Below are 288,358 nucleotides of genomic sequence, written 5' to 3' on the forward strand. Positions count from 1 at the left end.
TGCACTCACTACTCTGCACTCACTACTCTGCACTCACTACTCTGCACTCAGCACTCTGCACTCACTACTCTGCACTCACTACTCTGCACTCAGCACTCACTACTCTGCACTCACTACTCTGCACTCACTACTCTGCACTCACTACTCTGCACTCAGCACTCACTACTCTGCACTCACTACTCTGCACTCACTACTCTGCATTACCACTCTGCACACACTACTCACTACTCTGCACTCACTACTCTGCACTCACTACTCCGCACTCAGCACTCACTACTCTGCACTCAGCACTCACTACTCTGCACTCACTACTCTGCACTCACTACTCTGCACTCAGCACTCTGCACTCTGCACTCACTACTCTGCACTCACTACTCTGCACTCACTACTCTGCACTCACCACTCTGCACTCAGCACTCACTACTCTGCACTCACTACTCTGCACTCACTACTCTGCACTCACTACTCTGCACTCACTACTCTGCACTCAGCACTCACTACTCTGCACTCACTACTCTGCACTCACTACTCTGCATTACCACTCTGCACACACTACTCACTACTCTGCACTCACTACTCTGCACTCAGCACTCACTACTCTGCACTCACTACTCTGCACTCACTACTCTGCATTACCACTCTGCACACACTACTCACTACTCTGCACTCACTACTCTGCACTCACTACTCTGCACTCAGCACTCACTACTCTGCACTCACTACTCTGCACTCACTACTCTGCACTCACTACTCTGCACTCACTACTCTGCACTCACTACTCTGCACTCAGCACTCACTACTCTGCACTCAGCACTCACTACTCTGCACTCACTACTCTGCACTCACTACTCTGCACTCACTACTCTGCACTCAGCACTCTGCACTCACTACTCTGCACTCACTACTCTGCACTCAGCACTCACTACCCTGCACTCACTACTCTGCACTCACTACTCTGCACTCACTACTCTGCACTCAGCACTCACTACTCTGCACTCACTACTCTGCACTCAGCACTCACTACTCTGCACTCACTACTCTGCACTCACTACTCTGCATTACCACTCTGCACACACTACTCACTACTCTGCACTCACTACTCTGCACTCACTACTCTGCACTCACTACTCTGCACTCACTACTCTGCACTCAGCACTCACTACTCTGCACTCAGCACTCACTACTCTGCACTCACTACTCTGCACTCACTACTCTGCACTCAGCACTCTGCACTCTGCACTCACTACTCTGCACTCACTACTCTGCACTCACTACTCTGCACTCACCACTCTGCACTCAGCACTCACTACTCTGCACTCACTACTCTGCACTCACTACTCTGCATTACCACTCTGCACACACTACTCACTACTCTGCACTCACTACTCTGCACTCACTACTCTGCACTCACTACTCTGCACTCAGCACTCACTACTCTGCACTCACTACTCTGCACTCACTACTCTGCACTCACTACTCTGCACTCACTATTCTGCATTACCACTCTGCACTCACTACTCACTACTCTGCATTACCACTCTGCACTCACTCTGCACTCACGACTCTGCACTCACTACTCTGCATTACCACTCTGCACACACTACTCACTACTCTGCACTCACTACTCTGCACTCACTACTCTGCACTCAGCACTCACTATTCTGCACTCACTACTCTGCACTCACTACTCTGCACTCACTACTCTGCACTCACTACTCTGCACTCAGCACTCACTACTCTGCACTCAGCACTCACTACTCTGCACTCACTACTCTGCACTCACTACTCTGCACTCAGCACTCTGCACTCACTACTCTGCACTCAGCACTCACTACTCTGCACTCACTACTCTGCACTCACTACTCTGCACTCACTACTCTGCACTCAGCACTCACTACTCTGCACTCACTACTCTGTACTCACTACTCTGCATTACCACTCTGCACACACTACTCACTACTCTGCACTCACTACTCTGCACTCACTACTCTGCACTCACTACTCTGCACTCACTACTCTGCACTCAGCACTCACTACTCTGCACTCAGCACTCACTACTCTGCACTCACTACTCTGCACTCACTACTCTGCACTCAGCACTCTGCACTCTGCACTCACTACTCTGCACTCACTACTCTGCACTCACTACTCTGCACTCACCACTCTGCACTCAGCACTCACTACTCTGCACTCACTACTCTGCACTCACTACTCTGCACTCACTACTCTGCACTCACTACTCTGCACTCAGCACTCACTACTCTGCACTCACTACTCTGCACTCACTACTCTGCATTACCACTCTGCACACACTACTCACTACTCTGCACTCACTACTCTGCACTCAGCACTCACTACTCTGCACTCACTACTCTGCACTCACTACTCTGCATTACCACTCTGCACACACTACTCACTACTCTGCACTCACTACTCTGCACTCACTACTCTGCACTCACTACTCTGCACTCAGCACTCACTACTCTGCACTCACTACTCTGCACTCACTACTCTGCACTCACTACTCTGCACTCACTACTCTGCACTCACTACTCTGCACTCACTACTCTGCACTCAGCACTCACTACTCTGCACTCAGCACTCACTACTCTGCACTCACTACTCTGCACTCACTACTCTGCACTCACTACTCTGCACTCAGCACTCTGCACTCACTACTCTGCACTCACTACTCTGCACTCAGCACTCACTACTCTGCACTCACTACTCTGCACTCACTACTCTGCACTCACTACTCTGCACTCAGCACTCACTACTCTGCACTCACTACTCTGCACTCAGCACTCACTACTCTGCACTCACTACTCTGCACTCACTACTCTGCATTACCACTCTGCACACACTACTCACTACTCTGCACTCACTACTCTGCACTCACTACTCTGCACTCACTACTCTGCACTCACTACTCTGCACTCAGCACTCACTACTCTGCACTCAGCACTCACTACTCTGCACTCACTACTCTGCACTCACTACTCTGCACTCAGCACTCTGCACTCTGCACTCACTACTCTGCACTCAGCACTCTGCACTCACTACTCTGCACTCACTACTCTGCACTCACTACTCTGCACTCACCACTCTGCACTCAGCACTCACTACTCTGCACTCACTACTCTGCAATCACTACTCTGCACTCACTACTCTGCACTCACTACTCTGCACTCAGCACTCACTACTCTGCACTCACTACTCTGCACTCACTACTCTGCATTACCACTCTGCACACACTACTCACTACTCTGCACTCACTACTCTGCACTCAGCACTCACTACTCTGCACTCACTACTCTGCACTCACTACTCTGCATTACCACTCTGCACACACTACTCACTACTCTGCACTCACTACTCTGCACTCACTACTCTGCACTCACTACTCTGCACTCAGCACTCACTACTCTGCACTCACTACTCTGCACTCACTACTCTGCACTCACTACTCTGCACTCACTACTCTGCACTCACTACTCTGCACTCACTACTCTGCACTCAGCACTCACTACTCTGCACTCAGCACTCACTACTCTGCACTCACTACTCTGCACTCACTACTCTGCACTCACTACTCTGCACTCAGCACTCTGCACTCACTACTCTGCACTCACTACTCTGCACTCAGCACTCACTACTCTGCACTCACTACTCTGCACTCACTACTCTGCACTCACTACTCTGCACTCAGCACTCACTACTCTGCACTCACTACTCTGCACTCAGCACTCACTACTCTGCACTCACTACTCTGCACTCACTACTCTGCATTACCACTCTGCACACACTACTCACTACTCTGCACTCACTACTCTGCACTCACTACTCTGCACTCACTACTCTGCACTCACTACTCTGCACTCAGCACTCACTACTCTGCACTCAGCACTCACTACTCTGCACTCACTACTCTGCACTCACTACTCTGCACTCAGCACTCTGCACTCTGCACTCACTACTCTGCACTCAGCACTCTGCACTCACTACTCTGCACTCACTACTCTGCACTCACTACTCTGCACTCACCACTCTGCACTCAGCACTCACTACTCTGCACTCACTACTCTGCACTCACTACTCTGCACTCACTACTCTGCACTCACTACTCTGCACTCAGCACTCACTACTCTGCACTCACTACTCTGCACTCACTACTCTGCATTACCACTCTGCACACACTACTCACTACTCTGCGCTCACTACTCTGCACTCACTACTCTGCACTCACTACTCTGCACTCAGCACTCACTACTCTGCACTCACTACTCTGCACTCACTACTCTGCACTCACTACTCTGCACTCACTACTCTGCATTACCACTCTGCACTCACTACTCACTACTCTGCATTACCACTCTGCACTCACTCTGCACTCACTACTCTGCACTCACTACTCTGCACTCACTACTCTGCACTCACTACTCTGCACTCAGCACTCTGCACTCACTACTCTGCACTCACTACTCTGCACTCACTACTCTGCACTCAGCACTCTGCACTCTGCACTCAGCACTCAGCACTCTGCACTCAGCACTCTGCACTCACTACTCTGCACTCACTACTCTGCACTCACTACACCTGTCCCTTTAGTCTAACTAAATATAATCTCTGATACCAATATGCCCGTGGTTATTATATATGTTTAAAGCCGCATTGCGTGTTGCTTGTCGGTCCATTAAACCAGCACGGCACTCCACTCTCTGCAATGGCCATGGCTGCGCTCGACAAACTTTTAAAATCAACTGTTTTACCATTAAAAAAAAAAAGTAATATTACTGCCAGTTTGGTCGTGATTGGGAAAACAAAAGCCGGTGCGCCCCCGACCCGCAGCAAGCGGCGTGACGTGAGTCTGATAAATGCACTGCAAAACACATTCTCCTTTTCAGCAAGTAAAAATGTGATAAAATATGTGTTTAGCTCCATAATGCTGACGGGTGCACTATTAACAAACAAGCTTTCCCTTTTGCAGCAAGTAAAACATTTATGATAAAAAATGTGTTTAGTACGAGGATACAAACCGAGCCGACACCGGCCCAGCAGACAGACGAGCTGCATGCTTAACCTATCGTGGGGCGGGACTGAGAAAACGAAACCTATCGTGGGGCGGGACTTCCGTTTTGTGAAGCCCGCGCCCACGGAGTGCCTGGAGGAGCACCGAGGGAGAGCCCCGCGGTCGGAGGCTGCACAAGTCCGGAGGGCCTTTGACCGGTGAGCGGAGCGGAGCGGGGGGGGGTGCGAGAGCGGGGGGGGGATGCTCGGCGCACGTGTGTGTGTGTGTATGCATGCGACGGCGGGGGTGGGTTCGCTGTATGTGTGGGTGCGTGCGTGCATGAGCGCTCGTGTGTGTGTCTGTGGGTGGGGGGGGGAGGGGGCCTCGGTGCACTTGTGTGTGAGCGCGCGTGTGTGTATGTGTCAGGGGTGGTGTCTCTGTATGTATGTATGTGCCTGCGTGCATGGGCGCTTGTGTGTGTGTGTATGCGCATGCGTGTGTGGTGCTTGCGCTTCCCAGGAGACAGCGCCTGGCCACAGCGCGCGTTCCAGTTACAAATCGCCTGGAAGGATGCGCGTGGCCGGGACTGTCTCCTGGGAAGCATAGTCGCTGACAAAAGATCTCCGGCGGAGACGCGCTTCCGCGCGTTGACGCCGAGACCTAAAAAACTACAAAACCCCCATTAACAAACCCTGGATCCTTCCCACCCGGCCTCCTTGCAACATGGACTTTTAACTGCCCAACCCCCAATTTTTTAGAGCACCTGTAAACCCCAATCAACTATTCTATGGAAAGAGTGTCACTCAGCCAAACAACCCAAGCGGTAATCTGCTGGCCCCCGCTAAGCCAATGAAAAAGTCCCTGAAAAACAATGTTATCGAAGATTAGCACTTAACATTGCAAACTAAATACAAATATCCCGACCCCCAGCCCATCTTGAATCCACAGGACAACATGGGACACCAAAATCAGCATTACATTTTAAACTTGTGGAGTCATTCAAAATAAATGGAGCAGCACCCTCCAAAACTATAAAACTGAACCGCCTCCCCCCAGAAGCTAATCAATACTCATCGTGGCTAAATTTCACCAACACAGTTCCTTCAATCACTCAGTTCCACTTTGTTCAGTTTGTTCTTGTTGACTGCCCGGTCCCTGTTCATGACTTGGAGATGATTGCTGGCGAGCACTGGAGGCACGCCAGCCTTCGAGTCAGTCCCAAAACTCATCAGGAGTCTGAAAAAACAACGATTTACCATTTGTGAGGACCCTCAATTTAGCCAGAAAAAGCATGGCTAATTGAGGCCCTGATCTCGGGGAGCTCGCTTGACTGCAAGCATTCTCAAACTCCTAGCTGTCTGGAAAATTACATCCCTCAACAGAGGCCGTGAAGGAACGCCAGGTTGTGGAGGGCCCCCTGGTACACAGTGAGTCCATTTCACAGAGAAGTACTTTGAAAGGGACCGGGACTGTAGATGTTTCAGTATCAATTCCTCAACTAACAAGTCAGCGGACTGTCCCTCTGATTTTTCTGGAACCCCCAAAATGAGCACATTGTGCATGTTGTTTCTCCTTGCCCGCCCCTCGTAATCCTCCAATGTTGCCTCAAAGTCCAATGCTTGAGTTTGCAGACATTTGACTGAAATTTTGAGGGACATTGTGGAAGTCTGGAGGGTTTTCACTGATTCTTCCATTTCTTTTACTCTGTCCCCTATTTTACGAAGGTCGACACGGGTAAGAGTAGTATCCGTCATGGCAGTGTCAACCTTCTGTTCCAAAGGCGTGTTTCACCTCCATCTCAACTAGTTTGTTGTCCACTGCATCAGCCGTGGAGTGGGTGAATTTTGATAATTTAAGTATACTGGATTGTTTGGATCCCTTATTAGTAGCCATGGTGCCAAATACACAATTATTTTGGCTAATCTAGTGTAATGGCTATGAAGCATAGAAACTGGAGGGGGTTCCGCACCCACCGCAATCCAGACCCAAACAGCACCATTGTGGCTGATAACGGGCGACTTTAATGCCAACTTAATGGAAATCGACCCCACCCAATCCTCCCAAATAACAACACTCAATGTAATGTGGGAAATCCCGGAGATAAAATCCCAGTATCACCAAAAGGATGCAAACTGAATAAAACTGGCAACAAAACTGAATCAGCTTGGTCTGCGCATCCTCAATGGAAGGACTGCTACAGATCATCCGGCCGCATACTCTCAGGTGTATTTCTCCCGAATGGCCACTCTGTACTACATATGGATGTCGCTTATGGGCTTTCATCTGGTATGTCAATTTTTGGTAACACCATCTACAGATAGCGATCATGCCATTTTAACCTGCAGTATTACCCTTGGGCCATTACATTGCCAGAACGCAAATCTGATAGGGACGGCATCAAGCCTACAGAGTGAAAGGAAACTAGGATGGTCAGAAAGTAATCAGGATGCAATTGAAATGGAGGTGGACAAGCTCATGACCAGATGGTCTCAAGCTGATAATAGACACATGACAGCCACCATCTGGGAAACTTTACTGACCAACTTCAGAAATCACTTCACCTCAAAACCAACAAACAACCTTTCGAAGGCCATTCTGACTCGGACAACCCTACCAGTGCAAAAACAACATATAATTACTACAAAAAGTAAATTAAACAAGCTACAACGAACAAATGTTAATAATGAAAATGAACACAAACTTTTGAAGGAGGACGTCTTGGCTGCACGAAAAGCCTACAGGAAGGCCCGTTTTACCCTAAAGAAACTGGAAGAAGAGCACCACTGGGCAACAGCTTTTGAGATGATAAAATCCAAAGATCAAAGCAAATTTTGGAACTGGGTCAATAAGGCCAGTAAAGTGACTAAACCTCCTACGGCAACAAACATTACTCCCTCGGAGTGGGAGACTTATGTTAAAATGCTCTATGCAGCACCGCATGGCCCGATTACCAGTTGTCTGCCAATCCTTGACCAACTAGTTAACCAGGACAGAACCTTCCCCGCCGTCAATATATCAACAGACGACATAACAGGAATAATAAAGAAAATGCGCTCGGGTGGCGCCCCTGGTCCCAACGGAATCCCGACTCAAGTATTTAAAGCCTCTGCTGGAAAATGGGCCCTGATACTGAAACCCCTTTTTGAGGCCGCAATACTGGGTCGGCCTCATCCCGGCGTCCAGGCAAGGATCACTTCTAGTCCCCTTCCATAAGAAAGGCTCGCGTTCTAACCCCGATAACTATCGGATGACAACCCTCCTTGATGTGGACGGGAAGGCACACGCTACCATTCTTTTAACCGCACTCACTAAGTGGGTGGAAACCAATAACTTAGTCCCTTTCACCCAAACCGGCTTGCAAAGAGGGTGCCACATCGAAGACAACCTGATTTGTATTGCTCACCTGATGGAAACTACTTTAAATCATTACACCTGGGATTCATCGATTTTCATAAAGCTTTTGATAGCGTAAGCCGGCCAAAACTATGGGAAAAAATAGCAAGATGGGGCATTCCGCAGTCGCTATTGAAAGCACTAATAGCCTTACACACTGACACTTGGTTCAAAGTGAGAGTTACATCGAAGTGGTCTACCTCTAACAAAATCTACACTACCAGAGGCTTAAAACAAGGATGCACCCTTGCACCAATACTTTTCACTTTATATCTCGCAGACCTACCCGAATGGTTGTCACGTACCCGTGCTTTCCCTCCGGGAATTGAACTAAGGAAAATTCAGACCCTGCAATTTGCGGACGACACCATTCTGCTAGATCAAACCCAGGTGGGTCTCCAAAGACTGTTTGACTCCCTTGCTCAGTATTGCAAAATGAATATGCTCGAAATTAATGTCACCAAAACTAAAGCAATGGTAATATCATCTGGAAAAGCCAAAAAGAGCACATGGTTTATTGAAGGGAAGAAACTAGAAACTGTTACTGCTTATAAATACCTGGGCGTGTGGATCGATCATAAAGGGAGATCCTCTGTGCACGGAAGTTTGTTTCCGGTCCAGGGAAGACATGGCTTGGCAGTTCGGGCTGGACTGTTCCCATGAGGCACAGGGTCAGACTGATTTACACATAGCCATGTCTGAATTGGGGTGGCAGAGTGGGCTAAAGAACGGTGATGGATTAAACCCAGATCCTTTGACTGGGTGTGAGTGTTTGATTGATTCAGATGCTCCGTCCATCACCACCCCCTTTTGTATCAACATATTGAACAGCACAGGGGATCCCAGGTCCCACCCAAATGAGGACCCCGCTGGCATACGTAGAGAAGGAGGAGTGGAACATCTGGCCCCTCCATTTCTTGGACAGCCGCTGAGCACCCTCCTCATCTAGATGGGTCTCTTGGAGGCACGCAACGGTGACCCCATGACGCTTGAGGAAAGAAAGGACCCTGTGTCTCTTGGTGCAAGTACCCAAGTCGCGCACGTTCCAAGTTAAGAATTTAAAATCCATGGTCGGTGATTGTGCCCAACTGGGCCGTTTAATACATACATTGTGACCTGCCACCTCCGGGCCCAGACACTAGCGAGACCGGAAGAACCAGTCCACCTGACCAGCCACATAGAAATCTGAATCACAGTACATTTAATGCCAGTAACATTTCCCGCACTCATCCCATCCCACCCTCCGGAAACCCTCAAACTCAGAACCCCCTCAGAAACACTCCCCCCACCCCCACCCACGAGCAAGATGACAGCAACAACAAAAAATGCTACCCTGCCCTTCCCCTACTGGTGCTAGGACGTACACAGCCACCCCATTCAACCCACGCAACACACACCCACACACAACCAAACCAACACCACCCACCCCCCCTCCCAGCTCCCCATGGGACCCAGATTTCCAGGACAGTCCCTAGGCATGTCTGCTGGTATCAGCGCCAGGTCGGGCCATTCTCCATTCAAGGATATGTGGTCCCCATCCTGCATACCTCTTTTCAATAGGATGCAAGTCCTCCGTGCCACCCAGCCATCCAAGGGCAACTAGTACAAGTTAGGAGCAACATCCAGAGACCAGAGGTCTAACAAAAGCCCCTTCAAAGTGGAGGACATCAATCTATAAACAAGACAGTACCTCAAGCTGGAGCCTTCTCCAGCTGTGGCTCGGAAAGGCCAGTTTCCGGGATCACCGGGGCCGTAGAGTCCGATCCGGCATAGTGTCTTGCAGGGTATCCGGGACCAAGATTTCCCCAGGGGCGGACGCTCCGGGGGACTCCGAATCGACCTCCGCCAATGAGGATCTCATAAGCAGAGCACCATCAGCTCCCACTGTAACTCGAGGCTCCTCAGAACCCCCTGATCCAGATCGGCGTCTCCTTCTCCCTCGACGTCGTCGCTAAGGACGGGTCCCCCATGACTCACGGGGCCCACCTCGCTCACCGGGGGGTAGGTCATCACCCCTTATCTCCAGCCACTCCCACACCTCTGCCGGGGATTCGAAGAAGTGCGCACGGCCTTGAGCTTGGCCCGATATAACAGCATATATTGGAGCTTCATCTCCCGGAGCTTTTGCTTAACTCCCAGGTAGGACTTCCGCTGCTCCTGTACCTGTTGAGTATAGTCAGGATAGATGGATACTCGACTGTTCTCTATAGTGAGAGACTCCGCTTCCCTTGCTGATTTCAAGATACAGTCTCGGTCTTTATAGTTCAGGATCTTTGCAATCAACGCCCAAGGGGGTTCACCTGGGCGCGGAGGGGGGATCAGGGCCCTATGCGCCCGTTCGATGACGAAGACATTGGACAAGCCGTGTGGGCACAACTGGGTGTGGATCCAGGTCTCTAGGAAGCACTTGGCATTTCCCGCCTCCAATCGTTCCGGCATACCCAGGACCCTGATGTTGCTGCGATGGGCCCTACCCTCAGCATCTTCAGCTCTCCTTTCCAACGCACGTGTCGTGGCCGTGAGGTGCGTGACCGTCTTCTGCAAGGAGGCCACCTCCCCCTGTAGTTGGGTAACATTACCCTCAGCATCCGAGACGTTATCTGCCACTTTCCGGAGATCCGTTTGCAGCAGATTGACATCTATTGATACAGTCTCTATCTGTCTCTCCAGCGCCGAGTGGGAGCCCTGTATAGCCTTCAATATCGCTGCTCGAGAAGGCTCCGCTGGCCCATCCACACCCTCTTCCTGACCGGTCTGGCGCGTGGTCCCCGAATCAGGGAAAAAACAGCCCAAGTAGGATATATATTCTGGATATCTGGGTCCTCAGGACGGAAGCTGGCGGAGCTCACGTCCTGTCGGCCATGCTGCTTGGCCACGCCCCCTCATAAATCAATATTTCTACTTTTACTTCTATAGTGAGTACGTCAACAACAAATACAAATATAATTTGTTTTTCAGATGAAACTATGTTAAATTTTATCATTTCTTCTGAAAAACCATCAATACTAATCTCTTTCTTCTGTTCTCCAATATATACACTTATCAGACTCTCAGTTTCTCTACACTCCTCTTCAGAACCAAAAAAACTAAACTTTATATCATAACAAACTTTCAGTACATCTGATACAGAACCATGCAAAAGAGCTGTAATCATTTCACTTAAACATAATGCAAGAGCTTTTACATAGTAAAGTCTCCTTACTAACTTCTGCATTTCAGAGTGATGTACAGCTAGCAATCTTAAATGATGAACAGTATTTTGGCACACTTTTCTTGAAAGACAAGCCAGAGAATGACCCTGCAACTTAGTATATATTCTTATTTTACATGGATCTACTCCTTTGTAACATGTGAATCTTCTGTTTAACACTATTTAGGCATATTCTCATAAAGAAAATCATAATATGTCATTAGATTTCTGTTGAATACGACAAATATTGCTACAATCCCACTTATATACAGGAGCTTGTATATACCTTCCTTGAACTTTTTCAGCTATTACTCCATCCACATTCCTAGGAACCTTTTTTCCTTTTGGAATGGTAGAAATATCTTTCACCTCATACATCGACCACCAGTATCAACTGCATGCACTAATGTGTTCTCTTGAAAATAGCTTTCTTCATTAAAGAAAGGTTCAGTACTTGAAGTGTGCTTCCATTTACCAGTAAATGTTTTACAAAAGTTACTTTTATTAACCAGTCATTTTATTTTGCTTTTCTCCTTCATAAACTACATTGTTTTATCCAATGTTCTCATTCTCTTCAATATTAATATAAATAATGTTCTTATCAATTCAAAAGCTTTATCTACTACACTTTTAATCTGTTGATTTTCTTTTATATTTTTTACAATTTTGTAATACATTTTGAATTACTCAAATTCCAAACATTCTTCTTCTTATATCCTTAGACTCTTTTTGCCTTCTTGTAATGTGTGTTTTTTCCCATAAAAAGAATGTTTTTTACCAAGACAATTCTTCTTTTTCTTCTGATTTGTTGTAATACTATTCTTTTCACTTTCAATATTTTTGACTTTTCTCAATCTCTGTAAAACTGTTTGAAGAAACTGTTTAGTTCTCTTACCAGAAGAGTTGTTTCCTGTATAACCTTTTGAGCTTCTTCTTTTTGGTCTCTTCTCTTTTTATGTTTTCTTGCCATCTCCAATTGTATTTTCCAAATAAAGTAAATATCTAAAAAACAAAGAATAATTTCAATGGTTTGTTAATTCAAATAATAATTTTAAAGTAATTATGTAATAATATTCATAATAATCAATAGGCAGTTGCTTACATTTATATTGCTATTCTCTTCATAACAAATACATATGTAGGATGCATAATTATGCATATTGGCAAAGCTGTAAATGTTTGAGGGTCGAGGAGAAAACATTTATCAATTACTGTACACTTTCATTTTCTAAATTCCTGTACAAGAAGATATATGCATTACTTTTTGCTCATTATACACAACAGTCAGATTTTTACCTCTATATTCTAGTGGTTATATGATCACTACCTACGTAAATGATCCAGAGACTAGTGACTAGATGCTCTAGTAGGACTTCTGAGACATCTACATAGGTAACATATCCCTGCTTCTGCGACTAAATGGGGTAGTAGGACTGACAAGATTTGTGCACCTGTATGATAAGCTACAATGTTTTTAAGTTAGGGTCATCAGCTGTAAAACACGTGTTACAATACATGTACAAATTAACAGATAAGTCACTCACAACAGCACCCATACCTTTAAACTTGACAGACTGCACTTCCCATTTCAATCAGAAACCTACATTTTTATGGCCTACTTCAAGTATACCTTTCCACAGACTCATGCGAAGTAGCCTAATCACTAATCCCTCTGCCAACATGTCTTTAACCTCACTTTTCTTTTGCAGTTCACTATTCATTGACTACTCTGAATTGTTGGGTCTAGCCGAATATAAAACAGCAACCCTTCCCATGTAATTGCTCTACGTCTCCCTATGTTTCTGAAGCCGTCAAGGCATGTGTCTGTGGCTTTTCCTAGTGACTTGATACATAAAAAGAAACCTAGAAATGGTAGAATATCTGTGTTTTAGACCGCATGCTTTCTAACATTGTGCAGGAGAAAGTGAAGGTATTCCTTTATGGTCATAATACAAAACATGTGGGCATTGAACAGTCTATTTGAGAGGTTCTGTGACACCTACATAGGTAAGACATGTCTTCCTCTGCGACTGAATGACGGAGCAGAACTGAGAAGATTTGTGCATTTGTATGATAAGATACCAGGTTCCTAAGCTAGCATCTTCATATGCACAGCACAAGTCAAAATACACGTACAAGTAGACACATACCTCACTCACAAGAGCACGCAGACCAATAAACTTGATAGTGTCAGGCTGTGATAGGAAACATAGGGCCAGATGTAGGTGGCCATTTACCGGCCGGTAATGGCCGATTTCCACCGTTACCGACTGGTAAATGGGTTTTTGGGATGTAGGGGGCCAATTTTACCGAATCGGTAAATTTACCGAATCGGTAAAATACCGAATCAGTATTTTTACCGATTCGGTAACTTCTAGATCTAGGTGGGACTCTTCTGAGTCCCAAAGACCTTTCAGATTCTGTATTTTACCACCCAATCCAATTGGGCGGTAAAATACCGAATCCAGGTGTGCATGCACATGTGTGCATGCACACCTATACCATGTGACAGACAGACATGCCCTTAGGACATGTCTGTGTGCCACATGGCACACATGCCTGTATTTGGGGTGCTAGAGGGTGTCAAAGTGACACCCCTGCACCCTTGCTGGAATCGGTATTTACCGAATCGGTAAATACCGATTCGGTAATGCCCATTGATTCCTATGGGCTTCAATGCCCATAGGAATAATGGACATTACCGAATCGGTATTTACAGAATCGGTAAATACCGAATCTTAACGATTTAGTATTTACCGATTCTGTGATACCTACATCCCCCCCTCTATTTTACCACTTCTTAAATACCAAATCGGAAAAATCCGGTATTTAAGAAGTGGTAAAATAAAATTACCTACATCTAGGCCAAGAAACCGTTGGTGTAAGTGCGCGGTACAAATATTTTTACCGTAACGTAACGTAACGTAACGTTTAACGTAACATAGGCCTAAGTTTGGTAGACACCAATCTTCCGGTACAGATCCAGCGAGGGCAATGATAGCTTTCTCAGTTCCACCCTGTGCCACTGGCAGGGAGTGTATACAACTCACAGCCCTGAACCGGAGCACCCAGAGAGAAGGGAAATTGATAAAATAAGAAAGAAGAAACAGTAGCAGACCACCACCACTGAACCACTTCTGTCCTCTCCTTAGACTGTGAAATACTTCTTTCAATGTAGACAGTTAACTGAATGCGGTGATCTGCAGGTAAAAGGAGACAACAAGAATATTACCATTCACCGTGCACATGCTCATGCTAATAAACTTAAACATACATAAACCTTCATTCAGTCTAGTCACAGGCAGGCCACACCGTTAAGACTGGAAGAGAACATTGCCCCAAGGCAGACTACACAACTCCTGTAGCAGGTCCCTTCCAGGGAATTCCCAAGAATGCTGGTGAATTTTATAATGATGAAAAATATCATAAAACGAAATACAAAAAGCTGACAGACCTCACCAGTTCAATGAAAGTGATAAAAGATTACCACACTCCAAGTAACTTCATGTCGTCCATCAATTAAGGCAAAAAAACAAACAGGTACCTTCAATGGTGTGCAAACCTCTCAGGAAAAGAGAGCGTTTGCGGTACATCGACAGAAGCTACCGTCACAACTGGCAGTCTGCAATGCAGTAGCTTTTTGGTTGAGTAGCAGGAATCCTGGGAAGTGACGAAGCGTTCGGTTCAAAATGCGTAATCAAATGTAAAGAATACAAATCTCCCTAACCAGGAAGATGGAAAGTTACAGCATCTGCTTGAAATGCAGAGAAACAAATGTCTTGCACTAAAGCATCACAGAGCAATGGAGGAGTTCAAACCTGGACTCTGCTCACTTGACTCCTCCCATGCTGCTGTGAAGAGGTGAGTACAGCTCTGGATCTTGATTGACAAGTATTGGAGTCAGCATTCAGTTTCCAGTCTCCTAGCGCTGCCCTTCTAAAGGTTTTCTGGGAATCCCTCCCCGTGCCACACTCAATATGCTCATGCGACTCGCACATCCAATCATGCCCAATCAGTATCATGGTGTCTGCCTCTGGGCCTAGGTGGACTCATCACCGACCATCCTCCCTGCGACCACTCTGGACAACACAACCATGACTGACAGGTGGCATTTTCCATTTCAAGCTGACAACAAAATTTATACGGCCTACTTTGAATGTACCTTTCCTGAGACTCATACAAAGTAGCCTAATTTCTAATCCCTCTGTTAACATGTCTCAAAACCACTTTTCTCTTGCAGCTTCACTATTCTCTGACACCTCAAAAACTAAGGCTGAGGCAAATATGTAAGACCAACTCTTCTTATGTCACTATTGTGAGTCTTCCAACCCCCTGACCTCATGGTTGTGCACTGTGGTGACAATGACCTAGGCACATTGACTGGGGTAGGATTGGAAATCCTAATGAAGAATACCTTTGCACAACTGATTTTGCTTTTCCCTCACACTGTCTTTGCATACTCTAATATATGACAAAGACAGAAATGAAAGTGGCCATGTCAATTCTGTCCACAGATTGACAAAAGTAAGAAGCATGTAAATAAAGCTATGTCTGCTTACCTTAGAGACCATAACATGGGCTCCATCTATAACAACAGTCTGCATTTTGACATGCATAACATTATAGAAGTGATGGAGTTCTCTTCACAGATGAAGGGAAATGAGTGTTTCTCAACAACCTTAAGCTGTGCATCCAGACTTATATGTAACTCCAACAAAGTCATAATGAACACAACAACTCTTCTTACAGCCACCCTGTAACCCAAGAGTGAAAGGTTAATATCTTTTAACATAAATAGTCTTTATAAATATTTTCTGGATTTGAGAACCCGTCATGAATTCGAAAAACAAAAGCACAAATTCAATGTACTACAACACATTTCACTTTTCAACTTCAACTTTTAATTTATATTTTTAATATTATTTCAAACACTGTCAATTTTAATGTGATTATGAATTTCAGTCTCACTAACTCTATAACATAGTTCACAACTGCAATACTACCTTCTAAATTGTATAGTATTTACTATTTAATTATTTATTTAAGGTGGAACTGCGAATCCACCATGACATTACACTGGGGTCATGCTCAGAGTCATGATAGGGTCTCGACTCCTACCAGGAGAGAAGGAAAACAATTTCTTAATGCCCCTCACTTCCATAAGCCCATTTTCTTTTTCTTTTCTTTATGGAAAGGGGGCCGTCTGACTCCCCTACCTTGTACCACTTTTGGCACCGGAAACTCCATCCCCTGGGGAATGCCCTGTATTTTTGTTTCATTTTTTTGGAGGGGGGCTGCGTGACCCCCCTCTGGAGGCCAATTTAAGCCCCAGGGACCACATTCCCTGGGGCCAGTCCTTATCGTTTTTTTTTTAAATGGGTAGTGGGCCTGCGTGACCCCCTACCCAGGCCAAAACTCCCCCGGGGACACCATTCCATGGGGCATGGCCAGGTTTTTCGGGACTATGGGGGAAGCCTTACTGCCACTGCGGTTTCCTACCAGCTCCCCCCCTCCTGTGGGAGCCGGCATTGCTTTTGGTAAGAGGGAGCTGCAAACATGCAGCTTCCTCTGCCGAAAAACAATTCATTTTTTTCCATACTCTTGCTTTCATGAAGTGAAGCAGTTTGCTATGGTTTGTCGGGAGAAGTGCTTCCCCCAAGCCATAGCAAACTGCAATGTCCCGGGGGTGGGCATCCCCAGGACATTGCTGGAGCAGCCCTGCAGGAAGTGGCGGGACCCAGGGTCATAGAGGCCTCCCAGGGGGTGGCCGTGCAGTCACCCTCACTTCTTACGTAAGGCCCTGGGGAGGTGGTGGTCCCCTGGGCCTGGAATCCATGCCTTTATTTGATTTGTGCCCCTGAGAGTTGGTGGTCACCAGGGCAGCGGGGGTGCATGAACCCCTGCATTTTTTGTAAATAGCCGAGGGGAGGTGATGGCCCTCAGGGCTTCGTTGGGGGGGTAGGGCCCCCCAGGTAATCATTTTTAAAAGAAAGGTCCATGGTGGTGTCAGTTACCCTGGCTGCAGGGGATGCATGTAGCCCTTCTGCAATTTTCAACCCGAGTCACAAGATGGCTGCCAACACTTCCTGGTTGGAACTGTTGGCAGCCAATCAGTTTGCAGGCTCGAGATCGGGAGGGTTCACGGATCCTTCACGTCAGTATATGGATATCGAAGAAATGCTTACATTTCTCAGGAACTACTGAACAGAGTTACACTATTTAACAAAAAGAGTGCTTTCTGGACCAAGAGTTACCAGCTTTTTGCCAAATTTGGTGTAATTCCATTCAGTAGTTCGGGCTGTAGCTGTGTCTAAATTTTCCTACTTAAATCAACATGTAGAAAGCACGCTTTTGGACCCCCTCCTTTTTTCACAGCCACCGCTTGACATCACCCTTAAACTTTCAAGACAGCAGCTGACCTGACCAAACCATTAGTTTTGAAATTTTGTGAAGATTCGTCAAACGGCTCTAAACATATTAGCAAAAGAAAAGACGCTTTATGAATAGAATCAAGGTCCTAATTATAACTACCTACTGGCAACAGCCAGTAGGTAATATATATATATATATATATATATATATATATTACCTACTGGCGGTCGCCAGTAGGTATATATAGTTAGGATTTTTTCTCTATGGGATTTTTGAAAATTCTATGTCTAATAACTTTGGCGTTTGTGGACGGAATTGGCTGAAATTTTCAGGAAAATGGCACCTTTTGTTTCTGAGCAGCCCCCGAAAATTTGGGGGTGTTTCGTCAAGGGGGGGCCGAGAAAAAAGGGGGGTCCCAAAACGCGTTTTTCCCATGTTAATTTCCATAGGGCGGTTGGACTCACTTTTAGCCCGAACGGCTGAATGGATTTGCACGAAACTTGGCAAAATTGTAGGGACAGTTAGCCCGATGTGCCTTTGCTAGGTCTCAATATATGTGCTCCAGTGGATTTTGAGAAATTAACGTTTTAAAAAAGATATATATCTGTGACAGCGCTCCGGGTAGCGCTCCGGTTCGCGTACTTGACGCGTAACGGAACTTCGCGTAACGAAGCTGATTGGCTCTCCGGTGTCTGTCAACATTCTAAACAGTCCGGAGCGGCCGCCATCTTGTCTCTCGGTAGGATTGAGAGACAAGAGGAGGCCAAAACAAAGGGGGAAATAACCATAAGTGGGCATACTAGATCCTCCCTGACCCCCTAGGTTTAATGTGGAGGTTTTAAAAGGGCCCCGCGGGGCAAAAAAACAAAAAAAAATTTTAGTTTTTTTTGCGTGGGTAGCGCCCGGTACGCGTACCGGGAAGCGGTCGGAGGAGCGTACTATGAGAAGAAAAGAAAGACAGGGTATAAACATTTTGGCAATTTTGTTATAAATGGAAGGTAGTTCTGAAAAGAACTGTTTTTTTATTCTTTTTCTTTTTTTTCTTTTTTTTAATGAATTTTATGAACAATTTTTTGATTTTTTTTTGGATTTTAGAAAACTATTTTGTGTTTTTTTTGTGTTTTGTAAGGGGGAAATAACAAAAAAGCAGGGTTAGAACATGTCTCAACAGGAGCAAAAAAAATAAAAAGGATTCATTGTTTTCTCATCTTGTAGCATTTATGATTTTCTCCAGCTCGGTTAATCAAAGTAATACTCTTCTCTCCATAAGCAATAGTTCCGCCACAATATATACAAACTATTTTGTAGTGTGCAAAAGGAGCTTGAATATTGGGGATTATTTCTCGGCCTTCTGGTCCGGCGAATGAGCTTTGTCCCCTCTTGGTGCTGGGGATGACATCTGGGGGGTTGGCAGCAAGATCCCTTACTTGTGCTTGGGAAAGATTATTAGGATAACATCGCTCCATGTGGCGAATCATTGTATGATTGCCAAAGCTGTATTTCTTGTTGGGGTTGCCACGAGAAAGTATATTTTTGCAAATCAAACAAGACACCTGGGGTGCATTGACCTTCTTTTGTCCAGGTGGAATTTTAAAGAATTGCCATATGTTGTGCTCTTTAATATGGCTCTGCCTTGGTGTTTCTGGCAGGAACTGCCTTACTTGCTCTTCCTCCTCCTCCTCCTCTTCGTCCTCATTATCTTCCTCTCTACCAAAGTCCAGTGTTGGTGGTGGTCCTTTTGGTGGTGGTGGTGGTGGTGGTGGTGGTTGCTGAGAAGCACCAGCTGCAGCTATTACAGAAGCCATTGTGAAAAATAGGTCTTGCTCTCTGGAAGTAGAAAGTAAGAATGAGGTAAAAAGAAGGAGGGGTTTTCATCATTTGAGAAAAAAAAATAGTTCTAAACCAATGAAAAGTGTTATTTTTAGGTCACATGACCAAGCCTAACAACATTATGAAACCAAAAGTGAAATGAACCAATGAAAAGTGTTATTAACAAGTCACATGACCTCTCACGCTTATGTTACGCGCTGCGGAACGCGCCCCGGATAGCTTCCGGGTGCGCTAACGCGGTACGTCATAAGACGCATTACGCGGTAACGCGATACGTCGCGCTTTCGCGACGCGCCGCGGATCGCTTCCGGGGAGCTGCGTTTCGCGCCTCGGTCCGCGCCCAGGAGCACTTCCGGGTGCGCTAACGCGGCGCGTCATAAGACGCATTACACGACAACGTGATACGTCACGCTTCCGCGACGCGTCACGATAATGATTTCTAACATGGCAGTTTCGCTAACGGAACGTTTACCGGTTCGCGGACCGGGTCGCGGCATCAAATTGAGCTAACGGGAAGCTTCCCGGTTCGCGGACCGGGAGCGAAACAAAAAAAATATTTAAAAAAAATTATTAATAAACATATAAAATATATTTTTGGATTTAAAGAAGAATACATTTTACAGGTATAGATATTAGCTTTTAAAAAACCAATGAAATTCACTGAAAAAACCATAGGTTATAGACCATATATAGTTAGGAATTAGCATTTACAAAACCTTGAAAATTCACTGAAAAAACCATAGGTTATACACCATATATAGTTAGGAATTAGCATTTAAAAAACCTTATTTTACTCACACAAAACCATTGAAATTCCATATATAGTTAGTTGCACTAACTATATATCGCGCACCCGCAATCCACTGCTGATGATGTCACATATTACATCATTCATGACATGGTCAGTGACATCACTGATGACATCACTGATGACATCATCCAGTGACTGTGTGTTTCTGTAAAGTTTAAATATGTTTTACATATTGAAGAATGAGTAGATGTAGAAGTGTCTGGATGAAGGATTCAGTAGGTGCGTGACTGACTGTATGAGTGAGTGATTAAATGTGTCTCACTGAGTGCATGGGTTAGTGACTAAACTGTCTTAATTTGTGCATCATTATGTCTGTTGTTCTGTAAACTGCTGCATGTGTTGATCAGTAGCTATATGAGTAACTATATGGGTTATTGATTGATTGTCGAAGTATTTGTATGGGAGACTGAGTGTGTGTGTGAATGGCTGGGAGATGTGTGACTCTGTGCAGATCAATGTGTTCTTGTATCAATGATTGTATAAGAGAGTAAGTATGTGTTAGTATATGTTTGAAAATGTAAGGTACTCTATGTTTACTGTATTGATTAGAAAATGGAAGTGTGATTGATTCTTTACAGGACTGACTAGGTGTGTGAGTAACTCCATGGATGAGTGGCAGAGTGTGAGTGTCTGTATAGGTGTATGAGTGCATATGATAGTGTTGTAAAGATGAGTGATTGTATGTATGAATGATTGTATGGGTGAATGAGTGAATCTGTGTGTAGACATAGGAATCAGTGAGTGCGTATGTAGTAACTAGTATTGGTGTGTCAATGGTTTAAAAAATTATATTCTGTATTTTACTCTGGATGTAACAGAGGTTATATTAAAGTGTGAGGAGATGCATTGTATTGTCACATGAATGATATCATCAGTGATGTCACCAGTGATGTCATTTGAGATGTCATCAGTGATGTCATCAGTGATGTCATTTGAGATGTTATCAGTGATGTCATTTGAGATGTCATCAGTGATGTCATTTGAGATGTCATCAGTGATGTCATCAGTGATGTCACTGACCATGTCATGAATGATGTAATATGTGACATCATCAGCAGTGGATTGCGGGTGCGCGATATATAGTTAGTGCAACTAACTATATATGGAATTTCAATGGTTTTGTGTGAGTAAAATAAGGTTTTTTAAATGCTAATTCCTAACTATATATGGTGTATAACCTATGGTTTTTTCAGTGAATATATATATATATATATCTATTACCTACCTGCGTTTGCCAGTAGGTAGTTATGGTTAGGACCAAGTTTCCATAGGAAAAAATGTTTTTGTTTGGCTTCTAACTTTGCGTTGTTCTATGAATCTTGATGAAATTTTCCAAACAAATTCTTTGTTCATATCAGCTCCTATGTTGAAAGTTTGGGGGTGATTCGACAAGTGGGGGCTATGAAAAAAGGGGGGTCCCAAAACATGTTTTCTCCATGCAATTTCCATGGGAAACTTTAGACAAGGCTACAGGTCGAACGGGTTAAACAAAATTACCTCAAATTTGGCAGGGAGAAGGGTCTTGGTCTAGAAAGCGCGTTTATTTGGTGTAAACTGGTTCAGGAGTTTGGGAGAAATATCGAAATTTACAGATATTGATATTTGGGAATTCTGCCATCTGATTGGCTAATACAAAAGGGGATGATGGAGGGAGCGTTTGAGCAAATCAAACACTCACCCCCAGTCACCTGATCTGGGTTTAATCCATCACCATTCTTTAGCTCACTCCGCCACCCCAGTTCAGACATGGCCATATGCAAATCAGTCTGACCCTGTGCCTCATGGGAACAGTCCAGCCCGAATTGCCAAGCCATGTCTTCCCTGGACCGGAAACAAGCATCCTGGGAACGGTTTTGGATTCATAATCCTCATCAGCCAGGCTATCTTGAATCCAGTGGCAAAGTGAGCAAGGGACTCACGTCTGAGCATACCCTACCAACTTAGGGCGAACAAAGCGATACAAAAGGGAATGATGGACGGAGCGTTTGAGCAAATCAAACACTCACCCCCAGTCACATGATCTGGGTTTAATCAAACAGCATTCTTTAGCTCACTCCGCCACCCCAGTTCAGACATGGCCATATGCAAATCAGTCTGACCCTGTGCCTCATGGGAACAGTCCAGCCCGAACTGCCAAGCCATGTCTTCCCTGGACCGGAAACAAGCATCCTGGGACCGGTTTTGGATTCAAAATCCTCATCAGCCAGGCTATCTTGAATCCAGTGGCAAAGTGAGCAAGTGACGCACGTCTGAGCATACCCTGCCAACTTAGGGCAAACAAAGCAATACAAAAGGGGATGATGGACGGAGCATTTGAGCAAATCAAACACCCACCCCCAGTCACATGATCTGGGTTTAATCCCTCACCATTCTTTAGCTCACTCCACAACCCCAGTTCAGACATGGCCATATGCAAATCAGTCTGACCCTGTGCCTCATGGGAACTTTCCAACCCGAACTGCCAAAGCCATGTCTTCCCTGGACCGGAAACAAGCATCCTGGGACCGGTTTCTGGCATTTCAGCCGTCATTAGCCAGGCTAGCTTGAATCCAGTAGCAAAGTGAGCAAGGGACTCACGTCTGAGCATACCCTGCCAATTTAGGGCGAGCAAAGCTATACAAAAGGGGATGATGGACAGAGCGTTTGAGCAAATCAAACACTCACCCCCCTTTTGTGGGTGGGAATCCTCCGGAAGCAGCGTACAAAACCTGCAAGACAAACAATACATGATGCTTGTTTCCGGTCCAGGGAAGACATGGCTTGGCAGTTCGGGCTGGACTGTTCCCATGAGGCACAGGGTCAGACATCAGTATGTGTGTCATGTCAAAGAGAAAAAGAAAGGTAGTTAGAATGAAAGGAAGAAAGTGAAGTGGGACAGAGAGCGAGTGGGTGGATTTGAGAAGGGGAGGAAGAGTCAAAAGAACAGAAGGAGGAGGAGACAGAGCGTCGGCCTACTGCACCCAGCCCTCACTGTCACCTCCCGTCACCCGTGTGTCTGGGACGCTGGGGTCCGCGAGAAAGAGTGCGGTCCAGCAAGTCCTCAAAATGAAAGAGATATGAATGAGGCTAGAGATTACATTATTATCTATGGCAACATCGCTTGCCTGCACCTGTGCACCCAGGCTGTTGCACCCAAGCCCCTTCCCCCCCACTGTGCTCAATTGCAGCTCCTGCGCACCGAGGCTTCACTGCTCACCTACCACCACCGGTGTGTCCAAGGACGTGCCGGTGTGAGCTCCGACTCCGGGGTGCCTCTCTCAGGGTGGCACAGCAGGTCTCCGGTCGTGGACGGTGTCTTGATACCACGATGGAAAGCGCCAGCATGCCCAGGGCATAATCACAGGCTGAGCACCCACCCCGCCCACTTTGGTGCAACCAACTCAGTGTCTGAAAAGGGAGAAATAATATAATTCTGGAAACGTCGCTGAGGTAAATGAAGGTTTATTTCAAGCTTAATAGAGAACACCAGTTGACTGCATCCTTCCTTCTTGAAGTACGATCTACCAACTGTTAGTGGTAATCTTGGTTCAAAGAGGAGTTGGAGTGCATGAGAATACACAAGGTTAAATAATACCTTGTTATGCCAACTTTCACATACAAAGGAATAGAGCGCATGCTAGAAGCATTATGTGTGTGTGTAATGCAGTGGTGCAAGCATGTGTGCATGTACACTTAGTAATCAGCTCACTACAGTGCCCCAAAAGCCAACGTCATGTGTCTGTAGGGCAGCGCTGCCCGCTGGCTCAGGCCTACAGTACGGTCCAGCAGGTCCTTAAAATGAGACAGAGATGTGACTGAATGAGGTCAGAGATCACATCCTTACGCATGGTAACATTGCTTGTTAGCTCCTGGGCACCCAGGCGGATGCACCCCACCCCTCCCGCCGAACCGTGCTCAATTGCAGCCCCTGTGCACCCAGGCCCCACTGCTCACCTGCTGTCATTGTTGTGTGTCCAAACACAACGGCCAGCAGAGTTCGCAATTCAAATAAAGTTTTGATTGCCAGGATGGTGTACACCTCATAGATCCCTTTTTTTTATTGCGCATTGTGATATGCGAGGTGGATGCGGCCATATCACCTGAGGCAGTGTGGAAGAATTGGGAGATGTGGCGTCGTCGTTATCCTATTTATACGTACGCAAAGTACGCTGGGCTTGCGTACACCAGGCCAGCGTAGGGGTGTGAATAATTATTCTGGGGACCTGGGTGTTGTTCAGTTCCTCCCTGACCAGGAAGTGTACTTATGTGTGTGTCCCGCTTTCAGTTTTGACGTCGCACAATCCCCAATTTACATTAATGTAGCATGTACCGGGAGGGCGGCAACTATCGCTAATGAGATGCTGTCTGAAAACACCAAGAAAACTGCATTCAAGGACCGGCTGGACAACAACGCACACAATTGCAAGGAACTCTTCAACATCGTGAAAGAGCTCTCCAACCCCAACGCTGGAAACAACGACATCACCCCTTCGCAAGACCTCTGCAACTCCCTCGCCTCCTACTTCCACAACAAGATCGCGGACATACACAACAGCTTCAGCGCTCATCTGACGCTCGCCACGACCGAACCACCACCCCCCACCACCACCATCCACGCCTGGACTCCGATCAGCACCGCAGACACCGTCCGCATGATGAACTCCATCCACTCCGGATCCCCAACCGACCCCTGCCCTCACCACATCTTCAACAAGGCCGACGCTGTCATCGCACCCCACCTACGGGACATCATCAACACCTCCTTCGACACCGCCACCTTCCCTGAGAGCTGGAAGCACGCAGAACTCAGCGCCCTGCTTAAGAAACCTACAGCGGACCCCACCGAACTCAAGAATTACCACCCCATCTCGCTCCTCCCGTTCCCAGCCAAAGTCATCGAGAAGACCGTCAACAAACAGCTGGCCGCCTTCCTCGAGACGAATGGATCCCTCGACCCCTCACAGTCTGGATTCCGAGCCAACCACAGCACCGAGACCGCCCTCATCGCTGCCACCGACAACATCCGAGCCCTGATGGACAACGGAGAAACAGCGGCCCTCATCCTCCTAGACCTCTCCGCGGCATTCGACACTGTCTGCCACCGCACCCTAGTGCAGCGCCTCAGCAACGTCGGAATCCAGGAGAAGGCTCTGGAATGGATTGTCTCCTTCCTTGACGGAAGAACACAGAGAGTCCGCCTACCACCGTACAAGTCAGAGGCCACCAAAGTCATCTGCGGCGTCCCTCAAGGATCATCACTGAGCCCCACCCTCTTCAACGTCTACATGAGCCCCCTCGCGGCCATCGCACGCCAACACAACCTCAACATCATCTCCTACGCTGACGACACCCAGCTGATCCTCTCCCTGACCAATGACCCCGCCGCCGCCAGAGCCAACCTCCACGAAGGGATGAAAGACGTAGCCGAGTGGATGACGACCAGCCGCCTGAAACTGAACTCAGACAAGACGGAAGTCCTCATCCTGGGATCCTCACCCTCCGCCTGGGACGACTCCTGGTGGCCCCCCGCGCTGGGCAACGCACCCAAACCGACAGACCATGCACGCAACCTGGGCTTCGTCTTGGACTCCTCCCTCACCATGACCAGACAAGTCAACGCCGTCTCCTCGTCATGCTTCAACATCCTGCGCATGCTACGGAAGATCTTCCGGTGGATCCCCACCGAGACCAGGAAGACGGTCACCCAGGCCCTCGTCACCAGCCGACTGGACTACGGCAACGCCCTCTACGCCGGAACCACCGCCAAGCTCCAGAAGAGACTCCAGCGGATCCAGAACGCCTCAGCCAGACTCATCCTCGACATCCCACGACACAGCCACATCTCCGGACATCTGAGAGACCTGCATTGGCTCCCCGTCAAAAAAAGAATCACCTTCCGTCTCCTCACCCACGCACACAAAGCCCTACACGATCAAGGCCCGAGCTACCTCAACAACCGCGTCAACTTCTACGCTCCCAAACGCCATCTCCGATCAGCCAGTCATGCCCTCGCCGCCGTCCCCCGCATCCGAAGAACGACAACAGGAGGAAGGTCCTTCTCCTACCTGGCCGCCAAGACCTGGAACTCCCTCCCTCCCGACCTGCGCCTGACCCAGGACCACCTCTCCTTCAGGAAGAAGCTGAAGACCTGGCTCTTCGAGCAGTAGCAGCACTCCCCCCCCCCCCCCCAGCGCCTTGAGACCCTCCGGGTAAGTAGTGCGCTCTATAAATTCCTTGATTGATTGATTGATTGAAACATTGAATGGCCAACATCACATGTCGTTGTCAAGCTTGTGGATATGCGCAGACACGCATGTCAATAGTGTGACGTATTATTGAAAGTGTTTCTGTCGCGAAGCGCACATATGTGAATGTGCTCGGATGGAGAGAGGATCAGCAGTGAAGCTACGACATACACAGTAATAACGCTCATTATGGTCAACTAATGCATGTTAAATGTGAATATGAAAGTCTCACATTTGGCACACTACTAAGCTGGTAAAGCCTGACAACAGAGCATACTGCAACCCAAATCTACACATTACTCTTTACTGTTGTCACATGTGATCTAGGATGTGCACTCTGCCCGTGGCTATGATACCCCTTCGAGCCACCAATACCCAGGCCGAAAGGCAGCACAATAATGAACACACACATGCTAGTGGCATCGTGTAACGCACATTTGTTTTTTGATGTAACGTTTCAGAATCATGGTCATCACACGTGGAAGGCTACTGTACAGACCATGAATATGGAAGTGGAGTGGTGTGGCTCACCGGTTAGAGGCGGCAGACCCGAGAGCAGAAGTCGGCCGGGACCAGGGTTCGATTCCCGACGCGGCAGGGTCTTGGACTTGGGTCAGCGGACTCAATAATTCTCGCTTCGGTGCCTACTCTAATCAGGGGTCCCACTCGGCAACTCTGGGCATTAGCTTGCATAATCTCCACAACGCCCCCCGCCCCAACGCCGGGGATGCCTGGCTCCACCTTGGGGACTCCCAGCAGGGACCATCCCACAGGGAAAGCCAGGACGGGTTCCCCGGCATTGCACAGCGCCAGGAAACTTCCGGGTAGCAGCGCGCTTTACAAGTGCAAACATAATAATAATAATAATAATATTGATCAAGATGATAGTTGCATACTGTGTGTAGTATAAGATATGTGTACACAGCAAAAAAACCTTTCAAAAAAGCTCTATAAGCAGAAGAGGTGTCTCTCATCAAACGCTGTAGAGAGAATGACTAAAACGGGTGTGGTCCTCCAACTGTTACAATGGGAAATGTTATGAACCAATCAAATACTTTTTTTTAAGGTCACATGGCAATTGCGCACCGTGCGCACAAGGAGGCCGCACCCTACGCTATTTTGAGAAAATATATTTACCATAATATAAGTTTATTACAGTTAGAAATATTTAAATGTTTATTATCGCTTGCTCTCATATACACATTAAATTTATTTAGATATAGTTTTGAGACATAAAGAAAATGAGGGAATGGTGTACCTGGCGTTTATGACATAACGCAGGGCCTGGCAGCATGCACTCGTCGCATACGCAACGCGCATGACCCCATATGTGCATGACATAATGTGCAGCTTGGACCGCGTACCCGTCGCATACCAAAGTGGCAGCTGGCGCAACCTTATTCATATATGATATTCCGCGGTACACAGTGCCACGAACCCGTTGGATACGAAATGTGCATCATTTACGAGTTTAGCAATATGGTGGGTAGGATTCACGTGCTGATGGAGCTTGGTACACTACCGGTACGGGACTCCAGTTTTCTTCCCAAAAAAAAAGATATCCATATTTTTTTTGAAGATATAAAACATTACATAATTTTTAAGGTTAAACAAAAAGGATAATAGAGTTCCAAAATATTACAAAAACAATAGAAAAAATACATGTTTTATAAATATTAAAATATGAAATTAACATTTAAAAAAGGTTTTACAGACGTTATAGGTAGGAATTTACATTTAAAAAACCTTTGAAATTCACTAAAAAAACATAGGTTTCAGGGACGTTATAGTTAGTTGGACATTTGACTCTTATAAAACCAGAGAAATTCGCCTGTTATAGTTGGTTGAGCTAACTATAACCTGCACGCCCGGAATGCACTGCTGATGACATCACATATTACATCACTCATGACATGGTCAGTGACATCACTGATGACATCATCCATGTGATAATTTGATGCACATACTGATGCCCTAATATAAACTTTGATACACCCACTCTAAACTACAGACTACTATTTTTGAAACCATTCACACAACAATGCCAGATACTACATACCACTCACTATTTCCTAGGTGTTCACACACATCCAGTCACTTATACATGCAGTTACTCATCAATACAGTACTATAATATGCACGCATACACCTATACATAGAGTCACACTCCACCACTCATCCATAGAGTTACTCACACACCTAGTCAGTCATGCAAAGAATCAATCACATACCCATTTACTCATGTATACAGTTATACACACCAACTCAGTTATTTATACACACACCAGATCACTTATTTATGCAGATTCTAACACATATTTACTGTCCTATACAATCACTGATACAAGCAGACACTCATTTATACACCCACTCTTCAAATAACTTACTCTCACGTATAGTCATTTATATACTCCAACACTCACATTTACTGCCTTAAAGCATATGTAGTTACTCACACATATACCACTGAGACATTCATTCACTCACCAACACAACCATAAACACACTAACTCACCCATACAGCCCTTCCCAGATGCACTTTTGAATCCATACAACCAGTGAATCACCCACTTAGATATCTATGCACACCCCTTCCACCCACCCACCCACCCAGACACTCAGACACCAATACAGATACTCAGACAACAAATCAATAGCCTATATAGCTCAACTAACTATAACGGGCAAATTTCTCTGGTTTTATATGAGTCAAATGTCCAACTAACTATAACGTCCCTTAAACCCATGTTTTTTTTTTAGTGAATATAAATGTAAATGTTGTAGTGCTTAAAGAAGCGCGCAATCACCCCAAGGGGTATCACGGTGCTGTACACATACCGCTCTGGAACCCCTCCTGGCCTTTTCATGTGAAGGGGCTCAGGAAGGCCTTTCCATGTGAAGTTCCCACTCCTGGGCCCCCCAAGGGGAGGCCAGGCATCCTGGTGCTGTTGGGGCCATTGTAGAGATTAAGCAAGCTATTGCCCAGAGTTGCAGCGTGGGACCCAAGATTAGAATAGGTACCGAGGTGAGAATTGTCAGGTCCAGGGAAATTTAGCCCAAGACCCGCCTAAGGTGGGAATTGAACCCTGGTCCAGGCCAGACCTCTGCATCAGGGTCTGCCGCTCTAACTATTGAGCCACACTTCTCCACTATTATAATATAGATATTACCTACTGGCGGTCGCCAGTAGGTATATATAGTTAGGATTTTTTTCCTATGGGATTTCTGAAAATTCTATGTTGAATAACTTTGGCGTTTGTGGACGGAATTGGCTGAAATTTTCAGGAAAATGGCACATTTTGTTTCTTGGCAGCCCCTCAAAATTCGGGGGGGTTTCGTCAAGGGGGGGCCGAGAAAAAAGGGGGGTCCCAAAACGTGTTTTTCCCATTCATTTTTCCATAGGGCGGTTGGAATCACTTGTAGTCCGAACGGCTGAATGGATTTACACGATACTTGGCAAAATTGTAGATATGGTTTGCCCGACGTGCCTTTGCTATGTCTCAATATATGTGCTCCAGTGGATTTTGAGAAATTAACGTTTTAAAAAACAGATATATCTGTGACAGCGTCCCGGTTAGCGCCCCGGTTCGCGTACCTGACGCGTAACGGAACTTCGCTAGGAGAAGCGGATTGGCTACCCGGTGACTGTGAACATTCTAAACAGTCCGGAGCAGCCGCCATCTTGTGTCTCGGTAGGATCGAGACACAAGATGTGGCAAAAACAAAGGGGGAAATGAGCATAAGGGGGCAGAGTACATCCTCCCTGACCCCCTAGGTTTGATGAGGGGGCTTTAAAAGGGGCACGCTGGGAAAAAAAAAAAACTATATCGTTTTTTTTGCGGGGGGAGCGCTCGGTACGCACACCGGGAAGCGGACCGGGAAGCGTAATATAGGGAAAATAGGATGAAAGAATATTCAAATAATGTATGTATATTGATTGTTCTTTTTGTTGTATTTTTTTTATTTTTTTTTATTTAAGTACCAACATGTAGGTACCAATGCAGAGTCTAAAAATAAAAATACACTGTTTCCTTTGTAGATATCTTGCATGTTGTTTCAGAAGTTATTGTGGTATATGGAATTCATAGCGTAGTCTGTCAGGAAAGCAGAAACACCATGGAGGCAGGAGATGATAAAGAGATGTTAAATACACATTGGAGATAATATGCTAAAGAATGCTAAAGATGACTCGGGTGGTAATATCCCAACTTTTAAAGGAAGGGGCGCTAACACCGTCATTGATTTTATATGTATGTCAGCAACTATTGCCCGGTTATGTCCAATGCCTAATGTGATTGATAATATGCTGAGTGACCATAACTGTTTGACCACTGAACTAACCTTTTGGGTAAAAAATCATGTCTGTGAAAATGGTATTATTAACAACATTGAACCCCATAGACAGAATGGTTTCAGATTGAGGTGGAAAGGAGATAAAGCCGCCATAACTTCAGATCTAATTATATCTAGCTGTGTGATAGATATAGTGACAATCTTAGAATGTGTAGACACCTCGTCCGACAGTATTGACCACTTCAACAATATTAATTCTATTATCAATAACAAATTCACTAAAAAGGCGGGGTCCAAAGCAAGGTGTCCGAGAGGCTGGTTTGATCATGCTTGTACCAATGCTCGTAAAGAACTCAAAGAGGCCCTTGCAGTCAAACCGAGGGACAAAGCTTTGGTGGCCCAACTTAGACAGGGATTTAATTTGACCCTGAAACGTAGGAAAGCTGAATTACAGCAAGAGGCTTGGGATAACCTCACCATAGCGGCAGACACGAACAATTGTACCCTGTTTTGGTCCACGGTAAACAGCCCATTTTTAAAAGATGATAGGGTTCCTGAGCTCACTTCTAACGTGAGTATGGACTCATGGATCCAACATTTTTCTAAAATCTTTGACTCTTGTAATTTAAAAGATAACAATGGGGATAGGTGGCCCATCATTGCCTTAGATATAACCATCAGTGAAACCTTGGCTAGTATTAAAGCTAGCAAAGGAGGCAAGGCCCAGGGGCCAGATGGCGTTCCCATAGACGTGTACAAGACCGCCCCAGATATATGGGGGCCTTTGCTCACCAAAATCTTTAACACAGCTGTTAGCGGTAATATACCGTCTACATGGGAAGAGTCAATAATCATCCCTATTTTTAAAAAAGGAGATCGTGGGGATGCAAAAAACTATAGACCCATATCCTTGTTGGATTCATCTGTCAAAATCATGAGTAGGGTCCTCCTTGTAAGATTAGAAGAGTGGGCTGAATCTAATGAAATTTTAAGTAACTGTCAGTTTGGTTTTAGAAAAGGACGAGGTACTATAGAACAGTGTTTGAATCTAGAGCTATTGGTGGGTAAATATACCAAGGCAAAAAATGGGTCGCTCTATCTCTGTTTCGCCGACCTTAGTAGTGCCTTTGATCTGGTAGATCATGCAATACTTTGGCCAAATTACTGGAGATGGGTGCTCCAGAGGGGATTATTTACTTCTTAGCCCGTTTGTACGAAAAACTTCGCACCAGTGTTCGCTATGGACCCAATGGAGAATGTACCACTAAGTTTGGGATAGGAAGGGGCATCAGACAGTGGTGCGTTCTTGCGCCCCTGCTTTTTACCCTTTTTATTAATGAAGTTGAATCTGCCCTGCTGGCAGTCGCTGCAGATGCCCCTAGAGTTAATAATTTTAACATACCAGTATTACTCTATGCGGACGACGCAGTGTTACTGTCAAGGACACCATTGGGTCTCCAACGCTTAATGGATTGCTTTGTATCCTTTATTAAGAATAGGAAACTGGTGATTAATAAGGCTAAGACTTATGTAATGGAATGTAGCTCTGGGAAAGTTAAAAGAAACGGGAAAACCCATTATGTTATTGATGGTGAACCAGTGAAAAAAGTAGAAACTTTTTGCTATCTGGGAATTACCTTCTCGCATAATGGGAGCTGGGCCACTGAACATAAGGTGGTCAGAACTAAGATGACCAGAAGCGCCAATGGGGTCTTTCTGTTTGCCAAGAAACTGGGGAATAGACGCATTAAAGATATGTTAAACATCTATAAATCTAAATGCCGTTCGGCTGCCCTGTACGGGGCAGGAGTCTGGGGGGTGATAATTGCTAAGAGCCTGCAGGTAGAGGAGAACCTCTTCCTGAAAAAGCTCCTATGCTTACCCAGGTCTACTTCCAATTCCTTGGTTTACAATGAAACAGGGACACAAGCCCTAAATGATTTGATCATGTTAAGGCCCATTTTATTGTGGCGCTCGATCTGGCTCAGCGAAGGTACCACTTTGAACAGAGCAATTATTAAGGACTGCCTCCTATTGGACCAGCATTTGAAGATCCCCTGGATCGGTTATATTATTGACCGTGTACAAAATTTATTTGGTATCAATGTTTTAATGGACCCCTACAGGCTTTCGGAAATCTCCAAATCCGATGTGAAAACTATATTTTTAAATAATTGTAACGAAAGGCATCATTTAGAGGACTCTAAATTAACAACTTGTGTACTATACAATAATCTGAATGAATTTACAGGTTTCAGGCCATATTTATCACAGGTGACTAGATCCTCACACCAGTTTGTATTGACCAGAATGAGGATGGGCATAGTACATCATCTGGTCGCGTGGCCTAACATCAAATCGCGCCCTGTTGGTCCCTGTAAATGTGACAATAAGTCAAAACAATGCACTAAGCACTTTTTGTTAACTTGTGATTTGTACACTGAGCTAAGGAAATTCTACCTGAAGCCATTATTCATTAGATTTGGAGTGAGAAGCACAACAGAGGCTATGAAATTGATTTTTAATCTGAACCATGCGGACATTTGTTTTTTTACTGCATCCTTTTTATATAAAGCGATTAGCGCCAGGAAAAGTATGTGTTTTTAAATTAAAAATTTCTGTACTTTTTTAAATATTTATTCCACCCCCCTCTGGATATTTTGTAATATGTGTATTTTGTTAGTGGATGTATATGTATACTTATGCTTGCCTCTAAGAAATGTATGAATTGTCTGTATTATTTGTGCTTTTATGGACATGTTTTTTAAATGTTCCGAATAAAGCTTTATGAAATTAAATGAAAATATAGTGGGAGAAAGGAAGTAACTATGAGCAAAGTTACTATGTAACACAAAAAAGTTGCACAGTATTTTTAAAGTCTGATTTAACATTATAATCAATTTGGTACTAGTTTAAAAAATACATATAAAAATGAATAATGTCTCAAACAATTTTTGAATTATTAAATATAAATGTATTTCTCTGATTCGTTTTCAAAATGTAAAAGAACTTCTAATAATTGATTGTCAGAAATGTTCTCATTTTCAATCAGGTAACCTGCTGATTGTACACATTGCAGAAGTTCAAAGTCCCGTGATTCATCAAAGAATTCAGAGTCATTGGGTTCAATTTCTGTATCTCTGTTGCTTTCCAGAACAATTTCGATGGTATTTTTGTGCTCTCCTTCCATTTTTGTGCTGTAAATTGAATTTTAAAAAAATTTATCAGTACAGATAGGGCACTGTTGGGTTTAAGTACAGACAGGTAGTTTGGTTTTTTAAACAGTGATTTTATCTTTGGGCAGTGTATGGTATCAGACTGGAAGTAGAAATATAAAAAAATGTTTGTGATAAAGCCTAAGTAAATTCTTAATTATACAAGACAAGTCTAACTCCATCCATAACTAAAACAGAGAAGTCTATCTTATTCTATAACTTTTACAGAGGGATAGTATATAACTATCAGAAAATGTTTTCCTAATTAACTTAGAGTGCAGAACATACTTCAGTTTTTTAATTAACATCTTACCTTTCAAAAAGAAGTTTAAGTTCTCAGTTGAAATGCACTTGATATGTACTTCAGGAAGTAGTAGTCAAAATGGCTGTGTTTCTCTCTCTTTCTTTATATATATTCAGGTACATAACCAATCAAATGTCATGAAATAATAGAAGATATTGAAAGTAGCATTTTAATTGGTTGTCAATTCTAACACTTCATAAGTGTTTTTGTTAGGTAATTTACCTCAGGATATTTAGTCAGGCTTACAGCATAATTTTCTCAATGGAATTCCATCAAATTTGGGTAAATGGTAGGGCCTGCTATGTAGTAGGGCCTATTCTATGTTTGATGAAAGTGTCTGTAGTGGTTTTTCTGTAAATTACTTTCCCACCTTTTTTTATCGTGCCCTTACCGGTGCGCTCCCCGGTACGCGAACCGGCAGCGTTACGGGAGTCCTCCATTTTGTGTATCGTAGAATTGAGACACAAGATGGAGGACAAACAATGTTCGGAATGGGTAGAAGGGGGCACGGTACACACTTTGTGACCCTCTAGGTTTTCTGAGGGGGGCTTAGGACGCTGATATATGCAAAAATAAAAAATAAAGTTGAAAATTTCGCGGGGGAACGCCCGGTACGCGCACCGGTAAGCGAACCGGGGAGCGTACTTTGGGGAAAAAAAAAAAAGTTAGAAAAAGATAAACGTTTTGAATGACCAGAGGTAGGGTAACTCTGAAAACAGCTATTGGGTTCTGTGGCTAATTTAGGTACCTACAAGTAGGTTCCAATGCACAGTTTTAAATAAAGCACGAATATTCTATTCCCTTCATCGGAGAAGTGCACACCATCTCTTCTGTAGATGTCTTGAATGTTGTAACGCAAGTTATTGTTGTATATTAAACCCATTCCATAGTCTCTCATGTAAGCAGAAACAGATTTATTCACATGTTTCCGTGCTTTCTCAAATTGTGGAAAAAATTGGTTGGACCACTTCCATTTCTGTCTTTGGCATATATTGGAATATACCAAGGAAGTTTGGGGAAAAAGTGTCATCAATTGATGAAAGGTGTTCTTTAAAAGCATTTTCAGACCAACCCCAGTCATAGTGCCCAAATCATTTCCACCACAGTGCACTATTAAGAGGTCAGGGTTTGGCAGATGCATAATTTTTTTTAATAAAAACATATAAAATATATTTTTCATTTAAAAGAATAATACATTTTACAGCTTTTGATATTTGCTATTAAAAAACCATTGAAATTCACTGAAAAAACCATAGGTTATAGACCATATATAGTTAGGAATTAGCATTTACAAAACCTTGAACACAAAACCATTGAAATTAGCATATATAGTTAGTTGCACTAACTATATATCGCGCACCCGCAATCCACTGCTGATGATGTCACATATTACATCATTCATGACATGGTCAGTGACATCACTGATGACATCACTGATGACATCTCATTTGACATTACTGATCACATCACTGATGACATCATTCATGTGAAAATACGATGAACCTCTTCAGACTCTAATATAACCTTAGATACACTCAGTGTAAACAGACACTCACAGATTGTCACTCATCCATGGAGTTACTCATACATCTAGTCAGTCATGCAAAGAATCAATCACTCCTCCATTTCCTCAACTATACAGTTATACACACCTTACTAATTCAAACATATTCTAACACATATTTACTCTCTTATACAATCCCTGATACAAGTTCACAATGATCCATACAACCACTCACACATTCACTGGCTCTTATGCACAGTTATTTATATATGTCAACTCTCACATGTACTGTGTTTTACATATGTACTTACTTTGACATGTAGTACTGAGATATCCATTCACTCACCAATACACTCATGCACACAGTCTACTGCCCATGCAGCTGTTTCCACATGCACTTTTGAACCCATACATCTAGTGAATCAACTGCTCACACATCTATGCACAGAGTCATACACCTCCCAGCCACTCACACACATACTCAGTCTCCCATACAAATACTTGGGCAACCAATCAATAACCCATATAGTTACTCATATAGCTACTGATCAACACATGCAGCAGTTTACAGAACAACAGATATAATGATGCACAGATTAAGACAGTTTAGTCACTAACCCATGCACTCAGTGAGACACATTTATTCACTCTCTCATACAGTCAGTCATGCACCTACTAAATCCTTCATCCAGACACTTAAACATCCACTCATTCTTCAATATGTAAGACATATTTTAACTTTACAGAAACATAGAGTCACTGGATGATGTCATCAGTGATGTCATCAGTGATGTCACTGACCATGTCATGAATGATGTAATATGTGACATCATCATCAGTGGATTGCGGGTGCGCGATATATAGTTAGTGCAACTAACTATATATGTGAATTTCAATTGTTTTGTGTGAGTAAAATAAGGTTTTGTAAATGCTAATCCCTAACTATATATGGTCTATAACCTATGGTTTTTTAATTGAATTTTCAAGGTTTTGTAAATGCTAATTCCTAACTATATATGGTCTATAACCTATGGTTTTTTCAGTGAATATATATAGAGATATATAGTTAGAAAGTTATATGCATGTATAGGTTATCAGACTTAGACATAGATAAATGATTGACATTTAGAAAGCCATCTGATCCCAGAATCTTTTCTGATATTCTCTATTGGAGCTAGCCATGAATAAAATATGACGGAAAAATATACTTGGGTTGTCATTTAGTCCCTTGCAGGGTAACCAGTGACCCTCAAGGTCTGCTGAGGATATGGCCTCCACTCTCCTCTCGGAGAACAGCCATCCATATTTGGAGATATACACCAGGCAGGCGGGGATTTCTGTGCCTTCAGTGGCTTTGCATTATTGTCTCCTTGTCTCATACATTGCCCCTCCTCTCTCTGTTGTGATTTTACACCTCAGTTTTTGACTTGCCACTTTCAGGAATGGAGGAAGGAGGGAGATGCTTCAGGTTTTCCTTAGAAATGGAGAAGGGACTAGCGTGTGTATAACATGTCTGGGGGTCGGGGCCACCTCAGTTGGTTATGACTGGAATGAGGAGCACCTAGAGGGAGGTTATGAAAAAAAATCCCATCGTCCGTTTTCGTACTCCATAATGCAGTTACGTCTTACATATGAAGAGAATCTTTTTTAGCTCCAGACCCTGGTTTCCACGCTTAGAAGGGATGAAAACACAAAGAGCAAGCTGCTCTTAGCTGATTAACTATTAGGAACAATCTACGGTGGTAAATGTACAGTATTGGACATGTAAAAAAGAAAGCTGTCAGTACAATGATTAAGATGAACTGAGAACGATCTCTTTTTTTGTCGATACAGGCAGTTGAAGGCAGATAATAGGTAGACAAGAACATCTGAATCACATTTAAAACCTTTGAGTACTGGGCAATAGTTACTCTCCAGCAGGTCACGGTAAGAGACTCGAAACTGATTTGGGATTTGACTTTTTTTAAATTCACAAAATCGATGTTGTTACAGATTTTTCATCAGGACTATATCCTAACGTTTCTGATAATCCATGAAAGCAAGACCGGAAATGATTTATGACGCTTATTGAAAGGAGCCACAGAAGAGCACAGAGATCTACATAGGTAATATTGCTCCTCGGCGTATGTCAAGATCAGACACGCAGAGAGTGTTGTATTTAATATATTCGTTGAGACACTGATTTCAGAAGAAGCTATGAGGTCAAAACCTTAATTCACTGTGAAATTTGTTGAAAAGAAATGTTGCAGCAAGGGCAGCCTGTTTTATAATTGAGAACATGAGTGGACTTTATGCGAGGTTACTATATAATAGCTAAATGCACATACCTAATGTATGTGTATTCAAAGACATTTGTAGTAAAATGCAATTTAGAAACATAATATCATTCTTTACTAGTGCCGGTGAGCTGGGCTGAGCCACTGTGGTATTTGCTTATTGTTAAATTATTGCCTTTAAAGTGTTCTTGTGCTGTTTTTATAACTACTAGAATTGTATTTTTACTGCAGTTTCAGATTTTGGAGACATAAGACATAGCATAAAACGAACTGAGCTAATGAACAGTACACATGCGCATTGATACTTTTAGAAGAATATACAATAAATTAATTTGGAACGTTATACATTTGTAAACATTTTGTGAATATCACTCATCATCTTGTAAAAGCACCGTGTTATTACTCAAAGTGCTTATATATTTTATAAGAAACAGTTCGAGTGCTAGATTCCTCAGTGAGTCACAAAATGATCTGGGTACAAGTGGCCTACCGTTAGATTTTCTATCACGATGTACACAGACGTTAGACCAACTCTGGATCCTGCAAGGCCAGACAGCTTCCGACCTATTTTGCTGCTTCCTTATCTTGCGAAAGTGGCGGAAGCACATGTCAATTCCACTCTGACTGCCTACTTGGAGTCCAATGGGATTCTTGATGAGTCCCAGAATGGCTTCCGTGCTAATCACAGTACGGAGTCTGCCCTGTTAACAGTCACAGAACATCTAAGGGCCTCCCTGGACATGGGCGCAACCTCTATCCTGGTGCTGCTGGATCTGAGTGCGGCTTTTCACACGGTCTCCCACAAGATACTACTTGAGAAACTGTGGGAGATCGGAGTCAGGGAAACGGCCCTGGACTGGTTTGCGTCATTTCTATCTGACCGCTCCTTCCAGGTGCACTCCCCGCCGTACTCATCCAGCAAGCTCCCTCTTGAATGTGGGGTGCCTCAGGGGTCTGCGCTCAGTCCCGCATTGTTTAATGTGTACTTCCGGCCCCTGGCCGTGATGGCCCGGGAACGTAAGATCCAGTTAACATCATATACGGACGACACACAACTTATTTTCGACTTTGCCAACAACAATGTAGGGGACCAAACTAAATTCCAAGAAGACATTCTGGCGATTTCAAGGTGGCTATCTAACAACTGTCTTCAGTTAAATGCCTCCAAAACAGAGGTACTCCTGATTGGCAATGGCACGCAGACTTGGGACGAGCATTGGTGGCCTCCTGTGCTGGGACCAGCTCCTATACCCAAGGAGTCAGTAAAAAATCTGGGGGTGTTGCTTGACAACTCACTTAACCTGGAGTCCCATGCCAAAAAAGTGGCAGGCACCTGCTACGGGCGTCTCCCCTCTCTTAAACCCATATTGGTTTTTTTTTTAGCCTTCTATCCGCCAGAATATAATCCAGGCATTAGTTCTATCTCACACAACACACAAAAAAGGTTTGATTAGTGACTGACACGAATAAGAATAGTTAGTCTGTTCACGCACCAATTTTATATTTTCGCACCCCACATTTTTCACAGCATTTAAACATATGTACAAAAAAATGATTTTGGGTCCCACATACTCTATCTTGCTCCTCTTGGTAAATACACCTCTTGACATTCGCAAGCTCTGATGTTCATAGAGCTAGTCTGTCATTTCGTACATCAAGGGATACCCAAATGATGAAGCTAATCACCAGGTTTGGTGAATGATGGGAATCCATACACATAAACTTCTATGTCTATTGCCATTTCACATATTTGATTCTTGGTAGGAACTTCCTTCTTTAGTTCTCTTATTTTCTAGACGCTGGAGTATATTCTGTATATTAGTTCTATCTCACCTGGACTATTGTAATGCCCTCATGCTAGGCTCCAACATGACTACAATAAACAGGCTGCAAAGAGCACAGAACGCCGCTGCCCGCGTTCTATTCTCCCTACCCAAAACCTGCCACACATCCCCCATTCTCAAACGATTACATTGGCTCCCAATACAACAGCGCATTCAATTCAAGACCATTTGCCTCACCCACAAAATCCTGTATAAAGCTGGACCCCAAACTCTGCAGGGACTGTGCTCTTTTTATACTCCCGCTCAGCGGACCTCTCTCTAGATCGTACTGTCAGGATTCGGAGGAGCAGAGCCGGTGGCCGCTCCTTCAGGTATTTGGCCCCTAAGCTTTGGAATTCTATCCCTTCTAAAGCTCGGGCCACTTCAAATCACCTGCAATTCCGAAAACTTATAAAAACTTGGTTGTTTACATCCATCTAGCACTCCCTCTGCCGTACTAGCCTCTGGCATGTCCGTAAGCGCTGGGGCGCCCCGTCGCTGGGGTAGCCATGCGCTATACAAGATTACATAACATAACATAACAGTGCCCATCTTTCTTTAGTGTTAGGATGCAGAGATCTGGAACCAGAAGTGGGCTTTAGCCAAGTTCTTAAATCGGAATTAGAGAATATAGAGGGACACATATGGCCCAAGGTGTGGTACCTTCGATTGGGAGAAGATGCTCCATAAAAGTGGCAAATGTATTGCTCTTATTATGTCAAAGATGGTGTGTTTCATGAACTTTCTGATGAAGTTATGCTGGTGGCCTAAGGATCTGAATAATGGAGGCCAGAGACCAGGTGGAACACATCGCAGATGAGAATGCTTCTGATCCTGACCAGACAGAAGGAGCCAGAAATGTTAAAAACATCACTGGGATGTGTGCTTCCAAACATAGTATTGAGTGACCCATGTTCCATCTGCCCTCCCAGTGGTTCAGGTGTGCTCCATGAGACTGTTCTTGTTGTCCCTGTAACAATTGCCCCACTTATTCATTGCAGATTATATTACTGTATTCTGCCCAGCTAAAAGAGTTACTGCAATTCTGGCACAAGCTTTCGCTGTGGTCAGGTCATCCTTACTTCTCCAGACTGACTACCTCTGCCTCTGAAGGCCGGGATTTTACATTCATATATTGAAATATTGTCCAAGTGCCCACATTCAAGCCAAGAAAAATGTCTAAAAAAAGTGGGAAGTACAAGATGAGGTGGTAGCCCGCCTTTTTGATATTATGGGTTGTCAAGCAACACCTTCTCTGTCTATCTTGTATGCTTCAGTGATTCATGGTAACACCCTCCAGTGGCCGTTAGTCTCTGAAATTTTGTTGCTAGAAAGGAAGGTCCCTGGTAGAGTGATCATCTTGAAATAGTGGAGTCAAATGTAATCCTTCGAGGGGTTCCTGGACTAGCTCTAGATGGATTCTCTCATCCGATGTCTGCCAAGTTGCACTACCATTACATCAGATGAAGTTTCTCCCTCGGACACCACTGGCAGATAAATGGAGGTTGCACTGAAGAGGGAATATGCTGAAATGTCCTTTGATCTCTAGACCCAGACATAATGTTTATGCAACCGTAACACTCATAAAGCACTTTGTTGCTAGAAAAGGCTTTAATAACACTGCCTTAAGCACGGGTGCCATTTCCCTCCAAGGTGAACAACGCTTGCCATGTGTGTGGTTAAGGTAGACGGCGTTCTAGCTGTCTCAGCAGATGGGAGAGGAACCGGAAGGAATGAAGCAAGAAGGATGGATTAGGACATGGCTAGGTAAATTGGGCTGGGGCCGGGGTGAGGTGGGGGTAGGTTTTAGGGGGTGGGGCCTAGTTTCAGGACTCAGGAGGGGGGCTGGGATCAGAGTGGTTTTTAGGGGGTTGAGATGTAGGATCATAGCAGAGGGTGGGAAAGGGGCAGTTTTCAAGGCTAGGGTCAGTTTTTAGGGTTCAGGGCAGGTGGGAAAGGGGCAGTTATTAGGGCTAGGGGGAGGTTTTGAGGGCTTAGGCTGGAAGTTCTGGGACCTGAGCAGCCTTTAAGGGGCTGGGAATTAGGGATCAGGGCAGGGGGTGGGAAAGAGGCAGTTTTCAGGGCTATGGTCTTTTTTTAGGGATCAGGGCGGGCCAGAAAGGGTCAGTTTTCAGTGCTAAGGGGAGGATTTATGGGACCTGGGCAGGGGTAGTGGGATAGGAATAGTTTTCAGGAGCTATGGGGTTTGGTGTTACGGCTCAGGATAGGGGGTTGGGGTAGTTATAATGTTGGGGTGGGTAGAATACACCACTAGACTGCCACATTTTAGGGCTCAGGGCAGAGAAGCAGGGGTGTGATCTTTACCACACATGTCCCTTCACCAATCATTTCTTTGCCTCAAATTGCATGGAATGGTGCAGTCATGGTTGAGACCCCATGGTTCAGGCATGCGTTTTTGAGGCATGCATTATTTAATCACACAACCCTTTGATGCTCTTTATTTGTCCCTAGAGGAAGGCACAAACTCTTCTTTCCTTATTGAGATCATTCAGAAATAGTTGGAATCTGCTCAAATGCTTAATGATGCAACATTTGCGTGTGTCTCTGTGGTTGCTACTCAATGCCTATTCTGTCTGGTATTGACCTCCATTTCTAAGCTCCTTTCACGGAGACCACTGTTGGCAGCTTGTTGGGCCGGGGTGTCACCATCCATAAATTTTCTTCATAGGGACTGTAATCCAGACAGTGGCCAGATTTTCCATGACCTATCAGCCTTTTCAGAACATCTAGTGAGCTAGGAAGTCCTAGTAAGGATAAACAACATTGAGCGATGAGCTATGTGAATGAACAAGAGACTCCTACTCCCAGGTCCTGGCAAAAGGGTCTCCACTGCTCCTACGCTGAGGAGCATCTAAACTCTACGTATGTTTGGTGCAGAAAATGAGACCAGATATACTCATCTAAGTATTGCAGTTCTCCCTCAGGTAGGAAGTCTTTTTTTCACATTTGTCACCTCTTCCTAGAAGTAGACTTGTTTAGTAAAAGGATCAATGATCTACTCTCAGCTGCCTGTTGCTGGGGCTGGTGCAATGCCATTTGTTTGGCCACCTAGCTTCCTCATTCAAAGTCACCCTTTCCTTCTAATGTACAGGTTTCTCCTGTTTAGTTGGGACATATATTTAGTCATGTTACTGCCATCCATTTTCTGAAGGTAGAGCACTAACATTATGATATCACATTTGTACTCTGACACTTTTGCACTCCGTACTGCTCATTATATTTCTATAAATCTGTTAAGTGCTTGCATACTGTTATTCAATGTATGTATTGTCTAGGAATTAAATTAATTAAAACGTTAATACATTACAAATAAATATATGCACATTAAAAATGACCTTATATAGTACAGTTTAGTTTATCATCTGCACCAGAATTAAAAAACTTATTTTTGCAAACATATATGTCATCTAAATGGCAAGCATATTACTAATTTTATATTTTAATGAACTGGCAAGTTTTTTGTGAATAGTGAATAGTACACTTTGCTTTTATTACTGAAAATGGAGCAGAAACTATATAAAGGTAGTATTTTTAGTTCTAACACTAGCAAAAGCCTTATGTTTATTTTGAAAAAATATATGTATAATATACTAATTTAAAGGGACTTTCAGTCAGCTGTCTTCATCCGTTGGTCTGTTTCTGTGTTATTCACATTTTGCTTCCGCCAAATACTGTATACAGCATAGGGGAGCGGGTCACCCCACTTCAGCCACTGGGTAACTTCACTTTGAGGAGCTCATATGCACACAAGGTAGTAATCAGTCTTCAGTGCCAGTGTTTTTGTTTTTACCTTATTGCTCTGGTGTTGCATACTGTTTAGAGTACCAGGACACTTTCTACCAGCTATTCAATGTGGGCACAGGGCACATTCCAGCGTTATCAGTTCCTATCTCCTGCTAATGAGCTTGTAAATTCCTTTTTGAGTGGCCTTCGTGTTTTGTTTTCTGGTTGTTTCTGTTTCTCAGCATACCAAATGCTATATGAAACTGTTTTTGTAAAGTTGTCATTTTGTAGTATGCACACAATAAAGTGCATTTCTAACTGCAGTGCTATATGTTATTCTGGTATGTATTTTAATTGAGGGCTGCAGTCAGATTTGTAAATCAATTAACTCCACATGTTCTGTTTGTATAGCTTTCTAGCTTGATTTCAGTCAATCAATCAATCAATACATTTGTAGAGCGCGCAACTCACCCGTGAGGGTCTCAAGGCGCTGAAGGGAGAGGGGGGGGGTGCCGCTATTGCTCGAATAGCCAGGTCTTGAGGTGTTTCCTGTAGGTGAGATGGTCCTGGGTCAGTCGTAGGTGTGCTGGGAGGGAGTTCCATGTTTTGGCTGCCAGGTAGGAGAATCATCTTCCTCCGGTGATGGTTCTGTGAATCTGTGGGACGGTGGCGAGGGCGAGGCTGGTGGAGCGGAGCTGGCGGGTGGAGGTGTAGAACGAGAGGCGGTTGTTGAGGTATTTGGGGCCCATGTTGTGGAGCGCTTTGTGTGCGTGGGTGAGCAGCCTGAACGTGATCCTCTTGTTGATGGGGAGCCAGTGCAGGTTTCTCAGGTGGGCGCATATGTGGTTGTGGCGAGGGATGTCGAGGATGAGTCGTTGGCTCGGAATCCGGATTGGGATGGGTCGAGCGAGTTGTTTTCTTCGAGGAATGCAGTCAGCTGTTTATTGACGGTCTTTTCGATGACTTTGGCCGGGAAGGGGAGCAGAGAGATGGGGCGGAAGTTCTTGAGGTCTTTGGGGTCCGCTGTTGGTTTCTTCAGAAGGGCGTTGATTTCTGCGTGTTTCCAGCTTCCAGGGAAGGTAGCTGACGTGAAGGAGCTGTTAATGACGTTTCGGAGGTGGGGTGCGATGATGGAGTCGGCTATGTTGAAGATATGATGAGGGCATAGGTCGGAGGGGGAGCCAGAGTGGATGGTGTTCATGACGCGGGTGGTGTCTTCAGTGCTGATGGGGTCCATGCGCTGAGGCTGGTGGTGGGGGTCGTTGGTTTGGTTTGGTCGTTGGTCAGTGCTCTTATATATCCTGCTTACATAGGTATTTAATTATTATAGTACTAATTTAACTTTGCTGCTTATCCCACTTTCTTTTTCTATCGGTCTCTCTGTCTGCCTGTCTATATATCTATCCATCTACCTTTGCAACCCTATCTGTCTATCTATCTTTGTAACTCTGTCTCTGTCTGTGCAAGCCTCTGTCTGTCTGTTCAAACCTGTGTTGGTCTGCCTGCCTGAGCAAGCTTCTGTTTCTGCAAGCCTCTCTGCCTGTCCGTGCAAGCCTCTCTCTCTATCTGTCTCTCTATCTGTGCAAGCCGTTCTGTCTGTCTGTGTGTGCAAGCCTGTCTGTCCGTGCAAGCCCTTATGTCTCTATGTGCGTTCAAGCCTGTCTGTATCTGCAAGCCTCTCTGTCTGTTTGTGCAAGCTTCTCTCTCTATCTGTCTGTTCAAGAATGTCTGTCTGTGCAAGCCTTTGTCTGTCTGTGCAAGCCTTTCGGACTGTCTGTTTAAGCCTCTCTGTCTGTCTGTATCTCTGTCTGCAAAAGTCTGTCTATCTGTGCAAGCCTTTCTGTCTATCTGTATGTGCAAACCTGTCTGTCTTTGCAAGCCGTTCTGCCCTCTTTGTGTGTGGAAGCCTGTCTGTCTGTCTCTCTCTCTCTCTCTCTGTCTATGCAAGATTTTCTCTCTATTTGTCCGTGCAAGCCTCTCTATCTGTCTGTCTGTCTGCATCACCCTCCCTGTCTGTCTATCAGTGCAAGCCTCTCTATCTGCCTCTGCAAGCCTCTCTGTCTGTCTGTCCAAGCCTTTGTCTGTCTGTCTGTGGAGGCATTTCTGTTTGCCTGTCTGCATGTATGACGTTTTTACAAAATCATTACAAAACACAATTAGCATAAGCAAGAGACTAACCAAAGCAATTGGCTTTTTTTAGGTCTGGTGTTAGCCAATACCTTTTTTCAGTTTTTTACAATTATGTGTGAAACGTAGTTATGCATTAGGGTTTTCAGTCAGATTTCATCCATTAGTCTGTTGTTGTGTCATTCAAATTTTTTTCAGTCACAGCAGCATGCATCTGGGGGCAGTGGGCTAGCACACTTCAGCCACTGGCTGATTTCACTTAAGTTACAGCATGCTGCCCTTTTACAAGGAAGCATATACAAAGTGATGGGTGGAATGCTTGAATTCATCTCAGTCACTCGTAATTACTATGGACAAAGCTCAGTCCATTGTTTTTCTTCACAACATACCACCTCAATTTGGACACAGTCATATGCCAATCAGCCTTAACCCTGCTCCAGTGGGAACAGTCTAGCCCAGACTGCAAGGCCAGATCTGAGCTGAAACAGAACTCAAGAAACCCAGGACCGTTTTCATCCTGATTAGGGCCCATCAGCCTTGTATAGCGTTCATGAGGACCACATCCACACACAAAGTAGTCACCTTCCATGTTAGGGACTACTATAGTAATGTGTGCTTTTTTAAAAAACAAAACTATTTTCGGATTTAGGCAACTGTTTTTTACATTGAAGGTCTGGCTTCTTCCCACAACAATACAGTTTTGCACAAAACAAGAATTGCTAAAGCCCAAAGGCTGGCGGCCAACACCAGACATACTGGCTTTGCATGCATAATTTGCATTAATAGTCAATGGCACAAAAAGAGAGACATGTAAATAATGTAATTGCTATTGCTGTTTAAAAAATACATCTTTGTAGTTCTATAAAGTGTCAGATGGCTGCCAAAGTTGTAAAATGATAACTGAGGTGTGGCTTGGCAAAAGACAAGGATGGCCATTTTCTAGAAACCTATGGTTTTTTTATTGGTAGCATTGGTTAAACGGGTTCATAAATTTAGAGCTGAAATAAAGAAAGGACTTCCACAGTGATGGAGCCTTTAGTACCTCTGACAGTATTTTTTCTAACAGTTCTCTGGTGTTACTGTAAGAAAACAAGCAGTACGCACGCTAGCTGATCTGCAACATCAAGCGGGGGTTCATGTCGTGTCATTCTTGTGTCCGCCCACAGGCTAGATTTGGCAGTCGAACACTGAGCGCATCGAGCAAAAGCATGGCAGAGTCTTGAATTCATTGCATTGAATGAGGCTGTAGAAAACAATTCCCTGAGGCCTCTGAGTCCTGACCACAATAATCTTGATGTCATGTGGTTTGGGGTAGATTCCACTGCTTTCTGTCTCAGTCCGAAGCCATGAACTCCAGGACACAAAGCTTGATACCCCCGGCTGCCCCACATCCCGTCATCACCACTGTGCCTACCCTCATTTGGGAAGCCGAGGAAAGTAGGGCATGCAACACAGCTGTTTCATGTCTGTGGGTGCAGGTTTTGGGCTCCTGAGGTCAGCGGGACAGCTAATGGTTTGTGGGGTCATACAAATATATGGAAGGTGGTGTTCTTGATGATTCACCAGCACTTTTGTTTCCATGTCTGTGGATGGAGGTGGCGACCAGGGAACAAAAGAAGAGGTAAGTCGAGTCAATGATAATCATAATTTAAAATTTCCTCATATATCGCTGTTCCTGCTATCCAGTTGTGCATCTACTTTTGGTCCAGTGCTTAGTTCATTGTATAACATTCTTTTGACTTTTGCTGGTGACTTTGGTGAAACATCTTTTATTCTTGTGTTCAGTAAGGATGGCCGACAATAATACTCCGCCCATAGAACTCAGTGGAAAATTCACTGAGTTTTTGGGAAACTCTGTGGAATTCTGCAGACAAACTCTGTGAGCTCCACCCAGGCCTACTCTGAACCCACTGAGATCACCTGCAGTGTCTCTCAGGGCTCATGCCTCATCCCCACGCTCTTCAACACATATATGACCCTGCTGGCCAACATCGTCAGACCCCATGGTCTCAACATATTTTCCTATGCAGATGACACCCAACTCATCCTCTCACTCACTGACAACCTCACCACCACCAGAGCCAACTTCCACAATTGCACGACAAATGTTGCTGACTTGATGAAGAACAACTACCTGCAGCTAAAAACAGACAAGATAGAAGTACTGATCTTTGGCAACAGCAGCAAGACATAGAATGACTCCTGCTGGCCATCAGACATAGGACTCGCACCCACTCCCTTCGACCACGCCAGAAAGTTCGGAATCATCATTGATAACAAGCTCACCATGAAATCACAGAGAAATGCCATCTCCTCCGCCTGCTTGAAATACTCTGTGCATGCTACATAAGATCTTCAAGTGGCTTCTCCTGCACATGAGACCCACCGTGACACAGGCCCTCATCACCAACTGACTGGAATACGGCAACGCTATCTATGTAGGAATCGCAGCACACCACCTACAGAGGCTTAAGACCATACAGAATGCCGGAACCAGACTCATCCCTGGCCTTCCCTGACAAACTCACATCACTCCACACCTCAGGCAACTCCACTGGCTCCACCATACAGAAGAGATTCTAATTCAAGTTGGTGATCCACGCACACAATGGTTGTACACAACCTAGGACACACAATCAATAATCACTGCCTGAACTTCCACCAACCGTTGAGAAGACTATGCTCTGCCTCCCTTTCAATTGCCCATGCTCCCCACATCTACCAAAGCAGAAGTGGAGGATGCTCCTTTCCCCACATTGCAGCAAAGACCTGGAACAGCCTCCCCACATACCACCAGACCATCATCTCACTTCCGGAGTTAAGAATGGCCCACAAGACCTGGCTGTTAGAATATGCCTGTGGAAGCTGCAAGCACCTGGAACCGTATCAGGTGATTAGCCGCACTTTATAAAACCTGATTGATTGATTGAGATATGTCTTTTGATAAGGAGAAATTTAGTTGTGTTTTATTAGAGTAAGAGAGGATGTTAAATCTGAAGGACATGACAATTGCTGCAAGAGGAGCTATGTAAACATTAGGCAAGACGGGGCTCAAGGAGAATCCCTACAGTGAATCACACAAAAAAATGAAAGCGTTGGATTGAAACAGGCCAAGGCAGACTGATTAGTTCTGATAGGAGAAAAATAATCTGAAACACCAATGGTAAAGAGACATGCTTGCACCGATGTATTGAATGCTGCAGAAAGATCTAAGGAGATAAGAGCAGTGGTAGCTCCCTTGATGGGATTAGGGGTGGGCGGAATACTCTGCAGGCATAGTTAGTGCAGTTTTGCCCACTCAGCCCTTCTTTTGAAGCATGGAGTTCTGTAAAAACTCCACCAACGGCTGTGTTTTGGAATTTTTCTCATGTGCAACTCACTAACGTTAAGTTGGCAAGCAGGGGCAAGAAAAACCGAGAACTAGACAGTTAATTTCTCAAAGTCGGTGTTTGCGGCAGGTGGCTACCACTTGCATTAAGAAGGTTGGCAGTCATGTTGCGAAAGCTGCTGCTCTAGTAAAAAACCTACTTGAGCAGCAGAAAGAATCAGTCCCCTCTGGTGTGCCACGTGATGCAGTTCACGTTGAAGCCCCCAATAGAAATCAGTGAAACCAGCATGACGGATCATAAGTCCACCGCTAACAGAACTCCACGGAATCTCACTGATTTAAGGTAACTCCATGGAACTCCGCAGAGTAAAACTTCTTGAGTTCCATCCCCCTCTTGTCGTGATAGGTCGCATTTCATCTCTAGCAGTGATACGGGGTGTTTAGGTTCTGTGATTAAGTTCTGGCAATTGATTGTAAGCTATTGAAAGGAAGATAAAACTGCAGATAATTGATTATTTGAGAGTTGATAAAACAAATTGAGATTTTGGTGGGGTCGGGAAGAAGAGATATGGGCCTGTAGTTTGACAAGATCTTGTGATCAGCTGATGCCTATTTGAGCAAGGACAGGAGCACATCATGTTTCCAGTTATTGGGAGATGTAGCAGTGGTTAAAGACTGGCTGGGTATGGGGATAGGGCAACACTTCTAGGGTCTAGACCATGAATGAAGAGACAGTGAGGGCACAGGCCCATGGAGGAACCTGACTTGACAGATAGCAAGGTGCTCATACAGGGTCCAGAAGGTGTCATAGAGGTCAAGCTCACAAAATCCCCCAAAAATGTGCTGGTTGGGAGAACTAAGAGCAAAAGTTGTGGGATGGGGTGAAAAAGATCAAAGATACCACAGGTGAGGTGAATTAATTTACAATATAGAATATCTCCTTGGGGGACAACGTGAGGAGCCTTGTCATTCTAAGGTGCTGGTGGAAAAACATGCAAGGAGCTCTGAGTTTCATCTTTCTATGCCGATGTTATTACAATGCCTTGTGGTGTGGTTGTATGTATTGGGTTTGTCAGGTTGAGAGAAAGGGATATAGAAGCAGGTGATGAAATATTCTGTCAAGGTAAGAGGTGAAGGTTTTAGGATGTGTGAATGATTTGAGACGATATGGTCAAGGAGGTGACTGTTGATATACATGGTGCTATCGACCTATTGGGAGTATTTTTAAATAATCTAGGAGATTGGCAGACTCAATGTCATAGGCACCTTCCAGATGGAAATTCAGATCTCCAAAAAATAAAAGAGAATTAAGAGCTATGACAAGGGGTAAGATGAGTTCCAAGACAGTGGTGCTGACATTTTTTCTGGGTCCATGGAGACAGTATACCACAGTACTGCCTAAAGCTTGCCCGTCATTAGTCTCAGACGAGTTGATGGAGCAGCTTCTAGTGGAACAATGAATGATCGCTATACCGCCTCCAGCTTTGTGGGATGTATCATGTCTTATGATTATATTTTCTTTCCTATCCTTCCTGAGTGTACTGTACACTTGTACAGCAACCATGAAAGCCCTTGTAGTTGTCAAAGATGTCTCACAAATGGCTACACTCTATTGTTATGTTTTTTTAAATAACTGAGGTAATAAATGTAATAATATTAATAACACTAACAAGTGTGACCACACACTAAATTATATATTATATGTATTTGTTTGTTCTAGTAGTAATTGAACCACAACAATGAATGCTACGTTTTACTGATGTGTTTATTGCTTCTTTGCTTTTAGGTTAAAAAAAGAGGAGGAGACAACATCACCCATTGTACTGCCAGACAGAAGTCTGCGGCACACGATGTCACATGATGTATGACCACAAACATCTGTTCAACTTTTGCCACTGTGTGCTGTTGACAACTTCAAGATGGCCACAAAGAAAGGCAGCAGGTCCATTACCAAGAAAGTTGCCAGTGAGAAGAAGGCGTTGCCACTTACCAAGACCAGTGTGCCCCCCAAGATCTTTTTTGGGACACCTGCAGCAACAGTGTCCAGGGAGCAAGCTGGGAGCAGCACCCCACATCAGTGGACCCACCCCACCAACCTAGACCCAAGCCCATGTCTGTCGCAGAGGCAGCCAGTCTAATCACGAGTCCAAACAAACGAGCAGTGATGTTGAAATTGACTTATCGTTATCGCAAAGTAGTACCCAATCAATGCAGGAAACTCAGATAAGTGGGCATTAACAGCCGTAACCACCGCCCCAATAGTAGTTGTTCCTCTCGAAGTAGGTGCAGTTAAGGAGATCGAGCTTCGTGCAGAGGAAGAAGAAGAGCAAGTCACTCTTTCAGAAGATCCATTGTCTTCCCAATTTCCAGCAAAAAAAGGAGAGTAAGTCCATCAACTTCTTCTCCAAGCCCCCCTTCTGATGATCTAGGCACCACTTGGGTCCTGCCTCAGTCTGACATTGAGACATGCCATTAGAAAAGGCTAGGGAAAAGGAAGGCTCCTGAAAATCTTAGAGGTATGGAGGTAGATGTAGAAGAGGAGGATAAGTAGATACTGTAAACATCATGCCCACCTACTAACAGTTCATCCGACATTGCAAGTGGCATCAGCAGCTGCAGAAAATCGACCTCCCAGTTTGGGACTTTTTTGGTTAGCAAGAAGGAGTTGAACATTGATATATGGTCCTTTTGTGGACAATTTGTTAGTCGGGGTAAGCTTGGTACAACCTATGGTACCAGAGGCCAAATAACCATTCTGAAAAAACACTACTTGATCCAGTGGAAGGTGCACCTTAGCACCTAAAAAACAGCACCCATTCTTGTTGGAGGGGATAAAGAAGTAGAAGACTGATCACGGTGGAAGATGAACAAGAGGGAGACATTTTCTCTGGTACACAAAGCGGCCCTGTCCGCAGCAGTGCAGCGGTACCACCTACATCCTCATTAGCAGCATCACAGTGGCACAAGAGTCAGGCTGAGACACCAAGGGGTCCAAGACAAGAGAGAACCGCAACGAAACAATGTGCATTGTGCCTAACATCTGGGGTCAAGAAGTCACCTGCATCAGTGGCACCAGAAAAGAAAGAAATTCAGGCTATCATTATCAGCATGTTTAGGTCAGAAGGGCAGTACAAACGCAACCACCCAACAGCATGTTTATACAATACGAAGTTGGCTAAAATGTTAGCAATGGGCCTCCTCCCTTTTTTTCTTTTGTGAAGGGGGAGTTTTTTCTTCCATTTGTGACAGCAATCTGCCCGAAATAGAAGGTTTCCAATTGGTCCTATTTCGCCAAAGTTGCTGTTCCAGCACTTGATCAGGACATGCTTGAATTTCTTGGACAAGCTTTGCAGCAGAGTGCTGTTCACACTATCCACCTGATAACAGCCATGTGGACCAGTTGCCAAGCCACTGATTTTATGTGCATCAATTTGTACAGCAAGGGCTTAAGTTCAGTGCTGAGGCAAAGGCAAAAGAGACCGAGCAAAGCGGAGCACTCAGAGGTCTGAGAAACAGCGGCCCTCATCCTCCTAGACCTCTCCGCGGCATTCGACACGGTCTGCCACCGCACCCTAGTACAGCGCCTCAGCAACGTCGGAATCCAGGACAAGGCGCTGGAATGGATCATCTCCTTCCTCGACGGAAGAACACAGAGAGTCCGCCTACCACCGTACAAGTCAGAGGCCACCGAAGTCATCTGCGGCGTCCCTCAAGGATCCTCTCTGAGCCCCACCCTCTTCAACGTCTACATGAGCCCCCTCGCGGCCATCGCACGCAAACACAACCTCAACATAATCTCCTACGCCGACGACACCCAGCTGATCCTCTCCCTGACCAACGACCCCGCCTCCGCCAGAGCCAACCTGCACGAAGGGATGAAAGAGGTAGCCGAGTGGATGACGACCAGCCGCCTGAAACTGAACTCGGACAAGACGGAGGTCCTCATCCTGGGCTCCTCACCCTCCGCCTGGGACGACTCCTGGTGGCCTCCCGCCCTGGGCACCACACCCAAACCGACAGACCATGCACGCAACCTGGGCTTCATCCTGGACTCCTCCCTCTCCATGACCAGGCAAGTCAACAACGTCTCCTCGGCATGCTTCAACATCCTACGCATGCTGCGGAAGATCTTCTGGTGGATCCCCACCGAGACCAGGAAGACCGTCACCCAGGCCCTCGTCACTAGCCGACTGGACTACGGCAACGCCCTCTACGCCGGTACCACCGCCAAGCTCCAGAAGAGACTCCAGCGGATCCAGAACACCTCAGCCAGACTCATCCTCGACATCCCACGATCCAGCCACATCTCCGGACATCTGAGAGACCTTCACTGGCTCCCCGTCAACAAAAGAATCACCTTCCGCCTCCTCACCCACGCACACAAAGCCCTACACGACCAAGGCCCGAGCTACCTCAACAGCCGAATCAACTTCTACGCTCCCAAACGCCACCTCCGATCAGCCAACCACGCCCTCGCCGCCGTCCCCCGCATCCGAAGAGCGACTACAGGAGGAAGGTCCTTCTCCTACCTGGCCGCCAAGACCTGGAACTCCCTCCCGACCGACCTGCGCCTGACCCAAGACCACCTCTCCTTCAGGAAGAAGCTGAAGACCTGGCTGTTCGAGCAGTAGCGGCACCCCCCCACCCCCAGCGCCTTGAGACCCTACGGGTATGTAGCGCGCTCTATAAATGTCAGTGATTGATTGATTGATTGATTAAAACCCATTGCTGTATTGGTATGGGAAAAGGCACCAATGGCCAGTGCTCAGCAGGCTGGCGGTAAACTGTCTGGCTTGCCATGTCGCAAGTGTCTCCTTTGAACATGTTTTCAGTGCTACTGGTGCCGTTCTGACAGTGAGAAAGAACAATCTCTCAAACCAAAATATGGAGAGGTTAACCATGATCAAACTGAAACAGCACTTTATACCACCATTTAGATTTGGGGGTCTCTAGTTGGCACAGGTAAGTACTTGTGACAAATAGGGACTCTTGCCTCTAGTCAGGATAATGGGATTACACTCCTAAATAACCCCTGCTCAACCCCTTGGTAGCTTGGCACAAGCAGACAGGCTTATCTCAGAGGCAGTGTATAAAGCATTTGTGACCACATACAGTAACCCAGTGACAACACTACAAATGAACACCACACAAGATTTTTATATCAAAAATAAGTATACTTTATATAGAGTTACCACAAGACCATAAACAACAAAAATACACAATACTGTTACTTTAAGATGGTAGATTTAGCTTAGTTAAGTTCAGTTCTTAAGATGTGACACTTTGCGTCAATGTACCTTACGATGCGTTGCGCTTCCTCGACAAGCAATGTTGCAGCGAGGGAAATGCGGCAAAGTTCAGGTGCAAAGAAATAAAGACGTGAAGGTCTTCCAGATGTGGCGCGCTTCTGTGAGAGGTTTTCAGTTTGATGCGTGGACTAGAGCGGCTACACCCTTGTTCCGGGATGCAACAGCAGCATCTCCACTTGTGACACTCTTCTTCCACGATGCATGAAGCTTCCGCACGATGCGACAACTACAGCGGCGACATCCACGATACGATGGCAGCAGCTCCGACGGCGGCGCGCTTCTCGGGGATGAGAGGCGAATTTCTTCGATGCGGTGCAGTGCAACAGTTCCAGCGGCGACACCCTCCATTGGAGTTGTGACGGCAGGCACAGCGACTGTGACACGCTCTGACCTCATTGCGACACCCTTCCCTCGTTGTGGTGCAGTGCGACAGCTACAGTGGCGACACCCTCCTTCGGAGTTGCGCGGCAGCAGCAGCGATGGTGACATGCTTCCTCTTCGTTGCGGCACGCTTCTCTCCGATGCGGTGCAGTGCGACAGTTTCAGCGGTGACACCTTCCTTCGGAGTTGCAACGACAGGCACAGCGACGGTGACACGCTAATTCTCGATGAGCCACGCTTCCAGCTCCTTGCGACATGCAGTTTCTCAGAAGGCCCAAAACAGCAGCAGGCACTTCCAAAGGAACTCTGGGGAGCTGGGGTGAAGTCTGTTGTCCCTGAGACTTCAGCGGAGGCAAGCTCTTTTCCAAGCCCTTGGAGATCCTTCACAAGTTGAAAGCAAAGTACACAAAGTTCCTTTTTCCTTCCTTTAGCAGTAAGGCAACCACTGCAGGCCAATACCCCAAGCAGCACTTCAGCTTGGGAATAGTCTCTCCTTTCCTTTCACAGTGCAGGGCAGGCACATCAGACGCCCCACAGGAGGTAGAGCCAGCATTGTGGAAGGCAAGTATAGTCCTGGAGCATTTTGTTTACAGGACTCCTCTTCTTTCAGTGTGCAGGGCAGAGACATCAGCCGCTCCCCAGGAGGTTGAGCCAGCATTGTGGAATGCAGGCACAGACCTATTCAAAGTTCAGATGCAACTCCTCCCTCCCATCTAGATGCAGATCTCTCTATTCACCACTGGGCTGACTCATCCTGTCTCTTGGAATCCCCCAGCCCTGTCACTCACAAAACCAGACAAAGGAAAACACAACCTAGCAGAGGCAGACTTGAAAGATTAGGCAAGCAAATACCTACTTTCTAAAAGTGGTATTTACAAACACAGAATTTTAAAACCAACTTCACTAAAATATGTATTTTATCATTCTGAGTTCAGGCATACTAAACTGGAATTTCTCCCATGTTCTCTGAAACAGTTAGGATTATAAACATGTAATAATCTAACAGCCTAGTCTGGCCTATGGAGAACAGTTAGCCTTGCAATAGTGAAAAATGGAAATGGCTGTAATTCACTATTAGGACATGCCACACACATCAGGGCTTCTCCTATCTTATACATACAATGCACCATGCCCTTGGGCCTACCATAGGGGTCACTGATATGAAGAAAAGGGAAGGTTTAGGGACTGGCAAGTGGGTGCACTTGCCCAGTCAGTGTGACAGTACCAGACTGAACACAGGTTCTGCAATGGCAGACCTTAGACACATTTTACAAGGCTGCTTCTGTGGGTGGCACAACCAGTGCTGCAAGCCCATCAGAAGCATTTGGATGTACACGCCCTGGGCACGCTCAGGGCACTAGACTCGGGTCTGACAAGTAAACCAAATAGCCAAACATGGAACCACTGATTAATACATCAATTTACAATAGGGAGCACTTGCGCTGTGGCACTGATTAGCAGTACAAAAGGGGGTGGTGATGGACGGAGCATCTGAATCAATCAAACACTCACACCAGTCAAAGGATCTGGGTTTAATCCATCACCTTTCTTTAGCCCACTCTGCCACCCCAGTTCAGACATGGCAATATGCAAATCAGTCTGACCCTGTGCCTCATGGGAACAGTCCAGCCCAAACTGCCAAGCCATGTCTTCCCTGGACCAGAAACAAGCTTCCGAGGACCGGTTTCTGGCATTCCAGCCGTCTTCAGCCCGGATTGCTTGAATCCAGTGGCAAAGTGAGCAAGGGACTCACGTCTGAGCATACCCTGCCACATTTATGGCGGCCAAAAGCGGTACAAAAGGGTGTGGTGATGGACGGAGCATCTGAATCAATCAAACACTCACACCCAGTCAAAGGATCTGGGTTTAATCCATCACCGTTCTTTTGACCACTCTGCAACCCCAGTTCAGACATGGCTATATGCAAATCAGTCTGACCCTGTGCCTCATGGGAAAAGTCCAGCCCGAACTGCCGAGCCATGTCTTCCCTGGACCGGAAACAAGCTTTGGAGGACCGGTTTCTGGCATTCCAGCTGTCTTCAGCCCGGCTTGCTTGAATCCAGTGGCAAAGTGAGCAAGGGACTCACGTCTGAGCATACCCTGCCACACTTATGGCGGCCAAAAGCGGTACAAAAGGGGGTGGTGATGGACGGAGCATCTGAATCAATCAAAAACTCACACCCAGTCAAAGGATCTGGGTGTAATCCATCACCGTTCTTTAGCCCACTCTGCCACCCCAGTTCAGACATGGCTATATGCAAATCTGTCTGACCCTGTGCCTCATGGGAACAGTCCAGCCCGAACTGCCAATCCATGTCTTCCCTGGACCGGAAACAAGCTTCTGAGGACCGGTTTCTGGCATTCCAGCCGTCTTCAGCCCGGCTTGCTTGAATCCAGTGGCAAAGTGAGCAAGGGACTCACGTCTGAGCATACCCTGCCACACTTATGGCGGCCAAAAGCGGTACAAAAGGGGGTGGGGATGGACGGAGCATCTGAATCAATCAAACACTCACACCCAGTCAAAGGATCTGGGTTTAATCCATCACCGTTCTTTAGCCCACTCTGCCACCCCAGTTCAGACATGGCTATATGCAAATCAGTCTGACCCTGTGCCTCATGGGAACAGTCCAGCCCGAACTGCGAAGCCATGTCTTCCCTGGACCGGAAACAAGCTTCCGAGGACCGGTTTCTGGCATTCCAGCTGTCTTCAGCCCGGCTTGCTTGAATCCAGTGGCAAAGTGAGCAAGGGACTCACGTCTGAGCATACCCTGCCACACTTATGGCGGCCAAAAGCGGTACAAAAGGGGGTGGTGATGGACAGACCATCTGAATCAATCAAACACTCACACCCAGTCAAAGGATCTGGGTTTAATCCATCACCGTTCTTTAGCCCACTCTGCCACCCCAGTTCAGACATGGCTATATGCAAATCAGTCTGACCCTGTGCCTCATGGGAACAGTCCAGCCCGAACTGCCAAGCCATGTCTTCCCTGGACCGGAAACAAGCTTCCGATGACCGGTTTCTGGCAATTCAATGGGTTTTGAGTATGAAGATCGGTGCTCCTTGATCATTACACCTGACAATTGGGCATGCTTAACTGTGAGCAGCTCTCCTTGTGGTTTCCAGCTCACTTTTCTATCGATGTGAACCCCAGATAAGAAAAAATGTCAGTTTGTTCCAATGTACCACCCTTCATTTCAACTCTACCGACAATCGACTTATGTTTGTGCAGAACCATGTACTTAGTTCTGTCCACATTAACAATTAATTTGTGGTCCTCACAAAACTCCTCAAATCTGGAAAGGGCACTTTGGAGGCCCTTTCTTGTTTTCGAAAGGATGAGGGTGTTGTTGGCAAACATGAGTAAAGGGATCCTGCTCCCTGCTAGGGAAGGTGGATCGGTATGAAAGTTCTTAAAGTAGTTCACCACCCCATTTATATATAAGGAGAAGAAGGTGGGTGCTAGAACGCTCCCCTGCCTAACCCCCTTCTCTACTGAAAACTTGTGGGTGATACTTCCTTGTGCATCCCATCTCACCTGCACGTAGCTTGCAGTATGTAACTTGACCAAGAGTGCCAGAATCTCAGATGGCAGGCCTAACTGTGAGAAAAAAGGCTGCATCTTGGCTCGGGGGACAAGATCGAAGGCCGACTTCAAGTTGACAAAGGCAGCATATAGAGGGCCTCCCCCTATAACCATGATGCGCCAGTAGACAAGTATTAATCTGAACAACTGGGCTATGGTACTTGTACATAACCAGAAACCCGCCTGCAGGTGGGACAGGATGTTGCATTCCTCCAACCATGACTGGATTCTGCTTAGTACCGTTCTTGCCAAAACCTTTCGTATACAATTGGTTAGGCTTATGGGCCGGTAATTCCCTGGTATAGTACGATCCCCTTTTTTTAAAATCGGTAAAATTTCTGCTCCCGCCCACATGCTTGGCATAGGGGCTCCACTAGCTACTGCATTTGCTAGGAGCTGGATATATAACGCCCAGTTTGGTAATTCGTGAAGGAACAGGTCAGCGGGGATGCAATCAGGCCCAGGTGCCCTGCCTCTTGATACTAGCTGAAGTGCATTTTCCACCTCTTTCATGGTAAAGTGTAGGCTGGAGGCCGTAAGTGGAGTAACTTGAAAATCTAAATTAGCCTCTGCACTTCGAAAACTGTGCTTTAAAATGGGAGACCCACTTATCGGGCTCCACATGGTTTTGAGGGACATTGTTAGTGACCTCACTACCCCATCTCACCAAATGCCAAAACGCACTCATGTTCCTCCCTAAGGATGCTTACGCCAAATCCACTCAGTGCTGTTCGTCCCAAACCCTTTTGGCACAATACTGCACAATCTTATAGTCAGCCCTTATTAATAGATTTAAAACCATTGATCTCCGTATTTTGACTTATTTGAGAAAAAAATGGTTCCAGTGCTACATTAAAAAGAAAAGGAGATGAGGGGCATCCTTGTCTGACACCTCTGTTTAAAGTAAAGTATGAGGAGGTCAGGCCATTAGCAAAAATTGCTGCTTTAGGACATGAATAAAGAAGAGAGATCAAAGATGTAATTTTTTGAGACAAATTTGAACCATTTAAGTCACTTAAAAAATGCTTTGATCTTAAAAAATCTGTAAAAAAAGCAGTGGTTAAGGTTGGGGACTGGGTTGCCATTAACCGTACAGATTTGTTTGGTGGTGGCAGTACCAAATATCTTAAGCCAATGTTGGTCATTAAAGTTTTTAACAATGCTGTAAAAACTCAGGATCACGTAATATGGAACCTCAACAGAGTTGTCATTGTAAGAACAAAATTCAACAATGTTTTGGGAGAAAAGGATGCTTCGGATGCTTCTGCTAGCAGAAATGGCGGTGAACATCTTCGTCGCTCTTTGAGGTCCACAAAACGTCCATCATATCTTGAGGATTATTCTTAAAGTTGAAACTTGTCAAAATTGAATTATATTAGTATATGTAAATAGTTGCTATAGGAGGGAGATGTGTGATATTCTTGACTGCTAGAATTGTGAGCCTGCTTTGTTCTATGTCTTCATAAATCTAGAGTGTTGTGAGTTCATTGGGATTTTGAAGAATGCTGCTCACTTAAGACTGACTTATGTAGCTGTTGGATGGGATCCTTTGTTATGAATAAACTTCATGAAGAAATCATCTAAGTTTCATCATTTATATGGAAATACTACAAATAGCTTAACAGAGAGAGATTTATGACAGAAAGTAGCAACTACGTTTCTTTTACCATCTCCTGGAGAAAAAAACTGTACCTACCAGTCTCTTTTTAATTTTAAAGACTCTCTTTCACAGTGGCGGCTGGTGGAATTTGAAACTGATGGGTTGTATGCAGAACAAATGAAGTTATGCGAGCGAGTGCAGCGAGCGAGCCCTACAGCAATAGGGGGGATTCGGGGGGTGGTCTCCCCGTGAAGACATTTAAAAAAAAATTGCATATTTTTGGTGCGATTTTCAGCACTATTTCTGTGATAAATGAACTCAAATTTCAGCTCTTCTAGGTATTCATAAAAGAAAACTCTTGCATTATTTCAGAGAATTTCTGGGTTGCCAAGCAAGTCTGACTTCTGAAGGGGCCTAGGGTACTAAGCAATACTGCTTTGGCTCTACACTTCCCAATAGAAAACACTAGTTAGCGATGTGAACAAGTTCAATGGACAAATCTGGGGTCTAGGGAGAGTCCCTCTCCTGAGAAATAAATTTTAAAAAGATTGGCAAATGGTGAATTTTAAAGCAAATGAATGCAGCAATAAAGATGCTGGAATCGGTGCGGAAATACCATTTTCACATGAGAAAACTCGTAGTTCAGAATAGGTCTTCCACCAGGGAACAATTGCTCGATTCTGCATAAATAATTCCTAAAGTCGCTCATGAGATGAGGAATTTTGGAAATATAATATATCCATCAGAAATAGTGTATGGAATGGAAGGTATTCTTCCTGCACACTTGACGACTTTGTGTTATCTTGCTGTTGCCTGTGGTGTGTGCATTTGAGAGAGAGGACAAACCTTCTGTCCATGTTGTACGAGTTTTGTGTATAAAAAAAGTGTACATTGTTCCTGCCTGTCCTGCTTTGCAGCATGAGTGATGCTAGCACAGCTAAGGGCCATGTTTTCCATGTACTGTTCAGCAGAATGTATGTGTGGCTTCACATATTAATGTAATGACGGATGCTTGTACGACTGATGCTCATGCGGTCTATGCAGTGCCAGGTCAATGTTCAGGCACAGCAAGCACATTCCTAGGGCTCCTGAGAATTATTGCATACCTACAATGTTGTGTCACAGTGTGCGTCTTACTCCACCTCTAGCTGTATTTGCTCTATCTCTGAGAATTGTAAATAAGGTGGCATATTTGGAGAACTAAGCAGCCTGCTTTCACCTCTTGATTTGCTGCTTTTAAAAGTTGATAACCACTTTCCCCTCAATACTTCAATGATTTTGGGCATTATCTAGATAGCTAATTATCATGCGCCATGCCTCACTTTACCCCCTGGTGGTCCATCTCTTCTCTCTGCTGCCTGCTTGTCTTTCTTCCGGACCCTGCCTTTTCCAATGTGTTTGCTCCTTTCCCTTGGAGGAACGCAAGCCTGGGAGTGGTGAGGCACTGTTTCCCTCCAGCCTCTTGTGGGCCCCTTCCTTCCCTTCCACTGACAGAACAAAAACCCAGTGGTGATATGCCCATGCCTCTCACCAACCTCCTGTGGGCCTTTGCCTTTTCTTTGACCAAGAGCCTGATAGTGGGGAGCCCCGTCTCTCTTCAACTGTCGGGGTTACAGCCGCAGAGAGCCGCTGTCCGCATTTTGCGTATCAAATGGTGACAGTGCATAAAGACTACACCTCCCAGAATGCCGGGAGGCAACGTCACGTAAACGACACCTGCTACGCAAACCCAGGAAATAAGATCTTGCCGAAGACACCGGCTGTGCCGATAATTCTTGTCAAGTTGTCAAAGCGGTTGGTACGTTGGACTTGCGGTAAGATCTTGTTTGGAGACTTTCCTTCGTTTTGGCCCGTGTGCATCCCGTTCTGGGTCGGGTGCAGGACTTTTTGGGTCATTACCAGTTTACACGCGGCTGCATGTAAAATCCAAGTTTCAAGTCGGTTCGCTCTGGTTGGAGCGAACGTTTGTTTTCCCTGTTGGATGAGAAAGGCTTTCCGCTTTCTTTTTTTTTTTTTTATAACATTTTAATTTTCAGAACCAGATAAAACAGGTACATACAAAAGAAAAAGTAGTCGAGATACAATAATATTATACAATAAACAATAGCTTTCATGTTTGATTTGTTTTCATTCTGATATTAAGAGGGAAAGTGAAATAAAAATAAAGAAAACAAAAAATAAAAAAAATAAAAAAAAGGGCAGTGAATAGGCATATAAAACGAGATATTAGGGTAAGTCATTATCATACTATCATACTGTGCTAAGCCTCCTTTTCCAATTAGTGATGGGTTGCCAGATCGCCATACCACGCATAGCGGGTCTTGGCCCTCTAGTGGCATAGATGGCACTTTCCTGATTGAAGACCCCGAGAAGGCGTGCTAACCACATTTGAAAACTCGGTGGATCTGAGTCTTTCCACCGTGCTGCTAGTATTACCCTGAGGACTGTCGAGCTTATAAAAAGCATGTCCTCTTCTTCCTTACTCAGGTTTAGTGTAATATCAGTACCTAGCAGATATAGAGTAGGGGAGTCGGGTATTTTATGGCCAAACACTTCCTCCCAGAATTCACAGATCATATTTTTAATAAGTGTTAGTTGGTCGCATTCGCAGAACATGTGAATAAGCGTTGCAGGGCCTTTAAGACATCTGGGGCAGTGATCGTTCATCTTTTACCCCAGGCATATAATTTGGCCGGAGTATAGTATAGATTATAGATAGTCTTATAGGTCTGGGCTATTAAACTAGCTGCCATAAGTAGTCGTGATGATAGGCAGAGACTCATATCAATATCTACATTAGGATTGTCAAGTCTGTCTGCCCACGCAATTTCTGTATGTTCTAGGTCATCTTGTATCTTATCCAGTAGCTGACCATAGATTGTACCTATTCTTGCTGTTCTTTTAGCGATAGTATCGATAATTTCAATTTTCTCCGAGTTAATATTAGGGTTCTTATGTTTGAGCATAGTATGAATCTGCAAATATTTAAAATAGTGCCCATTTGGAAGATTACATTTTTGTTGTAAATCAGTAAAAGTATAAGCCTCATTTGCACCAAAAAGGTCGCCAACTGAGGTAATTCCTACAGAGTGCCATTTCTTTGCGATAGCATCGCTCCCTAGTTCGGGAAGAAGGTTAGAATGCCATAGGGGAGAATACCTGTTAAGCTTTGGGATGTGCATATATTTCGTAATCCTTAACCAGATTGTCCAGGCACTCGTGATAACTTTGAATTTATTTTTCTTGTAGTAGCTTCTCTCTACTTGTCTTAGAAAAAGACCTTTAGCTTTTTCCCCTAGGGATAGCTCGTATATAGATGGAATAGGTGCATCCTCCATAGTATCTGAGCTAGGATTCTCATAAAGTAGAGGAGCCATCTGTTGGGGAAATGAAGCCCAGAGATATAGCAGAATGTTTGGAACAGCTAGTCCACCTTTGTTCTGTGGTAGTGACAAAAGCTTCAAGGATCTTCTGGTTTTGCCCTGTTGCCACATAAATTTGGACATATTAGAGTCTAGAATTTTGAGGACCTTTTCTTTGGGTATCAATGGAATAGCCCGGAAAAGATAAAGCACTCTTGGCAAGATATTCATTTATAAAAAGTTTCCTCTACCAATTATTGACAACTGTAGACTATTAACCCGATCTAGATCTTTCTTTACAGTGTTTAGTAATGGCTCATAATTGAGTTGAGAGATTCGTGTAATATCGGGGCTTATGCTGACACCTAGGTATGTAGCATTATCAGTTTTCCTGTGATCATTACAAATAATGTTATCGGTACATAGGATGATTGTTTTTTCTTTATTCAGAGAATATCCAGAGTAGCGTCCGTAGACTTGCGTTACTGCCTCCAATTCTGATATTGCCACAGAAGGATTGAGCGTTAGCACCGCAATATCGTCATCATAGGCCAATACTTTGGTTTCAAATTTGTTAACAACTATAGGTGTGATTAGTGGGTTCTCTAAAAGTTTCAAAATTAAAGGGTTTATATACAGGGCAAATAATATCGGAGAACATGGACAGCCTTGGCGTGTGCCTCTGGATACTCTAATTATACTTGATTCAGAGCCCATTATTTGTAATTTTGCTATTGGATTAGAATACATAGCCATTATAGACTTGATAAATTTGGGGCCGAAATTATATTGCGTCAGGGCTGCCCATAAAAAGTTCCAGGACACCCGGTCAAAGGCTTTCTCGGCATCCAGAAGGATCATCGACATCTGGCCTCCTGTTGCAGACATTACATCAAACAGGGAGATTGCTCTTCGAGTATGGTCAGTCGTACCTTTGCCAGGAATAAACCCGTGCTGCCACAAGGAGACCAGATGTTCGACGACCCGTACGAGCCGGATGGCCATTATTTTAGCGTATAATTTGGAATCCGAATTGATTAGGGAAATTGGACGACATGATGATAATTGATCCTGGGGTTTGCCCTTTTTTGGAAAGATAATTATATTTGTTTCTCTCCATGAGGTGGGTGGGATACCACTCCATTGGATCCCTAAAAATAGATCATATATTAGTGGGCCCAGGGTATGACTGAGAATTTTATATAGTTCCAGAGGTATTTTATCGGGGCCTGCAGCCTTCCCAGAAGCCAGTGAAGACAAAGCAAGCTGGACTTCTATAAGGGTAATTTCTTTCTCAAGCTCTTCTCTGGTATTATCATCTAAAGTCTTGTTTACCCCTGGTTGATCAAGAAGATCTTTCAAGAATAAGTCTGCGTCTGCCCTGCTGGTTTTGTTATCATCCTGGTAAGGGGTCTGATAGTATTGTTGAAATGCCCCGATTATTTCTGGTGTTTGTGTCAACGTCTGCCCTTGTGATTGTATCTTTGTGATGGCATTATGGGACATTTGCTGGCGTATATGTAATGCTCACTTTGCCACTGGATTCAAGCAAGCCGGGCTGAAGACGTCTGGAATGCCAGAAACCGGTCCTCGGAAGCTTGTTTCCGGTCCAGGAAAGAAATGGCTTGGCAGTTCGGGCTGGACTGTTCCCATGAGGCACAGGGTCAGACTGATTTGCATATAGCCATGTCTGAACTGGGGTGGCAGAGTGGGCTAAAGAACGGTGATGGATTAAACCCAGATCCTTTGACTGGGTGTGAGTGTTTGATTGATTTGGATGCTCCGTCCATCACCACCCCCTTTTGTACAGCTTTTGGCCACCATAAGTGTGGCAGGGTATGCTCAGACGTGAGTCCCTTGCTCACTTTGCCACTGGATTCAAGCAAGCCGGGCTGAAGACAGCTGGAATGCCAGAAACCGGTCCTCTGAAGCTTGTTTCCGGTCCAGGAAAGACATGGCTTGGCAGTTCGGGCTGGACTGTTCCCATGAGGCACAGGGTTAGACTGATTTGCATATAGCCATGTCTGAACTGGGGTGGCAGAGTGGGCTAAAGAACGGTGATGGATTAAACCCAGATCTTTCGACTGGGTGTGAGTGTTTGATTGATTCAGATGCTCCGTCCATCACCACCCCCTTTTGTACTGATTAGCAGTGGCACAGTGCCCAAAGCATCTAACACCAGCAAAAATACATGAAGCAACAGCAAAAATAGAAGGGAGACCCATGCCAATGGTGCCAGGTCTAACACCACCGGATTACACCATACCTGAAGTAGCACAGCAGGAAGATGATGACGGCAATTCAGGTCGTGGATGTAGTGTGTTAGGTGACCCACTTCTGGGTGAACCACAAGAGGTTAAGGACAAGCTCTACTTCCCTGACAACTAGACTTTCAATTTGACTCAAGTTACTTTCTTCCTTTTTGAAGCACAAAAAAAAAACATAGCTGAAGAACATCATTTACTTTACGTTATTTGTTTGTGTCACTGTCTTTCTGGTTCACAAATCCATCCCAACCGTCTTACTGAATTATTGCCTATTTGGAGTTGCAACTGCAGTCAGTGAAGAAGTAACTACTAGTCCACTCCTGACTCTCCCTAAAGTCATTTCCCTCACACCAGACATTGGATAGATAATACAACAAATGTGAAATGTGTGCCTGCCTTCAAACTCCTCCGCGTGGGCAACTAGCCGGCAATATTCAGCCCAGATGGCCTCCAGCTTCCGTTTCTGTTTCCTTGTTGCTAACTCCTTCCTGTTGGGTTGGGAAGGAGCAGCTATATGAAGAAAGGAAAAAGAAAATTGTAACCAATACTGGCTGTCCGTATTTGAATATTTGAGATTCTAAGGGTTTCAGTGCTAGATTAAAAAGAAAAGGAGATGAGGGGCATCCTTGTCTGACACCTCTGTTTAAATTAAAGTATGAGGAGGTCAGGCCATTAGCAAAAATTGCTCCTTTATGACATGAATAAAGAAGAGAGATCAAAGATGTGATTTTTGGGCCAAATCCGAACCATTTAAGTGACTGAAAAAGAAAAGGCCAATGGACATCATCAAATGCTTTCCGTGCGTCTAGTGCAATTGCACCTATAGAGTCAGATTTGTGGGAAGTTTTGGATATTATGTCAAAAAATAAACAAGAAGATCAGGAAGAAAAGATTCCATCCTCAAGGCCAGAGCATTGGAAAATAGTTTATAATCGATATTTTTTAAAGAGCTGGGTCTATAGTTACTTCAATATTGGAGAGCTTTACCTTCTTTAGAAATTAGTCAAATTAAAGCATCCAGAAAGGGTCCAGAAGATTTACCAGCATGTGCAAAGGAAATTATGAGTGCAGTAAATTTTGGAAGAGCAAATGGGAAAAGTGTACGAAAAAGTCTGCAGTGAACCCATCAGGGCCTGGATCTTTGTCTTTTCTGAGCGTATGTAATGCAGTGCGTAATTCGACATGTGAAACATCTAACTCTAATGTGTCAAGCTTTAGCAGTGCGTTGAATAATTTCTTGATAGTAGAAAGTTAATCAGTTCATAAACTTTATTACGATGTTAAAAAATCACAAAAGTTGGTACATGACAAATATAGCGGTGAGGTTAAAAACAACTCTTAAATTTCAAAACATACGTACAATACAGTTATTCAGTCAATTCATAAGTATGTGAGCAACTGATCTAAAAGGATAATAAATGTACAGCAACTACGTTAAAAGCTTTTTAAAAAAAGAAGACCCCAGCAGGATAAACAATTATAATTTCAAGTTTCATCAGACAGCAGTAGGGAGTTACAGCTTAAGTCGAGCTCAATACCAAAGATATAAAGTGAAAAGTGCAAAGTGCAGGTGCAAAAAAAACCTAGGGGCATAATATCAAGGGGGTTTATCTCCGCTTTTTTGGCTTTAAAAGCCAAGAAAGCGGAGATAAAATTATCTCCCTATTACCTAGCTCTCGCTAACACCAGTTAGCGACAGCTAGTAGGAGCTAGCGACCATCTTGGGCCCCACTTTGCATGTCAGTGATATTTATCACTAATGACATGCAAAGTGGGCGTGCCAAGATGTTAGCGACTGAAAACAGTCGCTAACATCGCTATCTCCTATTACCAACTTTTGGAGATATTCGCGCTAAGCGCGAATATCTCCAAAAGCTAACACCTGCCCTGAGCAGTTCTTAGCCATGTTATCCAATGGGAGGTGGATATCATGGCTAAGAGCATGAATATCACTGACTTTTCAGCGATATTCATGCATTGCAGCCAATTTTTATCGCATTTGTGATAAACCAAGGTTTATCTGCGATAAAAATCGCCGCAGCTCAGCGTTAATTTTTTCACGCTAACCAAGCAATAGCAATAATTATCGCTATTGCTTGGTAATATGCCCCCTAGTCGTCAACTTTTAGCTACTAGTTTTTGAGCGAATTACCCACACCCATCCCAAAAACTTGGCGACAGCGACCACAATAGGCTCTTCCATTGATGTATTTAAAATCCTAAGAGCCTCACTGCTAGACCTGGTTCCCATGTTCGAACATACGGGTTTCAAACATCTTAGCCTAGGTTTTCGATAGGCTGGACATGCAATGAAAATGTGTATCACTGTCTCTAGTGCGTCTGGACAATGGGGGCATACACTAGTACTCGTGCTACTCCATTTCTTTGTAAATACCTTAGTAGGGAGAGAACCCACCCTAAACTGGTGGTATAGTTTTCTGTCTTTAGGGGAAGTGATTAAGTCCCAATAACCTTCATAGTTTGCTTCATGTTTTAAATCAAGAAATCTCTGGACAGAGAAGGAGCAGTAAGGGCAGCAAAACACCTAGTTACAACCATGTTCCAGTATGCTACCGTAAACTCTGCTTTAGATGGAAAAACAATATCACCCGGGGGAGTCCATAAGTGGCTCATCTCCATCTCACTAAGTGTACTCTTCACACATTTTAGCCATGAAATTGTATTTGAGACATCCGCCTCCTTAACATTTTTTAATGCCAGTGCGTAGTGCTTGAGCTCGGCGGGTCAGCCAAATCCTCTTCCAATAGGCAACTGGCCTGTAGTGTGCCACATCCCTAATGCAGTGACAGCACAGATCCAGATATAGTGGTAGTAACGGGGTGGACTGAGGGAGGCCAATTAGAGACTGCAAGAACTTATTTTGCGCTAACACCAAGGAATCCAAATTAGCGTAACCCCACAGCTCAGCCCCGTAAATGATTGAAGCACTAATTTTGGTATGGTAAATTTGGAGGACAGTAGCAATGGGTTTTATGTATGAAGATCTGTGCTCCTTGATCAATACACCTGACAATTGGGCATGCTTAACTGTGAGCAGCTCTCCTTGTGGTTTCCAGCTCACTTTTCTATCGATGTGAACCCCAGATAAGAAAAAATGTCAGTTTGTTCCAATGTACCACCCTTCATTTCAACTGTACCGACAATCGACTTATGTTTGTGCAGGACCATGTACTTAGTTGTTTCCACGTTAACAATTAATTTGTGGTCCTCACAAAACTCCTCAAATCTGGAAAGGGCACTTTGGAGGCCCTTTCTTGTTTTCGAAAGGATGAGGGTGTTGTTGGCAAACATGAGTAAAGGGATACTGCTCCCTGCTAGGGAAGGTGGATCGGTAAGAAAGTTCCTAAAGTAGTTCACCACCCCATTTATATATAAGGAGAAGAGGGTGGGTGCTAGAACGCTCCCCTGCCTAACCCCCTTCTCTATCGAAAACTTGTGGGTGATACTTCCTTGTGCATCCCATCTCAGCTGCGCGTAGCTTGCAGTATGTAACTTGACCAAGAGTGCCAAAATCTCAGATGGCATGCCTAACTGTGAGAAAAAAGGGCACATCTTGGCTCGGGGGACAAGATCGAAGGCCAACTTCAAGTTGACGAAGGCAGAATATAGAGTGCCTCCCCCTATAACCACGATGTGCCAATAGACAAGTATAAATCTGAACACCTGGGCTATGGTACTTGTACATAACCAGAAACCCGCCTGCAGGTGGGATAGGATGTTGCATTCCTCCAACCATGACTGGATTCTGCTTAGTACCGTACTTGCCAAAACCTTTTGTATACAATCGATTAGGCTTATGGGCCTGTAATTCCCTGGTATAGTGCGATCCCCTTTTCTAAAAATCTGTAAAATTTCTGCTCACGCCCACATGCTTGGCATAGGGGCTCCACTAGCTACTGCATTTGCTAGGAGCTGGATATATAACGCCCAGTTTGGTTATTCTTGGAGGAACAGTTCAGCGGGGATGCAATCAGGCCCGGGTGCCCTGCCTCTTGATACTAGCTGAAGTGCATTTTCCACCTCTTTCATGGTAAAGTGTAGGCTGGAGGCCGTAAGTGGAGTAACTTGAAAATCTAAATTAGCCTCTGCACTTCAAAACTGTGCTTTAAAATGGGAGACCCACTTATCGGGCTCCACATGGTTTTGAGGGACATTGTTAGTGACCTCACTACCCCATGTCACCAAATGCCAAAACGCACTCATGTTCCTCCCTAAGGATGCTTACGCCAAATCCACTCAGTGCTGTTCGTCCCAAACCCTTTTGGCACAATACTGCACAATCTTATAGTCAGCCCTTATTAATAGATTTAAAACCATTGATCTCTGTATTTTGACTTATTTGAGAAAAAAATGGTTTCAGTGCTATATTAAAAAGAAAAGGAGATGAGGGGCATCCTTGTCTGACACCTCTGTTTAAAGTAAAGTATGAGGAGGTCAGGCCATTAGCAAAAATTGCTGCTTTAGGACATGAATAAAGAAGAGAGATCAAAGATGTAATTTTTTGAGACAAATTCAAACCATTTAAGTCACTTAAAAAATGCTTTGATCTTAAAAAATCTGTAAAAAAAGCAGTGGTTAAGGTTGGGGACTGGGTTGCCATTAACCGTACAGGTTTGTTTGGTGGTGGCAGTACCAAATATCTTAAGCCAATGTTGGTCATTAAAGTTTTTAACAATGCTGTAAAAACTCAGGATCACGTAATATGGAACCTCAACAGAGTTGTCATTGTAAGAACAAACTTCAACAATGTTTTGGGAGAAAAGGATGCTTCGGATGCTTCTGCTAGCAGAAATGGCGGTGAACATCTTTGTCGTTCTTCTAGCAGAAATCGAGGTGAACATCTTCGTCGCTCTTTGAGGTCCACAAAACGTCCATCATATCTTGAGGATTATTCTTAAAGTTGAAACTTGTCAAAATTGAATTATATTAGTATATGTAAATAGTTGCTATAGGAGGGAGATGTGTGATATTCTTGACTGCTAGAATTGTGAGCCTGCTTTGTTCTATGTCTTCATAAATCTAGAGTGTTGTGAGTTCATTGGGATTTTGAAGAATGCTGCTCACTTAAGACTGACTTATGTAGCTGTTGGATGGGATCCTTTATTATGAATAAAGTTCATGAAGAAATCATCTAAGTTTCATCATTCATATGGAAATACTACAAATAGCTTAACAGAGAGAGATTTATGACAGAAAGTAGCAACTCCGTTTCTTTTACCATCTCCTGGAGAAAAAAACTGTACCTACCAGTCTCTTTTTAATTTTTAAGACTCTCTTTCACAGTGGGGGCTGGAGGAATTTGAAACTGGTGGTTGTATGCAGAACAAATCAAGTTATGCGAGCGAGTGCGAGCGAGCCCTACAACAATATGGGGGATTCGGGGGGGGGTCTCCCCGTGAAGACATTTAAAAAAAAATTGCATATTTATGGTGCGATTTTCAGCACTATTTCTGTGATAAATGAACTCAAATTTAAGCTCTTCTAGGCATTCATAAAAGAAAACTCTTGCATTATTTCAGAGAATTTCTGGGTTGCCAAGCAAGTCTGACATCTGAAGGGGCCTAGGGTACTAAGCAATACTGCTTTGGCTCTACACTTCCCAATAGAAAATACTAGTTAGCGATGTGAACAAGTTCAATGGACAAATCTGGGGTCTAGGGAGAGTCCCTCTCCTGAAAAATAAATTTAAAAAAGATTGGCAAATGGTGAATTTTAAAGCAAATGAATGCAGCAATAAAGATGCTGGAATCGGTGCGGAAATTTCACATGAGAAAACTCGTAGTTCAGAATAGGTCTTCCACCAGGGAACAATTGCTCGATTCTGCATAAATTATTCCTAAAGTCGCTCATGAGATGAGGAATTTTGGAAATATATTATATCCATCAGAAATAGTGTATGGAATGGAAGTTATTCTTCCTGCACACTTGACGACTTTGTGTTATCTTGCTGTTGCCTGTGGTGTGTGCATTTGAGAGAGAGGACAAACCTTCTGTCCATGTTGTACGAGTTTTGTGTATAAAAAAAGTGTACATTGTTCCTGCCTGTCCTGCTTTGCAGCATGAGTGATGCTAGCACAGCTAGTGGCCATGTTTTCCATGTAATGTTCAGCAGAATGTTTGTGTTGCTTCACATATTAATGTAATGACGGATGCTTGTACGACTGATGCTCATGCGGTCTATGCAGTGCCAGGTCAATGTTCAGGCACAGCATGCACATTCCTTGGGCTCCTGAGAATTATTGCATACCTAAAATGTTGTGTCACAGTGTGCGTCTTACTCCACCTCTAGCTGTATTTGCTCTATCTCTGAGAATTGTAAAGAAAGGTGGCATATTTGGAGAACTAAGCAGCCTGCTTTCACCTCTTGATTTGCTGCTTTTAAAAGTTGATAACCACTTTCCACTCAATACTTCAATGATTTTGAGCATTATCTTGATAGCTATTTATCATGCGCCATGCCTCACTTTACCCCCTGGTGGTCCATCTCTTCTCTCTGCTGCCTGCTTGTCTTTCTTCCGGACCCTGCCTTTTCCAATGTGTTTACTCCTTTCCCTTGGAGGAACGCAAGCCTGGAAGTGGTGAGGCACTGTTTCCCTCCAGCCTCTTGTGGGCCCCTTCCTTCCCTTCCACTGACAGAACAAAAACCCAGTGGTGATATGCCCATGCCTCCCACTAACCTCCTGTGGGCCTTTGCCTTTTCTTTGACCAAGAGCCTGATAGTGGGGAGCCCCTGTCTCTCTTCAACTTTCAGGGTTACAGCTGTAGAGAGACGCTGTCTGCATTTTGCGTATCAAATGGTGACATTGCATAAAGACTACACCTCCCAGAATGCCGGGAGGCAACGTCACGTAAACGACACCTGCTACGCAAACCCAGGAAATAAGATCTTGCCGAAGACATCAGCTGTGCCGATAATTCTTGCCAAGTTGTCAAAGCGGTTGGTACGTTGGAGTTGCGGTAAGATCTTGTTTGGAGACTTTCCTTCGTTTTGGCCCGTGTGCATCCCGTCCTGGGTCGGGTGCAGGTCTTTTTGGTTCATTACCAGTTTACACGCGGCTTCGTGTAAAAAGTTTCAAGTCGGTTCGCTCTGGTTGGAGCGAACATTTGTTTTCCCTGTTGGACGAGAAAGGCTTTCCGCTTTCTCATTTCAGGGAGAAACCTGATATCTGTCCGACACGATCGGGACAGAACTTTGTGGCAGTAATTTTCCTTTGTTTTGTCCTTTTCTTGAATACGGATATCGGAGCAGTTTGGGCTCAAACTGTTCTCCGAGTTTGATACCTGGCTCCATACTCATAAGAGGAGTCTAAAGGTCATTGGACACATCAGGAGTATACGAACTATTCATTATGGCAGGAACCGTATGAGGGTGAAGTAACCTTGCCTGCTGTTTTCTTCTATGATTTCTTTCCATAACGTTTTTTCTACATTATTTATCCTAGTACAGGAGAGACGATTCAGGGGGTATCTCATCAGAGGGAATTGCCCAACCTTAGACTGAACACAGAGCTATTCTGGTATGTTATGCGATTTGTTGGTAACTGACATGACCCTCACACAAGAATAGAATTACATTGTATTTCTCATGTTTGTCTTCCAGTTGGTTGCGATCCCTGGTATCACCCTGTACCTAATCTCCCACATTAGGAGTCTGCTGTATTTCCCTTTTCAGGTAGGGGTTTGGATACAAGTAGTCTAAGTGTAAGGAAGGTCTGTAGGGGTTACCAATGTGGGGTTACGGGGGTATTTTCTAAACAACTGTCCTTGTCATTTCAGATCTCCCTCCCCGCTGTCCCCTTCCTTTCCCGCCCTCACGGGACTATCCTGGTAGTCTGTGTTTATCACTTCAGACTTTAGGGTCGTTGTGTGGGGGAGGTTACAGGCTATTCAGCACAGCCCCGAAGAGTACAGAAAACGGAGCCTGACAGAATTATCTGCCCAAGATTGCTTTTCTCTTCTTGGCTGTGTTGAAGAAGAATGGCTACCTTAGATGATGTTATGGCAGCTTTAGCCTTGGTTCAAACAGAACTAGCGGCCTCCAACAGAGAGGTGGTGGCTTCTAGATCTGATAACGCACAACTAAGGGCTAGAATCGACCGAATGCAAGGGAACCCCTTTGATGTTGGGTCAAGCCCTACACTAGGGGTGGGCGGCCAGCTACGCTCCGTGCACGGAGTGTGCGTAGTGCCGCCCACTCCGCATTTTGCGGAGCTGGCGGAGCCAGGCGGCACTAAGCACGCTCCGCAGACGGAGCGTAGCTGGCCGCCACCCGCCTCCCTCCCGCCCTCCCTAAATACTTTAAAATAAAGGAATGCAATAATTTAAAAAGCACTTACCTTGCCGCCGCTGCCCGCCGCGTCCCCGGGGCTCGTTATCTTCCGTCTTCCGTCTTCTTCAGTAATGCGCATGCGCGGGCGGCCGCGCATGCGCATTTTCACGAGAAAATGCCTATGCGCGGCCGCCCGCGCATGCGCATTACTAAAGAAGACGGAAGATAGCGAGCCCCGGGGACGCGGCGGGCAGCGGCGGCAAGGTAAGTGCTTTTTAAATTATTTCATTCCTTTATTTTAAAGTATTTAGGGAGGGTGGGAGGGAGGCGGGTGGCGGGGCTGGCGGCCAGTGGTTTTGCGGAGTGGGGCTACGCGGAGTGCGGAGGTGGGCGTAGTTTCTCGCCCACTTCGCGTAGCTCCGCGAAGCCCCACTCCGCCAACTCCGCCCAGGGCTACCCTACACCTTCCACCTCTTTGGTGTTGGAGATGCCGACACAAATACCCCTAGCACCCCCTGAGCGTTTCTATGGGGATAACAAGAAAGTCCAGGTGTTTATGACACAAGTGTTACTGTATTTTATGTGCAAGCCAAAGATGTTCTCTACCAACCAGGCTAGGGTTGCTTTTCTAATTTCCTACCTTGGGGGAGAAGCAGCACAGTGGGCGGTTCCTGTAGTTAGACGAGACGACCCTCTACTCTATGATTGGGATGAGTTCAGATCAGAATTTGAGAAAACGTTTGATCGAAGGGCCGAAACCTTTACCGCTGACAGAGAACTGCTAGTCCTCAAACAGGGCAACACAGAACTGGTAACATATTTAAACAGTTTTCGTCGACTAGTGGCGGAAACCTATTGGCCTGAAGCCAAACAATCTGCTCTGTTTTATCAAGGCTTGAATGATGAGATGAAGGATGTGTTGGCACACATCGATCCGCAACCTCACACCTGCTCTGCTCTTATTGAGCTAACCCTGCGACTGGATCACAGGATGAAAGAGCGCAAAGGAGACAACAAGAAAAAAGAATAACTTGTCATGTCTTATGATCAAGGAGGGTTAGGAGAGAAACCAAACACGACACAGGAATCTATGGAGATCGGGGCAGTGAAGGCTTCCTTAACGCTAAGTGAAAAGGACCATCGCAGAAAACAAGGCCTCTGTCTATATTGTGGCAAAAAAGGGCATTTCTTACGGGACTGTCCAGTGAAGCCTAAAACTGGAAGGTTTAGGACTGGACAAACCGCAGCAGGAACCTCAGAGAAGAAGTCGGTAAGCTCCAAGGCTTGAAGGTGGAAGAAGGGGAACCATCAAGCAGGAACATCATCCCTTCTATAACGCCTGGCTGTGACCAGGACAAGAATCATTTGTTTTTGGCTATGTCTTTGTTTGTTGGTTCGGGAGAGAAAGACACCAGCATTATGGTGGATTCCGGTGCAACTGGATGCTTTATGGACTTCGCAGAAGCCGAAAGACTGGGAGTACAACTAATCACAAAGGACCACCCAGAAATGGTATAAGCGGTGGATGGTAGCGAATTAGTAGCCGGGCCCATTAAATATCACACACCCGAATACAAACTCACCCACAACGGAAACTATCAAGAGAATCTGTCTTTCAATATAATCCAAGCACCATAATACGGCATCATTTTGGGGCTTCCCTGGCTACAAAAACATGAGCCCTATATACATTGGACATCCAAAACTGTACGATTTGTATCTAAGTATTGTAAAGAACAGTGCATGGTTTTTTTTAGATATCAACCAAGCCTATTGTGTATAGTATGGATTGTATTTAGTCTATTTTTATGCTTTTATGATTTTAAATCAAAAATCAAATAAAGCTTGTTTTGATTTGATTTGATTTGAACAATGCATGCCTGAATCGGAGTGCCCATCCCGGGTTTTGGCCTCGATTCACAGTATAGCCACTGTTGCTGAGAAAGATGTTGTGCTGCCTTCCTGCTATAAGGCATTTGAGGATGTGTTCAGCGACACACAGGCTGAAGCACTTCCCCCACATAGAGCCTATGATTGTCAAATAGACCTTATCCCAGGATCAGTGGTTCCAAACGGAAGACTCTATGCTCTTACGGTGCCAGAGAATGAGTATTTACATGTTTATCTGGATAAATATCTGGCTATAGGGTATATAAGACCATCAGGTTCACCTGCGTCCTCGCCTTTGTTTTTTATTCCAAAGGCAAATGGAGACAAGAGATGCTGTATTGACTACAGATTCAGAAAAGGGGGTGGTGATGAACAGAGTGTCTGAATTAAGCAGACCACTCTTACCCAGTCCAAAGATCAGGGCTTGATCCATCACCGTTATTTATCTCACTGCACCATCCCAGCTCAGAACCTGGCTAAATGCAAATCAGTCTGTCCCTGGCCCAGTGCATCATGGGAACAGGGCAGACTAAACTACCAAGCCAATTCTTCACCAGAAAGGAGACAAGCTACCGGGGACCGGTTTCTGGCATTTCAGCCGTCTTCGGCCCGGCTTGCTTGAATCCTGATGGTGCAGTGAGAAAGGGACTCATGTCTGAGTATACCCTGCCACACCTATAGTGGCCAAAAACGATTCGGAAAAGTGGGTGGTGATGAACAGAGTGTCTGAATTAAGCAGACCACTCTTACCCAGTCCAAAGATCAGGGCTTGATCCATCACCGTTATTTATCTCACTGCACCATCCCAGCTCAGAACCTGGCTATATGCAAATCAGTCTGTCCCTGGCCCAGTGCATCATGGGAACAGGGCAGACTAAACTACCAAGCCAATTCTTCACCAGAAAGGAGACAAGCTACCGGGGATCGGTTTCTGGCCTTTCAGCCGTCTTCGGCCCGGCTTGCTTGAATCCTGATGGTGCAGTGAGAAAGGGACTCATGTCTGAGTATACCCTGCCACACCTATAGTGGCCAAAAACGATTCAGAAAAGGGGGTGGTGATGAACAGAGTGTCTAAATTAAGCAGACCACTCTTACCCAGTCCAAAGATCAGGGCTTGATCCATCACCGTTATTTATATCACTGCACCATCCCAGCTCAGAACCTGGCTATATGCAAATCAGTCTGTCCCTGGCCCAGTGCATCATGGGAACAGGGCAGACTAAACTACCAAGCCAATTCTTCACCAGAAAGGAGACAAGCTACCGGGGACCGGTTTCTGGCATTTCAGCCGTCTTCGGCCCGGCTTGCTTGAATCCTGATGGTGCAGTGAGAAAGGGACTCATGTCTGAGTATACCCTGCCACACCTATAGTGGCCAAAAACGATTCAGAAAAGGGGGTGGTGATGAACAGAGTGTCTGAATTAAGCAGACCACTCTTACCCAGTCCAAAGATCAGGGCTTGATCCATCACCGTTATTTATCTCACTGCACCATCCCAGCTCAGAACCTGGCTATATGCAAATCAGTCTGTCCCTGGCCCAGTGCATCATGGGAACAGGGCAGACTAAACTACCAAGCCAATTCTTCACCAGAAAGGAGACAAGCTACCGGGGACCAGTTTCTGTCATTTCAGCCGTCTTCGGCCCGGCTTGCTTGAATCCTGATGGTGCAGTGAGAAAGGGATTCATGTCTGAGTATACCTTACCACACCTATAGTGGCCAAAAACGATTCAGAAAAGGGGGTGGTGATGAACAGATTGTCTGAATTAAGCAGACCACTCTTACCCAGTCCAAAGATCAGGGCTTGATCCATCACCGTTATTTATCTCACTGCACCATCCCAGCTCAGAACCTGGCTATATGCAAATCAGTCTGTCCCTGGCCCAGTGCATCATGGGAACAGGGCAGACTAAACTACCAAGCCAATTCTTCACCAGAAAGGAGACAAGCTACCGGGGACCGGTTTCTGGCATTTCAGCCGTCTTCAGCCCGGCTTGCTTGAATCCTGATGGTGCAGTGAGAAAGGGACTCATGTCTGAGTATACCCTGCCACACCTATAGTGGCCAAAAACGATTCAGAAAAGGGGGTGGTGATGAACAGAGTGTCTGAATTAAGCAGACCACTCTTACCCAGTCCAAAGATCAGGGCTTGATCCATCACCGTTATTTATCTCACTGCACCATCCCAGCTCAGAACCTGGCTATATGCAAATCAGTCTGTCCCTGGCCCAGTGCATCATGGGAGCAGGGCAGACTAAACTACCAAGCCAATTCTTCACCAGAAAGGAGACAAGCTACCGGGGACCGGTTTCTGGCATTTCAGCCGTCTTCGGCCCGGCTTGCTTGAATCCTGATGGTGCAGTGAGAAAGGGACTCATGTCTGAGTATACCCTGCCACACCTATAGTGGCCGAACACGATTCAGAAAAGGGGGTGGTGATGAACAGAGTGTCTGAATTAAGCAGACAACTCTTACCCAGTCCAAAGATCAGGGCTTGATCCATCACCGTTATTTATCTCACTGCACCATCCCAGCTCAGAACCTGGCTATATGCAAATCAGTCTGTCCCTGGCCCAGTGCATCATGGGAACAGGGCTGACTAAACTACCAAGCCAATTCTTCACCAGAAAGGAGACAAGCTACCGGGGACCGGTTTCTGGCATTTCAGCCGTCTTCGGCCCGGCTTGCTTGAATCCTGATGGTGCAGTGAGAAAGGGACTCATGTCTGAGTATACCCTGCCACACCTATAGTGGCCAAAAACGATTCAGAAAAGGGGGTGGTGATGAACAGAGTGTCTGAATTAAGCAGACTACTCTTACCCAGTCCAAAGATCAGGGCTTGATCCATCACCGTTATTTATCTCACTGCACCATCCCAGCTCAGAACCTGGCTATATGCAAATCAGTCTGTCCCTGGCCCAGTGCATCATGGGAACAGGGCAGACTAAACTACCAAGCCAATTCTTCACCAGAAAGGAGACAAGCTACCGGGGACCGGTTTCTGGCATTTCAGCCGTCTTCGGCCCGGCTTTCCTGAATCCTGATGGTGCAGTGAGAAAGGGACTCATGTCTGAGTATACCCTGCCACACCTATAGTGGCCAAAAACGATTCAGAAAAGGGGGTGGTGATGAACAGAGTGTCTGAATTAAGCAGACCACTCTTACCCAGTCCAAAGATCAGGGCTTGATCCATCACCGATATTTATCTCACTGCACCATCCCAGCTCAGAACCTGGCTATATGCAAATCAGTCTGTCCCTGGCCCAGTGCATCATGGGAACAGGGCAGACTAAACTACCAAGCCAATTCTTCACCAGAAAGGAGACAAGCTACCGGGGACCGGTTTATGGCATTTCAGCCGTCTTCGGCCCGGCTTGCTTGAATCCTGATGGTGCAGTCAGAAAGGGACTCATGTCTGAGTATACCCTGCCACACCTATAGTGGCCAAAAACGATTCAGAAAAGGGGGTGGTGATGAACAGAGTGTCTGAATTAAGCAGACCACTCTTACCCAGTCCAAAGATCAGGGCTTGATCCATCACCGTTATTTATCTCACTGCACCATCCCAGCTCAGAACCTGGCTATATGCAAATCAGTCTGTCCCTGGCCCAGTGCATCATGGGAACAGGGCAGACTAAACTACCAAGCCAATTCTTTACCAGAAAGGAGACAAGCTACCGGGGACCGGTTTCTGGCATTTCAGCCGTCTTCGGCCCGGCTTGCTTGAATCCTGATGGCGCAGTGAGAAAGGGACTCATGTCTGAGTATACCCTGCCACACCTATAGTGGCCAAAAACGATTCAGAAAAGGGGGTGGTGATGAACAGAGTGTCTGAATTAAGCAGACCACTCTTACCCAGTCCAAAGATCAGGGCTTGATCCATCACCGTTATTTATCTCACTGCACCATCCCAGCTCAGAACCTGGCTATATGCAAATCAGTCTGTCCCTGGCCCAGTGCATCATGGGAACAGGGCAGACTAAACTACCAAGCCAATTCTTCACCAGAAAGGAGACAAGCTACCGGGGACCGGTTTCTGGCATTTCAGCCGTCTTCGGCCCGGCTTGCTTGAATCCTGATGGTGCAGTGGGAAAGGGACTCATGTCTGAGTATACCCTGCCACACCTATAGTGGCCAAAAATGATTCAGAAAAGGGGGTGGTGATGAACAGAGTGTCTGAATTAAGCAGACCACTCTTACCCAGTCCAAAGATCAGGGCTTGATCCATCACCGTTATTTATCTCACTGCACCATCCCAGCTCAGAACCTGGCTATATGCAAATCAGTCTGTCCCTGGCCCAGTGCATCATGGGAACAGGGCAGACTAAACTACCAAGCCAATTCTTCACCAGAAAGGAGACAAGCTACCGGGGACCGGTTTCTGGCATTTCAGCCGTCTTCGGCCCGGCTTGCTTGAATCCTGATGGTGCAGTGAGAAAGGGACTCATGTCTGAGTATACCCTGCCACACTTATAGTGGCCAAAAACGATTCAGAAAAGGGGGTGGTGATGAACAAAGTGTCTGAATTAAGCAGACCACTCTTACCCAGTCCAAAGATCAGGGCTTGATACATCACCGTTATTTATCTCACTGCACCATCCCAGCTCAGAACCTGGCTATATGCAAATCAGTCTGTCCCTGGCCCAGTGCATCATGGGAACAGGGCAGACTAAACTACCAAGCCAATTCTTCACCAGAAGGGAGACAAGCTACCGGGGACCGGTTTCTGGCATTTCAGCCGTCTTCGGCCCGGCTTGCTTGAATCCTGATGGTGCAGTGAGAAAGGGACTCATGTCTGAGTATACCCTGCCACACCTATAGTGGCCAAAAACGATTCAGAGAAGGGGGTGGTGATGAACAGAGTGTCTGAATTAAGCAGACCACTCTTACCCAGTCCAAAGATCAGGGCTTGATCCATCACCGTTATTTATCTCACTGCACCATCCCAGCTCAGAACCTGGCTATATGCAAATCAGTCTGTCCCTGGCCCAGTGCATCATGGGAACAGGGCAGACTAAACTACCAAGCCAATTCTTCACCAGAAAGGAGACAAGCTACCGGGGACCGGTTTCTGGCATTTCAGCCGTCTTCGGCCCGGCTTGCTTGAATCCTGATGGTGCAGTGAGAAAGGGACTCATGTCTGAGTATACCCTGCCACACCCATAGTGGCCAAAAACCATTCAGAGAAGGGGGTGGTGATGAACAGATTGTCTGAATTAAGCAGACCACTCTTACCCAGTCCAAAGATCAGGGCTTGATCCATCACCGTTATTTATCTCACTGCACCATCCCAGCTCAGAACCTGGCTATATGCAAATCAGTCTGTCCCTGGCCCAGTGCATCATGGGAACAGGGCAGACTAAACTACCAAGCCAATTCTTCACCAGAAAGGAGACAAGCTACCGGGGACCGGTTTCTGGCATTTCAGCCGTCTTTGGCCCGGCTTGCTTGAATCCTGATGGTGCAGTGAGAAAGGGACTCATGTCTGAGTATACCCTGCCACACCTATAGTGGCCAAAAACGATCCAGAAAAGGGGGTGGTGATGAACAGAGTGTCTGATCTAAGCAGACCACTCTTACCCAGTCCAAAGATCAGGGCTTGATCCATCACCGTTATTTATCTCACTGCACCATCCCAGCTCAGAACCTGGCTATATGCAAATCAGTCTGTCCCTGGCCCAGTGCATCATGGGAACCGGGCAGACTAAACTGCCAAGCCAATTCTTCACCAGAAAGGAGACAAGCTACCGGGGACCGGTTTCTGGCATTTCAGCCGTCTTCGGCCCAGCTTGCTTGAATCCTGATGGTGCAGTGAGAAAGGGACTCATGTCTGAGTATACCCTGCCACACCTATAGTGGCCAAAAACGATTCAGAAAAGGGGGTGGTGATGAACAGAGTGTCTGAATTAAGCAGACCACTCTTACCCAGTCCAAAGATCAGGGCTTGATCCATCACCGTTATTTATCTCACTGCACCATCCCAGCTCAGAACCTGGCTATATGCAAATCAGTCTGTCCCTGGCCCAGTGCATCATGGGAACAGGGCAGACTAAACTACCAAGCCAATTCTTAACCAGAAAGGAGACAAGCTACCGGGGACCGGTTTCTGGCATTTCAGCCGTCTTCGGCCCGGCTTGCTTGAATGCTGATGGTGCAGTGAGAAAGGGACTCATGTCTGAGTATACCCTGCCACACCTATAGTGGCCAAAAACGATTCAGAAAAGGGGGTGGTGATGAACAGAGTGTCTGAATTAAGCAGACCACTCTTACCCAGTCCAAAGATCAGGGCTTGATCCATCACCGTTATTTATCTCACTGCACCATCCCAGCTCAGAACCTGGCTATATGCAAATCAGTCTGTCCCTGGCCCAGTGCATCATGGGAACAGGGCAGACTAAACTACCAAGCCAATTCTTCACCAGAAAGGAGACAAGCTACCGGGGACCGGTTTCTGGCATTTCAGCAGTCTTCGGCCCGGCTTGCTTGAATCCTGATGGTGCAGTGAGAAAGGGACTCATGTCTGAGTATACCCTGCCACACCTATAGTGGCCAAAAACGATTCAGAAAAGGGGGTGGTGATGAACAGAGTGTCTGAATTAAGCAGACCACTCTTACCCAGTCCAAAGATCAGGGCTTGATCCATCACTGTTATTTATCTCACTGCACCATCCCAGCTCAGAACCTGGCTATATGCAAATCAGTCTGTCCCTGGGCCAGTGCATCATGGGAACAGGGCAGACTAAACTACCAAGCCAATTCTTCACCAGAAAGGAGACAAGCTACCGGGGACCGGTTTCTGGCATTTCAGCCGTCTTCGGCCCGGCTTGCTTGAATCCTGATGGTGCAGTGAGAAAGGGACTCATGTCTGAGTATACCCTGCCACACCTATAGAGGCCAAAAACGATTCAGAAAAGGGGGTGGTGATGAACAGAGTGTCTGAATTAAGCAGACCACTCTTACCCAGTCCAAATATCAGGGCTTGATCCATCACCGTTATTTATCTCACTGCACCATCCCAGCTCAGAACCTGGCTATATGCAAATCAGTCTGTCCCTGGCCCAGTGCATCATGGGAAAAGGGCAGACTAAACTACCAAGCCAATTCTTCACCAGAAAGGAGACAAGCTACCGGGGACCGGTTTCTGGCATTTCAGCCGTCTTCGGCCCGGCTTGCTTGAATCCTGATGGTGCAGTGAGAAAGGGACTCATGTCTGAGTATACCCTGCCACACCTATAGTGGCCAAAAACGATTCAGAAAAGGGGGTGGTGATGAACAGAGTGTCTGAATTAAGCAGACCACTCCTACCCAGTCCAAAGATCAGGGCTTGATCCATCACCGTTATTTATCTCACTGCACCATACCAGCTCAGAACCTGGCTATATGCAAATCAGTCTGTCCCTGGCTCAGTGCATCATGCGAACAGGGCAGACTAAACTACCAAGCCAATTCTTCACCAGAAAGGAGACAAGCTACCGGGGACCGGTTTCTGGCATTGCAGCCGTCTTCGGCCCGGCTTGCTTGAATCCTGATGGTGCAGTGAGAAAGGGACTCATGTCTGAGTGTACCCTGCCACACCTATAGTGGCCAAAAACGATTCAGAAAAGGGGGTGGTGATGAACAGAGTGTCTGAATTAAGCAGACCACTCTTACCCAGTCTAAAGACCAGGGCTTGATCCATCACCGTTATTTATCTCACTGCACCATCCCACCTCAGAACCTGGCTATATGCAAATCAGTCTGTCCCTGGCCCAGTGCATCATGGGAACAGGGCAGACTAAACTACCAAGCCAATTCTTCACCAGAAAGGAGACAAGCTACCGGGGACCGGTTTCTGGCATTTCAGCCGTCTTCGGCCCGGCTTGCTTGAATCCTGATGGTGCAGTGAGAAAGGGACTCATGTCTGAGTATACCCTGCCACACCTATAGTGGCCAAAAATGATTCAGAAAAGGGGGTGGTGATGAACAGAGTGTCTGAATTAGGCAGACCACTCTTACCCAGTTCAAAGATCAGGGCTTGATCCATCACCGTTATTTATCTCACTGCACCATCCCAGCTCAGAACCTGGCAATATGCAAATCAGTCTGTCCCTGGCCCAGTGCATCATGGGAACAGGGCAGACTAAACTACCAAGCCAATTCTTCACCAGAAAGGAGACAAGCTACCGGGGACCGGTTTCTGGCATTTCAGCCGTCTTCTGTATTCTGCTTAACTCAGAAACTCTGTCCATCACCACCCCTTGTGGTTAAATATTTTGTCCACCATAAGCGTGGAAGGGTATACTCAGATGTGAGTCCCTTGCTCATTGCACCATCAGGATTCAAGCAAGCCGGGCCGAAGACGGCTGTAATGCCAGAAACCGGTCCCCGGAAGCTTGTTTCCTTCCCAGTGTAAGAATTGGCTTGGTAGTTTGGTTTGCCCTGTTCCCATCATTCACTGGGACAGGAACAGACTAATTTGCATATAGCCAGGTTCTGAACTGGGATGGTGCAGTGAGCTAAAAAACGGTGTTGGATCTAGCCCTGATCTCTTGACTGGGTGAGAGTATTCTGCTTAACTCAGAAACTCTGTCCATCACCACCCCTTGTTGTTAAATATTTTGTCCACCATAAGCGTGGAAGGGTATACTCAGATGTGAGTCCCTTGCTCATTGCACCATCAGGATTCCAGCAAGCCGGGCCGAAGACGGCTGTAATGCCAGAAACCGGTCCCCGGAAGCTTGTTTCCTTCCCAGTGTAAGAATTGGCTTGGTAGTTTGGTTTGCCCTGTTCCCATAATGCACTGGGACAGGAACATACTAATTTGCATATAGCCAGGTTCTGAACTGGGATGGTGCAGTGAGCTAAAAAACGGTGTTGGATCTAGCCCTGATCTCTTGACTGGGTGAGAGTATTCTGCTTAACTCAGAAACTCTGTCCATCACCACCCCTTGTTGTTAAGTATTGACTACAGAGCGCTGAATACCATCACAATCAAGAACCAATACCCTTTACCACTGATTCCTGTTTTATTGGAACAAGTAAGATCAGCCAAAATATACACCAAGCTTGACCTAAGAGGTGCGTATCATCTTGTCCGCATACGGCAGGGGGACGAATGGAAGACGGCCTTCAAGACGCAGTATGGGCTCTTTGAATATTTGGTGATGCCCTTCGGGCTATGTAACGCCCCGGCCGCCTTCCAATTCTTCTTGAATGAAGTATTGAGGGAATTCCTTGATCATTTAGTTGTCGTGTATATTGACGACATTTTGGTGTATTCAAACACACCTGAAGAGCATACGATACATGTGAGCCAGGTGTTACAGGCCTTACTGCATCATCGTCTGTACTGCAAGATCACTAAATGTGAGTTTCATGTGACCACAGTCGAATTCTTAGGCGTGATGCTCACACCATCTGGTCAGGTTATGGCCGAGAGAAAAGTTAAGGCAGTGAAAGAGTGGCCTCGTCCTTGTAACATAAAAGACATTGAGTATCTACTGGGATTCGCCAATTTTTATAGACGTTTCATACGTGGATTTCCGCTCTGGTGACCCCCTTGACCCGACTCACGAGGAACGTTTCGTTTATATGGGATGCGGAAGCACAGGGAGCGTTTGATGGGTTGAAAGATGCCTTTACCACGGCTCCTGTTCTAACTCATGCCAATCCAGACTTACCCTTCTTGGTGGAAGCCGACGCCTCCGAAGTCACCTTAGGGGCTGTGTTATCTCAAAGGAACGAATCCACCGGAATGCTACATCCCATTGCGTTCATGTCAAGGAAACTCAGTCCTGCTGAGATAAACTATACGATAGCAAAAAAGGAACTGCTGGCCAAACGTGACGCCTTCTTGGAGTGGAGGCATTGGTTGTTAGGAGCTACTCATCAAGTTACGGTCTACACCGACCATCGAAATCTACAGTTTATACGAGCAGCTCGTCATCTCACCCCTAGACAGCTACGCTGGATGTTATTTTTTGAGGAATACAGATTCGTTGTCACATACAGACCAGGCGTCAACAACAAGAAAGCGGACGCGCTGACAAGGCAGGAAAATCGGGCTATGCACGCCATAACAACAAGCAGATCCATCATTGATCCCGCAAAAGTTGTATGTGTTACTCAAACAGGGGATTTTTTACAAGGTATAAGATCAGGGATTCAATCATGTGTATGGAGAACCTGGCTTCGACACCATCCCGAGTGGAAGATGAGACATGGTGTGGCCATGAGGGGTTCTCAAGTACTCGTACCTACAATTCTCAACTGTGTTTTCCTGGTGCCATGATACACCTTGTGCCAGTCACATGGGACATGTGAAAACCCTTGAAAAGGCCTTAAGACAGTTCTGGTAGCCGTCAATACGAACTGATCTCTGTCAATGGGGGAAGGAGTGTATACAGTGCGCCCAAATGAAATCGGATCGTCAACAACCCCAGGGATATTTACAACCCTTGTCCACACCCGAAACTCCTTGGGACAGATTCTCAGTGGACTTCATTGTCGGACTCCCTAAAGACCAAGGGAAAACAGCTATCCTGATGGTGGTGGATTACCTTACGAAAATGGGACACTTTATTGCATGCAATCAGGTCCCTACAGCTGGTTACTTAGCGCATCTCCTTTTAGTGAATGTAGTCAGGTTACATGGTCTTCCGAGGGTGATAGTGTCGGACAGAAGCTAGCACGGCCCCTTTGAGTTTTCCTTGAGGGTCGAGTTGGAGGCTGTACAATCAGCCGATATTGACCTTTGAGAGTGTTAATCACCGAGTGTGGGTGGTGCGAGAGATTTTTGTATACTTAGAACCACTACTTCTCCCCCTTATTTATTTAGATCTGCTTGGAACTAGCCGACATCCTATATATGTACAGTCATTCCACTGGCTTTGTTAGTTTTGGTGGGGAGACGCACTTAGTATAGACCTGTGATGTGTGTAGTCTTACTTTGGTGCATCTTTACTATGTGCCTTGTGTACATGAGTGATTGTCTGATTAGGAAAGAGGTTCGAGTTACTTATGACGGGGTATTCTTTTCTTCTTCCCTCCCATGGACTCTACATGGTGGTAGGAAGAATGTGTGACTTGAGCCACTTCCGAGACACATATTCTATTCATTCTATATATCTTTCTGGGCGGACACAGTGAAGATATTAAGGTATGGTTGCCAGTACTGGTGTTTACTAATCTGTTGAGAGTGAACACATCCTTGGCAATGAATCTGCGTCTGTGATTGATTTGGCTTTTTATATGTTTGTTTTGTGTAGATTTCTCGAGACTTGAGCCGAAACGGTGGCACCTACCCCACCCTCTCGGGTGGTAGTGTGGGTTGGCCGATAAGACTTGCCCTAGATTGGGCCATGGCCGTCAAGACTAGGTACTTATATCTGATATTAGATATGTGTTGTACCTCTTGGCATGTACATGCACTTATACACTCTGAGATATAAAGGAAATAAACCTGTTGTGCTTAGTGTGTTTGATCCTGTCACATGGTTGTGCTTTGCACCCTTAAAGGTGTGGGTGTGGTTCCTTTCTTTTAGTCTATTTTACTATGATTATATATTTTAATATTATTTCTGGACCTGGAGCTATCTCTGATTTAGTCTTGTCTATCTTTCTTGTCCTGCCTTCCTTGATAGAATCACCTAGTGACACTGCATTTCCACACATGTGGGGGAGAGGTTTCAATCTTAATTTTTGTAGCTGTAATGTAATGTGTTTCCTTGTTTTGGTAAGAAAGAGGATAAAAATAATATATGTATTTGTTGTTATTAGAGTACCCATGTCCTGATGAAGCCTATATCATCTGGCTGAAACGCGACCGCGACTGCGTCAACACCTCTTGCTTTGAACGGAGTCCCCTAGTTAAATTCAAGAAAGATTGGATTTTCTCATAGATGCGCCAACACAAATGTAGGCTGGGTAGATGTGTTAACCCCCTAGTGCTTTTCGTTTGGGACTACCTTTTTGTTGTATACTCCACTCTAATTTAAGAGGAGGTACATATGTAAATTGGTGTGTATATATATAGTTGTATATATTTTTTGTCCTGATGGTACATAGAAGTGTTTTTGATATTGTATATGTTTAGTATATTTGTATATAATGTACATGTGATGTGTTGTATATAAACTGTTATTTGTTGTGCCTCTCTGGCTGTCCACTCATATATGTGTATATGAATTAATATATACTCATCCTTGATTTAATTCGTCAGTCACAAGATAATTAATTGTTTCTTGCTTGATAATTAAAAGTGGATTGATCCCTTCAGTACCATTTCTCTCTACTTTTTCATCCCTGGATGTCTCCTGCTCAGGTACGTGAGGGTGAGGTGGGCAGAACCCCTAACCATTTTTTCTAGTGTCGGACAGAGGGGCCCAATTCACTGCTCGCTTCTGGAAAACCTGGTGTTCTGCATTTCACAGTTCTTCATCGTTGTCCACTCGCTTCCACCCCCAGACTGATGGTCAGACAGAGAGGCTTAACCAAACCCTGAAGCAATATCTACATTGCTATGTACAGGCCAATACGGACTCGTGGGTAGATTGGCTGTGGGTGGCGGAAATGGTCTATAACAGTAATCAACATTCCTCTATGCTTCATTCCCCTTTTTTTGCTCTTACGGTCACCATCCTAGAGTCAATCCCTTGGTGCTCCCGAGCGACAATGTCAGGCTGCCAGACGTAAAGAACAAATTGTTGCGCATTCGCCGGATACTCCTGGCCATGCGTCGGAATCTTGTTCAAGCCAAGAATAGGTACAAAGCGCAGGCTGACAAACACCATAGGCTGTGCCCTGAATACAAGAAGGGCGACCTAGTGTGGTTGTCTACAAAACACACCAGGTTTAAAAGGCACAGTGTGATTAATCCCAGATTCATTGGTCCGTATAGGGTGGTGAAACATGTGAATCCCGTGGCTGTTAGGCTGCGTTTACCGGCACATTTTAAAATCCACCCTGTTTTTCATGTGTCGCTGTTTAAACCCTCTCTATGTCCGGTTCGGCGTGCTCCCTTGCCTATCTGGGTGTAGCACGACCAGGAATACGAGGTTTAGGGGATTCTTGACTCCAGGTGGGGGAGGGGGCACCTGCAATATCTGATTTCCTGGAAGGGCTATGGCCAGGAGGAGAATTCTTGGGAGCCCGCAGGGTCGGTGCACACTCCCAGATTGGTGGCGAAGTTCCATCGCTTGTATCCTGATAGGCCTGCTGCTGGACAGCGTCCCTTGTGAGGGGGGATGTACTGTCAGGGTTACAGCCGTAGAGAGCCGCTGTCTGCATTTTGCGTATCAAATGGTGACATTGCATAAATACTACACCTCCCAGAATGCCGGGAGGCAACATCACGTAAACGGCGCCTGCTACGCAAACCCAGGAAATAAGATCTTGCCGAAGACACTGGCTGTGCCGATAATTCTTGCCAAGTTGTCATAGCGGTTGGTACGTTGGAGTTGCGGTAAGATCTTGTTTGGAGACTTTCCTTTCGTTTTGGCCCGTGTGCACCCCGTTGTGGGTTGGGTGCAGGTCTTTTTGGGTCATTACCAGTTTACACGCGGCTGTGTGTAAAATCCAAGTTTCAAGTCGGTTCGCTCTGGTTGGAGCGAACATTTGTTTTCCCTGTTGGACGAGAAAGGCTTTCCGCTTTCTCATTGCAGGGAGAAACCTGATATCTGTCTGACACGATCGGGACAGAACTTTGTGGCAGTCATTTTCCTTTGTTTTGTCCTTTTCTTGAGTACGGAAATCGGAGCGGTTTGGGCTCAAACTGTTCTCCGAGTTTGATACCTGGCTCCATACTCATAAGAGGAGTCTAAAGGTCATTGGACACATCAGGAGTATACAAACTATTCATTATGGCAGGAACCGTATGAGAGTGAAGTAACCTTGCCTGCTGTTTTCTTCTCTGATTTCTTTCCACAACGTTTTTTCTACATTATTTATCCTAGTACAGGAGAGACGATTCAGGGGGTATATGATCAGAGGGAATTGTCCAACCTTAGACTGAACACAGAGCTATTCTGGTATGTTATGCTATTTGTTGGTAACTGACATGACCCTCACACAAGAATAGAATTACATTGTCTTTCTCATGTTTGTCTTCCAGTTGGTTGCAATCCCTGGTATCGCCCTGTACCTAATCTCCCATATTCAGAGTCTGCTGTATTTTCCTTTTCAGGTAGGGGTTTGGATACAAGTAGTCTAAGTGTAAGGAAGGTCTGTAGGGGTTACCAATGTGGGGTTACGGGGGTGTTTTCTAAACAACTGTCCTTGTCATTTCAGATCTCCCTCCCCGCTGTCCCCTTCCTTTCCCGCCCTCACGGGACTATCCTGGTAGTCTGTGTTTATCGCTTCAGACTCTAGGGTCGTTGTGTGGGGGAGGTTACAGGCCATTCAGCACAGCCCCGAAGAGTACAGAAAACGGAGCCTGACATCAACCTCCTGTGCGCCCCAACCTTCCCAACCAGCAATGGATCGAAGCCCGGGACTGGTGAGCACATGTGTCTCTCCAAGCACCGGTGGCCCTGCCTTCCCTTCCACCGAGGTAGCCCACGAGAAGTGTGCCCATGTCTCTCATCAAACACTTATGGGTCCTGCCTTCCTTTCCAATTAGATGCACAAGGCTGGAAATGGTGAGCTCCTGTTTCTCTCCAAAGGCCCTTGTCTTCCCTATCAATGAGAGAACACACATTGGACCCGTGCTTCACCAAACTCCAATTAGCCCCTACCTTCTCTTACATCGAGGAACACAACCCTGGTAGTGATACATCAATGCCTCTCTCCTCCTTCAGGGGCCCCTGCCTTCTCTTCATTCGAGAGACACAACCCTGGTGGTGATACATCACTGCATCTCTCTACCTTCAGGGGCCCCTGACTTCCCTTCCAGTGAGGAAACAAGCCTGGTGGTGTCCAGACCCCATCTCACGCCAACTTCCTGTGGGTCTCCGCTTTCCCTTTAAAAAATGAATGACAAACCTGGCAATAGTGAGCCCCCTCTCTTTCTCCAACCTTCTGCCCTCCAATGAGTAAACAGAAGCCTGTGAGCCCCTGTCCCTCTCCAACTTCCGGTGCATTTCTGCAGAGGGAACAGAACCCGGCAAGATATTAGACCCGGGCTCACTCTCTAACCTCATGTGGTCTCTTGCCTTTTCTTTGTTGTCTGCTCTTGTTCAGGAGAAAAATGTGCCATCGGAAGACAGAGGGTTAATGTGATACCCAATACACAATGGCCTATGGTAGCACCAACAATTATGCACTATCCACTGTGCCTGTTTTGGTGGTGTGTTCTAACTGTCCTGTCAGGAGCACCTTGCCAAACATCAGTTTCACAGATGGAAGTCCAAGATTTTTCACAGTAAGAACCAATAAGCTCACAATGCTTGTATTTCAGATCAACCCCGCAAAGAGAATTTGGTAAACAGTGTGTTACCTTTCCTGAGTGTTATTTAGTACTGTGTCACAATTTTCCAATCTACGTGGTTGTAAACATCCCTCTCGTCACTCTCCACCCCCACACTTCCACACGCTTTTCAGCTGGCAGACCGCAGGTGCCAACCTGATCCCATTAGCTCTACAGTTGTAATCTGAAAATCTGTATCTGCTAAGTTTTGGCCAATAAATCAACAATTGTAATTGGCAAATTAACTTCACCTGCGTGCCACCCGATTACTTGGCAGGAAGCAGGAGCAGCACATTGCATTGCAACCACTGCTGCACTTCAAATGGGAACTGCAGTAAACAGGACAACACGAGGGCAGACATGGTCTGGCAGATATATGTTGTTCATGTTACATTACGATTTAACAACGCATTATTGTTCTTGTGGTTGTTTAAGGGGTTGTAATACTTCCCAACAATTGGGGCTTGACCCGCTAGAACTAATAAATAAAGAAAGAGAACACAAGAATATGGAGTATATATGCATGCTTGTATATTGTTCATTGTTTACATTTTGTGCAAGGTTTTGCCTGCTGTGTTATTCCGTCCTTTTTTGTCTGTGTGTGTTTTAATATTTTACATTATTTTGATGTTAAACTTGTGTTCTTTTTATGTCTTGAACTGTTTTATATTCCGCATGGTATACTCTTTGTGGTTTTATATTTGCATGCTTTGAAATATGTTGAAAAGGTTTTACATCTCATGGGTCACATTTTTCATATTTTTAATAACGTATGGATCTGCGTTTTTCATTGATCCACTTTTGTGTGGTATTATATTTAACATGCTCTCTGACTTTTCCCTGACTTATAAAGAGCGATTTTCTAACTTGAAATATTTCATAACATGCATGGTTTAAACTTGGTGCAGTTTTATATTTTTGCAAGGCTGCATACTTTCAACATGGATGTGGTTTTACATAAATGCATCTGAAGTACCACATCAACTCACCCTAATTCAAAATACAATAACAAACAAAGGAATAATCTAGTTAACCCTCACTTCCCTCCACTCTCCTCCTTTCTACTACGCTACAACTGCCGCGTCCTGGAAATCTATGGACTTCAAATGGCTCTATCGACACTTTAGCAGGCCCCAGAGCTCCATAAACAGGATTCTTCCTCACTTGAAGCAATCCACCATTTCTACACAATTTGTATGCACTGATCAGGTGAAGGGCTGTGCACTACCGAACTGAGATCCACATCTTCAGGAACAAAGCCAAGTTACTCCCAATTCAAAGCGAGCGAGAATGGTGATTTACCCTTTGTTGTGAAAATGCATGTTTTATTCACACAGATTATGTTGGCATCACCACTGGCCACAAAGGGACATTTGTTTCAACGGAGCACCACAGCCTTGAAGATAACAAACATGTGGCATAGATCATGCGTGTTAAGTTGCGGCTCGCAATACTTGGGTTGGGGGCCGGGCCTGGGGGGCTGTTTTTAAAATAACATTTAAAAAATGTACCTGACCGGGTCCACGCTGCCTCTGCTTCGGGGTCCCGTTGGCGCCTACAGGCCCTGGAACAGCCGCATCACTGCTGGCAACCCCTCTCAGCCAATCCTGGCGCTGCTCCAGTAGTGTCAGGATTGGCTTAGCAGGGCTGCTCACCGCCCGCCTGCCCATTAGGAGACCGAGGTTTGAGCCTTTGTTCAACGCTCGCTCTCCTAATGCGCAGTCGCAGCCTGACCAGACACTAGTGCGCATGACTGGGATGGTCAGATAAATTTGCCGACCTTCCCCAGTCATGCGCACTTGTGCATTGTGCTGCTGCCTGCCCCTGTTGACGGTCTGACAATGCATTTCAGTCAATATGACCCCGGACTGCCCACCCTCTTCAGGCTCAGAAGGGAGTGGGTGGTCCGACGTCATGCTGACTGACATGATTGTCAGTTCTCCATCGGCATCTCTGAACTTAAGGAAACTGAGAGTTTACTTAAGTTCAGAGATGATGAGGGAGCTGCCCGCCTGGGCGGCTTGTGGGGCAACGCCCCAGCACCCTAATGGAACACCGTCACTGCCCTTTCCGTTAGATGCGTCTCTTGTATTAAAGCTATGTCAGCTTCTAACTTAGATAAATGTGTTAGAATACGCTGTCCTTTAATATGGGAATTCAAGCCTGGTACATTCCATGAAATAATTTTCAACGACATAGAAAATTCTATATAAAAAAGAAATAAACTGAGCTAACTATGTTATAAAGATAGTACAATGTGAACCATATAACCAGAAGTATGAGGATAAATATAACAGAGATCAGAAAGAATAGAATAAGAGTGAAGCAAAGATAAAAAGACCAGCGAGAATGCCAATAGGGCAAATGTGATAAGGACAAAAAGAAGGAAGGAAACACAAAGGGGAGGAAAAGGAAGAGAAGGTGGATAGATACATAAAAGGGGAAACCCATCCCTAAAAAACTCCCAAAAAAGACGGCGGGAGATGAGACCACATGTATAGATGGCACATCCAGACTCTGCAGAAGGAGCATGCGGACTACTGCAGTCTATGTGATATGAGACAACGACAAGCAAATACAATGACATATCTAAAAGGGATAAACGGAAGAGAAAGATCAGTTACTGAAAGGTAACAACAGTATAGAGAACAGAGCATCAAAAAAATTATGTGAGTAAATAATAAAGTAATACAAGAAATTCAGAAAGAGATACATTTCTGAAAATCAATGGGACCCTAAAATTTTACTAGAGTGAGGTGCTGAAATTCCAGGTGTCCATATTTTCCATCTTTCAGTAGTTTATGAAGCTTTTCAATTTAGAAGGATCTTCATAGGTGGTTGTATTATTCTGTAGGTAACCTTGAAGAGGCAAGGGTGAAAAACACCTTAGCGAGCACTCAAAGAGCTACGATCCGGCCTCATGCTTAGGACTTCTCCACGCCTGTCGGCTGTACTCTTGGCATAGTCTTGAGAAAAAAACAAAGCATGACCTGACAAGGAAATATAGTTAATTGACTTGGACGCTGAAAGGACCTTCAGGAGATCTGTATACTCCAAAAAGTATAGGATTCCCCCCCCTTGGACGTCTTGAAGAAGAGGCAGCAACTGGTGTACGCCCCAGTCTGTGTGTGTAGTGAATATTTAAAGAGTTACCTTCAGGCAGCTTTAACGATCGAGGAAGTACATTTTTGAAGAAAGTGAGAGGATCTGATCCCTCAGAGTTTGAAGAGAGTTTACTTTGCTTTCAGTTATGCCATAGACAAGATGTTCTGCTCTACTACAAGCAGACGTTCATCCATTTTGGACCATCTCTCAGTGAGATATTTCAGCTTGGTTTTAGTATCTTCCATGACAGGGCGCAAGGCGTGAATTTCTTCAAGCAGCAGGTCTAGAGAAGCAGGAGGAAGCAACTTGGTGGGAGAAGGCTGATCTTTTTTTAATCGTTTCGTGGAAGGATTCCCAGAAGTTGCTGTGGTGGAGGCTGTATTTGTGGAAGCGCCATTCTTTGATGGAGAGGCTAAAGAAGCTTCCATGGCTGCAAACCTTGTAAAAACGGTAGAATTTTTAATAAATCTCTTCTTTGAGGGTAGGATAGAAGAATCAGCTCTCCCATCTCTTCCCATATGCCAAGCAACAAGAGGTCTCCATTGGTGTAATTAGGATCTAAGCAAACTCAGCAGTAGATGGAAGGAAAACAGAATGAGTTATAATAGTATATATTGCCCACGATATTATAGCAAAAAGTGAAGAAACAAAGGAGCAAGAAAAATGTATGAATTTTTAAAATCCAGAGTCCAAAAGTAATGTATGCAGCATACCTTAAGTGTGATGGCCTGCAATGCTAAACAATTTAGCCCCAGCACATCGCCTCAGCACTCTGCTGCACCAAAAGAAAGCAGCCACATCCTAAAATGGCGGCCACTTTTGTGGAGAGAATGTGCAGCTGAAGATAGCAGCAAAACTGCCATTGCAGGGCTGTGCCGATGTTTCGGGAGATATGCCCCGCACTACGCATCTCCAAGAAGGTATGCAGGCTTGCCAAGAGGTCCATAGAAGGAAAACAGCCGTGGGTAATCCGTGTTGCCAAGACGATAGCTATGTGGATGCCAACATTTTCGTCAAGCCAGGCACCCTCATCGCATTGATATTTTGATATTGTACTCAGCATCACAACGACGTCAGCCATCTTACATTCTCCTCAGGATTCAGTGTGGGTGGCTGGCTAGGACCTTTCGATTATCTGAATTCTACTGTTTGTATGCATCTTTCTCAAGTCAGTCTGCATGTGTTGGTGATTATGAGCTCAAAAAAATCTGCAGCTTCGGTTACATATGAAATAAATGATTACTTGAAATATCTTCAAGATAAGTTACGTAAAAGCACATACTTCTCATGTGTTATTTTCCATGCTGGCATTTGTAGCACACCACAAAATATTTTCTGTGAAAATATCGCGCAACATCATTATTCGAGATTTACAAACTTTTCCAGACAATGCTTCAAATATGCGTTTAATTAAGATTCACAATTTTTTGCTTTTAATGATGGACGCCATTTCAATACATTGGCAATAATAAATCTTGGGGACAGCAGCGCTGCGAAGCCAGACACCAACATGGTTAAGCTGGGGTTGATACATGCTTGTGGCAGTCACTGGTTAACTGTTTCTACTCACGTTTATTTAATAGCGAGTTAATACTCTCTGATGTATACCATGGTACGAAGTTAACAGACGGTGGTCGTTTGATAGTTTGTATTTTTACCAACTACATTTCTAACTTACAGTAGAAAAATGAATGCGTTTTTTAAAAATCTGTTTTAAAAGTAATTTTCAAGTGTAGATGAAACAGTGGAAAAAATATGGTACATTTGAGGAGAGCTGACATTTTTGCAAACATTAATGCATGCACAGTGGGTAGTCCCGTATGAGTACGACATATTGAAAATCGTGCTGTAGCACGAAAAAAAATCTTCAGAATGTATTCATTTTGTCCACTTGGTACAATGCATGTTTACAAAAACATTGCTATGGGAAATGGATTTGAAATGCACTGTGCTATACTTTATGTATTTTTGTTCTTGATCATTAAAAGCCTCTCCGTTGTGCAGCCCTCTGTTGACACCCTATTCAGACTTTCTATTATCCTTCCATCTTTGTCACAAGCTGAGCATATTCCCGTTTTTTACAGCTGATCATTTGCATGAGGATTTGCATATAGAGTGATGTGGAAAGAGCAGGAACAATTCCAACACTAGGCTAACAAAGCAGAAACTACTTGCTATTTGTGGCAGCTAAACATGAAAAAAATCAATTACTGTTTTGTTAGAGGAGCTCTAAAGTAAATGCATTAATGCGTTTCAGTCACAATAGAGCTTCAGAGCATTTTATATAGCGCCCCACGCACATGTTATTTTGAAAAGATTAATCAGCAATGAAAACGTTGGAAAGAATATATTTCTTTTTAGTTGCTTGGTTTGAATTTTAGTTTGTTTATAAGCTATACCTAAGGACAAAGAAAAGTAAACATAGCTATATAAAAGCTGATTACCATTCAGAAATATGTTCCCTGCAATGAAAAAAGAAAATATACAAATGCTGTTCGTTTGGATCGGAGGATACCAGCAACTGTATATTACCACAGAGTTCTCAGTGCAGACACACTATGTAATATTTCGCCAAATTCGACCTGAATCGACTTTTAGGTCACGCCTTAGGGACAGCTTCTTCTGTCGGTAAATTGCATACTTATTGTGTGCAATACAATTTAGAGAGTGGGAATGGTCAGTTCCTTCCTCACAATCTGATGGCTTTCTTGCCCTTTTCAGTTCCCTTTTCTTTATTTGACGGATTTTCTCCCCATTCTTTTGGTTATCCTGCCCCAGGAGCATTTCCACTCCACCATGTTTCTGACTGGTTGACTTATACTCTTCCACTGCTGACATTCAGAAAACTATTTTGTCTTTTTCTTTCAGCCCTCCATGGAAGTGCATGTGTTTTCCTGCTTGCTCCTCTGCATCTCTTCGCTGCCATCCTCACCCCCTGCACTCTCTGCATTGCTTGCCCCCACACCATCTCCCTACTCCCACACATCCAGTTCTTAAGTTCAAAAATAAGTTTATTAAGGAAATACAAGGTAAGAATGCAAAATAGGAACATATTATTATGAGGGAAAACAATAAGGGGATGAGAGGGAAAGGGAAAACATATGATGATTAAGTAAGAGAAAGAAAAAGAAGAACAATACAATTTGAAATGAGCAATTCAAAATATAGAAATTAATCATGGGTAATAGGGCATAAAAAATAAAGGGTACAATAAATATGCAGTAGAAGTAAATGCAATTATAGCTATGCAGTAAAATAGTTTAGTCTAACATGCAGAAATGAAAAGGGTATCAAGGGGGTTTAGAAACCTCTTGCTGAGCAGGTGAAGGACGAAAGGAGCGGGTTGTACAAAGATCTAGATACAACGTAATAGGAAGCCATAACTCAGCACGTTTAGTTGCCAGCTGTGCAGGAAAAACAAAGGCAGTATCAAGTCTGTGGTTGTAACAAACATTGTACCACCATGCTTTGAAAGTGATACTGGACGTAGACTTCCAGTTAACAGTGATTTGTTGAAATGCAACCGCCAATAATAAGTCAACAATTCTAACATTAAGATCATTGTGGTCCCAACAGGGAGAGAGACTACCCAAAAAAATGTGAACATGTGAAAATGGAATACTAGTGGAAAAAATAACATTAATTTGAGCCCAAACTTGTAACCAGAAGGCATGTACCTCCTTGCAGAGAAACAACATGTGAAATAAAGTAGCATTTCGGGAAGAACATGACCAACACGTATCAGGTGTAGTAGGGAAGCGTTTGTGAAGGTTGGAAGGAGTATGTAATAAGCGGTTATAAATAAAAAGCATAGATTGCGTTAAGGAAGCAGCTCTGGAAGTTTTACGAATCTTCATCCAAATCTTATCCCAAAAGGAAGTGGGCCAAGATACGGAAAGATCACTCTCCCATTGCTCCTCCACTTTGCTTTTGAGTCTGGGGAGAGTGTGTGTATGAAATTGTTTATAAAGGACAGAGGCTTTTGGAAGGGTTAATAAAGTAGAATAGAGGTGAGTAGTAGGATCAGGAGCGGAGGTAGAAGGACGGGAATTGGGAAGTTTATTATAAGTTTCCATGACTGATGCTTTAAGGAGAAGATATTGGGGAGTGAAGGAGAGGGGTAAGTCAAAGGTGAGGCGAAGAGTGTGAAAGGGCAAAAAAGTGGATTGTGAAAACAATTGGGAGACCCAAAGCAAACCCTTGGCTCTCCAAGACTTCCAAAGAATAGGCTTACCTCGGATTAAGAGGTATTTATTATGCCATATAGTGGAGGAAAGGAAATCAGCAACACAGACAGGGGGAGGAGGATGAGAGGATAAAAGGAGTTTGAGAGTAAATTTATGTATAGGAGAAAGAAGTGAGGATGGCTTGCGTGAAAAGGAGATACATTCAGCAAAAGAGAAAGGTGCAAGAAAAAGACGCTCCATCTTGGTCCACAAAGGGCAAGGGGAATCAGGATCTGGCAACCAAAAGGAAGATTGACGTAATAAAAAAGCCTTATGATAAGCTAAAAAATTCGGGAAATTAACACCACCTTCAGAAGCAGGACGGGTGAGTCTAGCCAGGGACATTCTGGGTTTATTCTTATGCCATAAAAAGGAAGATAAGACCGAATTTATTTTTTTGATAAACTTAGCTGGAATAGCGATGGGAATATTGGAGAGAGTATAAAGAACAACAGGGGAGAGCATCATTTTGATAGTATCCAGGCGACCCCACCAGGACAAGTAAAGAGGGTGCCATTTAGCCGTAAGGTCGGATAGTTTCTGGATGCACTTGGTTAGGCAAAGGGAAACAGTATCAGGGATGGAGGGGGTAATGTGCAAACCTAAATATTTAATATGAGAGGAAATCCAGGTGAAATTTGAAGCGTTAAAGTCATTCTTAAAAGTGAACTTTGTCAGAGGTAAAATTTCGCATTTATCATGGTTAAGTTTGTAACCAGAGATTGAGGAGTAATGTTGTACTTCTGCTAAAAAAGCGGGGATGGAAACAGTAGGGTTGGAGATGAAAAGTAAGATATCGTCTGCATAAGCAGCGAGTTTTATGGAAAGATCCTTAGTTTGAAAGCCATGAATATCAGGGTTTTGACGAAGTTTGGACAAGAAGGGTTCTAGGGCCAGGTTAAATAGGAAAGGTGAAAGAGGGCAACCTTGACGAACACCTCTGCCAAGATCAAAATAAGGAGAAATTTGGCCGTTTGCGAAAACTGCAGCACGCGGATGAGAGTATAATAATGAAATTAGGGAGATAAATTTAGGGCCAAACCCAAACCAATCAAGGGTATGAAAGAGGTAGGGCCATTCAACCCTATCAAACGCTTTCTCAGCGTCTAAGGCTATTGCCGCTAGAGGATCTTGTAGATGTGAAGATTTTGTTAAGATGTTAAATAAGAGTCTTGTGTTATCAGTGATGTAACGACCTTTAACAAAGCCTGATTGTTCATCTCCTAGAAGGTCAGGAAGGAAATGATCCAATCTAATCGCTAATAATTTTGCAAAAATTTTGTAGTCTATATTAACTAGGGAAATGGGTCTGTAGTTCTTACAATATTGGACGTCCTTACCGGGTTTAGGAATTAAACAAATGTGGGCATCTGAAAAGGTACCAGAGGAAGAACCTAATTCAGTGAAGGAGTGTAGAAGGGAATGAAGTTTTGGGATAAGTAATTTTGAAAAGTGGAGATAAAACTCAACAGTAAACCCATCAGGACCCGGAGCCTTGTTGAGTTTTAAACGTTGAAGGGCAGTAAGCAGTTCTTTTTGTGAAACGTCAGATTCTAAGGAAGAGAGGTCGATAGGGAAAGAAGTAGGGGTTTGAATGGTAGAAAAAAAGTGAGCAAGAGACTGAGGAGAAGATTGGGTGTCTGAAGTGTATAGGGTCTCATAGAAATGTGAGAAAGTAGCAAGAATGTCAGCATCCTTATGTTGTAAATGGGCATCATCATCATAAATCGATTCAATATTGACTTTATTATGTTTGACCTTTAAGTAGCTAGCAAGAATCTTCCCAGCTTTGTTCCTGCCACCATAGAATTTGGCACTAGATTTAAGCAGATATAAAGAAGCATCTTCAGTGGACTTTTCATTAAATTTGATTTTGGCAGCAATCAGAGATGTCAGACTATCCGAGGAGTGTGAAGTAAAATAGGCATGTTCCAATCTCTTAATGTCGTGGAGAATATTTTTGGTAAATTGGCGAGCGGACTTTCGCTTTTTAGCGACAAAGTTAATGATGAAGTCTCGAGCAGCTGCTTTAAAAGCATCCCAGACAGTATGTTTTGATATGGGTGGGATATCATTAAAAAGGAAAAATTCATCAAAAAAGGTAGAAAAAGAAGTGGAAAACTTAGGATCTAGAAGGAGGGCATTATTGAAACGCCACCTTTTAGGACCTTCAATTTTGGGTAATACTTTAAGACTAACCACTACAGGGGCATGATCAGAAAGCAGAATCGGACCAATTTCTGCCGCCTGGAGCGTTTGAGTAAGTGCGTGAGAAACAAAAATATAGTCAAGTCGTGATTGGGAACGGTGGTGTGGTGAGTAAAAAGTAAACTATTGCAAAGTCGGGTTACATAAACGCCAAGAGTCAACAAGCTTATGTTGCGAAATGGCTTGAGTAAAAAGTTTGTGCGGTTTTGTGGGAATGTAAGTGGCATCAGACTTCCCGTCCAAAAAAGGATCAAGAGGGTGATTACAATCTCCCGCAAGGATGAAATTATCATCCATGAATTGGGTGATGCGAGGAGAGAATTCAGCCCAAAAAAGTGGTTCACCGTTTGTGGGACCATAGACATTAAGGAGGGAGATTGGAACACCTCTAAGGGATAGTCTGACATGATTCCATCTACCATTAGTATCTGAGTCATGAGAGATGACTGTGAAAGGGAGGGACCTGCGACATAAAATAGCAACACCATTACGTTTACCATCACCTTGCGAGTAAAAGACTTCACCTACCCAACCTCTCTTAAGTTTCTCAGATTCTGTATCTGAAAGGTGAGTTTCTTGGAGAAATGCAATGTCAATATTTAATTTGGCTAGATGAGATAAAATGCGCTGTCGTTTAATTGGGGAATTAATACCCTTAACATTCCATGAAACAATATTTAAAGACATATTTTACATAGTAAGGCCATAAAATGATGAACCAAGAAATTCAAAAAATAAGAAAAGGGAAAGAACAAAATAGAGAAAGAGAAATAAATGATGAGGAAACAAAGTACAAATAAATGAGAACAGGGAAGGAAAGACACCTTTGAACAAAGAAAAATTGGAGAAAAAGACAGGATTAAAGACAAATAGGGAATGGCGAATAACAAAGAGAGGAAGGGGAACATACTTACGAAGGGTGAAGGTGGGGAAGGATGATCACGAGGGAGAGGAGACGAGGAGAAAAAACTGAGGGGGGAGCACCAACTGGAGGAGGCAGACAACCGACGAAAACGAACCATCAGACCGGGGGGAAATACATTGGAAACTGCAGAGCCTGTGGAAGAAAAGAGAAAACGAGAAACTTGAGGAGAAGGAAAACATCAGAAAATTTACTGATAAGGGCGGAGTGTCAGACAAAGAAGGGAAGCATATGAACGAATTATAGAGCCAGAAGGGAAGGGTAGAAAACAAAAGGGAGTAAACATGAGAGGGTTGAAACAACAAGATAAGTACGAAAACAAATAACGTCAACAGTAACTGTGCGAATTGGCTAATGAACAACAATAGGAGCTATGAAGGAAGGAACGCATTAGAGAAGGATAAATCAGTGTGGCAAACATAAACAAAAGTATAGTCAACACTGAATATGCAGCTAGATGAATGAGTCATAACAATTCATAAAAGTCATGGAGGGACAGCTGACGATGAGCTGGATAGGTCCATATCAGACATTTGGCAGGAATTCAGGAAGCTTCGAAGACGAACAGGATCTTCATAAGTTGTCGTTTTGTTGTTATGAGTAACTCTGAAAAGGCAGGGGTGGAAAAGTCCATATCTGGCACCAATGGAGCGAAGCTCTGGTCGCATATCCAAGAAAGCTTTACGGCGAGTGGCTGTAGCTCTGGCGTAATCCTGTGCAAAAAAGAGGGTTGATCCTGACCATGTAAGGCGGGGAGAGGCGCGAGCTGCTGAAAGGACTTTAAGAAGGTCAGTGTATTCCAGGAAGTACATGATGACACCTCTTGGTCGTGAGGAAGTAGAAGAAGATGAGGAAGAAATGCGGCCCAACCTGTGTGCTCGTTGGATGTTGAGCATGGTACCTTCAGGTAAATGAAGGAGCTTAGGTAGGAAAGATTTGAAGAAAGCAACAGGGTTGTTCCCCTCACAATTCTCCGCCAGGCCGTAAATTCGAAGGCTATTGCGTCGATTTCGGTTCTCAAGCTCCTCAACCTGTTTTTGGAGAGAGGAAATCTGCGACTGCATGTGCGTCACCTTGGAAGACGATTCCTGGAAGGAAGATATGGTACTCTCCACCTTCGTTACTCTTGCATCCATCTGTGACCAATTATCAGTGAGGACTTGCAATTTGGAGTTGGTTTCCTCCATAAAAGGGCGAAGAGCGCGTATTTCCTCCAACAGTAGCTCCATAGATACAGCTGAAGTAGAGCCCGTCGGTGAAGGAGGGTCCTTTTTAAGTCGTTTTGTTGTGGCTTTTCGGGAGTTTTGAACCGGACGTTCCGTGTTAGACTGCGACATTTGGAAGACGGGCGTCTGAGAAGCTTCCAGCTGCTCCAATGCAGAGAAGACTTTTGAGTTTTTGATGAAGACACGTCGTGGAGCCTTAGAAACACGACCAATTAGGCCTCTTTCCATATGACAAAAATTGCCTTTCTGAAAGCAGACAGAGGGAAGTCTGAAACCCGGATACTTCGTGCCTGCAAAAGTCAGCACATGGACAGAGGAGTAGCTTAGACAATGGAAGTGCACAGGAGCTGAAAAGAGAAAACCACTTCAAATCCACTTATGAGTGTAAATAGCTGCCAGATAGTCACACAGAAATGTCCCTTCAATTAGATTAGAAAACCTTCATGCAAGGGAGCGAAGTGGAAACATGACAGGCAATAGGTCAATTCATTGTGGAAAATGGAAGACTCAGCGAAGAATTCACAACATTGTAGCAAAAGGAAAAAAAAGGACATTCTGAGGCTAGTGCGCAAATCAGCAAATGCACAAGTAGCGTAAGGAGCTGCAGTTGGCTTGATAGAGAGGAGGAATAAGTTATTAATGTAATTAAGTCATGAGAGGAGAGAGCTGAGTAAAAACAAAATGTCCGCCGAAATCGCGTAATTCGCTGCTGATATAGTAAAACGTTAAGGCAGGCAAAATGAGGTCAACAGCAGTCCAAGTATTAAAGAATTAGCTCACCATGAGCAGCTACGTGAGATTAGGGCAGCTTATGGGGTCGGCATCTTTGGAAGCGGGCACCGCGATAGACGCGCGAATCAGAGCCAAAATGGCGGTCGCGGCCGTCAGGGAACCGCGACCGCTCGGTTTTTGAAGACAAAGTGGTCGAAATGGGCACTGAAAGCCTCCGCTGCCTGTCTCTGCAGTCCTCCGACACTCCGACGCAGGAATCCTCTTCAGGGAAGTAGCTGGAACATGCGAAGAAGGGTGAGGTCCCCGGTCAACACGGAGCGCTCACATCGGAGCCGCCGTCCGCGCCGGGCGCCAAGCCACACCCCCCCACACATCCAGTTCTGACTGACATTTTTTTAATGTCACATTTGGTATTTTAGGAATTAAAAGATCCTAAAGAAGGTGAGAGCTTGATTATTTACCAGGATGTCTGTCTTCAGAGCTATGTCTTGTTGAAACACACACACAGAAGGATGTTTAGCCCCCTCTCCCTTCCAATGCCACCAGGGTCTTCCCTTAATGCTCTGCCACCAGGCTATGCCATAAGGAGTGAAGGCTTCCCACTCCTGAGCTCTGTTTACAGCTTGCATGAATGAATGTCCAGCAATAAATTACATAACCAATCGTATGCCTTGCAGCCTCTACTCCTACTGCCTTGCATTTTGTAGGGTATAGCTCAATAGTGCAGCTATCATCAGACAAGTAAGTGGGTATCACTAGAAAGTGGCTTTGACTCCAAATACATGCTGGTAGCCAAGAGTACATGTTTATGTCTGGCTTGATGGTGCAACTGTCCCATGTATTTATGTCAGCAACAAAAAAGGACTTTCAGGATACTATTGAGAGGGCTCCATTCACATGTTGGTTCTCCTGAGTAGAGGAATTGATTGTGTCGAATTTGTGGGCTTTCTCTAAAAAGACTGCTTGTATTTGCCTTTTTGGCTTGCGGTTGAGTTTATACTTGATTCAGAACTCAGTTGGTTATGGTGGCATGTCAATGATTATGGCTATAGGCCTGATCAATTTACGGAATGTCTTTTGAAGTATTTTAACACACTACAACACAACATTTGGTTGGTGGTGTGAGGGTGTAGTTTACTAGACCATTCAAAATCACTATAGTGACATCCTGCTCGAATTGCTATAGCTGGGTGCTTGCTTGCCTGAAACTGTCTAGAGGTTTTTTTCTTTCTTTCCCTGTTATCCCTCTTTTTCCTCCACCAACTGTTACCTACTCCATACTTCCAGCATTGAAGGGCCCTGGTAGAAAAGTAACCACTTGCATTCACAAAATAATTTCTATAAGAATACCCTTGCCTACTGTGACCATACACTGGAAGAGACCAGCCACCTTGATACAGAGCACCTCCAAGCTCTGGGGTTGTCCCCTTCCCAGAGCTTTTAAGTTTCCCAGACCATGTGTAAGAGGCACATCCCATACAGATTTCTTTGTCTTGCATTCTAGGACTCGTAGTACTGATTATATGATGAGATAAATGGGACTACAGACCTCTGAATGCAGATCGAAAGCCTGGATTGAAAGCAGCAGTGGCCGGTGCAGGTAAGCGCTGGGGTGGGGCAGGCAGGGGGATGTAGGAATAGGATTTATTTATTTAATTTTCCCTATTTCATCATCTGTTGACATCCACCCCGCCCTGTCCAGCCTACCGCGCTTACCTGTACTTGCCGCTGCTAATTGGAAGAGCAACTCAGGCATGAACATGAGAAACTTGAGAACTCCTGTAAAATGCTCTCGCTTGCTGAAATCATAGCTGAATTTCTTTTGGACAGAGGGAGCTGCATGTTAGCAGCTCACTCTGTCCAAAAGCAATGCCGGCTCCCGCAGGATGTGGTGAGCTGGCGGGGACCCCGGAGACCTTGAGGCTCCCCCCAAGGTCCCCAACATTTAAAAAGTGGGTGCTCTGGTTGGGACCAGGGCACCCACACTACAGGGCGGGCCCTGGGGGATGTTGTCTTCAGGGCTGAACATTTTTTTTTATAAAGGGGCAGGTCCCAGTGGTCCGCGAGGCTGAAAATGGTACCATGAGTCGGCTACTTGGCCCCCCTCCCATTCATAAGAAAAGAAGAAAGGAAAGGCTGGACCTCGGGGTTGGGATCCCCGGGGCCAAATTCAGCCCGGGAGGGGGGCTGGAGGGCCCCCCTTCCTTTTTTTAATAGAACATTACAAAAACAATTGGGAGGCCATGGAATTCCTGAGAGCTGGTTGGAGGCCAAGTCCCTTTCTCCACCATTGTACAAACACAACTACTACTTAAAAAAACAAATTTACTGAATAAACCAAAGGTTGCAGGGACGTTATATTTAGAAATTAGCATTTAAAAATTCCTAGACAATCACAGAAAAAAACAATGGTTGAGGTAACTATAAATCTAGCCCCGACACAATGAACTGCTTAGGACCCCACATATTACATCACTCATCACATGGTCAGTGACATCACTGATGACATCTCAAATTACATCACTGATGACTTCATCCACATAATTATGGACACACCCACTCACAACCCCATAGAACCTTTCATACTCCCACTCCCACACAACTATTCACAAACCCATACACAGACCTATACCAGTCCATACACCCCCACTCACTGATTCATAGATCTAAACACTCATCCACTCACTTACCCATACAGCAAATCATACACCCACTCAGTCACTAATACAGCCACTGACATATCCACTCATACACCCATGAGTAAGTTACCCATAGAGCTACTTACAGACCTAATCACTCACCCATATAGTCAGTCACACAGCCACTTACTCACCCATACAGATACACCCACACCCACTCACTCATACATATAACACATACTCACTCACCTATGTGCGCAAGTTATAGTTACCTCAGCTATATTCTAGTTTTTTCTGAGGACAGAAGGCAGACCAAGTTTTAATACCCACTCCTTAGTTTTCGATAATATTTTGAGGGCCAGATTTACGATTGCCAAATTTTGGTTGATTAATTCCTTCAGTTTCAGTTTCAATAAACTTTATTTCGGTCAATATGACCTCAAAAGTACAATGCCATACATAACAATACATAACAATGCATTTAAATTTACATCAGTAATCAATAAAAAATATTTGTTATTAATATTGGCACACGTCTGGAGAATATTCAATTAGAAATGCCTGCAATTCTGATTCATACACAGTTGGGAGGCGAGGAAAAACGGAAATCGCAGAGGGTTATTCAAGGCAGCGAGCAAGAATTCACCTTTGTAAAGTGAATAATGCAAATAAATAAATAATTTACATAAAAAGGAATTCTAGAGAGATTACCAAAATTGTTGAAAACGAGTCCTAATTTTAAAACCAACAGAGAGAACCACATATAAATATTCTTCCTAAATGTTTAATGGTGATAGTGAGACTACTTCATATCAGGCCATAGACATATCCTAGCTCTTAATTAATGTGTTTTTTAAGAAATTCCTACACGTTAATTCCTTCTGTTTGTCCTCCTGCTCCTTGTGACTGGAGGAGATCTGTGGGTCCTAGGATAATGATAGAGTCCTAACCTTTATGAGTAATGAGTGGTATGGGAGAGAAGCAAAGCAGAAAGAACTCGCCAGCAGATTGGAGGGCCGGCAAGGGAGTTTGCTGGGTTACCGTTGTTTGTGAGCATGGGCCCTATTTGGATGGTGGAGGTTAATTGTGGCCCGTGAGTGACAGGGTAGTGTAATACAATATGGAGCTTTGTGCAGGGTGTGAGCTAGAGTTGTGGCGGACCGTGGGAGCATGAGGAAAAAATGTTTATTGGGAACGTCTGGGCAGCACTTACCTTGCTGCAGCCTTCGCCGTGAGGGAAACGGCTTTCACATCCCAGGTGCCTTCAGTCAGTCACCGCAGTTCCAGCAGTGAGGGCAACGGCTCCTGCAACCTCGGTGCTCCCACGCCGGCACTACAACTTCCAGGTGCCCCGGGGGTCAGGGCGCACCTGTGACGCCACTGCAGCGCCCGGAGGCGCTTGAAAAGACCGGAACGCCTCCCGCATCGCGGGACGCGCGCGGGTGACACCGGGCTATGCCCAGGCAAAGGGCGGGCCGTCTTATGCTGTCAGGGGCCGGAAGAGGCTGGGCTGGGCCACCCCCCTTGGCCGTTTGTCTGAGTAAGTGCCCTGACATTTATAAACTGTATATTGTGGATACCGAGGAGCTAACTGTGTGTTGCGTGGTCTATAATATTCCACACCTCTTTTGTTACTACCTTTGCTCTATATTCCGACATTGCTGCCAATAATGTCAATACAAACCACTCTAATGGATAACTATTTGGTCAAAGTTGTTAGTAGGATTAACAGTGACAGAAGAAAATCCATGGGTCAAGGTAATTTACCTGGCCCACAACCTGACTTATCATTGGATCCCACTAACGAGAGTAACATTTTTCCCACTGTGACAGTCGAGTCTAAGGACACCAGCTGTAACATCGGAACTACTCCTGTAGAGGTGTTAGATGACTCTATCTCTGTGGAAGATCAATCAGAAAGTCCTGATGGTACTCCGCAACCATGCACAAGGGCTACACGTTCTATGAGAGCATGTAGGAAATTAACTATCAAGCGGGGAGGCCATATGACCAGAAGGAAAAAGGAATCCACACCTAAGAAAAATGTTTGTGACAAAGGGACTTTAACTAAAGACAATTGTGTTACTATTAATATTGACCAATTCGAATTGTTAGTGGGTTGCATAGATGGTAAATTGAAGTTGATCGTTGAACCATTACTTGCCAAAATTGATGCCTTATCAGCCGAAGTATTTAGATTGGGGTCCCAGTTAGATGTGCATGTAGCCAAGTTGGTTAACACTGGACTAGCTAGTAAGGATGCCCCTAGTATCCAATCGGCTTCTAAGCCAGTTAAGGGGAGGTCTTGCCCTACGAAAAATTTTACATCTGGCTCCAATATGGGTAGTCTGACCCTGCAGGTTCCATCTGCCTTGCCAAGTACGAGCACGTTACTAGCATGCCATTCAGGTAGGGTAATGCAGGCACCACCTGTGATGGCTGCGGCTGTTGGGTCTGTAGTGGGACCTATTTGTACAAACACACTACCAGCTCCCAAGACAGGCAGGGCAGTGCCGGCACCAGCAATGCCGGCGACGGCTGCTGGGTCTGTAGGGGCATCTGTTGGTTATAATCGCTCGGTAGACCTCCCACCCGAGTGTGTACCCTACGTTGTGGTTTTAACCAACGTTCCCCCCTTAGCATCCAGTCAGTCTATTCCTCTCCAAGAGCAGCGGGACTCGTTAAAGAACAAAACGGTCTCTTGGCTACATAGACATTGTGGGTTCCCTGTTAATTTCTCAGACCAAATTCTATCTACTAGAAGGGTCAACTGGGTTGGCAATACCAGAAAGAACTGTGGGGGAGACGGTGTGATTGTCAATTTTAAACACCCCCAGCATGTTGCGATGGTCCTACTAAGAGCTGCTGCAATAACCCAGTATGAGACCGATGTAACTGCACGTCCTTTGGGCTATTTCTACAACCATCTTAACAAGATACCACCTGCCACTACCGGAGGTAGGGCTTTCACCCCTAATATTGTACCCAATGGTGAGAGATTCTTTCAACCTATCCCTAATTTTGTACCTACTGGTGATAGATTTTTCCTGCCCACACCAAACCTTACACCTATTGATGATATATTTTTTCTATCGAACCCCAATTTTCCACCTAATGGTGACAGATTTTTTCCACCAACTCATGGGATGGTTTATGAAGTCCCTGTCCAGAACAGGTATGTATCAACTCCTGAGTTCCCTGGACCAGAATGATTGACTTCATAAGGGACCCGGGCTTCAGAGGGACGTCACCAGGGGTGCTAATCCGAATAATCCTAGTGAGGAAAAGGTGGTTATTGAGAGCCAACAGAGTAACATGAGTAGTGGGACAACAGTGTCCTATGTGACTGAGATCTCTGAGGACCCAGTGAGTAGTAAAGGCAAGAATCCCAACAATGTACATGGCATTTCCAACAGTGACCATACCATGGGGATTTCAATTGTTAGCTGGAATATTGCCGGTTGGGCCTCTAAGGTACACAAAATGGAGTGGGAGGGCATTGTAAGGTCCTATGACATCCTATGCCTACAGGAGACATGGTGAGTTGCCAAACCTAGTTTCGAGGGGTACACATGCTATAGTCTTGAAGCTACTGAATCAAGGCATGGCAGGGCAAAGGGAGGTCTACTTTTTCTAATTTCAGTGGATCTAAAGTTGACAATTCTCAAACATTTGCTAGTCGAACCCCACTCACAAATTCTTTGGGTACGTGCGCAGGATGGCACTGATGTGCTTTTAATACATTTTTACAATAATATTTTTAACAATCAACGGCACAAAGTAATAGAGGAGTTGGATTGTGCCCTCTTGAAGCTGATATCTGAGGCAAAATACACTTTTACTTATATTTGGTTAGGGGATTTTAATTTAACAGTTTGCAGTCTGTCCTCCTCCAGGGCATGTGGCATTCAAACTAATAGTGGGGAGAGCATGTTGTATTTCCCACATCATGCCTATGGGGAAGCTATTAATAACGTCATGGCCTCTTATGATTTAGAGCTAGTGAGTACTGACCTAGGGGATAGTGAGAGTTCCATTCCTACCTTTATTGGGCGGAATAGCGGATCCACTATCGATCATATTATGATTTCATCTAATTTGGTACCTCACTGCCTGACCAAGGTAAGGGATGCTTCCGCCCTGAGTGATCATAACTACATCACAATGCAAATAACTACATGGAAATGCAGAGTAGAATAGCCAACAAGAATTTTGGGTGACATTGAGCCACACAGGACTAACGGGACCAGGCTAAAGTGGAAAGGGGAAAAAGCATCTATAGTGGAACCCATTATTGTAAATAAATGCTTGGCAGACATTGATATTATCCTGACTCCAGGATGTCTGCCTGCCTCCGTTATGACTCATTTTCTTAATTAATAACATCTTCACGGGGACCAAATCGGGCAGAAGCGGAAAAGGGATCGGTTGGTTTGACCATACCTCTACGACCCTTCTCTCGCAACTTAAACACACTTTAGCCCTTACTCCAAGAGATAAGAATAGAGTCAGACTTTTAAGAATTGAATATAAAAAGGCGCTATCCAAAGGAAGAAGGAATTACAGCAGGAAGCCTGGGATCACCTATCGTCTATTTTGGTCCACTATTACCTCCTCTTTCCTCCAAGATGATAAAAACCCACAGCTCTCCTCCAACGTTGGTAGCGAGGACTTGGTGAAACACTTTTCCGCAATCTTCCAGGATAATACTCAGACGTCCGAACGGCAAAGGCTTTGGTCCGTGGTGCCTTTAGATATCGCCCTGAAGAAAGTGGAAAGTAGTATTAAATTCAGTAAGGGTGGTAAGGCCCAGGGGCCAGATGGAGTCCCAATTGATGTGTTCAGGGCTCAACCGCAGCTCTGGGGACCAATACTTACTTTGGCACTCAATGCTGCGGTTACCACCCTGATCCCACCCTCTTGGGGTGACTCCATTATTGTCCCCATTTATAAAAAGGGGGATAAGGCATCAGCTTGCAACTACCGGCCGATTAGCCTGCTTGACTCATCGTCATAATCATGAGTAGAGTGTTGCTGTATAGACTAGAAGAGTGGGCTGATGAGAACGGGATTCTTGCCAATTCACAATACGGATTCAGGAAGGGACGAGGGACCTTAGATCAGTGCCTGAATCTAGAATTATTGATTGGCAAGTACACTGGAGCCAAGCCCGGTAATATCTATCTTTACCTAAGCAGTGCTTTTGATTTGGTAAACCATTCTCTCCTGTGGTCAGTTCTGCTAGATATGGGTGCCCCCAAAGAAATGATCTTTTTCATTGCAAGATTGTATAGTAAGATGCAAACATGTGTCCGCTATGGGGTTAGTGGGGAGTGTACTCCAAATTTTAATGTTAAACGGGGAATTAGACAGGGGTGTGTTCTTGCCCCCCTGTTGTTTACTCTTTTTATTAATGGGGTTGAATCTGCCCTGAAAACTGTCAAAGCTGATGCCACACAGGTTGCTGGGAATAGTGTCCCAGTTCTGCTTTATGCAGATGACGCAGTGCTTCTGTCCCGAACACCTGTTGGCCTGCAGCGCCTGATGGACAGGTTTACTCATTTTATTGGGAGTAGGACTCTGCTGATTAACAAAAATAAAACTCACACTATGACCTGTGGGACAAAGACGGGGAAAAACTGTGCCTTTTTTATAGAAGGGGTAAAAGTGCAGCATGTCAATAGTTTTTGCTACCTGGGGGTTACCTTTTCCAGCGACGGTAGCTGGGGCCAAGCACTAACCAATGTTAAGACCAAAATGAGCAAAAGCTCCTTTGGCATTTTTAAATTTGCCTCTAAGTTGGGAGATAGGCGTATTAAAGATATGATGGAGATCTACAAGGCACGTAGTGTATCCATCGCCCTTTATGGGGCGGGGCTTTGGGGTTACTGCAATGTTGAGTACCTGCAGAGGGAAGAAAATAGCTTCATAAAGAAATTACTGTGCCTCCCTAAATCTGCCCCAACAGAGTTGATCCATAAAGAGGTAGGGGTTGCTTATTTGGGCGACCTTGCCTTACTCAGGCCTCTACTACTCTATCGAGCTATTTGGCTCAAGGACGAGACTGAGTTTAATCAACTCGTAATTAGGGATTGCCTTGGTTTAGACAACTGTTTGATGATACCATGGCTTAAATATGTTGTTGATTGCTACCTGAGTATCTATGATATTCACTTGCTGTTAGACCATCGTCCTCCCAGAGGTCTTGCCAAACAGGACATGAAAAATTATTTTAAGTCCTATAGAGCTCTGAAACGCTCAGCTGTGACCAAATCTCTTGTCACTGTTAATCTTTATAATAAATATATTGTTATCGAGGGATTCCAGAATTACCCGAGTGTGGTAACTAGGCCTGTGCATCGATTTGTATTGACTAGATTGAGAGCTGGAATTGCTCATGTTCTGGTGGCCTTTCCACTTCAAAAAAAGCACCCGGTTGGCCCTTGTCCCTGCGATGGGCATTCTAAACAAAGCACCTTGCACTTTATGCTCATTTGTATGTTGTTCCAGAATGTAAGGATTACATATCTAAAACCAATATTTCTTAAGTATGGTATTCGTCCTGCGGAGGATGCAATGTGTTTATTATACAACATGGACTGCCCCTATATATGTTTTTATGCTGCAAGTTTTATCTGTAAATCTATGGCTTTTAGGAAAAGCATGATCTTTTAAACATTACTGTTAATTTACTGTATTTTATCTTGCTGCATTTTGCTATGTGCTTTTATGGTCATTATTGTTATGAACCGAATAAAGCTTCGTGAAATGAAATGAAAAATGATATGCAGCGGTAAAAGGTAAAAGGCAACATTCGATAAACTTTTGAAAGGTTTATGTGTTTGAGAAGAAGGACTGTTTGGGTAAATGTTAAAGCAGGGGGTAAAAACAGAGGGAACACCTAGATGGCGAAGTGTTTAACCTGTTTTATGAATAGTGAGTGGTGCAAGTGAGGCGGAAAGCAGGAAGAGCTGGTAGGCAGATTAAAGGGCCGGTTAAGGAGTTTGCTGTGTTATTGTTGTTCGTGAGTGGGGGCCTACTTGTACAGTGGAGGTTAATTGCGCGTGGTGAATGCTACGCTAGTGTGATACAATATGTAGCTTTGTGCGGCGTGTAAACTAGAGTATCGAGCAAAAATGTCTGGTAGTATGCAGCGCTAAAATGTAACATGTGAGAAACTTTTTTTAAAGTATTGTGTGTGAGAAGGAGGATTGTATGGGTGAATAACAGAGAAGGGATAAGAACAGAGGGCAATCAGAGAGATGTTGTTGGAGGGATGGCGAGGTGTCTAATCCTTTATGAGTAGTAAATGGTGCAAGTGAGGCACAAAGCAGGAAGAGGTTGTCGACAGATTAGAGGGCCGGCTAAGGAGTTTGGTGGGTTACCGTTGTTTGTGAGCGGAGGCCTACTTGGACAGTGGAGGTTAATTGCGGTTTGTGAGTGCTAGGATAGTGTAATATAATATGGAGCTTTGTCCAGCATGTAAGTTAGAGTTGTGGCAGACTGTGGGAGTACGCAGCAAAAATGTTTGGTAGTATGCAGCGCTAAAAGGTAACATGCGAGAAACTTTTTTTTAAAGTATTGTGTGTGAGAAGGAGGATTGTACGGGTTAATGGCAGAGCAGGGATAAGGGAAGTGAGGGAAGGGGCAAAAGAAGTAATAGCGGCAACCTGTTTTAAAGTCGTAATATAAAAGCGTAAAGTAATGTGAGCATATTTGTACATGTGACGTGATTGCACAAGTGAAGTCAGAGCTGACTAAAAAAAACACGATCGAGTGAAGGTGTCAGTCCTTAGAGGGGGCAACGAAGGCAGCTGCACCTCTTACCTTGCAGCTTTTCTATCCTAGATGTAAACACAGAAAAGTAAGGGCCAGATTGAAGACATGTGACCTTAAGTATCAGCTGAATCAGGTGTGGCCATGTCATAGAGACAAGACTTTACCAAGACTATAACTCCCAGAATGTACTATTTTTTTTTTCAATCTAAACCCACAACTAGAAAATTACGTACCTGAGACAAGTGTCCCGGTGCTATGTTCCACCTAAAAATTACATGTAGCACACTTTAAATGTATACGAGTAATAAAATATGAATGAGGGAGCTTTGTTTGAACATATCAAGTTGTTTTTAACTTTGGCACGATGCTCACAACGCAACTGAGATAGTACTTTCACTTACAGCATTAACCGCTACATTTCATCTTGCACTTGTAGTTCGTCATGTAGACTTTTGTTAAAAGCAGCATCACGCTTTTTCACTATTAATCACCATGCAGGCACCCAAATATCCAACAGTCATTAGGACGAAGTTACGAATCCTGTTAAAGAGTAGCGGAATGATTCACATCATTTTTCATCACGAGCACGTTCATTCACTTCTTATAATATTTTAAAAAACTGTTCCCTAACTCTTTTATAGAGTAGGGGAATGATTTATATTGTGTCACCATTTTCATCACAAGCATGTTCATTCAATCTTAATAATCTTGTAACAGTGGACAACATCACCAGCATCTTTTGTGACTGACTTTGTGTTCATAAACATCTTCCTGATTGTTTAATATTGATATTTACAGAATATCCCCAGATGGAGGCACTACGTGCCGAAATGCATTGGGATGACTAAAAATCCATATGGAGGACATTAATGCATTCTAGGAGTTGAAGTAACCTGTATAATGAAAAAAGGATATCATTTGAATAGAACTGTGACGTAACAGTTTCAATAAATAACCGTATAAACATTGAAGAAGTCTTTTCACAATAATATCAACGATTTACCAAGGAAACCTTCTTTGTAAGGACTATTAGTCTGTCCCCTGGGAGACATACCCTACTTACATAGGGATGCACCTTGATTCACTTATTAAGGCAAAATTAAGTTGCCAAAAGACATTGTTACCAGAGCGTTCTGCCTGAACCACGTATCATCGCAGGCTCCACACAAACCGATCCTACCTTAGTGCACCACAACTCATGAACCCTTTACGATAGAAACTTCTGTGTATTATTTCACTTTTAGTGCTCCTACCTTTGTACAGCAGAAGTCATAAACCGTTCATGATTGAATATCTGTGTATGATATCATTATTACTATTCTACTTGTTACCAACAGCAACATAATAAAATGGAGTCGAGCACACGTGCCCGTACCCACTTCAACTATCTATCTGTGTCTGTGTACTTATTATGTTTCTAAAATGCTGCTACTGCGCCCTACCACATTATATTGTGCTGTAAACAGCATATGCAACCATCTTACCTATGCCAATAACAAAAACTTCGATTATATGACTTTCTTTCGCACATTCTACTAATACGAACGTACAAAGTGGATCATTACAATACTGCAAAGAAACTGTATAGTCAATTTATTAAAGTGTACTATTTCTTTAAAAAAAATGTTTTTGCATATTTATATAGCCCAAAGTCAACTTAAAACTATATCAACAATTTACATGACCACCGTATTTAAAGAACATTTTCAGGCACGCATTGATTATGTCATTACTCTACAATAACAGGATGTGGACGCAACTCCGAGCCTCGAACAATGATTTCCAGCACCAAGTTCGATAGTATATCTGAATTACCACATACGTATATATATTATCTGTTGTTCATGTGCCAAAAACTGCAACCTAAACCTTTCACAGCCCTGTATTACTACAGTTACAACACTCCACTGAATGTACAACAAACATTCATATTCGCAGAAATGGGTCATGTCCACCATCTTTTATGTGTGCATCTATGGATGAATATAGGGTCAGTGATACCCCGTACCTTCCATGTTAGCCATACAGACATAATCACACATTTGCGTGTAAGACCCGGGTGATGGCAGCACTACAACATGGACACCAAAATCACTAGATTTTTCATATAGCTCAGGACGGAACCATACCCATAGCTCCGGAGTCATCATCCACAGCCTCGTGCAGCACTAGCATATGTCAGTCCTGCCCACTCCACTTACGCTTCCAGGAAAACACAACAACGGTACGTACATGGCCCAGATTTCCATTAGAGTGATTTCTTACTTCCAGGTCTAGTTGTCAGAACGGCACACATACACTCCCTCATGGCTGGTATGCAACAACACCACACCCATCCAGCACATACGTCACTACACACGTGACCCTATCAATAAAAAAGACGGGGCACACGTACTCTATGCCATTTTAGAGTTGCTCCCATTGCAAGCGCTGTGATGGCCCATCCTAGTGGTTAGAACGCCTCATATAGGCCCGAACCACCGAGCATGGGGGTCCACCACTACCACGTGCATGGCCTTTTTGGTCACTGAGTTAGTGGTACCGCAAGGACTGAGCAGGTGAGGAACCTGCGATGAAGATAGGTGCACGAATATGTCCTTTGCCATAGAGATATCAAGACTCAGCATCAAATCTGAGACTTCATGGTGGCAGAGCGGGACTGCATGATGTAGAATACACCTCGTCCGCGAAAAGGTGAGCAGTGAGGCCTGGGTGCGCTGCGGACGGAGTAGATGGGGTGCCAAAGACTGGATACAAAAAGGCGACACAGCGATTTAGGAGTACGCCCGAATGGAATTACACCAAATTTGGCAGAAAGCCAGGTGTTGGTTCAGAAAGCTACCTTTTTGTTGTTTGGTATAAATCTGCTCAGTTGTTTTTGAGATATTGAAGGAAAAAGAAATGTGTATATCTGGACTGAGCCTAAGCACAAATTCCATGGTGAGATCTGACTGGCTGCCAGCACTTCAGCAAGGAAGTGCTGCCAGCTATCTTGGGGCCAATATAAATGATAGCACCCCATTGATATACATTGTATTGAATGGCAGGTTTTAACCACATGGCTGCTGGGCGTTTCCCCCCCCCTGTGCTGGAAAATGCCATTTTAGTGGCACCATGACGAGCTCAGCTCGTCATCAGCACACGACACCCGTGGGTGATGACGAGCTGAGCTCGTCATCAGCATCGAAAGGGTTAATGGCCACAAAAGGAGGACGTATCAAGAGTGATAATTTATTGATGGTGCCATACGAATTATAGGAATTGTTGTTAACATGTGAAAATCCCTTTTGCTGGGATTTCAAGAATCATGTTTGGAAGAAAACTGTTTTCTCATGATTTTCCTATAGTGGGTTTGGAAGGTGCTCCAGAAGCTAAAATGAGAGCATATTTTCTGTAAATTAACACCATCTTTCTCAGCCATATGAGAATGAAGTCAGACATTCTCAGTAAAACATGTACTTTCAACAGGAGCAGCCTGTCAGTTGACTCCCTAGTGTTCTCCGCCAGCTACCAGAGTGTTTTGAAGAACAACTAGAGCGCAATGGTGTTAGGGGCTGATTTAGATGTTGGTGGTAATGGTCCCACCATTGCGGTTTCGACTGAAAACCCATCCACCACTGTGGCAGTCCGCCCACCCTATTAACATGTTAGTGGTAGCATTGGCAAAAGACTGCTGATGCTCTCCTGTCAGCACCAAGAATCACCTCCTGCATTGACTGTGTCATAGGCTAAAGTGGCTGGAGGCAGGACACCAGCCCATTTTACCACAGAGCCAGTTACATGGGAAGGCTAGGTGGACGAAACTCATCTTTTTTATGCTTTTCCTGCCAACATAAACCCACTCATACCAGTCCTGCTGTTGTTTCTGGGATAGGTCTAATATGGAAATCAACCTCATCCTCGCAGGAACAGAAGGTAAGTCATAGCCATTCCTGTTATCCTGGGAGTTGTTGCTTCACAGGAGTACTGGACTCATGCATGTGTAAACATTTTGGCCAAAGAACACCATAATGATGCACACAGCTTATGTGTGCAATATTGTAGTTAGAAAATGTATCACAACAGATCTCAAGATGTAAGTCACACCCATCAATCTTGTTCGAGTTGCCTTCATGGCAATGGACATCTACACAAAAAGTCACCGTAATCAGAGAGAGGGATGTGTCCACACATGTGTGTTGTAATTATTCCCTGAAAATATTGAAAGCATTAACTGAAACAGTATACCCAACAGGAACCAAACAATCCCATCACAATGTAGCAAATCTACCTGAACATGCTACATGGCAAAGATGTATGCAGGTCACATGTACCCATGGTGTGTGCAATAAATCACAAACATCAGATGTCGCTTAACTGTAAAGTGCCAGGTTCTCTTTGTAATGCATATGTAAATATCATTGACACATCATGTCGAAATAAACACACATGCATTCTCTAGTCACAAAATAGTATTTAATTTGTCAAGTCAGCCTTGTAGCAGCAATGGATAGGCTAGCAATAGAGTCCTCTCATAAGAGGAGGCTGCTGCGAAAGGGCAGCATAGTCCCTACCTATGCATACTGCTGGATTTTGGCAGACGGGCGGTGGGTGCTTCTTAATTTCTTCTAATGCATGTCCAATCTTGAGTGGGGGGTGTACCGCAAACAAGTAAATCCTCCAGCATTTTGAGTGCTATTTGATTTTACCAGATTAAGGATTTGGTTGGTAACTAACTCTGTTTCTAGAGCTGGGTTGATCATGTTTTGGATAAAAAGAGTTAAGTGTCACTCTAATTCCTTCAAAAGATTGGCAGGGCAAATATCTTCTGGTGATTCTGAGGCCTCGCAACTGGCAATTCATTCTTCAAATACTATTATCAAAAGTAGCAGAAAGTGTTTAAAGTATCGAGACAAAGAACCTTTAATAGTGCCAGAAAAAAAAGAAATGGATAGGTAAGTGAAGCATTCTGACTAAAATCAAATAGATAACATGACCGAAGCTAGAGTTGTGTTGTAGTGTAGTTCCTATTTTCCCTATAGGCCCTGCACATTGGAATAACATAAACACCAGTGTAGATGTAGAAGTGCGGTCTTCCAGGACTCTACTGACTATGCTAAACTTAATTGGGTTTGTACCAACTAGCTCAGAGGTCACTGGAAACTTTCTTGACTGAATAGGAAGTGATCAGCTTCCCTGGTACAGACAAGAAGGGATTCAGTTTTCCAGCAACAGCATAAACATGACAACTTTGCTCCTTAGAATAAGAGTCAATCTCTAGAGTCGTGTGAAACAATAGACAGCTATTTCACTCAGTCCGTTGTGCATATTACTTTCACCAAGATGCAGAGAATAGAGAGACGGGCGTTTTCAATAAAAGGTATTATTTATTGAACAGTCTTTCTTCTCATGCAAGAGAAATGAATTGCCACAATTGCAAGACTTGTTATTATAAAAAGTGCGTACAGTAAAAGGAGGATTGCGAAATAATACTGTAAAAGCATTGATATGGTTTCTTAGCCATACAATGGTTAAAATGAATAAAATATATACATTCATATATACATTTGACTAACATACTCAACTGGTGCTTCTAACTACGCCTACCCCAGTGTACCTGACCTAAGCCTAATACTTGGGAGGGAGTAAGTAAGTAGCAGTTTAGTTAAGTTGGTTTTGCCGAGGGTTTGCTTCAAGAATTCTCTCTAAGGTTTTAGTCAACACCATACCTCTGGAATAGAATGTTGGAGGGCTGGTATCTCCTTTCAGGACTCGATATTCCAGTCACCCGCAAGGGTAGGCTGGAAACGCCAGAGCTGGATTTTCTCGGCAGGAGAAAAGACAACGTCTTTCTCAGCGCGTCAAGGAGGAGGAGGGGCAGCGTCCGTGGGCTGCTCGCATCTGCTGGGCTCGGCAAGGGACAGCTGTTCTGCTCCTGTATTCACCACACCATCGCATTTGCCTAAGGCAACGTTGGTAATATTTATACCTGAAAGGTGCCTTGTTTGACGTAAGTTTTTGGACATAAGACGTCAATAAAGATGTCACTCGGAACTGGTCGTTCGTACAGTCCTCATTAGAGTTCTATTACTAATAAAAAAAAAACAAGCGGGGCTTTCCCAGGTTGCTGGGGGTTTTATCTTGTTGAAGAACTCGGAGTGTAATCTAGGAATCTAAGATAGTGGCTTCTGCTGTGTCATCTACTAATGAGCTGCAGAGGCGAGGTTCTGAAATATGGCTCTGATCGTTTATGCCAGATACGAGTTTCTGAAATATGGCTCTGATCGTTTATGCCATTATAGGGGTATGGATGGATTATAGCCGTATAGTGGCATAAGGTCACAATATTGATCGGGGTCCTAGATTAGAACACGACACCCACTCCACGAATTTATGTCCATCAAATTACTAAAAACTAAAGCAATAACATTACCCACCCCAAAATACATATTGCATTTGAAATGGTGTATTTGAAATACATGAAAATATAGGTACTGTACGTCTTTAAGCATAGAAATCATTAAAAAATGATAGCATATGTAAACAGTTGAACAATTTTGCGAAAAAAAATAATTACACATGAAATATCTCTTTATACAGAAAAGAAGGGCGAGATTATTTCATCACATATAAATGCATTTACTGTAAAATGTGCTAGAGGCTAAGGTAAAGTTATTATGTCTCTAGATTTACTAAAAATAGAAGTTCTGTTCTTTATGAATAGTTCTACTTTAAGCAAAGGTTTTTCGTGCCAGAAAAAAAGGTAAATATTTTGAAAAAAGTTCAATTCAAAAATAAATTCTCATGGTGAACGGGGAAATAGAGTTCCAACGCCTTTCAGTAGTTTTTGTTGATCAAAACTGAAGGCCGAATTCAGAGTTCATGCGAACGCTGTGTGTCGGAATGTTTTAAAAAAATTATTGTTTCTGTTCAGGGGAGAACATCATATCAGACAGGCTCTCAAAGAATTGGTCTACAAAATCAGGTGACAGTTCGACCAAGTTCGATAATGCTGTAACTTGGCAGGTGTGAGAATGATTGCTATCATCAATGTCTGGATCAGCAATGCTCACAGAAGGTCGTACCTGGGTGATGTTGCTTTTATTTCTCGCTCCACTGTCGCCACCTAGTCGTAGCACAGGAGTCTCAACGAATGCCGTCATCAGGATTGGTAGCCGCTGGGGACAACACAATGCATGAGCCGTTACAGGTGACAGTTCGACAAAGTAGCAATATCCATTGGTACTGCTGATGGAAGTGCAAGACAGGTGTCCAACACGCATTCCTCTCCGCATAGCATACATCGAAGCACAGGTAAGATGCAGGTCTGCCATATAGGTCTGAATGAAAGAAACCAGGTCATGTTCAGATCTCTCAGCCTGGCCAATCCAAGGACTCTAGTTATGCGGTCCCGGTAGCGTACTGCTAGGATCGTTTCTTCCATCCTTGCCGGAGTCATGTCTGTGTTTTGGTTAGCCATATCGGAGCAGGAGGGTCAAAAATAAAATGGCTGCTACAAGTCCCAAAATTAGGGGTATGCCGCCAAAGACTGAATGGACAAAATTAGGAATAATTCCTAGGATTGCTTTGAATGGTGTTAACAGTCCCGAAAAAATGGTCTTAATTACGCCTAAGATACCTACGGCATCTGACATATTTAGAATTTGGCTAAGCAATTCTGTGAAATGCACGGGGCAATTTGTTGATAAAAGGTCATGTATCTCCGTAGCTGTCCTTGCAACTTGGAGATCATACGTCTCTTTTGATGACGTGATCGGCACTGTTGTCTGTAAAAGCACAGACTTCATTCTGCTTAAAGTATCAATTCGTATAGAAGAGACATTCAAACGAGGCCAAATGGGAGTCTCGGAGTCTCCAGGGCCGTTTGGAAACAATGCTTGCATGCAGTAAGTGACCATGGAAGTTACGCTTACGAGATATGCATTCCCTGGCAGCAAGCCACAACAGCTGTGATCCGTTATTAGAATGTAACTCCCGTTAGAGAGTTGCTTAAAGAAAGGCTCTATCTGCGTTGCAGGTGTGACATGTTGGTGGCATGAAAGGTTGTTTGAAGTTCCTTCACAGGCCCCGTGTAAATTAATACCCTGGCACAAAAGTATACTGCTTAGTGAATGTTTGTAATTTTCACCACTAAGAAATACATTTTTGTTGTTGTCACTATAGCACGTGTGTGTATATGGTAATTTCCATGCTGACTTAATGTACCCTTTACCCAATCGTTCATACTGGCCAGTCGGTATATATTCAAGGCACTTTTTAAATCGGAAAGTTGCTATCGGAATAGTGATAATCCCGTGTATTATCCATTCAATGACAGGTCTTTCTGACATTGTCAATGGTAATCTCTCATGTTTTTTGATGCTCAGGATTGTATAGTCTGCTCCTTTCTGTGCCAAGCTGATTTGTTTATCAGTAAGGTTAAAGATGGAAAACAATGACGTTGTGTTGATTAAACGCCACGGCACATAGCCTGAACGAAGATTTTTCAGCGTCCAGCCTAGCAGTACAATAGAACTTAATTGCGACTGGCCATGCTGTAACATTAGCAAGTCTTTATCTATTATATCGATGGCAGATGATACAATACTGTCCAGTGAATATATTCTGGAGGACAGAGTTATTAACCCATTGTCCACAACAGAAAGTGATTTTTCCAAATGAATACGATCAATTTCTTGTATTTTTTCAGCTGTTTCAATTTGAGTTACTTTCCAAGCCTCGTTGTATGCCGCATAGATGCTGGCCGCTATGAAGCGTTTTTGACGCTGTTTGCGTGGTCCCATAATAAAATTGCGCAAATCAGCACCATCATTAAGTAAAGATAAGTGTTGCTTAATTTCTGCCAGTGTGGATGATTCTAGCCATTCAAGGCACAGCTTCCCTACACTGTATGTTGTTACTATCCCTGGATGTTGTCTCTGTGAGTATCTAGGGTCTGGTATGGTCAGTTTTAACCCCTGTGTTTTGTTCAGGAAACTATCTTGACAGTTATTCGTGTCAGTAGCCCAGATTAACTACTTTTTCCAATCAGGATGTGTTCTGTTTTGATGTAAAATTTGAGATACGTCTATTACAATATCTGTGGTTACATTATCAGGTATTGGCTTTGGAATAGACGGTTTGTTAAGGTCTTTAATCTTAGCTAGGCCAAGACAGGATGTTTGGTGAATTGTGTCATTTAAGAACATTATTTGTTCCGGGATCATGCAGGCTCGAAATAATGCTTCGAGGCCTTGTACCTGCCATTCTTTTGTACCCCAGATGGTTTTTGTTTCAATGTTATTTTTCCAGAAATCAAAACCAAATGTCATCATTTTTTCATAAAATGCTTCTGAATATATCAATTTAGTATTTGTCAACATGGTTTTCGTCCCTGTTTTATCCAACAGTTTATAATAAAACGTTTCTGCATCACTTGTATTAAACCCTGAGAAGTACTGGAATTTCTCATAGAATGTTTTCGAACTGCTTTTAGGTGGAGTAGCACAATGTTTCCATTGGTTATACTTTAAAACATTTCTAGGTTGTGCAGATTTATGTAAGTAGCGGTCTCCGTAATGTGAGAAGCAGTACATCTGTTCATAATTAGATGAACCTTGTAAATAATCATGTTCTGTAAATCTTGCTGACAACACTAAATCAGACATCATATTATTTATACTTTCAAAATCCCAATCATCAGAAAATGTACTTGGTTTTACAAAGTCACTTAATGAAACCTTGAAATGGTGAGGATATTTCAGGATTTCGACCGGGCCATATACTTCATAGTCAGTTTTGTCCCATACTACCCTACCGGGTATTGGAATGGCTGTTACATTTACCAATGATAGTCCTCTTTTCTTCACGTGAGATGATTTGTGTGGTTTTAGAACTAATTTGATGTTCTGGCTTGCTGTGTCCATTGAATTGTAATAAATGTTCCTAAAATTAAAACCAATATTAGGCCTAGTAGGAGTATAAGTACCCCTGATGTAATCCAATGCTCAATCAATGGTGCATCCAGATATACTTCTTTGATTTGATGAAAGAGTTCTGTTGCTTTTTCTTTAAAAGTCTTTGTTTCTGGCGTCACTTCAGGGGCGTTTTGATCTTCAGAAAAGTTATCGAAGTTGATGAAGTAGCCAGAGGCAGTTCTGTCAATTGTTGGAATTGTTTTCTCGATTTGTCTTTCGGTAGCACATTCTGATGCCACATCATTGTAGACTGGTGTTTCATGACGAACTGTTTCAATCTGTGTTTCAAGAGGCACGAGTTCCATGGCATTATTGCATAGTCCTTCTCTGTGCACTGCAGGTTTATCAAATGTGATTACTCTTTCAGTTTGAACCTCTTGGATTGTTGCAAATTTGGGTATTCTATTGTTTCTTGGGAGTCCACTTGACCTACTGTTGATTATAGGCCACATGATTGTGGTTTTATCAGGTCGATTGATACAACTCGGTTCTCCTTTTTACCAGCAAGCAGCAGTAGTACTACTGATCTTGTTCCGTTGATTGCCAAGACAGGTACGGCTTTTCTGTAAGAAGGCCCAAATTCCTTCTTCACCGCTATTTTTTCTCTGACTAGATCCCCAATCTTTGGAATCCAGACAGGTCTTGCTGGGGCTGGTGATGCCTCTTCAGTGGTAGTTGGCTGTTGCTTTATTTTTATGTTGCTTAAGAATTTTCTTGTTTCATTCAAGTCCAGTAAAACAGCCAAACGATCTTTGATGTCAAAGTCTTTATTCTTATCTTTTACCACTGATGCTTGACTATCGAGGTCTTGAACATGCATTCTAGTTCCAAACAATAGTTCGTACGGGCTGAAACCTTTTAGAGAATTTCTTGGCAAATTATTTAGACTAAGTTGGACACTTTTTAAATGTTTGATTAACCCATCACCCGAACCTAATACCTGCGCTTTTATAGATTGCTTTATGTCTTGTTTTTTTCTTTCCACTACACTGTTCCCCTCAGGGTGTGATGGACAAGAGTATCGCAACCCAACGCCCATGCTGGCCATGGCCTCCTTATAAGCTCGAGAGCTGAAAGCAGGACCCTGGTCAGAATGGAACATGGCAATTGCATATGTGCCGATAAAGACTCGCAGATCTTTTATAACAGTTTTGGCGTCAGCCGAGCGCTTGGGCCACATCCATATGAATCTCGTACAGGAATCCACTGCGACCATGATATATTTATAGTTACCGTCCCTTTGTAGGGGACCACAGTGGTCCAGGTAAACACATGCTAATGGTTTATCTGAGATGAGAAGGGGTGTCTGCGCTGGTCGTTTTACTGTTGATACTTTCATTCTTTGGCATATTTCGCATTCTAGTACGTATTTCTTAGTTTGTATTCTCATGCGAGGCCACCAATATCTTTGTTTTAATAGTGATACTGTTGCGGAAACGCCAGCGTGTGCAGAAGCAAGCCCTTCATGTGCCGCTGTAATTAGTCCTAATCTGTGTTCCATGTTTGGAATTACTCTATCCCCCACTCCAGGGATTCGAGCAAAAGGAACATTATTTGTATCTGTTAAATATAAGTACTTTTTTGGAAAGCCTTTTGGGAGTGTTTTTCTATCATTTTTTATTGATGCACTGACAGCTTGTAGAATGTCGCTGTCTATTTTTGTTTGTGACCGAGTAATCGCAGCTACGGAAGCCGTTTGCACAGCTGCCTTCGCAGCTTCATCAGCCAATGAATTCCCTGCAACGTGAACGCCATCACGTTGATGACTCAGCGTGTGTATCACGTGAGTCTTTTGTAGTTCCTTCTGTAAGAGAACTACTTGTTCCCAAAGCATTTTATGCTCGATTGTGCCACCTTTTGCATCTTTGAACCCATTTTCCACCCAATTCTGCAAGTATTCATTAGAAGATTGTACGCAATAATATGAATCGCACACTATGAGTGTGGGGAATTCGCGATCGGTATTTTCTAGCGCCATCTTAAATGCTACCAATTCAGCTCATTGAGCTGAACAATCTCCTAGAGATTGTGTTTTAGTGACCATTGGTCTAAATTTTCCTTTGTGCCAACGACCTTTAACAATCGCGCACGCAGCACTGTAAGCTTGTTTACCCCCAACTGCGGGTTGTGCTGATCCGTCAGTATATATGATACTTCCGTATTCTTCTAGAGGCAGGATTTCAATTGGCCAAGGACATTCATACTCATATTGTAAAAATTCCTGTGTTTTTAAGTTAAGATCAAATTCGTACACTACGTCTGTTGCAGCAAGAGAATTAACCCATTGGATCCATCTTGGATGTAGAGCTTTAGCATTTGGAATGCTCGCTTTAGTTACCGCTTCTAAAGCAGGTATAGGTGTAACGATTATTATTCGTTTACGTTGTGCTAGGGCCCTTTCTTTTGCTACAGCAGTCTGAACCGCAGTTAGAATTTTTTCCGTTGAACTGAATTTTATTTCAGCTTTTGTGTACAAATGTGATTTGTAAGCAATTGGTACCGTTTCTCCCTCATTAGAGGTTAGGTACGTGAATCCGCATCTTCCTGGGATGACTCGGATTACAAGGTTTCGTGTATTGTCACGTGTATCTAATTTTGTTTTTGCTAACATGTCTGTTTGCAGTGATCTCAAAATTTCTGTGTGTTTTTGAGTCCAGTTGATTGGTTTAAAATCAGGTTTAATTAGTTCGTAGAGAGGTTTAACCCTCTCCGCATAATTTAGAATGTAAGTTCTTCCGAAATTCAGTAAACCTAGAATCGATTGTAAGTTCTTCAGCGTTTTTGGTGCTTGGAGTACAGCGCACTTCTCTAAGTTGTCCGCTAGGCTTTTCCCTTCACTTGATAATTCGTATCCTAAAAATAATACTGTCAGATGGGCAATTCGAGACTTTTTAAAGTTGAATTTGTAACCCTCTGCTGCGAACCCAAGTATTATGGTGTTCACCCTTTTCAAGTGAGTCTCCAAGTCGTCGTCTGTGAGATAGATGTCATCGACGTAAGATAATGCCTCATCATCATATATTTGTAGTAACTCTGTTACTCTGGCTGAGAATAATCCTGGGCTGTTCTTGAATCCCTGTGGGAGCCTACAGAAATTTTTCTGAGACCCCATTACTGAGAAAGCGGTCAAGTATCTGCTTTCTGGTGCAATATTTTGACAAAAGAAACCATTAGATATGTCTAATGTCGTTTTATATTTTTTACGAACTATGTTATTCATTAGTGCAGCACTATGCGAATTTTGTACTGCAAATGTTTTGCAACATGAGTTTAGGTATCTGTAGTCCAAGACTAGACGATATGAATCGTCCGGTTTGGAGACAGGAAACAAAGGATTGTTCATTTGAGAGGTGCATGTTTCAATCACCCCCTGGTATTCAAGTGGATCTAAAATCTCCCTGACCTGTTTTTTAGCTTCTTGCTTAATTGGATACTGCCGTTGTGCAGTCGGTTGACTTTTTAACTGGATTTTGTGAGGAGGAGAGTCCTCATCCCATCCTACATGATTTTTATATAATGCTGGTGCCTGGGCCACTGCCCATTTCCTTGCGTATATATATTTAGTGTGAATCGGAATGTGATTCGAGAAGGCAGGCATAATCATTTCTTTGCCACGAGGGCACTCCCTGACAAACTCCGGGGGCCAATCTTTTTCAGCTAACAGGATGTCATAGCCTTTTGAGAGTTTATCCCAAAATAGACCCCTTATTTTCCTGGTCTTATCTCCCTCTATACGCAGTGTTATTACGTATATCTTATGAGGTTCGCTAACTCTGGTGTCGGCAGTTTCTACTTGAATGTATTCATTCGTGTCCACTGTCTCCAGATGACTCATCAAGATCTTGCGAGCTATGGTGATTTCTGCTGCACTGTCTAACATTGTCTGTGCCCACTCCCCGTTTTTCGTGTCCTCAGTATTCTCGGCATGTTCGATTACTCTAATACTGGCTACCTTCTTCTTTGGAAATTGTGATTTTTTACTTTGAGCAGGTTCCTTGTCTTTGGACTTGGTGTGCTCTCCTGGGTCTGACCGTCCTCTTCTTTCCGATTTCTGCGAACAAGATCGAGAGGGACGTGTATCAATACTTTGATATCTATCAGGCTTCTTCAAGTTATCCCTATTTCTAAGGTTATATCTTTTCTCAGAGGGCTCCCTCTGGGGAGACTGGTGTTCTCGAGTCGGAGTTCTTTCCCTCCGTCGAGGAGACCTTCCTCTGGACTGGAAAACTTTTTCCTTGGGAGTGGATTGTTTATTTCCATCCCAGCTCTTTTTAGGAGTGCTTGAATTATTTTTAATAAATAATTTTTCAGGATTTTCGAGTAGTTGGGGTTTAACTGGTTTCCCACCCAAGCTGTCTCTACCTAATTCTTCATAACATTTTTCTATAATTCTGGCAAGCTCAATTGGTTGATCTGTTATATCTGTTTCCTTCAATTTCTGGTGGATCGCCACAGATGCTGCTTCTCCTTTTATATTGGCTAGTAGTATAGCCGAGACCTGCTTGAAGTCTTTCAGTAACTTCATACCAAGAGTTAAAGCAGGTTCTGGACCGTATTCATTCTGAATCTGTTTCAGCACATCTGGTATTACCGCCATTGACAGAACACCATGTGTTTTGTGTAAATGGAAGCAAAGACTGTACCCCAAGTGTCACAGTCCTCCACGTGTGGTGCGACCCCCCATTGGAAGGCAGTTGGTCAGAATTCTGTGTTTCTCAATAGGGGTAGTATTCGGAAATACTGCCTCTATTTGAGCAATTTTCTGCGCTAACCAGAAAGGAATTTGTTCCCGTTTTATGGGTACCAAGACATGATTGTATGTTCTGTGGTGTAATTGTATTTGTGTTCCCCTGATGAGGGGTCAGCTGTGGGACATTAACAGCTGTTTGGACTGTTGCAGTCCGCATTACATATTGGACTAATTGGCTATGTATTTTAATTAATGTTTTTAGCTGTGCTAAAAGTTCTTCTTTCGACATTTTTGCAATGTCCGGATGTGGTGTGTAGCTGGCTAGAACCGGCCACGTTGCTCCTGGTCTACCTAGTGGACCGAGCCTGGTAGGGCGCCTTTAAACCAGAGCAGATGCTCTTGGTATTTTAATGGGATTTCAATCTCCTCGAAAGGAGCGTACTCTTCCGGTGGATCCTCTATTTTGTAATAGTGGAACTCGTTTGTTGCAGCGTTTGCCGCTGGAGATTTTATCCATGAATAGAATACCTCTGTCTGCCGATATTCGTGTGCCTCTATCACGAAGACGACTGTGCCACCTTGTGTGGTCAGTCCATTTTCTATAAGTTTTAACGTTATAGTTTTTCTTATGTTGACCGGGATGCATATTGCACCCGGTTCATTACTTTCATCGCGACCCTGCTGAGTCGCATTTACTGCGGCGTCAGTGGTTCCGCCTTCTCCTGGCATTTTACTGTCAGGAAGGTCTTTTGTTGCAGATCAGGTTTCAAGGAAACAAAGATTAGGTGCACAATATTTTGGAACACTGTATCCTTCAACTTTGAATAAACCAGAGCTTTACATAGGAATCTCTTCCTACTAAGGTCGGGCGGATTTTAACCTTTCACCCACTCCAAACGTCTATTGGAGTATTTACGGTAGAAAGGGTCTGTGTGAAAAACCACGGCTGAGTTACTCTAACATCTTGCGTTAGTTTTATCGCCTTACCAAACGTTGGGCGCCATGTAGTGTAGTTCCTATTTTCCCTATAGGCCCTGCGCATTGGAATAACATAAACAGCAGTGTAGACGTAGAAGTGCGGTCTTCCAGGTCTCTACTGACTATGCTAAACTTAATTGGGTTTGTACCAACTAGCTCAGAGGTCACTTGAAACTTTCTTGACTGAATAGGAAGTGATCAGCTTCCCTGGTACAGACAAGAAGGGATTCAGTTTTCCAACAACCGCATAAACATGACAACTTTGCTCCTTAGAATAAGAGTCAATCTCTAGAGTTGTGTGAAACAATGGAAAGCTATTTCACTCAGTCAGTTGTGCAGATTACTTTCACCAAGATGCAGAGAATAGAGAGACGGGCGTTTTCAATAAAAGGTATTATTTATTGAACAGTCTTTCTTCTCATGCAAGAGAAATGAATTGCCACAATTGCAAGACTTGTTATTATAAAAAGTACGTACAGTAAAAGGAGGATTGCGAAATAATACTGTAAAAGCATTGATATGGTTTCTTAGCCATACAATGGTTAAAATGAATAAAATATATGCATTCATATATACATTTGACTAACGTACTCAACTGGTGCTTCTAACTACGCCTACCCCAGTGTAACTGACCTAAGCCTAATACTTGGGAGGGAGTAAGTAAGTAGCAGTTTAGTTAAGTTGCTTTTGCCAAGGGTTTGCTTCAAGAATTCGCTGGTATCTCCTTTCAGGACTCGATATTCCAGTCACCCGCAAGGGTAGGATGGAAACGCCGGAACTAAGTGTAATCTAGAAATCTAAGATATTGGCTTCTGCTGTGTCATCTACTAATGAGCTGCAGAGGCGAGGTTCTGAAATATGGCTCTGATCGTTTATGCCAGAGACGAGTTTCTGAAATATGGCTCTGATCGTTTATACCATTATAGGGGTATGGATGGATTATAGCCGTATAGGGGCATATGGTCACAATATTGATCGGGGTCCTAGATTAGAACACAACAGTGTATGACATCAGTTAATATCCCTATATGACCATAATGTCTTCAATATCCGTATGATTAAAACATCCCGGTTATTTTAAGTCACCCCATCTCCAATTTATGTTATATTTTGGCTCCCTCACACGCTCTTCCCTTACAGATAAAATCAGCACAGGGCTAAATGATTGATTGGAGAAACATACATAACCCAAACACTTTTGGCATTAGAATATTCTCCCCTCCCCCTTCTCTTCCACATAAAACAAATCCCACCTGCCACCTTTTCACACCACCCGCTGCATTTCTCTTTCATACATTCAAAAAATAAACCCTTATCTGGTCACCTGCCACCTTTAACATCGACCATTTTCAAAGACTTTCCTTAAACCAATACAAAAACCCTCACTGACATCCTAAACCTTCCCTCGCCAGAATCTGCACTACCCAAAGCCAAGCTACGGCTTTCATGATGAAAACTTAGACTCGGCATCCTGCTGAGTACAGCTCAGTAAGAGGTGCTTGACAGTAAGGCATATTTTTCCCTTTTGAATGCGGGTCAGAAGAGACCCACAGCTGACAGAGAATGAGTCGATAGGTGCGGTCAGCGTGTGAACCCCCATTCTTCTTTCTCCTTCAAGTGGAAACCAGAGAAGGGTGGAAGAAAGTGCGTGACACAGTTAGCTGCTATTTTTCCACCTTGCACAAGTCTTTGGGGACCCAGCTGTGGAAGGGGAACACAGAAGTAAGAGGTTCTCCTTATGACATAGCAACTGTGCGGAGGCGGAATGGCGGAGAACCACGCCTCCGCGTAGTCTTAGGTGACCACACCTCTCTCCTCGGCAATGGCAGCACGGATGTTCTGGCGTTCTCTGTGCTGCTGAATTCATCGTAGAGCAAGCTGATTAAAAGAGTTAGAGAGAAGTCCACTGCTGAGTTGAACCTTCCTGGCCGGGCGAGCGCTGGAGAAAACCCCGGTGCATGCAGTTTTGCGCCAGTTGAGACGGCTGGAACGGACGTGGATGTGGACGAGTTAATGTAATTTCGGAAAACCCTGAACTGTTTATTCAGAAGTGTCTTCAGATCTGCTCATTGGAAAGGGAGGTGAATGCTGGTGGACTCTGGCAGTAGCTAGCAGCGGGGGAAAATCTAACCTCGAGTTGGTCGATCAGGAGCAAGAGAAGACCAGGTCCGGACTCTGAGCGGAATGGAGTTGACGGGGTATAATCAGACAAAGAGGGTAATGGACTGCTGAAACGAGATGAGAGGGGGTGAGGAGGTGGGGTGAGGCGACGGCTGTTTTAAAACTAGGTAATTGCTTTGAAAAGGTGACTTTCTTGATAACCGTGGGGTTGGTGATTCAGCTAGAGAGTAAAACAGGGGGTGGACTCAATCCCTAACATTAAAAGGAGGGCGAACATCTTTAAGCGGGTGCTACCGTCCTGCGCTGCTGCGTGTGAACTGGAAGAAAATGGGAAGATATAACAAACAAAACAACCCTGTTGCCAAAGTCAGCTCTGCAACTGGCCTAAAGGCTAAAACTCGCTTGGCTCAGGCGCAGGCAATGGCTCTCTCTTCAGGGGCAGGTAGGGCTGGTCTTTTGGGTAGCCAACCTGACCCCAACTCTAGTTTTGAGAGCACAGAAGAAGAACTGGTGGAGGAGCACTCCGAAATATTTCAGGAAGCCAGGCCCTCTCCAAAGCCACTTACACCGGAGAATATTGACACCGGCAAGATAAACACTGACAATATTTCAACTGCAGAAAATGGCAAGGAGGAGGGGAAGAGTGTTAAGGAGTTCCCCTCTTTATGAAAAAGACATTTCAGTCTGTCCCTCTTCAGCCCAATACTCCAACTTCTCGACCACAGATGGCGGAGGGGAGGGTAGAAATTCCTACCAACCCATGGCGGACGAATAAAAAAAAACTTTCAAAAAACCTGTGGGTAACACTTTAGTTTCTCACTGCTGCTTTATCGTAGGTGTGAATAATCTTTGCTTGCATCATGGTCCATGACACATTTGATTCACCACTGTGACGAACTATGAGGCAGGTAGGACACATTTGATATGCCACTGTGAGAGAAGACTATCCCCTGGCACATTAGATACGCCACTGTGACAGGCAATGAGGCAGGTAGGACACATTTGATATGCCACTGTCACAGACTATGAGGCAGGGTGGACAATAAAGATAGCTAAAGTGTAAGGAGGAATGGATGAACCTGCAGAGTGACTTAACTCCTGATCAGATTTCTTACGTCAAGTAGTCTCAAGAAGAATGAATCCTCTGCACAAATATCTAAATTCATAATGGAAAGATAGACTTTTAAGTGTTATTTTACAGATGCACATGGGAAAGACACGAGTTTCCTCTAAGAAGTACTTATGCATGTTCTCTTTTAATCACATATTTGAGAAAAGTGTTGTATCTCCTTTGTCATGATGATTCTTTAGGTCCTAAATCTATCGGTCCCAACCCTTAATACTGACATGTATACAGGACTGTGGGACTGATATGAAGTTTGGAGGGCATAACTCTACCACAAATGCGATAAATATCCAGTCCACCTTGTTTGAAGTGCATTGTATCCTAATGTACTTGTAATAAGGCGAACAGGATTGAGTACCCATTCCCCAAATTCTAAGTCACGCCCTTTTTTTATTATAGATCACACTGATGTGCATTATGTGAGAGGTTATATGTTGATAAATCGTGTTTCTGCATTATGAAATGTGAAGGCTAATTAATGCACTTTTGAAAAGCCTCACAGCTTGTTTCCATGCAGTGAATTATATGCAGCCAAACAGAAAAGGATTCTTCCAGAGGTAAGTCCATTTTACACTGCTCCCATTAGCTACCGATGTAGGTTCAGATGGGGAAAATATTCTAATGGAGTTGATTATCTTCCTCATCATTATTGCTTGGTAAAGACAATAGGTCGCAGCCACAGATCGCTGCCCTGCAATATAAAGGCAGCATTGGTTACCTTACTGTTATTGCAACACGTATATGTGCTAGCCCATAGATCTTGGAACTGAAATCACCTGTAAAGATGAAATAAGTTGGGTATCTTTTTTTGCTGTTTTGGTAAAGAATAATATTTTGGTCACCCAATACCACCATATGTTTAGACTGAGTTACTTATTTTGTACTCTTATTTTTAAACCTAACCGTAAAGAATGGTGGTCAGGGTGGAGGTACTTAGTAAAAGAACAGCAGCATGCATTGCTTTGTCCATATTAGAAAGTGCACTATTACGAATGCAACTGACCTCTTAACCTCATGGTCTGAGACAGCTTGACCCCAGGGGCTGTATCATATAAAGTAAGAACTGAGGGGCATATTATCAAGGGGGTTTATCTCAGCTTTAAAAGCCAAGAAAGCGGAGATAAAATTATCTCCCTATTACCTAGCTGTCGCTAACACCAGTTAGCGACAGCTAGTAGGATATAGCGACCATCTTGGGCCCCGCTTTGCATGTTAGTGATATTTATCACTAATGACATGCAAAGTGGGCGTGCCAAGATGTTAGCGACTGGAAACAGTCGCTAACATCGCTATCTCCTATTACCAACTTTTGGAGATATTCGCGCTAAGCGTGAATATCTCCAAAAGCTAACACCTGACCCTGAGCAGTTCTTAGCCATGTTATCCAATGGGAGGTGGATAACATGGCTAAGAGCAGTAGCTCGGCAATGCATGAATATCGCTGACTTTCCAGCGATATTCATGCATTTCGGCCAATTTTTATCGCTTAGGAGATATACCTTGATAATAGCAAGGTTCCTAAGCGATAAAAATCGCCGCAGCTCGGCGATAAAAATATCGCCGCTAAACCAACATAGCGATAATTATCGCTAGTGGTTGGTAATATGCCCCTGAGACCACTAAGTTAAGACACATTCGCTGCCACTGGTTTGGGATGAGTAGTATTTAAAGTAGGTGAAGAGCTGCAGCAGGGCGATTTTAACACCTTAGACAGTGGTAAATGGTCGTTCGTCATTGGAACTCAAAGACATATGATGGTTTAGGTTAGAAATGTATCAGTATCTAAACTCAACAACAGAACCTAACACAATACTATACACAAAGCAACATAATAAGACAATCCTGCTTTCATAAAATGGTGGTAAAAGGGTATATACCAAACTTAAGTTGCCACCAAGGACATGGAATAGCGCCGGGCAAAAATGTCTTGTGGTCCACCCTGCTTTTCTTTTCTGGTGGTGCCCCCTGCACAAAGTGTAGCGCCCAGTGATCACTAATATGTAGCATAATGTGGACTTAGAAGGAGTGCCCCAGGCACGATGCCCACAGTTCGTTATTTCCAATCTTTTCGCTCTTCTCTTTTGTTTTTATGTCACTTCTGAATGTTTCTTCACATCATTGGGTGTACTATATCACTTAGATACGCAGCGCTTTATAAATGCATGAAATAAAATGAAATGAATTGCAATTCTAAATATACATCCTCATTCCTGTGTTGAGAATAATAACCGTATTTATGTATGAGCCTTTTCAATGCACCCTTTTGAATTCCCTGTTTATATTTTGATTTACGCGCGGCCTGTTGCAAATCTTCAAGACACATGAATACAAGAGACAGCAAGGGGTATTTAATACATGCACACAACCTTTTCGAATCATCTTATTTTCTTTAAACCATTTACAACTAACAGCTTGGCGTCCAGCTTGCCAGTGAATTACTCAAGTCTCTGTGCAGAACTGCGTTTGGAGTCAATCCTATTTATTACTCTTGTTACTGCACGAATGTGCTGAATACTCACCTTAATATGTGGAATCGGATTCCTCTCCAGTATTACAAATCTCTCTGGAAGCAATGAACATGTCTCGTTGAAGATCATTCTGTATTAACAAGTAGGGAGATATAGATTTTCTCATTCCAGTCATGAAATGAAGACATCCTGGTGATGTCTGAGGCTGCCCCTGGAGGGCATATCTGCACAGAGACAGGCTTTCTCAGAAAATAAACATTAAATTGTATTTCAGCAACACGTGGAGCCATTGCAAGCTGGCAAATCATGCACGTTTGTGTAATGTGTACATTACTATACACAGGCGCTGGCCTCCTGATTCTTTGAAATGTTTCTGTTCTACTTCATCTCCAGTTCTTCGGGTGGAGCACATCATAAATCTATAGAGCTAACGTGAATAGTTCTTATATTACTGTAAACACCGCTGACGCTTGCCTGTTATATTACAGAGCAATGAATAATCACATATTTGAGAAAGCTTATCTACAGCCTTGTAAATAATACATATCATTTGAATTGTACATTTTAAACGCCTTTAATCATTTTATAAATATAAAATGCCACTTTGTCCTGGAAGTGCATGTATTGCTTACTTTTCAAACACAATGACAGCTATTAACTATAACTCCCAAAATACCTTTAATGCCATTATCAACTAAGACAATGAAAACAGCAATTGCATCGTGTTCAGGGATAAAAACTATCAAAATACTAAAAATCCAAATCTGCAGTTCATAATAACCAAGATGAGCATATCTAGAATCACGGTCTATTAAGAAATATGTGCTTCAACACTTTAAAACAAGAAATCAAAAGAAGAGTACATGCGGATTTTAACTTACCAGTGATTACCAGTAATTAAATATCATCTTGAAATTTAGCAATCAGATGAATATGTAAGATGAGCATATCGAAGCCTACATGTAGGGACAACTGGTAATGTCTATCATAGGAACATGTTGACATGGCCATTATTCTAACAATAGCCATCGACTGATTTTTTAATATTATTATATTTGTTGAAAGTTAGACATAAATTAGATGCGAATAATTGAAACTAATCGTTATAAAGCACACCATTTAATGTATAAGGAGAGAATATAGGAAATGTGAGTACATAGCCAAAATGATGAGGAATCATCTTGTATCCAGGGAGCAGGATCATATGTATTTTATGGATCAGTAAAATTGAAACATGTCACACACACACCCACACACACGCACCCCCCCCCCCCCACACACACACACACTCACACACTTACACATACAACATAGAACTCGAACCTGTTTGAGAAGCGATGGGGCGCATACACAAGCATGGACATAGAACAGGTGCAGCTTCTGCATCAGTGACTGCCTTCTTTCCACATAGTTACACAACAGGCAGTAGAAATACAAAGTTCACTTGCACACAGAGGACAAGCAAAACATTGACAGCAGCTTTACAAGATTACATTTTCTACATCTTCCAGTATTTATATCAGGCGAATTCAAAAGAGTAAACACTTTTGGCAAGGGAGAGCAATATGAATTGTGCGAAGCAACGGGCGATTTATTAACCTCAGATAGGGGTTTGAGTTCCAACATTAAAGTTAATACATCGCCTGTCAAGGACCTATTCCAGTAATCTGGAATGTCATTACTGATCCCATCTTTACCCTGGTTACCACACTGATTTTACTAAGTGCAGCCAAACGTGAATGTCTTTGTAAAGTCCTTAAAACCACAACAAGAAACCTTTTTATGCACCACATCACAGTGTTCTTCTGCACTTGATCACTTACAGCGAACAAGCCTTTACAGCTCTTTACTCCTATAAATTTGAAGGTATATTTTGTTTCATGCAAACACCATCAAAGCTGCCTGAACCTTTCAGACCTTGCCCGCTCTCAGTGAAGCTTGTTTTATTCAAATTGCATTCTTAGTTATGACTTTCACGTAATCATACTCCCGAGAACTTCAACCACAGTTTAAGTACTTTTCACATGATCAATGACAGAAAAACTCCCACGAAGATTTTAAAATGTTTGAAACCTTAACCAATGGGGCTGCAGAAAACACAGAAAGGAACTCACTCTCATTCATTTACACAACAAGATAAGTCAAATAAGGAATGATTTTCATGGCTTTGAGGGTGATTTTGTCATGTGTAACATGACTAAGCACATTCAAAATCTGGTTTCTTTGGTCTGTCAGTCTAGTTGCAGTACAAAAAAGCACCTTGTCATTTTATCTGTGATTCTTTAATCAACCGCATGATCTGCCTTTCTCCAGTCCTGTTCCAGAAGGAGCCTGGTAGCTCCTCAATCTTGGACCATGGAATTGGAAGCCTAAGTCCTCTCAGGAGTAGGATGTAGGCATTCCTGAGCAAGACTGCAAATATGTGCTGACCTAGGACCTCTCTGGGCCTGAACTACTTTCACCGTCCCTGACCGGGATGCAGAATCCTGCACGTCCAGCATGATTTACATGCTCTGACCACATCATTGAACATTCTAATTGAATGCCTCTGACCAGCAGCATCACACATGCAACTACTCTGAAATCAAACATTACCTTGGCAAAATGAGGCTCCAGAACATTTAAAAAAAAGTGCAACTTAAAGATAAGCCAATACCAGGACAAAGCTCAAAGTAAAGGCTCCTGAAACTAGTATTATACCAACATGTCGGAAATTGCTTTCTTGCAGAACTACCATGTATACAAATATTGAAGGGGCTACAAATGGAGTTGGACAGGAAGAGAATGACAGTGCTGCGGTGCAACCCGAAAAAAGGACAAAAGTGAGCATCAGGTGGATTGGCTGACTGGAGTGGAGAAATAGAGCACAGAGTATGTCCAAGGCACAAACTGAAAGAGGGAACAAGCTATAGCTACATTTAAATGTGATACATAGGAACTACTAAAAGAGAAATCAGGAGTCATAACGTAGGGAAAGGAGATCAGGAGGATTTTTTGCAAATATTCTATGTTCCAACCTGGTAAGTACTTCATCTTAATCGGCCTGTTTCACAAATGCCCACATTTTGGTACAGAATAAATAGAAGGACCTCTTCAAAGGCCTGCTCTAGACTGTAACCACTTTCAACCATATCACTCATTCAGTACAAAACAATCTTACGAGATTCATTAATACTTTGTAAAAGAATTAAAACTACTATACATCCTATTCACACACTTAAAGTACAGGTCACTAAGCTTCACATTTTCTTCACCCTGTTCGCGTATCTTTCAATACCTTACAACATCATATATTGTGGCTCCAATTCATAAACTGCTGCAATTTTTGTAGTACGTTAAGTAAAACCTGTTAAATAATTAAAATAATTTATATTAATTCAACATATAATGTTTACCAAATTGCAAATAATATTAACTAAATATAACATGTTTGCTGTGGCTGGAATTTTTATAATACTTCTGTAAGAATTATACATTTAAAAGAAATATGTATTTCATACAAATTGAATTTTATGAGTTAATGTGCTGTAACGTTTTTATTTGATTATTTCTATGTTAGTTATACATATTGAAAGTATTTTATATTTACATTTAACATTAAGACTTATTTTAAAAAATAAAGATTTTCAAATACTTTTTTAAATAATAGTAAAATGTAATAATTTTCCCTATACTTTCCCATATAGAAATCTGAGCCAAGGTGGTGAAGAGCTCCACCTATGTGTGAGAAATTACTAGTAGTTACTTTATACTCATAAATCCAGTCTTAATGTCTCCATCACTGAACTGTTTAGATTCTGTTCATTAAGATACTATATTAGAGCACAAACAAGATCTGGTAGATTCACCTATTACGAATACTGAATAGGAACTGCCATTTTCACACATCCTTGGTGTTATTTCTAAAGAAAGATACATTTCCAATGGATCAGGGGTTTACAGACCTTTTACTATTAAACAACAGTGCTAAAATGTATTCTAAAGCCTTATTCACCCGTTTGAGCGGGATCATTGCTATGGCAGCATGCCTTTGTTCGAGGTAGAGGGACCATGTATCATATTAACCCGAGCAATTACGCTTTTTGATATTGCTAATGAATTGAGAGACCCTCCTGCAATGATTCTGCTAGACACTGAAAAAAGCTTTAAAAAGATCACTTGACGATACCTTTGGGTGGTTTTGAGAACTCTGGGATTTAAACCTTACATTATCAAGTCATTACAAGGTTTATATAAACAACCCAAGGTCAAGATTCAAGACATTGTAAAAGCTGTTTGCAATATTTATACAACTTGTGGTACTCATCAAGGCTGACTTTGCTCCACACTTTTATTTGTGCTATGTTTAGAATCTTGTTGGTGGAAACTTTAAAACTCCTTAGCAATAGAACCATCCAACTTTTTGGCGACATAACAATACTGAAGCCTGATGTCGATAAGTCCATTCAAGCAATTGAAATTAAAGCTTTAGTATTTGGTTAACTATCAGAATACCATTTAAATTAAAATAAAGCCCAGATTATTGTATATTGCTATTATATTACCCATAATCAATGCAAGAGGGAAATTGCTAAATAGTTAGGGGTGGCCCTAGCAGCAGATATTAGTAAACTTAACTAGTGTCACTATATAATGATGATTATAGAATAAGTTTTAAAACAATGTCAATACTACACAAATTTCTGCATCTTTTTAGAGCGATTCCAATGTCGCTGCCAAACACATGTTTGAGCAAAATATATTCTGCTTTCAGTAGCTATGTAAGGGAGTACAAGTATCCTAGAAGGGCTATGAGAAAACATATTGACTTTTTTGATAAATGCATCATTTGCTATAATCTGTTACAGCGCTGTGTTCCCATTTATCTATATATATAAAAGCATCAAGAGAGAGAAGAACCATTGGCTGCTTTTGCTGTTCATCCCCCTCCATCAAGGCAACTGGCAGTTGTGTATCATCATTCGCCTACCAACGGCGGATGTAGTCAGACTAATTGTCGCGATCCATAACTACTTCAGACATCAGAAAAGAATTGAACACTATTGTGAAAGGCTCAATCCAGAGAGAGGCATACGCTTTACAAAACGTGTCTGTGTAGCCATCGGGCCACAACCCTTGGAGGAGGGGAGTTTGCTTGTCTGGACCTCGTCAGGGGTAATATCTATGTTGAGGAGGCACAAGTCCTCAGCTCTGTTTGGGCGGGCATATGTATGAAGGTAGTAAGCATGGGCGAATTTTGCGAATCTCGCGTTCGCGAATTTTGCGGATTTGCGAACTCGCAATCCGGAAAATCCGCGAATTCTCGCGAATTTGCGGATTTTTTTTTTGTGTTCGCGCGGGTTTCTGCCAGGTCGCGAGGGTTTTTGTACAATTTCGCAAACGCGAACTTACCTGTCGGGTCGCAAGTTTTGCGAACTTGTTGTTTCTACGTGTCCAGCCTGTTTGGGACACTCTTCTTCATCACTGCCACCCTCTGTCACCACTGCCACTCTCTGGTTCACCCATGCCACCCTCTGGCTCACCCATGCCACCCTCTGTTTCATCACAGCACCCTCTGGTTGTCCAGTGTACATTATTGTGGCAAAGCAAAGCACACCTTCCCTGCCTCAAGTGACCTGAATTAATTTGGGGCTGATTAATGTGTCACAGAATATTTTTATTAGCTGGCACCTGCTTCCTTAGTGCTTCCTGATTAGTGATCTTTTGCACTTGCTAAGTGCTTTCATTGTTGCAAAATTAGTTACAACACCTGCCCTGCCCCAACTGACAATAATGAATTAGGGGCTGATTAATGTGTCACTGGATTTGAACTTCCAGCCTGGCTCCTGCTTGTCTCCCTTAGCTGTAATTCAGGACCTTTGTGGCATATGTGTAACTATTCTGAGGGTCAGAGCAGGGTCACATAATAGTTGCAAGTAGGCAACTGAACTCTGGAGGGGCCCCTCAGGAAGCACTACAGGAAATGGCTACTAATGATGAGCTTGAACTTTTGAACCTGGTAAGTAGTTTCAGTTTTGCTAAGATCGTATTTCTGCAATTTAGCGCTTATTCGCGGGGCGCGAAGTTGAACTGGGAAGCCGCGAACTCACGCGAACAGTGCGAGCAAGCCATAAAATCCGCTGCTCGCTGATTTGCGCATTTTGCGGGAAATTCGCGAATCTCGCGGATTGCGAATTTACCGAAAATCCGCAAAATCCGCGAGCGGAACGGATTTTCCGCCCATACTTAGTAGGTAGACTTATGATGATGAGCATCAAGACATTGGGCCTGGTAAAGGGTACAAAAGTAAGAATGGGAGGCCCCAATTATATCCTCTGTGTCCTGTTGGAGATGGCCCTCATCGTCTTCCTCCTCATTGATGTGGTTACATGTAGAGTGGATACGTATTTTGTGTGCCAAGAGCCAGTGTGCTTTCGCCCCCTTCTTGTAGTAGTTTTGGTTGATGTAGAGTAGCTTCTTGGTGGTTACCTTCATCAATAAATGTTCAAGTTCAACCCTAAAGAAGCTTAAGTCTCACAAGGTTCTATTGGAGCCTCCCTCCCTGTGTCTCGCCTCAGCTTGGTGGATCTGTGTCTCTAATTCCTGTTGACGGAGCATAGTTGTTTGTTCGAATGTTTTGGTATGGGAGATGAGTTCTACTCAGAAGATCACCTTTTCATTGTCCCATAGGGTTGCAGGAGACACTTCTCCAATGTTATTTTCAAAGAAAGTAGCGTTCAATAGCATATTTAATGCTTTAGAGCAAAACCGGATCATGAAACATGATTTCATTGATGGTCCATTACTTGGGAAATGGGTGCTGTAGAGCAATTGGGCCTTGAGTTAACCAAATCAGGGCATGGTCGGAAATTATCCAGACATCTACTTTAGTGTCAAGCAGTTTGGGAAGTAGGGACTGATGAACTTAGAAATAGTCAGGTCTGGGGTATGTCTCATACTTGTTGGATTAAAATGTGTAGTTTCATTTTTGGGGGTGCTGATGGCACCTGGCATCTAGGAGGGTCAGGTTCTGAATCCCCTGGGCTAGGGCTGTGGGTGGGCAAGGCTTTTCCTGTCTGAGGTGGGAGAAGACATAATGGGGTTACGATGTTATATGAAAATTCCCATCCAGTTTCAGCTCACCTAGATTGAAATGAGAGAGTCTTGGAAAGAGGTTGGTATAAAACACCTCTTTATCCTCGGTGGGGCCAAAAACCCAAGCTAAAGTCAACAGGGTGGTCCCAAACATGCCCGCAGCCCTAGTTGCTGACCTTCTTAATCTCTGTATATACTATCCAATCTGAAGGAGACATCTTGACAAAGGATAAGGCCAGCCCCCAGAATTTGCTAGTGTGACAGGAGTGAAATTGTGTGGGATACCAGTATGTGTGGCGATGTTTGGTGTCATCTTGCAGGAGATGCGTCTCCTGTAGGAGAGTCAAGTCTATCTCCTATGGTGGAGCCAATTTGTTAGCTATTATGGATAATCCTTTTGGTAGACCCCCAGACTGCAGAGAGCAGAGCAGCATAAGGCCATCTCCCACTCAGTGGTATGAAATATAATATGCCAATGTGTAAGTAACAAAAAATAAATGAAAAGCAATAAGAACAACAATAACAAAGGCTGGAGACCAGGCAGATGAAAATCAGCCCGGCCACCAACCATCCAAAAAAGGTGATGTTATACATTGCAAAAAAGAACAGCGAAAGGTCACAAGTGGCATTAACTTAAGTCAGCGAGGAAAGGGCAAGCTTGTGGGTCAACCCATGGTTGGCAACAGTGGTCTCCACATTCACTAGACAAGCATTCATTTGAAGCAAGGGATGATCATGTTTGGTCTGAGCCAAGGTGAGATCTTGTGGAAGTGAGGAAAGAGTCTTTCGAAATTCAGTAGGGAGGAGCTGAATATCTTCCTCAGTGGCTGGAGAGTGGGAAGCTGGGATCGCTCACTGTACAAGAGTTTAAGGCCGGGGGTCCCTCTCTGCCTGCCCATGAGGGTACGATTTTTGGAGCATGTCCTGTATTGAAGAGGAGGGGTGGTGTTGCTCTGTTCATCTCCATCATGGTGGGGAAACAAGGAGGGATCTGTCCCTAAGGCCTACACCGCAAGAAGGTCCAGGCTATTGTATCCACATGATGGGGCTGACCGATGATGTCCCTCATGTCTCCGTGCACCTTCACCCCTATACCCGTGGTCAGGAGGTCAGGCAAGTTACTATGCTTCAGGGGGGCAGTAGGGAATCTCGTGCTGGCAGCCACCATTCCTCCAGGCCAACCATTGGGATGCCAGACAAGGCTCCAGCTCACCTTGGCCCCCAGGGACAGCTCCAGTCCAGCCCTTATGCCGTGCTCACCTCTGTCCCCCATCTCCTGTCTGACCAGGGCCCTTACAGCTCCCAGGAATAAAGGGAAGCCCATGCAGAGGGCCACCGGGCCCTCAATGAGGCCCCCTTGGCTCTACGGGATATATCGTCTCGCTTTCATCATCAGGCCTGTCCTCTGTGTGATTTCTGCTTTCCTCTCATCGGTGTGTCCCAGGACACTGCTCAGGCGCCCGTAACCCACAGGGACAGAAGAATACTTCATTCAGAAGGTCGCTGCATCTCTCCTCAGGTCCCCACTCCAATTAAGCCAGGCCGCAGCCCAAGTGGTGCACTCAGCAAGGCTCCAAGATGGTCGCCGCAGCTCCACTGTTTGCCTCTACCCTGGATAGGCAGGGATGAAACCAGGATGGGGCTCCCAGCAAAACACTCAGCTGTTGCGGTCCCCTGTCCAATTTGGACTCCAGCAGTATTCAGGGGTAGCAGATGAGCTCACAGACCGCTGAGCCCTTGATGTGGGCTCCATGGCCCTATGTGGAATGGCAGCCCTTGTTGGTGAGTATGCAGAGCCTTGCTACCTTCACCCTGCTCACTGCTGTTGTCTGGGTGCTGATCTGGAACCCTTGCAGACCTCATGGGAAGCGGGCAAGCTCAGCTGGAGGACTGCCCCACGTCCACTCCTGGTCCCTCTTCTCCACAGCTCATGTGGCACTCAACGCATGGCCTCAAGATGGCCGAGCTACTCTGCTGCTCGCCGGGCCAGTGTTAAAAGTTCCAAATCTTAGAGGCTATGATTTGCGTCCCCCCCAGTGCTTCACTCTGCTGAACTCGATATTAGAGCGCTTTGTTGAATTCAAAGTGTAATTCGGTCACTCTCCAACATTTTATTACGGTCACAAATAAATTATTACTTTCCGCCAGCCTTAATAGCGATTATTATAAAACTATTTATTGTTCATATTATACACTGGAATAACTGTTTAAGTGGCAAATTCGCACTAGCTCAACATGCCTTGCTGCTGGTCCAATTGGGCTCATATTGTATGCATGTTTGCTCAATGTTCAATGATACAAGATAAAAAGAGGCAGTTTTTCAGTTGATATCAATATGGTTTCAATCTTCTAATCAACTTATCATGTTTGCTATTGACTGCAGACGTGAAGATCCTGAATTTAAACCTACGCTATATTTATAGCTATTCTCAGTTCTAGATTCTGTATTGCCATAGCTAGGTGGTCAAGGTTTGTGGCCTTCGATCACACGGAGAATCATGTATATAAGTATAAAAAAAAGCTGCTTGGGGAAGAGGAAATGAGATTTAGGGTTGATTAGAGAGCTGAATAAATTACTATTAATTCTCCTTTTACTATGCTGGAAAATTACATATGGAATACATTGGGACTTGTGTGTTTATTTGATTATACTGAAGGTCTATGTTTCTTTATAACGTCTCTATGCCCCAATCTATATTTATCATACATTGTGCATACCAAGTTTCCACTTTCATAATGAAAAAAGTATATCTGCACGCAGAAACCATATTGAAGAGCAAATTGCCCTGACTAACCTTTTAGAGTGGAAGGGTAATCTGGTTTAAACCTCCCAGAGATTCTCAAACCCAACCGTTAAAGTAGTAGATGGCAAAAGATCTATTAATACTTTTTGATCTATCACTTGACCACTGGCACTACTACAGGCTCCACGCCGGTCTATTAGAACTACCCACACTGCATTACATAGAGCACTCCATAACATATCTGTCATTTTACAAAACACGCATTTACTGCCATAAGCTATAAACTGGATCTGTTGTAGAGAATGTAAAAAAGAACATGCTGTAGAAAATATGAAACATGAAAATATTGCGCAACATGAGGCCCAAGCAGAAACCACACTGCTGTCCATGGTTAAAAAACTGTTGCGGCCCAACTCCCTCACTGACATGGGCAAGGTGAAAAGTTCACTTAAGAATGTAGTGGAATAGGAAACTTGAAAGGGTTTTTACTTAAAGGCCAACTCATATCTAACAGATTTGAAAGTATGTATGACATCAGCACATAAGTCCCTTGGCATACACTGTGCCCTTAAACATATTGTGGCCTGACTAGACAATGGATTAGCTCATTGCATACAGGTGCATAATTAAACAATGGGTGCAGGGATTAAACTAAGTTCTGGGCACACGAAGGTCTCAGTTACACAATGATGCAGCACACACTGCAAGTAAATTGCATCTACCATGAAACACATATGCATTAATAGGCCTAAGAATGCCCAGTCATTAAGCTTTGTCAGTGGTATAATGAAAAATGTACAATGGTTTAGTTCAGGAATTCAGGGTTATGAGGTCACATGTCTTTGAGTGTTTTTCCAATCTTAAATCTGTAACTTGCAAGTCAACTATGATTTAATATGTGTAATAAAGTATTGTATTGATTTGTATAAAACGCCTGTCTAAGAACAGGAAGGGGAGAAAAACCCCAGAGATAGCCTGAGCAGGGCTGAGGTGCAGCCCACAGTGTATTTCTCCATGTCGTGACAGTTAGTAAATACTGTCTTTGCATTGCCTAGAAGAGTCCATGTGTTTATTCCAGTATTGGGAGTTTTGTCAGCCCACAACAGATCTGTTAATACATATTTATTATTACCCAACCCAATGATAATCATTTTATAAAATTTGGAAGAATGAAAGGCTGAGTGGGACCTGCGGCATGTATGTGCACACAATGAGACCAGGCTGCAATCAAATTGGTGTATATTAGCTTGTTCCATATGGAACCTTTGTGTCTAACATGTGTTCCCTTGCACCTACAAATTTGAGATCCTCAACTGAACGAAATGTGATTGTCGTCCTATGTGTATGATCACATGACCACTGAGCCAACTATTTCATTGGTGTGATTACTTCGGTAAAAAAATCTTCACAATCGTGTCTAAATATTTGTTCTATTCTTCAGAGTTTTAACTTTCATATTAAAATAGATTGTATGGGCCTCATATATAAATCCCTTTTGAAGTCACAAACTACAGTTCACAAATGTACAGGCTTTGCTACTGCAAAGGGTCTAATTACCAGTTACTAAAATCCTTTCGCAATTCAGAAAAGCCATTCAAAGTCATAAAAATAGTTTTCCAGCTCATTCCAAATCATACAAGGCTGCAATTCATAATATATCCATGTGCTGCCGATGTTACAGTACACCCAGAAATCATGACTTAATCAATGCCACATACAGCTTGGGACAAAGGGGCGGCTTCCAAATAATTTTCAATAGAGAGCTTAGAATCATACAATTCAAAGACGACCAGGAGTGCAGGTGGGTAATAGGGGAAATAGTTATTAAGGTGGATAATAGCCATTTGATATTAGCCAATCTAAATATGCCTAAGTAAGACACCCCTTAACTTTTCATTACTATAATGTTATAACTAAGTAGTTATAACGTTCCTATTATTATATAGGGCGACTTCAACTGCATTTTAAATACTATCCTGAATACTACTAACACTACATACACACGAAGGATGAAGAGAACCAGGGCAAATATTTTTAATATGAAACAAGGGTTGACTGTTTGACGCTTGGGGGAATAATAATCAGGATATTCAGGGATACACCTTTTTCTATAGACTCACAAACAATATCATCATACAGATCTGTGCCTAATTAGCACATTAATTGCCTCCTCCTGTCAATCCCAAATCAAGCATCTTTTATATTCCAACCATTCTGCCATCATGCTAGTATGGGAATCTAACCGCATCATTAGCTTGAAACAGCGCCATTGCTATTTTCTCAAGTACCTACATGACCAACTTGGCAAGAATTTATCTCAGTTAATCAAGAATCAGATCACCCTTTCGTAGTTTGGGATACTCTGAACGATTTCATTAGAGGCATTTCTCAATCTTGTATTTCTCAAATAGTAAAGTAGACAAGGATGCAGAAGAATCAGTTAGAAGACAGCCGGATAGATTAATTCAAACTCGTATAGCACAGATCATTTTACATTCTGAGGCAGCACGAGGAACATACCTACAAATAATGGGTTTTTGAGGAGGTATAGCTGCACTAATACCTGCCCAACATAATAAACAAGTCTTTCAGTCCAGAGTTCAAGTCTGCAAAATAGGAGAAAAGTCAGTAATAGGATTAAAATAATTATCTAAAATCACCTGAGCAACATTGATTTATCCTTGGTAAAAACCCCACTTCTCATAAAGACCCTACTATTGGAATATTTGGTCGAGCTGAAACCGTAAGAGATCCTCTAAACCATTCTATTAAACACTGAAAAGGCACTAAATAGGGTTTGTTGGCAATTTTTATGGGAAGTGCTAAAAAAATTTAACCTCAGTACTCGATTTTTATTAAACTAATTCAAGCTGTATATCAAACACCCAAGGCTCAAATATGTAAACAACAAGAACTTACCTCTTTTATCTAAATTACGTGAGGCACCTGGCAAGGCTGACTATAGTCACCTGCCTTGTATGCTTTATATTTGGAGCCACACATTAGGTTTTTGCGACAAAAAATCCTTAGCAATCATAATATACCTCTGGCATCTGCTGTGACTATATATGCGGTCTATATATTAGTATTTTCACATGTTACAAATACCGCTTTGAATATTATCAAACGAGGTGCCCTCAAATTTGGAAAGATTGCCAGTTAGAAATGAAAGAAATTAAATTCTCATAAAACTGGGTGGGGCTACCAGCCAAGATCTCCGAGTGGTTACTAGAGCTTGGCACTAGGGTATAAATATTGCACATTCTTTGGAACCCTGCATTGAATACAATGATATCTTACAATTGCAGCAGATAAATGCTTTACTGGCTAAGTAGATGATCTGCCTATTCCCTAATTGGGCAAATCAACATAGGTAAAATGAACATTTTCCAAAAATGCTATATTTCCTCTTGGCTTTCCATCTCTATATTCCTCATAAATATTTCAAACAGCTCGACTCTGTGGTGCTAAATTCATTTGGAAAGGGAAAAAAGTACAAAGAGGAATTACGTTTATAAAACTATCTATAATGAGAGGCAGCTGGGCACTTCCTGATTGGTGGTGGTATTACTGGGCGAGCATGGACAATCATATAAAGTTGCTAGATGATCATAGTTCAGTGAAATGGATATGTGCAATTTCCACTAATATTAATCCTTGCATTATCAGGGGCAAATTCAACAAGGAGAACAGTTTCAAAAAAGCTAGATTGAAAACCATTGGAGCTTTAGCTACGATCTAGGCCGATATTAGGAAGTTCATAAAAATTCTTGCAATACAAGCATATACTTCATCCCTGAACAACCCGGAACTACCTGACTGCTAAAAATCACTGTACTTTGTCACCTGGGATCAGGCCAGGATTAGATACTTAACCGATTGGCTGAATAATCAAGTGGTTAAATATTTTTTAGATTTACAGCTAGGATTTTCACGGCATCAAAGTGCATTCTTTAAATATTTGCAGATTATAACCATTCCACTTAACAGAACTCCCAAGATGACAACACAACAGATTCAGTCTGACTTTGCACAAATGATTTTTAGCTCCTATTGATTTACTATTTCTGACAAATATGGATTTTTAACGTAATAGTTAAAACATGATTTAAGATCATGGGCAGACAAGTAGTCTAAACGTTTTGGATGAGACTATCATCGAACAAGAACTAGCTGAAACCCTAGCCTGTTTTTGCAAAATTATAACATCTACGAGACTATGGGACTAAGTCTATCAGACCTTATTTGAATTCTATATATGACCCTCTAAACAATACCGGTGGCATAAAACACCTTATTGCTGACCACGCTGTTCAACTGTGACAGCTGCTAACATTCATTTGTTTGCCACATGCCATAAACTTAAAGAATTTTGGGTTTAAAACTCACAGAAAATTGCTGCCAGAGAATATACTAGGATCTCTCCTAAATTGATTCTATTACATGTTGGGGTCAAAGATTGGATTTTGTTTTGTGGAGGATACTGTTACAACCCTCTGGAAGCAAGTGAACCACCTAACCATTCTTACACAAGAATTTGCCATGAGAGCCGAGGATGCTGAGGGTCGCGTGAGATGCAACAACCTGTGCTTCGTGGGCTTCCCCGAGGACTGCGAGGGGGCCTCCACAACCAAATTCATCACACAGTGGCTGCGCTCGCTGATGCTGGAGGGATTCCTTTCTTCTTGTTTTGTGGTGGAGCGTGCCCACGGATCGTTGGCGGGGCGGCCTTCCCCGGGTGCACAACCCGTCCCATGATTGCTAAGCTTCTGAATTATTCCGACAGGGACGTGATCCTGCAGTTCGCCTAAGGTCACAGAGATAAGTTGATCTACGACTCACAGAATATTATGATATTCCCAGACTATACATGCCTAGTACTACAGCAGTGGCAATCCTTCATTGCTGTCAAGTGCAAACTGAGAGACCTCAACATTCAAAACATGCTGTTGTACCCTGCTGGATGTGAGTGCTGTACAAATCTAAAACATTATTTTTTGAAACACCGGAAGAAATATCCAAATGGACGGATGAAACCACCACACTCAAGCCACACTCTCCACCCTCACAGGAATTGGACTCTTCTCAGAGTACCACAGAGTATCCCAAAGAAGCATTTGTCAAAGAGATGACATCGCTCGCGATCAAATTGGTGCTCCCAGACTTAAGGGGAAGACTCATAAACTAGTTGTATGATCTCCTTGGTATCTTCCCTTCCCCTTATCACTCTGTCTCTCACTATGCTGCACGCTATACTGCTCTCACCCTTTGTGGCAAATTGTGGGAGGACACCTTGTCTGTACTGACACCAGGCTAAGTGTGGGGAAACACAGGCCATGGTGGGCCTCCTTGGGTCCCAAATATGACCTTGCACGACAAATGGTTGGGGAGATGTGGGCTTTTAGGGCTCCATTGGTGTAGAGCCTCCTGGACCTCCTTTTTGGGTCCCGAAACTGCCCTCGCCGCAACAGGTACTTCAAGTTCCCAGAGGTATAGGGGTGGCGGGAGGGGGTTTGGGCTGCTCATGGTTCATAGGTTCTACTTGTTACCGGCTGGGCATGGGGTGCCGTAACTCTAACGCACTACACTCAATGGCACTTTTTTCCCTAAGCTTCAGATATGGCTGATACACAGAGGGTGCTCCCCGGTGAGATGAAGGTGCTGACCTGGAATGTTCGGGGTATGCTAGACAGAATAAAGCGTAGCGCAGTGTTGAAGCAGGCCAAAAGACATGAGGGTTGATATTTTGCTGATGCAAGAGACCCACATGTTGGGCTATAAGGCCCGTGTCTCATGCTTTATGGGTTTGAACACATATACCACGCAGGATTTACTTGGGGTTCATGGGGTACTGCCAATCTTATCCACAGCAGGATTCCTTTCAGATGTATCCAGGCATGGTTGGATGAGTATGGGAGGTACACAGTAGTTGCGTAGTTTTTATGACCCCCCTCCGCTCAGAAATACATTCATAGAGAAAGTCATAGCTTAATGGGGGACCCTACTGGATGCACTGTCTGTGATGGGGGGATTGGAATGACACCATGTATCATATCGATATATGGCGCCCCAGTGATTTCAACCATGCCACCTGTTACTCCAAGTTGTGTCTTTTAGCATCCTCCCTGGGGTGGGCTGATGTCTGGAGTGCATACCACCCAACGGTTATGAGTAATCTTTCCTGCCCCAGGCATGGCTCCCTTTCGCGGCTCATCTATATCTTTGCGATCCCGTCCCCACTGGCGTATGTCACCATGGCACTTGAGGGACCAAAATATTTGTTAACCCTTCCCCAGGCTGTTGTTGGGTACTTCTCCTTTAATACAGGGTCTACGGGCTCAGTGGGAGACTCTTAAGCCCAATTTGACATTAGCTACTGCACAGGGGCAAAATGGAGGCGCCTGGCCCAGGTCTTCGAACTAGAGACAAGACAACAAGCCCTTGAGGAGGAGATGCAGTCAGGTGGCGGTGTACAAGCCCAGAGACAGCTCCTCTTGTCACAGCAAGAGATCCACCAGTTACTCATCAATGAAGCCCAATTAGCATGGCAGGTGACGCAGCATCGAATTTATTAGTCGGGGGATAAATAAAGCAAGACCCTATGCCTACTAACTCATGCTCCGACTCCCATACCAATACTCCGGGCCTTGGACGGCACCTTCTGCACGAGTCCACAAACAGTAGCTCATGTGCTTGCTACATATTATATTGACCTTTATCATCACAAGGCCTGTTTATCCTCAGACATGGTAAGCAAATTTCTGTACGAAATACCTCCCAACCAACTCTCCGGGGAGGTGGGTGATCAGATGGATATCTCCATTACGCTAGTGGAACTCAAGGACCACCCTTAATGATATTCATCTGGGCCGGGACCCGGGACCTAATGGGTTTCCTACTGACATCTTGGGTAGATGTATCTCCCTGACGGGCCCACCTCTTCTCGCAGCACTACAGGAGTCCTTAGAACTAGGAATTCTACCACCTGACTGGCGAGATGCCAAGATAGTGGTTTTCCTCAAGCCAGGATGCCCTTCAGATGACCCCACTTCATACCGTCCCACATTACTACTAAATCTGGAGGAAAAACTTTGCGAGAAGGTCCTGGCCAACCATCTTCTACCCCATGTTTTGAATCTAGTCCATCCCAACTAATCTGGCTTTATGCCACAAAGATCCACACACCACAATATCAGGCGATTGCATTATGCTCTTGCCATGTTAATGAGGCTTGGATGCCCTGCTGCCGTCCTCCTCGCATAAATAAAGCCGTTGAGTTACTAGACTGGGGGTATCTTTTCCTTCTCCTACAGGCCTTGAATCTGGGCCCCCGGGTCATCTCTTATATCTGCCTCTTATACACAGATCTCTTTGCCTCGGTACGTGTCGCCAGGGCCATGTCAAACCCATTGGCGAACTGGGTGAGACAAAAACCACTGGTCCACGGATTCTAATGGTCCGAGAATGTATCGGATAAGATCGCTCTATATACGGACCATGTCCTCTTCTTTCTTACAGACCCGGGATTCACTGGCCCATGGATATTGCAGATTTTAAGGGTGTTTGGGGAGTCCTCGGGGCTCCACATGAAACTGTCTAAATCCGTACTTTATCCAATCTGTGGAGACCAGGGGTGGGGCAAGTAGGTGGCACAACTGACACATGCACTCAACAGTTTTACATATCTGGGCATGTTAATTTCACTTAACTAGGCAATATCCTGGGCCCACAACATGCATCCCCTCATACCTAAGGTCAGAAATAAGGTACGGGCCTGGTCTCCTCTCCCCTTGTCCCCTTGTCCCGCTACGGCCTGTCAGCAAGTTACAAGATGGTCTCACTGCAGTGTATACTGTACCGGCATCAAAATTATCCAGTCAACATTCCTCAGTTGTGGCTCAAGCAAATCAACTCACTCCCCAATATGTTCCTATGGGATGGTGGGGCCATACGAGTTGCATCACAGACGTGCACCCAATCCACCTACTGCAGTGGAATTGCAGCATCCTATCCATTCGCCTACTATGCGGCCTCTTATCTCCTCAATATTAATGAATGTTGGTACTATCCCCAAACATATCCTGCCTGCGCTGTCGAAAGAATAGTGCTAGAGGACCAAGCACTGTTGTATTGCAGTAGCCGACTAGACCACCTGCCTCAGCCACTAGGGTTGTAATCCAGCTATGGAGGCGCGTGGTCCGGCAGATGGGATTGGGAGGGGGGCTAACGCAGACAACTCTGCTATGGCAGGGATCTCACCTTTACCAAGTGGCATCGCTGGCAGGATTCCACTCATGGGACCTCATTGGCATAATCACACTCAGGGACATCATGAAGGGGGCAGTCCTTAAATCCTTCCAACAACTGCAGGAGGAATTTCATCTCCATCGTAACCAATTTTATAAATACCTTCAGTTACAACATGCTCTATCCCCGTATATTGCAACATTAAGAGAGCTTCTGGAATTCCACCCACTCGAAGGGCTGCTACTAATGGGAGATTTTGGAGCCCACAAGATCAGGCAGATTTATCAAACTGTAGTCACACGCAATAACACAACATTCGATGCACTCCAACGGAGTTGGGAAAGCGACATACCCGACTGATCAGACGATGATTAGACAGAGGCACTGGTGAGTCCTCTGGGTGGGCCATAGCATCCCGTTATCTCCTGATACAATTTAAATTCTTACATAGAGCCTATTACACCTGACATCGCCTTTGGTGCATGAGGATTATACCATCGCCAACGTGCCCGCGGTGTGCACATGAGGTGGGTACCTTCATACACATAGTTTGGAACTGCTCTACCCTTCAGCCCTATTGGGACAAAAAACTGGCAGGCCTGGGCAAAGTGCTATCATGGAGCATCCCGTCTGATCCGAAAGTCATTTTACTGCATAGCACAGATGGCATTGAAGGCAACAAATACAAGCAACACTTGTTCTTCACTGGGCTTACACTGGCCAAAAGAGATCTCGCCCAATACTGGAAGAGTAATTCTCCACCGCCCACTGGGAAGTGGAAAAGGGCCCTAGATTGGTGTATGGGTATGAAACTGGCTGTGTGTCAGGTCCAGGGCTGCCCACAGAAACAGTGAACGATATGGCAGAGATGAGCGGAGCATAGGGGTATTGAATTGCTGACCGTAGAAGCCCCAGACACTATCATACAACGAAAAGTAGTACTGTAATAGCGCAGCCCTCAGACACTGGATGTAGATGTCCAGTGGACACCCGACATTGCAGATCGGGGGTGGTGGTGGGAGGGGGGTACGCTCCGGTGCCTAAGCCAGCCATGGATAATATATTATTCCAATTTTTCCCCGAATTTTATTACACTGGTACAAAATGGCAAATGTAGATGTGTTTACTGCAGTGCCGGCTCCCGGCTCATGTTGTGCTGGCATAAAAATGAATACAATTTGTTATTAAAAAAAGAATTATTGGGTTTTTATGCATTAACTATTGCTAGGCTTATGATCTCTAAAAAATAGAAATCTGAGTCTATACCTGTGAATGAAGAATGGTGGAAACATCTGAACTTGAATTTCAGATAGCTAAATTGTTAGGGTTGAGGGTTAGATTTTGCGTACTTAGGGAAAAATGAAGGATTATTTAATGCAGTGATTTGTATGTTGATTTTTATGTTGTCTTTACATGATTTGTCTGTTCCTGACAGTTAGAAAAAATTATAATTAGAAAGCAGTGTGAAAAGTATATCCTCTACTTTTTTGCAATTTACAATGAGATGAATCACTGTTTTGTGAATGCAGTCACAAATCCTTAAAAAAGTTACCAATACCTCAAAAGAGGTGGTAGATAATTTTCAATGAGAAAGGCGACCCAGTTACAGAGCTTCTCCTTTGGGAATTGTGCCCCTTGGCCTCGGGGATGATCAGGCAGTGGTCCAGGACACCCAATGCCTTCCCAAACCCTGAACAGTATTTTTTAAGCAGCACTTTTTCCTTCACACATTAGGGAATACTAAAATAGTAACCGTGGTAAAGTGCATGCCAACATCCCTATGTTTGTAGCCAATCACAGTGTGTCACAAATAGCGACCTGCCTTATTAATATTCAATAGGCAGGTTGTTCTATGAGCCCCTGCGACTGGACAATTTGTGATATAACTTGTTAGTACATAGTTCACCTCACAAAACGAACAGTAGACCACAAAATGGTGGTGCAAAAATTGCACTCACTATTTGAGGCCTGCCTTTTTGTATAACAGGCCCACCACATGTCATGCTCCACAACCGAATATTACATGAGATTAATGATCCAAGAAAGAATATTAATCTCATTAGATCAGATTGTGGAGTTAGTGGACACAAACAAATTGTATACTATTCTTTGTAGCCATATACATAATCTGTGCAAGCCACTAACTGTTCCAAATCATATTACATATTTACTGAAAAAAACAAAGGTTAAAGTGATGTTACAGTTAGGTGAATATAACAGTGCCAACATAACATTTTGAACTAAAAAAACACACAACTTCATCAGTTAAAGTTTACAGAGCTAACCATACCGTGCCATGCACGGCTGGTGACCTCACATGTTACATCACTCATTACATTTTGTATGGCATCACTTATGATCATCCAATCTAGGTCTGTCCATGTTACTCCATAAACGAGTATAGCATTAGAGGCATGAAAGTATGTAATTAATAGCTCAGAATAATAAAGCATCATTAATGTCATCACACATACAACAGGTTCTGGGAGGAATGGGGTGTGTAAATGTTTTGCGGCTGGTGACATTAAGATTATATCAGTCAGGATGGGGCCAGTAGCGGTCGGTGGTGGGAGTGCTGCCTGGCGGTGACGTGGGGTGGGGGATGGGCAGGGTGGGGGTTAGTAAACTACGGATTATGGCCAAATACAGGTAAGTAAACATATCAATAAATAAAACTAATTTCGTTGCGCACACTGCATTGCCAAATTCGATGCAGTGCGTGCAACGAAATTAGTTTTATTAATTTTATTTATTTATATGTTTACTTACCTGTATTTGGCCGTAATCTGTAGTTTACTACCCCCACCCCACATCACCTCCTGGCAGCACTCCCACTACCGACCGCTACTGGATGGGGCTAATCAATCAATTTCATGGACACTCATACTACTCTGTTATAGTTCTGTCTAAATGTTCCCTGTAAATTGTGCATCCACTGTGCGGTGTCACCCTGCACACAACAAAATGTTCCAACCCGAATTTGTATATATTTAAAAAAAAAACTGAGTTGACATTAATGCAAATCGTACATCTGATATGAAATAGGATGGCATGCGCAACGATGTCTTTATTTGGGAGATAATTTATAGTTTTTGACTGGATGCTACGGTGGCAGCACTTGGCTTAGTTTAACGACAGAATGTCTTAATTCATAAGGAGGAAATGATTGGCAATTTTAAAACTGGAAATAAGCTCTGAGCTGCTACCACCCACAGCTAACCAGGTCATCCCACCTTTCGTCAATGAAGGACATCTAATAGATTCTTGGGTTAGGGGGAGCATGTGACATATGGTGAACGACTACATATAATTCAGGAGTCATATTATTGCATATTACATGAGAATATCAACAACAGAATTCATAACTTCAGATTTGAATTATCTCAAGATCATAGACTTTATCCGGTGACATCTGCACTCAAACAGTTACATTCACTAAGTGACATGTATGTACATTGATAATTTAATTGTGAAACAGACAACTTGTATTTTGTGAAGCACTTCCAATTTTTTAAGGCTAAATCCTCTATCTGTTCAAATGTCCGAAGTGTGGTTCTACCATGCAAAGTAATACTTCAGTTACCAAATCACGGATTTTCATTCTTTGCCTATTATCATGTGCAGATGCACGCTCTCAAGTTACATGCAGGCGGCTACAAGGCAATTAGGCAAGTATATGTTCATGAAAACCACAGTAAGGCAATTTACATATTTATTAAATATATTGTTTATTTCAAAACTTCTAATGAGGGTCGTTTTTGAAGACCATTGTTATGCTGTGTACCGTGTCTGCAATTACTGAAGACCTTTGATATGGCCAACAGTGACTTATAAGTGAAAGCAATTGTGCTTAAGACTGTGTGTATTTCAAATGTTTTCAGGAATTGTATGTAAGGCCCATGGCATGATAGCAGAGCCCATCACTATATTGCTGCAAACCTAATCATGGGGCTCCAATAAATGCTAAATGTGACATATCCTAACTTTGGGCTTTAGCAACTACAATTCCTGATATCTTTTGAAACAGCTCACTTTAGTATTTTGAAGAAATGAGATCTGATGTATTTCATAAGGGTGTGTAATTTATTATGTTAACTACCCCAACTTATGTTTTTAGTAAACTCTTTTGAGCATTCAGCTACCTAGCTATGTTTGCTATCAGAGCTTTAAAAAATTCAAAAGACTATTATCCTTAAATATATTTTGGGAGCATATAAATCATTATTTCTTGGGGAAGACACCTGAATCGTTAGATCTGGATGAACCAAGCAAGATGATGTATTTTATGCATTAGATAATTCACACAAAAGGCCTCATTTACGAGGTTTTGGAGCACCGCAAGTAATCTTGCTGCGCTGCCCTGTGTTAAAAAAAAAGGACAGGAATGTGCTATATCTGTGAGATACGGCACATTCCTGCCCTTTTCTCCTGCGCTGGCGCACTATGGGCCGCCATGCGCCAACGCAGGCACCGTTACGCCATGGTGCAAGGGTGTCTGCATTGTAGATGTGATTGTTTTTGTGTAGGAAGGAGCACCTTTCTACACCAAAACAATCACAAGAGGTGTTTTTCTCCTTCTATGTGTGCTGCAGGATATTGCTCCTCGTTGCGCCTCCCCTTGGGATGGCATTAGAATCTGGTACATTCTCAGGTTTATGATTCCTCATTAATTTAGGAATGCTTCAGATACAATGGGTGTTGCATGGGAACACCCATAGAGCTTCCTTTCACATAGTGCTCTGCAAGAAAAGGGCACATATTTATAAGGCCACGAAAAGTCGAGCATAGTGGATTTACGTGGCCTTATAAATATGCTGCTGAACACTGCGTCACTGGAGCGTCAAACAAGTGATGCTCCAGTCGCGTAAATGGGCCACCAGGGGCTTCGAAAATGAAGCCCAAAGTTCACATCATATATTCAATGCTGGCACTATACCAATATAAGTGAATCTTCTAATCTAAACATGTTTATATGTTCACATGAGTGGGAGCCAGATAAATCAATCAAAAAGAGGGAATCCTGCTTTCTCTCCTGAACAGATATTCAAGTGTTAATTATGTCTGTAGTAGAACCATACTTGAGTCTTTACTTTTGTCTCAACTATAACTTGTACTAGGACATGTGTACTAGAAAATATCTTATCACTGGGTACAAATCTTGCCACTCCTCCAGTCTAAATGGCCACTACCTTAATGTACCATTTATAGTCTAAACAAAATTGAATGGTATTTGATGCAATATAAACGTCTGTTTGTTACTTTTGTTAGGCTTTGGATATACAATTATCACCTCATTAAGACAGCACACAGGTCAGCTTAACTTAGGTTCGTACATTTAATTTCGTGTGCCTTCCCCCTTTTCCATTTCATAGCGCATGTACCTTCTATGAGCTTTCTTTCTTGCTTAAGGTCAAAGATAGTACAGTATGCAAAACTGCAGAGTGGGTTTTTGGATCAGGCCCTTGTTCATGATTTGATGGCTTTCTATCTAAATACCCTATTGGAAGGCTTTAATCCCTATTCTTGTTGCTGGTGATTTCACTGTTACTTTTGAACGGCATGGCCCTAAACCTTTAAATTAACAGAGGAGGAGGATGCAGTTTGTAGAGTCTCTCAGTTAGCTCTGGCCATTCTTACGAGATACTCTGTAATCGCGGACCAAGTGTTGAGTTTATCCCTCCGCCATGACCTCAGGGCCTGCAATGGCGTCTCCTTCAGATTGCTGCGGTACCTACACTCTTAAAAGTGCACTACAAAAGAGTTGCATTGACTACATATTCCTGTCACTACAATTGTGATCATCTCCTAAAAATATGGTGGTAAAAGAGTCACATGATAGTGGCTACATTTATTTATTTTTATTTATTCATGTAATGCGTTTTTATATAGCACAGACTTTACCCGAAGGTTTCAGAGCGCTTCACAATAGGAACAGTAGAGATACATGTGGAAAAAAATACAAGTGAGCATGTTACAAAAGCAAAAGTTACGTTCCATGAGGCAATAGTGACAATTGTGCAAGAACCAAGAGCAAACAAAATACAAGAGGTAGGAAACAATACGTCACTAGAGGAAAAAAGTGACTTGTGTATGATGCAAAAAGCGTACCAAGTACAAGTAGAGGTATAATACTGCACTAAATGGCAGATGCTCAAAACACAAGAACAAACGTTACGGTACATGGGGCAATGGTGGCAATTGTGCATGCATCAAAAGCAAACAAAATGCAAGCGGTAGCCACTGATACATTACCAGAGGAAAAGTGGTGCGTGCATGTTACAAAAGAGTACACAATACAAGTAGAAGTATAATACTGCAATAACTGGCAGACACTCAAATCACAAAAACACACTGGGAAGGCACTTCTTATAGTCATGTAGAACAGAATTTCCTATAATGGAGGGACTTCCTTCAGATAATAGAGAGGGCGTGAATTAAATTTGGAAGTGTCTTTCAAGGAGTAGAGCTTTGAGGTCAGTTTTAAAGACCTGCTCATCATCAGTCTCTTAGTGGGTTTGGGGACGGTGCCCATCAGAGTGGCAGCTTGAATCCTGGGGCCATACCAACACTCATGAATAATATGCAGGTCCTAAAAGGGACTGTCTTTAAGGATTCAACTGGGCTGACCCAGATTTATAACCATGTGGTGGACATCTTGGAGAAACTGGCCACATGCAAGATGCAAATCCCAAACCTTGGTGTTATCGTTAAGTCCAAATGAAAATCTTTTTATTACCCTCAAATCCTCGCTTAGAAAAGAGGTCCATAAGGCCCCTAGCCTGCACATCTGCTATGCATGGTTTAATAGTAGCTGCAGGAGATTAAGACATGTCCTGATCCAGTGTGTAAAAGCTGGCATCAGGCAAGGTTTTGCTAGAGCCAGAAATTATTACAAAAGGCGTCTAATACAGGATAAATTTGATTAAGAATGAGAGATGTGGTAGAGTCTGGTTGTATCTGCCTGGTCTGAGGGTGCTAAATCATTCAGGGGAATTGTGGCCCATGGCAAACGCAATGCAGTCCCAGGTGTTGATTATACCCTTCAACCTCAGGCTATGGTAGATAATTTTAAAAAAATGTATGCAGCCAAGCCCGACTATGAGGGAAGAGTGCCAGCAAGTGATCCTTGTAGGAAGGTGGATATCTGACTATGGTTGCCCCCAACTTTTTGCCTGGTGTTTTGCTGGTTTTTCGACTTAGTTGACCTGGGGCCCTGCTATTCAGGACCCCAGGCCCACTGCTCTCTATTTAAAATGGATTCCATGTACTCTAGGTACAAATCTAATTGGATACTGAGTCACCTTATCAGCCCCTGTACAGTGTACCTTAGGTACCCAGGGCATAGGTGCACCCAGGGCCTACCAGGGGCTGCAGCATGTATTATGCCACCCCTGGCTGGCCATCCAAATCTGACACAACTGGCTGATCAATCAGCTGGGGCAAGGTGGTGTAATCACCCTTTGCTTTAGATATAGTATCCCTATATCTAACCCTAAAATGGACACATATCCTCCTATCAGTCACTCCTATACCAGGCCTTATCAATCCTGAAGGCAGAGTGCTTGGAATTATGTGAGATGGTGCTCTAGCATGAGCTGAGCCTGTCTGCAGCTTTCAGAACCAAGTCCTTTAGCTGTTTCCATGATAACGCTATACCATATACTCTTAAGTGCATTATAATCCTCGCTGTTATTGCCAACTTTGGTATAGCATTATCAAAACATGTCGAGTAAGGTGTCATACGAATTGGAATACTACCCCCTCGACAATTCTGGCGACGGGGGTAGCATTCCACCCTTCTAGAGGGACACGACATGTATGTAACTGTGAACCCCGGTTAAAGTTAACTCGAGCCTCAGCATCACAAAATGGATGCTGCCACCACAGACACAAGTCTGACCTCCTGCTGCTGGGAGTCCTCCCAGCGAGGGAGGCTTGGACAAAGGGTTTCCTGCCTTGGGAGGTGCTAGCACCACCCCAGACAGGATTTTGTGTATTAGGTAGGACAGGGCTGAAAGGAATGAGACATGCCTGGGGCACACAAGGTGTCCCTGTGCATACACCGGTCTAAACCAGTTCCTGGGGCTCTCCAGCCCCAGCTCTGGCGCAAGACCGGACAAAAGATAGGGGGTGTAACCACCCCCCTTCCTGGTCCCACCCAGAGGAGGGACCTAGTTGTAGTACAGCCCCCTTTAGCCGGATAAAGGTAGGAGCTGGTCCCATTCCAAATTAGATTATCCTGAACAACTTTACAAGAAGAAACTCTGGACTTCGACGTTCTGCTCCACAGAAGACTGAAGAAATCTCCCTTGTGGGCAAGGAGTGTCCACCCTGCACAAGCAGGCACCATCAGCGTCCAACGGCTTCCCTTTGTCGTCTTCCCTCGAGGATCCAGACTTCAAGTCCGACGAGACCCGGATTCCCAGACCTCTCCGACCTCTACCTACATCCGCAGCACAGCTGAGATCCATGGGTGCGACGAGACATGTGGGACAGGCCATCTTGAAAGAAGCAGCACTTCGCACCAGCAGGACTTCTGAGGTAACCTCGTCCAAGTGCTTTGGGGACTGAGAATCCCCGACCCTGAGCAGCTCCTGCACCGAAGACCAGCCCTCCAGCATCCACGAGATCTGGATGAGGCCCTTCTGCCTGTTTGCTGCTCGACGCGTTGTCTGGTCACTTGCCGGCTGGCTAGTGACCTCCTAGACGTCGAACTCCGAAATCTTCACTGCTGGTCTGGTTGCTCCAGACTGGCCCTTGCTCCCTTCCAAAAGAGGAGCACCCCGGACCCTCCTGGTCCACTCCAGACGCCGTTTCCACTCACCGCGTGGGTTGCCTTTGCCAAGGCCTGTTGACTCCAAACCCGGATCCGACACCGCCGACAGCGAGAGCCTGCGTGGGACAAGCGTCCACCCTCACCTGATCGCGACAACAACATCTGGTTCCACTCCTGGTTCCACTCCAGTCACTGACTAGTGACTTTGAACATTGTCCCCTCTGCTTTCAGGGTCTTCTCTTCACTGATCCACCCTTGGATCACACCGGACATCTTCCTCCTGATCGCCTGCAGCATCTTTTCTTCCAGGCTCCATAGACTTCAACGCCGGAACCCGACACGACTTGGCACCTATGCACCCGCTGCCTGTGGGTGAGGTAACACGATCATTTCGGTGCTCAAGGGTAGCTTGACTCTCCTAGTGTCCAGTTCCACAGTCGTTTTTGTCTTACCTAGTCAGGATTGTCCGTACTCACCTTTTTCTTGAACTGTACTGTCCATAGACACTGTTATGCATCTCAAGTGTGAGTTCACACTCTGCACACGCGTTCCGTGGGCCTCCTATTACCGACCTAGAGTTAGTATAGCGTGGTCCCAGCGGTCCTACAGCCTCTGGACAGCTCCATTCCTTTTATCGACTTTCACATTCCACTTACTTAGCATATGGTTTGTCGTGCCCCTAGGGCACCATTGTAATTTGTGCAACTTAAACATATTTTTCCTAAGAGATTGTCATGTGCTTAGCCCTCTGATCTCATAAAGAGTTCAGAGGTGTATGTTAGTTAATAAATATCTTGTTTATTTTCATAACAACCTGTGTGGTGTCCTTTCACGTGGTATTCAAGGAGTTATATGTGGTAAAACAGCTGGCTTCACATGCCAAAAGAGTTTAGCCTAAGACCGCTTTGTCCATGCTACCATTAGGATAGCTGGTCTATAAGGTTGACTTACAACCAATCACCATAAGGTTGTTTGGACTGATACAAGGTGATCACTAGAACTAGTGAGCATCATATATCAGGCCAACTTCTCACATTGATGTGCAGGGGTTGGGATTTGAGCTTGCTGTTGTTTTTACCAAATATAATCTTGAGATATCATTTGAAAGATCACATAAGGTACCATAGGTACATATAACAAGCTTAGAAATACTTGGAGTTCTACTGAACCAGCTGTTGTAGTAGAAAGGGAGTAGCACACCCTGACTACAACTCTTAGCAAGGGATCAGTAGGAAAACCTATAGTGTAGGTAAGTGCACCACTTACACCTCACTAGAAAAGCATGTCTATCACAGGAGAGAACATAGTGGCTCCCCTTGTTGATATTGACCCTCCACAGGTCATGTCAAGATATGCAGCCCTTAGCTTCCAGGAGATGAGACAATTGTGTACCTCCAGGAAACTAAAACAGGGTTCTAACCCTACCCTTCCTTTTCTGATAGGTCTCTCAGAGACATTTGATGGCAGAAGGGCTTCTAATCCAGGCCCATCTGACCCTACAGAGGGAGACATACCCCCAGTAGAGGAGGACTCTAATCTCCCTGAAACTGAAGAAGTGGAGGAAGATGGAGACTCATTTGATGGAGAGGTAAACCATGGTCAGGGAGGAGTCAGCAGACTTACCTGGGCCAACTTAAGCATGCATGAGAATGGAACTGGGGAGCCCCAGGCCCATCCTCAGGCAGGCTTAACCTTGGGAATAGACGAGTTAGGTCTCACTCCAGAGGCTCTAACATATCTATTCACACCCATGTCTCTCAGGCATCTTCTCAGAGAGGGATGACATCCCCTCAAAGAAGAGAGCATGAAGCTAAGATGAGGGAAGTCAATCTGAGGATTGAGAGGGAAGAACTTGCTCTGGTCTATAAGGTTGACTTACAACCAATCACCATAAGGGTTGTTTGGACTGATACAAGGTGATCACTAGAACTAGTGAGCATCATATATCAGGCCAACTTCTCACAATCCTCCTTAAGACTTAGGTGAAGGCATGCCCTTGACCCTTCAGTACAAAGATGTACTCAAAGCGCTTATGGTGCTTCTGGGGAACAAAGCACCATGCCCTGGCTCCATCCCTGGGGACCTCTTTAGGTCAGAACCACTAATCTGGACTACCTATTTCCACCTGTTTTCCAATTCAAATCTAGAAGATGGCCTGATCCCTGGTTCCTGGCAGAAGGCTGAGATCGCAAGATTGTGATAAATAATACACAGTTTTTTGTTGTACGTTGTAGTTTGCTGAGTAGTTGTACAATATAAGTTAGAGAAAGTCTGTGAAATTTTGAAAAATGAAATAAAAGAAGGAAATAATGGAATGCACTGATGTAATAGCAATATTATGTGGTTAGAGGAGTTCCGACAACTTTTGGGGCCAATGGCACTGCACCTGTTGCACCATTCAAATCATGCCTCTAGTGCCTGCAAGATGACTGCATTTGTGATTGCCTCTTTAGTAGTAAAATATAGTAATATTTTGTGTTTAGAGAAGTTCTGACTGCTTTTCGATGGGTGCCACTGCAGCACCATTAAAATCATGGTACTAGTGCCTGGTAGATAATGCAATTGTGACTGCCTGCTTAGTAGTAAAGTTTAGCAATGTTCTGCTTTTAGTGGGGTCCATACAGCTTTTGGCCCCAGTGCCGCTGCACCATTACAATCAAGCCACTTTAAACTGTAAGATAACTGCAATTTTGTTTGTCTGTATAGGAGTAAAATAAAGCAATATGCAGTGTTTTGAGGAGGTCATGACAAATGTCAGGCCTGGTGCCACTGCACATGCTGCACCATTCAAATCATGACCCTGTTGTCTACAAGGTGACTGCACTTGTGACTGCCTGTTTAGCAGTAAAATATAGCAATATTAGGTGTTCAGTGGGGGCCTGGAGCTTTTGGACCCAGTGCTGCTGAACTATCGAATATATGGCCCTGTTGCCTGAATGATAGCTGCATCTGTGACTGTCTGTTTAGTAGTAGAATATAGCAATATTTGAGATTTAGTGGAGTTATGACAACTTTTGGCACCAGTGCCACTGCACCCGCTGAACCATTTAAATCGAACCCCTTTTAGCTGAAAGGTAAATGCAATTGTGACTGCCTGTTTAGTAATAAAATCTAGCAATATTAGGTGTTTAGAGTTCTGAAAACGTTTGGGCCCAGTGACACTACACCTACTGTACCATTCAAATCATGACCCCAGCAAGGGTGAGTAGAGCGTGTGTAGTGGTATGCCTTCTCACAGTACGCCATGCGCACTGCAGTTCTTCCTGTAATTCAACCGGAGCAGCGGTAGTGGAGCCGTGCCCAGCAGCAGGACACCTTGGGAGGAAGGTAAGTCTCCCATGCACCGGTGATCTCTGCTCCGCTGCGATTGCGGAGTTTTGGAAAACTTTGAACTCCAAATGGAGTGCGGAGTTACTAAACTGCCCGCCCTTTGACCCTACTGTCTGAAAGATAACTGCACTTGTGACTGCCTTTTTAGGTCTCAAATATAGCAATAATCGTTGTTTAGTTGGGTACCTGGTGCTTTTGGGCCTGGTGCCTCTGCACCTGCTACATCATTGAAATTACGACCCTGTTGCCTTCAAGGTAACTGCACTTGTGACTTCCTGTTTAGTTTAAAATTTCAGCAATAATCTGGGCTTAGTGAGGTCCCTCGAACTTTTGGCCCCGGTGCCACAGCACCTTCTGCACCATTCAAACCAAATTTTTTTTAACTGCAGGGTAACTGCATTTGTGGCTGCCTGTTTAGTAGTCAAATATAGCAATATCATGTGTTTAGAGGAGATTCGACAACTTTTGGGCCTGGTGCTACTGCACTTGCTGTACCATTCAAATCATGACCCTGTTGTCTGTAAAGTAATTGCTGCCTGTTTAGTAGTAAAATATAGCATGGCTCTTGCATATTAACTTTATTTTTAACATGCAATGTTATACCTCAGCATTTAGAATTTTATCATAATGACAGAATAGAGTAAGTAAAAAAAATCAATCCAATAATGCCTACATAGTGCAAAGAAAGGTAATGATGCATGAATAGGAAATGCCACAAACGTTCTAAGGCTAAAGAATTTGGGTAATAAAAAGCCAACATTCCAGCATAATGTTAGAAGCTGTTTGCCTTTTCTTTGGGAATAGAACTTATCATGACAGTGAATGGGGCTCAAACAGTGTGAACAACTTTCGTAGAAGTATCGTAAATTTGTGCAGCCAGGGAAAGTTCACAAATAAAGTTCCACACAAAAGTGAATGAATACAGTAATTTGGCCATCGAAACTGATAAGAGCCCCTTTTTAAGATACATTAAATACAAGAGATTTCACAAGCACAGTGCAACCGTTTTGCAGGCAAAACTTTAAAGAGGCTGTAAAGATGACCCAGAGAATTATAGGCCCATCAGCCTTATTAAAACATCCCAGAAACTATTCTCTTGCCTTATCATAGGACAGCTGTTGGATTGGATCGAAGCCAGCTCCATTCTTTCTGTAATGAAGGTGGGATTTAGGAAAGATGATAGATCAAATCCTTCATTTCTGAACCCTCAAAAATGGCCACTGACAAGAGGTCTTTGTCGACTTGGGAACTGGATTTGATTCCATTCGAAGGCCAAAGCTGTTGGAGGTGTTGCAAAAAAGTGGTGTCCCTGCTAATATCCTTTCCATCCTCATTAGGTTACATGTGCACAACACAGCCTGAGTTAGATATGGTAATAATGGTGAGGTCACAGACCCTTTTAATATTGAAACTGGTGTTCGACAGTGTTTGTGTTGGCCCCAACTCTGTTTACCCTATATATATGTTAATGACTTAGTCCAAGTACTTGATTTACCAGGAAACGAAGCACCCAACTTAGGTCCTCACAAAATTGCGACGCTGCTCTTTACAAATACCAGACTTTTATTCTCCAAAACTCCTCATGGCCTGTAGGCAATACTTCATCGTTTTTTAATTTTCTGCAGCAAATGGGCCTTGAGCTAAATATCAACAACACAACATTCATGACATTTAATCCCTACAAATCTGGTAGGGCAAATATTATGGTACATGATGTTACCCTTGAGCAAGTGCAGGAGTTTGTGTATTTGGGGGTCTGTTTAACTAATAAAATGAGTTGGAACATGCACATTAAGAAGTGCCCACTGAGCAACAACAAGAATCTAGTGCTGGATCTAAATTGTGTAAGAAGGTCCATGCATGTTCCTTAGACCCACTGATGGAGATATATAATCTCAAAGTGAAGGCCACAGCCATTAACGGTGTTGAACTGAAAATAGGTTTGTGAGGAACATTCTTAATCTCTAAAAGAGTGCCCCCCGCTCCCCCTCTACTTCTAGATCTAGGTATCCTTCTGATCAACCAATACATTATGTTGAGCCCGATCATATATTGGCATAGACTCTGGTCAACAAATGAGCGGGAATCCTATAGAGTCTTGATTAAGGCAATTTTAGAATTCCCGGGAGTGTGAAGATCACTTGGTTCACTTACATTAAGTCTATGTTGTATGATATAGGGCTGCGACTGGGGGTGAGTGTTTGAAAAGTTTTAGCACTCCGTCCATCATTTATTTGCATATAGCTATGTCTGAACTGGGGTGGTGAAGTGAGCTAAAGAACGATGATGGATTCAACCCAGATCTGTGACTGGGGTAAGTGTTTGAAAGGTTTCAGCACTCCTTCCATCATCACTTTGTGTTTGCTTTGTTTGCCCTAAGTGGGCAGGGCATGCCCAGATGTGGATCCCTTGCTCACTTTGCCACTGGATTCAATCTAACCTGGCTGATGAGGGGTGTTACCCTGAAACCGGTCCCATGATGCTTGTTTCAGGTATAGTAAAGACATAGCTTGGCAGTTTGGGCTGGGCTGTTCCCATGAGGCACAGAGTCAAGACTGATTTGCATATAGCTGTGTCTGAACTGGGTTGGTGAAGTGAGCTAAAAACGTTGATGGATTCAACCCAGATCTGTGACTGGGGGTGAGTGTTTGAAAAGTTTAAGCACTTTGTCCATCATTTCTTTGTGTTTGCTTTGTTAGCCCTAAATTGGCAGGGTATGTCCAGACGTGGGTCACTTGCTCACTTTGCCACTGGATTCAACCTAGCCTGGCTGATGAAGAGTGTTACCCTGAAACCGGTCCCAGGATGCTTGCTTCCGGTCCAGTGAAGACATGGCTTGACTGTTCGGGCTGGACTGTTCCAATGAGGCACAGTGTCAAGACTGATTTGCACATAGCTGTGTCTGAACTGGGGTGGTGAAGTGAGCTAAAGAACGATGATGAATTCAACCGAGATCTGTGACTCAGGGTGAGTATTTGAAAAGTTTCAGCACTCCGTCCATCATTTCTTTGTGTTTGCCCTAAGTTGGAAGGGTATGCCCAGACGTTGGTCCCTTGCTCACATTGCCACTGGATTCAAGCTACCCTGGCTGATGAGCAGGCTGATGAGGGGTGTTACCCCAAAACCAGTCCCAGGATGCTTGTTTCCAGTCCAGTGAAGACATGGCTTGGCAGTTTGGGCTGAACTGTTCCAATGAGGCACAGAGTCAAGATTGATTTGCATATAGCTGAGTCTGAAATGGGGTGGTAAATTAGGCTAAAGGACGATGATGGATTCAACCCAGATCTGTGACTGGGGGTGAATGTTTGAAACGTTTCAGCACTCCGTCCATCATCTCTTTGTGTTTGATATAGGCCTCCCTTCATTGTGGGATACCCCAGATTTTGCAAAGCAAGTACCCTGTTCATTGATTAGAGAATGCTTAGAGGAGCACTTGTAGCTCAGAAAATTGAAAGGTGTCAAAGCAGGGAGCCTCACTGATCATTTCTTAGACATTAAGCTTACGCCTGCTTATGAGTCATTCTCATTCTAAAGTGGAGGTATAGGATCCTGCCAGTAAACAGCTTCTGTATGAAGTGGGTGCCAAGTACAGTTGCTCTGGCAAGTGCCCCTCTCTGACGTAGGAAGCTCTTCACCACTTTGCCTTCTTCAGCCCAAATACTCTAGACCTCTCAAACTATGGCTAAAGCCTGAGTGCAAACTTCTGGGATTTCACCATTATGTGCCTGCACTATGCACTTTATGCTCTGATACCAGAGAGGAAATTGTTGTTGGTATGACTAACTTTTTGCATACTGCCTGTCTTATTCATATTCGTATTGTCAGAGCTGCGAGGCAGGGATGTTTTAACCCCACATTTTATTCATTTTATCTAAAATCATGCTGAATTGTTCCTAATTTGCTTGGGGTCTTTCTTCTGTTGTTTAACATATGTTTTATGACTGCAGCACTGGTATTTAATATGTGACTCTTGGTATTTACTGTTTTAAAGCAAATTGACAGTTTTTATATATTTTTAATCTGGTGTACTGTTTTATGGATCACTGTGTAAGAAAAAAAACACTCTTGAAGATGAGAATCTTTGGCCACCTGTACTCTAAAGGATAGCTCATTAAATATCATACCAAGATTTTATAACACCCTAGTGGGGGAAGTGTGTAGTCTAGAGCATCTGGCTGTAGTGTAGTTCCTATTTTCCCAATAGGCCCTGCGCATTGGAATAACATAAACAGTAGTATCGACGAAGAAGTGCGGATCTTCCAGGCCTCTACTGACTATGCTAGACTTAATTGGGTTTGTTACCAACTAGCTCAGAGGTCACTGGAAACTTTCTTGACTGAATAGGAAGTGATCAGCTTCCCTGGTACAGACAAGAAGGGATTCAGTTTTCCAACAACCGTGCAACATGACAACTTTGCTCCTCAGATAAGAGTCAATCTCTAGAGTCGTGTGAAACAATAGACAGTTATTTTACTCAGTCAGTTGTTGTGCTGATTACTTTCACAATATGTAGAGAATAGAGAGACGGGCGTTTTCAATAAAAGGTATTATTTATTGAACAGTCTTTCTTCTCATACAAGAGAAATGTATTGCCACAATTGCAAGACTTGTTATTATAAAAAGTGCGTACAGTAATAAGAGTATCACGAAGTAATACTGTAAAAGCATTGATATGGTTTCTTAGCCATACAATGGTTTAAAATGAATAAAACATATATACAGTCATATATACCTTAGGCTAACGTACTCAACTGGTGCTTCTAACTACGCCTACCCCAGTGTACCTGACCTAAGCCTAATACGTGGGAGGGGGGTAAGTAGCTTAAGTTAAGTTGGTTTTGCCAAGGTTTGCTTCAAGAATTCTCTTAAGGGTTTAGTCAACACCATACCTCTGGAATAGAATGTTGGAGGTCTGGTATCTCCTTCCAGGGACTCGATATCCCAGTCACTCGCAAGAGTAGGCTGGAAACGCCGGAGCTGGATTTTCTCTGAAGGAGAAAAGACAGCGTCTCTCTCAGCGCGTCGAGGAAGAGGAGGGGCAGCGTCCGCGGGCAGCTTGCATCTGCTGGGCTCTTGCAGGGGACGGCTGTTCAGCTCCTGTGTTCACCACACCATCGTTCGCTCGTTCGCAGCGATAGCATCAGCAGCGATAACGGCAGCGATGTCTACGAGGCAGCTAGCATTTGCTTAAGGCAACGTTGGTAATATTTATACCTGAAAGGTGCCTTGTTTGACGTAAGTTTTTGGACATAAGACGTCAATAAAGATGTCACTAGGAAGTGATCGTCTCTCAGTGCTCATTAGAGTTCTATTACTAATCAAAACATAGCAAGCGGGGCTTTCCCAGGTTGCTGAGTTGTTATCTTGTTGAAGAACTCGGAGTGTAATCTAGGAATCTTTGATAGTGGCTTCTGCTGTGTCATTTGCACTAATGAGCTGCAAAGGAAGTTGCAGAGGAAGCGATTCTGAAATGTGGCTCTGTTCGTGTGAGGCCAGAGACGAGTTTCTGAATATTGCATTTGATCGGTAATGCCAATATAGGGGAATAAATGGATTATAGCTGTATAGGGGCATAAGGTCATAGGGTTGATCAGGGTCCTAGATTAGAACGCGACACCCACTCCATGAATTTATGTCCATCAAATTACTAAAACTAGAGCAATAAGATGCATGTGTAACATTGCCCACCCCAAAATACATATTTGCATTTGAAATAGGCGTATTTGAAATACGTGAATATATAGGTACTATACGTCTTTAAGCATAGGAATCATTCAAAAAATTATAGCATATGTAATCAGTTTGAACGATCTTGTGAAAGAATTACACATGAAATATCTCTTTATACAGAAAAGAAGGGTGAGATAATTTCATCACATATAAATGTATTTGTTATAAAATGTGCTAGAGGCTGATGTAAAGTTATTATGTCTCTAGATTAACCTAAAAATAGAAGCTTCTGTTCTTTAGGAATAGGTCTACTTTAAGCAAAGAATTTGTGCCAGAAAAAGGGGAAAATATTATGAAAAATAGTTCAATCCAAAAAATATTTTCTTGTGAACGGGGGAATAGAGTTCCAACGCTTTTTAGCAGTTTTTGTTGATCAAAACTGAAGGCCGAATTCAGAGTTCATGGGAACGCTGTGTGTCGGAATGCTTTTCTAAAGTTATTATTTCTGTTCAGGGGAGAACATCATATCAGACAGGCTCTCAAAAAATTGGCCTACAAAATCAGGTGACAGTTCGACCAAATTCGATAGTGCTATAACTTGGCAGGTGTGAGAATGATTGCTATCATCAAAGTCTGGATCAGCAATGCTCACAGAAGGTCGTACCTGGGTGATGTTGCTTTTGTCACTTGCTCCACTGTTACCACCTAGTCGTAGTACAGGAGTCTCAACGAATGCCATCATCAGGATTGGTAGCCGCTGGGGACAACACAATGCGTGAGCCGTTATCGAACTTAGCAAAGTATCGATATCCATTGGTACTGCTGATGGAAGTGCAAGACAGATGTCCAACACGCACTCATCTCCGCATAGCATACATCGAAGCACAGGTAAGATGCCGGATTGCCATATAGGTCTGAATGAAAGAAACCAGGTCATGTTTAGATCTCTCAGCCTGGCCAATCCAAGGACTCTAGTTATTCTGTCCCGGTAGCGGATTGCTAGGATTGTTTCTTCCATCCTTTTAGGAGTCATGTCTGAGCTTTGGCTTGCCATATCGAAGCAGGAGGGTCACAAATAAAATGCCTGCTACAAGTCCCAAAAATAGGGGTATGCCGTCAAAAACAGAATGGACAAAATTGGGAATGATTCCCAGAATTGCTCTGAATGGTGTTAATAGACCCGTAAAAATCGTCTTAAATATACCTGGGATGCCTATGGCACTAGACATGTTAAGAATTTGGCTAAGCATTTCTGTGAAATGCACGGGGCAATTTGTTGATAAAAGGTCATGTATCTCCGTAGCCGTCCTTGCAACTAGGAGATCATACATCTCTTTTGATGACGTGATGGGCACTGTTGTCTGCAAAAGCACAGACTTCATTCTGCTTAAAGTATCAATTTGTATAGAAGAGAAATTCAAACAAGGCTAAATGGGAGTCTCTATGTCTCCAGGGCCGCTCGGAAACAATGCTTGCATACAGCATTTGACCATGGATGTTACGCTTACGAGATAGGCTTTTCCTGGCAAAAGGCCACAGCAGCTGTGATCCGTTATTAGAATGTAACTCCCATTCGAGAGCTGCATAAAGAAAGGCTCTATCTGCGTTGCAGGTGTGACATGTTGGTGGCATGAAAGGTTGTTAGAATTTCCTTCACAGGCTCCGTGTAAATTAATACCCTGGCACAAAAGTATACCGCTTAGTGAACGTTTACAGTTTTCACCACTAAGAAATACATTTTTGTTGCTGTCACTATAGCATGTGTGTGTATATGGTAATTTCCATGCTGACCTAATGTAACCTTTACCCAATCGTTCATACTGGCCAGTAGTTATGTATTCAAGGCAATTTTTAAATCGGAAAGTTGTTATCGGAATTGTGATAATCCTGTGTATTATGCATTCAATGACAGGACTTTCTGACATTGTCAATGGTAATCTCTCAAGTTTTTCGATGCTCAGGATTGTATAGTCTGCTCCTTTCTGTGCCAAGCTGATTTGTTTATCAGTAAGGTTAAAAATGGAAAACAATGACGTTGTGTTGATTAAACGCCAAGGCACATAGCCTGAACGAAGATTTTGCAGCGACCAGCCTAACTGTACAATAGAACGTAATTGTGACTGGCCATGCTGTAACATTACCAAGTCTTTATCTATTATATCTATGGCAGATGATACAATACTGTCCAGTGAATATATTCTGGAGGACAGAGTCATTAACCCATTGTCCACTACAGAAAGTGATTTTTCCAAATTAATACGATCAATTTCTCGTATTTTTTCTGCAGTTTCAATTTGCATAATTTTCCATGCCTCGTTGTAAGCCACATATATACTGGTCGCTATGAAACGCTTTTGATGCTGTTTTCGTGGTCCCAGAATGAAATCGCGCAAATCAGCACCTTCTTTAAGTAAAGACAAGTGTTGCTTAATTTCAGCCAGTGTGGATGATCCTAGCCATTCGAGGCAGAGTTTCCCTACACTGAATGTTGTTACTATCCCTGGATGTTGTCTCTGGGAGTATCTAGGGTCTTGTCTGGTCATTTTTAACTGCTGTGTTTTATTCAGGAATCTATCTTGACAGTTGTTTGTGTCAGTAGGCCAGATTAACCACTTTTTCCAATCAGGATGTGTTCTGTTTAAATGTAATAGTTTAGATACGTCTATCTCAATATCTGTTGTTGCATTATCAGGTATTGGCTTTGGAATAGACGGTTTTTAAGGTCTTTAATCTTAGCTAGGCCAAGACAGGTTGTTTGGTGAATTGTGTCATTTAAAAACATCATTTGTTCTGGGATCATGCAGGCTCTGAATAATGCTTCTAGGCCTTGTACCTGCCACTCTTTTGTACCCCAGATGGTTTTTGTTTCAATGTTATTTTTCCAATAATCAACACCAAATGTCATCATTTTTTCATAAAATGCTTCTGAATATATCAATTTAGTATTTGTCAGCATTGTTTTCAACCCTGTTTTATCTAACAGTTTATAATAAAACGTTTCTGCATCACTGGTGTTAAACCCTGAGAAGTACTGGAATTTCTCATAGAATGTTTTAGAACTACTTTTTGGTGGAGTAGCACAGTGTTCCCATTGGTTAAACTTAAAAACATTTCTAGGCTGTGCAGATTTATGCAAATAATGATCACCATAGTGTGTGAAGCAGAACATCTGTTCATAACTAGACGAACCTTGTAAATAATCATGATCTGTGAATCTAGCTGACATTACTAAATCAGACATCATATTATTAATACTTTCAAAGTCCCAATCATCAGAGAATGTACTAGGTTTTACAAAGTCACTTAAAGAAACCTTGAATTGATGAGGATACTTCAGGATCTCGACCGGACCAAATATTTCATAGTCAGTTTTCTCCCATACTACCCCACCGGGTATTGGAATGGCTGTGACATTTACTGTTGACAGTTCTCTTTTCTTCACGTGGGATGATCTGTGTGGTTTGAGGACTAAGTTGATGTTCTGACTTGCTGTGTCCATTGAACTATATTTTCCCTCAATTAATTTTCCCAAACAAAGTACCATGAGGAGCCAAAGCAGGAGGAAAAATATACCTAAACCAAACCAGAACTCTAACCATGGAGAAATAAGGTAAATTTCCTTCAGTTGATGAAAGAGTTCCGTTGCTTTTTCTTTAAAAGTCTTTGTTTCTGGTGTTACTTCGGGGTTGCTTAGATCGTCAGAAAAGGTATCGAAGTTGATGAAGTAGCCAGAGGCAGTTCTGTCAATTGTTGGAATTGTTCTTTCAATTTGTCTTTCGGTAGCACATTCAGATGCCACATCATTGTAGACTGGTGTTTCTTGACGAACTGTTTCAATCTGTGTCTCAAGAGGCACGAGTTCCATGGCATTATTGCATAGTCCCTCTCTGTGCACTGCAGGCTGATCGAATGTGATTAGTCTTTCAGTTTGAACCTCTTGGATTGTTGCAAGTTTGGGTATTCTGTTGTTTCTTGGGAGTCCACTTGGCCTACTGTTGATTATAGGCCACATGATTGTGGTTTTACCAGGTCGATTGATACAACTTTGTTCTCCTTTTTACCAGCAAGGGGCGGTAGTACTACTGATCTTGTTCCGTTGATTGCTAAGACAGGTACTGCTTTTCTGTAAGAAGGCCCAAATTCCTTCTTCACCGCTATTTTTTCTCTGACTAGATCCCCAATCTTTGGAATCCCGACAGGCCTTGCTGGGGCTGGTGCTGGTGGTGCCTCGTCAGTGGTAGCTGGCTGTTGTTTTAACTTTATGTTGCTTAAGGATTTTCTTGTTTCATTCAAGTCCTGTAAAACAGCCAAACGGTCTTTGATGTCAAAGTCTGTTTTCTTATCTTCTACCACTGATACCTGACTATCTAAGTCCTGAATTCACATTCTAGTTCTGAACAATAGTTCGTATGGGCTGAAACCTTTTAGAGAATTTCTTGGCAAGTTGTTAAGACTTAACTGGACACTTATTAAATGTTTGACCCACCCAGCACCCGAACCTAATACCTTCGCTGTTATAGATTGCTTTATGTCCCGGTTTTTTCTTTCTACCACACTGTTCCCTTCGGGGTGTGACGGACAAGAATACCGCAACCCAACTCCCATGCTGGCCATGGCCTCCTTATAAGCTCGAGAGCTGAAAGCAGGACCCTGGTCAGAATGGAACATGGCAATTGCGTATGTGCCGATAAAGACTCGCAGATCTTTTATAACCGTTCTGGCGTCAGCTGAGCGCTGGGGCCACACTTTTTAAGTGGATTTAGCCTTAATGATGTACAATGGGACGCGTTTCTCTTGTTTGATTGCGCGGATAGATTGCCTTATGCTTTCTAGTAGGGTTTCTGACACTACACTGGCCGGTTCTCCACTGCGATCTCTGTTGCAGTCTTCACAGTTTTTTGCAAAATCATGAATTCCTTCACTCATTTCCGGCCACCAGTACTCTGATTGCAATTCTCTCAGAGAGTCCCTGATTGTTTGGTGTCTCAGACCCAACCCCATATGTGCTTCCTGTAATAGGAAACATCTCCTGTTTATGTTTGGAATTACTCTATTTCCCACTCCAGGGATTCGAGCAAAAGGAACGGAGTTTGCATCGATTACGTATGCATAATTGAGTGGATAGTTCACGGGTAGTGCTGCACAGTCGCCTTTTACAGACGTTTTGACTGCTAGCATAGTTTCCCCATCTATGTATTTTTTCTGAACGCTTTTTTGTGGCTACGGAAGCCGGTTTAGTTGCTTTCGCTGTGGCTGTATTAGCCAATGAAATCCCTGCAACGTGAACGCCATCACGTTGAAGACTCTGTGCGTGTACCACGTGAGTCTTTTGTAGTTCTTTCTGTAAAAGAGCTACCTGTTTCCAGAGCATTTTATGCTTTATTGTGGCACCTGTGTCCTCTTTGTAATCGTTTTCAATCCAGCTCTGCAACTTATTATTGTAAGAGTTGACGCAAAAATGAGAATCGCACACGATTAGTGTCGGGAATTCACGTTCTGCATTTTCAAGCGCCATCTTTAAACATCTGATTTCAGCTCTCTGAGCCGAACAGTATCTAACTGATTCAGTTTTTGTTATTTTCGGTCTGAATTTACCGTACAGCCAACGACCTTTAACAATCGCACAGGCTGCATCGTAGGATTTGTTCTCTACGTTGAAATGCTGTACGAATCTATCTGTATAGATTATACAGGCGTACTGTGGGAGAGGCAGAAGTTCGATTGGCAGAGGATATTCTTCTTCATAAGTCAAATCATTCAGTTTTTCGAGTTGCGGGGCGAAATAGTATTTCACATCTTCCGCTCCAAGAGAATTTATACACTGTATCCATTTCGGATCCAGTGACACTGTAGGCAGGTTTACTGGGCTGAATAGCGCCTCGAAGGCGGATTCCGCGGTGAGGATATTAATCCTTTTGACATGTGCTAGTTCTCGTTCATTCGCTAATGCAGTTTGTACTGCTTTCACAGTGTTTTCTGTGAGACTGAATGTTTTTTCTGCTTGTGTGTACAAGTGAGATTTAATTGAAATTGGTACCTTTTCTCCCTCATTAGAGGTTAGGTACGTGAATCCGCATCTTCCAGGGATGACTCGGATTACAAGATTGCGTGTGTTGTCACGTGTATCTAATTTTGTTTTTGCTAACATGTCTGTTTGCAGTGATCTCAAAATTTCTGTGTGTTTTTGAGTCCAGGTGATTTGTTTAAAATCAGGTTTAATTAGTTCGTAGAGAGGTTTAACCCTCTCCGTGTAATTTAGAATGTAAGTTCTACCGAAATTCAGGAAGCCTAGAATCGATTGTAAGTTCTTCCGCGTTTTCGGTGTTTGGAGTACAGCGCACTTCTCTAAGAAGTTGTCCGCTAGGCTTTTCCCTTCACTTGATAATTCGTATCCTAAAAATAATACTGTCAGATGGGCAATTCGAGACTTTTTAAAGTTGAATTTGTAACCTTCTGCAGCGAACCCAAGTATAATGGTGTTCACTCTTTTCAAGTGAGTCTCCAAGTCGTCGTCTGTGAGATAGATATCATCTACGTAAGATAATGCCTCATCATCATATATTTGTAGTAACTCTGTTACTCTAGCTGAGAATAGTCCTGGGCTGTTCTTGAATCCCTGTGGGAGCCTACAGAAATTTTTCTGAGACCCCATTACTGAAAAAGCGGTCAAGTATCTGCTTTCTGGTGCAATATTTTGACAAAAGAAACCGTTAGATATGTCTAATGTCGTTTTGTATTTTTTTCTAACTATGTTATTCATTAGTGCAGCACTATGCAAATTTTGTACTGCAAATGTTTTGCAACATGCATTAAAGTGTCTGTAGTCCAAAACTAGACGATATGAATTGTCTGGCTTGGAGAAAGGAAACAAAGGATTGTTCATTTGAGAGGTGCATGTTTCAATCACCCCCTGGTATTCAAGTTGATCTAAAATCTCCCTGACTTGTTTTTTAGCTTCTTGCTTAATGGGATACTGCCTTTGTGCAGTAGGTTGACTTTTTAACTGGATTTTGTGAGGAGGAGAGTCCTCATCCCATCTTACATGATTTTTATATAATGCTGGTGCCTGGGCTACTGCCCATTTCCTTGCATAAGTATATTTTTTGTGAATCGGAATATGATTCGAGAAGGCAGGCATAATCATTTCTTCGCCACGAGGGCACTCCCTGACAAACTCTGGGGCCAATCTTTTTCAGCTAACAGGATATCATAGCCTTTTGAGAGGTTATCCCAAAATAGACCCCTTATTTTCCTAGTCTTATCACCCTCTATACGCAATGTTATTTCGTATATCTTATGGGGCTTGCTAAATCTGGTGTCGCAGTTTCAACCTGAATGTATTCATTCGTGTCCACTGTCTCCAGATGACTCATCAGGATCTTGTGGGCTATACTGATTTCTGCTGCACTGTCTAACATTGTCTGTGCCCATTCCCCGTTTTTCAACTGTGTCCTCAGTATTCTCGGCATGTTCGATTATTCTAATACTGGCTACCTTCTTTATTGGAAATTGAGATTTTTTACTCTGAGCAGGTTCCTTGTCTTTGGACTTGGTGTGCTCTCCTGGGTCTGACTGTCTGTCCTCTTCTTTCTGATTTCTGCGAAAAAGATCGAGAGGGACGTGTATCAATACTTTGATATCTATCAGCCTTCTTCAAATTATCCCTATTTCTAAGGTTATATCTTTTCTCAGAGAGCTCCATCTGGGGAGACTGGTGTTCTCGAGTCGGAGTTCTTTCCCTCCGTCGAGGAGACCTTCCTCTGGACTGGAAAACTTTTTCCTTGGGAGTGGATTGTTTATTTCTCTCCCAGCTCTTTTTAGGAGTGTTTGAATTATGTTTAATAAATAATTTTACTAACTCTCCTATATTCCTTTGTTAATTCTCTTATTTTAACTAAGAGTTCTTCACTTGAGATTTTATCAATGTCCGGATGTGGTGTGTAGCTGGCTAGAACCGGCCACGTTGCTCCTGGTCTACCTAGTGGACCGAGCCTGGTAATATGATCATTGTGTTTTAGGGCGCCTTTAAACCAGAGCAGGTGCTCTTGGAATGTTAATGGGATTTCAGTCTCCTCGAAAGGAGCGTACTCTTCCGGTGGATCCCCTATTTTGTAATAGTGGAACTCGTGTGTTGCGGTGTTTGCCGCTGGAAATTTTATCCATGAATAGAATACCTCTGTCTGCCGATATTCGTGTGCCTCTATCACGAAGACGACTGTGCCACCTTGAGTGGTCAGTCCATTTTCTATAAGTTTTGAAGTTATAGATTTTCTTAAATGTGCCGGGATGATTATTGCACCCGGTTCAGTAGTCCCGTCGGGACCCTGCTGAGTCGCATCTACTGCGGCATCAGTTCCGTTGTTTTCTACTGACAGTTTAAAAATGCAGGTTTTTTGCAGAGCAGGTCTCCAAGGAGACAAAGATTAGGTGCACAATATTTTGGAACACTGTATCCTTCAACGTTGAATAAACCAGAGCTTTACATAGGAATCTCTTCCTACTAAGGTCGGGCGGATTTTAACCTTTCACCCATTCCAGACGTCTATTGGAGTATTTACGGGAGAAAGGGGTCTGTGTGAAAAATGCCCGACTGAGTTACTCTAACGTCTTGGGTTAGTTTATCGCCTTACCAAACGTTTGGGCGCCATGTAGTGTAGTTCCTATTTTCCCAATAGGCCCTGCACATTGGAATAACATAAACAGTAGTATCGACGTAGAAGTGCGGATCTTCCAGGCCTCTACTGACTATGCTAGACTTAATTGGGTTTGTTACCAACTAGCTCAGAGGTCACTGGAAACTTTCTTGACTGAATAGGAAGTGATCAGCTTCCCTGGTACAGACAAGAAGGGATTCAGTTTTCCAACAACCGTGCAACATGACAACTTTGCTCCTCAGATAAGAGTCAATCTCTAGAGTCGTGTGAAACAATAGACAGTTATTTTACTCAGTCAGTTGTTGTGCAGATTACTTTCACAATATGTAGAGAATAGAGAGACGGGCGTTTTCAATAAAAGGTATTATTTATTGAACAGTCTTTCTTCTCATACAAGAGAAATGTATTGCCACAATTGCAAGACTTGTTATTATAAAAAGTGCGTACAGTAATAAGAGTATCACGAAGTAATACTGTAAAAGCATTGTTATAGTTTCTTAGCCATACAATGGTTTAAAATGAATAAAACATATATACAGTCATATATACATTAGGCTAACGTACTCAACTGGTGCTTCTAACTACGCCTACCCCAGTGTACCTGACCTAAGCCTAATACGTGGGAGGGGAGTAAGTAGATTGAGTTAAGTTGGTTTTGCCAAGGTTTTCTTCAAGAATTCTCTCTAAGGGTTTAGTCAACATCATACCTCTGGAATAGAATGTTGGAGGTCTGGTATCTCCTTCCAGGGACTCGATATCCCAGTCACTCGCAAGAGTAGGCTGGAAACGCCGGAGCTGGATTTTCTCTGCAGGAGAAAAGACAGCGTCTCTCTCAGCGCGTCGAGGAAGAGGAGGGGCAGCGTCCGCGGGCAGCTTGCATCTGCTGGGCTCTTGCAGGGGACGGCTGTTCAGCTCCTGCGTTCACCACACCATCGTTCGCTCGTTCGCAGCGATAGCATCAGCAGCGATAACGGCAGCGATGTCTACGAGGCAGCTAGCATTTGCTTAAGGCAACGTTGGTAATATTTATACCTGAAAGGTGCCTTGTTTGGCGTAAGTTTTTGGACATAAGACGTCAATAAAGATGTCACTAGGAAGTGATCGTCTCTCAGTGCTCATTAGAGTTCTATTACTAATCAAAACATAGCAAGCAGGGCTTTCCCAGGTTGCTGAGTTTTTATCTTGTTGAAGAACTCGGAGTGTAATCTAGGAATCTTAGATAGTGGCTTCTGCTGTGTCATTTGCACTAATGAGCTGCAAAGGAAGTTGCAGAGGAAGCGATTCTGAAATGTGGCTCTGTTCGTGTGAGGCCAGAGACGAGTTTCTGAATATTGCATTTGATTGGTTATGCCAATATAGGGGATTAAATAGATTATAGCCGTATATGGGCATAAGGTCATAGGGTTGATCAGGGTCCTAGATTAGAAATCGACATGGCCACCAAACAGATTACCAGCTGACACCATCACTTTTGTCTTGTTCAAATTCAGTTACAAAATTATTTTCTGTCATCCAGCCAGCCGAGACGTAAGTGAAACATGAGTGAGACACAAATGGAAATTACAGTAAACTTTCTCATTGTTGCCATCCAGCCTGAGCATTAACTCTGTGCTATCTGTGTAGCACATTCAAGTTAAATCAAATAAATAAATGAGCGCAGCAAGAGGGGCTGCATGCAGATTAAAGGGTATAGCACTAAGAAAACAGCCCTGAACAACTCCATTGAAAAGAGACTTGCCACAGACCAGAAGTGGCACATAAAGACTGTCTCGCACTGGTCATTCTGTGAGAACCCCATTCACGGGGCCTGGGCAACACAGGGGATACTGGTCCCATCCATGGTGTTTGAGGCCGTTTACTGCTGATGTGCCGGGACTCAACTTATCATGAATCCTGAGCAACAGGGCCAAGTATCTCTTTTGCACATGGTTCTCAGTGGTAGATGTAGATGGACAGTCAAAGGCTCCCTCGGGAGGAAGAGTGCAGCTATAGGTGAGTGAACATGACTCATAACTCACACTGCATACTGTATTGACAATAAATCAATGTCCAGTTAAATACTTACAAGAAAAAGAAGTATAGTATTTTGTTTCTAACTCTACAAGTGCAAAGAAATAACAACATTCATAAGCAATAACGCAATCCCCTTGAGGTTAGGGCAATAATCGTTGTCAGGCAAATACCTGTCCCACCCTATTTTTGTAACATGATCAGGTAATTCTCTATTGACACATGCCGCAATAAGGAAGTGCTTACTAATTGGTCGTACTGAAGAGTTCCAATTTGACTCCTTAGGGTTTAGACAGAAGTGTCTAAGGTGCAGCAGCACCATTAGCAGCGCATCCTTTGGCCTTCGAAGGCCCAGTTCCAGTATAAGCAGCTCCGGCAGTATGAGAGTGTTCAGACATGCAATGAGCGCCCTCTCTGCAAGCACCCCTGAGTCCTGATCCAGTTCTGCAATATCAATTTACTCGCTGTACATGTGGCAGCACCTGCCAGGTACAGAATACAAGTTCATTCCAGAGATTGGAGCTACTCGTGCTCACCAAACATGAGGTAAGTCAATTTCCCCTAAGTGGGGATTCGATCCCGCGGCTACCAACTGGAGCGGCAGCAAGGGTACGACATCTTCAGCAGTGTTCTTGGAGTCCTCGGAGGATCCATTAGGTGCAGATCACATAATGCGGGAACAACCCGCCGGATACAGCAGTAAATCCTCCCCTCTGATTTAACAGCCTGAACTTTTGGCCATGTTGGTACTGACAGCTCCTGGCACATAGGGTTGCTGCATTTCTCATGGTCTTGTGGACTCTTCCATTGCTATCCCCCTCCAAACAGTAGCCTCTCCTGGCATATGGGTCGCCGATATCGACAGACACATCTCATGCTCCTGGCCCAAAAGAGTTAAATGTTGCCCCCATCTTGCATACAGGGTCACTGCAGTGAGGTGGTGTGGTCTTGGCGCTTCCTGCATGGCACTACTTGCATAGCTCAGATCACGGCAGTCCTCCCCTGGCATATGGGGATCACTAAACCTGATCGTTGCTCAGCCGTTCTCATCACACTTTGCTCAGGGAGTCCTTTCACTGGGGCTCCCCACTGGACCTCCAGTGCTCTCCTCTTCCTCACAGGGCACACTGGTCCAGGCAAGCAGGATGACACTGGTGTTTCAGGCTCCAGGCCAGGTGGTATTGGTTTCCCTGAGTGATGTCCTCTCTTGAAATGATGTATGTCACAGCAGGCAAAACACCAAAGCTGATTGACCTACAACAGAATTCATGGGTGTGAATAGTGTTCACACCTGAATGTCAGCCACAATGATATGTGCATCAAAAGGTTAAACCCGGGCTCCCGGTCTAACTGTTTATGATTCGCTTATCAGCCCCATTTCCTTCCTGTAATGTGTCCAGACCCCTATCTTGTGATCTATCACTAAACCAAAGAGCAACCTTTTGATGTGTAACAGGGGAGTCTCTTATTCCTTTCCTCCAGTGTGTATCCCACCCAGCTTCCAGGAATGCAGCAATACACATACTACCTGGGGTGGGTTCTTCTATTCCTCATGTCTTCACCAGGCAGACTTGAGTTTCTCAAAACAGAACCTAAGGTGGTCCATGTAATGTACGAGGGTGTGCTATTTACAAAAACACATACTGCCAGCACACACTTATCCTGTGCATGTATGGGCGAATTTTGCGGATCTGCGGTCTGCGAATTCGCGCAAAATCGCAAAACAATCTGCGAATTCGTGGATTTTCCCGCGAACTTGTGGATTTTTTTGCGATTTGCACTCTACTCAACTGGAGTACTTTCTACTGGCTAATAAGTAAGTGCTGCCTAGTTGGGTAAATGTATAGTGCTTTTCCTACACTGCAGCTGCGTAAAGGGCCAGAAGATTTGTCTCCACTGACCATGTGTGCCTGTAACTTTGCCACCGCCAAAAGGCGCCGAGGTCCCTTGAGTGAGCTGTCCATCATAGTTAGGAAAGGGCGGGAAGACGTTTGATAACGCTAGTGTGTGGTGCGGGGCCAAACGGGCGGGGCTTCTATGTGTGTCAACATGCCTCTTATGTATAAAGGGTCAGAGAGCGAGCAGGCCAGCAGGTGAGGAGAAAGCAGCCTCCTGATCACAGGAACTAGAAGGGGATTGCGCTCGAGAAACTCATGGATTCAAAGACCTCCCTCGAGTATTACAGCTAATTTTCAATGGCAGATATGGGGTTAAAGCACACTTGCCCAGCCTCGACCATGCTCATTAATGTTTTTGGCTGATTAAAACGTTACTGAATTTGAGCTTCAACTCGGGCACCTGCTTTATTTATATCTGTAAGTGCTTCCTGTTGAGGTTTAATTTTTGTGACAGGAGCCTCGTGCCAGAATGAATCCTGCCCTGCATAGTTGTCTACGAATATGGCACCGTTTTGTCATGTGCAATACCTCTACTCAACTGGAGTACTTTCTACTGGCTAATCCAGTAAGTGCTACCTCGTTGGGTAAATGTATAGTGCTTTTCCTACACTGCAGCTGCGTAAAGGGCCAGATGATTTGTCTCCACTGACCATGTGTGCCTGTAACTTTGCCACAGCGCCAAAAGGAGCCGAGGTCCCTTGAGTGAGCTGTCCATCATAGTTGGGAAAGGGCGGGAAGACGTTTGATAATGCTAGTGTGTGTTGCGGGCCAAACGGGCGGGGCTTCAATGCGTGTCAACATGCCTCTTGTGTATAAAGGGTCATAGAGTGAGCAGGGCAGCAGGTGAGGAGAAAGCAGCCTCCTGGTCACAGGAACTACAAGGGTATTGCGCTCGAGAAACTCATGGATTCAAAGATCTCCCTTGAGTATTACAGCTAATTTTTGATGGCAGATATGGGGTTAAAGCACACTTTCCCAGCCTCGACCGTGCTCACTAATGTTTTTGGCTGATTAAAACGCTACTGAATTTGAGCTTCAACTCGGGCACCTGCTTTATTTATATCTGTAAGTGCTTCCTGTTGAGGTTTAATTTTTGGCCCACAGGAAGCACTTACAGAGTTAAGGCAGGTGCCCGAGTTGAAGCTAACTTTGTAACCATTTGCTTACTTGCAAGTTGCAACTATTCTCTGACCCTGCCTCGGGCGCCGGGCTATTTAGGCCGGGTCAGGACAGGGTCAGAGAATAGTTGCAACTTGCAAGTAAGCAACTTCAACTCTGGCAGCTTGCCGGCGCCATTCTAAAATGGTTACAAAGTTAGCTTCAATGAGCACCTGCCTTAACTGTAAGGCTTCCTGTCAGCCCCCAAAAAAAATACGCCCGCAAGAGGATTTGCGGATTTTTTGGCAATTTGGCGAGATTCGCGGATCACGAAATTTCCAAAAATCGGCAAATTCCACGAGTGGAGCGGATTTTTGGCCCAATGTTAATCCGGTGTGCGCTGCACAACACTTCTCCATACAAGTTTTATCCTTCAAACAAGCACAAATACACCTAGAACATGCTTTATCGTGCACACACTGCACAGTACTACAACTCTTATGTAGTGGGCTCTTCACAGCCATACATACAACCAGTAGATGCACTAAGCACACACATACTGTGCAGTACTGGTCCATTCCTGTACTGTATCCTTCCCAGGCACAAATACATGCAGCTCAAAGTCACTACTCCTGCACTCCACATCTAACTGATGTCAACGAAGGCGTGTTGGCCAAGCTTCAGGTCATTCAGAACACGGCAGCTCGCCTTGTCCTCAATGCCCCCCCCCGAGAACAGCATCTAAGCCCCTCCTTGAGCAGCTACATTGGCTCTCAATCCGACAGAGAACTAAGTTTAAAATATGTTGTCTGATCCATAAGTGTCTAAATGGACAAGGACCCGCCTATCTTGAAAAGAAATTTACTCCCTATATTCCCATCCGATCTCTTAGGTCTAGCAACCTTCTTCTTTTAGTGGTCCCCCGTGCTAAGAAAGCTAGACAGGGGAGTAAAGCGTTATCTATCATTGGACCTACCCTATGGAACAAACTTCCTCTGTCTTTGCGACAATGTAAGGAACATCTTACTTTCAGAAAACTCTTGAAAACTGTTCTGTTCAAAAATGAGATCTAGATTCTATTCTTCCCACTCAAACATAACTTCCATTGTTACCGGACCCATAAGCGCAGAGATACTCCATCTGGAGTCGATTCGAGCGCTATACAAACCAGCAAAAAAAAGAAATAAATAAATAAACCACGGGTGAGTTAAGCAGCGGAACTTTCAAATAGACGAGTGAGCCTGAAGGCCTCACTGCAGTGATACAGAGTAAAAAGGGCATGTTCGCTACTACCGATCAGTGCACGGTATGCTGCTGCCACCACACTCATGCTGCTTAACTTCTAGTGAAGGGAAAAGCCTTCCACCACCATGAGGGTAACACTTTAGGCCTCCCTCCCAGAACAACAAGACTGCAAACCGTTAGACCTGTCTATATCATGGTGCACATGCATGATCCGTATTCACCTATGACCAAAAATCAGCCTGAGGGGTCCCAACAATAGTACAGTTGTGCACACAGGGGTGCAAACAAAGTAGACCACATGTGGGCTCAACCTTTCTTCCTGTTATGTATGTGCCTTGCACTAAATGCACTTAAACATCAGGCATATGACATTAAAAGCTGGAATTATTTTCACTGGAAACAAATAAAAGCCATTGATGTAAATCAACTTTGCTGCATGCACCCAGTTGTGTGCTGTCTACCATGCTCAAACACCAATTTGCCAATTTGATGAAACAAAGAGGTATGTTGTCAATTGGTGTTCTTGTATATGATCATTGTTTTTGGTTTTGGTTGTTGTTCCTGTACATGATTGTTGAGTTTTGCTCCCCTTGAGTCATTGTGCTCCATCGTCTAGCACAACCTTCGTTCACCCATGTGTATGTTAGATTCCCCATGTTAGACTAATGTTCTGATTTGTTACCTTTGCCTCAAATTGTAAAGCGCTCTGATATCCTTCGGGATCAAGTTCGCGCTATATAAAACTTTATAAATAAATAAATAAATAAGTCTTTATCCATTCAGTCCCAGCACTTTGTGTTCAGCCTTCAACTCACAACTTGTTGGAAGTATCTAAACTGCTAAATCACCCTGATAGAGGATTGCGATATCCATCACACATTTACCATGCCGGTCAACATGGAAAAAGATACAGTGTAATGGAATGGCTAAGTGAACATATGTAAGTGATTTTTCCAATAAAAAGAATAACTATACATTGTGATCAATACTAAATTGAAGAATAAAATCGCTATACTCCATTTGTGATCCGACATTGAGAAGGGCAGCAAGCAGCCGCCGATTCCCTGCAATCAATCAATCAGTACATTTGTAGAGCGCACATCTCACCCGTGAGGGTCTCAATCAGCTGGGGGGGACTGGGCGAGGGTGCTGCTACTGCTCGAATAGCCAGGCCTTGAGGAGTCTCCTGAAGGCCAGCAGGTCATGGGTCTGTCGTAGGTGGATGGGGAGGGTGTTCCAGGTTTTTGCAGCGAGATGGGAGAACGATATGGCACCAGTGGTCGATGGATGGATGCGGGGGACGGTGGCGAGGTCAGCGGAGCGAAACTGGCAGTTTGGGGTGTAGAAGGTGAGTCATTAGTTGAGGTACGCTGGTCCTGTGTTGTGGAGAGCTTTGTGGGCCTGGGTGAGGAGCTCGAAGGTGATCCTCTTGTTGACAGGAAGCCAGTGAAGGTCTTTCAGGTGGCCATTGATGTGGCTGTGGCAGGAGATGTCAAGGATGAAGCGTGTGGAGGCGTTCTGTAAGCTTTGTAGTCGTTTCAGGAGTTTGGATGATGTTCCTGAGTAGAGAGCGTTGCCGTAGTTCAGTCTGCTGGTGACAAGGGCCTGGGTGACTGTCCTTCTGGTACCAGTGGGGATCCATCTGTAGATCTTGCGGAGCATGTGGAGGGTGTTGAAGCAGGAGGAGGAGACGTATTTCACTTGCTGGGTCATAGACAGAGCGGAGTCCATGATGACTCCCAGGTTACGTGCGTGGTTAGTGGGCGTCGGTGCAGCTCTCAGTGCAGCAGGCAACCATGAGTCGTCCCAGGCGGAGGGGCTGGATCGAATGATGAGGGCCTCCGTCTTGCCTAAGTTCAGTTTCAGGCGCTGATCGTCATCCATTCGGCGATGGCCTTCATTCCTTCGTGGAGGTTGGATTTGGCGGTGGTGGGGGCCTTGGTGAGGGAGAGGATCAGCTGGGTGTCGTCGGCGTATGATACTATGTTGAAGTTGTGCGATCTGGCGATGTTGACGAGCGGTGCCATGTAGAGTGTTGGGCTGAGGGGCGATCCTTGGGGTATGCTGCAGATGATCTTGGTGTCTTTAGAGCACAATGGGGGGAGGCGGACACTCTGCGTTCTGCCGGTGAGGAAGGAGGTGGTCCAGTCCAGTGCTTTGTCACCGATCCTTGCTTTGTGGCGGCATGTGCAGAGGGTGTGGTGGCAGACGGTGTTGATGGCGGCCGAGAGGTCCAGGAGGATGAGAGCTGAGGTTTCGCCATTGTCCATCATGGCCCTGATGTCGTCGGTTGCAGCGATGAGGGCTGTTTCTGTGCTGTGGAAGCCGGATTGGGATGGGTCCAGGATGTTGTTCTTTTCGAGAAAGGAGGTCAGTTGCCTGTTGATGATCTTCTCAATGACTTTCACCGGGAAAGGGAGGAGGGAGATGGGCCGGAAGTTCTTGAGGTCCTAGGGGTCAGCTTTGGGTTTCTAGAGTAGGGCGTTGATCTTGGCGTGCTTCCAGCTCTCCTGGAAGGTGGCGGTCTAGAAGGAGCTGTTGACGATTTTGCAGAGATGAGGTGCAATGGTGGAGCTTGCTTTTTTGAAGATGTGGCCATCAGGTTTTGGATTTTGAACCGGAGTGGATGGTGTTCATGGTTTTGATGGTGTCTTCATCATTGACGTGGGTCCAGGAAAGCAGGGGGTCAATGTTGATGTGGCTGGGGGGCGGTGGGTCTGCGGTGTCTGTGTCAGCCAGGGAGACCTGGTTGCTAAAGCTGTCATGGATGTCTGCGATCTTGCAGTGAGAGAAGGTGGCTAGGGAGTCGCAGAGGTCCTGTTATGACGGGATGTCTTTGGAGTTGGAGCTGAGGTTTGAGCGTTCCTTCACAATGTTGATGCGCTGTTTGCTGTTGTGTGCATTGTTGTCAATGCGCTCTTTTAAGGATGTCCTTTTGGCGCTACGGATGAGTTGGTGGTGTCTGAGGATGGCGTTCTTGTAGGCTGTGTTGCTGTCTGGTGTCTGTTCGTGGTGCCACTTCTTCTCGAGCCTACTGCAGGCCTGCTTGGATGCCTGGAGGTCAGCGGTGAACCAGATGGCTTTTCTGTCGGAGCGTCTGTTCGAGGGTATTTTGATCGGGGCAAGAGTGTTGGCGCAGTCGTCGATCCATTGCATGAGGTTGAGGGCGGAGGAGTTCGTGTCGGTAGTGTCCATTGGTGGGTTTCGGGCAAGGGTGGTGACTAGCTGATCTTCGGTGACTTTGCTCCAGATGGGGTGGGGGGCCCATTGTGTGTGGTGATGTGTTGTCGGCTTCTCAAAGGTGAACTGGATGCAACGGTGGTCAGTCCAATGGAGTTCGGTGGTGTGGCTGAAGGTGACGTGGTTGCTGGTTGAGAAGATGGGGTCGAGCATGGTTTCCGGCAGAGTGGGTGGGAGTCATGATGAGCTGTTTGAGTCTGAGGTTGGCAAGGTTGGCGAGCAGGGTGGTGGAGTTGCTGTTGTTAGTGTTCTCGAGGTGGAAGTTCAGGTCTCCGAGGAGAATGTAGTCCATGGACGCAAGGGCGTGCGTGCTGTCGAAGTCGGCGATGGAGTCGCTGAACTGTGGCCGGGGATCGGGTGGTCTCTAGATGAGGATTCCTCTGAGGGTGGTGTTGGGGTCGGTGTGGATCTGAAAATGCAGGTGTTCGGCGGTGATAAGCGTGTCATTGTTACTGTTCGTGATTTTGAGGGTGTTTCTGTGGATGATGGCGATTTCTCCTCCTGTTTCTTTGGAGCGGTTCCTGTGGGTGATCTTGTAGCTGTCAGGGACGCAATGGCGATGTCGGGTGCCGAGGAGGGGTTCATCCAGGTCTCCGTCAGGAAGGCGACGTCTGGGGAGGTGGAGTTGAGTAGGTCCCAGAGTTCAATGGCGTGTTTGCGGGCGGAGCCAGTGTTGAGTAGAAGACATCAGAGGCTGTTGCGACCTACCCTGGTGGGCGTGGAGGTGGTTTGGAGTCTGGTGTAGTGGCAGTTCCGGCATGAGAAGGGTCCATGGGTCCACTTCAGCAGGGCCTGGAAGCATGTGTGGGATCGGCCAGCGTTGAGTGCGTGGAGGCTGCTGGCATCATAGAGGTGTCGGGTTCGGGTGTCGCAGCGATCTCGGGTGCCAGGGTGTCTGGCGCTAGGCCCGGTCCAGGAGCGGACGGGCGCAGAAGGGCTTGCCTTAGGCACGCCTTCGGCACACTAGCGGCGTGGTCGCACAGCTGACGCCATTATAAAGGGGGGTGGGAGGGAGGAGCAGCTGGGAGGCGGAAGGGCGAATGGGTAAGCAGGGGGTGGGGTCGCAGGGGATGCAGCAGCAGGGAAACAAGGCAAGGGAGTAACAAGGCAAGGGGTACAAAGGGGCCAAAATGAAACAACAGAAAACAACAAAAATCAACAAAAGACAATCCACAGAGAGCGCAACTCAAGGCAGAGGGGCCAAGGCTACGGAGCAGAGGGACACAGTCACACAGGTGGTCCTGTGCGGCGTGGGGGAGCGACCTGCCTGCAATCAGGGTCGAGGGTCGCTCTGATGACAATATATCGCAGGTGTGCCAGTAGGTGAGCCTAGCATGTTGCTTACCCATGTGAAAGTGTCAGTCGGGGCCAAATCAAGCAGTTTGTCTCTTGAATACAGCTTCCTTTCTATAGCTGATCAGCCACCAATTATGCTTGCAGCCATGTTGAGGCACGGACTTGTGTAGACGGGCTTGTCTTTGCCGAGTATTCATTGAGTTATGATACTCTTACCTAGAGCAAGCTATAGATTTTTACTTTTCACTGAGTGAGGCATTGTAATTATCTTCATTCTCTTCAGAAGTTAATAACCCGTGCTGCTGTGCACCGCAACCAGTTGCTCACGTCAAAAGCGTTACCTTTCGTTAGCAACAGAATAACACATCAACACGAATGTTCTGATTGTTCTTCTCTTTCCAACTAGTTCCCTTGCACAAATAAATCCCTTGCAGATTCCCGATCATATTTCTGCTGTTTCCGAGTATGCCTGTTGTGCAAAAGAGAAAGACTATGGTAATTTTTTTGTTTTATTATTTACGGTTTGTATTATTTACTGTTTGTTTGAAACCCCCCAGAATGTCGGAAAATGTTAAACGATTGACAACAATTAAATAGCTTGCATGATCAGTGAAGTGAATCCCGAGAAAACTCTGAAACAGCTTAAGGGACAAAATCTGAATTTTCAGAGATTCAAGTGGCAAAATGCTACCACACATAAAACTAAATGCACATATATACATCATAGTGACACCAAACAAGAGGCAGATTCCGATGTCTACATAAAAAGTCGATATTTTAAATTCAAAATACTACGCTACGGATGAATGCCAGACTACGACATTAGTGGACGTTGTCTATGACTCAACTCTAAAACATTGGCACGTTTTAGTTACGCTGCAGTCACTTTACAGTACGTTTTGAAACACACAGGCGTGCTTTCTATATTCTCCTATTTCACCCTGCACAGAGTTAACAAACCGTGTTTCACGCCATAAATCGAGCCTTTTCCGACAAGAGAAACACAGGTCACTAGCTTTTATCCACTTTCAACATTACACAGTACTTCTAACTGAAGAGATTTACAGCCACACTACTAATTTCACAAAGGCCACCCTTTAAACAGTTCCTCTCTACCTAAATCAGGGCACCTTTCTTGCTTCAATAGAAGAAACTTATTCTCAGACCAGTTATAAAAGACATGTCCTTGTTTGGCAGTCAATAGGAATCATCCACAATGCATATTAAAACATCAAAATGAGAGTGTTTCTTAGCAGTCTTTAGTTAAATTGCCGTCCCCTTGCATCCGAATAGCGCAATTGTTTAATTAGGGGTGTAGTCTACATATGAAGCAAAATATGCGTTCATATTTTGTTTTGCTTTTGTATTTACAATGGCTTTTTTTGTGTGGGGCATAATTTGCCCTTCTTGCATCAAATTGGCTCACAAGCCCAGAACAGTTTCTCTGATGAAGATGTTTTGTGTTGTCTATAATTTGCTGTGTCATCTATTATTATTACTATTATTATAATTATTAGAATTTTTTGTTCATGTAGTTTTGCATGCTCTTTCAGTCATACATTGGTCTTTGACATTATGTTTTTATGCTTAGTGCTTTTAGGATCAGATCATCAGAAAGTCCACACTTATATTGTAGAGGCACGTAAAAGGTTACTTAAATGCTATAACTTTAGGTATATTCACTAAATTGCTAGCTGCAATACATGAAGTAGTTAATTTTATTTTCCGAGTCATTTGTATCTTGCTAAATTAATTTCGACCATCCCTTTTATCCTCCGCCTGGCACATGATTTCAATAGCTATTGATACCTCCACATCCCATAGTTTTTTACATCATAGCTAGTTCTTTGTCTATCAGGGGATCTTCAAAAACATCAGGATTCCATCTTGTGGGCATGCTATTAGTTGTCTTTGTATCCCTCTTCTCCCTCCCCCATCTGAGCCAGTCCCTGCTGCTTAGCTTGATGCCCCGGACTTACCCGGTTCACCTTTCTCCATGCCAATACCGAGTCCTGAGATTCGGGTTAAGAGCCAATTTTCACAAACACAGGTAAATAGTGAGGTAGCACCCAGCATCAAACAAGTTGAAGGTTTCTTTGTGGAACTGAAGCAAGAAATCCTGAAGAAGTTTGTAGTCTCATAACAGAACCAGAGGGAGGAGGCATGAATTCTAAATTGGACGATTTGGCAGTCTGTACAAAGTAAGGAGGAGGTTTGGGACCAGGAGCTGTTATTTAAGCTGGTCCTCCATATAGGGCTCCTAGTAAACTGTGCTACAAGGGATATACAATTCCTAAGGGGGACGGGGAAGACAGGTCTTGCTTCGTGATGCCCTCACACACCCCAAGGGATGTCATGCTTCATCATTGGGCTTTGCTCCTTGTCGGGCTGGCGCTGCAATGCCTGACGGGCTCACCGTAAACGGGGCTCTTTATCGGAGATCTTTTAATGAAGCAGCCATAAGGTGTGTGCAGGTAAGAGGGCAAGGGTACTGCAAGGACAGTGGAAGTTAAAATAAGTCCGGAAAAGTCCTAATCAAAACTATTTTAATGTTCAAGGTAGTTCCAGCTTGGTTAAAAGTGCATGGATGCCCCAATGTGGATGTAATGTTCCTAGAGGGCTATCTCTGTGAAAAGGGTCAACATGTTTTGTGCCTCTGTTACTCCTAACGAGTCAATTGGCAGTTCATCAGGACCTAAGTAATAGTGTATCGTGCACTACTGGGTGTCTGGCTCCTGGTTGGACGGTGTGTTAACCAGACAACAAATCGAGTGCTGCCCTAGTACACTTATACTGGGCAGTAGTGTGAGACCCTTAAAGAAGTCTACAGCCTGACGGGGACGATAACAGAAGCGCGTAGTTGTGTTCCTACCCTCGCTCTGGGCCCCGTTTAGTACGTAGTTGCTCTATCAGGCTCGATGAACAGCAACTACCTGTGATTCTATCCTTGCTCTGGCCCCCGAGCGAGGGTAGGAACACAGCTAGTTGCTGTTCGCCGAGCCCGAGAGAGCAACGACGTGCTCTGTTATCGTCCCCATCATGCTGTAGACTTCTTTAGTAAGGGTCTCACACTATTGCCCAGTATAGGTCTACTAGGGCAGCACTTGACTTTATCTTCCACTGTCCTTGCACTACCTTTGCCCTCTTACCCGCACACACCTGCTTCATTAAAAGATCTCAGATAAAGAGCCCCGTTTACGGTGAGCCCGTCTGGCATTGCAGCGCCAGCCCGACGAGGAGCAAAGCCCAGTGATGAAGCATGACATCCCTCAGGGTGTGTGAGGGCATCACGAAGCAAGAACTGTTGTCCCCATCCCCCTTAGGAACTGAATATCCCTTGTAGCACAGTCTGTACAAAGTCCCTGGAAGATCAGATGGGTTAAGCAAAGAAGGATATCGAGAGAAATTTGCAGGAAATAGTAGAACTGAGGTGTCACACCTAAAGGCTTAAGGAAGCTATGGGGAGTTTGGAGATCCACTCCCAGAGGATCATATCTAAAAAGGTTTTGCATCAAGCTCCTATGAGAAGCTGTTTTAAAATGGTGGTTTGAAGTGGATCTGGAGCAAGAAAACCAGAGGGTTCATAGAGACTCTTTTAACCTCAAGGGGACAGAATATTCTAATTAGTTTTCAGACTTGTGCAGTAAAGGAGCAACTTTCTGAGCACTGCCCGAAAAGCAGGGTCATTGCAGTCTGAATTCTTTAATTTCCAGATTAGAACCGACGATGGAAGGATCACAGCACAGAGACAGTGGCAGCTTAGAAAAAGATAGGGGCACTTAGAGGACTAGGGACCACAGTGTAATTTAAGTTCCTGGCTATCTCTAAGGTAATGAGCAGAAACAAGATGCATCATTTAAGTACAAAGGAAGAAGCAGAAGACCTAATACACAAGATGCAAACATCATCGTCTGGAGTAGCAAAAAATAGACGATCAGTGTCAGGATGTGGGGGGTTTAGAGGCCCTAGTTTCTGCTGCCTATATATCCCTTTTTTATTTTCCTTCTAAGGAGGGCCCTGATCTTTTCACTTTGATTTTTGTTTGCCCCTTGTCATTTGATATAGAAGTGTAAGCTGGACTACAAAGGCTGGCAGGGAGCGGACTGCAGAGATTTGTTTCTTCTTTTCGTTCTGTCATTCTGTGAGATTAGGCCTGAAGGTGTGTAGATTGTGCCATATAATGAAAGGGGAGTTCATCAGGATAGGGCGCAAGGGTAGGGAGCTATTGGGGGGAAATATAAAAAATGTGTCCTCAACTCACACCTAAGATGTTTTCTAAGACATCAAAGGGAGATTAGCTGTAAAGTTGCTTGGGGCATGAGGAGTTTATGATGGGGGATGCTGTAAAGGTAGTCACATCGAACTTCCTCACACTTCGCATGCTACGTAAAATCTACAAGTGGGTACCTTTACATATGAGACACACTTTGACACAAGCCCTCATCACTAGCTCACTGGACTATGGCAATGCCCTCTATGTAGGACTCACCATACAGTTTCTACAGACACTTCACACCATACAGAATACCACAGCCAGACTCATTGTCAGTCTTCCCCGACAACCCACATCACACCCACCTCGGGAAACTCCAGTGGCTCCCCATACAGAAGATATGTCAATTCAAGCTGCTGACCCACTTACACAGGGCTCTACCACAACCAAGTACTTGCCTATATTAACCACCGCCTTAACTTCCACCACCAACACTATGCTGTGCCTCCCTTTCACTTGCCACTTGCCACAGCAACCAAAGCAGAAGTGGAGGACACTCCTTCTCCCACATTGAGAACTAAGACCTGGAACAGCCTAGCCACGCACCTCCAGACCATCACCTCACTTCCAGAATTTAGAATGGCCTTATAGACCTGTCTGTTCAAATAAGCCCCTGGGGTATTTAAATGCCTGGATTCCCAATTGGGTGATTAGCTGTGCTTTATAAATCCTGATTGATTGATTGGTTGATTGATTGATTGATCGATTGATTGATAAATGTAGGTTTGTATTGGAGTTCTTGAAATGTAGACGCTCAGTCATCATTTTACAGTTGGCACCGCAGAAATGTAGATGAAACCTTTAAGAAGTATCCATGGCTACAAGAAGTATTTTGTACAGACCAAACAGGCAGCACAAAAGGGGAAGCTATACTCATAAAGAAGAACATGGAGTAAAGGGTGACCAACTACAAAATAGATAATTCGGGAATGTGGTTGGTCGTTGTCCTACAGATCGGAGACAGGGAATTAACCTGCGCAAGCTATTACGGTTCAAACTGTGATGATCCTGCGTTCCTGGGACGCATGCAGCTAAGCTTGGCTAACTGTCCACTGACCTATCTGGTTAGAGGAGAATTTAATGTAGTGCTAAATAGAGAAGACAGTACAATGTCTAGGTCCCTATATACCGCTAGGTGTAAAACCACAGCATCCCTAATAGATCTGATGAGAGACCTAGCAGCTATATGAAGTAAGAATAAAGGGAATGGAATAGGCTATACTTTCTATAGTAAGAAGTATGGACACCATTCATGTATTCATTACTTTCTCATAGGCTCTGAGCATAATTGCTTGTTTGGGGAAGGAGTTGGAACAGCAACAACAAAAACTCAAAATCTACTAGGGCAATAGACTGAAAGTTAAATGGGAAGCAGGTAGACTTCAGCATTATGAGTTCGGGGAGAATTGCAGTGAACTACTAACTTAGAAAACCAGAGTAGATCTAAGTAGAAATAATATAGATGGACATTACATGAGAACAATTATGCTCATGTTCGTTGGGTCGAAATGGAGAACTAACGGACCGCATCCCCATTGAGAGAGGTGTACACCAGGGTTGCGTTCTTGCACCCACTTTGTTCTCTTTATATATTAATGATGTTGTAGAAGCCTTGTTGCAATGTAGAAATGACTCCCCGGTCTTGAACAATAAAAAGATAACTATAGGTGGACAAGTCAATTGAACAAAAGCACCTAAATATTAGACTTTACAGTACTGAGAACTAGGGCCATGCCGACACTAAGTTGTTGACAATATCGGAAAACAATTTCACTAGGAAATTGCATTGTCTTCCACCCAGTTCACCCCTTACCCCCTTGCATTTTGACGTGGGTTGGAAAAGAATTGATGATCTGGTTGTTTTAAAACTTTTAGTCTATTGGGTGCGACTTTGGACCACACCTGAGCCAGGAATTTATAAACATTCACTTATAGACTTATTAAAAATCCCAAGAGCTAGAAATCTCACATGAGTCAAACTTGTTTCGGTTTGGCTGGGGAAATTGGGGTTACAGAGCGATTGGGATGACCCAAATCTGATTCACAAAGAAGATTTTAAGATGGTGAAAGCTAGTTATTGGGCTTATATAAATGATGGACATACAACAAACAGCTCAAATGACCCCTTGACTACTTTATTTTTAGATTGTAAGTCTTTTCCCACATTTTAAAAGATTTTAGACCTAATAACCCCTTTACTAGCTAGAAGTCTGTGTGTATGTTTTCACCACAGGTCTCTCCCTCTACAATATTTTACTTGTAAATTATTCATGAAGCAAGTCTTTATGACTTGTCCAGCATGTGGCCTGAATGACAAAGACAAGGTACATATAATATTTGTTGTCCTGAATTCTGTAACTTATGTCACAAATGGGTTGTGTCCATTTGCCGTGACATGGGAACTTACAGACACTTGGTAGCTTTTAGGATTATATATAGTATTTGCAGTCCGTAAATGTTTACTTGCAGTATGGTTTAAGAGAATTTAAATGTTAAAGCCTACTGCGTAATGTTGTGCTAACTAAACAGGTGTTTAACTATCTTGCCTCTTGTACATAATTGTTACTGCACTATGCATGGCCACTTTATGTATATATAATATAGAAAAAACAAAATGCAAAAAATATAATGAATGAACACAAAGTGCCAATAATACCAGAGGTAACCTAAAAAGAGGGGTACTTATAAAAGAAAAAAAACAATGATAATTATAAACATTATGTCTCTGTTAAAAGAATGCATAAACTGTCACAATAGTCATAGCTTTTGAGTGTTGTGTGCTTTTGCAAGCAAACTTAGTTTGTTGAACTCCGAATGGGGTCTTCCCAAAACCTCCACAGCTCCTCTTAGAGCCTCCACCAACGCCGCAGCGAGACTCATCACTGGCTCGAAAAAAAGGGCCCACATCTCCCCGGATCTGCAATCTTTAAATTGGCTGCCATTTGAAGCCAGAATTCAACTGAAAACAGCTTGCATGACGCATAAGGCCCTACATCATAGTGCTCCAAGCTATCTCACACAAAAGCTCACTATTTCTGAAGGATCAAGATCAACAAGAAGTGCGGAAAACTTCCTTCTGAAACCACAAAAATAGATGAAGAAAAAAACTTATAATCGTTCCTTCTCCGGAATGGCACCCAGGATATGGAATGTCCTGCCACCAGAAATTAGACAAAACCCATCCATCCCTTCCTTCAAACTGGAAGTAAAAGACATTCTTATGGCAAAATTTACATAAACATTACTTAACTTGTCAGGGGAGAACCCCTATTCCTTTAACTTAACTACCAATCGAATGCTTAATTTTTATATGTACAGCTTTATTCCATTCATTGTGACTTTTGAGCATCAATGTGCTACCCTGATCCTTCATTATTGAACGGTTTGGTCTTGCACACTATCTGACCTGCCCCTTATCTATGTTTGCCATTGTGGCCAATCATTATGATCTTGCTTTATCCATAATATCCACAATGTGTGATCTATCCTATGTTCATGTATTTAGCATCTTGACTCTACTCCTACGGTCCTGCTTATTTCTATTGTTTTTGGGATGCCTATACACTTTTGTTGTAATGCCCTCTACTTTACTCATAATGTTCGTCCTGTGCTTCGTGTCTTATCGTTTTGCTTATTCTTTTTTGATTTGTTATACCTATGCACATTTATTGTAAAGCGTGCTGATACCCCTAAGGGTCTTGTTTGCGCTATATAAAACTTTCTAAATAAATAAATACATGTCTATAGAAAACACAGATTTTCTGTTTTGCAGACACCATTCTATAAATATTTGAAAATAATGTAATACTCTTTCTAACATAAGACAGGAGTCAGTTGCTTTGATATTTCAGTCCAATTGAAAAAACATTGCAATGAAAAGTAATGTAGGGAATGATAGTTATAGGCCAATTGTCCTCCAGGCGCTCTCTTCTGAATGTGATATCTACCTCGAATGATTTATAATGGTTCAGTCTCGAGCACAGTATCTAGCCGGCTCTGAAATCTCTCAGAGAAGAACTACCTTGTGTGCTCTGCCACTCAGTAAACATCGCTGAATATTTTGTTTAATTTCAAAGGTAATAATGGATAAAAGCTAAATACATACACACACTGTTTGGAAGAATAAAGCTCTCTTTTGGCTTTTTCTAGTTTCTCGGTTTTATTTTCCATAAATGTGACAGCCCTGAAAGGTTTTCAATGAATGTGAAGTGTTCTAATTCACCCTGTGACACTGTCCCATTAGCTAAGAGAGGCTTATATATGCCATCTAGTTTCATGAGAGCAAGGCACAAATTACCAACACATTACTCTTGTGTGAAAGAGGTCCCCAAAAGGTAATGTAATGTTGAAATGACGATCGAAATAAAACATTAATGTAATTTACGGTATTTCGCAACGATAAATAGTATTTAAATGGCCTTACACGTAGAAACCCTTGAGACACTCACTGCAGTTGAAGACTCTGGGCCAAATGTACGACCCTGTTTGCGTTGCTCCTGCACCGCGCAAGGTTTTGCAAGAGAACGCAATCCGTAAGTCATATTTTTGAAACTAGGCAAAGCTTTGAATCGCTTAAAAAATACGCAGTTATGCAACGCAGCGCAAATGATGCATTGCATTCAAACTCTGCGCAAAGGTGGCATTCCATGGACGTTTTGTGGGTGTTCTCAAGCAACTCCACTGGTATTTGATGCTTTCCCAGATTTACCAAACCTGATGAACCTGGGAATGTACCAAAGAGATACGCCTCATCAGGTGGGGTGTAACGAGGAGAAATACGTTTATTTCTCCTCAATCAATCAATCAATCATGGGCATTTGTAAAGTGCGCTACTCACCCGGAAGGGTCTCAAGGCGCTGGGGGGGAGGGGTCCGCTACTGCTCGAAGAGCCAGGTCTTGAGGAGCTTCCTTAAGGAGAGATGATCCTGGGTCAGCCGGAGGTGGATCGGGAGGGAGTTCCATGTCTTGGCTGCCAGGTAGGAGAAGGATCTTCCCCCGGCGGTGGCTTTGCGGATGCGTGGTACGGCGGCCAGGGCGAGGCTGGTCGATCGTAGTTGGCGGGTGGGTGCGTAGAAGGTCAGGTGGTTGTTGAGGTACTTGGGGCCTCCTTTTTTCCTCTTTCATAGAAAGAGGAAAAAGGCTCTTAGGACTATTTCTATGCAGGAAGGTGTCACTTCCTGCTCAAAAACAATCAATCCTACCCACAACACAGGCACCCCTGCACCATAGTGAAAGGCCACCTGTGTTGACACTAGGTTGCCAAACAGTGCCAGTGCAAGGAGAAAGGACAGGAATGCACTGTATTGGATAAACGGTGCATTTCTGCACTTTCTCTGTGATGCATGGCAGCATAGCACCTTGCTGCGCTGCCCTGTGCCACAAGGGTCATAAATATGGCTCTATGTTGCTAGGGCAGGGGGATGGACAGCCTTGTGGAGATCTCTAACCGCCAAAGCACAATTTGAGCAATCAAACGGCAACAGATCATATTCATGAAAAATCTATATTTTTATAAGCATGAAATAATTAAGAAAACCCCCATGCTCTTATGACATTGCCACAAGTTACCTAAAATCTGTCAGTTTGGTATGTTGTCTATTTTAGCTATCAGTGTGATTAAATGTGAAGGAAGTCTATTTTATATTAGTCATATATGAGTGAGGCTTTTGTAGACTGAAGAACATTACTGAATTACTTCAATATGTTCTATAACTTTATGGTTAATGAAAATGATAAATACAACTGTGAGTTGTGGATCACACAATTTGGGCAATCAAGTGGGGAAGCCAGGAATTTAGACCAGGATTGAATAATGTGCAGCTCAGAGACTGCAGGGTTATACCATTCTCTCTTCCAATTAACATCAAACGTCAGTGATTTGTGCTCAGTTACTCAATTATTGGTATGCAATAAGTATTAATTGAATTAGAGTTTTCAATCAGTGTTGGTATATTGAGTTCAATAATCCACATCATAATCCAGGAGCATATATTGTCCCCTGTGTACCAACCACTCAAAAATCAAGGAATGATAAATCTCCTCTGCCCCTCACAGTGCATGCACTCATGGCTAACAAGCATGGATTTGTTGTGCAGTGAAGTGGCATTAGCCCAATTAAAATCTTCTTTATTGTATAGTACTACACAACACACTGCTCCTTAAAATTACTGTTTCCACTTACTTACCTTTTGTACACAAGGGCTATAGATATTTACAAGATAACAAAACATTTTTCCAAAGCATGATGAGCTGAAAAAGGGAAACAAGCAACACATTCAAACATACTATATCCAACGTTCTGAAAATGATAATAAGCAATTATAGGTATACTTTTGCTGAAAAACATCAGATAACATATCTGCCTACCTTGTGGTTCCCGTGCCCCATTTACAGGTTGGTAGAGCTACAGGGTTTCCACCCGCCGAGTCTCAAATTGTTTCACTGATGAGGATTTTAACCTGGTGGCCTATCCACAATTAGAATGCCAGGTCATATCGATGGTTGCTATGTCCTATTTATTATATGCAGCCATCACTGGATATCCCTTCTCAGCACTGCTTTGCGAGACATGATGATCCTTAGCAGCGAAAATTATAACACCTAAGATGGAGACTTCTGAAGTTACAGATTACTATCTTGTGATAGTCGGTAGGATGTCTATGTCATGACCAAGGGTTTCATGAAACACGCACTTTAGCAGTTTGAGTGGGAGCTGGGTATCACTGTGCAATTCTGCGAAAAGTAAATTATTAACAATTGTTGTTATGACTTCCATTCAAGGTGCTGGTATGTTTGAGTTGTGGGGAGAGGGAATAAAATGGAACACAGATGAATAGATAGATTTGGGAAATTGAATGATGTGGCGCAACATCAATGGATTGAGAGAAGCAACGATAGATGATGGAGGGAAGGAAAGAAACTGGATGGATGGATGGATAAGGAAGGAAAGAAAGAGGGGAAGAGACATACAGTAATATGGAAGGATTAATGCAGAAACAAAATACGTAATATTTCCACAGTGCTCAGACGTTATTTGAGGGGAGCAATCCTGAATGAATGTCAGGCCTGCTCACTTCATTTTTTTTTACTCAGTGTTAATTGTATCATGGTTTGTTTATTTATTTATTTACAGTAGACATATGTAATTATATTGATAGTAGGCCTAGGCTGTAAATGTCGTTCCGCTCGCGTAATTTGCAATATTTTGACACTTTCACATTCCACGGAGAGCGTTAAAATGTCAAAACTTTCGCAATCTGCCGCGAAACAAAAGTATTTTCTTGTTCGCGCTTTATAAATGCGTTCTCACGCACGCGGTAGCCACTTACCGGGTCCCTGCGTTCGCCGATGAGTTTTCCTATCCGTTTGTGTGCACCATGAGATGTTGGATTGTTGGTAGCCGGTCGCGCTATCCCCCACGAGTTTGCGATATCGAACATGTCATTCGACCCGGAACAGGAAATAAGCATCGCAAGCAAGATGGCCGCGCTTGTTAGCTACCGCATGGGCAAGTTGGAAATATATTTCCCTGCGAGCACACAAAAAAACATCGTGAATGGGCGGGAAAGCAATCTCCACATCTTCGTGAATGTTTTGCGTGCTCGCGGAGATTTTGAGCAATTTCACAATACTTTGCGAAAGTCAAATTCTCAAATTCCGCCCACCCCTAATGGACAGTCACAGAGGGTTCTGAAATTGCCAAGTATTATCAAATATATTTACATAAGCTCTAGAATTACAACATGATATATCATTATAGACAACAATATACTATATATATATATATATATATATATATAATATAATATATATATATATATATATATATATATATATATATATATATATATATATATATATATATATATATATATATATATGTATATATATCCTCCACCAATGCCGGTAAAGAGATCCTCGGCCGTCGCGGGCGGTCCGAGTCAGGCAACCGGTAAACCTAAATCTTCTCTCCAAACTAACCTCCTGATAAGGAAGAGACTCGGACACCCAGGTTTTCTTGCAAGAAATTTATTTAGACAAGTCGAAAAACGACGCGTTTTGCGTCGCGTCGCGTCGTTTTTCTACTTGCCTAAATACATTTTTGGAAAGACTATACAAGAAAGAACTCTCAAAATGGTGGGAGGCAGAATCGTTGCAACGATGTATAGAAGTGAAACGTGTCCCTAGAGGTCTTCGTATATTTACGATTCCAACATATGAAGATCCGGACACAGATATGCTGGAAGAATGATCTGACAATTCAGCCTCATGCTCTATGACTATGATGCAGACTCTTGTAAAATATGCACTCAAGGATCGTGCTAAATTATTGCAGGAAATCGATAGAATCACAGCAGAAATAGGCCAACTGATGTCAAAAGAAGCTCTGGAGGAACATATGAAAAAATTACTAATCAAAATGGATAAGCTGGAAGAAGAAATCACAGTTAAGAAGCAGAGAAAGTTCCTTCGTGATTATAAGGACTATCAGTCGGGCCGTACTCTTACATTTCAAAGAAAATATGACCATCTCCTTGATAAAAAAGTTGGTGCGATAGCCTTAGCATCTAAAATTGGTGGAAGTATGAGAGAGATCATTGAAAGTGACGTATCAGATGGCAACATATCGGATGCCTCAATTTCGGGCCTCAATCAGGAAATAATAAGTGATCTGCAAAAGAATACGAGCACATTTTTATTGCAGTTCCAGATGATAAGCCAGAACAGGACAGAATTTCAACAAGATGGGGGTACTCCAAGAGGACGGGGTCGAGGAAACAGAGGAAGAACAGGCGCAACCAACAAGCCAAAAAGAGGAGGAATAAACGCCGGCAAAACTCCAGTGGGAATGGAAACCAGGGGCAGGAAACAGCAACACATATAACTGTGATAAATCTTTCTCAACTGACTCTTTCACAGTGTAAAATTGAGACCCTGGCGCTAGGTCTTTCATTTTGCCCATCGTCCAACATGAACTTTACCCAGACTAGGATTGATTTATTCTTATTTTCAAGGAAATTGAAGTTAAAAAAATGGTTCTGTACTAAACCTAAGGAACCTGGAACTATGAGTAATAGAATCATTGAAAGCAATCTTAAAGTATGTGATATTGAAATGCTACATACTTTGAATGAAGATAGTGAGAACACTGAGTCCACACCTGACTGGGGGGCTTGGGGCATTGAATTGGGGGCTAACACTGGCTCTAGCTTTAAGCCAAAATCTATATTTTTTACTGATGATACAGTGTGAAGCTATTGAGATATTTGAAAAGGGAGTTTTGCAAGATTTGCATAAAATTTGTTACAAAAAAATACCTTATAACAAGAAAAACCTTACAGAGGAGTACATTACCTCCATAGATAGTTTGAGATCTGATAAAAGGATTGTTATCCGGCAATCCGATAAAGGGGGAAATGTTGTGGTAATGGACAAAGAGAAATATCTAGAAGAAGGGCTTAGGCAGCTCAACTACACTACCTGTTATTGCAAGGCTAACAATTATGAAATATTGAAATCTAACACTGTATACATGGAACATCTGAAGTACTGGGTTTTTAGAACCCAGCGGTGCCAGGGAACACACCCTAAGACTTCGAGTCCTTCCTGTTTCAGACTACAGAAACACAGAGTCTTCTTGGTGAAGTCAAAGATTTAATTTATTGGCTGCAGCCAATAACAGGTATCCTAGAAGTACAACACGGTGTATATTCTCAGGGGACTGCTCAATCTTACAAAGCCAGCCTTCTCTTTTTATACAAAAAGTTATGCTTTAGGCAAACATTCCTTATTTTACAGTTGACCATTCACATATTTTCACTACAAAGGAAAAGCAGAGTCATGATGACAAGCCCATATTTCAGTTTGTCCAGCCCACAATCAATTACCCGGCAAGGCCCAGTATTTTCATCAGATATCGACGGACCCCCAATAAAAACGGGCACCTCCTCCTCGTAAAGCAAGTCATAAAGAAAGAAACAGGGACAGGTGTGTGTAAGATTAGGCATGGTTTGTGTGCGATGAAAGGTTTATGATATGTTGTGCCTTGATACTAATCTCATTCAGCCACTGGGAAAGGAACTGGCCGAACAGGTTTGGCTTCAGGCAGCGGAATCAGCTTGCCCAGGTCACAGAGGAGTCAGCAAAGGTGTATGTGTCTTTCAGACTCCTTTTTGGCCTTAGTCATTGGGCCTATGTGAGGGCAATCACAAAATGGCTGCCGTTCACAAAATGGAACCCGAGGGTTCAGGATGGAAACTCTGATTACAGGGTGATATCGTCACCTGAATATGACGAAAATGCTTGGGCATAGTATTCTAACCATTCTCGGTCTGCTGATACCACAATCGTCATGATACAACGATGTTTATAACACGGGTCCAGAATTTTCAATACCACAGACACTCCTTTTGCCCTTACATAGGCAATAACCTATACTCACACTAATCTGAGTCCAGGTCTATATTCATAAAGTCATTGAGATGTTGCTGTAGCATCATCCTATTACTTAGCTCGTTTCTTGATACAGGTTTCCTTACACAGAGGCCACATATTGCAGGAGCACACTGTACACACAGACAGAACAGGAAAAGAATGGCTAAGATCATCCCAATGACTATCAGAATCTTCAATCCCCAGGCGGATATCAGTTCCCAGAACCACCCCATCAGTGACCAATCTCCTTTATCCACGTGAATAGATTCAGAGATCTTATGCAGTTTGGAAATGGCCTGGTAGACTGTCGGAGCGTTATCTGGGATGAAAACACAGCAACTTGATTGGATGACTTTACATACCCCACCTCGGTCTGCAAGTATGACGTCTAATGCGACCATGTTCTGAAGAGTCATAAGGCGATCCGACTGGAGCTCAGCCGTCAAATTACTAAGGGCACCGGCGGTTTCAACTACAGTGGATTCAACCACCCTTGTCAATTGCCTTATGTTCCTGCTGTTAACCATAGGCCCCCAAAACGGCAGAAAACCCTTTACGAAATCTTCAAATTCTTGTCCTGCAGTGTCTTCTTCACTGATGACACCTCTAACTATCCTTGTCTTATGGTAATCTGCCGCGGCCGTGTAGGTGGGAGGAAACAGGAACGAAACAAAACATGTGCCCGAGAAGTCAGGGGGCAACCATGTATAGGCTCTATCATGGCAGATGAAATAGGTACCCTTAGCTGCTAGGAACGATGGGGAAGTCCGAGATGCAAAAACATATGTTTCAGTGCAGGCACATTTCCCTAAGTGAGCTCTGGGATTTTTGCCATTACCTTGCAGACATAGGTGACCCTGATGGGGTACAATCCAAATTGGGGAGGATCTCTTTGCTCGCTGGTTCTCACTCAGAGTAACTCCATATCCTGTTACATTCCATCTAGCGTAAGCTTGTAACTCATCTCTGGGAATCGTTCTATACGAGTCAATGTTTCTGCTCATATTTGTGATTCCTACTACCAATGCCTTGTTGCTCGAGTTACTTCTCGTGGAACGTGGGGGATATGGTTCGATGGCATATATGAACATCGTCTGAAACGCCCACAAAGAACCATTGTAACTAAATGGTAAGACCAAGTATGAGATACCCTTATCTGTTGTATGTGGCATAAGACCACACACCCAACAATTAGTTGTGTTCACTACTAATTGGTGTTGGTGTAAAAGCTGAAGGAAGGATAAACTCCAATCTTCTAGTGGATTCATGTTCAGGCAGAGGGTGAAAAGAATGTGAGGAAACAGTAGAAGGAGGTGTGGGCTGTGTAGTGGGTGCAAATGTCACTTGAAAAGAGAATAAAACATAGCCTATTAAAAACGTCATTACACTAAGCAACATGAAAATACATAATATCAAAAATCGTTTCTTTGTCATCAATATACACATTCTGGCTTTAAAGTCCATCTGTTTGGAAGGTCTCTCCATCTCGAAAAACTCCATCCTCTCTAATTGCTGCCCACGGCGGTAGGGTGTTCTATGCTAAGGAATGCTTCTGTCAGTCCAGGGCAACTCCCTTAGACCGACCAGAACTGTCAACCTAACGTCTTCAGCTGCACTCCAAAGACTTGGGCAACCACGACCCTAGCAGCTGAACCCGGATGGCGGTTCGAAAAACAAAAATAAGAAAGTTTCTCAGATGAGAGAGCTGCACTTTCAAAAATAGCAAAGAAAAAAAAGGAAATCTTTATTTGTCCATAGTTCTCGGTCTCAAATTATAACAGCTTTTTCCAGGTACTGTCTGGTTCTGGAACAAGAGTTCAGGCTCTGTAGTGTTCAATCGAATTGACGATGGCACAGCTTCTTGCAAAATATTGTCACTTTCTCGTTCAGAAATTGTTCCTTTTACATGTGCATCGCTAAATGGCAGAACACTAGGCACAGTCTCGGAGTCAGCGATCCCCTCCTGGACCCACCGGTCGTACGGTAGAGGCAAAGGGATCCTCTTGCAGTGTACGCCGTGGATCCAGTTCTTTTTCCCTTCGACTCGAACAGCTGATCTTGTTGAGAGAAGGACGAGGTGGGGGCCGGTCCAACGGGGCTGGTCATTCTTTGTCCGCTGGAAGTTCTTGACCAGCACCCATGATCCAGGATCGATAGGATGTCCTGGAGCTTCAGAGACCTGAGGCAGAGTATCGTGAACCTGTTGGTGTAAAACACGCAATTTAGCCGTCAATTCATACAAATAATCAAGCAGTACAGGGTGTTCGATCTCACTGAATTTTGTCGGCCTTGGCACTCCCCATATGTTGGCCGGGCGGCCGAACACAATTTCATAAGGACTAAGTCCCACTCGTGAATGCACAGTCATTCTTGTCGATAGGTGTGCTAAAGGCAGAGCGTCAGGCCATTTAAGACCAGAGCTCGCTTGTATCTTGGCCAATTTCAGTTTTAGCGTGCCATTATAGCACTCTACTAGTCCAGCTGATTGGGGGTGATTTGCAGCGTGGAATTTTTGCTGGATACCTAGCCCCTCACATACTTTTTTCATCACTCGACCCACAAATTCACTCCCATTATCACTCCAGACCATTCTCGGCATTCCAAACCTAGGGAAAAATTCTTTGACAAGGGCTTTAGCTGTATATAAGGCAGTGTTGTCTTTTAGGGGATATGCTTCTACCCATCTCAAAAAGGCACAAACAACAACGAGTACGTATTTCAAATTGTTGCACCTTTCCATGTGGATGAAATCTAGCTGCAAACCCTCGAACGGATACGTTGGAGGCGCAAAATGACCAGCTGGAGTTGGGGTTCCCCTACCAGGATTGTATTTCAGACACACCATGCAATTCTTGACCACATTCTCTGCACACTTAGGAAATCCAGCATTTTGCCATACTTGAGCCAACAACTTACAAATCCCTTTCACACTGATATGAGCCATTCCATGAGCCATTGTCACCACTGCAAGCACATACGCATCGGGTAACAACCATCGCTGATGTTCTGACAATTCAACCCAACAACCATTTGCATCCAATTTACCCGTACTCTCTCTCCACGCACTCAACTCTTTCTCTGAAGCTTCAGCTTGAATAGACTTCACACTCGCTATTGTATCTTCACACATTCCAACGTCACCAACCCATCTTGCAGGGCCTGCACCATACATTCGATTCATCACATCTTTTTCTGTTTCTTTTGCGATTTCGTCAACAAATGCATTTCCACGACCAACATCATCAGTAACCTTTTTGTGTGCACTGCATTTCACAATCGCAACTTGTAACGGCAAGGTCAGTGACTCAAGAAGCTCATTCACCAACTGACCATGCTGTATCTTTGTTCCATGCGAAGTCAAGAATCCACGTTCACGCCAAAAACGTCCAAAGCTATGAGCCACGACAAAGGCATATTGGCTGTCAGTATATATGGTCACTCTCATTCCTTTCGACAACACGCACGCTCTCGTAAGTGCAATCAATTCTGCTGCTTGAGCTGAATTATGTGGGATACGTGCAGTTTCAACAATCGTATGCAAAGTCGTGACGGCATATGCCGCAGTCGTATCTCCATTCGGCAACTTAAAGCACGAACCATCCACCCACAAAGTACCATCACTCTCTGAAAGAGGAGTATATTTTAGATCTACTCTCCCTTTCGTTTCTTCTTCTGTCCTGAGAAAACAATCGTGCTGTTCAACATCATCTGTCTCTACTGAAATCGGCAATAACGTGGCTGGATTCAACGTATTGCACCTCTTTATGTGCACATGACTCGCTAACAGTGTCAACTCGTAACCTGACAAACGAGCACTAGTTAAGTGCTGTGTCTTGGTCCTGTTTACCAAAGTGTCCATCGCATGTGGAACCATCACAATCAACATATTATTCATCACTAATCCAGCAGACTGTCGAATAGAAACAGCTGCTGCCGCTGTGGCTCTCAAGCAACTTGGCAACGCCTTAGCTACCGGATCCAAAGTCGACGAGAAATACGCGCATGGACGCTGCTTGTCTCCGAAAGACTGTGCCAGCACTGACAATGCACAGCCTTCTTTCTCATGGACGTACAGTGTAAAGGGCTTACTGTAGTCGGGGGTACCCAACACAGGAGCCAAACACAATGCATTACGCAATTCGGAACAACTTTTCTGACAATCTTCAGACCACGGAACGGGATTCGGTGTATCTTTACAAGTTAATGCCACAAAAGGTTTGGCCAACATAGAAAAATTCGGTATCCATTGTCTGCAATATGATGTAATGCCCAAGAAAGCACGTACTTCTCTCTGTGTTCTTGGCACACTCAATTTTGCAATTGCCTGAATTCTTTCTGGGGTCAGTTTCCTTCCCTCCTTCGATAAGAGATGACCTAAGTATGTCACTTCTTGTCGACAATATTGCAGTTTTGAAAGAGACACTTTGTGATGTAAATCAGACAAATGACGCAACAACGACAAGGTGGCTTGTTTACAAATCTCCTCAGTATCTGCAGCGACAAGCAAATCGTCGACGTACTGAATAAGGGTAGCGCCATCAGGTAAAACAATCGTATCAAGCTGTGTTTTTAAAGCCTGACTATATATTGATGGACTTTCACAGTAGCCTTGAGGTGCGCGTTTGAAGCGGAAGCTTCGGCCTCCTAAACTGAAGCCGAAAATATCCCTGCTTTCCTCGGCAATCGGGATGCTGAAGAAAGCATTCTTCAAGTCAATCACCGAGAACCAAGTGGCTGAAGCTGGAATCATAGTCAATAGGGCAGTTATATCAGGGACAACGGGAAACTGTGGCACAACTATTTTATTTACCTCTCTAAGATCAATCACAAACCTGTAAACAGGTGGCTGAGAAGGGTCAGTACGTTTCAAAACAGGCAGAACAGGACTATTACAAACGTTGCCTTTTTCAATCAAATCATAAATGATCGCTAACAACGCCTTTTCACCTTCCATAGAGAATTCTTGTATTGAGGAATGCGCGGCATTCTTACATTGTCTTTCAATGTCACAACATATGGCGGTATTTCCAAAAGACCCACATCGTTAGGACCAGTAGCCCAAAGAGTATCCAGAAGAGAAGAAAATTCTGTCGGAAGTATATCCTTCGACAAATACATCGGGGAGACCACTCTCTTGCCCAGTGTAAGTTGTACTCCCGAAGGAGAACAATACAACGTCGCATATAGTCTTTTCAACAGATCCAATCCTTAAAGGTTCTCCCCACAACCTGTCATCGGAATAAGGGGTGCTTCGAATTCATAAGGTCCAACAGAAAGAGACATAGGACTAGAAATCGGGTTCCTAACCGGGGCGCCAGAAAAACCTACTGAAACATTTATTTCGCCAGACAAAGGTGCGCCAGGGAGTTTTGAGTGCATAATAGAACACTTTGTAGCACCAGTATCCAACAGAAAAGGCTCTGACACACCTGATGTAATCACCTCAACATAAGGTCCACTCTGATCTACTGGAACTGAAACAACTCCCTCTCTTTGTCCATGGCTGTCCTAACAATCATTACCATTCATTTCCTCACCTTCATCATAGTAATCGTCCGTATAGTACTGAGCGGTCTTACCAGATGAACCCTGTTGCTGATCAAAACTATTCATCGAGTTCTGTGGAGGCAAAGGACGTACGTTCTGTCCGCGGCCTCTACCTCTAGGCACTTGTTGAGCACCTCTACCACGTACACCAGAAGCACCATTCGTGCGCTGCAACAAAACCGGACAACTATTCTTGTAATGGCCCTCTTCTTTACAATACGCACACTGATTAGGACCATACGGGAAACACTGTTGAGAAGACTCGTTCCTTTGCGAGTTTCCCGAATATTGCTGAGGCTGCTGATAAACGCGCTGACTATTAGTACGGGGTGGATAAGCTTGTTGTAGAAGAACTTTAGTTTTCAATTCCTTAGTCTTCTTATCCGCTTTCTCTAACTCGTCTTTGCGCCTATTTTCATAGTACTGAGCCGTAGCCAAAATTTGTGCTGACGTGGAAACAGCCTAAGCACTTTCAGAATCCTTCAACTTATTGCACAATTCAGGAAGCAAATTATGTACAAATTTGTCAACAAACAATCTCTGGCCACCCTCGGTAGCCATATCCTGACCACTATGGTCGACGAAGGTCTCTTCGAACCTCGTGAAAAAGTCAGACACCGTTTCGTCTTTCTTCTGCTTACATGCAGACAACTTGTCCCAATTGACACGCAATTCGGGCATTAAAGTCTTCATATACGTAATAATCTTATCAGGAAGTTCAGTAATCAAATCCTCAGGCTTAGCACCGCCTACTTGTCTTTTGTCGGCATCTCTAAGATTAACCCATGTATCACCCAATTCAACCGCATGATCCGTATGACGAATCTTACTCCAAATAGGTTGTGGAACAACATTGCCAAACAACATGTCGATGTCCGCCAAATTCATAATACATGAACCCACAGTCTGAGTCAACTCTTTATAGTACCCTGCTGGATTTTTGCGTGGATCAGGCAAAGACTGCTCAATAGCTAAAACTTCACCATGTTTCCATGGAACATGCACCCAGACACGCTGAAAATGAGCTGGTACAGCTGGCGGATTATTACCTGCACCAGCAACCACTGCTTCTTTCCACACCGGAGGAACCTCTCTCATTGGATATTGTCGTGCCTTTCTCCCAACTGAAGAATCAGGCCCGAACAGTTGTCGAGAAGGAGACTCACTCCTAAATGACAACAACATCGCGACCGCTTTCCCAACATCAGATGGACTTAAAATAGTTCCTTTCGCAAATTCGGAACGTATGCTATACAACTCGTCAGGAGCTTGTCCCACTTCCTCATCCCATTTTTCAACAAGAAAAGCACACATCGTATCGAAAACGTACCGTTGCTTTGGCGCTTCCCATTGGAGGAAAACATGCATAACACCCTCAAGATCATACTGTGTATCGTACATAATCCATTTACGTGCCATGTGGTCCAAAATCGTACGCTCATCCATATTAAGCAACTGACTACGTGACTGTCTACGCTCAGTAACAGGGGACATACCCAATTGTCCCAACAAAGGAGAAAAGAAACCAGTAACTGCAGTAGTCATTCGTTGTCTAGCAGAAGGAGAAGGTGAAAGAATAAGAGAAGACGGAACAATAGCAGAAGAATTCAAAGTCGGAATGGAGGGAGCATTAAGAACAGCCGTAGGAGTAGCAGACAAAGAAGGAGGCAAAGGTGGCGGCCCCTGAGGAGGCTGCGCAAAAGGAATAGTAGCCAACGGAGAAGGAGCTGGCTGTGGTGGAATCACAGGTGGTACAACAACTAGGTTTTGTGCAACCACAGCTGGTGGCGGTGGTGCAGTAGCATTTTGTGCATAAGGGGGTGGCGAACTCAAGAGATGCGACATTAAAGGATCTTTCTCAAGATCTTTCTTTTCTTCCTGTTCTTTAAACTGCAAAACTGGGTAGCATCTATCTACCTCTAACGTCTTCACCCTAAGCATCTGTTCGCTTTCTTGCTCATCCTCATTATCCCTAAATGCAACAGCAGCCTATACCATTGACATACCTCGTTCTCGTTTATTTTTCTTCGCTAATTTCATTTCTCTCTGTTTGGCTTCTTTGCGCCATATGCGAGAAGAGTCAAACATTGCCGGCCGGGCTTTCTTCTTAAAAAGTTTAACCTCCAGATTATCCAAAATCTCCGTGTCAAAACTACCATATTGGGGCCATTTTAAAACACCATCTTTCCTGGTGTATCGGATCCATACCTCATTATATGCGATGGGGCCTACACCATGTTTCACATAAAGTTCGTAGGTTGGAGTTCCAATCGGAGGAACCGGACACGAGTCCTCCAATCGGGAATCCCTATTACAACCAAGACAAAACAGATTACCAAGTCTGCTAAGACCAGACATCTTCGCTCACTAGTCTAGCTTCAAACCTCAAAGTATTATCGAATACGATAGTCTCGTGAATTCACGAGTCCCTCGGCTTTGGTACTTGCAAGTTCCAAATCAATGCGATCCCAAGGGGATACCCAAACTAAGAACCAAACTAAGGACTGGGAGACGCTCCACTTATACTTAACTGAGGTATCGATGACGTCACCAGAAGACTCGTCTATCGTTTCGCTCTACCAATCATCCTTCCTGTTTCAGACTACAGAAACACAGAGTCTTCTTGGTGAAGTCAAAGATCGAATTTATTGGCTGCAGCCAGTAACAGGTATCCTAGAAGTATAACACGGTGTATATTCTCAGGAGACTGCTCAATCTTACAAAGCCAGCCTTCTCTTTTTATACAAAATGTTATGCTTTTGACAAACATTCCTTATTTTACAGTTGACCATTCACATATTTTCACTACAAAGGAAAAGCAGAGTCATGATGACAAGCCCATATTTCAGTTTGTCCAGCCCACAATCAATTACCCGGCAAGGCCCAGTATTTTCATCAGATATCGACGGGCCCCCAATAAAAACGGGCACTTCCTCCTCGTAAAGCAAGTCATAAAGAAAGAAACAGAGACAGGTGTGTGTAAGATTAGGCATGGTTTGTGTGCGATGAAAGGTTTATGATATGTTGTGCCTTGATACTAATCTCATTCGGCCACTGGGAAAGGAACTGGCCGAACAGGTTTGGCTTCAGGCAGCGGAGTCAGCTTGCCCAGGTCACAGAGGAGTCAGCAAAGGTGTACGTGTCCTTCAGACTCGTTTTTGGCCTTAGTCATTGGGCCTATGTGAGGGCAATCACAAAATGGCAGCCGTTCACAAAATGGAACCCGAGGGTTCAGGACGGAAACTCTGATTACAGGGTGATTTTGTCACCTGAATATGACGAAAATGCTTGTGCATAGTATTCTAACCATTCTCGGTCTGCTGATACCAAAATCGTCATGATACGACGATGTTTATAACACGGGTCCAGAATTTTTAGTAGTACCACACATCTCACGGAATGGAGGGAGAGAGGGCTGCTGGAATGGGAAGAGTATTATTATTTATATTGTGCCCATCCCAGAGTTCCCATTCTATACTTACTCCCTACATTACACAAAGATCAGAGTAAACCTCCGGGACGACCCATAGTCTCCTCTATGGGATCACTATTGGAGCATACGTCCAAATATATCGACCACTATTTAAAACCATATGTGGTGGCACTTCCTTCCTACCTGAAAGATACTACTCATTTCCTGACTGCGATCAATCGAATACACTGGGAAGAGAATTTTATACTTGTTTCCTTGGATGTGAGTAGTGTACATACCAGTATACAACATAGCCAGGGTTTAATAGCAGTTCAACACTTCCTCAAGACTAGATCCATCTCCCTACTTCATCACTCTCAAATGATTTTATCAATGATTGAGTTTTGTTTGAAGAAGAATTTTTTTATCTTTGATGACGTCATGTACAGGCAGTCACAGGGCACTGCCATGGGAACCTGCTTCTCCCCCAGCTACGCAAATTTATTCATGGGCTGGTGGGAGGAGCAGGTTGTCACTGAAATGGCAGAATTTACCAACGTTGCCCTGTGGCTACGGTACATTGACGATATATGTTTTTCATTTGGTGTGGGGATGTAGTATCAGTGAGTAAATTCATTGACAAACTCAACTGCAGTACTTTGAATCTTCAGTTTACGCAACACATTAGCAAAAACAGAATAGAGTTTTTGGATGTTTTGTTGGAAGTACATGATGACCAACTAACTACCAAATTGTTCCGTAAAAGTACTGCGGGCAATAGCATCCTGAGTGCCAAGAGTTGCCACCCACGTAACCTGGTGCACAGTATTCCGTATGGCGAGCTGCTGAGCGCCAGGAGAAACTGCAGCACTGTGATAGCCTACAAAGAGGAAGAGGCTATTATGCATCAAAGATTTCTTGACAGAGGTTATGATAAGCAAACTATCAGTACTGCCATTGCAAGAGTAGAGATGAAAACGAGGGAGGAACTGTTACATCCCAAAAAATAGCAAGAGGATGGTGATAGTATCAGGTTTATTACTACTTACTCAGGACAGGCAAATAAAATACGAAGAATTTTCAAGAAACACTGGCATATCCTTATGACTGATGACCACCTTAAGAAGAAACTAAGTGGTAATCCTCTAATTACATTCAGGAAAAGTAGATCTCTAAGAGATGAATTGAGTCATAATCATGTGACAAGCACAGCCGTAAGCCAGAACACTAATTTTGATGGGTTCAGATGTTGTCGTAAATGCAAGGCATGTGAAAACAGCAGAGATGTCAAAAAAATGTTGGTGCCCAACTCTTCTAGAGGATTTGTCATCAGAAAGAGACTTTCGTGCAATACTGCTTACAGTGTTTATGTTTTAATCTGTCCCTGCAACAAATGGTATATTGGGAGTACTAAGCACGAGGCTAGAAAATGAGTGTTGGAACACTTACGTGCAATACGAAATTATAACAAACAATATCCCATTGCAAGACATTTCCAGGAGAAGCATATGCAGGATGAAACTTTGGTCCAGATGGTGGTTATTGACTGTGTTGATCTAGGTATAAGGGGGGGCAATAGGGAGTTATCCTTCAGAAAATTAGAGTCCAGTTACATTATAGATCATGACTGTTTGGTACCTAAAGGGCTTAATGTAAGTGAATAATTGACAATGCATTTACATGACTAACCAGTGAAGGATGTTGGCTACAATGAATTCTGCAATCTGCTTGTTTTTAATAGATGTTACTATATTATTTTACAGGATGGGGGCACTTCTTCTTGTTTTCACTGACAGACTATGAAATGAAAGATGCTATATTAACATGGATTGAAGCTCTAGAAAATATGCCCACTGGGGTAAGGACCTATGAACATTATGCTTGATCCACATTCTGCATTTGAGCTTGATATTTGCCCACTGGGGCTTGGAACCTAACAATATTCTGCGCTATTTGAGAATTACCTACTATGTAGGGTAAGATCTTGGTTGCAGCTGTAAATATTATTTTACAATGCTTGGTTAGTCTCCCAGCAACCAAGCGCTTTAATTGGAGCTAATGTATAAGCCTGATGCAGCGGCTTTGGTGGCAGAACCAATCATGGTGGAGCTTCTAGTGTGATGTTTTATCACGTGACACGGAATCGGAGCGCATTGATTTTTAGTTCCGTATGAATTACGTTATTAAGTTTATTATGATGAATATAGCATGTTTTTGAGCATTTAATGCATAACATCAGAATTGGACTCTTATGGCGATATAAAATTATGTTTGTGATCGTTACATTATTTTTATTGTTTTGATATGATTTTTTTGGTATTATGTTTGGCCATATAAATAGTAATGAATAGATGTGAATAATAAATACAATTTGAATGTGCCATATGTGATCCATAATAGAATTACCATTGTCAAGGGTCCATGCCAATATGTCCATCAGTTTTACAAACTTTTTGTATCATTGCACTGTGGGTTTTCACATGTTTGAATGAGGTGTATTTAAGATGGCATTTCAAAATATTTTGCGAGCGTGACCAAGCCGTAAAGGCGAAACGCGTCGTTTTTCTACTTGCCTAAATAAATTTCTTGCAAGAAAACCTGGGTGTCCGAGTTTCTTCCTTAGCAGGATGTTTGTTTGAAGAGAATATATATATATATATATATATATAATCTTACGAGTTGTCCTGTCGCAGCGGGAGCACTGATCAGTCGGTGCCAGCGATGGGACCAGGGCAGTGTCCCAATTTCGTGAAATACCAGAAAATCGCTGCACACACCTTGATACTTGTTGCAGTTCCTTTATTTCAAAACGTGACAAACACCCCACGCGTTTCGAACCGTAGTTCCTGTTCACGGTAGCTTACATGTATGGTCCCTTCATTATTTCTATACATTTCAGCCTCTAAGCACGCCCTCTGGTTAGCTAGGGCATGCTGGGACATGTAGTTTCAATTAATATTTATGCCATTGTGTTATTCTAGATGTCGTGGGTTTTTGCAGCATTGAGGAAATGTTTGACGTTACTGCATGGAAAGCGTGTCCCCAGTTTGCTAGGACAATAACGCTTGATGACGCTCGTGATTACACGTGCGTGTATAATCAACTCTCTGTTTACCTGAGGGTTAATTGCAATGCGTAACTATATGGACTGCCGTTCATTTGACAACAAAGGGCTGAGTGCCCTACGTCCCCAATGCATGCAGCCGCTCACGACATCTACATTTTTTCATAAAGTATTGGCAAATCTTAATTAATAAAAAATAACTCAGTTGTCGTAACTGTGATTAGCAACAAAAAAGTGATGGAAAAAGTGGTGAAAAATATTGTTCATGAGAGCGCATTATTATGAAGAATATTCAAAGTTATAATGCTTGGTGTAGTTTAGTCTGTAACATAGTCCTCATAAGTGAACATAAAGTTCTTCATCGCCGTTAAGGCCAGCAGGCTGTTTCATTTTAAACCTCATGATTAATTTGGACTCTAGACGTCTCAGTTTTTGAATGCGATTTCCTCCTCTCTCATGCTGTGGTACAGTTGCAAGTCCAAAGTATCTCACATCCAACCACGTTTTGTTTTCATGATTTGCTAGATGTTTCGCAATGGCATAGGAGTGATCGCTGTTCTGGATAGCTCGTATATGTTGGAGTATACATGTTTTAATGGAGCATGTTGTGCTTCCAATGTAGGATTTTCCACAATAACATTGGATCATATATACAACAAATGACGAGTCATAATTAATATTGGTTCTGATTACAAAGTTCTTGCCAGCCGCATCTTTAAGGTTTTTGATGTTACGTCCTATCTTGCATGCTTTGCAGATTGCACATTTGTTAAATCCTTGTTTCCTAATGTCAAGCCAAGATTCCGGTTTTTTGTTTTCGAAATGACTTTGAGTTAGTTGGTCCGCAAGATTGGGTGCCCTCCTGTAGGAGATTAGGGGATAATCTCCTATTGTTGTTCCAATGTCTGGGTCTTTGCGTAGTACGTGCCAGTACTTCATCATGGCTTTTTGTATCTTGTAGCTTTCTTTACTGAAAGTCATTATCATCCTGGGTTGATCAGATGTTTTTTTAGCTTCAACTTCTTGTGTGGCAACAATGCTTTTTTTGTTGATGAGGGTATCTTCTCTTGATTTGCATCTTGCTTTTGTTTCGCATGCATTAAGATCTGTTGTTTTATAGCCTCTCTGTTTGAAGCGTTCTTTTGTTTCCTTGAATTTGTTTTCCATTTCTTTTTCCTCAGAGCAATTCCTTTTCATCCGCAGGAGCTCACCATACGGAATGCTCTTTTTCAGTTTTTGGGGGTGAAAGCTCAAACCGTGGAGAATGCTATTGGTCGCTGTTTCTTTCCTATGGACAGTTGTTTGGATCTTTCCATCTGCTATATACACCTTTGTGTCTAGGAAGACTATTTCTTTCGCACTGATGGTATATGTGAACTTCAACCCCACTGAGTTTTGGTTGAGGATGTTGAAAAATGTGAGGAATTCTGCCTCGGTACCCTTCCATAAGAGGAAGAGATCGTCAATAAAACGTAGCCAAAGGGCTACCTTGGCCATGTGATGGTCGTTTTCCTCTCTCCAAGCCACGCCCTTCTCCCACCAACCCATGGTGAGATTAGCGTAGCTTGGAGAGAAAGAAACTCCCATAGCTGTGCCACAGCATTGTTTATAGATGGTTTTGTTGAAGAGAAAAATGTTGTTAAACAGACACAATGTGATCATTTCCATGATCATTTTTGAATGTTCTCTCTGGGTGATTGGTTGTTGATCCAAGAAATATTTGATCGCTGTTAATCCAATGTCGTGGTTTATGGATGTGTACAACGATACCACATCGATGGTCACTAACAAGTAATCTACCTGCCATTCTGTTTCCATTAAAGTACGGAGAAAATCGCCCGTGTCTTTTATGTAGGAGCTTAATGTAGGTACTAATGGAGCTATAAAGTAGTCCACGTAGCTGGATACGTTTTCATAGAGGCCGCCGCAGCTGGAGATTATAGGCCTGCCAGGAGGCTTGTTGAGAGTCTTGTGTACTTTTGGTAAAAAGTAAATGGTCGGGGTGATTGGATTTTCGACCATTAAAAATTTCCTTTCCACATCAGTGATTAGGCCTTTTTTGTGCCAGCCGTTCAGCTTGATTTCAAGTTCATGTTTCATCATTTCAGTTGGATTTTTGGTCAATACAGTATAGTTGTTAGTATTTTTCAGTTGTCGCATAGCTTCCTCTACATACAGTTCTTTTTCCATGATTACAATATTCCCGCCCTTGTCCTCAGGTTTTATTTCTATTTGGACGTTGTTTTTTAAGCTAAATATCGCTTGGCGTTCGCCTTTGGTTAGATTTTCTTTTCTTTTTTTGTTGTAGTTCTTGGGCATTTCTTCGATCTCATTTGTAACCAGTTCATAAAAGGTATCAATTTTATTGCCTGGATAAAGGATCGGAAAAAATTTAGATTTCGGTTTGAAATCAGTTGGTTGTCGTTTGTTAGATGTGATGTTCATTTCATCTAATACTTGGGTGTCTGTGATTTCAGTTTGTTCAATTTCATTTGCCAGTTCATAGGCAACTCTTAACTGTGGAACTTCCGAGGTACGGTATCCTGAGTTCATGTTTAATGATGCGTTGTCTTCTGGCATTTTGGTCTTATTAGTAGGTCTCTTGGCAAAGAATTTTTTTAATTTAAGTTTTCTGGTATATTTGTAGAGGTCTATTTTGGTTTCAGTTGTGTCATGATGAGTTTCTGGACAAAAGGAAAGCCCCTTGTTTAGTAATTGCATTTCTGTTGGTGTTGGATTGTATTTCGAAAGATTAATTACTAAATTGGGGGTTGTTGTGGGATGTTGTCCTATTTCCTCTTGGTCGTACGGGCTCTTAGGTTGTATCTGCTTCCATCGGCGCTTGCTGCGTCTTGTTTTGCGCTTGGGTTTCCTGGCGCTTGGGCTCTTCTTCCTCTGGATCGGTTTCGATACTGATCTCGGCCCCTGCTGTTGCTTTGTGGTGTTTGTTGCATATGGTAGAGCAACTGTATTTCGTCTAAAAAAGACATTCTACGAAGACCAGGGCGTCTTTGTTCGCCCTCACTGAAATCTGATTCAGATCCGCTTGTTTGTTCGCCAGGTGTCAATGTTCCAGTTGCCCACTGTTGTTTATAAATTTCATATTTTCTGGCAAAGGTTAAGATGGTGCCATATTTGTAGTCATCTTGGTCCCTGCAAAATTTTCGTTGTTTGCGGTTCTGTACATCCTCTTCATGGTTATCTAGGTTTTTTTCCATGTCACTTCTTAGTTTTTTAATTATGCCAGATTCCTCATTTAAGGCCGTTATTTTCGATTCCACTTCCGCAATTTTTTTGTGTAGTTCTTTGACTTCTATTCTTGCGTATTTGATCATTATTAGCATCATGTTATTGGAGCACCCCATGTTGTTGTTGCCCCATTCTTCAAGCATTTCAGGCTTGGTGTCTGGGTGGTTGGGCAAGGTAAAAATACGAGGACCTCTTGGTACCATCTTGAGTTCCACATATTTTTCTAATGTTAGAATCTCCCATTCTCTGGAGATTTCTTTCCTCATTAATTTTTCCAGTTGTGTAAATAGCATTTTACAAGTAGTTGGGATCGATTGTGGTGTTGCAGCTGTTTCATCTTTATTCTCCCGCACTGTGTCTGTTTGAAAAATGCTTTCTGCTTTAGTCGCTCTTTTTACTCTCCTTTCCTCCATTATTTGTGCTTGTTGTCACAGTTACTATATACTGAGTTAATGGTTTTAGTTAGTTTTGAAGGCGTTTTAGGGATCCGTCTCACTTAAGCTGATGGTTCTTTTGTTAGAAGGTGGGTAAATTTGTAGTATACCCCTTGTCACGTTACGATGTGCTGCTATCAAGGGACAGGTCACTGTGCAAGTAAGTCTCTGAATTCTTTTATACCGCTTGGTGCGTCAGATACTAAGCACACAACACTTGTCACTGCGTCTTCATTACTTTGTTGCTTGCCAAACGCGTGTCTCTTACCTGGGAGACTCCCGGATCGCGCAGGGTCTTCCGACTCAGCGCGTTCGGCACTCGACCTGGTGTGCACACGCTGCCGTTGTTTGTTCTGCCGGTTTCCGTGGCGTTGCAAAACAGCTCCGCTTGGCGTTCCTCATCCGCTGTGTGTAGGAAGACGGGCTCCCCGCTGTATGTGAATACAATCTTACGAGTTGTCCTGTCGCAGCGGGAGCACTGATCAGTCGGTGCCAGCGAGGGGACCAGGGCAGTGTCCCAATTTCGTGAAATACCAGAAAATCGCTGCACACACCTTGATACTTGTTGCAGTTCCTTTATTTCAAAACGTGACAAACACCCTACGCGTTTCGAACCGTAGTTCCTGTTCACGGTAGCTTACATGTATGGTCCCTTCATTATTTCTATACATTTCAGCCTCTAAGCACGCCCTCTGGTTAGCTAGGGCATGCTGGGACATGTAGTTTCAATTAATATTTATGCCATTGTGTTATTCTAGATGTCGTGGGTTTTTGCAGCATTTGTCCTAGCAAACTGGGGACACGCTTTCCATGCAGTAACGTCAAACATTTCCTCAATGCTGCAAAAACCCACGACATCTAGAATAACACAATGGCATAAATATTAATTGAAACTACATGTCCCAGCATGCCCTAGCTAACCAGAGGGCGTGCTTAGAGGCTGAAATGTATAGAAATAATGAAGGGACCATACATGTAAGCTACCGTGAACAGGAACTACGGTTCGAAACGTGTAGGGTGTTTGTCACGTTTTGAAATAAAGGAACTGCAACAAGTATCAAGGTGTGTGCAGCGATTTTCTGGTATTTCACATATATATATATTGCAAGTTCAGAGTGATAACTCCCTACTCAACAGGTGCGGATAGCCTCAGAGCAATGCTACGTAAGAACTGGCATATTCTTTTAACTGATAATGTGCTCAAAGAAGACCTTCCAACCCAGCCACTCCTAACCTTCAGTAAAGCGGGATCACTAGGCGACATATTAGTGCACAGCCATCTTGATAAAGTGTCTCCAAGAACGAACACTTTAAGGGATCAACAAGGCTTTTACCCCTGCGGCCGCTGCAAAGCGTGCGCAGGTAGTAAACGCGTACTCTCGTATATAATAACAGAAACTGGCAGGAAAATCTACATAAATAAATTCATCACCTGCAGCACACAGTATGCCGTATATTGCTTGCAGTGCCCCTGTGGCTTACGCTACATTGGGAGCACGATCAAGGAGATAAAGCTCAGAATATTAGAACATATGCGAGCCATCGATAAAACAGATCAGACCTATCCGGTGGCTCGTCATTTCGCGGAAGTACACAATCGGGACCGGAGTAAACTCCAGTATTTCGGCCTCGATATTGTACCCCCTAATATTCGTGGAGGTGACTGTCTACGCAGACTTAGGAGACTAGAGTCCCGATACATCATTGATCTGTGTACAAAACATCCCAAAGGTCTTAACAGTGGGGAGGAGATGGCCTTCCACCTAGGGAAATGAGCAGTGAATAACCGATACACATCATTCCAAGACGATAGTGTACTCTATTAAACTGAAATTAGAACTTCTTACATTATCACACTTGGAAGATATGTATATTAATGTATATAATAGCTCTGAAACTTGTATCCGATTTTTCGTCTTGTATATATCAGCAAGTGAGAGACATGTTATTGTTACCTGACTTACAGTACCCATTCTTTGCGGTATAACCTAACACTATGCACTTAGGAAATATCACTAACACCTTGTGATCCTGATTGAATGAATTTAAAATCTGATCGAATATAATGCAGGAGTTTAACCTAGATGTCTCTCACATATTCAACTTTCCACTGTATATAAGATGCACTTTAATCACATTCGAAATTTCAATTTTGAATTCACGTTATTATTTTCATTTGAAATGTGACTGAATATTGTGAATAATCATACATGCCCCCTCTGTTGTTGCACGCGATGCATCTCACTCTACACCCACTTGCTTCAAACCCCCCTCCTAGCTATGTCTAGCTTTCAGCTGTGGTTTGAGAATTGATTTAATTTTCTTTTGTGTACAGGTGATTTGACACATGTAATATATATGGGGACACAAGCCGATCCATGGCTTTATTAATCATGTCGATTTTATGACATTTCATTGTGATTAGCCTAGCAGGGAACAATGCGATTGCCCATCTGTGGGCTTTATACAGCAATCTGCTAATGTTGTGTTATATCTACTATACACTACAAGATGGCCGCTTCTGTCTCGTGTTAGGCTTCAGTCCCCTTGTTTGTGTCCACACCTGACTGGAAGTGGGAGTGACCATGTATGTTAAAAACAATGTCGGAAACAAACACAGTGCATCACACACTGACGAAGGCAGACCGCCGAAACGCGTCTGTGTGCACCCCTCCGCTAAATAAAATCTAGCGCGTTTGTAACCCTCAACCTCGAGTGCTGTTGTATTCTTTCCAAGGAGGAGTGGGAAGGACTTTGGAGCGTTAATATATATATATATATATATATATATATATATATATTACCTACTGGCAATCGCCAGTAGGTATATATAGTTAGGATTTTTTTCCTATGGGATTTCTGAAAATTCTATGTCGAATAACTTTGGCGGTTGTGGACGGAATTGGCTGAAATTTTCAGGAAAATGGCACATTTTGTTTCTGAGCAGCCCCTGAAAATTTGGGGGGGTTTTGTCAAGGGGGGCCGAGAAAAAAGGAGGGTCCCAAAACGCGTTTTTCCCATTCATTTTTCCATAGGGCGGTTGGAATCACTTTTAGCTCGAACGGCTAAATGGATTTACACGAAACTTGGCAAAATTGTAGATATGGTTTGCCCGACGTGCCTTTGCTATGTCTCAATATATGTGCTCCAGTGGATTTTGAGAAATTAACGTTTCAAAAAACAGATATATCTGTAACAGCGCTCAGGTTAGCGCTCCGGTTCGCGTACCTGACGAGTAACGGAACTTCGCTAGGAGAAGCGGATTGGCTCCCCGGTGACAGTGAACATTCTAAACAGTCCGGAGCGGCCGCCATCGGTAGGATCGAGACACAAGATGTGGCAAAAACAAAGGGGGAAATGAGCATAAGGGGGCGGTGTACATCCTCCCTGACCCCCTAGGTTTAAAAGGGCCCCGCGGGGAAAAAAAATATATATATATTTTCGTTTTTTTGCGGGGGGAGCGCTCGGTACGCGCACCGGGAAGCGGTCCGGGAACCGTAATATTGGGAAAATAGGATGAAAGAATGTTCAAATATTGTATGTTTATTGATTGTTCTTTTTTTTTTTTTTTTTTTTAAATGTATTTAAGTACCAACATGTAGGTACCAATGCAGAGTCTAAAAATAAAAATACACCGTTTTCTTTGTAAATATCTTGCATGTTGTTTCAGAAGTTATTGTGGTATATGGAATTCATAGCGTAGTCTGTCAGGAAAGCAGAAACACCATGGAGGCAGGAGATGATAAAGAGATGTTAAATACACATTGGAGATAATATATTGGAAGAAAGGAAGTAACTATGAGCAAACTTACTATGTAACACAAAAAAGTTGCACAGTATATTTAAAGTCTGATTTTACATTATAATCAATTTGCTACTAGTTTACAAAATACATATAAAAATGAATAATGTCTCAAACAATTTTTGAATTATTAAATATAAATTTATTTTTCTGATTCGTTTTCAAAATTAAAAAGACCTTCTAATAATTCATTGTCAGAAATGTTCTCATTTTCAATTAGGAAATCTACTGATTCTACACATTGCAGAAGTTCAAAGTCCCGTGATTCATCATAGTATTCAGAGTCAATTTCTGTATCTGTGTTGCTTTCTGCAACAATTTCCTAGTTATATTTTTCTCTCCTTCCATTTTTGTGCTGTAAAATGAATTTTAAAAAAATATATCAGTACAGATAGGGCACTGTTGGGTTTAAGTACAGACAGGTAGTTTGGTTTTTTAAACAGTGATTTTATCTTTGGGCAGTGTATTGTATCAGACTGGAAGTAGAAATATAAAAAAATGTATGTGATAAAGCCTAAGTTAATTCTTAATTATACAAGACAAGCCTAACTCCATCCATAACTAAAACAGAGAAGTCTATCTTATTCTATAACTATTACAGAGGGATAGTATATAACTATCAGAAAATGTTTTCCTAATTACCTTAAAGTGCAGAACATACTTCAGTTTTTAAAATAACATCTTACCTTTCAAAAAGTAGTTTAAGTTCTCAGTTGAAATGCACTTGATATGTACTTCAGGAAGTAGTAGTCAAAATGGCTGTGTTTCTCTCTCTTTCTTTATATATATTCAGGTACATAACCAATCAAATGTCATGAAATAATAGAAGATATTGAAAGTAGCATTTTGATTGGTTGTCAATTCTAACACTTCATAAGTGTTTTTGTTAGGTAATTTACCTCAGGATATTTAGTCAGGCTTACAGCATAATTTTCTCAATGGAATTCCATCAAATTTGGGTAAATGGTAGGGACTGCTATGTAGTAGGGCCTATTCTATATTTGATGAAAGTGTCTGTAGTGGTTTTTCTGTAAATTACTTTCCCACCTTTTTTTATCGAGCGCTTACCGGTGCGCTCCCCGGTACGCGAACCGGCAGCATTACGGGAGTCCTCCATTTTGTGTATCGGTAGAATTGAGACATAAGATGGAGGACAAACAATGTTCGGAATGGGTAGAAGGGGGCACGGTAGACACTTTGTGACCCTCTAGGTTTTCTGAGGGGGGATTAGGACGCTGATATATGCAAAAATAAAAAAATTAATTTTTTGAAAATGTCGCGGTGACATCTCAAATGACATCACTGATGACATCACTGATGACATCTCATTTGACATTACTGATCACATCACTGATGATATCATTCATGTGATAATACGTTGAACCTCTTCAGACTCTAATATAAACTTGCATACAATCAGTGTAAACAGACACTCACAGACTGTCACTCATCCATGGAGTTACTCACACACCTAGTCAGTCATGCAAAGAATCAATCACACCTCCATTTCCTCAACTATACAGTTATACACACCTTACTTATTCAAACATATACTAACACATATTTACTCTTTTATACAATCCTTGATTGAAGTTCACAATGATCCATACAGCCACTCACACATTCACTGGCTCTTATGCACAGTTATTTATATATGTCAACTCTCACATGTATTGTGTTTTACATATGTACTTACCTTGACATGTAGCACTGAGATATCCATTCACTCACCAATACACTCATGCACACAGTCAACTGCCCATACAGCTGTTTCCACCTGCACTTTTGAACCCATACATCTAGTGAATCAACTGCTCACACATCTATGCACAGAGTCATACACTCCCAGCCACCCACACACATACTCAGTCTCCCATACAAATACCTTTGGCAACCAATCAATAACCCATATAGGTACTCATATAGCTACTGATCAACACATGCAGCAGCTTACACAACAACAGACATACTGATGCACAAATTAAGACAGTTTAGTCACTAACCCATGCACTCAGTGAGACACATTTAATCACTCACTCATACAGTCAGTCATGCACCTACTAAATCCTTCATCCAGACACTTATACATCCACTCATTCTTCAATATGTAAGACATATTTTAACTTTACAGAAACATACAGTCACTGGATGTTGTCATCAGTGATGTCATCAGTGATGTCACTGACCATGTCATGAATGATGTAATATGTGACATCATTAGCAGTGGATTGCGGGTGCGCGATATATAGTTAGTGGAACTAACTATATATGCGAATTTCAATGGTTTTGTGCGAGTAAAATAAGGTTTTGTAAATGCTAATCCCTAACTATATATGGTCTATAACCTATGGTTTCTTCAGTGAATTTTCAAGGTTTTGTAAATGCTAATTCCTAACTATATATGGTCTATAACCTATGGTTTTTTCAGTGAATATATATATATATATATATATATATATATATATATATATATATATATATATATATATATATATATATATATATATATATATATATATATATATATATATATATATATATATATATATATATATATATATATATATATATATAACGCTCCAATTCCTCCTCACATAAGAGAAAGACGACAGCACTCGGGGGTTACTATTCGAAAAAGTGCAGGTTTATTTATTTCTTGCAGGCACCCTCCACAAACGTGTTTCGGCGTGCTGCCTTCGTCAGTGTGGTAACAACATTATGCATTCTTAGATGGATTATATAAGGCATTTTCACTTTCCGAATACAATCATGGAAATCGACAGAGGACAACCCCACTATGGTGACTGTAGGCGCCATCTTTGAATATCAATGTATGCAACCTGAGGATGTTATACAGGTTATACAATAGAGCCCATAGATGGGCAGATTCATACAGGACGTGGGTATACACAAAATTTATACTGTTTAAGGCATAAACAGAATAAGAATAAAGCCGTGGATCGGCTAAGGTCCTCTATCTAGTGTATCAAATAACAATCCACCAATAATCTGCAGGTACATGGCATCTTATGTTACCGAAAAAAATCGCAAAATCGCTATGCTGTACAGTTCCATATCTCAAATTACATTCATGCATATTGGTAAATAAATGTATTCATGCAAGCCATGGGGCACAACAGTGTTCAAACCTATGCATAGATAAAATCTAGACACAGGAACTTCCTGAGTGTACAGACAGTGCGAAGATATTGAAATAAATTATATATTCTCACAAGGCAATTAGATCTTATAGTGTGAGACAAACAAACAGACAAGTGCGTCAGCATGTGTCATATTCAACATCTCATTCTAGCTACAGTGAAGACTCTATATATATGTTCTATGATCACCTAAAAATGCCTATTCCGATCTTTCTCAGACGTTTTTTGCAAACAGGGAGATTTGCTGTGCTGTATGTGGCCTACACACAGTATACGTGGTTCTATTTTCCCAAATGGAACGCCATCTCTTCCCCCGCATTCAGACCCCTGGGATGCTTCGTGGAGAGGTCTATAATGAACCTAGACTCCAGTCTGCGGAGTCGTCTCAAGCGATCTCCGCCCCTCGCATTCACGGGTATGGTATCTAGACCGTAGTACTGTAGTAATTTACGGTCACGTCCATGTACCTCCGCGAAGTGGCGGGCCACTGGATAACTGGGGTCGGCTTTGTCGATGGCTCTCAAATGCTCCATGACCCTCAGTTTCAGTTCTTTGATCGTGCTGCCAATGTAGCGCAAGCCACACGGGCAGTGCAGACAATAAACTGCATATTGTGTGCTGCAGGTGATAAATTTTCTTATAGGCATGCTCCTTCCTGTGTCTGGTATGGTGTATGAGAGAACCCTTTTGCTATTCGCACAGGCTTTACATCTCCCACAGGGGAAAAACCCTTTTTGATCTCTCAAAGTATTTACCCTTGGAAGGGGTTTCTCCAGATGGCTTGTAACGAGCATGTCACCCACAGACCTTGCTTTGCTGAATGTCACCAGTGGATTGGGGGGAAGGTCGTCCTTCAATACAGTGTCTGTTTGCAAGATATGCCAGTTCTTTTTAAGCATTCTTTTTAGGTCATTGGCCCCAGTGGAGTAGGGGGTGATCATTCTGAATTTATTAACATTGATGTTTTTGTTAGCATCACGGCCTGATCCATCCGGTCTGGCGGTGAGCAAACTCCCTCTCGATGTCTTGTTCACCCTTCTCAACGTATCCTGTAATAGGTCTTCACCATATCCCCTTATCTTGAAATGGGATATGCATTCCGAGGCAGCCGCCTCGAAATCCGAATCCCTGGAACAATTCCTACGGAGTCTCAAGAGCTCTCCGTAGGGAATGCTGTTGATCAATTGTGGTGGATGGCTGCTGCTGGCAAAGAGTGTTGAATTGCCAGCAGTCTCTTTTATGAACAAGCGGGTGTGTAACTGCCCATCTTCAACAAACACCCTCAGGTCTAAATACTCCGCTGCCACCGGACTAATAGAACCTGAAAAGTGTAGGTTGATGTTGTTATTATTGAGCAGTTTGATGTATTCAGTGGCTGTCTCAGTGTTACCATTCCACACGATGAAAACATCATCGATGTATCGATGCCAACACACCGCTGTACCCACCTCCTGCCCAACCCTGCAGCTCCTGGGTACTTGCTCCTCCCACCAGCCCACGAAGAGGTTCGCGTAGCTGGGAGCGAAGCAAGTACCCATCGCCGTCCCTGACTTCTGTAAATACAGTTGTTCTTCAAACAGGAAAACATTATGGGTTAAGCAGAATTCAACAAATTCCAATATCATCAGATTGTGTCTTGCAAATCGCGCCTGGCGCTGTTCTAGAGCATGTCTTATCGCTTGTAAGCCCTGTTGGTGTTCGATTCCAGTGTACAAGCTGGTGATGTCCAGCACTACCAGCAGGTAACCTGGATTCCACTGTAGGTCTCCTATTTTCATGAGGAAATCCTTAGTATCCCTGACGTATGATTTCAGGTTTAGCACCAAAGGGAAAAGAGTGTTGTCAACAAAACGCGACATGTTCTCTGTTAAACTCCCAATTGAGGAGATAATAGGGCGGCCAGGTGTATTGTCTTTGCTCTTGTGAAGTTTCGGGAGATGGTAGAAAGTGGGAATCATTGGGCAGTTGTTACGTAGGAATAGATGTTCATCCTTGCCCAACATCTGTAGGTCGTACCATTTTTTGAGGAGAGTGTCATGTTCTTTTATGCTCTGTTGGTACGTGGTCATGGTACATTTGATGTAAAAGTTTTCATCCGAGAGCTGTCTCAATGCCTCAGTCTTGTAATAGTCCCTACTCATTAAAACAATGTTCCCACCTTTATCAGGTTTCACCACGATGTTTTTGTCTTCTTTTAGTTTTTTTAGTGCTTCATGTTGCTGTTCAGTGATGTTGAAGTTGTGACTGGTATGGTTAGACTTACGATACTTCATGAGGTCATTGATCATGGCTTCGCTAAACGCATCCACAGCATCCCACGGGGACTGAGGGACGAATACGGAAGGAGGTTTAAAATTACTCTCCTCCCTTTCTTGATCAATCCCTTGTAGCTCAGCCCTTTGTGCAGTGTCCAAATGTTGAACATCTAGTGTCTCGTCTCTTTCAAGATCTTCCAGGGCCTCGACTGTTACTAGATCTCTACTGCTCAGGGCATCCGTAGCTGTTATTCTGGTCCCCTGATTTTTTGGATCTTGAGTGTGGGGGCGTAGCTTGAAATATTTATGGAGTTTCAATTTCCGCGTGAAGCGAAACAGATCAATCCTCGTTTGAGTATATTCCAGTTCCAGTGAATATATATATATATATATATATATATATATATATATATATATATATATATATATATATATATATATATATATATATATATATATCCTGTGCACCGTCTGTTTCCCCGCTCGCACGCTTGCGCAACCACAGCAAGAAAACTCCGGACACGGACCTCGAGGTATATTCAGCTTTTAATCACGCAGAAAGAGTCACCAACGTTTCGGCTCTAACGGAGCCTTGATCACATATATATATATATATAACCTACTGGCGGTCGCCAGTAGGTAGTTATAGTTAGGACCTAGTTTCCATAGGAAATCCTCAACATTCTATTTGGATTAACTTTGGCCCTGGTGGATGAATCTTTGCGAATTTCTCAAAGAAGATGGCTCGGTCCGCTGCGCTCCTTCCCTGAAAGTTTGGGGGGGATTGGTCAAGTGGGGGCTGAGATAAAAGGGGGGTCCCAAAATGTGTTTTCTCCATGTTATTTTCCATAGGACGTTTAGACACGGCTACAGGTCGAACGGCTGAATGGATTTATAAGAAATTTGGCAAAACTGTAGAGTCCGGTACGCAGATTACGCTTTTTTTTGGAATGGTGTAAATCCGTTCAGTAGTTGCTGAGAAAATTAAAGTTAAAGTCAATTATATATCTATACGCGCGCACGGGTGCGCGCACTCAAGCGGCTGCGCGTGAGCGGAATTTTTTTTGTTGCTGCTTGACGTCTGTTAACGTTCGATTCGAAGGAAATCAGGAAGTGTTGACCGCCATTTTGTCACTGCGAGTAAATATATTGTTCATTTCAAAGCGTTGGAACATGGAAAGGGGAGAAGGTAGAGATTGTCTTGCTGCGTAGGTTTTCTCAGGGTGTGCAGTAAGGCCCTTAAACGCGAAAATATATATATATTTTTTTTTTAAAGTTGCGGGGTGCGCGCACCTGGTCGCGCACACCTATTTACAAGAGTGTGAAAATGGAGATAAATCAGAAGTTTGAGTGCTTAGATATAAGGTGGCTCTGAAAAGAGCCCTTGTGTTAATTGAGTTTTTTCTGCATTTATAAGTAAGTACCGATGCAGAGCTTGATGTTGCAGAGGAAGATTCTGTTTCCCTCATCCGTGAAATGAACACCGTCTCTCCTATAGACGTCTTGCATGTGGTAACGCAAGTTGTTGTGGTAAATAGAACCCATGCTATAATCTCAGAGGAAAGCAGAAACAGATTTATTTACATGTCTCCTTGCTTTCTTAATTTGTGCACAATGTTGATTGGACCAATTCCATTTCTGTCTTTGGCATATATTGGAATATACCAAGGCAGTTCGAGGAAAAAGTGTCATCAATTGTCGAAAGGTGTCTTTTAGAAGCATTTCCAGACCTACCCCAGTCAATGTGCCTAGATCGTTCCCACCACAGTGCACAATTATAAGGTCTGGTCCTGGGAGATGCATAAAAGTTTTCACCAATGGTATCAATTGGTGACATTTCAATCCTCTTTGGCCAATCCACGTTATCTGCACATTTGGTAAATCAAGGTTGGAAATTCGTCTGTTTGCTGCATATTTTCCACTCCAGTGAATATAGCTGTGTCCTAAAAGCCAAACCTTCATTTTCAAGGGATATGCAGTCGTACTCCGATGGGTTCTGGAAGTGGAATGGTAGTTAGAAGCTGAAAGTCAGGATAAAAAAAGGATGTGGCTTGGTGTGGTTGAAAAAATAAAAATGATTGGTTGATTGTAATACCTGAACATTGAAGACTACGTTGCATGTTAATGTTTATGTAAAACGAAAATTACTATTGGGTGTGAAAAAAATGACATGTAACAGAGCTGTGGATAGGCAGGTGTTTCTGGAGGGAAAACAGTCTTCTTAGTTGGCTGCAGAACGTTGAGATATGAACTTTTGACCTGTGCCTTCAGCCAGGTGCAGAATGAGGTGTTACCATGGAAACAGCCAGAGATGGCAGTGGGTGATGGGTGACTTTTATGTGACATTAAAAATATTGTGAGGGACAACCAATTGAAATGTAAATTTGATTTCAAAATTTTGCGGGACGAAATATGGTTGGCTGAAGAGACATATATGAGTCTGTATTGACTGGATATCTGTGCCATTGAATTTTGGTTGCAGTGATAGAAGCATAATTGAGAGTTCCGTCAAACTAATATCTGTTTTGTGACTGTCACTGTTGTACATCGTACAAAGCATTGGTAAAGGTAAGTCTGTAACAGTTTGTTTTGTCATGTACCGTAAAATATGGCTTAGTCACAAACATTGATTGATTTTCCTAGTAGTCTGAAACTAAACTCATTTTTGGCTGTCATAATGTGTTGTATTTCTAAAACTAATTTTCCATTTAAATCAGAAATATGAAGTATAAAATATGTTTAATATAGAGAGTAATTATTTGTGAGATTTTGAAGCCTTTATATATAATGAGAGAAGTTGTTCATGAAGTGAAAAAATGATATTAGCAGAGAGACAGATAATGCAGATAGAGAGAGAAATGGTAAATTACATGTGATACCGTCGTCAAAAAATGCTAATGGTTAATGAATTCGTAAACTTTCTGTCAGATGACAAAATTACAGTGTGGTTTGTGGCCGTGGCCTGCACTGGTGGGGGTGGGGTGAGAGGGGGGGGGAGGGGGCCAAAGTGGTAATGATTACGGTATTCATAAACTTTCTGTCAGACGACAAAATTACAGTGCGGTTTCTGGACGCGGCCTGCATTGGTGGGCGTAGGGTGAGAGGGGCAGGTGGTTGAGTGAAATAAAATGAAAAGTTGGTATATTACATGTGATACCGTCTTGAAAAAGTGGTAATGCTTAATGAATTCCTAAAGTTTCTGTCAGACGACAAAATTACAGTGTTGTTTGTGGCTGTGGCCTGCACTGGTGGGGGTGGGGTGAGAGGGAGGGGTGAGGGGGCTAAAGTGGTAATGATTAAGGTATTCATAAAGTTTCTGTTAGACGATTAAATTATAGTGCGGTTTCTGGCCGTGGCCTGCATTGGTGGGCGTAGGGTGAGAAGGGCAGGTGGTCGAGTGAAATAAAATGAAAAGTTGGTACATTACATGTGATACCGTCTTGAAAAAGTGGTAATGCTTAATGAATTCTTAAAGTTTCTGTCAGACGACAAAATTACAGTGTGGTTTGTGGCCGTGGCCTGCACTGGTGGGGGTGGGGTGAGAGGGAGGGGGGAGGGGGCCAAAGTGGTAATGATTAAGGTATTCACAAAGTTTCTGTTAGACGACAAAATTATAGTGCGGTTTCTGGCCGCGGCCTACATTGGTGGGCGTAGAATGAGAAGGGCAGGTGGTCGAGTGAAATAAAATGAAAAGTTGGTACATTACATGTGATACCGTCTTGAAAAAGTGGTAATGCTTAATAAATTCTTAAACTTTCTGACAGACGACAAAATTACACTGTGGTTTGTGGCCGCGGCTTGCACTGGTGAGGTGAGAGGGGGAGGTGGTCGAGTAAAATAAAATGAAAAGTTTTGACCATGAGGTTGTACACAGATTTGTGCAGTAAATGTGTTCGTAAATTGAGGTACCAAGCGGAGTATAAAAATATCTCTCTCACTCCTGCTGTTTGACTGCATCTTCATCTCCCTTCTGTTTTCCGTCTCCGTTGCCCTGTGTTATCTTATTGTGTGTGTGTCTGTCTGTGTCTGCCTTCAGTCCGGGCTGAGGAACTTTGCTGTGAAGGCACACACAGATAGTCCCATCAAAGTAGTTGGAACGTTTTCTAAAAAATATTTATATAATTGCATTGCTTTTTTGAAGCGCTAGTGAATGTTTTCTTTCACAATTACCGCTTGGTTGCTTCCATAGAGCAGAGGGTATGTCGTATTTCACTACTTAGTGGCTCTGCATCTGCACTCTGTTCTCTGGTGGCTGGCGGAGAAGTGTTTGTTATTGTGGAGATGAAAGCGTGATAAGGAGTGAAATACGACATAGCGTCTGGTCTGTAGAAGCTTGGGAGCAGTGATTAACTCTGAGTCAAGCGGAACTGCGGCGGTGCTTGGTAACAGTAATAAATTATTTTTTAACAGAGGTACAACTGTCTGTACGGTGCGCGACCTACTAAGAAAGAGTTCACGGGCCGTTATAGGCCTGCGGGTTCTAGTATCAGTAAGTGAGGTCGACAAAAGAAAATATTAAGTTAGTACAGCTGAAGTTACGTGGAACACATGAATACTGTTTTAGTATACAATCATTTCAGTTGAGATTATGGATTAAAAGAGAGAACGTGTATATTTGAAATGTTTATTCAGAAATGCACTGTTTTCAAGGCAAGTCCCTTATCTAATATGAGTACAGACATTGCAAAAAAACAAAGTAATTGGTATAGTCACTAGTACATAGAATACAAGCGGTATAGTTGATGAAAAATGAATATGGTTTCGCAAAATTAATTGCACACTCTTATGAGGAAGTATATTATATTTTAATAAATGGAAGAAGGTATATGGCCTTTCAGTTTAGGAACGATACATGAAAATGCTAGTGGTTAGACATCATCTCTTTATCAATCAGCTCTCTACATGCGAAGCACTATCAAGTTTGTGTTATGCTATTGTGTAAGGGAAAAAAACGCGCCAAAAGTGACAAAATGGCGAGAGGTGCATGTATGTAATCTGTTGGATCGTTCGCAAATCAGTGTTGAGAAGAACTACTGTATTGAGATATCTTTTGAAGGTTGCAGTATTGCATTTGAAATACTGTACGAAAAACAATGGAAATATTATTGAAAGAATATATTTTTCTCTTATGTATTAAAAAATATTTTACTTTATGGAAAATTAAAGGAGCGGAGGTGTGTGAGGCGGAAATAAGCAGTTCAAAGGCGAAATGGCGTTTACAGTTTTAAAAAACTCATTCTATATTTACACATTAATCAGGGCACATGTAGCATATATTAGCGAGTTTTGCTCCGAGTACGTTTGAAATAACATAAGATAAGATATGCTATAGAATTGTTGAGATTAGAGTTTAATAAAAAATAAAGTTCAAAATCGAGTAGCTGAAGAAAAAAATTTAGTCCACATAAAAGACCAAAATTTAACCAGCACGAAATCATAATGTCCACTGTTAGTAAAGCCAATAGGTCTGTTCATGTTAAAAAAATATCCAAAAAAAGTGAAAAATATAGGGAGGCAAAACGAAATGTGGACGTCAATGGCTTGCATAAGAGTTATCCTACCATTGTGTAGGCAAAGTAGGCAGCAACTGCTTCTAACAGGAAATCACTGTTATCATCTGAAAACATGTCAGTCATCCAATTGAAAAGAGGAAAGCAGCATTCATGATCTGTTATTACCGGAGCCTCTATTACCATCAGAGGACAGCTCGGTGGGTTTTCAATGTGGCTGTCTGTCAGGAAATCTTGCGCCGCTGCGAATATATTCCAATGACCCAGAACTCCTTGTATCGCTGCAAAGGCCATAATCCCTCCGTTGCAACAAAGCTGTTCATGATCCATTAACGGATTCATGAGATGATTGTAATTCACTTCAGGAGGTACCAAGTTGCAGAGACATAAGTCCAGGGCCCACATGAAATCACAGCTCAGGCAATGAAATACAGGCTGTACACAGGTGAAATAGGAATATCGAAATGATAATCGATATGAAGTATTCAAAGTCGAGAGTGCTAAGATGCCGTAGTAGTCAAGCATCCTCTGGCGAAATAGTTCTAAGTGTTCCGGCTCGTTTGTGAAGACAGGAGGGACATCCATTTTGAAATAAACAAGATGGGAACACAAACGTCGCAGCACTGCCAGTTCAACAGGAAGTCCACAGAAATAGGTCGCCGACTATGGAGTGAAGAGTAGCAGAATGACTTGATATAATTTCTGGCAGAGTAGTCACTAAACCATTGCTTAGTAGTTATAAAAAAAATAGCCTGTCTTGAAGTGGAGGATGCGTTAAAAAGTAAGGGAGTCACTTCAGCAAATTGTAAAGGAAGGTCACTCTTTTATAACGAATGCTGTTGTCTGTGAATATTAGCTAAGTGAAAGATATGTGTGTGAACAGATGCTACGCTAACTTCTATTTGTGACAATAAGGCTGTTGTTCATGTCTTGTGATTCAAGGTCGGTATTCGCTGCCAGATGGAAACATCAAGGTTCACATGCGTGGGGTAGATAAACTACATTCTTAAAGGGAAGCAAATGCAGAGTGATTTTTACCGCGTAAGCTTTGTCGTTTAAAAAGTCATAGTGATTTTCATTATATGTAAAAAAAAATATCACTGATGAAGAATGAAAAAAAATCGTCATAATAACAGGCACTGGTGTATTTTTGAAAAGATATGCAACATTACAGGAATTCTAATTAAATAAAAAATGTAATTGAAAGTGTCTGCATGTGGACGACTAAATACATGTTTGAGTAAAGTTATTTGTATAAACATTTAGGGGTAGATTAACATGGTCCGTGTGGCACTTTTGCTTCACTTGTGATATGTTAACAGTGATGGCAAAGTGGCGTAAAGGGATTGTAAATCTGCCCGACTTTTTTTTGCAGTCTCAAATTCATTTGTAAGTGAAAGGGAGCGATTTAGTTTTATGACTGTAGGAGGTAGTGAGCCGCTGCTATCCATTTATGTGAAGAAATTTATAGAATATAAAGAGTAAAAAAACAGAAAAGGTATACTAATTAATTTGTGCATTAGTCATGTTGCAGTTGTGGCTTCGGATTCTAAAAAGGGAAAAGTGTTTAGGCGTTTAATATGCAGCTTTTAAAAAAAACGTGTGTATGGTTTAAAAATGAAATGTAAAGGTTTAAAGCAGGAGTTTCCAAAGCGGTCCTGGAGGGACAGATGCATGGTAGATTAAAAAAATCACTACATGTTTTTCAATGGGGTTATCTAAAAAATATGTTTCTTTATCTACTGTTTAGTTTATCAGCATGTTGCCTATTCTTTGACTTTTACTATTGCTGTGTCTTATAAATTTTCCAGGGGCGGCTCTAGGCTCATGGTGGCCCTGGGCAGGGAGCGTAGGTAGGGGGCCTCGTAACAGGGGGTCCGGGCGGGGGGGCGTGGCTTAGCAAGCCACGATGGCGGCTGTGTCCTGCTGAGGCTCCGCGATCGGGCTAGCATCTTGCCCAGTACCCGAGATCGCCGGGAGCCTCAACTCGCTGAATAAGCACCTGTGATGCCCCCGCGCGCTGGGGCATCCTTCGGGTGACCTGGGACTGCTGCTGGCGGACGGCGCGAGCTGAACTGCCTATCGCCGGAGCCGAGCGGCGCCGACTCTGAAAATGGCGGGCGCAGCTCCGTCCTGCGGGCGTACACGCCACCGAGAGCCGGCTCCCTGAGCGACGGCCCTAGAGGACGCGGCCAGCCGACAGCTGCGGAGTGACCTGGGGAAGCGGTGGGACCGGCCCACAGGGGTGCGCACCGGGCAGCGCCTTCCTTTGTTACAGCACCCCGGTACGCAAGATGGCGGCCGCCGCGCCGGGGCTCCGCTGCACCGGAGCTATCATCCCGCCAGGAGCCTGATCAATCTCCAGCTTCGGCCAACCTGCCACCGCGGACTGCGGGGAGCCGACGAACGCGCCGCCTGTGCGGGGCTGGGCCCTCCAGAAGCCCGCAACCTTCCACCGAGGGCGGTGAGTGCTGATCTCTTCCCCCCTCCCCCGAGGATCTCAGCGCCAGCACCCCGGTGGCCCCCTCCTTCCTCCGGGCCCCGTGGGAGGACATAGTGCACGTCGCCACCTGACCGGGGGAACCAGAACGCGCTCACCACCGCGAACTGCCCGGTGGACCCGGGTGCCTGACCCTAAGATGGCGTCCACGGAGGCCTGACACCAAGAACAGCGCGAACCTCGCCCCGGGGGTAGGAGTGCCCCCCTCGAACTTGAGGCGGTACCAGTGGACGTCGGCTGCCCCGGAACCCTCGTGGTCCACACCACCCGGCCTTTGACCCTGCCGTTCGGCACTGATACTGTGCCACACCCCCGGGGGGGGAGAGGGCGCCGACACGACCCCCTGCAATCGGACCTACCGGCCCCGGCGGCCGCAAACCACCTCTGACACCCCTGGTGGGGGTTCCCCGGAGTGAAACGGAACCCGCCCTGGAGCCGGGAGGGACTAGGGGAGCCGACCAACGCTGAGCTGCCACCTACCCAGCGACACTGTGAGACGACGGCCTGTCGCTCCCGAGGCACACGACGACCCGGGGGCCCTATTGACAGCACCCATGGGGAAACCGAAGGCCTCTCAGGTGATGGCTGTCCCTGAAACGGCCATCGAGAAGATGCCACACACAAGGACGTGGACGCAAGCCAATGCGTCGCAAACCGACCCTACGCTACCGGCGAAGTTGGATCAGGTGTTGGCGGCAATCGAAATGTCTCGCCTATCGATGGAAGAGAGATTGGGCACCCTGACGACGGACATTAGCTTAATCCGTGACAAACACCGTAAGTTGGCGGACAGGGTGAAGTAGGGAGAGCGGATCGTGACCAAGTTACAACCCGCGGTGAAGTCGCAGGAGGCAGACATGCAGGAGGTCCTGCGCCGCGTGGCGGCCCTGGAGGAGCGCACAGTGGATTTAGCGGGGCGCTCGAGACGATGTAACATCCGCGTCCTGGGCCTGCCGGAGGGGATTGAAAACTCGGACCCCCTGACCTACATGGAATCCTGGACTAAATCGTTCACCCCGGACTGCGAACGGTCGCCATACTTTTCCATCGAGAGGGCCCACAGGGTCCCGGCCCGGGCACCCAAGCCCGGCCTTCCTCCACGACCCATGCTAGCTAAATTCCTGAACTTCCGAGACCGGGATGCGGTGCTCCGTGCGGCCCGGACGGCGGGTCCCCTGCAGGTGGAAGACCAACACGTCATGGTGTTCCCGGACTATGCCCGAGAGGTCCAACAGCAACGATCCACATTTCTGGAAGTCAAGAGGCACCTTCGCGCAAACGATCTTCAATACTCCTTGCTGTTCCCGGCCCGCCTTAAAGTGATCCACAAAGGGAAAGCCCTCTTCTTCAATACGGCGGCGGACGCGCAGGATTGGACTGAATTTCATCGCCCGCTGATCCCTAAACCCGGAACCCAGAGGACACGCAACAACGACTCCAGACGATCCAGAAGACGGGGCGCGAGCCGTGCCCGATCAGGCCGCCCCAAGAGCCAGGCATCCTCCCCCACGGGCTCACCCGACCTCACGCAAATCATGCAGGAGCGACGAGACGCCTTACGGGCGGTGACCGAACTGCACACGTCACCCCCGGCTTCGGACCTGGAAGGTCAGCCGCACCTGTTCACCCCTGAGAAAGACCGAGACAGTGATGGGACAATTTCGGGATTTGGCCCAATCTCTTCCCCCCTCGTGGCACTCACACTGGACGCTGCCCTGGCCAGCCAGCCTAACACCTCTTCGTGAAGGTTGAACTGTCAACTGCTATATCCTTCTCATGGTTGCCTACTGTATTGCGCGATGTCTAGGAGCCTAGACTGCTTTGCCAGATGAATGTATGCGCTAGAGAGCGATAGACATTTCTCCTGCTAGAGCCCGACCCGCGCACAGGCCCAGCAGCGACACACGCTGCCACCCCCGCAGATATCTGTTGTATTTCTCCCCTAGTGGGACACTAGTTTGGATATGACACCCCCGGTGATGTATCCTCAGTATTGGGACTGTTGCCCACCCAAGGTTCTACTTGTTGTTAATCCCCCTAGTCCCCCCCCACGATTGTGGAAGCTTGGCGCGCAGGAGCACATGTGACACATACACACGGGCGGCCCACGGGAGCTGTAGGGGGGCCCCTCTCCCAACCACGTCACCCTAGGAATGGCAGTCCCACGCTCAGACATTATTATCCTTACACTAAACGTACGGGGCCTACACACGCCCAGTAAGCGCTACTCTGTATACTCCTACATTAAGCGTATGTCAGCCAGTATAGCATTTCTGCAGGAGACACACATTAACGCTGCCGAACTCACTCGTTTGCAGGTCAAATGGCGAGGGATCTTCTGTGCCACACAATATTCAGCGTTTGCGCGCGGCGCGTTAATCTGGGTAAGGCCAGGTACTCCCTTCCGGGTGCTCCGGCGGGTGGTAGATAGAGAGGGCAGGTATGCGCTTCTGGAGGGAATACTTGATGGACAGGGAGTACTCCTTGGCAGCATTTACGCCCCTAACACGGATCAGGATAAATTCTGGGATCACCTCACAGGCGTTTTGGCCCAGTTCACTACAGTTCTGTGGGTGCAGGGAGGTGACTTTAACTGCACACTGGACCCCACCCTGGACCGCTCGCATCCTCCCCCCACACACTCCCCGGCCCCCCGACAGGCAGAACTCTTCAGGGCGTGGACCACGCATTGGGCGCTCACTGACGCATGGCGACACCTACACCCACTGGCTCGCATTTACTCCTTCCACTCGATTCCACACAACCTCCGAGTCCGCCTAGACCGTTTCCTCTGCTCTGCACCAATCCTCCCTAAGATAACATCTACAGATTACCTAGGTCGGATCCTCTCAGATCATGACGCCCACATCATTCGTTTGACCTGGCGCCCCCCGCACCCACCGGTCCCCACCTGGCGCCTCCCTAGGGACTGCCTATCAGATCCAGTTTTCAGGGACGCACACAAAACCAGCATACACGATTACTTCACACACAACGCGAACACGGCATCATCGGTACTGGTAGAGTGGGACGCGTTTAAAGTGGTGGCAAGGGGAGAATGCATCAAACAGGTAGTGGGGGTCCGCCGCACCTTGGAGCGGACGCTCTTAACCTCAGAGCGAGCTCTGGCCACACTCACTAAACGGCCCGACGACTCGGAGGAACACGCCGTGCTCACGGCCGAGGCTAAGACGGAGTATCAGACTGCCTGCGCTGACCTCCGAAAATACAATTTTAGGGCTTACGCCTCTAGGGTACACAAGGACAGAGACAAAACTGGGGCGCTACTGGCCTGGATGGCGAGGCAGGACACCGAAATCAAGCCAATCACGGATATTATCAACCCGGAAGGTGTACTAGTGCGCTCACAGGCCGAGATCCTCCTGGCATTCCAGCGCCACTATGCACAAGTGTACGGGACCCCGGCCCAATACTCCCCGTTTTCTGTGGATCACTTTTTAGACCCGCTGACGTTGCCCACAATATCGAATGATGACAAGCGCACGCTTGACGCCAAGATAATTCCCTCTGACATCACCCAGGCGATACGTGCCATGTCTCGGAATAAAGCGCCGGGACTGGACGGCTTCCCACTAGAATACTACTCGACATTCTCTCCCCTAGTGGTCCCCCGTCTGTCACGGATGTTCAGGGCATCTCTTCATCTAGGGAGGTTACCCCAGTCACTGCGGGAATCCGTGATTGTCACCTTTCCCAAACCCCACAGAGATCCACTCCACATGGGGTCATATCGGCCCATCACGCTCCTGTCGGCTGACTGTAAGATCCTAGGGAAGATTCTGGCTGATCGATATGCACAGGTCATACGCCCACTGGTCCACCCCGACCAATGCGGCTTTGTTCCAGGGAGGAACACCTCCCAGAACCTCCGCCGAGTCTTCCATATTCAAGATCAAGTGCGTGACAGATTTCCCCGCGCCGCCTGCCTCATTATGGACCTGGAGAAGGCGTTTGACACCCTCACCTGGCCCTATCTATTCTCAGTCCTGTGGCGCCTCAATATCGGCCCGACGCTCATGGCGTATTCACGCCTCCTGTACACCGATCTAACCACCCGAGTTCGTATCGGGAGACGCAGCTCACCGGCGTTTGGAGTTCGGCGAGGCACAACAAGACAAGGGTGCCCCCTGTCACCTCTCTTATTCGCACTGGCAGTCGAGCCGCTGGCGGTTCGGCTGCGCCTGGAGGGTGTGGACTGGGGCATACCACTTGCAGACGGCACCCATTGCGTATCCATGTACGCGGACGATCTTCTCATATACGTCCGAGACATTGAAACGGACCTAGCCCCCATTGGGGCAACGCTGGCAGAATTTGCAGACGCCTCGGGACTACAGGTGAACTGGGACAAGTCCACAGTCTACCCCTTACACCCGGGCCTGCCCCCCCGGGAAGTCGAGCTCGGACCGCATAAACTCTCATGGTCCGCGGAGGCTCCCCGGTACCTCGGTGTCCGCTTGTACCATTCTCCAGCAGACATTTTTGAGGGTAATCACTGCAAGGTACTTGCTAGTCTGCGCCCGACTGTCGCCTTCTGGAATAAACTCCCGTTGGCCCCAATAGGGCGGATAGCCCTAGCTAAAATGGTGATGCTTCCCCGACTCCTTTACCACTTCACAAATCTACCGGTGATACCACCCAGGTCCTTCTTCCGCGACGTTGACTCCCTCTTAGGGACCCTTATTTGGGGCGCAGGCCGACACAGGGTCGCCCTGAAGACCCTCCAACTCCCCACGATGCAGGGGGGGCTCAGGGCTCCGTCCTTTGAGTCATATTTCCTCGCGGCACAGCTCCATTGGCTGCCCTACTGGACGGTGGACCGTTACCCTCAGGAGACTGTTACCTCGACCGGCAGAATCGCGACCCCGGAACTCACCCGTCTTCTCCTCCCGGGCACCAAGCCACGGCGCACATACCCCCTTCAAGTGGCGATGGCGTGCCGGTGCATGATGCGGATCCACCGGTTGTCCCCCAGTAGACCCCCGTACTCCCCGCTGCTACCATTGATAGGCAGCCCCAGGCAGGACTCCTACTTCACGGCTCCACTGTTCACCGAATGGTCCCAATGTGGCATCACGGATCTGGAATCGCTCTTCGAGGAGGGTCAGTTGAAACCACTCGACCGCCTGGTCGCTGAATACGGGCTCCCCCCGGGCCAATTCACCAGATATAGGCAGCTGCTCGATGGATACTGGCCCCATTTTAATCTCCGAACTGGCGAGCCAGACACGCATCCAGTAATACATGCTATCCTGCATATGGGGGTGGGACGCCACCTAGTCACCTGGCTATATAAATCCATCCGAGAACTCTCACACGCTCCCCTGATGACCTTACGTGCTACATGGGAGGAGGACATAGGTCGCGCTCTACACGACTCAGAGTGGACTAAAGCACTTGAGGCCCCAAAACGCGTCTCTAGGAACGCCCGCTTCAAAAACATCCAATACTATATACTACACAGGGCATACCTCACCCCAGCGCGATTGCAGAAGTTCTATCCCTCCACACCATTCCTATGCCCCAGATGCTGCTCCCCTGCCGCAGATTTTTGTCACATGTTTTGGAGTTGTCCCAACCTTCATCCCTTTTGGCGGGTGGTACACGACACACTGTCGGAACTCACAGGTCTCACTACACTGGCCACCTGGGAGTCCAGCGCACTAGGCATCTTCCATGTCTCTAAGCAAGAACCGGTGCACAGACGCTTCGTGTCCTTAGCGCTCCTGTTGGCGAACAGATGCATAACCATGCGCTGGCGATCCCCGGAGTGCCCCCCTATAGCACAATGGAAGGGGGCGGTTGGTAAGTGGGCGGCGGCGGAGGAGGATGCTCTTAGAGAGGAAGAAGCCAGAGGCGCGCGTAAAATTCCCATATCCATGGAATGGGCCATGCTCCTCCACAGCTTCCGGCAGTCCACGCATGCAGGAGACCCACCTACTCCTCCCCCCGCCCGAGAGGGCCAGTAGCCTCTACCTGGTGTAAGCCATCCCAGGATCGATTCCCGGTACCCCCTGCATCCTGATCAAATTCTCATATGTCATACCGCCCATCTCGTTACTCGCCTGCGCGGGGTGTATCCACCTCCTGCCAATCCTCTTTCCCCCCCCCCATTTTGGAGCACAGACTGTATGGCTCCGTGCCCCCCCCGACACCCGTCGCCAGTATCCCCCTGCTTAGACCCTGCTAGCGCCCACATGCTTCCTTCCCACAGTTTTGTCCCCCCCTGTTCACTGGTAGCACCGTCATATGGACAGTACAGACCCCGATCCTACGCTATTGTGGCGGGAACTTGCATGCCTGTCATTATTCATCGTCCTCTTGGCGACGCAGGTCCACTGTCTCCCAGCCTGCAGACATATTTGCACGATCTGTACTGATTAACTGAGGAAATGTATATTTGTACCAGTTATATAAAACAAGAAAACGTTGCACGCCTAGCTGTTCGTGGCTGAATGTTGAGGCCACGTCAGCGGATTATTTACACTGTACTGATATACTTTGATGCAACAATAAAAACAAATTTAAATAAAACAGGGGGTCCGGGCGGGGTGGAGTGCGGAGTTCAGTGAAGAGGGGGGGTCAAGGTGTTTGGAAGTGGAACAGAGCCAGAGGACGCTAAATTTCTGGCATGGGCCGCCACGCAAATATGTATCCATCCTCAGAGGATTATTATATTAAGGATATATATTAACATGGTGGCCCCTGGGGTTTGGTGGTCCTGTGCAGGTGTACTGCTTGCATATGCCTAAGGCCGGCCCTGTATTTTCTGTCTATGCACTTGTTTTCCGTCACATGGGCTTTTAGTTATGAAGGCCTAGTGTCGCTGGTGCATCAGTTTTAAAATGGGAAAAAGTGACATATCTGTGGCGCAACGCTTTCATAAATGAGACATTTTGTATCTTATTTTAATGATAGACAATCTTGGGGAATTTATCTGTTATGCTTGTTCTTTGCTATAATGGCTGTATGTTGTGTAAGAAATAAGTCTGTAATAAGTTAATTAAATTTTATTATTTTCTTTTTTATAGTGTTTGGTGCTGAAAAGCAACAACCTGCCTTCTGAATTACATAATTTGAGGAATTATATTCTTTTTTTCAGGTGAGTTGGTATTTTTGCATAGGAAATTTTTTTGGGTGCACATGAAAATAATAAAGAAGATTTTTTTAAATGTTTGTAAAATTTCATTTTGGAACATGATTTTATCTTGAATTTTTCAAATGGGTTGTATCTGCTTATACTAGATATGTATTTTGAGATGTTCTCCACTGACAGTTGAAATTATCTTTTAATGGGCTTGGTGCATGTGTTCTTTTTGATGGAGTTCAGATTTACGGATCATTGGAGTATAATTCTTTCAGGTTTCCATTACTTAATTGTTGTGAAGTTCTCATTATTTTTGAAATCTTGTTCATTATGTTTGGCAGTCTTTCTCCTTTATTTACAGAGAGGTATTATGATATGGTTCTAGGTGTGATGGGCATCTTTCCTGCATATCTGTGATTATACTATGTATAGGCACTGTTTTACATATTAATGCAGATCTTTATTATGAGGTGGTTCTTCATGGTTAGTATGACATTTTGTATATGCTATGACATTTACATGGTGAGTATGCTGTTGAAACATAAAAGGAACTGTCTCTGTGGGAAGTAGTAATCTGTTAAGTGAATGCTATGGTTTGTATAGTGTGAGCCTTCTCTTCAGAGTGCATATAGTTTATATAGCACTTTGTACTGGTGAACTCAAAAAATGGGTCTCTAAAAATTAATTGGACAGTTAATTAATATTTGTGATATCAACAAAATCTAAAAAGAAATTCTACAGTAAAATGTCTTTTAACAACAGTAATTATTTAATGGAAAAAAAAAGATCAGTGTTAATGTTTACGGTTATATTGCCAATTTCTTTTCAAAACAAGAGGAACGTGGTATCTTAAAATATATAGAATTAATAAGTTAGAAATTATAAAAATATATGTAGTTTAAAAATTAGTAAAGGTACTTTTAAGTTATACATTTATGAAAAAAGATAATTTAGTCTCTATATTTTTTTAAAAGGATACAGAAGAATAAACTGAGTCTAGTTATGGAGAATTCCTTAGAAGAGAAACAAATTCATTTTGAAATCATTAACGAAGTGATGGAGGAAATTTTGGACGCGGTCTTTGAAGAGGAAATAGATGAAAATGATGATTTTATGGATATGTCTTTAGACTCAGCTTACTTAGAGATGGTAGAAGGAGATGAGGACTTTGGACTTGAAGAAGTCCCTGATGATCTAATGCTGGAAGTTCTACTAAATTATGAACTTTTGAATAAATAAAAAATTTTTTGATAGTAAAGCATTCGTGAAGACAGTTTTCTTGTCCTATTCGTCGATGATCTGCTTTATGAGAGTGATAAGACATGTTCTCATGAAGTGTAAAAGAGATTGTAGTAAAAAAGATTAAAACATCTACGATGACCGATAGTTCTTGAAAAAAGTGTACTGTTTGTATGCTTTAAAAATGAGAATTAAAAACTGTCTATAATGTTAAAACAGATATGGGGTGTGATAAATTTAGAACCAACATTCACTACAGGATTTCCTACTCTGTTCAGAGACTTTCTGTTATTTTCTTTATTCTACTTAGAAAATGAATCTGTGGTTTTAATTTGTACGTTATATGCTAGTAGTGAACTATAATATTTGTTATGTTTGTGTTTTACAGATTGACAATTTCATCAAAATTTTAAATTAAGATGCCGACCAGAACTGAAAAAAGAAAGCTCTATAAACGGACTTACAATTTGAAGAAGAAAGGAATTCAAGAATTATCAAAAGAACAAAGGACGGATAAAAAGAAGAGTGCTCCTGGTAAGCAAACCAAAAAGTTTTTGAAAGCAATTTTGGGAAGGAAAAATGTTAGTATTGAAGTCCACAAGGATAAAAGTATACCAGTATCGAGAAGGAGACATGGAACCAAAGATAAAAATGTTTCTGGAATCAGCAGACAGGAAAAAGTGTACAGTAAAACCCGGACGAATCAATTTAGCCAAATCAGGAAGCGTATGTTTTACAACAGAGTAGTTTCGAATTTATTACAAAAGGAGAAAGTTTCTAAAAGAAGATCTGCTTTTCTTGAGAAGAAACAATATATAGAGGGTATTGTTGAGCGCGCGTTTGAGACAAAAAGAAAATTATTTATTTTAGTACTTAATAGAATAAATACTCTAAATAAGGCAATACGAGTTTTAAAAGCTAAAAGTAAATGGAAGAGACACATAAATAGGAGTAATTTTTGTAAAGTGTTTTCTGGGAAGTGGATGCATACTTCAACTTCTGAGCAAGAGAGAAAATGGAAGAAGGCACTCCTTCCCTTTCAAGTATTCATAGTTATGTTAAACTATACCTCGTTGTTGCATGCGTAATCGGATACTGCGAACTATCCTATATCGCAGTGGAATACAGAATGTACAAAACAGACTACAATGAACATTTTCAGTTTCATCTGAGAGAAACGGTTTGATTCCCAAATTAGGGTTATTTTATTTTGCACTAACGCTTTTGTTTATAATGACTAGCTTTAACATTTAGTCAGCACAAGTTGTTTATGGACCACTAATGTGTTGTTTGGTTTGAAAGGATATATTCACAGTAATGTATTTTTCTTGGCATTTTATATGTTTTGGTAACGGTACAGGAGGGGGTTCACCTATTATTGTGAGGGTCCATGTGATTTGGCTTTGTAGACACATTTGCGTATATTTTCGTGTAGACGGGTTTGACTCACGATGTCACTTTAAATCTTACATTTTGCTCTGAAAGAGGAGGTTACGGGGTCAGAGCCTACTGCAAACTGATTGAGCACACGTGCGAGAGCCTATAATTAGAACGGCCTGTGATACAGACACTAATAACGTTTGACTTAGTCTTATGCAAAAGCGCATGAAGGTATAAGATTGAAAACAAGGCTCCTTAAGGTATTTAACTGAGGGGTGTACATGATGCGATTTGGGAATGTTATTTGAAGGCACTCGGGAATATCGTTAGAGGAAGAGGGGGTGTAGTACGGCAGTTTGCTAATTAGTAAACAGCACAGGTGGGGTTACATTTGCGATTATGTTTTTGCTTTGGAATCGGTGTGTGTCACTACACTGTTGGGAGGGTGAGTCTCTATAGCCTTGGGTGGTTGCCGTGAATGGTTTATGTGTAAATTCGGGATAGAGGGGGAGGTAGGGGTATTTTGGTTTACAGGATTCAGTTTCTAGAACATTAAGTGAAACTCGTACCATATAGTCGGTTAAGCAATTCTTTATTTGTTTCAGCAACCCCTGACGAAGAGCCAATTGGCTCGAAATGCATTGGGTGAACAACATGAGCCACTTCTTTTTGAATGTTTTATATACACGTGCAGCTTGAAAAGTCTTGATGGACATCGGGATGCATTTGAAAATGTTAAATAAAGCACCTACGTGGAATTATGCTGTTTCTGCAAGTGATTGTAAATGACTGATTAACTTTGGAATGAAATATGAGAATACCATTGGTGTACTTTTGATAAAACTGGATTACTTACAAGATTGACGCATCGTGAGGAAAAATTCCTACATTCAGCAGTGCGACGGAGAGGTGCGCCATGCCGCGCACCTGTTTTGTACTTCTACTTCTGAGCCATTTTTTAATGAAGAGAGTTACTTTCAAAGTAACGATCTGTTGCATGCAGTTGACACCAGTGGTCGAGCATATGAGGTGAAGGATGGTTGTGTAATTGAGAAAGAGAAAATTGTGGTCAGAAATGCAGAAGAGGTGATGGCTGGAGAAGCTTTAGAGGGACGTCCTAATGTTCCTGTTTACAGTTGGAATTGTAGTAGCATTTGTAGTGTAGGACAGGATTCAATTGATTTCTTTCGCAATTTCTTACGTAAGTACTCTAAAGAAAGTCTTTAAAAAAAATTGTAATGTTGCAAGAATTAGATCATTGCAGAGTGCGAGATAAAATAGGTCTGCAAGGTCATTCTCTGGCTTGTCTTTCTAAAAAAATATGCCAGAGTGTGTTTCATCACTTCAGGATGTTAGCAGTGCATCATACTAAAATGAGAAAATTAGTGAGAAAGTTGTATTATGCAAAAAGTCCAGCACTTAACCTTAAACAGTTAAATAGTGCTCTTTTGCATGGATGTGAATTAGATGTTAAGAAGATTTGTGCAGAAATTGAGGTAAGTTATTTTGGTCCAGAGGAAGACAATGCAGAAACTGATATAATTATAGAAGGAAATGTGTTAGAAAATGTTGGACATGTTAATATTGAACATTTTGAACAGGAAATAATAAAGTTTAAGGTAATTGCAGGTGAGAAACCAAATTTTTCTTGTGTTTGTTGTCGACGCATTCATTACAAAAGTCAAACTAGGTTAGTTGATTTATATTTAAAAAGTGAAGATGAAAGTAATGGTCAATGGAAAGATTTTGCAACTTATTTGTTGGTGGAAAACTATTTTGATTTGGGTTTTGAGCAACGTATTTGTAAATATTGTTATAATAAATTAAATGAAAATAAAATGCCTGCTAGATCTGTTCATAATAATCTAGAGTTGATAAATATTCCATCAGAATTGATGGATTTAAATACTTATGAGACTATTCTGATTCAATGTGTACATCCTTTTCAGGCTATTGTTCGTATGGAGCCTAAGACTGGTAAATTAAATCCTTCAGATTTACAAAGAGGATTAAAGGGTAGAGTTGTATATTTGCCACTTGATTTAAAAAAAAATATGGAAACAATTGGTGTTGAAAATGTAGAAGAGGAACCTCTAGTTATTCTAGTTAATGGTGTACCTACAAAGAGTAAGAAAATCTGGCAAGATTTAGTGGATGTTAGAAAAGTCAAAAAGGCAACGTTGTATTTAGTCCAAAACAATAAGTACTATAAAGATGTATACGTAGAACAAGAAGATGTAAGTGAAGAAGAGGACAGTGATTTGTCTAGTGGACAAATTGAAAAAGTTGACGTATCCAGAAGTGAAGAAATGTATGAACATTACAGTGTTCATCCACTGCATTCCAAAGAAGCAATGGGGAATGCTATTGAATTATTTCAGATGAAAAAAGCGAAAGGAAATCCTATTAGTGTGTGGGAAGAAAGTTTGGAAGGTCGTTGTTTTCCACAGTTATTCCCTACAGGATATGATGATCGACCTATGCAGATTCCTGCATCTGAATACCGGACAACAAGATTATATGCAGAAGATCCGAGGTTTCGCCAATGCATTCCATATTTGTTTCATCTTCTGTTTGAGAGTGACTTATCTGGTCTGTCTTATGCAGTAAAACATATCTTAAAAAGTGGAGTTCATCTGCAAAATATTTCAGCAAAGGAATTTATGGATAAAGTGCAACAGAAAGATAGTGTTTTGGATTCACACCTAATTAATTTAATGGCTTGTCAGCATGGTACTAATGAGTATTGGTACCGTTGTCATGGAGATTTGAAGTGCATGCTTAGAAACTTAGGAGCACCAACATGGTTTTTAACTCTAAGCTGTGCAGAGTATGCTTGGGAAGATTTACTTGAATTTCTTCGGGAGGCGAATGCAAACATAGAAAATATAAACTACAACACACCTGGAGAACTGTGTTCATTAGATCCAGTTAATGTTTGCAGATATTTTAATCATAGATTTGAAGCTATGATGTCTTTCATTACAAACAAGAAAAATCTGCCTCTTGGTGAAGTACTGGATTTCTTTTGGAGAAAAGAATATCAAGCAAGAGGTGCTCCTCATATTCATATGCTGTTATGGATCAAGGATGCTCCTAAATTTGGAACAGACTCGGATGAGACTGTACTGTCTTTTATTGAACAGTATGCCACTTGTGACATACCTAATACTACAACTGATAAGGACTTAAGAGGAAAAGTGTTACGTTTTCAAAGTCATCGTTGTGGAAAATATTGTCGGCGAAAATTCAAATCAAAGAGCAAATTCTACACCAAATGTCGTTTTGGATTTGCACGACCGGTACTTTCAAAAGGAAGAGTCAACAATTTGATGTCATGTTTGCGACATAATATCAGAAGAAGGTCACCTAAAAATACGTACAATTTAAGAAGAGGTGAAGAATCCAAATATATAAATGACTATAACCCAGTCATTTTATCCATGTGGAATGCTAACATGGACATACAATATGTTGCAGACAATTCTATTGCTGTGGCTCGATATGTAATTTCTAATTTTCTAATTTAAAACATTTACAGAGCGCAACGTCCACCGAGCGGTTTCTTGGCGCTAACAAAGGTCCGAATTACTGAGGATTGCAGGGGTGAGCGAGTTTATGAAGGGAAGGCCTGTCTAAACAGAAACGTTTTGAGGTCTTTTCGAAAAGAGGCATAGTGGGTGGAAAAACGTAGGTGATCAGGCAGAGAATTCCAAAAGGTGGGGGCCAAGGTAGAAAAATTGGCACCACCCCACTTTTTTCGCTTAAAACGTGGGGTTTGGAGGAAAGCTTTGGAGGAGGACCGGAGCTCTCTGGAGGGAACATATTCGCTTATCAGCGAGGAAATGAAGGCCGGGGCAGTGCCTTGCCGGGCCTGGAAGGTCATACAGGCGGTCTTGAAAAGGGAACGCTCCCTGATAGGCAGCCAGTGGAGCTCCCTAAGAAGGGGGAAGGAATGATGGTAGCGTGGGAGACCGTAAATAAGCCGGGCCGCGTGGTTCTGCACCACCTGGAGCCTCCGTAAGCTGTATGCCGGAATGCCGTTATAGAGGGCATTGGCATAATCCAGCCGCGAGATTACCAATGCGGCCATGATCAGTTTGAGAGCCTGGGGGGAAAAAAAACGGGAAACGGTACGGATTGTTCGGAGGGTGAGGAAGCAAGAGGAGACTACGGAACTGATTTGGGAGTGAAGGGTGAGATGACTGTTCATTTTCACTCCCAGTGTTTTTACTGTGACTGAAGGGGTAGGGGCGGGACCAAGAGTGGGGGGCCAAAAGTGGGGGTTCCAGGGACTGGATGAACCACCAGTGAGAACCAACTCGGTCTTCTCCGGGTTCAATTTGAGGTGGTTGTGGTTCATCCAGTCCCTGATAAAAATCATAATGGACTGAAAATTAGAAACAGAGAGAGAGGAGGAAGAAAGATCGAAGATGAGCTGGAGGTCATCTGCATAATTAAATACAGTGACCTCCAGCTGCTGAAGAGCGAAAATAAGAGGGGAGATATAAAGATTGAATAGTAGAGGAGAAAGGGAAGAGCCCTGGGGGACACCACAGGTGACGGGAAGTGAGGTGGTCGTGAAGGCTCCCAGCCGAACCGCCTGGGTACGGTCCCTCAGAAAGGAGGAAAGCCAAACCAAGGCTGTTCCCTGGATTCCGGCCGCCCTGACACGGGACAAGAGGATGTTGTGGTCCACCGTGTCAAAAGCAGCGGAGAGATCCAGGAGCACCAGCGCCTGGTGTTGGTTATGATCCATTCCCTTCCTGAGTTTATCTAGGACCGATACCACGACTGATTCGGTCGAGTGCCTGGGACGAAAGCCAGCCTGGCGGGAAGCCAGTCCCCCATTTGCCTCTACGTGGGCGCTGAGTACCGCGGTGACGTGGCGCTCTAGCACCTTGGCCAAGTAGGGCAGTAGGGAAATGGGGCGATAATTGGCTGAGATGGATGGGTCTGCGCCAGGCTTCTTCAGTATGGGCACTGTGGTGGCAGATTTAAGTGCAGGTGTCACGACTCCCTGGGTCAGAGAGTTATTCAGGAAAGTGACGGGGGGTTCAGGGCAGAAGGAATAGATTTGTTGCAGAATGCGTGCAGGACAGACATCTGCGGGGGAGCCCGATTTAACTTTAGGGAGAATCTCCAAGAAAGCTTCCTGGGTAAGGGGGGGAATAGAGGTAAGACAACATGGGGCGGTCGGAGGGGGAGGGTCGATGAAGGCAGATGAAGGGGGAGGAATGTTGGCCTTGATGGTAACAATCTTGTCTCGGAAATATGAATTGAGTTGGGCACATAAAGACTGGGATGGAGGAATTTGGGGTGAGGCTCTGTCAGAAAAGGCTAGATCATTCACTATGCTGAAAATCTCCCTAGGCTTGTTTTCAGCTTACGTGATTTTGGTAGAGAAGTAGGCGGTTTTGGCATCAAGGATTGCCGTTTTATATTTGGCAAGTGCAGAGAGATAGAGGGTTTTTAATGAAGGACAGTAGTCCTTCCTCCAATGTCTCTCTGCTTGTCGGACGGTCAATTTGAGTTTTTTTAAGTTGCCATCAAACCATCTATTTGAATCCTTGGGTCGACGGATGGAGATACGGCGCAAGGGAGCTTCAGAGTCACAGCCTCTGGCTAGCCAGGCATTAATTTCCTCGGCTTGAGAGTTTGACGAGAGGCCAGCGAGGGTCGGGGTGGAATTCCGGAGCAGGGAGGTCAAAGCGGGAAAGTCAACTCTATTCCAATTTCGGGCCCATGTGTTTTTGGCGCGTGGGATTTTAGGCGCTGGTTCAGTAAAGATGAAAAAGGAAATGAGGGCATGATCCAAACAGGGACAGGGAAAAACAGTCACCGGGGAAATTGGGAGGTTGAAGGACCATACCTGGTCAAGAATGTGACCATGAGAATGGGTGGGAACCGAAATATGCGACACAAAGTTCAGGGAGAGAAGAGATTCTGTGAATTCTTTCGAAGTGGCGCACTCGGAAGGGTCGGAAGGCCAATAATTAAAATCACCGAGCATCAGGACCGAAGTGTAGTTGACCACCAGGGTGGCCAGTAAGTCCTGGAACGCAGGTAGGAATAGGGGCGAGGGCTGGGGTGGGCGATACATCAAGAGACAAGTGATGGGGGGAGAGAAATAAAGGGATCGGGCAACGAGGAATTCAGAGGGGGGGATAGAGGGAGATGAAAGGATTTGAAAATTTAAGTCCGCCCGAGCAATCAATGCCACACCACCGCCTGTCCTGCCCGCTGGGCGGTCAGCGCGTAGGGAAACGTAGGAAGGGGGGAGGGTGGCCAGGAGAACGGGGAGGGACGAGTCGCAAAACCAGGTCTCGGTCAAGAGCAATAGATCCGGCTTCTCCGAGTCGAGGAGGACAGATAGCTCATGGTGGTGTTTAACCGCAGATCTGGTGTTGAGTAAGATGACAGATAACGGAGGAGTAGAGGGGGGGGGTCAGATAAGGAGGGGCAAAGCAACGGTGGGGCCGGCAATGGCGGCAGCAGTATAAGGGTAGAAGAAGGAGTGAGATCTAACGATGCAATGTGCCTACCGATGGATTCTGAGAGTGGCCAGTGGCCCTGGAGAGAGGTCAGCTCCTCAGAGGAGTAGCACATAAAATTGGCATGGGGACGTGCCCCTAGCCCCGTCCCGCCGCGGACGGGCGCAGACGGGCTTGCCTTAGGCGCGCCTTCGGCGCGCAAACGGCGCGCCCGCTGCGCACGTCCGCTGCGCGTTCTGGGGTTGCACATTGAAAAAGGAAATCTCTAGGGCGGGAAGGGGGCGTGGCCTCTAGATGGGCGTGGCCAGGCGCGAAGGAAGCGGAGTGGAGGGTGATACGTGAGCGCTGGATCCGCTACACGGCGCCCTCGAGGGGTAAAGTGCAAGGTGCTAGTAGCAGTCAAGGTAGGCTTGTAAAATACAGAAAATACACAAAATACAGTTTTAAAATCAACTGCTCCCGGCTGTTTTGCCTCAGGAGAACGAACCAACTGGGCGCTTGTGGGTCAGCGCTTTAAGTAAGGCGGGAAGGGGCGTGGCCTCTAAAATGGGCGTGGCCAGGCGCGAAGGAAGCGGAGTGGAGGGTGACACGTGAGCGCTGGATCCGCTACACGGCGCCCTCGAGGGGTAAAGTGCAAGGTGCTAGTAGCAGTCAAGGTAGGCTTGTAAAATACAGAAAATACACAAAATACAGTTTTAAAATCAACTGCTCCCGGCTGTTTTGCCTCAGGAGAACGAACCAACTGGGCGCTTGTGGGTCAGCGCTTTAAGTAAGGCGGGAAGGGGGCGTGGCCTCTAGATGGGCGTGGCCAGGCGCGAAGGAAGCGGAGTGGAGGGTGACACGTGAGCGCTGGATCCGCTACACGGCCCCCTCGAGGGGTAAAGTGCAAGGTGCTAGTAGCAGTCAAGGTAGGCTTGTAAAATACAGAAAAAACACAAAATACAGTTTTAAAATCAACTGCTCCCGGCTGTTTTGCCTCAGGAGAACGAACCAACTGGGCGCTTGTGGGTCAGCGCTTTAAGTAAGGCGGGAAGGGGGCGTGGCCTCTAGATGGGCGTGGCCAGGCGCGAAGGAAGCGGAGTGGAGGGTGACACGTGAGCGCTGGATCTGCTACACGGCGCCCTCGAGGGGTAAAGTGCAAGGTGCTAGTAGCAGTCAAGGTAGGCTTGTAAAATACAGAAAATACACAAAATACAGTTTTAAAATCAACTGCTCCCGGCTGTTTTGATTCAGGAGAACGAACCAACTGGGCGCTTGTGGGTCAGCGCTTTAAGTAAGGCGGGAAGGGGGCGTGGCCTCTAGATGGACGTGGCCAGGCGCAAAGGAAGCGGAGTGGAGGGTGACACGTGGGCGCTGGATCCGCTACACGGCGCCCTCGAGGGGTAAAGTGCAAGGTGCTAGTAGCAGTCAAGGTAGGCTTGTAAAATACAGAAAATACACAAAATACAGTTTTAAAATCAACTGCTCCCGGCTGTTTTGCCCCAGGAGAACGAACCAACTGGGCGCCCGTGGGCCAGCGCTTCAAGCAAGGCGGGAAGGGGGCGTGGCCTCTAGATGGGCGTGGCCAGGCGCGAAGGAAGCGGAGTGGAGGGTGACACGTGAGCGCTGGATCCGCTACACGGCGCCCTCGAGGGGTAAAGTGCAAGGTGCTAGTAGCAGTCAAGGTAGGCTTGTAAAATACAGAAAATACACAAAATACAGTTTTAAAATCAACTGCTCCCGGCTGTTTTGCCTCAGGAGAACGAACCAACTGGGCGCTTGTGGGTCAGCGCTTTAAGTAAGGCGGGAAGGGGGCGTGGCCTCTAGATGGGCGTGGCCAGGCGCAAAGGAAGCGGAGTGGAGGGTGACACGTGAGCGCTGGATCCGCTACACGGCGCCCTCGAGGGGTAAAGTGCAAGGTGCTAGTAGCAGTCAAGGTAGGCTTGTAAAATACAGAAAATACACAAAATACAGTTTTAAAATCAACTGCTCCCGGCTGTTTTGCCTCAGGAGAACGAACCAACTGGGCGCTTGTGGGTCAGCGCTTTAAGTAAGGCGGGAAGGGGGCGTGGCCTCTAGATGGGCGTGGCCAGGCGCGAAGGAAGCGGAGTGGAGGGTGACACGTGAGCGCTGGATCCGCTACACGGCCCCCTCGAGGGGTAAAGTGCAAGGTGCTAGTAGCAGTCAAGGTAGGCTTGTAAAATACAGAAAATACACAAAATACAGTTTTAAAATCAACTGCTCCCGGCTGTTTTCCCTCAGGAGAACGAACCAACTGGGCGCTTGTGGGTCAGCGCTTTAAGTAAGGCGGGAAGGGGGCGTGGCCTCTAGACGGGCGTGGCCAGGCGCGAAGGAAGCGGAGTGGAGGGTGACACGTGAGCGCTGGATCCGCTACACGGCGCCCTCGAGGGGCAAAGTGCAAAGTGCTAGTAGCAGTCAAGGTAGGCTTGTAAAATACAGAAAATACACAAAATACAGTTTTAAAATCAACTGCTCCCGGCTGTTTTGCCTCAGGAGAACGAACCAACTGGGCGCTTGTGGGTCAGCGCTTTAAGTAAGGCGGGAAGGGGGCGTGGCCTCTAGATGGGCGTGGCCAGGCGCGAAGGAAGCGGAGTGGAGGGTGACACGTGAGCGCTGGATCCGCTACACGGCGCCCTCGAGGGGTAAAGTGCAAGGTGCTAGTAGCAGTCAAGGTAGGCTTGTAAAATACAGAAAATACACAAAATACAGTTTTAAAATCAACTGCTCCCGGCTGTTTTGCCTCAGGAGAACGAACCAACTGGGCGCTTGTGGGTCAGCGGTTTAAGTAAGGCGGGAAGGGGCGTGGCCTCTAGATGGGCGTGGCCAGGCGCGAAGGAAGCGGAGTGGAGGGTGACACGTGAGCGCTGGATCCGCTACACGGTGCCCTCGAGGGGTAAAGTGCAAGGTGCTAGTAGCAGTCAAGGTAGGCTTGTACAATACAGAAAATACACAAAATACAGTTTTAAAATCAACTGCTCCCGGCTGTTTTGCCTCAGGAGAACGAACCAACTGGGCGCTTGTGGGTCAGCGCTTTAAGTCAGGCGGGAAGGGGGCGTGGCCTCTAAATGGGCGTGGCCAGGCGCGAAGGAAGCGGAGTGGAGGGTGACACGTGAGCGCTGGATCCGCTACACGGCGCCCTCGAGGGGTAAAGTGCAAGGTGCTAGTAGCAGTCAAGGTAGGCTTGTAAAATACAGAAAATACACAAAATACAGTTTTAAAATCAACTGCTCCCGGCTGTTTTGCCTCAGGAGAACGAACCAACTGGGCGCTTGTGGGTCAGCGCTTTAAGTAAGGCGGGAAGGGGGCGTGGCCTCTAGATGGGCGTGGCCAGGCGCGAAGGAAGCGGAGTGGAGGGTGACACGTGAGCGCTGGATCCGCTACACGGCGCCCTCGAGGGGTAAAGTGCAAGGTGCTAGTAGCAGTCAAGGTAGGCTTGTAAAATACAGAAAATACACAAAATACAGTTTTAAAATCAACTGCTCCCGGCTGTTTTGCCTCAGGAGAACGAACCAACTGTAACGTCTTACATCACGAAATGTAACGTCTTACATCACGAAATCTGAAAAGACGGAACTGAAGGAGATGTGGGAAGACATTTCTCATGAAAAGAGCCTAAGCAAGAAATTGTATACGTACAGTTTGAAGATGTTGTCTCATCGAGAAATTGGAGCATATGAATGTTGTGACCGATTATCATCAGCAAGTCTTTATGCTAAATCAAGGACTATTCTCTGGGTGAGTTTGGGCCTTGCAGAAACACGAAACCGTGTTCTGAAACCTGTGCAAGAAATTGAGTATTTAGCCCAGAAAGAACCAAACAGTACAGACATTCTGAAAACAAATATGTTGGATACATACTATCCAAATAGAAGTACTCTGCTTGAAAACATTTGTCTGTATGAAATACTTCAAAACTACACTTTTAAAAGGAATGTTACAGAGAACATTGATAAAGGTGTACACGCTGTAATTGGACATGAAGGATGTCTGGTGAAACAAAGAAAAGGAATCGGAAACTGAGTTGCGAAAAACCTGACAAAAGAGAATTTTACTATTTTGCTCTTTTGCAACTCTTTAAACCATGGCGTAGAGAAGAGGAACTATTTGGGGACTTTGATAGTTATGAAGATTCATTCAACGCATCTAAAAGTAGTATTGAATGTCCTGTTTTTAGTAATTATCTCCAAATGTTGAATGATGAAATAAAGCAAGAAGCGACAATTGCAGCAGAGATTGCTAGAGATAGTTCACAAGGTAGTCAAAGTTCGGCTTCATTAAGTCAAGATCCACTGGGACAACCAATTATCCAAAATGAAGCAGCCACCGCCATGGATGAGGTGGAAAGAGCAATGCAGCAAGGTCAAGAGGAAGTAATCAACTTAGAAGAATTAAAGAAGCAATTTACTGTTGAGCAAAGACAGATATATGATGAAGTGACAGAGCACATTGAGCATGGCTTTCGTCATGAGAAAAAAGATTGCTCATGTATGTCATTTGAACCTATTCGACTATATGTAAGTGGAGAAGCTGGAACTGGTAAAAGTTTCCTAATTAAAGGAATTACTACATATTTACAGCAAAGAACTCAGTCAACACTGTTGTGTGTTGTTACTGCTCCAACTGGATTGGCAGCACATAATATGAAAGGTATTACTTTACATCGTTTACTGATGCTGCCAGTTGAACATGAAAATAAATTACAATATCACAAGCTATCTGGAGAAGCTTGTTTTGAAGTTTCCAGAGTCCTTAAAAAAATGAAACTTCTTATTATTGATGAAGTAAGCATGGTATCTAATTTAATGCTTGCTTTTGTGCATTTAAGAATGCAACAGATACTTAAGACAGAGTATGATGTGTTATTTGGAGGTAAACATGTCATAGTTTATGGAGATCTACTGCAGCTAACTCCTGTGAAAGGACAACCTGTATTTGAAACTGTTACGCATGAGGAGACCAGAAAGTGCTTGGGCAGTATTGGAAATGTTAATATATGGTCACATTTCAAATATACTGAACTGATTCAAAATATGCGACAGGCAAAGGATACTAAATATGGAAATATTCTTCAAGATATAAGGATTGGAAAACTAACTGAAGATGCAAAACACACTCTACGAACACGATTACTTTCCAAGCTGTTTCCTAATGAAGATAATGTACCTGAGAAAATATATAGTAAAGAGGTAGCAGATAAGTCAGTGATATGCTTGATGCCAACTCTGAAAGAATGTTCAGTTTTTAATGAGAAAATGTTGAATTTAGAAAATCAAGAAATTAAGAAACTGGAAGCTAAAGATAGAATAGAGCATGAAGGTAGTACTATTGTTTTGTCTGAAAAGTTGAAGTTAAAATTGGATTCTCTTCAAAAAACTATATCTAAAACTGCTGGTTTAGAGAAAAATCTGTATGTATGTTCAAATTGTCGGATAATTTTAAGGAGAAATTTACATGTGGAAAGAGGATTGGTAAATGGAGCAATGGGTAATGTTGTTGGTTTTGTCAATTATACAAATAGAGATGAGATTGAATTTTTAAGAATAAAATTTGATGGAATTGAGGAAGTTCAACAAATTAGTCGCTGTTCAACTCGTTTTTTGCTTGTGAAAGACTTATATGTCCGTCGGAAGCAATTTCCAATTTGTTTGGCATATGCAGTGACTATTCACAAATCTCAAGGTTTAAGTGTAGATTGTGCTTTGGTAAATATTGGAAGCACTGTATTAAAAGAGGGTATGGCGTATGTTGCTTTATCGTGAGTTAGAACTTTATGTGGACTTTATCTAATTGATTATGATGAGACAAAGATTAGTGCAGATTTAAATTGTGTGAAGGAGTATAATAGGTTAAGAAGAGAATATGCTCCAAGTTTACCTCAATATCCTTTAATTGAAAGGCGTATGGTTGGTCAGAAAAGGAAAAATGAGGAGAAATGTGCTGAAGTAGTCGAGAAACGACGAAAAAAAGATGTAGCTGTTGTTGGTAGGCGTAAGAAAAACGTTAGTATTGAAGAGATTGTTGGATTTAAGTTTGAAAACAGGTCTGGTGTCAACTGCTATGCAAATGTAGTAGTTAATGTTGTTTTTTTCTGAAAAATGTTAAGGAACAGATTGTAGAAAATCAGGAGCAAACATTTTGCTATTCCTTAAATTCTATATTTGAAAAATGTAGTAGTGGTGATAGTGAAGTAGCAAGTGTTTCAGAACTAAGGAGTGTTTTAGACATATGTGCAGGAGTAAATCAATTTTCTCAGAATATTCAGCAAGATTGTCAGGAATTTATTATGTATATGTTTACAGTTTTGGAAGGTGAAGGTGTAGATATTGATAGTCTTTTTGGCCTTATAAATGGGAACATAAGTGTGATAATTGCTCATTTTCAAGTAGTACTGATATACACAGTGAAAGATTTATATATTTAACATTACCAGACTGTAAAGAAGTGTCTTTTAATAAACTAGTTAAAGATGCGCATCAGAACATGGTCTGTTCTCAATGTAAGTCTGAAATGTTATCAACTTTATTTATCTATAGATATGGACAATATGTAATTTTAATGTTCCAACGATGCAGAACTGATGGGAGTAAATTGTCAACTTTAATTAAAAATTTTGTGGCTTCTCAAGTATCTATTTCTAGAAGAACATTTGTAACTGTAGCCATTATTTTTCATGAAGGGCCTTCCACATCATCAGGACATTATACAGCTTATTTGAAGTGTGCAAGTGGCTGGACGCTTTGCAATGATAGCCAATTGACTTTTAAGAAATGTTTGCCTTTTGCCTTAACTAACTCCTATCTGCTATTTTTGGAACCCAAATTTCAGTAGAATGACTTGCTGTAGGAAGATTAATACTGTAAAGATATGAAACTTTCTTGTTTACAAATATCATGTGACTGAGGGTGTACAAATCTATAAATGAAATTTGTGTTTGGCATAGTGATAACATCAGGTACAAATTTAGTTAATGTTTGATGGTATAAAACATGTTACAAATTTAAACTGTAAAGGTTCACAAAAGAATAGATAAGACTAAGATTAAGAAATTTCAGAAAAAAACGACTTAACTCATAGTATTTGGCCACGTGGAAAAATATGAGAGAAGAAAATGAGTACTTTAGATAATTATTTTAGAACTTATATGGACGCAAGTTTTTGGGAGAGGTATTTAAAAGATAATGAGTTAACTTATACAATTTGGCCACGCGGAAAGGTATGAGAGAAGAAAATGTGTACTTAAGATAGATTTTATAGGAGATATTTGCACGGGGCTTTGTTGAGATATATTGAAAAATAGGTCGTATAGTTTAATTAGTTTGTAACTGTGGAAGATGTAGTGTGCTTACTCAAGAAATTGCGAATTTGAGAAAAACATTTAAGACATGTTTTTTTCAGGTATTTATAATACATATAGAGATTTTGTATGGGTTTTTTAAACACAATCATTTTGATTGTGGGTTTTTTTCCCCGCTGTTATATGATGATTAATATTGAAATCACTGTTTATAGTGAAAATCAATGTATTCTGAGGACAGCAAAAATAAACCATTTAATATGTTGTTTGAGTTATTTTGTTACATTGCATTTAGAAATATGTATTATAACAGATTTTTTTTACTGTCCTCCACAGATATTATATTTATAAGGTAAGTACAACTAATAACATCCGAGAGTTTTTTCTGCCTCTCTCTTATTGACTCCCACTTTTTTTTCTTTTATGAAATGTACATTATAATCTGCTCAAGATTGGGACACTTATATTGAGACTGGGGATGTTTGCATGTTCCAGGAGACCTGGGCAAGGGAAGACTATGGGCACCAAGGTTATCAGTCTTTTTTTATCCCGGCCAGGTGGGAGGGTAAAGGACGCCCTTCAGGTGGGCTCACAACCTGGGTGGCATCCCACCTAGGCTGTGAGGCTACACGGTTACCGGCCCCTTCCGATGACATCCTCGTGGTTCTACTGTCCTGGCCAAACCAAGCGAAACTTGCCCTAATAAACATCTATTCTAGGCCAGTTGGGATTGCCAGGGAATCATCCACCATAAACGAACTTTCGGATTATCTATCCGAAATACCAAGTGATCTACCCTATGTAGTGGGAGGGGACTTAAATTCCCATTTCGAGCCATTACCAGGCCTGTTAGAGGGTGTTCAGATGGAAGAAGAGGCCAGGTGGTCAGTGCCCTCGGTAGAAGCTCCCCCCCGAAGGCATGGACTCCTGTAGCATTGCAGATCACAGCCCTTACCCTAAAGTTTGGAATTAGAGCCTGTAATGGGCGTATTAGATCTGACATACCTAGCAGAACCACCTATAATAGAGTGGGAAGAGAATCTCGCTTGGATTATGTCCTGGTACAGATAGCGAACTGGCCAGCTATTCGGGACTTTAGGGTTATGGAAAGGCTAGACAGTGACCACAATGCCCTCGAACTCGACCTCACCCACCCCGGCCGCCGAACCCGTGCGGGATCTGGGGAGGGGATTAAACCTGAACTTCTACTGGAAAACAACAGGAGAAGGATCAGGTGGGAACAACTGGCCTCAAGTGAGGAAAAACTACCGAGGCTCTATGCAGGGATAATCCCCATTCTGGAAACTGTGGGAGACTTGGCTACCGAGGTGGGAAATAAAGACTCACAGGCCAAACTACACCAGGCCCATGAGGATCTTATAAAGGCTGCGGCTCCCGTCCTCTTTAGTAACGTGCAGAATTTAAGGAGGGGGCAGCCATATAAATCCTCATGGTACAACGCAGCCTGTAGAAGAGCAAAGGGGGAACTCCTTAGAGCGATCAAGGAGGGTCTAGGTGGGGAACAGCTAAGAGAACGTAGACGGGCATATAAAAAACTCACTGCCCACGCCAAAACTGAATGGGAAGAGAATCAATGGGAAGAGCTCACCAAGTCCCTAGTGACAAAAGATCACCGAATGTTTTGGAGAATAGTAAGCGGGGGGTCGGGGAATCTCCGCTCGGCAATTGAGCCAAACATTGCACCAGAGGTGTGGCAGGCACACTTCCAATCCCTTTATAGCTCTGAACCGGGAGAACCCACCACTGACACCGGTGCTGGTTGGCCTGACTATGAGGGAGATCCAATAACACTGGGCGAGGTTAGGGTTGCAATAGCAGGACTCACCTCGGGAAAGGCGCCAGGATTGGACGGCCTACCCGGGGACCTGTTTAAGCAGGAGCCAAATGTTTGGGCGCCCTACCTTGCCGCGTTGTTCAATGGAGTTCTCAGCGGTATGGAAATCCCCAGTACTTGGCTGGGGGCGGAGATGGTCCCTATTTTCAAAAAGGGCTCGCCTCTTCTCCCAGCCAACTACAGACCAATCAGTCTAATAGATGTGGCACAGAAGCTGTTCGGTAGGGTATTGTTGAACCGGCTCCAAGATTGGGCAGAAGAGCTGGGTGTCCTTAGCCCGTACCAGGCGGGATTTAGAAAGGGAGTTTCCACAGTGGACCAGGTTTTCCGACTGAATATCATTTACTGGAGGGCAGCGGTATTCGAGGGCGGCAGCCTATACACAATTTTTGTGGATCTGCGGGCCGCTTTCGACCTGGTGCCCAGAGGAAAACTGTGGAGCGTCTTGGCTGAGATGGGCGTTCCCCCGGACATCCTGTTAATCTTGCAGAGATTGCATGACAATAACTATGCTCGAGTGAGGTGCGGGAGGTCCGGGGCTCTGACGGATAGATTCCCCGTTGACCGAGGGGTTAGACAGGGTTGTGTGCTGGCACCGACCCTGTTCTGCCTCTTTGTCAACGGGGTGATCGCCCACCTAAATGCCACCTAATACACTGATGCCCCCAAATTGAACGGCAGTAGGGTGCCTGCAATCATGTTTGCAGACGACACCCTGCTGCTGTCCAAAACCCCAATGGGGATACAGAGGATCCTCGATTCATTCGTGGCCTTTTGCACTGATAGAGGCTTAGAAATAAATGGGGCTAAAACTAAGTTTATGGTTCTGAACCCAAGTCACAAATTGCGGCCAAATCCAATATTGGGAGCCTCGCGGCTCGAGAGAGTTTCCACCTTTGATTACCTTGGCGTAACTCTCAATGAAACCATGTCTTGGGGATCACACCAGAGCAGGGCCAACCTAAAATTGATAATCTTATTTTTACTTTTCTTCCACAGGTACTACGTTTTTAAAATAAATTTACTTTACTTTTTTACTATTTTTTAGGTAAGTATAAAAAATAAAGAAACTTTTACATCACTGTGTCATTTCTTTGTCTATCCTGGTTAATGCAATGTCATGTTTAATATAAGCACTTCCACATAGGATTGGGTGCATTGTTATAAGGCATGCTTTAAAAGTGATTTAATGAAATGACCGCCATTTCACTGAGTGAGTTCAGCAACAGTGATATATGAAAACATTGGTGGTAAATGATATTAAATGTTACATGGTGTTCTTTCCAGGACTTTAAGTCCTTTGCTGCAGTGGCAATTCTGCCTCAGCATTAGGGGGGCGGGGGGCTGAGTGGTACTCGCATGCTCATGATGGAGCCACTCCTTCACGAGCCACGGTTGAGGTGTGTTCATGATAGAGCGGTTCCGTCATGGCTCCGCTTAGTCAATAGAACGTGTCATGGAGGCGCAATATTAGTGCTGCGCAAGCACAGCGGCAAGCCCATGACAAAACTGGTCCGTCCTGAGGACAGCTCAGGCGATGCTCGTGATGGAGCAGCTCTGTCATGAGCATGGAAGGATTTAACAGGTGTTAAAAAAATCTGAGGGGTCTCTTCAAAGAGAGTGTTGGTTGTAATTTAAAGGGTACTTTAAAACACATTGTGGCAGCTTTATGTTGACGTTGCGTCTCTTTGCGCTACAATTTCGTCACTTTATTTAATACAATGACAGTGGAAATAATGTACCATATTTACAACGTTATGGATCTAGGAGATATGTCACATTCTAAAGCCCTGCACCATAAGGAAGTGTTCCTCTGAAGGAATGCGTCTTGAAAGTGGCTGACTGTAATCCATGAGATTTTACTCAGTGACTTTCAGGCCCATGCTGTTTCAAAACTGTGCATGTGCTTGAAGCAGACGTAGGTATTGACGCAGCATTGTGAATATAGTGCACTGGTGAGCCTTGCTGGAGCTGCATCACATTTGCGATGTACCTCTAGCAATGTATTACTTTTTCAGCACAGATGTGTTACGCATGTATGCTGTTTTTGTACCATGGTGCGCCACATTTTAAATGTAGCACACCATGGGTGACGGAGCACTAGTATACTGTGGTGCACATTAACTGGTGCATATCTGGGTATGAAGTAGTTAACATAAATCTGCCCTATAGGTTACAAATCTGCGTTTAGTAGAGTGTTCGGCCTTTGCAGTGTTATGTTTTTTCTGTTATTCTATGTAGATATATAATATTGCAAGATTTTTCTCACGAAAAATAAGCCATGAGTATTGGATTTGTGAATGATTGCAAGATTCTTTAAATAAAAAAGCAACAACCATGGCATTGTTTAATATAGTATTGTAAATACTTATCTTTAACAATGATGAGAGAGTAAAAAAAGGTTAACCTGATGTTTTAAAGTTATTCACAGGCTTCTTTAGAGGAAGTGTTCTATATGATTGTAGCGTGGGTGTTTCACTTTTTTATACCTAACAGAATGCATTCTGTATGCTGTAGCAGGAGGAGTACTACATACTTGAATATTCTTCAGTGCTTATTTTCATTGAGACCGACACAGAACTTCAATGGATCGGAGGGGCTGTTCCTGTGCATCTGGAGGACTGCCAAGCCGCTGTAGCAGTGGGAGTGAGGCCTCTCAGAGGGACGCAGCGCAGCTCCTTTTGATGCTTACAATTGCAGATAACAGGGTAGAGATGTTCGTGGAATTTATTGATGGTTAGTCACACTAGAGTGTGCGCGGCGCCCGTAGCACCTCATTACGGCACACAGGGGAGCCGCGTTGCACAGTTTGAGAATCAGAGACTTAGGAGATAAACCTTCATAATAGCAAGGCCTCTAAGCGATAAAAATCGCCGGTGGTATTTTCCACGGTGTTAGTGCTACAACATCAATGGGAACACATATGTGATAGAAAATCCTGTAACAGCCTCAGTATTTCACATTATCGCGTGAAAACAAAAGTTGTTTTCACACAGTAATGTGTCCCTTGTAATTAAGGGACGGGGTGGATTTAGTTTTATTTACTACACTGTTATGTTAACGATGTCGAATGTTTGATTAGAGGAGGCTTTAACAGTTTTGCGATAAACTTTTTCTCCAAGGAAGTGGGTGGAGTGCTCCGTGTAAATTGCAGAATAGAAACTACTAAGAACCAATTGGAAGTGTTGTTTTCAAGTCACATGACTTCACATGCGCGTCTCAGGACGTGTACGCGGTGACAGTATCTGGTCACGTACGTCATTTGGAAGTAGCTGTCTAATTCAGGGAAGTTTCAAAACGTGAAAAGGAGTAAATCGAAACACATCCGGATTTTATATATCTTCTGAGCTCGATTCAAGCATACAATTGTTAAACTATAAAACCTTTTATATTTTTTTAAAAAATATCAAGGTGTGTACATTCGGTCACGCACGAAAGTTTAAAAACACATTCGGCTCCATTTAATGAAAATTTTCAAAATAATAAAAAAGAAGCCTAGGTTTAGTCTCTTTGACGTACTATAAGTTCTTTGATGGGTCTATGAAGAAATTCAATAAGTTCAAATTGCAAAGTTTTCACGAAATATATAGGCGGGTGTGCGCACTCGGTCGCGCACGAAAGAAAGCCAAAAAAGCGGAGATAAACCCCCTTTATAATATGCTCCTGGAGCTGTTTTTGGTACAATGAGTTAGTTCTGAAAAGAACTTTTTTTTTTTAATTTTTTTTTTTAAAAACAAGTGTTATGTTGTTTTTGATTTTTAAAACTTGCAACGTCATTTTCAAGTGTGACACAGGATCAAAATGAAATTAAGAAATTTATCTTTTCTCGGGGCATTTATGACTCTCAATTTTTAGTTTAATAAGAATGAGGCTCTGCTCTCCGTACAGAAGAATTTCTCCACACTCGTTGCATTTCATGTGCACCTTCGCAAGATACGGTCTCAAGTCCATCTCAGCACTCGATGGAGATACAGGTCGTCCACCAGAAGATGTGCTGGCCACTTCTGATGGTAATAGCGTGGCCAGGGCTCTTGTCGATGCCTTTGCATAATGCTCAGGGTGCATTTGTTTGACATGCCGCACCATGGTATGTATGGAAAAGGAATATTTTTTTGTTGGATTTCCTCTTGAGAGAACCGATTTGCATATCGTGCAGGTTACTTTTGGCGCATTCACATTCTTTTGTTCTTCAGGATAAGTGAAAAATTGCCAATTAAAAGAATCCTTTTTTCTTTTTAAAGGTAGTCGCTCATTTCCTTCAGATTCGGAAGATGAATGCGGAACAGCAGCCATTTCAGCAAAGTCTTCCGAAAGATGTTGGACGTTGTTCTCTCTTGAGAGTAGAAAAGATAGTGAGGGAAGTGGGTGGAGTGCTGCGTGTAAATTCCAGAATAGAAACTACTAAGAACCAATTGGAAGTCTTGTTTTCAAGTCAAATGACTTCACATGCGCGTCTCAGGACGTGTACGCGGTGACAGTATCTAGTCACGTACATCATTTGGAAGTAGCGGTCTAATTCTGCGAAGTTTCAAAACGTGAAAAGGAGTAAATCCAAACATATCCGGATTTTATATATCTTCTGAGCTCGATTCAAGCATACAATTGTTAAACTATAAAACCTTTTTTATTTTTAAAAAAAATATCAAGGTGTGTATATTCGGTCACGCACGAAAATTTAAAAACACATTCGGCTCCATTTAATGAAAATTTTCAAAATAATAAAAAAGAAGCCTAGGTTTAGTCTCTTTGACGTACTATAAGTTCTTTGATGGGCCTATGAAGAAATTCAATAAGTTCAAATTGCAAAGTTTTCACAAAATATATAGGCGGGTGCGCGCACTCGGTCGCGCACGAAAGCCTGGAAAGGCGATATCCATTTTATTGACAAGTGGTGCCGAGAGTGCGCGCACCGGGTCACGCACGTAAGTTTAGAAATGCTATTTTTATTTACAGACAATTTTTAATGCGTTCAAAATAAGGCAAGGTACAGACTTTCTAATTCTGTACCGCTTTACAAGGAGTCTCCATGCAACCTGAACAGTCAAGAAAACGGCTTGTTTCCGACAAAAATATTGCCAGAACTTTATTGACAAAAGTATAGGTTGCATTCACGAGATAGTTCTGAATTAGCATTTTAAAAACCTATGAAATTCACTAAAAAAACCATAGGTTTTACACACGTTATAGTTAGGAAGTAGCATTTAAAAAACCTATGAAATTCACTGAAAAAACCATAGGTTTTACACACGTTATAGTTAGGAAGTAGCATTTACAAAACCTATGAAATTCACTAAAAAAACCATAGGTTTTACACACGTTATAGTTAGGAAGTAGCATTTACAAAACCTATGAAATTCACTGAAAAAACCATAGGTTTGACACATGTTATAGTTAGCTGGACATTTCACTCATATAAAACCAATGAAATTCCCCCGTTATAGTTACTTCAGCTAACTATAACTCGTGCACCCGCAATGCACTGCTGATGATGTTACATATTACATCACTCATCACATGGTCAGTGAAATCACTCTTGACCTCACTGATAACATCTAATATGTCACATATGCTGTCTCCAACATATAGGTATAGTATGTCACTGATTCAGGCATGTATGCAATATGTAAAAACTCTTAATGTCCCATATTAACACTTAGACACTAAGACACTCTTGGTAATAATAAAGAAACGATAACCTATATAGATATAATGTATCAATGATATAGCTACTCATCAACACATTCAGCCACTAAAATAGAAACTGATAGACAGACACAGATATGTATATATTTAAATATTACTCAGTAACCCATGTACTCATTGAGATATATTTAGTCAGTCAGTTATAGAATCTATTTTTCACCTAAAAAACAACCGGTTATACATTTATATACTACATTTTTGTTTAACCAACTTTCAGATCTACATATATAAAATATATGTAATTTTTAAAACTAACCTATTTAATAGATGATGTCATGAGTGATGTGATGTGTCACATCATCAGCAGTGCATTGCGGGTGCGCGAGTTATAGTTAGCTGAAGTAACTATAACGGGGGAATTTCATTGGTTTTATATGAGTGAAATGTCCAGCTAACTATAACATGTGTCAAACCTATGGTTTTTTCAGTGAATTTCAAAGGTTTTGTAAATGCTACTTCCTAACTATAACGTGTGTAAAACCTATGGTTTTTTAAGTGAATTTCATAGGTTTTGTAAATGCTACTTCCTAACTATAACGTGTGTAAAACCTATGGTTTTTTCAGTGAATATATATATATATAACATTTCTATGGCAAAATGAAACCCCTCATTTTGTTCCTTTTCAAATTAAATGTATTAAGTGTTACCACTTTATTCCAATCAAGATGACTTCAGGTGTGCCATACTTTTGTCATAAGTAAGACTGTTAGCGTTCTAGTTGTTCTTTAGAACACTCTGGGACATTCTGTCATTGGGCTATAGTTGGGCTACATCTGGCTGATATTTGGGCTCTTTTGTCTTTGGTGGCCATCTTGGGAGACTGCATATCAGAATTTTTTAAATGAAATATAAGAGGATTTGAGAAGTCACTCAAAATGTGCCCTAATTTTTCTTTCTTCAGCACTAATCATAATTTCTATGGCAAAATGAACCCCCTCATTTTGTTCCTTTGCAAATTAAATGTTTTAAGTGTTAACACTTTATTCCAATCAAGATGACTTCAGGTGTGCCATACTTTTGTCATAAGTAAGACTGTTAGCGCTCTAGTTGTTTTTTAGAACACTCTGGGACATTCTGTCACTGGGCTATAGTTGGGCTACATCTGGCTGATACTTGGGCTACATTTGTTTTTTTTGTCTCTGATGGCCATCTTTGGGCTACATTGGGCTACATTTGGGCTCTAACAGATATATAGCCCAATGTAGCCCAATATATATTTTTCAAAGTTAATTTTCGTAAAAACCACTGGAGCATATATCTTGAGACATAGCAAAGGCACATCGGGCTACCAGTCCCTACAATTTTGCCAAGTTTTGTGGAAATCCATTCAGCCGTTCGAGCTAAAAGTGAGTCCAACCGCCCTATGGAAAACTCAATGTTAAAAACACGTTTTGGGATCCCCCTTTTTTCTCGGCCCCCGCTTGACAAAACCCCCCCAAACTTTCAGGGGACGCTCAGAAACTAAATGTGCCATTTTCCTGAACATTTCAGCCAATTCCGTCCATCAACGCCAAAGTTATTCAACATAGAATTTTCAGAAATCCCTATTCAAAAAAATCCTAACTATATATACCTACTGGCGACCGCCAGTAGGTAATATATATATATATTCCAAAGTAAATGTCCAATAACCACGCTCTCAGAAATCAAAACGTCTCACACTGGATCAAGTCCAAGGGTGTTTATTGCACCTACAACATGTTTCGGCTTAGGCAAGCCTTGATCACGTAGGTGAACTCGTGTGCACATTGTGTAAATAAAGTTTTCAAACAGGTAAGTGACATAGAGATAGGACATGGAATTATCGGTCCAACTGGCCGCCATCTTAGAATGGTAAATTACATTCATTTACACTAGGATTCAGCAAAGTAAATCAAGATCCCAAATGCAACTCAAACCACAGAGGCAACATATGTGAATCAAAATTAATAAACATGACTGCATGGTCAAATAATCACATCGTAACACACATACATTACAATAATGTGCAATAGTGCAGGTCCCACTCTGCAAAGGGAAAGATGTCTGGTTTTAGGAACATCTGCGAAACGTCAGCAGAAACAATACCTCCCTGCCGAGTACAGCAATCTCTGTGGCGGTTGCATGACTTTGAATGGAGCAATGTTGGCAATTATATATATATATGTTGCCGAGGAGTCGGAAGTTTGAACGGCCCGCCACATAAGCCTCAGAGGAACAGCAAGCGTCTGTAAATATCGGGCGCGAACAGCACGGAATGACGCTGTTGCTGAGTGCTTGCCTACAGCTGTGAAAACTCAGGGGCAGTTGGCTGAGAGTAACGGGACTTGAGGTGCCACAAGGTTTAAGAAATGAATGGAACCCCGTCATCCTGATGTTGATTGCCAGCCCGCTGCACTCTGGGACTAGGAGTCCCCAATACAGATGCGAGCATGAACAATCCGCGTCAGGTGAGCCCTCCACCACAGGGAAGGAGGAGCTTAAAAGGAAATTGGCTTGAGGGGGTTTACATGGTGTAAGGACTATGGCGTTCGACAAAGGCACACGCCGAAACTAGTTATGCCTAAGATCCTGAATAAATTACCTGCTAAAAGCCCGTCGTGTCCCTTGCAGTCTTCTTGACGGAGAAGAGGTTTGAATTTACATATAACGCGAATCCAGCAACGCGTACAAGAGACCCTCTCATCAAGTGGCCCGAACAACAGTTGGATTGAGTGAATTGTTGCCGAGGAGTCGGAAGTTTGAACGGCCCGCCACAGAAGCCTCAGAGGAACAGCAAGCGGCTGTAAATATCGGGCGTGAACAGCACGGAATGACGCTGTTGCTGAGTGCTTGCCTACAGCTGTGAAAACTCGGGGGCAGTTGGCTGAGAGTAACGGGACTTGAGGTGCCACAAGGTTTAAGAAATGAATGGAACCCCGTCATCCTGATGTTGATTGCCAGCCCGCTGCACTCTGGGACTAGGAGTCTCCACTACAGATGTGAGCATGAACGATCCGCGTCAGGTGGCCCTCCACCACAGGGAAGGAGGAGCTTAAAAGGAAATTGGCATGAGGGGGTTTACATGGTGTAAGGACTATGGCGTTCGACAAAGGCACACGCCGAAAACCTCGTGTCCCTTTCTTTGACAGAAAGAGGTTTGAATTTACATATAACGCGGATCCAGCACCGCGTACAAGAGACCCTCTCATCAAGTGGCCCGAACAACAGATGGATTGAGGGCGTAAATACAAGCACGGAATGTAGGACCAAGGGGAATGAATGGAGTCATCCTGTGTTGATTGCCAACTCTGGGACTAGGAGTCCCCAATACAGATGCGAGCATGAACAATCCGCTCAGCCCTCACCACAGGGAAGGAGGAGCTTAAAAGGAAAATGGCTTGAGGGGTTTACATGGTGTAAGGACTATGGCGTTCGACAAAGGCACACGCCGAAACTAGTTATGCCAAGGATCCTGAATAAATTACCTGCTAAAAGCCCGTCGTGTCCCTTGCAGTCTTCTTGACGGAGAAGAGGTTTGAATTTATATATATCGATGGGGACCAGAGCAAAGATGGTGAGCTGCAGAGATACTGTGTACAATTATTTTTCCTGCACCACACACGCCTTTTCAACAAAACGCCAGCACTCACTGTGAGTACAAAGAAGGCTTAAGAGACGCTTACCCGATGGCCGAGATGGTGCCTTCTGGGAGTCGTGGTCCTCCGATGAGACTGAGATAGCGCTCAGAAAAACCAATGACCTTCGCTGGGCTTCCACCAATGGGAGCAAGATGGTTAGTTTGAAAGGCGGCGGTAACAGGACACAGCTTGCAGGCATTTGAAAAAGACATTACGTCGAAACGCGTCATGCCTTCTGTGCGGCAATAAAGAATCTTTGCATGGTCCCCTGTTGTGTCTCTTCGACTCTTTGTGGATATGAGGAGCATTCTTTGAATATATTGCATGCCAACCCTGGGCGCGCTGAAGGGACCCGCCTCGTTTTGTGACCACAGCCTCAAGGGTACTGGCTGTACTTCGTGCAGCCTTCTAGTGGCAACCAAGGTATTGGTAGCTGTGGCTCCCGCTGCCAGGAACTGTGGATTGTTCACTGCGAGCAGCAGTCTGTGACTTCACGGAGGAGCGAGCTCATTGCAGTGAGCACCCGACGCTACAACATCCTGGAGGTTTTGGCGGTGAGGCGTCAATGGGGACCAGAGCAAAGATCGTGAGCTGCAGAGATACTGTGTAAAATTATTTTTCCTGCACCACACACGCCTTTTCAACAAAACGCCAGCACTCACTGTGAGTACAAAGAAGGCTTAAGAGACGCTTACCCGATGGCCGAGATGGTGCCTTCTGGGAGTCGTGGTCCTCCAATGAGACTGTGAGATAGCGCTCAGAAAAACCAATGACCTTCGCTGGGCTTCCACCAATGGGAGCAAGATGGTTAGTTTGAAATGCGGCGGTAACAGGACACAGCTTGCAGGCATTTGAAAAAGACATTACGTCGAAACGCGTCATGCCTTCTGTGCGGCAATAAAGAATCTTTGCATGGTCCCCTGTTGTGTCTCTTCGACTCTTTGTGGATATGAGGAGCATTCTTTGGATATATATATATATATATATATATATATATATATATTCACTGAAAAAACCATAGGTTATAGACCATATATAGTTAGGAATTAGCATTTACAAAACCTTGAAAATTCACTGAAAAAAACATAGGTTATAGACCATATATAGTTAGGGATTAGGATTTACAAAACCTTATTTTACTCGCACAAAACCATTGAAATTTGCATATATAGTTAGTTGCACTAACTATATATCGCGCACCCGCAATCCACTGCTGATGATGTCACATATTACATCATTCATGACATGGTCAGTGACATCACTGATGACATCTCAAATTACATCACTGATGACATCACTGATGACATCATCCAGTGACTGTGTGTTTCTGTAAAGTTAAAATATGTCTTACATATTGAAGAATGAGTGGATGTATAAGTGTCTGGATGAAGGATTTAGTAGGTGCATGACTGACTGTATGAGTGAGTGATTAGATGTGTCTCACTGAGTGCATGGGTTAGTGACTAAACTGTCTTAATTTGTGCATCATTATGTCTGTTGTTCTATAAACTGCTGCATGTGTTGATCAGTAGCTATATGAGTAACTATATGGGTTATTGATTGGTTGCTCAAGTATTTGTATGGGAGACTGAGTGTGTGTGTGGGTGGCTGGGAGGTGTATGACTCTGTGCATAGATGTGTGAGCAGTTGATTCACTAGATGTATGGGTTCAAAAGTGCATGTGGAAACAGCTGTATGGGCGGTTGACTGTGTGCATGAGTGTATTGGTGAGTGAATGGATATCTCAGTGCTACATGTCAAAGTAAGTACATATGTAAAACACAGTACATGTGAGAGTTGACATATATAAATAACTGTGCATAAGAGCCAGTGAATGTGTGAGTGGCTGTATGGATCATTGTGAACTTGTATCAGGGATTGTATGAGAGAGTAAATATGTGTTAGTATATGTTTGAATAAGTAAGGTGTGTATAACTGTATAGTTGAGGAAATGGAGGTGTGATTGATTATTTGCATGACTGACTAGGTGTGTGAGTAACTCCATGGATGAGTGACAGTCTGTGAGTGTTTGTTTACACTGAGTGTATCTAAGGTTATATTAGAGTCTGAAGAGGTTCATCGTATTATCACATGAATGATGTCATCAGTGATGTGATCAGTAATGTCAAATGAGATGTCATCAGTGATGTCATTTGAGATGTCTTCAGTGATGTCATCAGTGATGTCATTTGAGATGTCATCAGTGATGTCATCAGTGATGTCACTGACCATGTCATGAATGATGTAATATGTGACATCATCAGCAGTGGATTGCGGGTGCGCGATATATAGTTAGTGCAACTAACTATATATGCGAATTTCAATGGTTTTGTGCGAGTAAAATAAGGTTTTGTAAATGCTAATCCCTAACTATATATGGTCTATAACCTATGGTTTTTTCAGTGAATTTTCAAGGTTTTGTAAATGCTAATTTCTAACTATATATGGTCTATAACCTATGGTTTTTTCAGTGAATTTCAATGGTTTTTTAATAGCAAATATCAAAAGCTTTAAAATGTCTAGTACGTGGTAGGTAAAAACATTTTCGTGTTTATGCACGCTGATGTGCTTTGAACGCTGCCCCCCCCCCCCTCCTCTTTTCTTTTAGGAGTATTCTCTCTTTGCAGATAGTGAAGGGTAGGTAACACAGGCCTTTTCCCCCGTTGTAACCCGTCGGGCCTGCTTCCCTCTCCATTTGATTGATTGTTATCCTAGCATTTATTGTTTTGGAATTGGTTCTCTTTTGTTCATTCTTTATTTACAAACAAGCACAGAGTCACAATACTCTGTTTAGTCTTTGCAGATAGTGAAAAATCGTTAAAACAAAAGGAATCAAGCAAAATCAGTAGGCCACTAATGGGATCTCTTTTTGACCTCGCTAAAATAGAAACATTATGAATAGGCTTTCCTGTTTTCAGTTTCTATTTTTGGGAAATTCTGGTGGTGTTTTCTCAGTGTTTTTCAGTGATTTCAATACCTCAAAAAAACAGTGCTTTTCAGTGGTTACTCGTTTTCGCGCCATAAAAAAACAATTGAAACTGTGTTTTACCGGTGTTTATGGAACGCTTTGCTTTTATTATTGCTTTTCCCATTTTTCTTCAGAAATTTTATACTATTCTACACTTCAGAAGCTTAATACAGTCATGAAATACTTTCCATTGTCCTTTGATTCTGCAGCTCAGATTTAACAAGCATTTGCAATGCAATAGGTTTTGCATTTATGCGAGTTTATGCTATTAGCATTGTAAATGACAAGGCCTTATAATAATGTTTTAAAAATGAAAACAAAAATAAAAGGCATTGTTATTTGCAATGTCAATAGCTCAAACTCGCGTAAATGCCAGATCTAATGCATTGCAAATGCTTGTTTTAAATGAAATCGTGAATTGGTCACTCAGCAATTTGGAAGTACAGCCTGTGTTCCAGGGTCACTACCCCTCTTCTGCTCAGAGAGTGTTGCACTCCACGAAGGACATGGTCACCTGACTAGTGCAGGGTCTGCATTTTAAGCATGTTTCTGGTAGCCTACCAACTCTGATTAAGGACTTGGTCAACATCAGTTGCATAGTTTGAGTTTGCAGTTCAATGAAGACTGGGAATCGTGCACATTTAAAAAACAAGCATTGGCATAGCTATTATGTCTCACCTTGAGGAGCACAAGGTTATGAGCGGGTTCAGCAATTGGGTTGCTACAGGTGAAAGTTTGTTGGGAAAGGGGCTCTTTTCCATGTATTGAATAAGAAAGATGGCAGACTCAAATGAAATCTTTCTCAGTAGAGAGCCAATGTAATCTATGAGTGAAAACAGACACATGATCCTGTCTTCTCAAACCAAGTATTAACTGGACGACTGAATTCTGTACTACCTGAATTTTGGACAGCCCAGCATTTGAAATGCCAAGCTAGAGACTATTACGATAATCCATGCTTGACAGAATGAGGGCTTGTACAGCTAATTTCTGACTCTAGAATGGATATTTTCCCCCATAGTTTAGAATGGAAGAAGTCAGTTGATATGAGTATTGTGTCTTATTTTCCTTTTTATTGTGCAACACTGCATCGTTAGCGGTTGGAATGTTATAGCCCTTCAGTCTGTGGTTATACTGATTGATGGCTCAAGTAGTCAGTGGACCACATTATGGACCACATCAATTGAAGTAATCTACAGAGGGAACTTAGCTAGCGCACTATTATTATTATTACAATAGGTGCAACTGTAACGAGCCCACAAAGGCTCTCTGAACCACAAGTAAAGTAAAAAGCTGACGTGTAATGGTTGGAATAGTGCTTTTTGCTATCAACACCCTTTAGGACACTTCATTAGTCAAAAATTAATTGCGAGTTTCCCCTGAATGTGCTTTCACACCTAGCTAAAAAATAAAATCATAATAAAAACGTTGACACATCGAGTATGTTGCGCTGCTGGCATTTCAGTGACAGCAATCGGATATCTTCATGTGTGGCACGAAATTTCCCCAGCAAGCGTTTCCTAAGCAGGGAAAATGTAGAATCCAGGACTGCCACAGGTATTGTGCTGCACACTGCTAGCCACGATGTATGATTTAGACAAACAGTTTTACAGTGAACCCTTTACAAAGGCAATTACGACGAGGCAAGCATCTTACATGACCGACCTTTCCTGTCCAGCATTATTAATTTAAGCTGCAAAAGTGCACTACGTCATCGTCTCAGCGGGAGATGGCACAAGGTCACCCAGGGGCATATTAGCTGTTTTTATGTGCACTAATATGTAAAACTGGCAAAAATAAGAATGCTGATTCCCATCACATGCTCCTGTCTCCCTCTCCAAGAATTAAGGACAAAGCGTTAAGCTTTGATGTCTGAGGTAATACTTGGAGAAGGAGAATAAAGGGGTGCTTGAATGAAGACTAGCATCAACATTGTATCCTTGGTAGTTTTACAAAGTGTTCACACAACAACAGAGTTGGAACACATATTTCTCGGTTTTACTGAAGTTATTTTTTCTTACCTTGGCTATGGTGTGGGGAAATGCTTTCTGCTGATTTCTGGAACGGCAGAATACAAAAGGCGCCCTGCACATGCAAAAGAGGAAGCAACGAGTATGTGTGCAAAACAAGCAAGCATTAACAGAAGTTTTGTTTGTTAAAACAGATAATGCCTTTAAGCTAACTTGTGTTCCCTGTCTCTTCCCTAACCTGGTCTGTCCTGTTTGTTCAGGAATCCACTTCAGGCAGGAATCTAGGTAGTAACGTCCTGCCCGTCGCAGGGGCTTAGAACACCCAGCACTGCCAAGTACCACACATCAGGCATTACACTAACAGTTTTTAATGTGATGATCTGCATCACCGCATTAAAATGCATTAGTCACGCATTTTTAGCGCCTTGACCACCTTCGGGATTAAGCCCGGGTAAAACAGGTAGTGACTGTAGTCACACTGCAATACAGCAGCTCTGCCTAAAAGTTCTAAATGAATCAGGGTTCCCGATTTGCAGGGCGGCTCTGGGACAGGAGCATGCGTGTCTGAATTGAGCAGGGCACCGAAGTCGGCTCCGAAAGCTGCTCTTCCTGCTGCCTTTAAATTGCTCTGTTTCAGTCAGCACCACTGTCTCGCAAGGGTGCTTCTAGCCTCCCCCTGCCTGACACTATACGTTCCGATGACCCACGCCGCACTGCACAGCCACCCTGTGGTACTGTCAGTCACTGCTGTGCTAATCTGTGTGTTATGCGCAGATTGTGCTGCAAGGTCCGTCAATTTGACTCGTACAGGGGCGACGCAGTGTTTCATGGGTTTAGATGTGGGCCTTCCTTGGTGAGGTCACAGGACTGCTAGTGCTGCTACTGGATGTGGCGTTAAATAAAGCGGGGTTGATAACAGCCCATCTGATTGTTTATTCTGCCTGTGAGGCGAGAGAGCTTGGCACCGACCAGGGACTCCGAGGCCTTCTCAGCTTCCACTCACTCTAGGACTAGGTGAATAGTTGATGGAACCAGTACAGTCAGGCTGGAGACAGAAGAAATACTCTGAGATCCCATACACTGGGGGTTGAGGAGCCTCAGCACATAGGAGGTGCAGTAACGTGAGTCAAGAGTCTGACAGTGAAAGCTATGCCCCCAAACATTGGCAACAATACGAAATGCTACAGACAGGCCTTCTGCACATAAAACGGATGCCTGAATTTACATCTTGAGGTAAGCTGCTCCTGCTTACGGCCACCTGAAAATATACGTTTTGTTTTTGGACCAGATGAATGCACATTTTAAAAAGGGTAGTGTTTTTTATCACTTTAAAAACGTTTTCAATAAAATATAACTATCTAGTTGTGCATGCTCATTGTTTGCACATAGGAGTACTGATCTTCTTCCACCTCAAGCTCACAGCTGCACTCAACTGCTGCCACGTAAAAATTGTGTACGATTAAGCAATGAAACAAACCCGTTTGGTGCAGTTGGGTCCTACAGTGCCTTTCCATTTCTGGTGCTTTAATGCAGTTTTAAGATCTTAGAATTTCTTGTTGAGCAAATGGGTGTAATTTCTGATACACAAGTTCTCCTTCTCTACATTGCTTGATTTTGCTCGCTGAAAAGTGTCATTCATAGTCATTGAATGTCACTCATAAAAACACCAAGATTATAAAAATGCCACACATAAGGAATATGCAACCTTGGCAGCTATGACCACTCCAGCATTCTATGTCAACTGTCTCCATGCGGAAGCTTCCAATCTGAGAGCAGCAGGGGAGCCCTCGTTTTGGGTTATCTTTATTGAAGTGAAAGCCGGTTCGTAGGAGCTGGAAACAATAGAAATAAGGGGTGAGTATTTTCCTTCGCACCCAGCAGTGGGCCGTTTACATGCCTGCAAAAGAGATGATCTTGATCTTTTGCAGGCGTGTAAACGGCCCACTGCTGGGTGCGAAGGAAAAGACTCACCCCTTATCTCTATTGTTTCCAGCTCCTACGAACCGGCTTTCACTTCAATAAAGATAACGCAAAACGAGGGCTCCCCTGCTTCTCTAAAAGGCTAGTTGTAACTTCCGTATAGAGACACACAGTGCCGTCAGCCACTCTTTCCAGTTTGTTGCTGCAGGTTCACGTTGCCACTTCCTCGCATGAAAGAAGAGAGGCACATTATTCAATTACGTGCTGGCATCGGGTTTCTAGATGCAGGAATCGGAGGCGGGAGACTAGCCATCAAATCAGTAGTCTCCCGCCTGAATCGGGAGGGTTGGCTTGTACTTCAGAAGCATTCTTTAGATCCGATTTAAAAGCGTATAAGACCACACTTGAGCACTCTTGAAAGCATAGACTAAACTGTGCATGTGTAGTCGGTGCAGAGAGGGCCACACACGTCAGGGTTCAACGCCATCAAGGAAGGCAGTGGAGGGCTGTGCTAGGCGAGAACTAACAATCCAGAAACGAGTGCACCACCTCTTTCTCCAGTGCCCATCCCCCACCACTACTTTATTGACAAAGCCTTGTTAAGTAAATGGTCTTTTGAAAGACCTGTGAAGTACTCCAGTGCGCCCGGCCTCAGTAAGACAGCACACCACAACAGCTCCTCTCCCACGTGAGCGAGGCAGGGGGCCTGGTGTTACTCTGACCCTTGGGCCATTCACACCTCGACTGCCCATTTGCAGAAGCAGCGTTTTCCCCTGACACCTCCGTGCCAGACATCTCAGGCAGGCAATGATTTGTATTGCTTTGGCACCATCAAGTGGTCAAGTGGCGCAACAACAATGAAAATCAGTGAGACTCGGTTTAAACCGGGTACGCTGATTTTCATTCAGTAGGGTATTTTCGTGCACATTCGGTTTTATCCGAATACCGGACAGCCTAATTATGAACAACCCCTTTTGAGAAATACGAAACTAGTGAGAGGAACTGAGCTCGACACCATGATGGCTGCAAGACAGCTCGGCTCCGCCGCCCACCCCACCCAAAATAACGACAAACCCTATGCAAATATTATAAATATATACAACACACCAGCAAAGTAACAGGGTAAAACGTTTTATTAAATAACTATTTACATGGCAGCCTGCTGCAACATCGATCCAAACAAGCCTTTGTATTTGGGGCTCAAAATCAACAAGTAACAGGGTAAAACGTTTTTTTAAATAACTATTTACATGGCAGCCTGCTGCAACATCGATCCAAACAAGCCTTTGTATTTGGGGCTCAAAATCAACCATCAATAGTAAGATTTTCATAGGTGAGTGTAGGTTCATGATTTTCCATCCACAGACTAAAAGCCTGGAGTGGGAGTGAAAGAACAATAACTAGGTAAGAAGGAAGGCAGAGGCTGTGGGAAGGACTCTGGATATGGTATGTTGCTTGGTCCCTGAGATGCTTCGATGTCACTGCCTTGCACAAATGGCATAAGTCCTGGATGTTGGGTGCCATAGTTGAGGGTTCCGAGCAGCGCTTGTAACACTGTCTGAAGCTTATTTGCACCTGCTGCAGCTTCACTATTCTCAAAGTAAGTGGGGGCTGTTTGTGGACCTGACTGCATTGGAAAACAATGTGATGCGGTGCCTCCCTGAACCGCTAGACGGAGGCCCCCGAGATAATTGCGCCTGCTCCACACCTTGTCCCACAATCCGTTTGACCTGAAGACACGTCCTGCGGTGCCCTGGTCCGACCATCACATATACCTGCGCCAGGAAACGGCGTGGGGAGCACTAGAAGGGAGAGGCGGCGCGAACGAGCCTTCCCCACCTCCCCAGGTGGAGGTTTCTCAGCTACACCCCAGCGCTTCACTCGACCAGCTGACTTGCGCCCGCTCTTGCGACACAGTGCCTCGCTCGGCCAGCTGAATTGCGCCTGCTCTTGCTATTACAACGTCTCACCCGCCATCCAACGGAATTGCACCCAATCTTGCGGTACAGCGACAGGCGGCTGCTACGGAGCTCACGAAATGGCGGTCGGCTCCACAGACTTGGGCCTGGCCTACAAAGATGGCTCTGGGCAACCGTGGAACTCGGACGCTTGACTGCTAGGGCATGGGCCCCATTCCCAAAAGAGTCCCCTAAGCCTTGAAGATTCTACAACAGTCACCGGGATCCCCGACTCCCGCAGGCTTCCGGTGGGGAGCGGCTGCCATGATTGCTCGCGGAATGGCCACGACGGAGCCACGAGATGGTGGTGTTCTCATGCTGACGCCAGCGTCAGTCTGAAACATCCAGAAACACTGTAGACTACCAATTCGATCACTTCCGGTGGAGCCCCAACGTGACCCGGTAGAGAAGAACTTGCCCTCCCCTCTTTGACTGATGATTCTTGTTGCCTGTCCCTTCTGTTGTCATTGAACAGAACTTTTTGGACTACTGAAAGGGGTTGTGTTCCGACCGCTGGTTGGTGGAGACATTTTGACTATATTCTGGACCTGCGTTGTCGCGTAATGCGTCATATGACGCGCCGCGTTAGCGCACCCGGAAGTGCTCCGGTGCGCGAGGCGCAGCTTCCCGGAAGCGATCCAGAGCGCGGCGCGCAGCGCGTAACATAAGCATAACAGGCCATGTGACTTGTTAATAAAACTTTTCATTGGCTCATTTTACTTTTGTTATTCTACTGATGGAAGGCTTGGTCATATGACCTAAAAATAACACTTTTCATTGCTTTCGAACATTTTTTTTTCCCAAATGATGAAAGCCCCACCTTTTTTTTTCTCACTCTGACTTGTAAAGCAAAGGACCCAGATGCATTTACAGTTTACCACTAACAATGTTCCAGGCTAATGTATTTTCCCGGGAAATTTACAACTGTCCTGCAAGTAAAATATTCCTATTTCGAGAAAAAGGGCGTTTCTTCGTCCCATGAGGGAGCCGTTGAAGAAAAGAGGCTCGGCCTGCTGTCTTAGTCGCTGATAGGCATGAATATCGGATTCTTATCTATCACTTTGTGTTGCAGGAGTGGAAAACACAACAGCCCTTGACCATTTATCTTTACTGCGTTCCTGCGTATTATACCTTTTAACTGTCATGTAATCGGGCTGCTTTATTTCACTTGCCTTTTACTGATTCGAAAACAGTGGCTATTATTCAAAACTTTACCAATCTAGGTACTACTACCATGTTTTGTTTTAAAAACCTTTATTGTGAAAATGTCAGTATACAAATACGGGCCTATAACCACGTGGGCCGGCCACGGAGCAAACTGCAATCGTATATGATGAGGGGACATTTATCCTGTAAAAGAACGTAACGGGCGGGCCATTAGGTTGCAAGAACTAAGGTATCTAACAGTTGCGGAATCGGTGGACGTACATTTTATAATTAAAGTACGACAGGGCCTGTTACAATAAAATTATCTAGATATACATTTGCGGGCAAGTACCATGGGTGACGTTAATTCAAACTTTCAATAGTACAGTAATCAATAACACATCAGAACTTAATATCAATAGGGATGTCCAAATGTTCAATCAGTACTCGTCCCCGCCCGCCATGTGCTTCAAAACTGCATACGTATCTCGTGATATCAAGGTTGGGCAACCAGTACACAACAAGGAGTTACGAGTCCCATTTATACCGGCGTCATTTTGGGCGAGGCCCGGCAGGTCCAGGATATAATCAAAATGTCTCCACCAACCAGCGGTCGAACCAGAACACCTTTCGGCAGTCCAAAAAGGTTCCGTTAAATGACAACAGAAGAGATAGGCAACAAGAACAATCAGTCAAAAGAGGGGACGCTTTCGGGAATGGGGCCCATGCCCTAGCAGGCAAGTGTCCGAGTTCCAAGGTGTCCCAGGGCCATTTTAGTGGACCAGGCCCAAATCCAAAGAACCGGCCGCCATTTTGAGAGTCCTGTTGCAGCCGCCTATCGCTGTACCCGCAAGAGGGGGCGAAACTCAGCTGGACGATGAGTGAAACGCTAAGAGGCGCCCCACTGCAGATAAGGTGCCTCCACCTGGGGAGGCGGGAGAGGCTCGTTTGCGCCGCCTCCCCCCCCCCCCCCGGGCACCCCACGCCGTCTTTCGGCGCAGCATTGTAGGATGGCCACACCAGTACAACAACTTGCTGGACACCACCTCGGTGCCATCCGGATCTCGGCGCGTTGTGCTGCCTTCGGCCTACTCGCACATCGGTCCGCTACTGACGCCGCCTCACAGGCCAACGGATTTTGTAGGCTTTTTATAGCCCAAAGCCGCATAACAGGTCATGTGACTTGTTTATAAAACTTTTCATTGGTTCATTTTACTTTTGGTTTCCTAATGATGGAAGGCTTGATCATATGACCTAAAAATAACACTTTTCATTGGATTGAAACATTTTTTTTTCCCAAATGATGAAAGCCCCACCTTTTTTTTTCTCACTCTGCAATCCAAAAAGGTTCCGTTAGATAACAACAGAGGGGACAGGCAACAAGAACCATCAGTCAAAAGAGGGGAGGGCAAGTTCTTCCCTACCGGGTCACGTTGGGGCTCCACCGGAAGTCATCGAATTGGTAGTCTACAGTGTTTCTGGATGTTTCAGACTGAAGCTGGCGTCAGCATGAGAGCACCACCATCTCGTGGCTCTGTCGTGGCCATTCCGCAAGCAATCATGGCAGCCGCTCCCCACCGGAAGCCTGCGGGAGTCGGGGGCCCTGATGACTTTTGTAGAATCTTCAAGGCTGAGGGGACGCTTTCGAGAATGGGGCCCAAGCCGTAGCAGGCAAATGTCCGAGTTCAAATGTGTCCCAGGGCCATTTTAGTGGACCTGGCCCAAATCCAAAGAGCCGGCCGCCATTTTAAGAGTCCTGTGGCAGCCGCCTATCGCCTAGAGTGTGCGCAACTCAGCTGAATGGCCGATGAGGCACAGTGCCGCAAAAGCGGGCGCTAAACAACTGGATGGAGAGTGAAACGCAAAGGGGCGCCCCACTGCAGCAGAGGAGCCTCCACCTGGGGAGGCGGGGGAGGCCCGTTCGTTCGGCCTCCCCCCCCCCCCCGGGGCGCCCCACGCTGTTTTTCGGCGCAGCATTGTAGGATGGCCAGACCAGTGCGACAACTTACTGGACACCACCTGGGTGCCGTCCAACTGGATGGTGACTGAAACGCTAAAGGGCGCCCCATTGCAGCAGAGGAGCCTCCACCTGGGGAGGTGGGGGAGGCCCGTTCGTTCCACCTCCCCCCTCCCCCCCGGGGTGCCCCACGCCGTTTTTCGGCGCAGCATTGTAGGATGGCCAGACCAGTGCGACAACTTACTGGACACCACCTGGATGCCGTCCGGATCTCGGCGCGTTGTGCTGCCTTCGGCCTATTCGCACAACGGACCGCTACTGACTAAAAGACAAACCAAAACAGCTCATTGTTGCTTTGAGATGGATGTTGCAGCAGGCTGCCATGTAAATAGTTGTTTAAATTTTTTTTTTTTAACGTGTTTACTTTGTTGGAGCGTTGTATATATTTAAAAGTTATTAAAGTGTTATAATCCTACTACTTTGTTGGAGTGCTATATATTTTTAATGTGACACATAATTGTGAAGACTTTGATGTACAAAAAGGCATCCCTGGAATCTTCCGCTTCAGGCTCAGTCCCACACACCCTTACAGTGAGAATCCCCTCCCCAATCACAATACAGGATCGTTATCAGATAGTAGGAACGCGTGTGGTGTGACGGATCTCATGAGATGGGGGCCTTGATCTACTGTAACTCCTTTGAAGAGGGGTGATTCTTTAAAGTTGGGGCCATAAACTACATCCGCACGGCTAGGTGATAGCCTGGGACCGGCCTGGACAATCAGACACAGAGGAAGAGGAGTGTCAGAGGGTGCGGTAGTGAATAGGGTGAAAGGGAGGTGTCGGCGGGCACAGGGTGTGATTCTCATGGAAAAGCAGCGCAGATGGGGGGAGGTTTATGGCCCATGCATGAGAGAGAGAGCGGGGGTGACCAATGCATGGGGGAGATGCTTGCGAGGGTGGGGAGCCATGCTGAGGATCGGCGGCGTGCAGAGAGTGGGTCTGGTCAAGGCATCTAAAATGGCTGCCGTGCACGACAAAAGTGTGGCATTGGAAAAAAGGCAAGATGGCGCAGACAATGTTTATCAATACGGATTAATTTATAACAATTATTTTTAACAAAATATTTACTCGCAGTGACAAAATGGCGGTCAACACTTCCTGATTTCCTTCAAATCGAACGTTAACAGATGTCACGCAACAAAAAAAAAAAAAAACGCTCATGCGCAGCCGCTGAAAGACATGTATCAACATAAATGAGCATCCTCAGCCACCCTCAGAAAACATAGGGGGTCAGGATACATCTCCCGTACCCCCTTATACCCATTTCTCACATTGTTTTTCCTCCATCTTGTAATTTAATTAAAACGAAACACAAAATGGCGAATTCCCGTTTCGCGACCCGGTTCGCGAACCAGGAAGCGCTTCTACCGCAAAAAATCAAATTTTTTTTATTTGCCCCACGGGACCCTTTAATAACCCCAACATCATTCCTAGGGGGTCAAGAGGGGTCTACCTTGCCCCCTTTCATTAAATTCCCCCTTCGTTTTTCTCCTCCTCTTGTCTCTCGATCCTACCGAGAGACAAGATGGCGGCCGTTCCGGACTCTTTAGAATGTTGACAGACACCAGAGAGCCAATCAGCTTCGCTTCGCAAAGTTCCGTAACGCGAAAAGTACGCGAACCGGAGCGCTACCCGGGACGCTGTCACAGATATATCTGTTTTTTAACACGTTAATTTCTCAAAATCCACTGGAGCACATATATTGAGACCCAGCAAAGGCACATCGGGCTAACAGTCCCTACAATTTTGCCAAGTTTCGTGCAAATCCATTCAGCCGTTCGAGCTAAAAGTGAGGCCAAACGCCCTATGGAAAAATGAATGGGAAAAACGCGTTTTGGGACCCCCCTTTTTTCTCGGCCCCCCCTTGACGAAACCCCCCCCAAATTTTCAGGGGCTGCTCAGAAACAAAATGTGCCATTTTCCTGAAGATTTCAGCCGATTCCGTCCACAAACGCCAAAGTTATTAGACATAGAATTTTCAAAAGTCCCATAGAGAAAACATCCTAACTATATATACCTACTGGCGACCACCAGTAGGTAATATATATATTATATATATATATATATATATATATATATATATATATATATATATATATATATATATATATATATATATATATACTCACTGAAAAAACTTAGGTTTCGGCCACGTTATAGTTAAAAATTAGCATTTAAAAAACCCTAGAAATTCACTGAAAAAACCATAGGTTTCACACATGTTATAGTTAGCTGGACATTTCACTCATACAAAACCATTGAAATTCCCCTGTTATAGTTAGTTCTGCTAACTATAACTCCAGCGTCCGCAGTCCACTGCTGATGACGTCACATATTACATCACTCTTGACATGGTCAGTGTCATCACTCATGACATCACTGATGACATCTCAAATAACATCACTGATGACATCATCCAGTGAATGTGTGTGCTTCTGAAAAATATATATTTTTTATATATGCATATCTAAAGGTCGATGGAAGAATAAATTGGTAAATAAGTGTCTAAATGGATTTTTTTGTAAAATTGATTGTATAACTGACTTATTAAGCGTATCTTAGTGAATACATGTATTAGCGAGTAATGTTTAAATAATTAAATATCTGTATCAGTGTCTCACTTTGTGTATAAGTGGCTGCATGAGTTGGTGAGTAGCTACATGAATGTGTATATGGGTTATTATTTCGTTTTTAGGGTATCAGTATAAGTGTCTGTATGGTTCGGTGGGGGATATTACTTAGCCTATAGATGCATGAATGAGTGACTCACTGTTTGTATGTTTTGAAGACAGCATGTGTGCAGGACTGTATGGGGGGATGAGTGTGTGTATGGGTGTGTTAGTGAGTGAATGACTGTCTTAATAGTGCTTCATGAGTAAGTACATATGTTTTAAACTAGTATATGTGAGTATTGATATATATAAGTGAGTATAAGTGAGAGTGAGAGATTGGAAGAATTCCTGTATAAATAAATGTGTTCCTATAAGTGATTGTTTAAGAGAGTAAGTATATGTACGTATCTGTAGAAGTAAGTGTAGTGGTGTGTGTATAGCTGTATATGCAAGTAAATGGATGTTTCATAGTTTATTTGCATG

Source organism: Lissotriton vulgaris, chromosome 3_1 (genome assembly GCF_964263255.1).
Source record: "Lissotriton vulgaris chromosome 3_1, aLisVul1.2, whole genome shotgun sequence".
NCBI classification, from domain to species: Eukaryota; Metazoa; Chordata; class Amphibia; order Caudata; family Salamandridae; genus Lissotriton; species Lissotriton vulgaris.